Raw genomic sequence first — 260,000 nt, 5'->3', positions numbered from 1 at the left:
AGCCTACTCGGGTTCAATCTGGCATCCTATATGGTTCCCCAAGCCCTCTAGGAGTGATCCCTGAATGCAGAGGCAAAAATAAGTCCTAAGCACAACAGGATTTACACCGTCCTCCAATCCACTAATATTGTTGAAGCCTTCATGGAAAATACAAGAATACAGAACAAGATTTTCATGTGGGTGGTTGAGTGGGTGGTCAGAGAATCCCCTAAAAGCATTTGACCTACTGACATTTCCGGGAGTGGGGGAGGGGATAGTGAGAAGTGAGGGAAGGAAATCACTCCCGGCAGGTTCGGGGGATGCCAGGATTCAAACCACCATCGTTCTGCATCCAAGGCAAACGCCTTACCTCAATGCTATCATTTCGGCCCCAAGCCCAGGAAATTTTTTACCATGCTGTGGAAGGGCAGAAGACAGGATTGGTCTCCAGGGTGAAATCTCTGGTGAGGTGGTTTGAGTGCTGCTGTACCCTATGGGTACAGGCAGTCACAGCAGAGGGAGAAGAAAAGATGAAAGGTTGGTTGTAGGTTAGGGAGAATTGAGCAGAATCTCACAAGTACCAGGTTGTTGAAGTATAAGATAGTTGCTCTGGGACAGAGATAATACAAGAGGCCAATTTGCCACAAAATACCACAGTATTTTTATTATTATTTTTTCCTTTGCCACATCCAGTTGTGCTCAGGAATTACCTCTCACTCTGTGCTCAGGAATTCCTTTAGCCTCCAGTCTAGCAAGCTTCAGGAAGACCATTGTAAGGTGCCAAGAATGGGGCCTGAATGATGATAGCACAGCAGGTAGGGCATTTATGCCTTGCACACAGAGCTGACCCGGGTTCAAATTCCAGCATTTTATTTGGTCTCCTGAGCATGCCAGAAGGGATCTTTTTTTTTTGGGGGGGGGGTCACACCTGGCAGTGCTCAGGGGTTACTCCTGGTTCTGCACTCAGAAATTGCTCCTGGCAGGTTCAAGGGATCATATGGGATGCCAGGATTCAAATCACCATCTGTCCTGGGTCGGCTGCTTGCAAGGCAAACCTCCTATCACTATGCTATCTCTTCGGCCCCAGAAGGAATTTCTGAGCACAGAACCAGGATTAACCCCTGGATGTGCCTCCCACCCCACACACACCAAAAAATGGTGTCAGGAATTGAAGTTGAGTCAGTTGCATGCAAAGCAAGCACCTTGTCTACTGAACTATCTCTCCAGCCCTTCTCCACCTCCCCAGATCTTTTTTTTTTTTTTTTTGGTTTTTGGGCCACACCCATTTGACGCTCAGGGGTTACTCCTGGCTATGCACTCAGAAGTCGCTCCTGGCTTGGGGGACCATATGGGACGCCGGGGGATCGAACCGCGGTCCGTCCTAGGCTAGCGCAGGCAAGGCAGGCACCTTACCTCCAGCGCCACCGCCCGGCCCCCACCTCCCCAGATCTAATCCCCAATACTACATATGGTCCCCAAGCACTGCTAAGGGTTACTGCTCCTTGGGGCTCACATAGGAATTAGGTGTGGGATGTTTGCTGGGGCCAGATGAGATGCTTACAAGACTGCAGACCAGGGGTCACATATGCAGGATGTGATATTAAACTTTATACTATTCCCCTGCCCACTAAGATGTGACTGCAGGCTGTCTCCTCTGCTGGATGGTCCTGCCACTTGCTGAGAGAAGTTGGGCAGGTAAGCGAGTTGCAAACGCTCGTGGTCTTCAAATCAAAGAAATTCCACATTAAAGGACAGCACCACAGTAAAGAGAAGGTTCTGAAGCACTTTATAGAAATGCTCACAAAATGACCGGCTGGGGCCCAGAGAGATAGCACAGCAGCGTTTGCCTTGCAAGCAGCCAATCCAGGATCAAAGGTGGTTGGTTCGAATCCCGATGTCCCATATGGTCCCCCGTGCCTGCCAGGAGCTATTTCTGAGCAGACAGCCAGGAGTAACTCCTGAGCACCGCTGGGTGTGGCCCAAAAAACAAAACAAAACAAAACAAAACAAAATGACCGGCTATGAGAAATGGAGAAGAGGTTGAAGGTTACCACATCTGCTGCTTCCATTGTTTCAAGAGATCCTAAAGGCTTGTTGCTATCACCATGTTGTCTTTCCCAGAGATACAATGACAAGTGAATTGCTTGCTTGGAGGATCTCAATGGCTCTCAGAACTTCTGAATGAACAAGTCCTGGTAGCAATTTCCACAGTCACTTCTCAACCTGTGACTTCAGCAGAACTCAACCTCTCTGAACTTCTGTTCTCCCTCTGGAAAATGGAGATCAGAGTAGCTCCTGGGGGCTTGTCTGAGCACCCATGAGGGCACTTTGGGAAAGCACCCAAAGGCATCCTTGAGCCAGGACATCTGCTCCCCAGAAGCTCTGGAGAGCAGATGCCATGGATCTAGTGGGATGCCCATGGCAGTGTTTCTGGAAGAGCAGGGCTCTAGAAATGGAGGTGTGGCCGCAGGAAGAGGCAGGACCAGGGCCATGGGGGAGCAAGGCAGGCTGGGCCAGTTTGCCCGCCCCAGGTCCAGCAGACACAGCGCAGGGCAGCCGCTGGCCTGCTGCTCTGTGGGGGCACTGTCTCCCCACTGTGCCCGCTGCTGCCCATTTCACCCCACCCCACTCCACAGACAGAGCAGAGGGATAGGACAGAGGCCTGGAGGAAGCAGCCAGGCTGCCCAGGAAGAAGGACAGAGGGGGGCTGGAGGGGCCCAGCATGACAGGGTGGGGCTGGGAGGGGGCCCAGACATAGGGAGGGGACAGGCCCGAGGGAGGGGCCGCCAGGGAGGGAGGGAGCCCAGTGGCTCTGTCACAGGCTGGATGTGTGAGCAGGGCTGGGGTTTGGCCCACAGGTCAGGCATCTGGTAATATTATGGGATGCACAGGCCTTAGGAGACAGGGAGACTATTATGGGCTGCAAGAGCCTTGGGAGACTGGGGAGTATTATGGGCTGCCGAGGCCTGGCTCCAAGTGGAGGCGGGAGGGAGGAAGGGGTGCTGGGCGGGAAGGGGGTGGTGGTGGTGGAAGGGACTATTATGGGCTGGAGGCCTCCTGCGACCAGAGGCAAGACTATTATGGGCTGCCAGGGCCTTTGGTGGCCAGAGGGGGGAGCAGCGGGGGATGGCACCGGCTGCAGGGCTGAGGGGGGGCCCACTTGGGGGGGTGGGGAGCTTATTATGGGATAGCTCTTTGTACCTACTGCGGGGACTGCTGCTCCAGCACCTATTATGGGATGGCGCGTGTGGGAGGGGGAGAGGGGCCGGGGGACTATTATGGGATGCTGGTGCAGAGTGGGGAGGGCCTCAGCGCCTCCATGCTGCCCCCAGCCCTCGCTGCCAGCCCAACCTCTCTGACCACTGCCCAGGGGCCCCCAAGGACCAGGCTGACACCTGAGCCTCACCAGCAGCCATGCTTGGGCCTCTGGCCCCTCCAAGGCAGGTCCCCTACCTGCCAGCCAGTGGGGATTGGGGGGACTCAAGGGGGCTGAAAGCACCGGTGTCTGGAAATGGTGCCAGGTCCCAGAGCAGGGTGGCACAGGCCCTGGGTCCCATCTCCCACCTGCAGGGCCTCCTCCACTCCTGTCCCCAGGGAGGCCAGTGTCCTCCCTTGTGGCTCTACAGGCTGGGGCCCTCCAGCGTCCCCACAGCCTCACCCGGGGAAATGGGTGCCAGCTATTATGGGATGTCTGGCCAGCAGCTCTGCAGGGAGGGGGCGGCCACCGCGGAATGTCTCCTGTGGGTGGCTATTATGGGATGGCCTCTGCTCTGGAGGGGTGGGGGGGCAGGCCAGGAGACTTAGTATTATGGGCTGTGCCCAGCCCAGCCCAGCCCAGCTGGGTGGGGCTGTCCTGGCTAGGTGGAGCTCTAAAGGGAAAGGTAGGAACTGTGGACAGTGGGGGGACCCGGGCGTCAGGCCTGGGGCTGGCCTCAAAGCTGACCAGGAAGCTACTCGATGGGGCCCTGGGGGCAGTTTAGCGTCTGCCAGACCTCATCCCTGGACATTTGGGTCCTTTTGGAGCTTGGGAACAGGGGCCTCTTGGGTCTGGTGCAGCAGGCTGCTTGCCAAGGAGAATGTCTAGGGTCTGGCCAGTCCTTCCAAACTGTCCTTTGTCCCCCAGATGTGAACCAGGGGAACCTGTCACCTGCTCATCACACCCACCCACATGGTCTGGATGGGCTCTGCAGGACAAAGACCTGTCCAGTCTCCCAACCAGCCCTGTAAGCCCTAGCTCTGAGGCCTCAGAGCCCATCCTTGTCATGTCTGTCCTCAGGGAGAACCTTCTCAGCAGAGTCCTGGGGCTCACTCAGTCCAGGTAGGGAGATACAGCAAGTCTAGAGCCTCTGCTGAAAACTCCACAGACACCCCAGGCTGCCTGTTATTCTCCATTTTGTACCTGGGATGGAAACTGAACTCTCAGGTAACCTGCCTGAGAACCTGTCCCCTGGGTGCATTAATCAGGAGATTGTCCCACCGTGGGTCTCTGTGGGCCAATCATGCTAGTGGTTTATTTATGATCTCTGGGAGGGGAGTATGGGCCAGGGTGGGGAGGCAAAGCAAGGAAACACACACACACACACACACACACACACACACACACACACACACACACACAAACATAAGATTAAAGGCCCTAAGGAAAAAAAAAAAAAGATTAAAGGCCTTAAGCCTTCTCCCTGGTGTAGTAGCACAAAGAAGATGGATTTAAGGGTCCTATGGGGCCAGTGGGCTGAGGTTACAGGGATGGAGACAGAGGGCAGAAAAGATAAGGACCCGAGCACAGCATTAGAGTATTTTCCTTGCAAGCAGCCGATCCAGGACGGATGGTGGTCTGAGTCCCCTTAGCCTGCCAGAAGTGATTTCTGAGCACAGAACCAGGAGTAAGCACCTGAGCACTCTGAGCGCCACCAGGTGTGACTCAAACCCCCCCCCCCCAAAAAGAAGAAAAGATGAGGACTTTGTATAATTGCACCAAGAGGCTGGACAACAGGTATAGATTTTCTCTTTTGTCATGGGTCACTGTGCTATCCATGAGCAGGAATAATGTAGTGCTTAGGGCACTTGCTTGCATGTGGCTGATCCAGGTTCTATCCCCACCACCACGTATGATCACTCCGCTGAGTCTCACTAGGAGTGATCTTTGAGCATAGAGCCAGAAGTAAGCCCCCAAGTACACCTGGTGTGGCCCTAACCAAGAAAAATAAAAAGCTCAAATCCCAAGAGAAATGGGGAGAAGGTTTAATAGATATCTGGCAGATCTCTGTAAAGAAAAACTTCCTTTAAAGGGAGAATCCCCAAAAAAAAAAAAAATCAAAACAAAACTGGGCCCTGAGAGATAGCACAGCGGCGTTTGCCTTGCAAGCAGCCGATCCAGGACCAAAGGTGGTTGGTTCGAATCCCGGCGTCCCATATGGTCCCCTGTGCCTGCCAGGAGCTATTTCTGAGCAGACAGCCAGGAGTAACCCCTGAGCAATGCCGGGTGTGGCCCCAAAACAAAAACAAAAACAAAAAAAATCAAAAAAATAAATAAATAAAGGGAGAATCCTCAGTCGATGGCAGCTGCAAATGGCCGAGATGGCATTTGAGGCCTCTGCATCAGCTCCTTTCTTTCAGATAGGAATCAAGGTCAGGAAGAGGCAGCCACTAGTTCAAAGTTGTTACACTAATTAGGGCTTTGACAGAACCAGACCCATGTCAAGGACACACAATCCTGATGGCTGGACCTCAAAGAGGGAGCCAGCTACTAGGATGGGTTAGCATAAATAGGTGTGGCAGGTAACTGCTCAGTCAAAGGCATCTGTCTCAGGAGACCAGAGCTAGGAAAGTTGGCCTGACTCTCAGTGAGGCTGCAGGGATGGGTGGAGGAAGGAAGGAGAGAACTTCCTGAACCTGCTCTGATATTCTAGATAGATGCTCATCATTTTATTCATCCCTCCTAGACAAACTGAGTTCATGGATGTCCATCATCATCAAGGTACAACTAAACTTCTGGCAGTCGCCATGTTTGCACCAGGCCAGCTTCACAGATTCACTTTTTTCTCTAAAGAAATGTAAATCAGGGGCCGGGCGGTGGCGCTGGAGGTAAGGTGCCTGCCTTGCCTGCGCTAGCCTTGGACGGACCGCGGTTCGATCCCCCGGCGTCCCATATGGTCCCCCAAGAAGCCAGGAGCAACTTCTGAGCGCATAGCCAGGAGTAACCCCTGAGCGTCACAGGGTGTGGCCCAAAAACCAAAAAAAAAAAAAAAAGAAATGTAAATCAGGGGCTGGAGTGCTGACACAGCAGGTAGGGTGTTTGCCTTGCATGTGGTCAACCCAGGTTCAATCCCCAGCATCCCATAAGCCTGCGAGGAGCAATTTCTGAGCCCAAAGCCAGGAGTAACCCTTGATAGCCACCAGGTGTGGGAAAGAAAGAAGGAAGGAAGGAAGGAAGGAAGGAAGGAAGGAAGGAAGGAAGGAAGGAAGGAAGGAAGGAAGGAAGGAAGGAAGGAAGGAAGGAAGGAAGGAAGGAAGGAAGGAAGGAAGGAAGGAAGGAAGGAAGGAAAGAAGGAAGGAAAAAAGGAAGGAAGGGAGGGAGGGAGGGAGGGAGGGAGGGACAAGAAGAGGAGGGAGGGAGGCAGGCCAAGGTATAAAAAATCATGGGTACAACGGTCATACAGCAATGTTGGCAGAGGGCAGGTCAAGTCCTAGCCATGCCAAAGCCACGTTTATGGCACTGATCATCCAGAATCACCATTTTGCCTATGGCCCTTCTTCACTACCCCTCTATGATTCTCTCCTGGGGACACCAATCTGATCAAACTTTAGGTATGCTGGTATTTGGGCTGATAACACCAAGGCTTTTTTTGAGGGGAGGGAATTTGGGCCACACTCGGTGATGCTCAGGGGTTACTCCTAGGTATGCACTCAGAAATTGCTCCTGGCTTGGGGGGACCATATGGGATGCCGGGGGATCAAACCACAGTCCGTCCAAGGCTAGCACTTGCAAGGCAGATGCCTTACCTCTAAGCGCCACCACTCAGGCCCCTCATTCTTTTAAATTACTTTGCTTTCTTATCTGGAAGCAAATGTATCATGGTCAACAATGTCAACTATGTGATGCATTTTCTTTTTCCTTTTTTTTTGTTTGTTTTGTTTTGTTTGGGTCACACCTGGCAGTGCCCAGGGGTTACTCCTGACTCTATGCTCAGATATCTCTCCTGGCAGGCTCGGGAAACCATATGGGATACCAGGATTTGAACCACCATCCTTCTTGTATGCAAGGCAAAAGCCCTACCTCCATAGTATCTCTCCAGCCCCGATGCATTTTCTTTAAACAAAGTTAAAAAAAAAAGACTAAACTTCACACACCAGAGAGTGGAGGAGAATGGGGTGGATAAATAAGCCTGCTCAGGAAGGATAAGGATGTGATGAAAGGTGTTATGGGTCTAGAAAAGAAAACTCAATAGTTTTCATACTTGTTTGTCTAGGTCAAGTTGTGATTTCAAACCCCAAACACTGCCCTATGTGTGGCAGTGATAGCAAAAAGTCTCCCAATATGATGGCTTAGTAGCTTAGAATGTTTGTATGCAACATTGAGGTCCTGAGTTTAATCCCCAGCTCTGCACTTGTGCTCAAGGTCACCCTGTCTGCCTGCCTCATAGGGGTCCCAAGAGAGAGAAAGAACAAGACTTAGGGCCCGGAGAGATAGCACAGCAGTGTTTGCCTTGCAAGCAGCCGATCCAGGACCAAAGGTGGTTGGTTCGAATCCCGGTGTCCCATATGGTCCCCCGTGCCTGCCAGGAGCTATTTCTGAGCAGACAGCCAGGAGTAACCCCTGAGCACAGCCGGGTGTGGCCCAAAAACAAAAAAAAAAAAAAAAAAAAAGAACAAGACTTAGCGTTGGCCAGATAAACAAACCAGCTGGTAGGGTGTTTGCCTTGCATGTGGTCAACCTAGGGAATCTTTTTGAGATTTTTGTTTGTTTTTTATTTTGGGGCCACATCTGGAAGTGCTCAGGGGTTTACTCTTGGCTCTGTACTCAGAAATTGCTTCTGGCAGGCTTGGGGGACCATATGGGATGCTGTGGATCAAACCTGGGTCCATCCTGGGTCGGCTGTGTGCATGGCAAAAGCTCTACCGCTGTGCTATTTCTCCAGTCCCCTAGGGTAGATACTTCCCCCCACTCCCACCCCCCTAGGAAGATGCAGAGCTGACCTTAGGATAGATTCTTGACATCCCATTTGGTCCTCTGAGCTCTGCGAGAACTGATCCCTGATTGTAGAGGCAGGAATAAGCTCAGAACACACATCCCTAAAGCAGAAATTCAGCCTAGAATTTGTCTTCCCAAATACAAGGAGATTGGGGTTAGAGTAGTGACGCAAGCGGTGGGGCATTTGCCCTGCACGCACTAACCTAGAATGGACCTCAGTTCAATCCCCAGTGTCCCATATGGTCTCCCAAGCCAGGAACGAGTTCTGAGCGCATAGCCAGGAGTAACCCCTGAGTGTTACTAGGTATGGCCCCAAACCCCCACACACACAATGAACCAAATACAAGGGGATTACTGCTTGGGCTACATCAGCTAGACAAACCAAATGAAAATAAGGTAAAGATTTATTCTTCTAACTGGCAAAGAGGCAGGAAAATATATCTCTTCAGCACTACAGCCCTGAGCGGCCAGACCAAGATGATTTTATACTGTGTAAAAAAAAATGAGGGTACTGGGGCTAGGACTGTGGCCAGTCTGCTGGAGTTTGCTGCACATGTGAGTGATGGATCACACTTCTCCACACAATACATGTTCTTGGCATGCTCAGTGAGGAATTTTTCGAGGTGTAGGGGGGAAATGCTTCATTAAGTCATTGATTAGGATTAGCTCAATGTCTCTGTGTTCAGTTGGAAAGCCTTTGATCTGGCTGGAACTGAGTCAGTTTTGAGTGACCTAAAGGTATCAGCGGGGATCTGACCTGACTCAGATTTTGCTAAGTGAGGAGTTGAAATAAAATGCAGCATCTTGGTTTGGGGGCACACTCTAGACAAGCCACTTCCTTTGGCTAATATTTGTATTCTTTGTCCTCCGACATTTTATTGAGGAACTCCAGTCCCTCTTCTGTCCCTTGTCCTACCTCATGCTTGCTTTCTTCCTCATGCTCCTGTTCCTCCTCTTCTTGCTCAAACTCCTCTGTATTATGTTCTTGAATTTGCTCTTGCTTGCGCTCCTGGCCCTCCTCCTGCTTGTGCTCCTGGCCCTCCTCTTGCTTGCGCTCCTGGCTTTCCTCTTGCTTGCGATCCTGGCTTTCCTCCTGCTTATGCTCCTGATCCTCCTCCTGCTGCTTGTGCTCCTGCCCTTGATCCTGGTCCTTTTCCTGCTTGAAATCCTGTCCTTGGTCCTGTTTGTACGATTGCTTTTGCTCCGATTTGCTCTCCTGCTCTGGCTTCAGGCCTCCCCGGGTCAGAAGAGATCGTACTAGTCCTTCCATGTTGTTGTTAATCCGCTCGGACCAGGTCTGGAGGGACTGTTTATCTGTGACTGCAGCAGGGGTTGAGAAAGGTCGAGAAAGAGAAGGTAAGGAGATAGTCAGGTTTCTGATCCTTGATATCTTTGTTCACAGAGGGCCACACATCCACAGAGTTAGAAAGCAGTGTGGATTCCATCCTTCACGTAGGCAAGTACGAAAAAACACATCACATACACAGAGAATGGTCACCCTGCAGTTAGGGAGTGGGCAGGAAATGTCCCCTATCCACCTCTCTCAAAGGCTCCTCTTCCCAAGGTTCCACGTCAGTGACCTGCCTTTGTCCATTTCAGGAAAGATAAAGTAAGAAAAAAACAAATATTTTGCTCTGAGCTCAGAAATCACTCCTGACAGGCTTGGGGATGATACGGGATGCTGGGGATGGAACCTGGATCCGTTCTGGGTTGGTCACATGCAAGGCAAATGCCCTACTGCTGTGCTACAGCTCCAGCCCCCAAAACACATCCTTTTATTTTCTTTTTGTTTTGGGGGGGCCACACCCAGTGACGGCACTCAAAGTTACTCCTGGCTCTGTGTGCAGAAATCGCTCCTGGCAGGCCGGACGGTGGCGCTAAAGGTAAGGTGCCTGCCTTGCCTGCGCTAGCCTTGGACGGACCGCGGTTCCATCCCCCGGTGTCCCATATGGTCCCCCAAGCCAGGAGCGACTTCTGAGCGCATAGCCAGGAGTAACCCCTGAGCGTTACCGGGTGTGGCCCAAAAACCAAAAAAAAAAAAAAAAAAAAAAAAAAAGAAATCGCTCCTGGCAGGCTCGGAGGACCATATAGGATGCCAGGGATTGAACCCAGCTCCGTCCTGGGTCATTGCATGCAAGGCAAATGCCCTACCACTGTGCTATTGCTCCGGTTCCAAAAAGCACATCTTAAGAACTAGTAAAGGGGGCCGGAGAGATAGCATGGAGGTAAGGCATTTGCCTTTCATGCAGAAGGTCATCGGTTTGAATCCCGGCGTCCCATATGGTCCCCCGTGCCTGCCAGGAGCAATTTCTGAGCATGAAGCCAGGAGTAACCCCTGAGCACTGCCGGGTGTGACCCAAAAACCACAAAAAAAAAAAAAGAACTAGTAAAGGATCCTTTCTTTTTTTCTTTCTTTTTTTTTTTTTTGGTTTTTCGGGCCACACCCGTTAGATGCTCAGGGGTTACTCCTGGCTACGCCCTCAGAAATTGCCCCTGGCTTGGGGGGACCATATGGGACGCCGGGAGAATCCAACCTCGGTCCTTCCATAGCTAGCGCTTGCAAGGCAGACACCTTACCTCTAGCGCCACCTCACCGGCCCCAAAGGATCCTTTCTTGGGTGGAGAAAAACTTTATAAAAGTCCCAGAGGAGGGCCCAGAGAGATAGCACAGCGGCGTTTGCCTTGCAAGCAGCCGATCCAGGACAAAAGGTGGTTGGTTCGAATCCCGGTGTCCCATGTGGTCCCCCGTGCCTGCCAGGAGTTATTTCTGAGCAGACAGCCAGGAGTAATCCCTGAGCACCACCGGGTGTGACCCAAAAACAAAACAAAACAAAACAAAACAAAAAAAGTCCCAGAGGAGGGCTGGAGAGATAGCATGGAGGTAGGGCGTTTACCTTGCATGCAGAAGGACAGTGGTTCGCATCTCAGCATCCCACCCATATGGTCCCCAAGCCTGCCAGGAGCGATTTCTGAGCCTAGAGCCAGGAGTAACCCCTGAGCACCACTGGGTGTGACCCAAAAACCAAAAACCGAAATCAAACAAAAAAGTCCCAGGGGCTGGAGAGATAGCATGGAGGTAGGGCGTTTGCTTAGATGCAGAAGGACAGTGGTTCGAATCCCAGCATCCCCTGTGGTCCCCTGAACCTGCCAGGGGCAATTTCTGAGCCTAGAGCCAGGAGTAACCCTTGAGCACTGCCGGGTGTGACCCAAAAACCAAAAAATAAAAAGTCCCAGAGGAACTTCTGATTGGAGAACTACATCTGGAAGCTAGAGAAAGAGAATTCAGAGCCAAATTGTGGGTCATGTCAGAGGGTACAGATGCAGCAGGCCCTCAAACCTCCATCAGTTCTACATGCTGCTGGACTCCAAACCAGGCCAGTCCCTGCAAGGCTGAAACACACCCTCCATGTTTACCTGATCTATCTCTGGGACTCCTCACCATACTCCCATTCCTGAGATGTCTCAGTGAGGTTCAGGGTCATGTCTGGGTCCCAGTGGGTGTGGGGGTATAGGATTTTGTGTGACTATGGGTATGAAAGTGAGTGTGGGTATGGGTGTGTGTAAGTAAGTGCGTGTGGTTATGTTTGTGTGACTGTGGGACTGTTTAAGTGAGTGTCAGAATATGGGTGTCAAAGTGAAATGCCATCCCCACTGTACTATCACTCCCACCTCCACAAAGGCAACTCTGAAGAGACCGAGTCCATGAGCTGGAGCTATAGTATAGCAGGTAGGGTGTCTGCCTTGCACATGGCTGATTTGAGTTCAATCCCCAGCATTCCACATGGTCCCACGAACCTGCCAAAAGTGATTTCTGAGTGCAGAACCAGGAAGATAACTCGAGCACCACCAGGTGTGGCCCAAAAACAAAACACAAAACAAAAAAAAAAAGGGGGAGGAGAGGGAGAAGATGATGAGTCTACGAGCTATTGACCACTTCATGAGGACTCAGTCATTTCAGCTCTGCTCACTGCACATTTTCCTCCATGGCTGCCTTAAGTCTTGGCTCTGGGGACTGAGGAAGGGGGGTGATGGGGAGGTGGGTGGGGTGTGTTACCTGTGGAATGGGAAGAGGCAGCAGGTGAGGTTAGTTCTGTTGGCGCTTCGAGGAAAGAAACTACATCCCTGAGAGTGTTCGGTGAGAGGACTGAGACAGACTGGGAACAGTGGACTCTCTGCAAAAGGAGAGGAGAGTGAAAAGTCCTTACCCAAAGGGAAAATTCCCCCTTTCCTGACTACCTCCTCTCTCTCAGAGATCCTGGGCAAGAATGAAGTGACATAAGCACTGGTGGAATGCTCTAGAAACAGGCCTTCCCTGTCAGTGAAACTCCATTTTTCTATAAACCCAGTCTTGTGTCTATTTGGATTTGAAAGAAATCCCTGGCCAATTAGAAGTGGTAAAAGTTTCTCTCTACTCCTTAGTTTCTCTTCCCAGCTTTTCTCCCAATCACAGACTTGATATGACTGTTTCAATGGCCATCGAGCCTGTGTCTCTAAAATGGAGGTCCATGATGGAGCACAAGATTGACCAATTTTGGGCCCGGAGAGATAGCACAGCGGTGTTTGCCTTGCAAACAGCCGATCCAGGACTTAAGGTGGTTGGTTCGAATCCCGGTGTCCCATATGGTCCCTCGTGCCTGCCAGGAGCTATTTCTGAGCAGACAACCAGGAGTAACCCCTGAGCACCGCCAGGTGTGGCCCAAAAAGCAAAAAAAAAAAAAAAAAAAAAAAAAGGATTGGCCAATTTTGTTTTTTGGGGTTTATTTTTTTTGTTTATTTTTTGTTTTTGTTTTTGGGTCATACCCGGCAGCGCTCAGGGGTTACTTCTGGCTCCACGCTCAGAAATTGTTCCTGGCATGCTCGGAAGACCATATGGGATGTCGGGATTTGAACCAATGACCTTCTGCATGAAAGGCAAATGCCTTACCTCCATACCCCTCCGGCCCAAGATTGGCCAATTTTGGATGCTCCCCTCATTGTCAGTACCAACTGCTTTCCCTCAGCCACGAAGGCACCACATTCAACCTTTGTCCCGGGCCTCACCTTGGCATAGTAGACATGATTGGAGCAACGATACTGGCAAAACTGACAGAAGGACTCAAACCAGGAGGCATAAGGAAGGTCAGCACAGACTGGTCCTGAGAAAGGAAAGGGAAGGAGAAGATGAAGGCAAATTGAGAGGGTAGGGGGAAGACTCCTGGTGTCTATAGAGGGCAAGGTGGGCTCAGGGCAAGGTGCCACCCAGACCTGCCACCAATCTCAGGGTTGTCCCTCTGCCAGTCTCTCACCGGTGGGCACCAGGCCATGATTTTCATATTGGTCCAACTGAACGATGCTGGGGTCCTGGCAGCCATGGGTGGCTCGGATTCGACACAGTGTCTCTGCCTTCCAGGTAGGAGTCATTAGGGCGAAGAAATGTTCATACTCTGAGTCAGACAGAGGATTGCCTGGAGTGTCAGAATTCTTGGCAGGTACCTGAGGCAGGAGCAATGCTGAGAGGATGGGCAGAGGGGTGAAGATCAGAGTCATGTGTCCACAGAGCTTTCAAATGTGTCTGTTCCCCCTGGGACAACCCAGAGAGCCCCTACTCTGCCTGGGCTATGTATGACCAGAGTGGGGGAAATTCAAGACCAAAAGGGCAACAGGGTAAGGGCTTGAGGGTTAGGGGAGATCTAGGAAGGTAGAGAGCACATTTACAGTAACCTACTGGAGGAAAGTTTCTGGGAACTTCTAAGGAGAAAGCTATTGGGACCAAAGGGTTAAGGCAGAATGAGGGGTCAGAGCTGATGTTTGCCTGTCATGTAACCAGGTGTTTGATCCTAGGTACTCTGGTATGGTCCCCAGAGCCCACCAAGAGTGATCCCTGAATACAGAGCCAGGAGAAAGTCCCAAAACAAATGAAAAAAGAATTGGGCTGGAAAGAGAAAGAGCACAGCGGTAGGGCATTTGCCTTGCATGCAGCCCCCCTGGACAGACCCAGGTTCAATTCCCGGCATCCCATATGATCCCTGAGCCTGCCAGGAGCAATTTCTGAGCATAGCCAGGAGTAACGCCTTAGCGCTACTGGTGTGCCCCCCCCCCAGAAAAAATAGGAAGGAAGGAAGGAAGGAAGGAAGGAAGGAAGGAAGGAAGGAAGGAAGGAAGGAAGGAAGGAAGGAAGGAAGGAAGGAAGGAAGGAAGAAAACAGGATTCTGAAATTCAGAAAGTAGGCAGTGATGAGGAAAGCCACTGAGGCCAGGTTCCTACGACTGCTCCATCTCTGTCTTCCCTCCCACCCCTTGAAATAAACCCAGTCTAAGGATGTTTGTCCTGGTCGCCTGGGGTCCTCATGTGTAAAAACATAATTGGGTTGAGATGAGTGGATCAATAAGTGAACAAAGAATACCTCTCTCTCTCAGTCTAATGGTACCTGCTTCAAAGCGAGAAATATCAACTATCAAATTCATCCTGACTTGGATTTGTACCATCACAGGGCTTTGAAACCCCTGACCCCAGGGATTTTTCTCTTACTTCAATCTTTTAGTTGGGGGGGAAGGGTTATTAGGGTCACATGCGGTGCAATATTCTGGGCTGACTCCTGGCTCTGTGCTCAGGGATCCCTCCTTGCAAGATCCTGGGACCTTATGTGAGATGTTGGGGATTGAATGAATCTACAGAAGTGGCAAACGCCCTACCCACTTGTACTATTGCTCTGGCCCATCGTTTTTGTAATTCTGCCCAACATTTTTGCTTTGACCCTATTCACCAGAGACACAACCTGCTAGGAAGATTTTGGGGTTTCACAGAAATCGGCTCACCCAACAGGAATGAGGGAAGGAAGCTTGTAGTCGGGGTCCTCATGATCTCAGAGATCTGGTTTCAGAGATCTCAGAGTTTCCCCCGCGACCGAAAACGGCCTCCAACGGGCCACGCCGCAAAGAGCTGGGATGCTGGCGCGGGCTAGTGGCCGGGGGGCATATAGCAGGCCTGGTGCCAAACGTCACAAAACCCGGGGCGTGGCCTCGCGGTTTGGGGCGTGGCCTCTGATTGGGGCGGAGCCTAGGGCTAGTAGGCTTGGGTGGGACCCAGGGGCGGGGCCTCGCTTAGGGGCGGGGCCTCGGAATACTAGGCTTTAAAAGGGCTGGTGTTCGGGGGCGGGGCTTTGTGCATGGGCCGTACATGTCAGTCAGCCCAGCTCTTGGGAATTCTCCAGGGCCTGTCTACCAGGGTCGTTGTCTCCTTGTATAAGGTTCCTTGAATGAGGTTGTATGCCTCTCATGGAACACCTCCTTTCCTGCCCAATGAACCCCCCCAAAGGGACCACCTGTCTGTCCTGTTTAGGGGCTCCTAGTGTTTTGGGGGTTTGGGGCAGGCAGATGGAGTTGTGGGGAACAAAGAGGGGCAGCCTCCAGCTGAGAAAGGCCCAAAGAAAGCCAGGAGGAGGTCAGGTGAGGAGTTCTCTAGGTGTCAGGAAGTAGTTAACATGTGGGCTGTGAGTGGGACCCTCCATTGCCACTGGGGTTTGAGAAAGACCAAGAACTCCAACTGCCCTTGAGCAGATAGATTTGCCTGCTGTGTGGGCCTGAAACAGAGCGTGTGTTCATGAGCAAAGGGGTGTATGTGATTCTATAGACCGACCCCACAGGGGTTCAACTGGGAAACCCTTGAACTGTTAATGTGCCCTGCGACCTGCCCTGGATTTGTATACTGGGTACAGTACCCCACTCCTCTTCTCTCATCCTGTGAGCCTTCCAATCTGAGAGTCTCTACAATAAATATAACAGGCCAACACGGACAGCTTTCATTCATCCTTCTAATCCTCCCACGAGAGCCTAGCATCCTGTTTGGCCCCTCTCCCACCCAGAAGACTGGGGAATGCCCCATATTATTGCCCCCCCCCATCCTAAATACAAAGCAGGGAGGATGTGTGTGGGTGAGGGGGCAGACAAGAGGGCCGGATCTCTATTCCTATGCTAAAACCCTTGCCTGTACATAGTGCAGTGCAAGGGATGCTACTGTGGGTCCTGCCCCTGTGGGTTACTTACTGTCCCTCCATGCGGTACTGAGCCCATTTGGGCCCCATGTTCTCCCTGCCAAGGGAAAAGGTGGCATTTGTGCTTTTGTGGGGCAGCTTTCTTTGCTTCTTGCATCCTCCCCCCTTTCCCTAGCCTAAACTCTTCCTCCAGGCAGGATTGGGGGGAGGGAAGCCCTGAGCCTCCTTCCGGTTCCTCTTTGCCTCCTTCTTGGCTGTTGTCCCTATCTTTGCCATCTGGCCTGGCACCGTGCCCAAGCAGCTCCAGTGACAGAGGCCTTCTGGGAGCAGGCAGATGGAATGGGGAGCAGAGCCGGGGCCTGTAGCTCTCTCTGAGTGTTCAGCCTGGGCCTCTCTCAGGGCAGCTGTAAGACAGGGGTCTCTTTGAGTCCCACACCCACCGCCAGCTGCTTCCCTAAGGATTCCCAGCTTTAGGGCCAAAGAGATTGTAGAAAGATCCTGTGTTTGCCTAGTATGAGGCTGTGACTATGACCCTGGTTCAAATCCCAACAACATATATGCGACCACTAAGCGTAGAATAAGATGTGACTCCAAAACTAAAAACAGGGACCAGAGCAACAGTACAGATCTCGACAACAAATTTCACAGTTTGGGGCCAGAGCAATAGCACAGCAGTAGGGCATTTGCCTTGCATGCAGATGACCTGGGTTCGATTCTCGGCATCCTATATAGTCCCCCAAGCCTGCAAGGGGCGGTTTCTGAGCTCAGAGTCATGAGTAACCTCTGAGCACCACCAGGTGTCCCCCCCCAAAAAAAAAAAACAAAAACAAAAATAAAGTATAAATTTTACAGTTATCCTTCCAATCATTCTGAGACAGCAATCTCCAGCTTAATCCTTCAGCATCTTCCAGGAGATCTAACTACAAAGAGTCACCCCAGCACAGCAACAACATAAGAAAACCAATGGGAGGGATCGGAGCAATAGCACAGCAGTAAGGCGTTTGCCTTGCACGAACCTGATTTCAATCCCAGCCTCATATGGTCCCCCAAGCCAGAGCAATTTCTGAGTGCATAGGCAGGAGTAACTGGATGGGGCCCAAAACCAAACACGAAAGAAAGAAAGAAAGAAAGAAAGAAAGAAAGAAAGAAAGAAAGAAAGAAAGAAAGAGAGAGAGAGAGAGAGAGAGAGAGAGAGAAAGAAAGAAAGAAAGAAAGAAAGAAAGAAAGAAAGAAAGAAAGAAAGAAAGAAAGAAAGAAAGAAAGAAAGAAAGAAAGAAAGAAAGAAAGAGGGGCCGGGTGGTGGCGCAAGAGGTAAGGTGCCTGCCTTGCCTGTGCTAGCCTTGGACAGACCGCGGTTCGATCCCCCGGCGTCCCATATGGTCCCCCAAGCCAGGAGCAACTTCTGAGCACATAGCCAGGAGTAACCCCTGAGCGTTACCGGGTGTGGCCCAAAAACCAAAAAAAAAAAAAAGAAAGAAAGAAAGAAAGAAAGAAAGAAAGAAGGAAGGAAGGAAGGAAGGAAGGAAGGAAGGAAGGAAGAGAGAGAGAGAGAGAAGAAAGAAAGAAAGAAAGAAAGAAAGAAAGAAAGAAAGAAAGAAAGAAAGAAAGAAAGAAAGAAAGAAAGAAAGAAAGAAAGAAAGAAAGGAAGGAAGGAAGGAAGGAAGGAAGGAAGGAAGGAAGGGAGGAAGAAAGAAAGAAAGAAAGGAAGGAAGAAAGGAAGGGAGGAAGAAAGGAAGGGAGGAAGGAAGAGGGAGGGAGGGAGGGAGGAAAGAAAGAAAGAAAGAAAAAAGAAAGAAAGAAGAAAGAAAGCAGAAAAAACATGTAGAAGCCCACCAAGCTCAGTGAAAAAAATAATATCACTAAAGACATAAACACTAGTAAATCCTCAGAAAATGTCTTAATTACACTATGAGGATGTTCAATGAGTTTAAAGAAAAGATAAGCATAGAGTGTCAGTAAAGCACAAGAAAGTATGAATTTAAGTGTAAAAACTTTTATAGTCGGGCCTGGAGAGATAGCACAGTGGCGTTTGCCTTGCAAGCAGCCGATCCAGGACCAAAAGTGGTTGGTTCAAATCCCGGTGTCCCATATGGTCCCCCATGCCTGCCAGGAGCTATTTCTGAGCAGACAGCCAGGAGTAACCCCTGAGCACTGCCGGGTGTGACCCAAAAACCAAAACAAACAAACAAAACTTTTACAGTCAAAAATGATAAAAATTAGGAACATGGTAGGAGTTGGAGAGATAGCATGGAGGCAGAGCGTTTGCTTTGCATGCAGAAGGACGGTGGCTCGAATTCTGGCATCCCATATGGTCCCCCGAGCCCACCAGGAGCGATTTCTGAGTGTAGAGCCAGGAGGAACCCCTGAGCGCTGCCGGGTGTGACTCCCCCCCAAAAAAATTAGGAACATGGTAGGTGAACTAAAAAAGTCAAGAGAGCAGCTATAACCATGCCCACAAATGCAACTGCCACGTTTGAATCAGGCCAGCTCCATAGACTCACCACTCTTTTTTTCAATAAGATATAAACGGAGGGCCCGGAGAGATAGCACAGCGGCGTTTGCCTTGCAAGCAGCTGATCCAGGACCTAAGGTGGTTGGTTCGAATCCCGGTGTCCCATAGGGTCCCCCGTGCCTGCCAGGAGCTATTTCTTTTTTTTTTTTTTTTGGTTTTTGGGCCACACCCGTTTGACGCTCAGGGGTTACTCCTGGCAATGTGCTCAGAAATCGCCCCTGGCTTGGGGGGACCATATGGGACGCCAGGGGATCGAACCGCGGTCCGTTCCTTGGCTAGCGCTTGTAAGGCAGACACCTCACCTCTAGCGCCACCTTCCCGGCCCCACCAGGAGCTATTTCTGAGCAGACAGCCAGGAGTAACCCCTGAGCAAAGCCGGGTGTGGCCCAAAAACCAAAAAAAAAAAAAAAAAGATATAAACGGAGCCATGAAAGATTATGGTTACACACTGGCCCACATAGCACAAAGCTGCCCATCTCAGGAGGAGAGGGTAAGCCATGCCCCAACCCTGCTGAAACCACACTTGCTGCTTCCATCACCCAGAATCACCATTTCACCTATGGCCTGCCTCATCACTTACCCTCTATGATTCTCTGTGCGAATACTGATCTGACCACACTTCAGGTACGATGGTTATTGGGCTGGTATCACCAGAGGTGTTTTTTTTTTAGAGTTGTGTGTGTGTGTGGGCGGGGGGGGGGGGGGTTCCCTGTATCTTCTTCCAGGAAAGCCTGGCAGTTGTAACCACACCCATAGCACAGTCACCATCTACAAAGTGGGCCTCCTTCTAGGATGCTCTGCAGCAGAGGATATGCCCCTAAAATTCACAGTATTGTAGCTTTGAATTTCTGAACAACTTCATTTGTTTGGTGCTGTCATCCCGAAAGGAACACCCGAATTTAACAGACTGGACATATAATAAGGGTTACTAAACCTGCTATTATATGAATCACTTTATTGATGATACAATAATTTTTACAAATGATCTTGCTACTCTACTTTTTCTTTATTTTTTTACCTTCTCTTTTATTTTATTTATTTACTTCTTATTATTATTATTATTATTATTATTATTGGTTTTGGGGCCACACCTGGCAGTGCTCAGGGGTTAATTCTGGCTATCTGCTCAGAAATAGTTCCTGGCAGGCTCAGGGGACCATATGGGACACCGGGATTCGAACCAACCACCTTAGGCCCTAGATCAGCTGCTTGCAAGGCAAACACTGCTGTGCTATCTCTCTGGCCCATTTATTTATTTGTTCAATAACTGTGCTTTCACTTATCTTGAAACAGCTGACCCAGGAAGGATGGTGATTCTAATCCCGGCATCCCATATTGTCCCCCGAGCCTGTCAGGAGCAATTTCTGAGCATAGAGCCAGTAGTGGCCCCTGAGCACCTCCGGGTGTGATCCATAAAACAAACAAACAAAAAAGTCAATAGAGGCAGGGTTGGGGTGATAATACAGGAGCAGGGTGTTTGCCTTGCACAAGGGCAATCTAGATGCAGTCCATGTCTTCCCATATGGTCCCCAACTTCACCAAGAGTGATTCTTGAATGTAGAGCTAAGAGTAAACCTTGAGCCACACCAGGAGTAGCCCCAAACAAACATCAATAGAAACTCTGAACGGCAGCATAACAGAAACGGCAAAAGATCAAGAAGCTCCAAGATGAGAAGAATAAAAACAGGAAAGAAAAGTAGGAAACAGCAGAAAGTGGTTAGTTAATAGTCCAAAAAGATGGGAACTGAGCGATAACACAGCGGTAGGGAGTTTGCCTTGTACACGGCTGATCCAGGACGAACCTTGGTTCGATACTTTGTGTCCCATATGGTCCAACGAGCCAGAAGCAATTTCTGAGCTCATAGCCAGGGTTAACTCCCGAAGGTCACAGGGTGTGGTTCCCCCCCCCCAAAAAAAAACAACCAAAAAAGTAGTCTAAAAAGAAATAAAAAGCATATCAGAAAACTATGGGGTGAGTTCAAGAGGAACAATATAAGAATTATCGAAGTCTCTGAAGAACAATAAGGCAATGTGATGATCAAACAATAGTTAAATTATAGATAAGAGTTTCCCAGAGTTAAGGATTACAGGCAAGGAGATATAAGAGGCTGGAAGGGTTCCAGTGACCATAGACCCAAACAGGAAAACTCCAAGATACATTATACTCAAATTGACAAAATTAAAAAATGGAGACAGAACATTGAAAACAGCAAGATTAGAGAAGGAACTTATATGCAAAGGAAAGCCCATAAGATCTGGGACCAGAGAGATAACATAGAGGTAGGGTATTTGCCTTGCACTCGGCCAACCCAGGATATATTGGGTTCAATTCCTGGCATTCCATATAGTCCCAATCTTGCCAGGAGCGATTTCTGAGGGCAGAGCCAGGAGTAACCCCTGAGAGCTGCCAGGTGTAGCCCAAAAACCAAAACCAAAACCAAAAACAAAAACAAACAAACAAAAACAGATGTACAGCAGACCTATCAAAAGAGATTTTCAGCCAGAATAATATGGAAGGTATAAGGTATAATACAAAAAGTCAGCAAAATGAACATCCCCACCAAGAATATTCTATCCAACTAGATTTTTATTCTGATCTGAAGAACTATACTGAGCTTCATCAACGGGCAACAGCTTATGGAATTTAAAGCTTTAAAATCAGTTTTTCAAGAAACTTTCAAAAGAACTTCTTTAGGGGCCAGTGAGGTGACGCTAGAGGTAAGGTGTCTGCCTTGCAAGCACTACTAAGGAAGGACCGCAGTTTGATTCTCCTGGCGTCCCATATGGTCCCCACAAGCCAGGGGCAATTTCTGAGTGCTTAACCAGGAGTAACCCCTCATCATCAAATGGGTATGCCTCCCCAAAAAAAATGAAAAGAAAAGAAAAAGAAAAAGAACTTATTTAAAAAAGCGGAGAAACGGGGCCGGAGAGATAGCATGGAGGTAAGGCGTTTGCCTTTCATGCAGAAAGTCCGTGGTTCAAATCCCGGCGTCCCATATGGTCCCCCATACCTGCCAGGAGCGATTTCTGAGCATAGAGCCAAGAGTAACCCCTGAGCACTGCCGGGTGTGACCCAAAAACCAAAAAAAAAAAAAAAAAAAAGGGGAGAAACTTCCCAGATGTACTTCACTAATAGTGCATATTAACTAGATTAAGAAAAGTTAAAAACATATCACTTAATTATCACAGATTTACTTTTATTTTATTTATTTTTGGTTTTGGGGCTATACCCAGTGACTCAGGGGTTACCCCTGGCTCTGTCTCAGAAATCGCTCCTGGGTTGGGGCACCATATGGGACGATGAGGGATCAAACTGTGGTCCGTCTTAGGTTAGCTTTTGCAAGGCAAACGCCCTACTTCTTGTGCCACTGTTCCTGTCCCTACTTTTATTGACTTTTTTGTTTTTTGTTTTTTGGGCCACACCCGTTTGATGTTCAGGGGTTACTCCCGGCTAAGTCCTCAGAAATTGCCCCTGGCTTGGGGGGACCATATGGGACGCTGGGGGATCGAACCGAGGTCCTTACTTGGCTAGCGCTTGCAAGGCAGACACCGTACCTCTAGCGCCACTTCACCGACCCCCCCCCCTTTTTTTTTGTTTTTGTTTTTGTTTTTGGGCCACATCTGGCAGCTCTTAGGCATTACTCCTGTATCTGCACTCAGAAATCGCTCCTGGCAGGCCCAGGGGACTATATAAGATTCCGAGAATCAAACCCGGATCTGTCCCAGGTTGGCCACATGCAAGGCAAATACCCTACCACTGTGCTATCTCTGAGGCCCCTTTTATTGACTTTTTTGGCTGATAATTCTATTGGCTTTTCTTTAAGTTTTATTAAACCTAGTAATATGAAATAAAAATTTTATATGCCTACCCAAGGGCGGTCTAGGGGATAGGAGTGAGCCTGGGGATATTGGTGGAGGGAAGGAAACATTCATAGTGGGATTGTTGATGGAATATTGTATGCTTGAACCAACACTATTAGGAATAACCCGGGTTCATTCCTCAGCATCCCATATGATCCCCCGAGCCTGCTAGGAGTGACTTCTGAGTGCAGTAACTTCTGAATACCGATGAGTATAGCCCCCCCCCCCCAAAAACAAAAGCCACACAATAGTCAAGTATCCTACCACTGTACAATCTCTCTGGCCCCCTCTATAGAGCTATTTTGCCCAGATTGGGACTGGAAAAAATATTAGAGGTTCAGAAGACAATTGGTCCCTGAGCCCCAGGGTTGGTTAGCAATATAGTTACACTTCTTCCAACAAGTTAGGCTCTAGTTGCCTAGAAATTGCTCCTGGGTTGGGGGACCATATGGGACGCTGAGGGATCAAACTGTGGTCTGTCTTAGGTTGCCTAGACCCTAACTTATGGTTCTCTCCACTTACTCTCCAATGGGGTACCAGCAACAGCCCCCCCCAATGCAATGGTCTTCTGGGTGTTCTTGCATGTACCTGTGATGAGTGTGGACTTGTTGACAATGACCTGTTTTACACTTCACCCTCTGGCTGTCCAGATATCTCCTGTTATGGGGAGCCCACCTAGCTCTTTCCAAACTTCCTCTTGCCAGGTGTATGGGCTGCTATGGAGCAACCTGGTGGTGCTGGGTGCTGAGATGCCACTAAAGTGTGACAGCTGAGCACCCCAAAATGCCAGCTGGGCTAGGGAAGAAGCGGTCCTCCAACCCAGGACACAATTTATAACAACCCACCACCACCAACTCACCATCACCCATTGTGTGCCCAGGATGCACCAGCAGGAGCACTTCTGTGCCATCTCCTCCCTCCTATTTCTTGCATTCACACTTGCAGGCAGGGCACCCTGGGTGGGTCAGGTGTACAGGGTCAGTGAAAATCACCAGATCCTTCACATAGAGGGCATTCAAGAGTTGCCAGCCCCATGAAAGCCGCTGATACCTATTTGGTAAGTGTGCAGTGGATACCACACTAACCATGAGGGGAACCCCAGACCTCAGGCCAAGGGAAGTTATGCCCCTTGCAGGAAAGAGTTCGACCCAGGCCAAAGAGATGGAGAAAGTTCAGTGACTAAGTCATTTGCCTGTACCATTTTGTTTCTTAGCACTACACTTGGTCCCTTAAGTACTATTGGAAGTGATTATTGAGTTCAGAGCCAGGAGTAAGCATATCTGAGCATATCAGAGTGTGGCCATGTATCCCAAAAGAGAGGGAGGGAATAAGAAACAGACAGACAGAGACCCAATTTCCACCTGGATTCAGGCTCTTTGACATCATAGAAAAGAATTTCCTGAGAAGATGGAGAGTGAAATAAGCTAGTTTTGGGGCCGGGCGGTGGCGCTAAAGGTAAGGTGCCTGCCTTGCCTGCGCTAGCCTTGGACGGACCGCGGTTCGATCCCCCGGTGTCCCATATGGTCCCCCAAGCCAGGAGCAACTTCTGAGCACATAGCCAGGAGTAACCCCTGAGCGTTCACCGGGTGTGGCCCAAAAACAAAAAAAAAACAAAAAAAAAAAGAAATAAGCTAGTTTTCACAGAAGAAGAGTAGACATTCTGAGGGGCCTTAGAGTTTCAAAAGAAGGAGAGTAAACAGGGCTGCAGAAAAAGTCAAGAAGTGGGCCAGAGAGAGAGAGTACAGTGGGTAGGGCACTTGCCTTGCATGCAGCCAATCCCAGGTTCAATCCCCAGCATCTCATCTGGTCCCCTGAGTCTGCCAGGAGTGATTCCACAGTGCAAAGCCAGGAGTAACTCCTGAGCACTGTGGGGTGTGACCCGAAAACAGAAACAAAAACAAAAAACTACCCAGGGGTGAAAGCATTTATCTTGCATCAATTAACTCAAATTTGATTTCTTAGCACTGGAGGTGACCCCCAAGCACCGCCCCAAGAGATCCCTGAGCACAGTAGATGTGGCAAAACAAACAACCAAAAAACATCTAGAAAGAAAGAATAAATGTCCAAAGTGAATGAAATTTCAATCTGAAGAAACCACTGGCAATTCTACAGAGAAGTCTGCGAAGTGAAAATAAACTACATACCCCACCTTGCGAAGACCCAGAATAGAATGTGAGGGGAATGCTTTGATGAAGCTAATTAGATTTAATTAGATAGGGTTACACACATAGACACACACATATACACATACACTCACTGCCTTGCCTTGGTCTGAGAGCTGTTACGAGGAAGGTCAGGGAGTAGGACTTTTTTTTTGGGGGGGGGTCATACCTGGCAGCGGCACTCAGGGGTTACTACTGGCTCTGCACTCAAAAATCTCTCCCGACTGGCTCGGGGAACCATATGGGATGCCGGGATTCAAACTACTGTCTGCCCTGGGTTGTTTGCGTGCAAGGCAAACACACTATACTGTGCAATATCTCTCCAGCCCTGAAGTAAGACTTTTAAACCTAGGGGTTTCCTCTTTCTCTCAGTCATTAGAGTACCATTTCTGGCCTCCTCTCCAAACACACCCCAAAAAGTATTTACCTTGTCTCTTCAAACACTTTTTGGTTTTTTTTATAGCTTTTTTTTTTGGAGGGGAGCCACACCCAGTGACACTCAGGGGTTACTCCTGGCTATGTGCTCAGAAAGTGCTTCTGGGGCCCGGAGAGATAGCACAGTGGCATTTGCCTTGCAAGCAGCTGATCCAGGACCTAAGGTGGTTGGTTCGAATCCCGGTGTCCCATATGGTCCCCCGTGCCTGCCAGGAGCTATTTCTGAGCAGACAGCCAGGAGTGACCCCTGAGCACTGCCAGGTGTGGCCCAAAAACAAAAACAAAAACAAAAACAAAAAAGCACTTCTGGCTTGGGGGACCATATGGGACACCAGGGCATCGAACTACGGTCCATCCTAGGCTAGCATGTGCAAGGCAAACAACCTACTGCTTGTGCCACTGCTCCAGCTTCCTGTTCTATAGCTTTTTGTCTCTCTAAATAGCCCTTGGATTTTTTTTTTTCCAGGATACGGGGAAGGCCAGAGGCAGGATGGTCCACAAACCAGGGTTGGTCACAAGCAAGGCAAGCACCTTACCTGCAATATTATTTCTGGTCCCAGTGCTTGAATTTTTTTTTTTTTTTTACAGTTGGGTTACTCCCAACTGTACACAGGCCTAACTCCAGACTCTGCTTAGGAATCACTCCTGGTGGAGCCTGGGGGACCATTATATAGTGTTAAGGATTGAACCTGGGTCAGCCACAATCAAGGAAAGCTCCCTATCTGCCATCGAATTGCTACGCTCCTCGCATCTTTTTTATGTGTCTCTGAAATTCACTGCCAACGGGCCTGTTACCTCACTACCCACCTCAGAAGGAAAATCTAGGGGCCAGAGAGATAGCACAGCAGAAGGGCATTTTGCCTTGCACACAGCCGACCCAGGACAAATGGTGGTTTGAATCCCGGCATCCCATATGTCCCCTGAGCCTGCCAGGAGCGATTTGAGTGCAGAGCCAGGAGTAACCACTAAGCGCCGCTGGGAGTGACCCAAAAACAACAACAAAATGAAAGAAGGAAGAGCCAGAAGATCATGAGCTTGGGAGGATTCCTACCATACCAGTGGGAAGTAAGGCTGTGATGTGAGCCTGTGGAGTCTCAGACCAAGACTGGATGAAATGCCTGAAGCCACCTGACCTTAGGCAGATGGAGTGGAAGTGGGTGTCGTGGATCTAGAATGACTTCTCAATTTCCAGTGGGGCTTCCCATGTCAGCACAGAGCCATAATGCAAGAATGTGGTTGATACTAAAGAGTTTTGTTGACTTGCTACATTTATTTTATGTACTTATTTTATTGAGAGAGAATGTTTTGCAATAGCAAATCTAGAAATATTTCAGGCATACAATGTTACTGCCCCATATCCACCACCGAAGTGTCAGTATTCCTCCATTTGTTCTTTGGTCCCTCATAATCCTATCCCTCCCCACTACCCTGACTCCTACCCCTTAGCACACTCCATTCTATAGGCACAATCTTACAGGTTGTGTTCAATGGCCGTAGTCTATTTCCTTCTTTGTTTTTTGTCCTTTTTTTGGGGGGGAGGGGTCAGACCCGGCAGCTCTCAGGGGTTACTCCTGGCTCTGTGCCCAGAAATTGCTCCTGGCAGGCTCGGGGGACTATGAGATGCCAGTATTTGAACCACCATCTGTCCTGGGTCAGCTGCATGTAAGGCAAACGCTCTACCTCTGTGCTTTCCACCGCCCCCCTGCAATTCAGCTTCTTCTAAGCTCACTTTCTCTGCACAAATGCCCTCCATCCAATTCCAACCAAGTTTCAGCAAACTATAGGATCTTATCTTTTCTTATAGCTAAGTAACAGTCCATGATCATATACACCCCAGTTTATTTTTGCTGTTGTTTTGGGGCCACACCTGAAGGTATTCAGGGCTTATTACTGGCTCTGTGCTCAGGGATCACCCTAGTGGGACTTAGGAAATGATATAGGGTGCCAAGAATCAAACTCAAATCAGCTGTGTGCAAGGCAAATAGCCTGACTACTCTTCTATTGCTCTGGCTCTCAACCATAGTTTCTTTTCTTTTCTTTTATAGATATTTTGTTTGTTTTTCTCTTTTAAGGCCATAACTGGCAGTACTCAGGAGTTACTCCTGGTTGTGCCTCAGGAAGTAATGCTGGTGATATTTGGGAGAGACATGGGATGTTGGGGATTGAACTTGGGTCAACTGTGTGCAAGGCAAGTACTTTATCCACTCTACTGTCACTCTAGACCTTCAACCAGTTTCCACTCACCTGTCAATGGATATTTGGGTTGTTTTCAGATCTTGACTACAGGGGCCAGAGAGATAGCACAGCTGTGTTTGGCTTGCAAGCAGCCGACCCAGGACCTAAGGTGGTTGGTTTGAATCCCAGCGTCCCATATGGTCCCCCGTGCCTGCCAGAAGTGATTTCTGAGCAGATAGCCCTGAGCACCGCCAGGTGTGGCCCAAAAAACAAAAAACAAAACAGATCTTGACTATAGTAAATAGTGCTACAAGGAATGTAGAGGCACAAATAAAAATTCAAATTAATTTTTGATGTTTTTGAAATAGATTCCAATTGTTGTGTATGTAAATATTTTGGGGATTATTATGTTACTGACCTTACCCTGATCCAGTGATTGTGCCCTACCCTAGGGTGTGACCTGGCATTCTGCCCCCACCCTAGGATGGTACCTGATTCTGCTTCCACCATTGGGTGGTACCTGATTCTGGGGGATAAAAACAAGGGTCTGTGGAAGGCGAGGTGTGGTTGGCTGGAACTGAGGCTGAGATCTTGGACTTCAGTCTTGTCCACTAAATGAAGCTAATATTTTCACAAGCCTGACTGTCTGCGAGCTGTTTACCCGCCGTTTCACCTCAGAACCGTTAGCTGGACAGGGTGGCAGACGTGTGCTCCGAGCTGGAGGGGAAAGACCTCATCCTCCATCCCTCCATCAGTCAACCTCTTCAGGGGCTGACTTGCAACATAGTGGCGCCTGAACAGGCTGAACCTGGACCCTCAATAACTGTAAGTGAAATACTTCATTGGAAATTTCCTCTGCTGACCATTAAATGGTTTCTGTGGTTAGTCATGTGGATTCTGCCACCTTTTTTCTTACGCATTGGTTCTCTAGTATACAAGTGGATTATTTCATTTTGTTTAAAACTAATTGGTTTTGATCTAAGGACAATCACTGCAGTTGGATGGTTGTGGTCTATATTTCAAATGAAAATTGCATTGTCTCCAGCCATCATAGTTTGTGGAATTTCTGTGTTGGCTCACGTTGTTACTGTGAGCATAGTTATTGGCTGGTATTTAGGAAATAGAAAGTGTAGAAATGGTGAGGCTAAAACCAGTATGGATAATAAGGAAATCTTTCCGACGAAAATTCAGACAAAGGTGCGGGCTGACGAATCCAACCCCACCATCAACAATATAAAATTTTTTGCTGGAAGAAAAACAACTTGGAAAGTTAAGCCTGATTCTAGCTAATCGCATGACAGTAGTGACTCAGACAATGATCAACCTCCAGTGCTAACTCCAGAAGGGAGGCCTCGTTCTATTCACAAAATTGAAACACACAACAGTGCAGATTCAAACGATGAACCACACGCACGGCCTCAGAGCTCTATTCAGAGTAATTTTGCTAATCCGGCCTCATCCCCTTTACATGGGGTAAATGTTTCTAACTATGTACCCTATCAGATGAAAGAATTAGATCAGTTTAAAAAGCATGTAAAGAGTATGGCTCAAAATCGCCATACAGTGTGGAGTTACTAAGACTTTGGAGTCATAACTCATTTTGGACTTTGTATGATTTTAAAAGAATCGCTGAAATATGCCTGTTGTCTAAACAGTGAACTGAATGGGAAATGTACTATTCAGAAGGCGTAAAAGCCAAATTATATAGCCCGGATGGTACGAAAAAGCAAGTGGCAGGTGTTACTCTATTGTATGAATTATTGATGGCAGAAAATCAATTTGCAAATATTCAGACACAAGCAGCTTTACCTAAAGAAATCTTAAATTTAATTAGGGAGATTGCATTGTCATCATGGGAAAATATTGATTCTAACAGCATTGGTAGAGGAAACTTTTTAAAAATTACCCAAGGTCCTTATGAGTCATATGCAGAGTTTGTAGGTAAGATTAAAGATGCTCTGAAGTTACAAGTCGAAGATGAGGAGATGAGAAACTTCCTAGTAAAATATTTGGCTTATCATAATGCAAATTTGGCCTGTAGATTAGTATTGAATACATTAAATGAAAAGGCAGATGTGAATGATTTCCTTTATGCCTGCCAGAATGTCTATGGGGAACCCCAACCCCCACCCCACTTAGACTCAGTACAAACCTTCCCAGTTACCAAGGGAATGATGCCTTACTCCCCTTGGGGACAGGACACTTTCCGTAAATCAGGTCTTTGCCCAAAATGCAAAAGGGGTCGCCACTGGGCAAAAGATTGCAGATCCAGAAACCTCATTGATAATAACCTAAGTAGAGGTTTCAACACAATCCCCAGGAGGCAAATCGCCTGCTACCATTGTGGAAAACAGGGGCATATCAAAAGAAATTGCATTTCCTTATAAATTCAGCTCCTTAAGAATACACATACAAGATGCAGGGAAATGCCCACAGGGCCTTCCCCCAGGCCCTTCCAAATCAGGGGCAAAGCTCACAGACAATAATCCTTCCAGGCCCAGCCCAAGAAAATTCATCACAATAAGGGATTTAATTCACTCCACATCAGGGAGTGCCGGATTAGACATATTATGCCCAGAAGACATTACAATTTACCCAGGAGCATGTCCTTACATGTTAGAAACTGGCATTGTGGGCCCGTCACCCCCAGATACTGTGGGTTTGATTTTTGGCAGAAGTTCCCTCAACATAAAGGGTATATCAGTAATCACTGGTGTCATTGACTCAGATTCTATGGGAGAAATCATTGTAGTTATTACTGTACCAATTACATGGACCTTTAAAAAAGGAGAAGCAATTGCCCAGATAGTAATAGTGCCTTATGTCAAATTTGGACTTCAGATAAGACTAGAATTGGAGGTTTTGGAAGCACAGATCCAGGTGCTGCTCAAAACCCAATCATGGCTCTGGTTACTAAATTTAAAGATGAACACCCAATGATCAAACTTCACTTGAAAGGGCAACCCTTTGACGGAATGATAGATATGGGTGCTCAGGTTACCGTAATTTCTGATAAAGAATGGCCAGAAAATTGGCTCTTCAGGAAATCCCGTATTCGCTAGAAGGAATAGGAGGCCTGAGCTCCTGTCTGTTGAGTACGAGGACTATGATATTTTACGGCCCAGAAAATCAAAAAGCAATAATCAGACCTCACGTGGGCCCATTTTCACCATTCCTTTGGGGCCGTGACCTACACAAACAGTAGAAAGCAAAATTCCACATCCCATTAGCTCCAGAAGAGCCCTAACCTTCTTTTGATTTAAAAACCCAAAATTTTTAGTAGGAGCCACTACCATAAAAACACCAGCACCGGGGCCGGGCGGTGGCGCTGGAGGTAAGGTGCCTGCCTTGCCTGCGCTAGCCTAGGACGGACCGCGGTTCGATCCCCCGGCGTCCCATATGGTCCCCCAAGAAGCCAGGAGCAACTTCTGAGCACATAGCCAGGAGTAACCCCTGAGCGTCACAGGGTGTGGCCCAAAAACCAAAAAAAAAAAAAAAAAAAAAAAAAAAAAACACCAGCACCGGGCCGGGAAGGTGGCGCTAGAGGTAAGGTGTCTGCCTTACAAGCACTAGCCAAGGAACGGACCGCGGTTCGATCCCCCGGCGTCCCATATGGTCCCCCCAAGCCAGGGGCGATTTCTGAGCACATAGCCAGGAGTAACCCCTGAGCGTCAAACGGGTGTGGCCCAAAAACCAAAAAAAATAAAAAAATAAAAATAAAAAAAAATAAAAAAACACCAGCACCAATAAAAATAAAATGGAAATCTGACGAACCAAATTGGACAGGTCAGTGGCCCCTTAAAACTGATAAATTAAAGGTGCTGACAGAATTAGTGGAGGAACAGCTAAGTTTAGGACATATTGAACCATCTTTTTCTCAATGGAATTCACCTATATTCACTATAAAAAAGAAATCCGGTAAATGGAGACTTTTGATGAATATTAGAGCTGTAAATTTATCCATGATACCTATGGGCAAATTGCAGACTGGTTTACCATCACCTGTAGTTATTCCAAAGAAATGGCCACTAATTATAATTGATCTGAAAGACTGCTTCTACCATATTCCTATCCACCCAGATGATAAAAAACATTTTGCATTCTCAGTTCCTTCTCTCGATAATACCCATCCCTGCAGATGTTTCCAATGGACTGTTCTCCCCCAAGGCATGCTGAATTCCCCAACCATGTGTCAGTATTTTGTAGATAAGGTTTTGAGCCCTGCTCGTGAAAAATTTCCTCAAGCCATGATATTTCATTATACAGATGATATCTTGCTCACAATGAACAATGAAACATATTTACAGGACTTATACTCTTATGTTATTGACTGTTTACAAACATCAGGACTGAAAATAGCTTTAGAAAAAATACAGATAATGCCACTGTATCAATATTTGGGTTTTATTTTGGACCGGACGTCAATACGTCCACAAAAAATTTTTATCAAAAAAGAAAACCTCAGGGCCTGGAGAGATAGCACAGCGGTGCTTGCCTTGCAAGCAGCCGATCCAGAACCTAAGGTGGTTGGTTCGAATCCCGCTGTCCCATATGGTCCCCCGTGCCTGCCAGGAGCTATTTCTGAGCAGACAGCCAGGAGTAACCCCTGAGCACCGCCAGGTGTGGCCCAAATACCAAAAAAAGAAAAAAAGAAAACCTCAGAACGCTAATGATTTTCAGAGACTTTTAGGTGACGTAAATTGGCTCCGCCCTGCACAAGGAATCCCGAATGCAGAGTTATCTAATCTGTTTAAAACGTTGGAGGGTGGGCCGGGCGGTGGTGCTAAAGGTAAGGTGCCTGCGCTAGCCTTGGACGGACCGCGGTTCGATCCCCCAGTGTCCCATATGGTCCCCCAAGCCAGGAGCAACTTCTGAGCACATAGCCAGGAGTAACCCCTGAGCGTTACCGGGTGTGGCCCAAAAACCAAAAAAAAAAAAAAACGTTGGAGGGTGACCCTGCTTTAGATAGTCCGAGAAACTTAACAACGGCTGCCAAAAATGAATTGGACATCTTCTTGAGCAGATTACAAAAATCGTTTCTCTTAAGATTCATCTCAGGAGAAAAGGTATTTCTGTTAATCTTCCCTACTTTAGAAACCCCCACAGGGGCCTTGATGCAACAGTCAGGACCTTTGGAATGGGTGCATTTACATAACAAATAATTGTCCCCTACTTGCAACTGATTTCAGAGATTATTATCAAGGCAAGACTCAGATCTATATCTTTACTAGGTTTTGACCCAGATATAATAGTTTTGCCAATACCAAAAAAGAAAATTGAGTCAATAATTGAGCCTCTTTTTTTTTTTTTTTTGGTTTTTGGGCCACACCCGGTGATGCTCAGGGGTTACTCCTGGCTATGCGCTCAGAAGTCGCTCCTGGCTTGGGGGACCATATGGGACGCCGGGGGATCGAACCGCGGTCCGTCCGAGGCTAGAGCAGGCAAGGCAGGCACCTTACCATTAGCGCCACCGCCCGGCCCCAATAATTGAGCCTCTTAATGAATCTCTACAAAGGGCCCTCTCAGATTTCACAGGAGAAATATCCTCCCATTATCCAGCAGGAAAAACTTGGGACTTTTTAAAGAAAACTCAGTTTGTTATTTCTTCAATTGTTCGGGATTCCCCTATTCCCAATGCCAAGGTTTTTTACATCGATGGATCCCAAAATAGAAAAGGAGGTATAACCAGAGACAACATTAATATGACCATAGATACCAAATATAAATCTGCACAGAAAGTTGAATTAGCAACGTTAATTTACCTATTAGAAAATGTATCTGAAGTCATGAATATAGTTTCTGATTCTTTGTATGTGGTAAATTTATGTCATGTGACAGCCACTGCTTCCCTTAATGCTAATAACCCGATCATACAGAACTTACTTAAACGATTACAGCAGCTTCTTCAAAAAACAAACTGAGCCCATCTTCATCACGCATATTAGAGCCCACTCAAGTCTTCCAGGACCGATGGCTCAAGGAAATAAAACTGCTGACTTGCTAGCAATGCCTATATTTAAATCACCTGTAGAGGAACATTCAGCCCTACACACAAATGCTCGCCGTTTACATGTGAATTACCAAATTCCATGGAGGCAAGCTAGAGAAATTGTAGAAAACTGGGGCCGGGAAGGTGGCGCTAGAGGTAAGGTGTCTGCCTTGCAAGTGCTAGCGTAGGCTGAACCGCGGTTCAATCCCCCGGTGTCCCATATGGTCCCCCCAAGCCAGAGGCGATTTCTGAGCGCATAGCCAGGAGTAACCCCTGAGCATCAAATGGGTGTGGCCCAAAAACAAAAAAAAAAAAGAAAAAAAGAAAACTGCAACATATGTGCACCATTAACAAAAAAGACTCACATAGCAGGAGCAAACCCAAGAGTCTTATAGTCTAACGAACTGTAAGCAAATAAATATAACTCAAACAGATTTATTTCCAAGAAAACCTTATCTTCATGTTGTGGTGGACACTTATTCTCATTTTATGTGGGCAATTCCCATGTCTTCTCAAAAATCTAAGGCTGTTTGTAGTTTTCTTTTACAGTGTTTTTCTGTGATGGGTATTCCATATTCTATAAAAACTGATAATGGGCCAGCCTATGTTAGCAAAACTTTTGAATTTTTTTGTAAAGAATGGCAGAGAAGACATCTGAAAGGAATTCCTTATAATTGTAGGGGACAGGCCATTGTAGAAAGGACTCACAGAACCTTAAAAACTTAATTACAAAAAAATAAAAAAAGAGGTTTACCACCAACGGATTTGCTATCTTTGACTCTTATCACACTAAATTACTTAAACTTACCCCAAGGGGAAAGTTACACTGCAACGGAAAGACATTTTAAAGAAGATATTCAGAGGGCCTGGAGAGATAGCACAGCAGTGTTTGCCTTGTAAGCAGCCGATCCAGGACCAAAGGTGGTTGGTTCCAATCCCAGTGTCCCATATGGTCCCCGTGCCTGCCAGGAGCTATTTCTGAGCAGACAGCCAGGAGTAACCTCTGAGCACTACCGGGTGTGGCCCAAAAACAAAAACAAAAACAAAAAAAGAAGAAGAAGAAGAAGAAGAAGAAGAAGAAGAAGAAGAAGAAGAAGAAGAAGAAGAAGAAGAAGAAGAAGAAGAAGAAGAAGAAGAAGATATTCAGAGACAAGAAACAACCCATAAACCTATTTGGATCAAGGAGGATGAAAAATGGATAGCTGGATATCTTCTTCTAAGAGGAAGGGGTTATGCCTATATTTCTACAAATGACAACCCTCCCAAGAAATTTTGGGTTCCATTACACCTTGTTAGAAATCGGGCTAGCACAAATGATCAGGTTCAGACTATAAACTCCCCTTCAGAGCAAAAACAGAATACTCCAGACGCTAACAGCAGTAATATTGCTGAGGTCTCTGGGGCAGGGAACAAGGATTTAGCTGTCACACACCATACATTGAGTGAGACTGATGGGAGTGATAAACCCTTATACTCCGAGATGCAAAAGGAAAGACAGGGACCTGTCTTAATGGGGCTCCAAAATATAGGAAACTCTTGCTACATGAACTCAGTATTGCAATGCTTGTATAATATTTCAGACTTGACTCAGTATTTTCATCAAGATCATTATAAAAAGGATATTAACAAGAAAAATCCTATGGGGCATGAGGGTAAATTAGCTGAAGAATTTGGTTGGCTCATCAAAACCATGGGAAATGGATTTCATAGATATATTAACCCTGAAAGCTTCAAAGTAACAATTGGTTTACTTAATGACCAGTTTGCTGGACACAATCAGCAGGATCCACACGAACTACTGATGTTTCTAATAGAGGGACTACATAAGAACTTGCTTACTGTAAATCTATTTTTATTTATTTATTTTTTTTTTTTGGTTTTTGGGCCACACCCGGTAATGCTCAGGGGTTACTCCTGGCTATGTGCTCAGAAGTTGCTCCTGGCTTGGGGGACCATATGGGACACCGGGGGATCGAACCATGGTCTGTCCAAGGCTAGCGCAGGCAAGGCAGGCACCTTACCTTTAGCGCCACCGCCCGGCCCTGCTTACTGTAAATCTAATGACAGACAAAACTACACATCTTATGGAAAATGAAAATTATAAACAATTTAGTCCAGAACACCAAAAGGCTCATAAATCTATTATTTATGATCTCTTTCAAGGACAATTCAAATCTATACTACAGTGTCTCACATGCCAACAAAAGTCTGAGGTTTATGAGACATTTGTTCATTTGTCTCTGGCTATTACATCTACAGATAAATGTACATTACAGGAATGCCTCTCTGAATTTTTTAAAGAAGAAGAGTTAAGGGATGACAACAAAGTTCTGTGCAACAGCTGCAAAACTAGAAGGGATTTTTCAAAGAAAACGTACTTATGGAAACTGCCACCAGTACTTATAATACACTTGAAATGTTTGGCTTTGATGGCAAACAAATAAAAAAATGCACACTTATGTAGATTTTCCTTTAGAAGATCTCAACTTAGTAGAATTCACTTCAGAGAATAAAAGCAAGATTAAGAAATACAACTTGGGGGGCCGGGAAGGTGGCGCTAAAGGTAAGGTATCTGCCTTGCAAGCGCTAGCCTAGGACGGACCGCGGTTCGATCCCCCGGTGTCCCATATGGTCCCCCCAAGCCAGGGGCGATTTCTGAGTGCATAGCCAGGAGTAATCCCTGAGCATCAAACGGGTGTGGTCCAAAAACCAAAAAAAAAAAAAAAAAAAAGAAATACAACTTGGGCCCGGAGAGATAGCACAGCGGCGTTTGCCTTGCAAGCAGCCAATCCAGGACCAAAGGTGGTTGGTTCGAATCCCGGTGTCCCATATGGTCCCCCGTGCCTGCCAGGAGCTATTTCTGAGCAGAGAGCCAGGAGTAACCCCTGAGCAACGCCGGGTGTGGCAAAAAAAAAAAAAAAAAAGAAATACAACTTATCATCAGTGTCAAACCATTATGGTAAAGTTCACTATGAACTGTAAAATTGCTGCAAAACAACACTGGATCAATTTTGATGACAAAAAGATCAAAAAAGTCCCTAATACATTGGTGAAATCCACAGCAGCATACATCCTGTTTTATACTTTTTTTTTGTTTTTTGGGCCACACCTGGCGGTGCTCAGGGGTTACTCCTGGCTGTCTGCTCAGAAATAGCTCCTGGCAGCACGGGGGACCATATGGGACACCGGGATTCGAACCAACCACCTTTGGTCCTGGATTGGCTGCTTGCAAGGCAAACGCCACTGTGCTATCTCTCCGGGCCCCTGTTTTATACTTCTTAAAGATCTACAATGAACACCAGATAATCATTTCACTTCCTTATTAATTGCTATTAATGCTCTAGGATTCTTTCCACAGGCATGATCAATGACTATGGATTGAAAATCATGGACCCCCAATGTGTTTCCTTGTATGATGGATTTATATCTTAATTTCATTATTGCTCTAAGTCTCAGTTAATCATAAAATCTTACAATTTAATTGAGTCAAGGTTCACCTGAAAGAGAAATTTCTCATCATATTAATGTTTCTAGGTATAGTCATTTAACGACTTTCACTCTTTTTATTTTAACATCATTGCTTTATTTCCCTCATTTTAGGTTTTTTTTTTTGGGTTTTTTTTTTTTTTTTTTTTTTTTTTTTTTGGTTTTTGGGTCACACCCGGCAGCGCTCAGGGGTTACTCCTGGCTTCATGCTCAGAAATCGCTCCTTGCAGGCTCGGGGGACCATATGGGACGCCGGGATTCGAACCGATGACCTTCTGCATGAAAGGCAAACGCCTTACCCTCCATGCTATATCTCCGGCCCCTCATTTTAGGTTTTAAGACACTGACATAATGATAATTTTTAGGTGGACTTTCTTCAGTGCTTCTTGCCTATGATTGATTAGCATAGAGTTACTGTTATACAATAACTTTGTATATATACTGTTATACACTTATAGTAGAGTTTTCCATGTTTGTATTGTGCATGAAATTCTCTTTCAGATCTGCTCTGCCAAAAAAAATTTTTTTTTGAATTTGAAATGATTTATCCAAACAGTTGCCGGCTATTACATTTTAAGGCGCTTTTAGTTGATTCAGCTGAATTCTCTTTTCTTTTGCTCTATTTTGGATCCTTTCCAACAAATATTTTTTGGTATGAGTGAGTGTTATGGCCATATTTTTTGTGAAGTTTGTATGTGTATGTCTTGTTCAGTGTCTGTTTGTTTTGCATATTTTGTATATAGTTCCCTTTTTCCTAACTTTATCTTCCCCAATTTAGTCTTCCTTATCCTTCCTTCCTAGTCCTTAACATTTAATTCTCAGGATTCCCTTCACATGTGCAATTCATCTCCTTCACCCACAACTACAAGCCTCCTGATCTCGGCCTGAGGAAGAAACCAGTGACTGTTGGAGCTTTGTACCATGTTTGCTGCAAACGTGTTGGAAATAAAGCCACTGGAATTTGTGTCACAATATATCCCCAGAGGAAAGATCCATGGATAAGACCCACAATCTCTGGATCCCAGTTAAACTGTGCTATCTAAATTTCTGGTTTTCCATCCACATACATACAGTGCTATCATTGACCATTTCTACAATGGCTGCCCCAAGATTGCACCAATCCCAAAGAAAATGCAGAAGCCCAACCAACTCATGATGGCTTCAATCCGTTTTTCCAGACCCATCAAGTGTCTTTTGCTGGTCTTTTCGGAGTTCCAGACCCCTCATCTTTGCAGATTGGTATAGGACTCTGTAGAAATTTCACCTTTTGTATTTTTCTTATAATTGTAATTCTTTGAATTTATATTTGGTACCACACTTCTTTTGACTATTGTATTTAATGTTTTTCTATTTTAGTTTTTAATCTTAGGAATTTATATTGTATTACATTAGGGTTTTGCTTGCTTTCTTTCTTTCTTCCTTCCTTCCTTCCTTCCTTCCTTCCTTCCTTCCTTCCTTCCTTCCTTCCTTCCTTCCTTCCTTCCTTCCTTCCTTCCTTCCTTCCTTCCTTCCTTCCTTCCTTCCTTCCTTCCTTCCTTCCTTCCTTCCTTCCTTCCTTCCTTCCTTCCTTTCTTTCTTTCTTTCGGCACGGGGGACCATATGGGACACCGGGATTCGAACCAACCATGTTAGGTCCTGGATCGGCTGCTTGCAAGGCAAACACTGCTGTGCTATCTCTGCGGCCCCAAGGGTTTTGCTTTCTTGACTTTAGGTTAGTGGGTTAGATATTGTTGTCTATAATTTCCTAAATGATATTTTTGTCTGGTCTCAGGGCTTTTTGCGTGGGCGCATCATAGGCAAAATACTAGGTTTATAGGAGGTTCCATCCATTTTGGATGGGCCCTCAAGTCGTTTATTTACACAGGGAGGGTCTCTGCCTTAAACATTTTGTTTTGTTTTGGTTTGTGACTTAAGCTCTCATCTATAAATAATCGACCTTATTGGTACATCAATTTCAGACATCATATGGACTTCAGCCTGGATTAAGAACTTGGATTAAGTTCAGAAGTCTATTGATCATCATTGCAGTGGCCTCCCACTGTGCAGGGTGTATATGTTTCTTTCTCCAAAATAAGGGTCTAATTCAAGGACCTCAAAGATGGGCTTTCTGGTCTACCTGGACTTGAATGAAAATGGGTTCGAAGAGATAGCATGAAGATGAGGCATTTGCCTCACATGCAGAAGGTCATTGGTTCGAATGCCTTCTGAGCATGGTGCCAGGAGTAACTCTTGAGCACTGCCAGGCCTGACCCAAAAACCAACAACAACAACAACAACAAATAAAGAAAAGGTTGCTACACAACCTTTCTGGCATCTCTTCGAAGGATCTATGTACATCTTAGATTTATCTTCTCAGGAGCTTGTAGTTGATTCCTTGATACATGTTTCTGGTTTTAGACACCCTGTGTTTAGGTTAGAAGTTTTTCTTTACATTTTCTTGTGATGCGCTTATGCAAACAGCCACTCTTTTATTATTGACTAGTTTTTCCTTTAATAATTGTAGACGATATTGTTTGTTTATTAAAAACAAACGGGGGAATTGTTGTGTATGTAAATATTTTTGGGATTATTATGTTATGTCACTGATCCAGTGATTGTGCCCTACCCTAGGGTGTGACCTGGCATTCAGCCCCGACTCTAGGGTGGTACCTGATTCTGCTTCCACCATTGGGTGGTATCTGATCCAACCATTGGGTGGTACCTGATTCTGGGGGATAAAAACAAGGGTCTGTGGAAGGCAAGGTGTGGTTGGCTGGAACTGAGGCTAAGACCTTGAACTTCAGTCTTGTCCACCGACTAAAGCTAATATTTCCATAAGCCTGACTGTCTGCGAGCTGTTTACCCGCTGTTTCACCTCAGAACCATCTGCTGGACAGGGTGGCAGGTGGCAGATGCGTGCTCCGAGCTGGAGGGGAAAGACCCCATCCTCCATCCCTCCATCAGTCAACCTCTTCAGGGGCTGACTTGCAACAATTCCAAATAGTGGGACTACTGTGTTATATGGAAGTCTTCTTTTAAAAAAAATATATATATATGTATATATATATGTGTGTGTGTGTGTATATATATATATATATATGGCCGGAGCGATAGCACAGTGGCATTGTATTTGCTTTGCAAGAGACAAATCTGGGGACAGATCTAGGTTTGGTTCCTCCCAGCATTCCATAAGGTCCCTCGATTCTGCCAGGAGCAATTTCTGAGCATAGAGCCAGGAGTTACTTACTCCTGAGTGCTGTTGGGTGTGGCCAAAAAAAGATATCAATAAAATAAAATAAATATGAGGCTGGAACGATAGCACAGTGGGTAGGGCTTTTGTCTTGCATGCGGCCAACCTGGGTTCAATCTCTGGTGTTCCATCCCTGAGCCCACTACCAGGAATGACTCCTGAGCACATAGCCAGGAATAAGCCCTGAGCACCAAGGGCTTATTTGGTCCAAGAACCAAAATAAAATTTTTTTGTTTAATATTTTTAATGTTGTGTGAAGTCTCTATAATACTTTATTTTTGTTTTGCTTTATTTTGTTCTCAGGCCACATTTAGTGATGGTCAGGGGTTACTCCTGGCTCTGCACTAAGAAATCACTCCCTACCACAGCAGTAGGGTGTTCACCTTGCATGCAGCCGATTCAGGATGGATGGTGGTTTGAATCCCGGCATCCCATATGGTTCCCTGAGTCTGCCAGGAGTGATTTCTATAGGTAGAACTATAGGTAACTCCTGAAGGCCACCAGGTGTGACCAAAAAAAAAATCATTCCTGGTGGGCTCAGGGGACCATATGGGAAGCTGGGGATCGAACCTGGGTCTTTTGTGTGCAAAGCTCCATACCCACTGTACTATCTCTTGGGTACTCATACTGTTGTATATAAGAGGCTGAACATTTACAACAATAAACACGGTGGTTCATACCTGCTGTGTTATCTCTCTGACCCTATATTTTTCTTTTTTCTCTGCCAATGACTTAAAATACTAAATGACTTGCTACATTTAGTCATGATATTCAGCATGGGGGGTATGAGAGCAAGACAAAAATGAATGTTTCCACAAGATCCGGCCCTTTCTGCCTTTCTAGGTCATTCCACCCATTTTCCCTTTTTAGACTTCTCCCATTCTATGTCCTCATATATCTTTTCTTTTGTCTTTCTCCTCTTTACTTGCTTTGTCCAAAATAATAAGAAAATTCTTGCTTCTAAGTAGCAGTTCTCAAACACTTTTGTTTTGTTTTGTTTTGTTTTGGTTTTTTTTGGGGGGTCACACCTGGCCCCTCTCAAACACTTTTGACCAGAACATTTATATTGTTAAAAAAAAAAAATAGAGGGGCCGGAGAGATAGCATGGAGGTATGGAGGTAAGGCGTTTACCTTTCATGCAGAAGGTCATTGGTTCTAATCCCGGCGTCCCATATGGTCCCCCGTGCCTGCCAGGAGCAATTTCTGAGCATGGAGCCAGAGCCAGAGCACTGCCAGGTGTGACCCAAAAACCACACACACACAAAAAATAGAGGAGCTGGAGAGACAGCATGGAGGTAGGGCATATGCCTTGCATGCAGAGGATGGTGGTCCCAATTCCGGCATCCCATATGGTTCCCCGAGCCTGCCAGGAGCAATTTCTGAGCATAGAGCCAGGAGTAACCCCTGAGCTCTGCCGGGTGTGACTCAAAAATAAAAAATAAAATAAAATAGAGGGGCTGGAGCGGTGGTGCAAGTGGTAGGGGCATTTGCCTTGCATGCAGCTGATCTAGGACAGACTGCAGTTTGACCCCCCAGCCTCCCATATGGTTCCTCCAAGCCAGGAGTGATTTCTGAGTGCATAGCCAGGAGTATCCCCTGAGCATCACCAGGTGTGCCCCCCCCCCCAAAAGTAGGGTGATATAGCCTTGCACACAGAAGACCTAGATCTGATCTCTGCCATGGTCCCACATGGTCCTGAGCATCACCAGGAATAATTTCTGAGTGCAGAATCAGGAATAATCTCTGAGCATTGCCAGGTGTGACCCAAAAACCAAAAGGAAATAGAACAAAAAGATTGAGCCAGAAGGATAGTACAGAGGGTGAGGTGCTTGATCTCTGGCACTACTTATGATCTCTGCTGAGCATCTCCAAAAATGAGCACAGAGTAAGGACTAGGCCTTAAGCACTGCCTGGTAATGGTCTTCTTCCCTCCCTCCCAAAACGATTGAAGTGGGAATGAGACTCAAGTGGCAAGGCCTTGAGTTTTCTCCCCCTTTTTACTTTGTTCCACTCTGGTTTCAAAAACCAGAAAAAAAAAAAAAGTTGGGACCAGAAAAATAATACAGGAGCTAAGGCACTTTTTTTTGTTTGTTTGTTTTTGTTTTGGGGCCACACCCGGTGGTGCTCAGGGGTTACTCCTGGCTGTCTGCTCAGAAATAGCTCCTGGCAGGCACGGGGGGGGGGGGGGGGGGGACCATATGGGACACCGGGATTCGAACCAACCACCTTTGGTCCTGGATCAGCTGCTTGCAATAGGGCCCCTAAGGCACATTTTTTTGCATCCTCTGACCTTAGTTGAAATCCTGGGTGCTGCATAGGATCTCTCCAGCACCACTTAAGATCACTCCTGAGCACATTGTGGGGTGCCAGATATGCAATCTGGGTACATTGTGCCATTACCTACTATTCTATCTCACCAGCCCCACTCAATTTTCTTTTCTATTTGTTGCTGTTTGTTGTTTATTTGTTTGGGGGCCACACCCCGCTGTGCTCAGGGGTTACTATTAGCTCTGCGCAAAGGAATCACTCCTGGCAGGCTCTGGGGACCATATGGGATGCCTAGGATTGAACCGAGGTGGGCTGTGTGCAAGGCAAACACACTCTCCTCTGTAATATCACTCTGGCCCCAATGTTGTTTTTGATCCACATACAGCGGTGCTCAGGATGTAATTCTGGTTTTGGTTTGGTTTTTTTTTTTTTTTTTTTTTGGTTTTTGGTTTTTGGGCCACACCCAGCAGTGCTCAGGGGTTACTCCTGGCTGTCTGCTCAGAAATAGCTCCTGGCAGGCACAGGGGACCATATGGGACACCGGGATTCGAACCAACCACATTAGGTCCTGGATTGGCTGCTTGCAAAGCAAACGCCGCTGTGCTATCTCTCCGGGCCCAATAATTCTGGTTTTGTGTTCAAGGATCATCTTGGAAGGTTCAGGGGACCCTAAAAGATGTAGGGTATCTTACCTGGATCTGCTGCTTGCAAGGCAAGCACCTCACCCGTTGTAAATTGTTCTGGTCTTAAGTTTTCAGGGGCCGGAGAGATAACATGGAGGTAGGGTGTTTGCCTGCATGCAGAAGGACGTTGGTTTCAATCCCGGCATCCTATATGGTCCCCTGAGTCTGCCAGGAGCAATTTCTGAGCGTAGAGTCAGGAGGAACCCCTTGAGCGCTGCCGAGTGTGACCCCCCAAAAAAAAATATAAGAGAAAGACTTCAAGAACCTGGATTGAAGAGACAGTACTGGGGTTATAGTGCTTGCTTTGCACAGCTGCCTCCTGACTCTACGCTCAGAAATCGCTCCTGGGAGTGGTCTTGGGAAGGTTAGATAAGGCCTTTGGGCCAAGGGATTAGGGACCTTTTGGTCTTTTGCCAGGATGGAGGTGACATGGATGAAAGAAGTAAGATGCAGGGCTAGCTAAGAATGGCTAATGCTTAAATAGGTTTATTATATAGGTCACACAGATGTTGGCCAGGGCAATAAAGATGTTACACCTCTCAGGAAGCCTGCCTGTGAGTGAGTTCAATACCCGTCGCTTTCCTGGACCCAGACCCGCCGGTCCACGTGGCCGGGGTCTAAGAAGAAAGGCCTCCATCCACCATACAAGCCCATCGTAAGGGCTGTAAGACTACACCTAAGGGCTGTAAGACTACACCGGGTGTGACCCAAAAGCAAAAAACAAAAGCAAAAACAACACTTAAATTTATTATTTTTTTTGGTCACACCCGGCGGTGCTCAGGGGTTACTCCTGGCTGTCTGCTCAGAAATAGCTCCTGGCAGGCACAAGGGACCATTTGGGACACCGGGATTCGAAATAACCACCTTTGGTCCTGGATCAGCTGCTTGCAAGGCAAACGCCGCTATGCTATCTCTCCGGGCCCAATGCTTAAATTTTTTTTTTTTTTTTTTTTTTTTTTTGGTTTTTGGGCCACACCCGGTAACGCTCAGGGGTTACTCCTGGCTATGCGCTCAGAAGTCGCTCCTGGCTTGGGGGACCATATGGGACGCCGGGGGATCGAACCGCGGTCCGTCTCCTAGGCTAGCGCAGGTAAGGCAGGCACCTTACCTCGAGCGCCACCGCCCGGCCCCTCGAGCGCCACCGCCCGGCCCCATGATTGGGGATTTTTTTTTTTTTTTTTTTTTGTGGTTTTTGGGTCACACCCGGCAGTGCTCAGGGGTTTTTCCTGGCTCCGTGCTCAGAAATTACTCCTGGCATGCACGGGGGACCATATGGGACGCCGGGATTCGAACCGATGACCTTCTGCATGAAAGGTAAATGCCTTACCTCCATGCTATCTCTCCAGCCCCGCTTAAATTTTTAAATCCAAACAGCTAAGCTGTTTAGCTGGGAGAGCCATGACGTCACCACACTTCTGGAAACCTCTGGAAAAGTCTAGTGGACACTTGCAGGGGTGGAGAGTAAGAAGGTCAAAGAACAGTCTCATGTGAACATCTTTTTTATCTGGGTGCGTTTCCTCAAACGACGGGGCCCCCCACATCACAGTTTGGGTCATCTCTGCAGGAAATATCAGCTGCCTGGGACCTTTTTCGGGTGATTGTCTCGGAGTGCCCAGGGCGATACTCATATTCCCCTCTATGCTGTGGTCTTGGGGGCTTAGGCGGTGGCCTGGGCTACAGAACCAGTGGGGACAGTCTTTGGTTCTGGGGTGGCAGGCAGGAGGTGGGATGGAAATAGCCACACCGGCCCTCCGTGGGGGTAGGGGTGCTCTGGGAGAGAAAAGGGAACCAAAAGAGTTTCCGGCGGGCTGGGTGCTCCAAGAGGCCAGGAACCCGCTGACTTTTCTTAGCTAGCTGGGGACTAGGTGAAAGGGAAGAGGCGTGTCTGGGCCACCTGGGGTTCCTTGTCCTGTTTCCCAGAGTCCAGGATTGGGAGGGGATGAAGAAGCAGTGGTTCCCCAAACTCTGAGGCTCTGATTTTTGTGGGGTGGGGCTGATGTTTTTATGTGTCTTTAATTCATTTCCGCACAAATATTTCTATATACTTTTTTTTCTCAATGCTCAAGAAAATTTACAGGCATAAACCACCCCCTAGTGGCCAAGGCCCTGAAAAGAATTTGCTTAGGTTGGTCCTTCACTCACTTGAAAATTAACCCTAGCCAGGACCCTTAATCTTCCTTCAATCGCTCTGGAACTGAGTTGTTTCTTCTTTTTGTTGTTGTTGTTGTTGTTGTTGTTTTTGGTCCACACCTAGTGACGCTCAGGGGTTACTCCTGGCTATGCGCTCAGAAATCGCTCCTGGCTTGGGGGACCATATGGGACGCCCAGGGATTGAATCGTGGTGCCTCCTAGGTCATCTGCGTGCAAGACAAACTCCCTACCTGCTGCACCACCGCTCTGGCCCCTGCCAGGAGCAATTTCTGAGCTCAGAGCCAGGAGTAACCCCTGAGTGACATCAGGTGTGGCCTAAAACCTAAATAAATAAATGAATAAATAAATAGGGGCTGGAGAGATAGCACAGCGATAGGACCTTAGCCTTAGATGCAGAAGGACAGTGGTTCGAATCCTGGCATCCCATATGGTCCCCTGAGCCTGCCAGGAGCAATTTCTGAGTGTAGAGTCAGGAATAACTCCTGAGTGCTGCCGGGTGTGACCCCCCCAAATAACAAACAAACAAGTAAATAAATAAATGTTGTAAAGGGGCCAAAGCACAGTGGGTAGGGCATTGCACACGGTTGACTTGGGTTTGATCTCCAGCATCCCATATGGTCCCCCGAACCTGCCAGGAGTGATTTCTTTCTTTTTTTTTTTTTTTTTGATTTTTGGGTCACCGGGATTCGAACCACCATCTTTCTGCATGAAAAGCAAAGCAAATGCCTTACCTCCATGCTATCTCTCCGGCCTCTGCAGCTAACTTGGGTCGGATCTTCAACACCTCATATGATACTCAGCACTGCCAAGAGTGATTCCTAAAACCAGAAGTAAACTCTGAGTATTTTTGTCTGTTTGTTTTTTGGGTCACACCCAGTGATACTCAGGGGTTACTACTGGCTATGTATTTAGAGATCGCACCTGGCTCAGGAGACCATACGGGATGCCGGAGATCAAACCCAGGTCTGTCCTGGATCAGCTGCGTGTAAGGCAAAAGCACTACCACTGTGCTATAGCTCCAGCCCCTACTTTTTTTTTTTCTTTTGGTTTTTAGGCCACACCTGACAAGACTCAGATGTTACTCCTGGCTCTGTGCTCAAAAATTGCTCCTGGCAGACTTGGGAACCATATGGGATGCTGGGGATCAAACCCAGTTTAGCCATATGCAAGGCAAATGCCCTACCTGCTGTGCTATCGCTCTGGCCCCTTTTAGGTATTTTTTTTTTGTTTGCAATTTTTTGGTGGGAGTACATCTGATTATATTCAGGGCTTACACCTGGCTATGTGCTCAATGTTCATTCCTGGCAGGCTGGCAGGTCCTGAGAACCATTTATGGTTCTGGAAACAAACCTCTATCAACCACATGCAAAAGGAAGTACCTTACCTGCTGTACTATCTCTCCAGCTCTTGCTCTGTACTCTTGCCAAGCCTGTTTTTTTTTTTTTGGGGGGTCACACCTGGCAGTGCTCAGGGGTTACGCTCAGAAATTGCTCCTGGCAGGCTTGGGGGACCATATGGGATGCCGGGATTCAAACCAATGACCTTCTGCATGAAAGGCAAACGCCTTACCTCCATGCTATCTCTCCGGCCCCACCAAGCCTGTTTTAATCCCTAGCATTGCATTTGGTCTCCCTTCCCCCTCCCCACAAGCACCACCTGAGCACCACTGAGTGTAGTCCCCCAAACAAACACAAAACAACAACAAAATTTATTTATGGAGTGTCCAAGCAATGGCACAAAGGGTGGGGTGTTTGCCTTGCATATGCCTACTAAGGGCTCAATCCATGGCATCTTACATGATCCCCAAGCCTGCCAGGAGTAATCCCTGAGCACCATTGAGTGTGGCCCCAAAACAAAACAACAGCAATAATAACAGAATTCACTTGTATTAGGGCCGGAGATATAGTACAGCAGGTAGGATGTTTGCTTTGCCAAGAGCCAGCCCAGGTTTGATATCCAGCACACACACACACACCCATAGGATCCCTGAGCCCTAAAGCCAGGAGTAAACCCTGAGCACGGCTGATTGGGACACAAAACAAAACCCACAAAATCACATCAACTGTGGTCCCCCAAAACAAAACAAAGCCCTCATATAGCAAGAACCCACATCTAACAGACAATGTAATTTAACCTTAATTTATAATTTGTATTGCTTGCGTCTGAGAGATAATCTAGGAGTAAGGTATTTATTTACCTGTATTCAATCCCCAGTACTAAGTCCTGCCAGGAATGATCCCCGAGTATAGTCAGGACTAAAGCCAGAACAAAACAAGGTGTGTTCCCACCCTACCACTCCCCACCCCCCCCCAAATAAATTTTGTTTGTTTGTTTGTTTTTTGAGTCACACCTGGCAGGGCTCAGGGGTTACAGCTGGCACTGTGCTCAGAGATCGCTTCTGGCAAGCACCAGGGACCATATGGGATGCCGGGATTCGAACCACCATAGGTCTAGGGTCAGCTGCTTGCAAGGTTATCTATCGCCCTTCCGATGCTATCTCTCAGGCCCCAAATAAATTTGTATAGTTTTATTGTCTTTCATTTCCCACTCCCCCAGAAGCTACCAGGGAGCAGAAATTAGTGTTTGTTTGGTCTTCTGATGTCTCTTTAGCCAAAAGGAATGGCTTGTCTAAGAGCTATTGAATGATGAAGAGTTGAAGCTTGCCATGAAGCAGTTAACTGGCTGATGGGAGCCATCAAGACCAATATCCGGGCCAGGCCGGAGAGATAGCACAGAGGTAGAGCATTTGCCTTGCATGCCGCTGACCCAGGATGGACCTAGGTTCAATTCTGAGCATTCCATATAGTCCCCCAAGCCTGCCAGGAGTGATTTTTTCTTTATCTCTTTCTCTTCCCTCCTTCCCTCCTTCTCTCTCTCTCTCTCTCTCTCTCTCTCTCTCTCTCTCTCTCTCTCTCTCTCTCTCTCTCTCTCTCTCTCTCTCTCTCTCTCTCTCTCTCTTTTGGGGTCACACCCGGCAGTGCTCAGAGGTTACTCCTGGCTGTCTGCTCAGAAAATATAGCTCCTGGCAGGCACGGGGAACCATATGGGACACCGGGATTTGAACCAACCACCTTTGGTCCTGGATCTGCTGCTTGCAAGGCAAACGCCGCTGTACTATCTCTCTGGGCCCTCTCTTTCTTTCTTCTCTTTCTTTCTTTCTTTCTTTCTTTCTTTCTTTCTTTCTTTCTTTCTTTCTTTCTTTCTTTCTTTCTTTCTTTCTTTCTTTCTTTCTTTCTTTCTTTCTTTCTTTCTTTCTTTCTTCCTTCCTTCCTTCCTTCCTTCCTTCCTTCCTTCCTTCCTTCCCTTCCTTCCTTCCTTCCTTCCTTCCTTCCTTCCTTCCTTCCTTCCTTCCTTCCTTCCTTCCTTCCTTCCTTCCTTCCTTCCTTCCTCCCTCCCTCCCTCCCTCCCTCCCTCCCTCTCCCTCCCTCTCCCTCCCTCTCCCTCCCTTCCTCCCCCCTCCCTCCCTCCCTCCCTCTCTCTCCCTCCCTCCCTTCCTCCCTCCCTCCCTCCCTCCCTCCCTCCTTCCTTTCCTTTTCTTTCTGTCACATCTGGCAGTGCTCAGGGGTTACTCCTAGCTCTATGCTCAGAAATCGCTCCTGGCATGCTCGGGGGGGGGGGGGGGGACCATATGGGATGCCGGGATTCGAACCACCATCCTTCTGCATCTAAGGCAAATGCCTTACCGCTGTGCTATCTCTTCAGCCCCTTTTTTTTAGTTTTTGGGTCACGCTGGATGTGGCCCAAAAAATATACTTGAAACCATCTCGGAAAAGGCAAGAATGTAGCTCAAGACATTCCTGTGGGCAGGGAATCCCCTAAAAGTGTCCGACCTACTGACACATGGTGTGAGGGTTTAGCCAGGGGAAGTGAGGCAAGGAGCAAGGGGAAATGAGATGAGAAGTTTGGAGGGGAAAGAAAGATGGGTTGGGGGCTCTTAGGCTAGCGCAGGAGATGTTTGACCATGCTGTGGAGGGGCAGAAGGCAAGGTTGGTCTCCAGGCTGAGGTCTAGGGTGAGGCAGTTTCAGTGCTGCTGGGTGGTTTGCCTGCAGTCATACCCCTGCTCCCCATGGGCTCCAGTCACAGGTGAGGGAGAAGAAGAGATGAAGGGCAGGTTATAGGTAAGGGAACATTGAACAGAGTCTCACAAATAGTGGGTTGGGGAATCTTTTGGAATTCAGCTAGTTTCACAAGGATTCCTGGTTCCCAAGTGGGCAGGCTGGGGACAAAGCAAGAAAGCCTCAAACCCTCAAATTTGGGTTCCCCCATCATAGGGTTAGAAAAAGTCTAAAGGTAGGCCAGAGGGGTCGGAAGGATAGCACAATGATAGGGCGTTTGCCTTGCGCATGGAAAACCCAGGATGGACCCAAGTTTGATCGCCCGAGCCAGGAGCGATTTCTGAGCACAGAGCCAGGAGGAACCCCTGAGCACCACCGGGTGTGGCCCAAAACTTAAATGAACAAATAATAAATAAATAAAAGTAGGCCAGAAAGATAGATAATACAGAGGGTAAGGCGCTTGGTTGCATGTGTAACCAATTCCCACCAGCACTGCTGAATTAATTAAAGAAACTATATTCTCTGCCACAATTTTATTTCAGGTCCATCTTCTCTGAATGCTGTGATTTCATTTTAGATTGCTTTCTTTTCAGTGAACTTATAGATTTCATTAAAACATTCTCTTAGGGGCCAGAGAGATAGCACAGCGATAGGACGTTTGCCTTGCAGGCAGCCGATCCAGGACAGATGGTAGTTTGAATCCCGGCATCCCATATGGTCCCCCGTGCTTGCCAGGATCAATTTTTGAGCACAGAACCAGGAGTAACTTCTGAGTGCTGCTGGGTGTGACCCAGAAATCCAAACAAAACAAAACAAAATTTCTATTGGCAAGGACATATGAACTCCTCCCTGAACTGGGCTGCTGTTGGTCCCTATTTTAGAGTTAAGCACCTTGGAAACAGATCTTTGGGCACCCAAAGCAAGAAGCAAGAAGCACCCAAAGCATTGTACATGTGACTAGCAGACACTAATTCTGCAATCACCTTCTCTGACTGGATATCCACCCGGGTCCATAGATCTCTGCACTTCTCAGCTGGGCACATTTCTTAACTCACCCCCTAACCTGCAGCACCCCTTGGCCACCTTTTCTCCTTCCTTCACCATCTTATCCACCTACTACACAGACCCTGGTTCTATTTGCCTATCAATAGCCTATAATTGGTCAGAGCTGGAACTGGGCTCATTCTGGGTTCCAGTGTAGTGAGGCTCTAAAACTGTCTCTCTGACTCTCTCTCCCTCTCTGTCTCTCCCTCTCTGTCTGTCTGTCTCTGTCTGTCTGTCTGTCTGTCTGTCTGTCTATCTGTCTCTCTCTCTCTCTCTCTTTTCGGTTTTTGGGGCAGGGTTACTCCTGGCTCTAGGCTCAGAAATCGCTCCTGGCAGGCAGGGTGACCATATGGGGTGCCGGAATTTGAACCACAGTTTGTCCTGGATTGGCTGCATGCAAGGCAAATGTTCCTCCGCTGTGCTATCTCTCCGGCCCCTCTAAAACTTGTCCCTTGGATCACTAGCAGGCTCACCTCCAGAATTTGACAGGGCTCCCCTGCCCCAGCTAGTATCAAACTCTCCATGACGTATGTGTGTGTGTGTGTGTGTGTGTGTGTGTGTGTGTGTGTGTCCACACCACAGGAGGGCTTACCTGCCATGGCTTCTGCAGGTTTAGTCTCTTCTGCTGGATGGTCCTGCCACATCTTGAGAGATGTTGGGGCAAGAGAGTAATGGACACTCAAGGTCTCCAAGTCAAAGAAATTCAGTACAATCAGGTAAAGAAATTAAGCAGAGCTGTAAAACCCTGGGGATGACCCACTTAGGACCCTGGAAACTCATTCTCTAGAGACCCTTTGGTTTCTCCATTGCTTTAGGAGATCCTGGAGACCCAAAGTTGTCATCATGTTGTCTTTCCCAGAGACAAAGTGACAAGCAAATTACTTGTTTGGGGGATCCCAATGGCTCCCAGAACTTCTGAATGAACAAGTCTGGAGAGCAGATGCCACAGATCTAGTGGGATGCCCATGGCAGTGTTTCTGGAAGAGCAGGGCTCTAGAAATGGAGGTGTGGCCGCAGGAAGAGGCAGGACCAGGGCCATGGGGGAGCAAGGCAGGCCGGGCCAGTTTGCCCGCCCCAGGTCCAGCAGATACAGCGCAGGGCAGCCACTGGCCAGCTGCCCTGTGGGGGCACTGTCTCCCCACTGTGCCCGCTGCTGCCCAGCCCAGCCCACCCCACCCCACAGACAGAGCAGAGGGTGGGCCAGTGCTTGCAAGGGACAGGACAGGGGCCTGGAGGAAGCAGCCAGGCTGCCCAGGAGGAAGGGCAGAGGGGGGCTGGAGGGGCCCAGCATGACAGGGTGGGGCTGGGAGGGGGCCCAGACATAGGGAGGGGACAGGCCCGAGGGAGGGGCTGCCAGGGAGGGAGGGAGCCCAGTGGCTCTGTCACAGGCTGGATGTGTGAGCAGGGCTGGGGTTTGGCCCACAGGTCAGGCATCTGGTAGTATTATGGGATGCACAGGCCTTAGGAGACAGGGAGACTATTATGGGCTGCAAGAGCCTTGGGAGACTGGGGAGTATTATGGGCTGCCGAGGCCTGGCTCCAAGTGGAGGCGGGAGGGAGGAAGGGGTGGGAAGGGGGGGTGGTGGTGGAAGGGACTATTATGGGCTGGAGGCCTCCTGCGACCAGAGGCAAGACTATTATGGGCTGCCAGGGCCTTTGGTGGCCAGAGGGGGGAGCATCGGGGGATGGCACCGGCTGCAGGGCTGAGGGGGGGCCCACTTGGGGGGGGTGGGGAGCTTATTATGGGATAGCTCTTTGTACCTACTGCGGGGACTGCTGCTCCAGCACCTATTATGGGATGGCGCGTGTGGGAGGGGGAGAGGGGCCGGGGGACTATTATGGGATGCTGGTGCAGAGTGGGGAGGGCCTCAGCGCCTCCATGCTGCCCCCAGCCCTCGCTGCCAGCCCAACCTCTCTGACCACTGCCCAGGGGCCCCCAAGGACCAGGCTGACACCTGAGCCTCACCAGCAGCCATGCTTGGGCCTCTGGCCCCTCCAAGGCAGGTTCCCTACCTGCCAGCCAGTGGGGATTGGGGGGACTCAGGGGGGCTGAAAGCACCGGTGTCTGGAAATGGTGCCAGGTCCCAGAGCAGGGTGGCACAGGCCCTGGGTCCCATCTCCCACCTGCAGGGCCTCCTCCACTCCTGTCCCCAGGGAGGCCAGTGTCCTCCCTTGTGGCTCTACAGGCTGGGGCCCTCCAGCGTCCCCACAGCCTCACCCGGGGAAATGGGTGCCAGCTATTATGGGATGTCTGGCCAGCAGCTCTGCAGGGAGGGGGCGGCCACCGCGGAATGTCTCCTGTGGGTGGCTATTATGGGATGGCCTCTGCTCTGGAGGGGTGGGGGGGGCAGGCCAGGAGACTTAGTATTATGGGCTGTGCCCAGCCCAGCCCAGCCCAGCTGGGTGGGGCTGTCCTGGCTAGGTGGAGCTCTAAAGGGAAAGGTAGGAACTGTGGACAGTGGGGGACCCGGGCGTCAGGCCTGGGGCTGGCCTCAAAGCTGACCAGGAAGCTACTCGATGGGGCCCTGGGGGCAGTTTAGCGTCTGCCAGACCTCATCCCTGGACATTTGGGTCCTTTTGGAGCTTGGGAACAGGGGCCTCTTGGGTCTGGTGCAGCAGGCTGCTTGCCAAGGAGAATGTCTAGGGTCTGGCCAGTCCTTCCAAACTGTCCTTTGTCCCCCAGATGTGAACCAGGGGAACCTGTCACCTGCTCATCACACCCACCCACATGGTCTGGATGGGCTCTGCAGGACAAAGACCTGTCCAGTCTCCCAACCCAGCCCTGTAAGCCCTAGCTCTGAGGCCGCAGAGCCCATCCCTGTCATGTCTGTCCTCAGGGAGAACCTTCTCAGCAGAGTCCTGGGGCTCACTCAGTCCAGGCAGGGAGACACAGCAAGTCTAGAGCCTCTGCTGAAAACTCCACAGACACCCCAGGCTGCCTGTTATTCTCCATTTTGTACCATGGGATGGAAACTGAACTCTCAGGTAACCTGCCTGAGAACCTGTCCCCTGGGTGCATTAATCAGGAGATTGTCCCACCGTGGGTCTCTGTGGGCCAATCACGCTAGTGGTTTATTTATGATCTCTGGGAGGGGAGTATGGGCCAGGGTGGGGAGGCGAAGTTGGGAAACCCCGACATCACAAAACCACACAGATAAACACACAGGCTCACACGCATCTAAGTCTCTCAAGAAGAACAAAATGAGAAAGGACCTTGAACCTATCCTTGGTGTGATAGCAGGGAGAGGGGCAGAATTAGGGGCTTTAGGGGATTAATGGGGCAAGGCTATAGGATACATGGTACCCATGTGTGCAATTGTAGTACAAGGCTGGGATCTCACATGTGTGTATGTGTGTGTATATATATATATATATATATATATATATATATATATATATATATATATATATATATATATATATATATATCTTTTTCTAGCATGAGTCACTGGAGTTGAACAGAAAAGTGTTAGCGACTGGTGGAGGACATATCAGTGAAGGGATTGAAGGCTTGGAGACAGGCTGGATCCCTAGAGAAACTGGAAGAAATGGGGCCATAATAGGTATTGGCACAGCTCTATAAACAGAATCTCCCCTGAAAAGAGCGAGACTTAATTATGATAGAATTGACTCCTCCTTACCAAGGGAGAGAAGCCCAAGGTTCTCTGTTGTCTTCAGGAGAAACATGGCGGAGAGCTTGGACCCATGAATGGGGTCAAATTTATACAGAAAACCTCACTGCAGCCTATCTGAATAGGAAAGTTGGCTAGGAATGTTCTATGGACATGGTATAAGACATTCCAGTTAGCATGTAAGCAAGAGTAGCATCGCTGCTTCTCTACTTGGAAGCAATGGGCTAGACATTTTCTGAAGCAAGCTTCTGCTTGTACTTAACCCATTTCACCTTTACTAGTTCTTCTGATCCATATGATCCACAATCAGGGTGAATTGGTTTCCCCTGACTCAGGAGAACTGAATTGAGAGGTGAATGAATTGATGGAGAGGCTCATCCTGCTAGTTTAGATTCTTCCCAGAAGAAAGTTCTGATTTCTCTTCAACAAATTTCACTGTTCAGAGGTGTTTGAGCTGTGTGGAAAAGGATCACGTGAGGGAGAGGAAAGAACAACTTTCTCTTAGACGTGAGATTGTGGGGGCAACATGGTAGAAAGGATGGGACATTAGTTTTCAGTCAGGTCCTGGTTCTTTGAAAATTAAGAAAACAAGGGGGCCGGAGAGATAGCACAGCGGTAAGGCGGTTGCCTTACATGCGGAAGGTCGCTGGTTCAAATCCCGGCATCCCATATGGTCCCCCGAGCCTGCCGGGGGTGATTTCTGAGCGTAGAGCCAGGAATAACCCCTGAGCATTGCTGGGTGTGACCCAAAAACCAAAAAAAAAAAAAAAAAATTAAGAAAACAAGATTAAGTAAAGGGTTCAGGGACCTGACAGTCAATGGATTTGAAGCCAAGTGTGAATCATAGTACAGCGGGTAGGGGGTTTACCTTACATGCAACCTACTGGGTTCTACTCCTGGCATCCCTTCTGGTGTCCTGAGCACCTCCAGGAGCGATTCCTGAGTGTAGAGCCAGGAGTAACCCCTGAATACTATTGGGTGTGGCCCCCCCACAAGTAAAAATGAGGCCCATGTCTCAGACATTCTAGGCCTGGTCTAGGGTGTTAGCAAGCCAGCATCAGAGAAGAATTGTGTATGGGGGGAGCTACCTATTGAGAGCCACTGAATAAATAAAAGATCTTGGAATGTTGGCTTACCTGGGGGGGGGGGGTGGTATATAACAAAGAAGGGTTTTTGGAGGGCAGAGAAGGAGACCTCAAGACTATGTTAAGGGTAATTGGAAGAGTTAGGACTTTTAGGATCTAAAGTGAGAAATGGCTGAAAACCAAGGGTCATTGAGGCTAAGCAGCATATGGTGTTTAAGACTGAAGATAACAATTCCAGCATGTTAATGAGTCTCTTAGGAAGGAAACACGACAATATTATAGGGTTCCAGTATCAGAAAGGCACACTGTCTTCTACTCACAGTGTCTTGGTATGTTGGGAGAAGGGAGAAGAATATTTTGACTATCCAGCAATATGGTACATCTTTTGAAATGCCTTGTAGCCTCAGCGAGGACCAACTAGAACTCTCCTAGGATACTGTATCTTCTGAGACCACTGGGATTTGTTTTAGTCTCTGCAACAGGACAGTGGGATATTACACTCGGCAGTTCTCCCTTGACCCCAGATATTCTGTCTCATCTCTTTGGTTGTATAGATTTGCTGAGGGTCCTTGTCCAGTTTCCATGGTCCCAAGCTCTATGCCCGGCTAGAGCATCTATTGAATTAATGAATGTAAGCAGCTGTGAGTAAAGGCAGACACAAAACTATTGCCTGCCCTAGAGAGGTTGGCTGGGCTAAGGTGAGGTGGGAAAAGGACTGATGCTATGATGAAAAAGTTTTTAGACTGGACTTTTTGTAATTATTTGGGGGATACCTTGGAGTGAAGCAAATTTATGTGAATGGCTTACTTGGCCAATATGGTAGTTGATGGGTTTTATTCTAAACAAGAGACAGACAGGAGACTACCTGGATTTTATAGTTGCACAGGTGGCCTGATTCTCAGTTTCAGAAGGACTGGAAAAGATGGGGCGAGGAAAGCTGGGATCCATCTCCAAGATATCCATCAAATCAGCCTTACCCTTAGGATGATGCCAGGCCCAGCAAAGAAAGGCTGAAGGTGCATCCAAGTTGGGGCAGGGGCAGGACAGTGTGGGTAGCCAGCTTTTTCCCCTGGTTGCTTTGGGTGTCAGAAGAGATTGACAGCTCGGGAGATGGAGGAGGGAGGATGCAACTATTATGGGATGCCTGCTGGAAAGGTAGAGGGGGAGAAAGGGGGGGGCCCGGTGGAGGCATTATGGGATGTGACCCTGGGTTGCGCAGGAGTATTCTGGGATGGCTAGTTGACCCCGGTTGCCTTCACAGCGGTTATTATGGGCTGTCAGGGCGTGGAGGGGTGGGGGAGAGTGAAATTATGGGATAGCTTTCCACTGGTCGAGGAGAGGCGATTAGATGTCCATCTGTGGGGGTGACAGGGAGCTGCTGATCATTATGGGATGGCTCTGTGATGGGGAGGAGTCGTTGCTGTGGGCTGTGGGGGGAGAAGTTGTGTGTGTGTGTGTGTGTGTGTGTGTGTGTGTGTGTTGGAGTCAGGAACCCAGATCCCAACCACAGAGGGGCTCAGGGCAGCTCCTGGGGTTAGCTATTATGGGGCGTCGGTGCAGAAAGTGGGAGCCTGATTATTACGGGATGTGTGTGGGAGGAGGCCCAAGTGTCCGTTGTTGTAGTGTGTGTGTGTGTGTGTAGGGGGGGGTTGGTTGAGTTTCTGACTATTATGGGCTATCAAAGTGGGGGTGGCTATTATGGGATGCCTGTGGGGGATGGGGCCGAGTATTATGGGCTGTGCGAGCAGCCTCGAGTGCGGGAGGGGCGGCTTATTATGGGATGGCCAGGGGAGGGCGAGGTGACGGACTATTATGGGATGTCAGCCTTCAGGCCAAGAGTGAAGAAGTTGGCAAAGGCTAGCTATTATGGGATGGCGGGTGGGGTGGGCTGGGAGCAGGAAGGGTGAGTTGCCCAAGGGGCCCCCCCCCTCCACATCATGAGATGTCACCTCACCAACTAGCTCTGGCATACATGTGTAAGGGAGTGCACGCGTGTGTGTTGGGTGTGTGTGGTGTCCGTGCGTATTATGGGATGGCCAGGAGGTGGGTGGTTGCCCGGGTGACACGCGCGCGCGCGGAGGGGGCGTGGCCAGCGGTTGCCCGGGCGACGAGGGGGCGGGGGTTGCCCGGGAGACCCGGGAGGAGGGTGGCGGTCGTGGGGTGGGGGGGTTGGAGGTGGCGGGGTTATTATGGGCTGTCCGGGGGCGGGGCCTGAGCGGTGGGATTTCCCGGCCGGTGCTTCGGGCCCTTTAAGAGGCGACGCCGGAGCCGGAGCCATTTTCCCCCCTTCGGCCGCGGCGAGAGGAGGAGCCGCCGGAGCGGGAGCGGGAGGGACGCCGGGCCGGACCAGCGCGACCCGCGGCGGCTCTGGGGTGAGCGGAGCGCGGGGGTCGCCCCTTCACAGCCGCCCCCCAGCCCGAAGCCCGGCCGGCCCCGAGGAGAGGAGAGGAGAGGAGAGGAGAGGAGGGCCGGAGGGAGCCTCGCGCGCGCTCCCCGGCGGGCGCCTCTGCCCTCCGACCCTGCCCGCCTGCTCCTCCTGCCCTCGGCCCGGCCGCGCGCCCACGAGGCCCCGCGCGCCCCCGCGGGCCCCCCGGGACACGTGGCCCGGCGCCCACCTGCCCCCCGCGCCCGCGCCTCCACGCCCCCTGCGCCCCGCCCGCCCGCCCGCCCGCCCGCGGCCTTGGGAGAGCTGCCCGCTCCTCCCCGCGCGCGGCCGGGCGCCCCCCCACCCCCGGTGACCTTGGGGCCCCAGACGCCTCCCCCGGGGCCCCCCTCCGCGCCCCTGCCCCGTCCGGCCCGCCCCCTCACCCCGCGCCCCTGCAACCCCACCTCGCCACTCCTCACCCCTGCGCCCTCCTCACCCCTCACCCCTGCGCCCTCCTCACACCTGCACCCCTCCACCCCTCACCCCTGCATCCTCCATTACTCACCCCTGCACCCTCCACCCCTCACCTCTGCACCCCCACTGCAGTCCCCCCCACCCCTCAGCCCTGCGCTCACCACCCCTCACCCCTGCACCCTCTACCCGCCTGCCCTCGCTGCCTCTGCTCGTCTACCCGGGTGGGTGGGGGGCAAGCGGCTTCCGGGCGGTCCCCGGGAGTGTGTGTTGTGTGTGTATGTGTGTCTGTGTCTGTGTGTGTGTGTGTGTGCAACTAAGTTCAGCCTGAGTGGCTCGCGCCGGGCCGGGTGGGGGAAGGGGCGGGCGCGTCCCCGACCGAGACCGACCGTGCCGTCCCCCTCCCCCGCACAGTGAGTGGAGCAGCGGCAGGAGCCGGAGCAGAGCGGCGGCAGCTGGGCCCACTCCCGGGCCGCCAGCGGAAGGGCAGGGGATGGCGTCGGGCCTGGGCTCCCCGTCCCCCTGCTCGGCGGGCAGCGACGAGGAGGACATGGAGGCGCTTCTGAACAACAGCCTGCCCCCACCCCACCCAGGTACCACGGCCGGCCCTTTCCCTGGAGCCCGTCTGCGGGGCGTCTTGGGCCGGGCCGGAGGGCAGCGGGGGCGGGCGACGAGGGGGTGGCAGCCATGTGCCTCCCGAGCCCCAGAGGCAAGCTCGCCGGCTGCACGGTCTGGTCTGTCTTTGGGAATGAGAGAGCAGAGCGGGGGAGCAGTGAGTGCGGGTCCTGGGAGGATGAAGGGGTGAGACTCCCCCGCTGCAGCTGCCTGCAGCGTCCTGGCCGTGCTCGAGGCTGTAGTGTAGTGTGGAGAGGGGTGCTGGGCTATTGGCCCCTGAGCTTCTCTGTTCCTATTCCGGGGAGACCCGCTCAGGGCTCTGGGGTGGCAGGATCCCTGGGGTGGCTGCTGGTGCGGAGGGAGGGAAAGCAGGGGTGTGCGGGTGGCCGGGATTATTTTTAGCCCCGTGAGCAGTTACCGGTTTTCGGTGCAGTTTCAACTGTGTGAAGTTTGAATTGGCGCTCCTCGGCGGCCTGATCGGAGCGCAGCGCTGTGAGCTGTGAGCCAGTGCTCCTGCTCAGCTGTGTGGAGGGTGGAGAGTGGGGTGCTGGGGTGGGCCTGGGGGAGGGGACACCCTGGGCGTCGCTCTGTCCCAGCCGCTGGACTTCATCCTGCCATTTTTTTCCTGGAGGCTTCAGCCTTTGAAGCAGGGAGCCAGCCTGCGGTTGGTGAAAAGCTGTTGGTGGAATCGTAGGGGTTGGGTTGCACTACTTGTGTTTTGGGGTGACATGGGCACCTCCTTGCTTGGATAGAAGGTGGAAGGTGGCTGTTGCTCCTCAGAGGATGAAGGATCTCCTCAATGGGTGTCTTCCTCCAGGGTCCCCCTTCCTAAGTCACCTCCTTGTTTCCTTGACCTTATTCAAACAGTCTCCCTCCTCGCCTTTTTTTCATTCCACTTACATTTGGCATTTTATTCCGGACCCTGAGAATTGCACCTACACCCCCTTCTGCTTGCTTCAGCTGCAAACCAAGGTGGTCTGGGAGAGGGGGTCTCTCTCTGCCTTGGGCTGTTTTCTGAGTTTTGTGTCAATAGCTCCACCTGCCACCCGATAGCAGAGGGGTCTGTCATGCCCCATGTCAGTGGTGTCTTTAGCCACTGCTGTGAGAAACTTGGAATTGAATTGCTATGGCGGCACCACCATGTCTGTGGTTATCCGAGGGGCTAAGGGGATTCCGGCCTTCCAGTCGCCTGAGAAGTGGCATTGCTGCTCACCCAGGGAGGCCCCCTGTGCCCATGTTTTCGGGGACTGTCCCCGAACACCCAGGGTGAACTCTGCTGTAGCATGACCCAGTTTTTCCACTTGCCACACCCCATTCCTGCCCCTTTCCCAAATCTTTCTGTCTCCTCCTACCATGTCGGAGCAGGATCTATCTGAGAATGTGTGCAAGGGGGTTTCTTGGGTGAATGGAGGGGTGTCCCCTTTTGCTTGTGGTGTTGGGTGGGTCTGTGATCCCACCTTTCATGGAAGGTGCCTGAGAAGAAGAGCTGGGAGGTTAGGGTGGCGATGGCAGTGACATGAGACTTGTTGGGGAGAAGCCCTGAAGAGAAACCTTTCTGGTGAGATGTGGACTGGTGTTCCCCTTCTCAGGGAACGGGAGGGCCATGCCAGGCTGGGAAGGGGGGAGGCTGCTGCGGCTCCCCTCTGGCTTTGTCCGGCCCAGTGTCTCATGTTGCCTGGTATCTGCTCGGGAAGGGCGGAGCCAGGGAGAGGGTTTGAGGGCTTCTTCTGGGGTCCAGAGCTGAGCTGGGAGGGATTCTAGGAAGCTTGCTGGCCAGCCTGTCTCTGGTCTACTCCTTTCATGGGTGGATTCTACCTTGGATCTCTAAAAGGTGCCGTAGGGCTCAGGGTATAGAGGTGATAAGGAAAGGGAGTTTCAGGGTCTTCTGCTGGGACCCCACGCTGCCAGGTATATCTTTGAGGAGAAGGTGGCGTGCTTTGGCTATAGCTTCACCTAGCTCACTCTGATGACGGAGGGAGTGGCCCAGTCCCCTTCATAGTGTCATCCTTCAATTTGGGCTTAGATTTCCTTGCTAGGACAGGAGAGGAGCCCGGGGTGTCATCCCCAGGCTAGGTGAAGGAGACCTGGGGCCCTGTGGGGATTATTTGGGGAGTCTTCTGTGAACACTGGCTGGTTCTCCTGGCTTTCCTCTCTCCGGTTACCTCTCTCCTCTCTCCTCTCTCCACCCAGCCGGTCCCCCCACCCCCACCCCGCCACTTCCTGTCTGTCCTATGTTGGCAGCTGGGTGCCCTGGACTGGCTCTGCGGTCAGGAGCCATTTTCCCTCTGCTCCCTCCTCCCCACTCCCTTCTGTACTCCCCCTTCCCGGGCGGGGGTGGCTTAGGAAGCTGGGGAGGGAGCTGGTACGAATGTCTGCTACAAAGGAGCTGCCTCCTGGCCTCCCCCCCTCTGGCCCTTCCCACCTCTCCCCTGCCCAGGGGCTCTCCCTCCGTGCTACCCCAGGCTTTGTGTGTGCTCCTAGCCAGGGGAGGAGGTGGAGCAGATGGAAGGAGGATGGGGGGTGGTGGTGACAGCTGGGCTGCTCAGGGCCCCTGGGGAGAGGAGGAGGCTACTGACCCTGGAGAAGCTGGGCAAGAACCGCAGAGCTGGAGAGCTGGAGCTGAGGCCAGGAAAGCGGTTTGGGTTGGGGAGCGGGTGTGAGATGGGGTGCACAGCCAGACCTGGACCTGGCAGGTTTGGAATAGCTTTGGCCCCCTGGGATGAGGGATATGTGAAGGCAAGTAGGGGGGTGGTTTGTTTCCCAGGACCCCCTCAGCTGCAGGGGTTCAGGTGCTTTGGGTGTGCCGTCAGTTTACCTTACAGCCTCAGTCCTGTGTTTGAGGGTGACTTGGCCCTTCCTGCAGGCTTGGCAGCATTTTGCACTGGTGACCTTCTGGGCTCCTATGAGGGCTGGGGGGGGGCAGGCAGGGATCTGGACAGGCCGAGGTGGGCCTGTTCTGCCCCAGCAGGCCTATTTTGGGGCCATACAGCTCTTTCTTTGTCCAGAGTATCAGCTTCCTTCTGTGCTGGAGAGTCGAGTTCTTCTCTTCTGTGGAATCTGGGACAAGGGGTGGTGGTGGGAAAGTTGGAAGCTTCTCACCTTTTTGCTCTGTCAATCTTTCCCCCTGCTTCTCCCCCCCCTCCTTCCCTTACACATAGAAAATGAAGAGGACCTGGAAGAGGATTTGTCCGAAGCAGAAACCCCAAAGCTCAAGAAGAAGAAAAAACCTAAAAAACCACGGGACCCTAAAATCCCTAAGAGCAAGCGCCAAAAAAAGGAGGTGAGTGGGGCACCTGGATGCTGCGGGAGGGGGAGGGTTGGCGTGGGGGCGGGGTAGAGGAAGAGGAAAGGGAAACCCGGGAGAGCTGTGGGAAGGGCTTTGGGCCGGGAGGCCCCGAGGTCGGCATGTGTGCAGCATGCGTGTCTGTCTCCCTCTCCCCTTCCCTGCTCCAGCGTGTGCTCTTGTGCCGGCAGCTGGGAGACAGTTCTGGGGAGGGGCCCGAGTTTGTGGAGGAGGAGGAAGAGGTGGCCCTGCGCTCAGACAGTGAGGGCAGCGATTATACCCCTGGTAAGAAGAAGAAGAAGAAGCTGGGACCCAAGAAGGAGAAGAAGAGCAAGTCCAAGCGGAAGGAGGAGGAAGAGGAAGATGACGACGACGACGACTCAAAGGTGCCAGGCCCTCTCCCGTCCCGTCCCGAGAAGGCCTTTCCCTCCACCTGCCCCTGCCCACGTGCCGGTGAGTCCCTGGGCGAGCTGGGTCCTGGGTGGCAGGTCTCTGACCTTGTTCTCTGTGCAGGAGCCTAAGTCGTCAGCTCAGCTCCTGGAAGACTGGGGCATGGAAGACATTGACCACATGTTCTCGGAGGAGGATTACCGCACCCTCACCAACTACAAGGCCTTCAGCCAGTTTGTCCGGTAAATGAAGGGGGCCAGGGGAGGGAAGCACAGCTGAAATTTCATTCGGGGTACTGCTTTTCTTTTCCACCATATATCACTTGTTCTTGAACTTATGCCTCTTCTCTGTCCTTGTCCATTGCTTGTCTGCAGACCCCTCATCGCTGCCAAAAACCCCAAGATTGCTGTCTCCAAGATGATGATGGTTTTGGGTGCAAAGTGGCGGGAGTTCAGTACCAACAACCCCTTCAAAGGCAGTTCAGGGGCGTCTGTGGCAGCGGCCGCAGCCGCAGCAGTGGCTGTGGTGGAGAGCATGGTGACGGCCTCTGAAGTTGCCCCTCCCCCACCTCCGGTGGAGGTGCCCATCCGCAAGGCCAAGACCAAGGAGGGCAAAGGTGAGGAGGAGGGCGGCGGAGGGCTGGGATGTAGGAGGGATCAGTGGAATGGGGTGGGCAGTAGGCAGCGTGGACTCCTGTTGCCCCATCTTCTGCCCTGTCTCTTCGCGTGTCCCGGTGTTGTTGACCTCCTCTCCTGCCTATAGGTCCCAATGCCCGGAGGAAACCCAAAGGCAGCCCTCGAGTTCCTGATGCCAAGAAGCCGAAGCCCAAGAAAGTCGCACCCCTGAAGATCAAGCTGGGAGGGTTTGGCTCCAAGCGGAAGCGATCCTCGGTGAGTGCCCTGTCGGTTCATTTGGTGGGGGTGCTGGGAGTGCCCTAGAGAGAGAGAGAGGAGGTGACTGTCCTTGGGCCAGCCTCGAGCCCTTACAGCAGGCTGATTGATGAGAACACAGCAGGTTCCAGGGCTGGGTGTGGTGAGCCCACCGCCCCCCCCCAGAGCTGTCCCTGGCAGCCCTGGACAGAGCGGATGGGCTTCCTCTTGGCCTTCCTGTGGTGGGGTGGGAACCTCTGACCTCCTTCCTCGTCCTGGCCCCAGAGTGAGGACGATGACCTAGACGTGGAGTCGGACTTCGACGATGCCAGCATCAATAGCTATTCTGTCTCTGACGGTTCCACCAGCCGCAGTAGCCGCAGCCGCAAGAAGCTCCGCACCACAAAGAAGAAAAAGAAAGGTGTGTTGTTTTTCTGTGTCTCTGGGCTGGGCAGGGTGGGACTGGAAACATCTCCCTACGGAGAGAGGGTGGGCGTAATTTTTTAGGGGTGGGGGGAGGTGGTCTTTTTCTAATAACTGGGCTTTCCCTCTTCCTTGCCCAGGCGAGGAGGAGGTGACTGCTGTGGATGGTTATGAGACAGACCACCAGGACTATTGCGAGGTGTGCCAGCAAGGAGGGGAGATCATCCTGTGTGACACCTGCCCGAGAGCGTACCACATGGTCTGCCTGGATCCGGACATGGAGAAGGCCCCCGAGGGCAAGTGGAGCTGTCCGCACTGTGTGAGTACCTGGGCGCCCCCTCTAACCCATACCCCCAAGAGGAGCTGGGTGGGCTCGGGTGGGTACTGTGGGGGCCTGGGCGGGTGCTGGTGGGGGCATGGGGCATGGCTGCGGTGGGGTGGGGGGGGTCTAATCTGACTCTGTCTCTGTCTTCAGGAGAAGGAAGGCATCCAGTGGGAGGCGAAGGAGGACAATTCGGAGGGGGAGGAGATCCTGGAGGAGGTGGGCGGCGACCCCGAGGAGGAAGATGACCACCACATGGAGTTCTGCCGAGTCTGCAAGGATGGCGGGGAGCTGCTGTGCTGCGACACCTGCCCGTCGTCTTACCACATCCACTGTCTCAATCCCCCGCTCCCAGAGATCCCCAACGGCGAGTGGCTCTGCCCTCGGTGCACGGTGAGGGCCTAGGTGGTGAGGCGCTGGGGCCGGTCAGAGGGGTCCTGTCCGAAGCCCAGAGACATTGTGCTGGGGTGCTCCTGTCTGGAGAATGCGCCTCCTGTTCTCTTTTGTTGAGGGGAGGGCATGAATGTTTGAGACTCTGGACTTCGAGGGTTCATCCCTGTCTTTCCCCCCCTCCCCCAACCCTTGGCTTTGTGTGATGGCTCTTAAGGTTGTTGACTAAAGACCCCTTCCAGTTTGGTCTGAATCTTGCTTGAGAGGAATCCTGGGCTCTGTGCATCTTTGTTCATTTTCTTTTGTTTGTTTTATTGGTTTTTGGTTTGGGGGCCGCACCTGGCTGCACTCGGGTTACTTCTGGCTCTGTGCTCAGAAATTACTCCTGAAAAAAAAAACAAAACCGAAATTGCTCCTGGCAGGCTTGAGGGACTATATGGGATGCTGGGAGTTGAACCCGAGTCCATCCTGGGTCAGCTGCATGCAAGGCAAATGCCCTACCACTGTGCTATCTCTTTGGCTCCTATTTGGGTTTTTGCTGGTCTAGCTCCTTACTCTGAAGCCGAGAGGATGAGACCATCAGTAGTGCTGACCCTAGGGGAAGCTCAGATGAGATCAAGTCCTTTCTTAGAAGGATCGGGGATCGGGGGAAAGATTTTCCTAGAATCGAAGGGGGCTTTTTTTTTGTTTGTTTTTTTTTGGGGGGGTTACACCCTGCAGCAATGGGGGGCTACACCTGGCTCTGCTCTGAAATCACCCTGGTAGGCTCAAGGGACCATATGGGATGCGGGGATTTGAAACACCTTCTGTCCTGGGTTGGCCATGTGCTAGGCAAATGCCCTACCGCTGTACTATCTCTCCCTCCGGCCCCCCTTTTAAGAAAGGTCAGGACTGGGGACCAGCGACAAAGTGCTGTATTTTATTTTGTCCTGCTTTTCCTCTCAGTGTCCAGCTTTGAAGGGCAAAGTTCAGAAGATCCTCATCTGGAAGTGGGGCCAGCCGCCATCTCCCACGCCCGTTCCTCGGCCTCCGGACGCTGATCCCAATACTCCTTCTCCCAAGCCCTTGGAGGGGCGGCCAGAGCGGCAGTTCTTTGTGAAATGGCAAGGCATGTCTTACTGGCACTGCTCCTGGGTGTCCGAGCTGCAGGTAAACTTGGGAAGGGCAAAAGAGGGGGTGCTTCATCCAGGGCAGGAGAACAGGGAGAACAGAGTCTGGTGGCCCACCGACGGACTTTTCTTCCTGTCGCCAGTTGGAGCTGCACTGTCAAGTGATGTTCCGGAACTATCAGCGGAAGAACGATATGGACGAGCCACCTTCGGGAGACTTCGGTGGGGACGAGGAGAAGAGTCGGAAGCGGAAGAACAAAGACCCAAAGTTCGCAGAGATGGAAGAACGTTTCTATCGCTATGGGATCAAACCCGAGTGGATGATGATCCACCGAATTCTCAACCACAGGTACCTTGGGGCTGGGCTGGAGGGGAGGCAAGACTACCTTGGGCCTTTGGAAGGGAGCGTCATGTTCTTCAGGCAGTTCCTGCCACCGGAGTAAAGGAAGGAACGAGAGGCTCAGTCAGTGTGTGTGGTTAAAATGATAGCACTGGGGGCCAGAGCGGTAGCACAAGTGGTAAGGCGTCTGCCTTGTCCATGCTAGCCTAGGATGGACCGCGGTTCGATCCCCCGGTGTCCCATATGCTTGTCCCCCAAGCCAGGAGCGATTTTTGAGTGCAGAGCCAGGAGTAACCCCTGGGCATCACCAGGCGTGGCCCAAAAACCAAAAAGAAAAATAATGAGCACTGTAGAGTAGAAAGCAATTTTGGTTCTAAAACGGACAAGCAGCAGTTCCAGAGCCGTGTGGGTTTGATTGGAGCAGTTGTGGAATGTGGTGCTGGCCTGGGAGGAGATGAGGGCGGCCTTCTGGTTCTGAAGGTCGTCTCCCTCTGGTGGTCCTTGCAGTGTGGACAAGAAAGGCCACGTTCACTACTTGATCAAGTGGCGGGACCTGCCCTATGACCAGGCATCATGGGAGAGCGAGGATGTGGAGATCCAGGACTATGACCTGTTCAAGCAGAGCTACTGGAATCACAGGTGAGAGAGGGCCTTTGCTTTCGACGGCGGTAGCATTCTTGCTTTCTTTTCTTTCTTTTTAAATTTGAGCCACACCAAGCAGGGCTCCCTCTATGGGGGAACCCTGCAGTACCAGGGATTGAATGGCGCCCTCGCATGCCCAGCATGTGCCCAGCCCTTTTGAGTGCTGTCTAGTGGCTCTTCAGTAGCTCTCGGTGAAGGAGCCTGGGCGGCTGGGTGATGTCTTTTGGTCTTCTTCTTTAGGGAGCTGATGAGGGGAGAGGAAGGGCGTCCAGGCAAGAAGCTTAAGAAAGTGAAACTGAGAAAGTTGGAGAGGCCTCCTGAGACGCCCACAGTTGATGTGAGTTTGGACCCAAAAAGGGAGGCGTGTGAAGTGGGATATTGGGTGGGGAGGACTCACAATTGGGCTGCCAGCCAGCCCAGAGTGAAGGCATCCCTGTGTCCTTAGGAACACCTGGGGAACAATGAGGATTTTACCCTTTTCTCCACCATCAGAAAAAGAGACCCCCGTGGTGTGAGGTTTTCTGTGATCAGTGAAGTGGCATTGGCAGGTCACCCAGGTGCCTTTTACAAGTGTCCTGGAACCTGGGCCTACTGACTCTGAATCAGTGGTGATATTTTCTTTCTTCTTCCTATTTTTGGTTTTTGGGTCACACCTGGCAGCACTCAGGGGTTACTCCTGGCTCTGTGCTCAGAAATCACCCCTGGCAGGCACAGGGACAATATGGGATTTGAATCACAGTCCTTCTGCATGCAAGGGAAATGCCCTTCCGCTGTGCTATCTCTCTGGCCCCAGTGGTGACATTTCTTGGGGTTTTATTTGTGTAATAAAATGGGAGATGAAATGTTAAGGTTAAAAGATTGTTTTTTGGGGGGCGATATTTTTGTGGGTGGGACACATCGATGTGCTCAGGGCTTACTCTTGCTCTATGCTCATTTGAGGTGCCAAACCACATACAGGGCAAACACACCTTTACCTGCTGTATCATCAGTCTAGGCCCCTGAACACAAGATACCATGATGAATGTTTTGCAGTAGATACAATTGTAACCTCCTTGTATGTTTGAAACTAATATGTCTATTATTTATATTGGCGGGGTCTCAGGGTCACTCCCTGTTGGTACTGAGACTAGAGCCGAGCCAGGCTCGGCTGTGTGCAGAATGAAGCTGGGTGGCCGAAAAAATAGTATAAAGTGTAAGCATTTGCTATGCACAGGGCTGAACTGGATTTGAATCTCAGCACCTCCATGTCATCAGTCCCCTAAGCCTGCCTGGAGTGATCCCTGAGAACAGAGCCAAGAGTAAAATCTGATGATCAGGGCCCGGAGAGATAGCACAGCGGTGTTTGCCTTGCAAGCAGCCGATCCAGGACCAAAGGTGGTTGGTTCGAATCCCAGTGTCCCATATGGTCCCCCGTGCCTGCCAGGAGCTATTTCTGAGCAGACAGCCAGGAGTAACCCCTGAGCACGGCCGGGTGTGGCCCAAAAACCAAAAAAAAAAATCTGATGATCACTTGGTGTGGTCCAAAAAAATACCCAAAACAAAACCAAACCCTAAAGAAGGAAAAATATGACTCTAGAGTGAATATGAATATAAGATTTATGTGGTGGAGGACTGGAGCACAGAATCCCTGGTTGGAACCCCAGGTTCCCCAAGCCTGTCAGAGGAGTGATCCTTGAGCACAGAGCCACAAGTAAGCTGTGAGCACCACAGTTTTACCTGGTGGATTTGTCTAACAGATTTTCAGTCTGGTGTCTGTTGTGAGTCTTCCTTGAGATCAATAGAACCAAATCCTCCTTTTTTTCTGGGAGGGTTTTGTTTTGGGGACTACACCTGGTGGTAGTCAGGGGACCATACAGAGCCAGGATTGGAACTGGGGCCTCTGCAGGTAAAGCACATGCTCAGACCCATGGCCCATCTTCCCGGCCCCAAAGAGGATATTTTCCCCTATGATTCCTTCCTCTGTCTCTGCTCTCAGAGGAGCGAGTGAGAAAGTGGGAGGAGAAGGCAGCTGCTATCCTGAGCATCTAAGTCCTGGCTAGCACGTGACTTCTTGTCTCCTCCTTCAGCCGACAGTGAAGTATGAGCGACAGCCTGAATACCTGGACGCCACGGGTGGAACCCTGCACCCCTATCAGATGGAGGGCTTGAACTGGCTGCGCTTCTCCTGGGCGCAGGGCACTGACACCATCTTGGCTGATGAGATGGGCCTGGGGAAGACGGTGCAGACAGCGGTCTTTCTCTATTCGCTCTACAAAGAGGTAGGAAAGTGGGACTGCTGTTTCTCTGCGGGGTGCTCATGTGTGTTGTTTATGTCCCTGCCTGCTCTGAGGAGAGTGGAAAAGGAATGTGCACACAGTCAGTGACCTTGAAGAAGGCAGTGGAATGTCAATGAGAGCCTCACACACAGGGCCACAGTAGGAGAGGTCAGGACCCTAGGTCGATGCCTTTGAGACTGGAAAAAGAGGACCTGGAACTGGTGTGGAAAAGGTCCTGGGAGTTAAGGTGTGAATAGTTGAGTAGGGAGGAAGAGAGGGAGAAAGAGATGAGAGAGCTGGGGGGGGGGGGGGTAAGGGGCCATGCTGGATTTTGAGAGCTCAGGCACCTTCAGTACTTCTAGTTTTGTTCTCTTCTGCCTCCTAGGGTCATTCCAAAGGCCCCTTCCTTGTGAGTGCCCCACTTTCTACCATCATCAACTGGGAGCGAGAGTTTGAGATGTGGGCTCCAGATATGTATGTGGTGACATATGTGGGTGACAAGGACAGCCGAGCCATTATCCGAGAGAACGAGTTCTCCTTTGAAGATAATGCCATCCGTGGGGGCAAGAAGGCCTCCCGCATGAAGGTACCTTGTGGGACAGAGCTGCCCCTCACCCCCCTTGGCTGCTGGGTGGCTTTCTTTGCCTCCTTGTCCCTTAGTTTGGAGTGTGGTAAAAGGGTGTTCAGCTGGAAGGAAAGGACACCACCTGCCTGGCTTCACGAACACTGGAGCAGTGACCAGTTGTGACCCACCGTGGCTTTCTTGTGTAGAAAGAGGCGTCTGTGAAGTTCCACGTACTGCTGACGTCCTATGAGTTGATCACCATCGACATGGCCATCCTGGGTTCCATCGACTGGGCCTGCCTCATTGTGGATGAAGCCCATCGACTCAAAAACAATCAGTCGAAGGTGAGTGAGGGCTTTGGTGGGCGCATTGGCATCGCCCACTCATTAAGGGGAAGAGCTGGTGGAAAGGCAAGGGGGAGGGGGAAGTGGTCTATGCTTGCTGTGGTGACATTGGTGGCCAGGCCTTACTTAAATAAATAATAGGAGGCGACAGACGTGGGCTGTGTACGTCGTGGAGTTTCATGAGGGCGTCTTCACTGGTGCCTCTTCCACTGATTGGCCTGCTCTTTCCTTCTGCCTTACAGTTCTTCAGGGTCTTGAATGGCTACTCACTCCAGCACAAGCTCTTGCTGACGGGCACTCCTTTACAGAACAATCTGGAAGAATTGTTTCATTTGCTCAACTTTCTTACCCCTGAGAGGTTCCAGTAAGTATCTTGTTAGACAACCCTGCTTCGTAATGCTGTAGCCCTGAATTCTCTCTGCAGCTCCTCTCCTCTTTCCCTCCTCTTTATTTTTTGCCCCTCGCTGCCAACTTCTTTCTTCAGCAATTTGGAAGGCTTCCTGGAGGAGTTTGCAGACATCGCCAAGGAGGACCAGATCAAGAAGCTGCATGACATGCTGGGCCCTCACATGTTGCGGCGTCTCAAGGCAGACGTGTTTAAGAACATGCCCTCCAAGACCGAGCTGATTGTGCGTGTGGAGCTGAGCCCCATGCAGAAGTGAGTTGGTGGGCCCGCAGCCTGGCCTGCCTTGCATTTCGCAGAGACAAGACAGTCAGACATCTGCTAGTCTGCACAGAGCTTCTTGCTCCTCAAGGCATCTGTGATGAGCCTTTAAAAAAAAAAGCAACAGCCCGGAGCCTGTGCTCTGTTCTCTCTTCCCTTATTTAACAGGGTGGGGGTATCGGGCAGTAGTGTGTGGGCGGCTTTCTCTGTCCTGGGTATGAAGCTGAAGGAAGGCCTCAGGTCTTTTGGGGCTGGAGGACAGCAGGTGTGTGTGTGTGTGTGTGTGGGGAGTGGCCTGGAGGTTCCCGGGCCTGACCTGTCTCCTCTGGGACTGTATAGGAAATACTACAAGTACATCCTCACGCGGAATTTTGAGGCGCTCAACGCCCGTGGTGGTGGCAACCAGGTGTCCCTGCTGAACGTGGTGATGGACCTGAAGAAGTGCTGCAACCATCCGTATCTCTTCCCCGTGGCCGCCATGGTGCGTTCACCCACCCCTGTCCCTGCCCACTCCCCTTTCCCGGGTGCTGGGGCGCTTGCTTTCAAGGGTCCTTCGCTCACCCTGTGCCACCCCCTTAGGAAGCTCCGAAGATGCCCAATGGCATGTACGATGGCAGTGCTCTGATCCGGGCTTCGGGAAAGCTGCTGCTGTTGCAGAAGATGCTCAAGAACCTCAAGGAGGGGGGCCACCGGGTGCTCATCTTCTCCCAGGTACTGCGTCAGGCCTGGGGGTGCCCGTCGGATCACACCCTCACCCTCAGCAGCATCGGGAGAGGGACTGTCCTGGCCCCTCCCTAACAAGGCTGCTCTTCATCCAGATGACCAAGATGTTGGACCTGCTGGAGGATTTCTTGGAACATGAAGGTTATAAGTATGAGCGCATTGATGGCGGCATCACTGGGAACATGCGCCAGGAGGCCATCGACCGCTTCAATGGTAAGCAGGAGCTCAGTGGGATCAGGGCCTCCGCTTGTGGCTATCTTGGTGCACTAAGTCGCTGCCTGTCTCTCATCTGCTATATGCTCGAGTTTTGTGCTTTAACAATTGCTAAGAAAGTAGGGGTTTGATTTTCGTTCTCTTGGGTACACACATGCATCCAGCAGTGCTCAGGGCTTACTCCTTCCTGTATGCCATGTGGAGTGTGCTGAGATTGCAATGGGTCAGCTGCGTGCAGGGCAAGTGCCATACTAATCCCTGTACTGGGGCCGGAGAGATAGCACAGCGGGAGGCCATTTGCCTTGCATGCGGCCAACACAGGACCAACCCCAGTTTGATTCCTGGCATCCCATATAGTCCCCCGAGCCTGCCAGGAGCAATTTTTTTTTTTTTTTTTTTTTGGCCACACCCGGCATTGCTCAGGGGTTACTCCTGGCTGTCTGCTCAGAAATAGAGGAGCAATTTCTGACAACAGAGCCAGGAGGAACCCATGAGTGTGACCCAAAATCAAAAATAAACCAACACAAAAAAATCCTTGTACTGTCTCTGACCCAAGTGAAGGTTTTGAAAGACTGCCTTCTTTTTTCTTTTTTTAATTATTGCTAGGACTGAGGGCAGGGGGCACACATTGAGGCCACTTTGTGCGAACCAGAAATAGAACCTAGTCTCACACGTGTAAGGCATATGTTGGACCCTTGAGCCCTTGGTTGCCTTGATGGAAAGAATGTGTTCTAGGATATTTGGGTTTGGTTTTATTGGTGTTTGGGGCTTATTCCTGACTCTGCTCACTGATAACTCTTGGTGGACTTTGGAGGACCATATGGGGTGCAGAGAATTGAACCGAGTTGGCTACATGTAAGGCAAGCGCCCTGCCCACTGTACAGTCTTAATAGCCCCAGAGTTTGGGATTTTGAATCACAGTGGTAGTGCTCAAGCTAGTCCTGGTTATGTGCTCAGGAATTACTCTTTTTTTTTGGTTTTTGGTTTTTGGGTCACACCCAGCAGCGCTCTGGGGTTACTCCTGGCCCTACACTCAGAAATCACTCCTGGCCCTGCACTCAGAAATCGCTCCTGGCAGGCTCGGGTGACCATATGGAATGCCAGGATTTGAACTGCCGTCCTTCTGCATGCCACGCCAAATGCCTTACCTCCATGCCATCTCTCCGGCCCCAGGGATTACTCTTGGCAGGGCTTGTAAGACCATATTTAGTGCCAGGAATCAAACTTGCACCCAGCATGGCTGTGTGCAAGACAATACCTTCATACTATCTAACTGAGTCACCTTCCCACCTTTTCTTTTTCGGGGAGAATTTGGGCCACACTTAGGGGAGTACCAGGGATCAAACCAGCATTGGCTGCGGTGAGGCAAATACCTTAGCTTGTATTATCTCTATCCTTGCAATTGGATAACTCTTTTGTTTTGGGGCTACACTGCCTGGTGACTAGGGACTGCTCCCAGCTTTATGTGCCTGGAGGTCATTCAGGCAGTGCTTGAGAGGCCATGTGGTGGCAGGGAGTGAACTGGAGCCAGCTTATGTTTTGTTGTTGTTGTTGTTTTTTTTTTTTTTTTTTTGGTTTTTGGGCCACACCCGGGGTGCTCAGAGGTTACTCCTGGCTGTCTGCTCAGAAATAGCTCCTGGCAGGCATGGGGGACCATATGGGACACTGGGATTTGAACCAACCACCTTTGGTCCTGGATCGGCTGCTTGCAAGGCAAATGCTGCTGTTTTATCTCTCCGGGCCCAATTTTCTTGTTTTTTGTTTGTTTTTGGGCCTGTTGGAACTCGGGTTACTCCTGGCTCTGCGCTCAGAAATCACTCCTAGTAGGCTTGAGAGATCATATGGGGATGCTGGGAATCAAACCTGGGTTCGTCCTGGGTCAGCCGCATGCAAGGCAAATGCCCTACTGCTGTGCTATCTCTCTGGTCCCAGATATATGCAGTACTATCTCTTGACTATAGTTTCTCGGTCAAGTTGACATTTTTTCCCTTCTGCTGTTAATTTTTGCTGGAAAGAAGAGAATCTTATTTTTGTTTGTTTGTTTGTTTTGGTTTGGTTTGGTTTTTGGACCACACCCTGTGGCACTCGGGTTACTCCTGGCTCTTTGCTGAGAAATCACTCCTGGCAGGCTGGGGGATCATATGGGATGCCGGGATTCGAACCATCATCCTTCTGCGTGCAAGGCAAATGCCCTACATCCATGCTATCTCTCCAGCCCTGAGAATCTTGTTATTTTGGGGGGTGGGTTTTGGTTACACCTGGTTACACCTGGCTGCGCCTGGTTACTCCTGTTTCTTTGCTCAGAAATTGCTTCTGGCAGGCTGGGGGGACCATATGGGATGCCAGGATTCGAACCACCGTCCTTCTGCATGCGAGACAAATGCCCTACCTCCATGCTATCTCTGCGGCCCCAAGAATCTTATTTTATTTAAAAAATTTTGGGTTGGGATTTGCTTGCAGAGTTTGAGGCTGCAGAGTTTGACTATTCAGGGATCACTCCTGGCAGTGCTTGAAGAAACTTTATGTGGTACCTGGAATCGAACTAGGGTCATTGTGTGTAAGGCAAGTCCCTTACACCCTGCACTGACTTCCTGCTCCTCCATCCCACATTTGATGGGGCAGTCACTCCCTAAGATGCTTAGGGATTGATTACTCTGGACTCTGCACTTAGGAATTACTGTCAGTGCTCTGGGAACCATGCGAACTGTGTGGGATGCCAGGAATTTTGAACCTGGGTTGACTATGTGCAAAGCAAGACCCTTATCTTACCCGCTAAACTATTTCTCTGGCTCCTTCTCCCTCCCACTTTAACAACAGCAACAAAAAAATTTGTTTTATTTTTCTGGTGTTCAAATAGAACCCAGTATATGCAATGCCAGGCATTTAGATTACCACTGAACCATACCCCTAGTCTTAGTGTTTTACTCAGTCTTTCTCTTACTTTTAAAGGGCCACAGAGAAACAAGAGCATGTTGCAGTTCAAATAGCAAGTTAGTGGGATCTGAAAACATCGCATGGACCAGAATGCCTGCTCTGTCCCCAGCACTGCATTGTCTCCCAGGCACTACCAGGAGTGACAGTTGAGGATAGAACTGGGAATAAGCATCACTGGGATGTGACCCTCCCTCCCCAAAAAATAGATTTGACTCAGTAACCTACTCTTATTATGATACACTTTTAGCTAGTTCTAGACTTATGGTATGTACAAGTCACAAAAAAAATTATGGACTTTTGTATTTAACACTCATTCATTCACCCACTTTCTACTCGTTTATTTCCTCTTGGTTTCTTAGGGCTACACCTAAGTGTAGGTGTTCAGTTTCAGGCAGTGTTCAGGTTTACTTCTGTCTCTGCGTTTAGGGATCTGCTTGGCAGGTCGCAGGGGACCATATGGGGTGCCGGAGTTTGAACCTGAGTTGGCCACTCATAAGGCAAGAACCCTACCTACTCTCTTATCACTATTACTCCACCTAGTTTGTTTTGGGGTCATACCTGTCTGTTCTCAGGTGTTATTCCTGGCATTGCCTTGGGGGGGGGGCACACCATATGGGGTTCTGGGGAATAGAACCCAGGCTGACTGTAAGGCAGCTGCCCTATCTGCTCCTGCTCCCAATCCGTTTCTTTTAACAGAAACTTTAGTAAGCCCAAATAATACTCAGAATTGGAATTGAATACAAATTAAACCATGAAACATCTAACTGCTGAAACAGCCATTTTTAAAAATGTGTGTTAAGGCCAGAGCAATAGTACAGTGAGCAGGTAGGGAATTTGCCTTGCACAAAGCTGACTTGAGTTAGATCCTAGCATCCTTTATGATCCTCCAAATGCCACCAGAAGTGATTTCTGAGCATAGACCCAGGAGTAGCCCCTGGACACAGCAGGGTGTGGCCTAAAAATATCACTCAAGGGGCCGGGCGGTGGCGCTAAAGGTAAGGTGCCTGCCTTACCTGTGCTAGCCTAGGACGGACCGCGGTTCGATCCCCCGGCGTCCCATATGGTCCCCCAAGCCAGGAGCAACTTCTGAGCGCATAGCCAGGAGTAACCCCTTAGCGTCACCGGGAGTGGCCCAAAAACCAAAAAAAAAAAAAAATATCACTCAAAAAATGTGAGTTAAGGGCCTGGAGAGATACCACAGCAGTATTTGCCTTGCAAGCAGCCGATCCAGGACCTAAGGTGGTTGGTTCGAATCCCGGTGTCCCATATGGTCCCCCGTGCCAGCCAGGATCTATTTCTGAGCAGACAGCCAGGAGTAACCTCTGAGGACTTCGGGGTGTGGCCCAAAAACAAACAAACAAACAAAAAAAAAAAAGAAAAGAAAAGAGAAATGTGAGGCCGGGTGGTGGCGCTAAAGGTAAGGTGCCTGCCTTGCCTGAGCTAGCCTTGGACGGACCGCGGTTTGATCCCCCAGTGTCCCATATGGTCCCCCAAGCCAGGAGCAACTTCTGAGCACATAGCCAGGAGTAACCCCTGAGCGTCACCGGGTGTGGCCCAAAAACCAAAAAAAAAAAAAAAAAAAAAGAAAAGAAAAAGGTAAGTTAAAACAGCTAAGATCAGGCCCGGAGAGATAGCACAGCGGTGTTTGCCTTGCAAGCAGCTGATCCAGGACCAAAGGTGGTTGGTTCGAATCCCGGTGTCCCAGATGGTCCCCCGTGCCTGCCAGGAGCTATTTCTGGGCAGACAGCCAGTAGTAACCCCTGAGCACTGCCGGGTGTGACCCAAAAACAAAAACAAAAAAAACAAAACAAAACAAAACAAAAAAAAAAAAACAGCTAATATCAGGGCCATAGTGATATAGTACAGCAGGTAGGGCAGCTGACTTCCACAGGATTGATATGGTTCCCAAGTGCAGAGCCAGAATAAGCCCTGAGTACTGCCAGGGGTGACTCCAGAGCAGAGGCCGAGTGATAGTAGAGTAAGTAGGACTCTTGTCTTGGGCACGCTGATGTGCTTGGCATCCCATATGCGCGCCCTTCCCCCCCCCCCCCCCATTCCCGTCCCTGAGCTAAGAGTTGAGAGTAACACCTAAGCACCTCTGGGTGTGGCCTAAAACCCAAAACCAAACAATAGCAACAACAGACAAAAACCAAAAAAAAACCAGTTAGAACAGTTACCTACTGAGAATTAGACTACAGAGCTGAGTGGAATATCACCCTGTTCTCCCTAATGCCTTTTCCTGTTTCAAGGTCTAATTTCAGACTCTGCAGCGGATTACTCTTCCATCTCTCTTGTGCTGCTCCAGGTACCTGTGGATTGCACGCCAGGCCTTCAGCTCACATTGGAGGCTGCACCCTAACACAGAGCGGCCTCATAGGGCCAGAAATTGTTTCCTTGGCCTGGATCCTTTTGGCCCTTTCTGATTGATTATTGCATAGAATGATAAGTTAGCTGGCACTTAAGATTTGGGGCGAGAATCTTGCAGTAAGCCCTGCTGTTGGAGTGTCCTGGTGCTGGTGGGGTGTCCTGTGACCTCGGGTCTTGGCTCAGGTGCTGCCTGCCACATTCTTTCACTCTAAAATGACTCTTCTTATTGATGACTTTCTCCAGGTAGATCATTGCAACTGGTAACGTCCTATTTCTCCTCAAACTTTGACTCTCAATTCAGTTGCTGTTGTCCTCGATGGGCCGTGTCAATGGACCTTGTTGGACTGGCTGTGGACTGCCGTTGTGCCCATGACATCAACCTGAGGAGCTTTCTCCCTCCACCATTGCTCTTGCATTTTCTAATGGAAATACCAGGGGCTGCTTCTAACGAATCTTTGGTTTGGTTCCTTTCTTAGCGCCGGGCGCTCAGCAGTTTTGCTTCTTGCTTTCCACACGAGCTGGGGGCCTTGGAATCAATCTGGCCACTGCCGACACAGTTATTATCTATGACTCTGATTGGAATCCCCATAATGACATCCAGGTGAGTGGAAATAACAACTGACAATGTCGTGTCTCCAGACTGAGTGATTTCGGCGGTGGGGATCAGTACATTCTCTGATGACTTGTACCTTATTGTAAACAAGAGTATTGAGTTAGACATAGTTTCTCCCCCCCCCCCCTTTTTTTTGTTTTTTGGTTTTTCGGGCCATATCCGTTTGATGCTCAGGGGTTACCCCTGGCTAAGCGCTCAGAAATCGCCCCTGGCTTCGGGGGACCATATGAGAGGCTGGGGGATCGAACCTCAGTCCGTCCTTGGCTAGCGCTTGCAAGGCAGACACCTTACCTCTAGCACCACCTCGTCAGCCCCAGACATAGTTTTCTCTTGGGGTGACTTTAGAGGTTGATGTTTGGGACCTGGGAACCCAATTCAGTATGTTCGAAGTCCTGAGGTAGTTGCTGTCCTGTGCTAGACTTAGCTTATGTGGATGTGGATGTCAGGGTGAGAGTTGAGTTGCCTGAGTTTCTGGTTCTTTGTGCAGGCCTTTAGCCGAGCTCACCGTATCGGGCAGAACAAGAAAGTGATGATCTATCGGTTTGTGACCCGAGCGTCAGTGGAGGAGCGCATCACGCAGGTGGCGAAGAAGAAGATGATGCTGACGCATCTAGTGGTTCGGCCCGGTCTGGGCTCCAAGACTGGCTCCATGTCCAAACAGGAGCTTGACGATATCCTCAAGTTTGGCACTGAGGAACTGTTTAAGGATGAGGCCACGGATGGAGGTGAGCTGATCAGGAAGGGGCTTCAGAACAGGCTTCTCAGGGGTCTCTTTGATAGCTCAGGTCCTGGGACATGGCTTGAGAGGTCCTGTGAAAATGCTGACGCTGATTTTGAGGGTATGGAACCTCCCGATTCTTCGTAGGTGGAGACAGTAAAGAGGGCGAGGACAGCAGTGTTATTCACTATGATGACAAAGCCATTGAACGGCTGCTGGATCGGAACCAGGATGAGACCGAAGACACGGAGTTGCAGGGCATGAATGAATATTTGAGCTCATTTAAAGTGGCCCAATATGTGGTACGGGAAGAAGAGATGGGGGTGAGTATGAATCCAATGCGTTTTATGCTTGGCGCTTGATCTGAAAATTGGATTTGAGATCAAGATGGTATTTGAGACAGGAGGAAAACATCACTAGACAATTAGTAAGTATGCTGATAACTTTCTTTTCTTTCAGAAGTACTGGAACATACGACAATTACATTTTGATCTTTGTTGTGGCTTTTGGAAGGAAATACACTTTTATATGATTTGGATTACTTAAGCCGATTTTCACATTTGGGTGTGTTTTTTGTTTGTTTGGTTTTTGGGTTGCAGCGGCAGTCAGGGTTACTCCTGGCTCTGTGCTCAGAAATTGCTCCTGGCAGGCACGGAGGACCACATGGGATGCTGGGATTTGAACCAACATAGGTCCTGGTCAGTTTGCAAACGCCCTACAGCTGTGCTATCTCTCCAGCCCCAGGTTTTTTTTTTAAGCTCTTTCAAAAAGGTATTTGGGACCAGAGAGAGAATATAGTGGGTAGGGCACTTGCCTTGTAAATGGCTGATTGCCGACTTGACCCCAGCGTCCTATTTGGCCCGCTGAACACCATAGGGAGTGGGCTCAAAGTACAGAACCAGGAGTAAGCTCTGAGCACTGTTTGAGTGGCACAAAAACAAAACATAACATACAAATTAAAAGTAAACAGGTTCAGGAGCTAAGGCTATACCACAGTGGGTAGGGCTTTTGTCTTGCACATGGCTGACCTGGGTTCAATCCCCCAAAATTCTTTTTGGCCCCTCAGACCCTCCAGAAGTGCTTTCTGAACACAGCCAGGAGTAACCTCTGAGCACCACTGGGTGTGGCCCCCAAACCCTCCTTCATCCCCCTCAAAAAAAGCAAAAAGGTTCTGGGCCTTGAGCAATAGGACTGCAGATAGGATGCTTGCCTTGTATGAGGCCCATCCCATCCGAGTTTCATATCGGGCATCCAATATTCTGAGCATTATCAGGAATAACCCTCTGAGTGTTGCCAAATATGACCAAAAAAAAAAAAGTTTGGGGCTATACCTGTTGTCATAGTACTCATGGTACTTGGAGGATCAGTCATTGGGCCTCCATTCCAGCCCTGAGTCATTTCCCTACACTATATTAACTCTTTTTGTTTGACATCATTTGGACTGACTAATAATGGATTATACATGGAGCTGAAGAGATAGTACAGTGGATAAAGCACTTGCTTTGCATGTGGCAAACCCTGGGCTAGTCCCTAACACCACAGATACCAACATATCCCTAAGCACAGAGCCAGGAGGAAGTCTTGAGCACCATTGGGTGTTGTGACTCAAGAAACAAACAAAACCACCCAAATTAGATTCTACTATATAAGTTCCAGATATGCATCATCAAAAAAATGAAATCAATTTGTATATAGCCTGGGTAATAGTTACAATGAGTAAAGCATTTGCCCTGCACATAATTGACCTGGGTTCTGTCCTTAACATCCTACATAGTTCTGTGAGTTTGCTGGGAATAATTCCTGAGCACAGAGTCTGTAATAACACCTGCACATCGTTAGATGTGACTCCAAAACCTTAAAAAGAAAAAAACCCCACAAACCAAACCTTTATGGGACCAGAGTGATGGCACTGAGATATGGCACTTGGCTTGCACATGGCCAACTTAGTTTCCCTTCCTGGCACACCATATGGTCCCCTGAACACCAGTGGTCCTGAGCATAGAGCCAGGAGTAAGTACCAAACTTGTATGGGACCAGCGTGATGATATTGCAGATAAGGTGCTTGTTTTGCACATGGCCAACCTGGCTCTCTCCCTGGCAACCCATATGGTCTCTTGAACACCAGTGATCCTGAGCATAGAGCCAGGAGTAAGCACTGAGCACAGCTGGGTGTTGCTCAGAAAACAAACAAACAAAATTTAGGTACCTGGAGAAGCAGTCCAAATCTTGCATGCAGCCAACCCTGGTTGATCCTCCAGCACATATGCTCCTTCCCAGCACAGGGGAAGATAACTCAGCAGCCTGAACACATACGTTCTTTGCATGCCAGGGAACTGGGTTCCATGTCCTGTACCACAGGATCCCTTAAACAGTCCCTGAGCACCACCAGGTGTAGCCTCAAAATAAAACAAAATCCACTGAGCCTTTGAATGAAAGAAAGCAGTTTAAGTTGTACTTAGTACATTAAGGTATGAATGACCTTGGTCAGAATCACACTGTTTTTAAATACATTTTTAATGTGTGTGATGTATGTATTAATGTGCTTTATGGAGGAGCCACTTAGGTGGTGTTTTGGCACCTACTTTCTGGTCTGCTCTGGGGACCACCTGTCAGGGCTCAATGTGGGCCTTTCTTAAGCAAAGCATATGCTCCAGTCCATTGATTTCTCTTTCTAGCCTTGTGTTTTATATTTAGTTAGATTTTAGTGCTCAGATTGAACTCAGAGCCTCATGCAAGGCAAGTGTTTACCACTGAGCTCTCTCCCAGACCACCAGACCCCCCCCCTCTTTTTAGTGCAACACTCAAAGATGCTTGGGACCAACTCTTGGCTCTGTACTCTGGGATCACTGTTGGTGGTGCTCTGGTGCTCAAAGGGCCATATGTGGTGCCAGGGATTCAAACCTGGGCTGCATTGCAAGTTAGCCACTATAATCACTGTATTGTCTCCAGCCTAATTGTGCCTCCCCCTTAAATTTTTCTTCTTTATTATAACAGTGATTTACCATGTTGTTCATAATTCAGTTGTTTCTTCCAACAACAATCCCAACACTAGTGTGACCTTCGCTGCCCCAATGTGTACCCAGTTTCCACCCAATCTGCAAAATCTGCTCCCTTAGCAGACACAAGCAAATTGACTTCATGTTGACTTCATGTTGCTTGTTTCAACACACAGGCAAATGGAATTATTTATTTATTTATTTATTTATTTATTTATTTATTTATTTATTTATTTATTTATTTATTTATTTTCGGCCACACCCGGTGATACTTAGAGGTTACTCCTGGCTATGTGCTCAGAAATTGCTCCAGGCTTGGGGGACCATATGGGATACTGGTCTGTCCTAGGTTAGTGCCGCAAGGCAGACGCCCTACCCCTTTGCACCACCACTCCAGCCCCACAAATGGAATTATTTTTAAAAGAATCAATAAAAGTCGGTTTGTAATAATTGTTATTATACTCATGATGTTGTTATTAAAGTCATTGTCTAAGTAAGGATTTACTGGGCTGGTTGATGATGGGTGAGCCTTCTGTGTCACAGTTTTCACTCGTGGCCTTCTACACAACTTTCCCATCAGATTTGATGGGAAATCAAATTCAGCTGTGATGCTGGAGCTTGGCAGATTGATGAGGTTCAGTCTTGGAGCTGGACCACTTTTTTTTTTTTTTTTGTAATATTTATCAAAACCATTGTAATTTATAGTTATTTGTAGTTAGGGTTCAGGCATACAGCATTTCATGTTTCCTTGTTAATCTGGTTTGGGTGCACACCTGGTGATGCTCATGAGGGTTTGTTTGCTCCTTGCTCTGCCCTCAGGAATCACTCCTGGTGAGCTCGGGCACCATCTGGGGTGCTGGGGATTGAATCTCTGTTGACTGTGTGCAATGCAAACACTCTACCCGCTATATTAATAATCTGACCAATCCCTCTCCCCCCGGGCCATATTTTATCAAGTGTGGCTGGCTGTGTAGGGTTGCTGTGTCTTCAGGCAGAATGGGGGATTATATACCGCCATTTTGAGAAGATCCCAGAGTACCCAGGAAGATTCAATGGCATTATGTTCTTCTCAACGGTTTCTCTCCCATCAAGATGTTAGTTGTGGGTAGGGGCTGCTGGGCTTTCTAGTGGTGTGTGGTGGTCCTCCACTTGTGAAAAAACTAAGTTTTTTTCTCTTTTTTTTTGGGGGGGGGCCACACCCTGTAGTGCCCAGGGGTTACCCTAACAGGCTCTGGAGACCCTATGGGATGCCAAAGATTAAATTGGCTGAGTGCTAGGCAAATGCCCTACTTAATGTTCTATCACTCTGTGCCCCCCAGTTTTTTTCAGTCTTTTTGTTTTTGTTTTATTTTGTTTTGTGAAGGAGGCCATACACTGAGGTGCTCAGGAATTACTCCTACCTCTGCTCTTGGGGATCCCTTGGGAGCCAGGAGATTGAACCCAGATGGGTAGTGTAGAAGGCAAACACTCTACCTTCTGTACTCTGTCCAGCCTCTAACATAGTTTCAATGAACGGGAGTAGTAATAATTTAAAAGAAAACAACTTTCTTTTTTTTTGGTTTTTGGGTCACACCTGGCAGTGCTCAGGGGTTACTCATGGCTCTGTGCTCAGAAATCACTCCTGGCAGGCTCGGGGGACCATATGGGATGTTGAACCACAGTCCTTCTGCATGCAAGGCAAATGCCTTACCTCCATGCTATCTCTCCGGCCCTCAAAAAATCCTTTTTTTTTTTTTTTTTTTTTAATTTTTTTTAATTCATTGAAGTACTGTGATTTACAGTGCTGTTAATGATGGTTCCCTGAGTACATGATCCAACGCCATCTGTCACCACTCCTCTCTCTCAGGAGGGTGATAATTCTGAGTATGTGGGCTTGTGAGTGAGATCCTAAAAGTAAAGGAACTTTGCTCCCTAAGGGAGGAGGAGGCAGAGGTTATAACACTTGCCTTGTGTTGGACTGCTCCTGGTTAAATTCCTGTCACCACATGCAATCCCCTAAATCCTGCCGTAGTATGTAATCCTTGAGTGCAGAGCCAAGAATGAGCTCTGAGCACCTCTGGTGTTCTTCCAAAAACAACAACAAGAATAAGTGGAGTATACCTCTTTTTTTTTTTTTTTTTTGCTTTCTGCTTGCAAGGGAGGGGCATACCTTGCGTATACTCAGGGCTTATTCCTGACTAAGTGCTCCAGGATCATTCCTGGTGGTGCTGGGGTTATCCTTACCTGCTATATTCTTTCTCCAGCCCTTACTGTTTTTTTTTTTTTTTTTATGGGAGTCTTCTCCAAAGCATTGCTTTGGGGGCTGAGAGTTTGCAAAACCAGGTTGGGTAGATCAATGCTGGGGTACTCTAGGAACACAGCTGGTGACGCTCAGGCCATGTGGCACTAAGGGTCAAAGTTGGGGTCCCTGAACATGCAAAGTCTCTTGACTATGGGATTGACTCCCTGCAACCTTCCGTGGGGGACCCCCGACCCTCGGGGGTGTGGGAATGAAGGTCGCTAGTTATTCGTGGGTTTGCCCGAGCAGAACCGACCTGTGAAGAAAACTTGAGAAGTTAGTAAGAAAAGTCCTCAAGACAACACATGCTGTTCAAAAGGGGTTTATTGTCGGGGGAGATCAGCTTTTAAGGGCTGAAATACGTCAGAGGGTGTTACAGGTTTTCCACCAATTACAATTGCAAGCATTCATTAGCATAAGCTGGGGGCAGGTAATAGGGAGGGGCAAAGAGGTAGAGAGCACATGTTTTACCTGAAAGCATAAGATTCAAACAAATTTTACTCAGCAAAAACCAGCTGTAAACATAATAATCTTTTGCTAACACAAAGGCAAGTTGCTCTATGATTTTCTTTCTGGCTGGATGTATTGGGCTGCTTTGAATTACTTTAGTATTTGTCTATTTCCTTTGTTCTCAGGGCATGGGCGCATCTGGTCACGTGGGTGACAAGGTCAGGGATTACTGAGGTGTCCTTTGTTCTAGGTTCCATCAGCTAGACTCCCCACAACTCCCCAGATGGGCTGGTGGGGGCACCTTTTTCGTATTTCATTAACCTGCAGATAAGCTTGTGACACTCTTCAAGATCTGTCTGTCTCTCTAGTGAAAAGCAGGATTTTGATTACATGTATATCCAGGCGGCCTATCTCTTTGTGAGTTTTATTTATTCCTGTTCTTTGTTTTTTGGCTGCACCTGTCAGTGCTTAGGGCTCACTCTTTACTCTGTACTCAGATTCCTCTTGCTGGCAGTACCCAGGGTATATGTGGTACAGGGGATTAAGTGGTTGGTTGTGTGCAAGCGAGCAACTTCCCCCCTTACTCTGCTGCTTCTTGTGCTTTTAAAATATGTCAGAATTAGGCCTGGAGAGATAGCACAGCGGCATTTGCCTTGCAAGCAGCCGATCCAGGACCAAAGGTGGTTGGTTTGAATCCCGGTGTCCCATATGGTCCCCGAGCCTGCCAGGAGCTATTTCTGAGCAGACAGCCAGGAATAACCCCTGAGCACTGCCGGGTGTGGCCCAAAAACAAACAAAAACAAACTATATATATATATATATCAGAATTATCGGGGCCGGAGAGATAGCATGGAGGTAAGGCGTTTGCCTTTTATGCAGGAGGTCATCGGTTTGAATCCGGCGTCTCATATAGTCCCCCATGCCTGCCAGGAGCAATTTCTGAGCCTGGAGCCAGGAATAACCCCTGAGCACTGCCGGGTGTGACCCAAAAACCACACACACACACACACACACACACACACACACACACACACACACACACACACACACAAACACACAAATCAGAATTAACCATTTTTCAGTTTAATCTTTTTTTTTTTATAATAAAACACTCAAACTGTGATAAATGGGTGGCAGTTGTATAGTATGATATAATATGACAAAAGTTGCTTTCTTTCTCAGTATTTCTGCTTGGTAGGGGGGGTGCGTAGGAAGGGAGTCATGAACTACAACTGTAAGTGCTATGGGGCTGTTGCTCCTGGCACGGTGATTGGTCACTCCTAGCTATGCTTGGGGACCATGCAATACCAGGATTTGAACCTGGGACTCCTGAATGCAGTGTTCCAACTGACTGAGATTGATGCTGGTGCATTCCACTGGTAACTCATAAGTGGACGTGGCTGAATGAACAAGAGTTGCAGTGCTGGCATCACTGTGAACCACTGAGCTCAGGGTTCTTTCAGTTGGCTTAGATTTCTGGGAGTTGCGCCTTTCTGATCCTTTCACCCATCTCGCTGTTTTTCTGAGACATACATTGTCTTTGCCTCTAAGGGTCATGAGGTTAATCTGAATTATGTGTAACTGGCTATGTGTGTAATAGCCCTCGGTGTGTAGGCCACCAAGACTCAGACAGTGCTCTTGGAATGGGTGTGCAATCTTTCTGAGTAGCATCTTCGTGCAGGACTGACCCTTCTCAACGGCAGGAAAGTGTGTTGCTCTTTGGCCTGTTATGAGCACTAACTGGAACTGCTCAGATAGATATGCAGCCCTCACATAAGTGGCTGCAGTTGCTGTCATTATTCTCATTTAGGTGGTTCCTGGGGCTACTCCTGGGGAGACCTGGCCAACTGGGCCAGTGGTTCAGTGCTAAATAAGTCCCAAGGATGTGGTGCTGCTTGGGCCCCACCATACCAGGGACCAGCGGGGTGACCCCAGCAGTACTGGCGAGAAGTGGGCCTTCAGGGCCACCTCTGGGTAATGCTCAGGAGGTCCTGTGGCTCGGGATCAGGCACAGGCACCCTAAGAAACTCCTTCATATGCATACGCATGACACCTATACAGCCACACCTTGAAGATTTGCAGATTGATGTCACTACAGTGACATGAATGTTAACCAAAAGTGAGTCATATAAACGTTTTGGTTTCCTAGTACCTATAAAAGGGATGTGTGAAGACCTCGGATGTAGTTCAGCAGGGATCCTGCATTGCATGTGTGAGGTCCTGGGTTTGAGGCCCCAGCACTGGCCCCTCCCCTCCAAAAAAATGTTCTGTGTATACTCTGCTGGAGTCTTGTCTTGTGTGCAAAAGCATTGTCTAAGAAAACAGTGCATGTAGTTTAAGAGTGACTCAGAGACAACCGTGACACAGACTATTGGGAAATGGCACCAACAGGCTTGCTCAGTGCAGGCTTGTCGCAGATTTTGAATTTGTAAACCCAGTTAGCTGTGAAGCTCCGTACAGAGAGACGGAAAAGGGTTGTGCCGTTATAACACGTTATAAACATGTATGTTTATAACAGACCTTTCATTCCTTGTTCTTTCAAACATGAAAGCCATTCGAAGCTGGAATTTTCTCTACCTTGCTTTTTTTTTCATCCACTTAATAACTCCTTAAAATACAGCTCAAGTCGTTTTAAACTAAGTGTCCCCCACTTTTTGGGCTGCATAATATGTCCTTGTTTGGAAGCCCCCGAATTTTTAAATTGAGGCGGATTTGGGGCTGGAGAGATAATACATAATAATAATGGGAGATATTGAGAGATTATATATAATAATTATAATGAGAGATAAAATAATGATGGATAAAGTTCTTGCCTGGAACATGCCTGACAGATTCCATTCCTGGCGCCCTCTTGTGAGGCCTTTGAGCACTGCCGGGTGTGATCACAAAACAAAATAGATTGGAATGTATTGGACATAATGTCAGTTTCCAGTGTGCCATATAATGTATCTGTGGAGATAGTAAGGCCAACACTGCCAGTTAATGTCTTTTGCCACAGTTACAAAATTTTCTTATGTAATGAAAACATTTACTCTTACCAACTTTCCAATACACAGATACAGTATCATTAACTATATTCACTGTATTTATTTTCCTCTCTGTCACTATTATTATTATAATTATTGTTATTGAACCAGGCTTCATATGCCAGGTTAGTGCTGTACCTCTGAGCTACATCCATGGTCCAATTTATACATGTTTAGTATTTTAGATGTATTTTTAATCTTTTTAAAAATTGTTGGGGCCAGAGGGATAGCATGGAGGTAAGGCGTTTGCCTTTCATGCAGGAGGTCATCGGTTCGAATCCTGGAGTCCCATATGGTCCCCCGTGCCTGCCAGGAGCAATTTCTGAGCCTGGAGCCAGGAATAACCCCTGAGCACTGCCGGGTGTGACCCAAAAACGACACAAAAAAAAATGTCATTAGTTTGGGGGCCACACCTGACAATGCTCAGAGCTACTCCTGGCTCTGCATTTGGATCCCTTCTGGTGATCACTCTTTGATGATCCTGAGGTGAGGTGTCTTTCTGGATGTCAGGTACCAACTCAGGTTGGCCTTGTGCAAGGCAAGTGCCTTATACGCTGTATTATCTCTTCGGCCCCCTATTACATACCCAGTGATGTTCACGGGTTTTATTCACACTTGACTCTGCAGTCAGGAATTACTCCTGGTGGTGGTGCAGGGGCGAACCATATAGAAAGCCCGGGATAAACCTGGGTCGGCTGTGTGCAAGGCAGGCGTCAAACCCACTGAACTATCTGGCTCCTGTTTTTTTGTTTTTTTTTTTTAAGGGGCCATACTCTGCAGTTCTGGGGACCTGGGTCTACATGCAGGGTGCTCAGGTGCTCTGTTGGTGCCCAGGATCAAACTCGAGCTTGCACATACTAGCCAGCTCTGTGCGCTGCTACTTAAACCATATCCCTGCTGTTCCTCTCAGCACTTCCTGTATAGCTGGGAGTTTAGTGGCTTTTGTTGATTATCACCTAGTCTGCCCACCCCCGTGATGTCTGTTATTAGTTCCATTGTGAAAGATGGTTAGCTTGTTAATCATATCGTGCTCTTGGCAGGATCTGCATTGTAGTATAAATTTAGTAGAAGTAATCTGTGTTCCCGAAGTTTGGGAGATGTCAACTCTCAGAAACGTAAATATCGGGGCAGTAAAATGATGCCTGTGTGTATGCATATAAAGCCTCCTGAACCGCCTTCTGCTTTACGTCCGAGGATTCTCATCCTGCCTTGCTTGAAGGCTTCTCCAGGCCCCATTTTCCTGTCCTCCACGTTGATTGGCGTCAGTCAATGGGCTGGAGAAAGCATCCGCTCTTCATCCTTCTCTTGTGCCGGCTCCTCGAGGTTTCCTGGAGTGGCTTGCTAAATATCTCTCTCGAATGTAGAGGCACCTGCGTCTGTCAATTCAACATCTTTTAAGTCCTCAGGTTCACGCAGGCACCCCCAAGTATTTCAGAGTCCGATCACAAGAAGGAACGAGATAGCAGACGGGGAAGGAACCACGAGGACCAGGGGGAGCTGGTGGTGCCGACTTCAGCACCCCTGAGTCCTGGCCCTCCCTCTGTCCCAGGAGGAAGAGGAGGTAGAGCGGGAAATCATTAAACAGGAAGAAAGTGTGGACCCTGACTACTGGGAGAAACTGCTGCGGCACCATTATGAGCAGCAGCAGGAAGATCTGGCCCGAAATCTGGGCAAAGGAAAAAGAATCCGTAAACAGGTCAACTACAATGATGGCTCCCAGGAGGACCGAGGTGTGTGTGGCCGGCCCCGCCCCCCACCCATGGGCCGATCTACCAGAGCAGTGGGCCCCGCTCATCTGCCCTCTCTCCCTCCAGATTGGCAGGACGACCAGTCCGACAACCAGTCCGATTATTCTGTGGCTTCAGAGGAAGGTGATGAAGACTTTGATGAACGATCAGAAGGTAAGCGCTCCTGCCCCGCTGCCCCTAAGCACTGGCTCTTTCAAGCATTTCTGTCTTGGCCCCTGTCCCAGCCAGAGTCGCTCATGCTCTCCTTTTCGTCCCACAGCGCCCCGCAGGCCCAGTCGCAAGGGCCTGCGGAACGATAAAGATAAGCCATTGCCTCCTCTGTTGGCCCGCGTTGGGGGGAATATTGAAGTAAGTACCTTGCCGTGAACGTGGATCTGAGTGGGGCTGGTGGCGATGGAGGTGTGAGGTGGGTCTGGCCACAGTGGAACAACTCCCGCTCACCCAGGTTCCTGTTTTCCTTTAGGTTCTTGGCTTTAATGCCCGTCAACGAAAAGCCTTTCTTAATGCAATTATGCGATATGGCATGCCACCTCAGGATGCTTTTACCACTCAGTGGCTGGTGAGGGACCTTCGAGGCAAGTCAGAGAAGGAGTTCAAGTAAGTTGAGAGCTGGTGCAGCTGGTGGCGTGTCGGGGCTGCTAATCTCTGGGCAGGCTGTAGTGTTTGTCCCAACTGTGCAGGAAAGTTGGCCATTTGTGCTATCTGCCGGCAGCAAAGCTGTTGGCAGGAGGCACTTGGTGTTCTTGGCCTCTCTGGACTGGAACATGGCGGGGAACAGCGTGAGGTCTGGAGACTAGTTTTTCCCCCATCCAGGGGGATGGGGATTTTTTTTTTTTTTTTTTTTTGGTTTTTGGGCCACACCCTGTGACGCTCAGGGGTTACTCCTGGCTATGCGCTCAGAAGTTGCTCCTGGCTTCTTGGGGGACCATATGGGACGCCGGGGGATCGAACCGAGGTCCGTCCTAGGCTAGCGCAGGCAAGGCAGGCACCTTACCTCCAGCGCCACCGCCCGGCCCCAGGGATGGGGAATTTGACCTTGCCATAGAGCCACAGACATCATCATCATCATCATCATCATCATCATTTTGGAATAAAGGCAAAAAGTGTGAGGAAGAGTTTGATCTTGGGGCCAAAGATCTAGCATCAAAGACTGCAGTGATCTGCTGTATGAGGGATCTGGGTTTGAGGGCCAGCACTGCCAGGATTTATCCCTGAGCACTGACTATGACTACAGTAGCCCCCAGCACTGTTGGGTGTGATTAGAAATAAAAAATGAACATGCCTGGGGGCGGTCAGAAAGATTGTAAAGCAGGTAGGGAACTTGCTTTGCATGCAGCTGACCTGGGTTTGGGTTAGATCACTGGCATCTCATATGGTCCCTGGAACCTTCCAGGAGTGATTCCTGAGTGCAGGTAAACTCTGTAGCACAGCTCGGTGTGGCCCAAAAAATCACAAAAAGAAATCAAAACAGCAGAGGCCTGTGGCCATGGTTGAAGTGCTAACTTTACAGCCAAAATGAAATTAAATTTTTTTTGTGACTCCTAACCAGATCAAGAACTGAAAGACATTTCAAGCACCTTCCCACATTTGCAGAAAGATTGTGTCTCTTCTTTCTAAAGAGCTGAGGAATTAGTACAGTGTATGATCCAGGCCTGGGGAAGGATGATGAGGTTTAGGTTGTAAGAGGCCATTACAAAGGTCAACAAATGGTCAAAGTAGTCAAGGTTTATAGGAAGAGAAATGCGTCATCTACACTGAATGATTTCCAGTGGAAGGAAGCAAATGGGACAGCTGTCCGTGGGGGCATTTACCCCAGTAAGGTGGTGATCACTAGGTTAAAACTAAATAAAGATAGCAAAAAGATCCTTGAATGCAAAGCAAAGCTCACCAAGTAGGAAAGAGAAAGAGTGGGTAATAGGAAGAAGTAGGTGAGAAGATGCAGGGAAAAAATTATTTTATATACAACTTGATTAAATTGTAAAGTGAAAAAAGGAAAACAAACAGATAAGGCTTACATAGAGCTGATTCAGGTTTGGTCCCTGGCACCATACACGGTCAATTGAGCCCTACCAGAAATGGTCCCTGAACTCAGAACCAGGGGGTAAGCCCTGAGTATTGTCAGATGTGGTCAAAAAACTTTAAAAAGTAGGGGTGGGGGGCAGAGAGATGGTACAGAGAGAGGTCTTGTCTTACTTATGTCCAATATTGGTTCCATCACTTGTGCCACATGGTCTCCTAACAGAGACGGGATGGAATAGCAATGCCTGGTATGGCCACAAAGAAAGAAAAGGGGCTAAAGAAAGAACAGGGCTTAGGGTCCTTGCCCTTCCATGTGGTCAGCCCTGGTTTAGTCCCTGCACCGCATGATTCCCTGAGCACTGTACCAGGAGTAGCTCCCAAGTATGGCCAGGTGTGATTCAGAAACCCGAACCAAAAATAGGGAAAGAAGAGAACCGGTGACTAGAAACAGCATAGTAGGGTGTTGTTTGTTGGGTTCAGTCTCTGGCACCATATATTGACCCCTGGACACTGCCAAGAGGAGGATTTGCCAAGAGTGCAAAGTGTTGAGGAGTATCAGAACGAGATCACTGAGTAGGAATGGGAATGATTGTCATACAATTTACTTCTTTTCTGCAGAGCGTATGTCTCACTTTTTATGAGACATTTATGTGAACCGGGAGCCGATGGGGCTGAAACGTTTGCAGATGGTGTCCCCCGAGAAGGCTTGTCACGTCAGCATGTCCTTACAAGAATCGGTGTCATGTCCTTAATTCGCAAAAAGGTGAGCCCTGGGCCTGCTGGAATGAGATGTAGATAAAAGGCACCTGCACCCTATATGGTCCCCTGAGTGCAGAGCCAGGAAAGAGTAAACCCTGAGCACCACCAGGTGTGACTCCAAAACAGAACAACAATAACAGCAACAAAAAAACCAAAGTGAACCTTAGCCACTTTCCTACCCATTCATGGTTTCTTGGGGAGGGGGAGACTAATGTAGAACCAGTCTCATGTGACAGATGGGTCTCTTGGGATAGTCTCATGTGACAGTCTGGTGCTCTTGCTGTAGGTCCAAGAGTTTGAACATGTTAATGGGCGCTGGAGCATGCCTGAACTTGCCGAAGTAGAGGAAAACAAGAAAATGTCCCAACCAGGCTCGCCCTCCCCAAAGACTCCAACCCCGTCTACTCCAGGGGACACGCAGCCCAATACACCTGCCCCTGCGCCACCTGTGGGTAAGTCGACTCCTTCTGGGTTCTGGTCCTTCAGTAGTCCCGGCCTGTGCTCTACCTGGCGCTGTTCGAAGCTCTGACAGCGCTGTGTGGCCGGGACACACAGCAATCTCCCTCTCTTTTCAGGAGGGCCGTCCTGAGCATAGGACTGGCTCTTAAAGGCACGAGAGGACAGTTCAGTGTGGCAAACGGGAAACATGGCCTACTCTTTAGTCCAGTACCTTCTTCTAAAACTTACTGTCTTCTCTTGGTCCACAGAGGATGGGGTTAAAATTGAGGAAAATAATCTCAAAGAAGAGGAAAATCCTGAAGGAGAGAAAGAGGTGAAGCCTGTAGCCCCTGAAACTGTGGTTGAGGTAAGATAGGTAGGGGCCTGGGACCATCCATCTTTGAGGGTGAGCAGAGCAGCTGTGTCTCCTACTGGGATCTGGCTGCTGGGCCTTAGCTTCTGCCTCTTTCCCTTCCAAGTGTGCACAGCCCCCTGCCCCTGCCGCCGCTACCACCACCACCACCACCACTGAGGAGGACAAGGCCGTGGTTGAGCCTCCCGAGGGAGAGGAGAAGGTGGAAAAGGCAGAGGGGAAGGAGCGGACCGAGGAGCCCATGGAGACCGAGTCCAAAGGTAGACACACCCCTGGCCACCTCCCTGGGGAGGCACATAACCTTGACTTGAAGCACTGGAGCTTGTCCCCCTTATACGTCTTTTCTGGCTTTAATCATAGAGACTTTGATTTGGGCCTGGCTCAGTTGGGGCCAGGGAGACTGCTCGAAGGGCTAGAGCACACAATCTGTGTGCAGGAGGCCTGGCCTCGAGCCTTAGCATTGTGTGCTTCCTCCCCGGTCATTGTCTTGAATGACTCTTGAGCAACTGAGTATCACTCAGTACCACTCGGGTACCCCCCAAAAACGGGGAGGAAAGAAAGGTGCTGTCGACATAGAGGCGGGGCTGGAGAGATAGCATGGAGGTAAGGCGTTTGCCTTTCATGCAAGAGGTCATCGGTTCGAATCCCAGCGTCCCATATGGTCCCCCCGTGCCTGCCAGGAGCAATTTCTGAGCATGGAGCCAGGAGTAACCCCTGAGCACTGCCGGGTGTGACCCAAAAACCACAAAAAAAAAAAAAAAAAAAAAAAGAGGTGTGAGGCGGAACAGCAGGGAACACTCTGTGCTGCCCAGACATTATGATGGCGTCTTTCTGTCCCCCAGGTGCTGCCGATGTGGAGAAGGCAGAGGAGAAGACACCCATAGACTTGACCCCTATTGTGGTGGAGGACAAAGGTGGGTGTGGCCGTGTGGGAAGAATTGCTTTTGAAGGACTGGCTAGAACTCCAGCCTGCCTGTCATTTCCTTTCAAGCCATGGGACTCCATTGTGCAGGGGCTTTCTCTGGGACCTCTGTCTGGAGGAAGGAGGGTGCTGTGGGAAGGAGCCGTGGGGCCAGAGCTTCCTGCTAGAGATGACAGTTTGCCCTGCACATCCTCTAGAAGTGAAGAAAGAAGAAGAGGAGAAAAAAGAGGTGATGCTTCAGAATGGGGAGACCCCCAAGGAGCTAAATGACGAGAAGCAGAAGAAAAATATTAAGCAGCGCTTCATGTTCAACATCGCTGATGGTGGTTTCACTGGTAAGAAAGACGTGAGGCCCCTGGGATGAAGTTCCGGCTTGTGTCAGAAACGAAGAACAGAGCTCCTGCACGCACTACTATGGGTTGAGGGGATGCTCCTTGGGCTGAGATAGTGGGAGACAGGGGCAGAAATAAGGAGCTAGGGGGCCAGAGGGATAGTACAGTGGAGGAGAGGTAGGAGGTTTGCCTTGCATGCAGAAGAACAGTGGTTTGAATCCCGGCATCCCATATGGTCCCCCCGAGCCTGCCAGGGGCAATTTCTGAGCGTAGAGCCAGGAGTAGCCCCTGAGTGCTGCCGAGTGTGGCCCAAAAACCCCCAAAATGGAAGAAAACAAAAAGAAATAAGGAGCTTGACTCTGACGCTTCCCCCACTTTGCTCCCCAGAATTGCACTCCCTCTGGCAGAACGAGGAGCGGGCTGCCACTGTCACCAAGAAGACATATGAGATCTGGCACCGGCGGCATGACTACTGGCTACTGGCCGGCATCATAAAGTATCCTTCACCAGAGTTGGGGACGAGGTTCTGGGAGGTTCTGTAGCTGCCTTGGTGGGAGGGGCTTCCTTACTTTCCTTGTTGGTGTTTTCCTGAGCATGTTTCCAATAGCCATGGCTATGCCCGGTGGCAGGACATCCAGAATGACCCACGCTATGCCATCCTCAATGAGCCTTTTAAGGGTGAAATGAACCGGGGCAATTTCTTAGAGATCAAGAATAAGTTTCTGGCCCGGCGGTTCAAGGTGAGTAGGGTGGGTAGGCAGCTGGGTAAAGGACAAGACAGGAGAAGTGCAGGGCAGTGAGACAGGGACCTTGTCCTGCAGCTGTGCTGAGCTTCCTTGGTCAGATGTTCATGTAGTTGCTGTGATTAGGCAGAGGCCAGACTCGGTTTGGGAATCTTAGATATCCTCTTATGTACTTTTCTTTAGTGCTGGGGATCCTGGATGATAATAGGCCTTCAAGGCATGTATCTCTAGACTTTAAGACTCTGTCATCTGTGACAGACTTTGTTCTCCGGTATCTTTGTGTTTTTGTTTTGTTTCATTTTGTTTTAAACCAGCACCTCACACATTAAGGCAAGCCCTCTCCCATTGAACTTCCATCTCTGGCTCACTCAGGACTTTTAAAGTTTAGTGAGAAAGGGACTGGAGAGATAGAACCAGAGGCTAAGCACTAGCATGAGACTTGATCCCTGGGCCCACATACAGTCTGTGAACATGGCCAAGGGTCACATTAGAACCCAGAGTCAAAATTAGCCCCCGAGCACTGCCAGATGTGTCTCCATTCCCTTTTCCTCTACCCTATCAAAACAAACAAAACATAGTGATTAGGACAGAGAGGCTGAGCCTCCTGAGTGACAGGCTGAGGAAGTGGGCGTATTGAGGAACGCTGTAAGTTGGAAGTGTTCAGGAGACCCTGAGGTGTGGTAGAATTGGATTGCTGAGGAAGCGTAGGGTTCTTTTTTCAGGTGGTTCTTTTTTGTGGTTTGAGAAGGCCTATGTGGGTAAAGGTAGGGCAGATGCAATGGTAGAACTCTGCTTTCAGTATTGTTAGGGCAAAGAGTTTTCCAGGGGTCCGAGTGATAGTCCAGTGGGTATGGCACTTGCCTTGCATGTGGCTGACTTTGGTTTGATCCTTGTCATTGCATATACCACGAAGAGTGATCTGAGTGCAGAGCCAGGAGTAACTCCTGAGCACAACTGAGCACAGTTGTGGCTCTATAAGGAAAAATTGTTTTTTCAGAACTCAGCAAATGTATATTGAGTGCGTTTGTGTGCAAAATTTCACAAGACTTGTGGATCTTAAGCTGATGATATTTTGGAAGCCAAGAAATACACCCTTAGCAAAGTGTCTGAAAGCTTCCAGCATCCTGTACTGAGTGAGCAATGAGGTTCTGGTACCCAAAGGTACACAGTACCTATTCTCAGGGGGCTTGTAGCCTCAGCAGAGGTGAATGTGTCCTCAGATTATCACCAGCTTGTTTATTTGCAAGGAAGGTGCTAAGTCTCTAGAAACAAGGGAGCAGGGAGGGTGCTCACTAGGGCGGCAGGCTGAAGGTGGCATTGGGATTTAAGTTCTGGTGAATAAAAGTCATGGGGCTCTGAGCTCCAGTGGGTCTATCCCCGAAAAAACTTTGAGGTATGGGGCCAGAGCAATAGTGTAGTGGGCAGGGACTTGCTTGCCTTACACAAGACCAATGGGAGCCATTCCCCAAACCCACCAGGAGTGATACCTGTGCACAGCCAGATGTGTCCCAAAGCCCCACTTCCCCCTATTGTAAATACATATGGACCAAAAAGTAGTAAGAACTTGAGCTGTGAAATTGGTTGTGGAAAAGTAAAAAGGAATTTATAAGGATTGTTAACTTGCTGGAGGGCTCTGCAAACCTTTCTTTTTTTTTTTTTTTTTTTTTTGGGCCACACCTGTTTGATGATCAGGGGTTACTCCTGGCTAAGCACTCAGAAATTGCCCCTGGCTTGGGGGGACCATATGGGATGCCGGGGTATCGAACCATGGTCCTTCCTTGGCTAGCCCTTGCAAGACAGACACCTTACCTCTGACACCACCTCACCGGCCCCTCAAACTTTTCTATGTATTAAGGCTCAGATGGCACTATTTCAGGTTCTTTAGGACCTAGGATCTGTTGCAAATGTGAAACCAACCATTGGTGACAAATGAACATGAAATGAGTACTGAGTTTGATTTATGATTTCTACTTCCTCTTATTAAAGGGGACTCAGATAGTATAGGCAACCAATCCAGGTTCAGTTCCCTGCATTCTGCATGGTCCAGTCGCACTGCCATTAATAATTCCTGAGTGCAGAGGCAATAGTAACCTCTGAGTGTTGCCATATCTGACTCAAAACCTAAAATTTGGTTTATGTGCTCTAAAATTTGAACCTGATTTAATTATTGTGAAGTGTCACCAGATGGTTGTTTGGCACCACACTCCCCAACTATTTAAAAACTTAAAAACCCTTCTTCAGGGGCCAGAGAGATAGCACAGCAGTAGGTGAGTGTTTGCCTTGTAACCCAGGACCAATGGTTTGAATCCCAGCATCCCATATGGTCGTGTATCCCCCCACCCCCACCCCTGTGCCTGCCAGGATCAATTTCTGAGTACAGAGCCAGAAGTAACCTTTGATTGCCGCCGGGTATGGCCCCAAAAACGAAAAAAAAAAAAAATCCTTCTTTATTCCTAGCTTGTACAGAAACAAGCAATAGACCCAACTTTGGGCCAGAGGCCATCATCGCCTAGTCTCAAACTTCAAACTTTCTAGATTTGAGATCCAGAAGAGCGAGGCTCTAAAAATAGTTCATTGGGAGGCCGAATCTATTGCAGGTGATATTATTATGGCAGATCAGGGAAGTGAGAAGGAGCAGTTTGTAGAAAATAACAAGCTTAATTTTTGAAAGGCTAGTGTTTTGTTTTGTCACAAGAAAATCCCCTCCCACTTCCGACACCACCACAAATAAGTGGGATCAGAGAGGGATCAGCTGCACATGAGTAGGATCTTGACATTTGGTGCAGGAGAGTTGGTTTCAGGAGATTCCCAGCATCAGGTTGCTAGCTGGGGCCAGGGCCGGGGAGGGCTCTGGGGAGAAAGCTTGAGAACAACAGCAAGACTGATCTGGGCACTACTCAGTGGGACCAAATGATGAAGTAAGTAAATGCTTGTCCTGTGTAGGACACAGTTAGTCCACCCTGATCGAGCCACATCTTGTGGAAGAAGCAACAGTATTTTTGCACTGTCCTTTTTTCCTTATCCTTTGCTGATTAAATTCTCTTAAGAACCAATGGAGGGGTGTGGGGGTATGGAGAGATAGAACAGTGAATAGGGTACTTGCCTTGCACATCTTGGCTGACCATAATTCGATCTCTAGTATCCTGGTTGGTACCCTGAACACCACCAGGAGTGATCCATAAGTGCAGAGCCTGGAGTAAACCCTCGCCACTGCAAGTGTGGCTCCAAAACAAAAGAACCAATGAAGGGGCCCGTAGCTATAGCACAGCAGTATGGCATTTGCCTTGCACACGGCCAACCTGGGAGGGTCCCAAGTTTGATCCCAGGCATCCCATAAGGTCCCCTGAGCCCGCCTGGAGGATTTCTGATCACTGAGCCAGGAGTAACCCCTGAGTGCCTCCAGGTGTGACTCAAAACCAAACCAAAACACACAAACACACACACCCAAACCCAGCGGAGGGCTGGAATGGAACTCAAACCCTTGTTGGGGTTGATCTAACACATGACCCAACATTTTAAAAAAATTCAAGATGGTACTTAAGCACATCAAGTCCAATAACTATGACTTAGTTTACTTTTCCTTGGAATAAATTTCAGTGAGCTTTTATATACTGCATCAGGTGACCTGTGCAAGGACCAGAGCCATAGTTCAGACGAGGGCAGGGAGCTTGCCTTGGGTGGGTCTGGCTCTGATTCAGTCTTTAGAACCCTGTATGGTCCTCCAAGCCCTGCTAGGAGTGATCCCTGATTGCAGAGCCAGGAGTAAGCCCTGAGCACCACTAGGTGTGGCCCCAAAACAAAACAAAAAAACAAAGAAATGTTGTGGGAAGTAGAAGTGAAAGCATCTCTCCAGAACAGTATCCTGCTAGAAACCAGAAATGAGCCTAAGATCAACACCCACCATGTAAATATTAAATGTGTTGCTTATTCACAAGGGAGAAAGGAAAGAAACAATGAAAATAACTTAAAATTTTTTACCTTATTTAAACACTGGTTACCAGGTTGTTTATAATACAGTTGAGTTGAAAGTAACTTTTATTTATTTATTTATTTGTTTTTTTTGTTTTTTTTTTTTTTTTGTTTTTGGGCCACACCCGGCTGTGCTCAGGGGTTACTCCTGGCTGTCTGCTCAGAAATAGCTCCTGGCAGGCACGGGGGACCATATGGGACACCGGGATTCGAACCAACCACCTTTGGTCCTGGATCGGCTGCTTGCAAGGCAAACGCCGCTGTGCTAACTCTCCGGGCCCTATTTATTTATTTTGAAAGTAACTTTTTTTTTTTTTTTTTTTTTTTTTTTTTTTTGGTTTTTGGGCCACACCCGGTAACGCTCAGGGGTTACTCCTGGCTATGTGCTCAGAAGTTGCTCCTGGCTTGGGGGACCATATGGGACACCGGGGGATCGAACCGCGGTCCGTCCAAGGCTAGCGCAGGCAAGGCAGGCACCTTACCTTTAGCGCCACCGCCCGGCCCCTATTTTGAAAGTAACTTTTAAAGAGCAAAACTTTATGTGTAACGTGATAGATCCATAGCAGGGATCACATTTGAGCTGTCAGAATCACCTTTAGGGGCTGGAGCGATAGCACAGCAGGTAGGGTGTTTGCTTTGCACTTGGTTGGCCTGGATTCAGTCCCTGGCATCCCATGCAGTCCCCTGAGCCCACCAGGAGTATTGCCTGAGTACAGAGCCAGGAGCATCACCGAGCCAAAAAGGAAAAGAACCACCTTTTTGGGGGCCTAGAGAAATGATACGAAGTTTATGGCACTTGTCTAGCATGTGGCTGCGCCATGCCCCTGATTTTGATCTTGCACATGGTCCTCAAGGCACTGCATACTACAGCCAGAGGGTCCTACAGCATCAGCTCTTAAAATTGTAAGCAAAATTTATGGGAGCTCCGAGTCAGAGAGGGGACAGAAGCGATGCACTTGGCTTTGTTCATGTCTGTTTCTGTGTGATCCCTAGCATTGCTGGGTGGCACCTCCAAAACAGCAAAACAGACATGTCTCTGCCTACTGAGTAACTCCATCTAATGTAACCTACCCTTTCATCACTTTTATTTTTGTAAACTGAACACAGTGGCCTTCAACTGAGAGCTTTGGCTGCTTTGTGGCCACTGGTGACAAATTTTGTGGCTGTGGTGTTGGGCTGTAGTTAGAAATGGTTGAAGAAGACTCTTAGACACAAAGGAAAATCTTCAGGTGATAATGTTATTTCTAGGAAGTAGAACTTAACTTCCGTTCTCCTTACTCTGATGTGTAAATTCTGTAAATGAAGTTCCTAGAACTTGTGCATAAGAGAGTAAGAGGAGACGGCTTACAGGCCCGGAGCACACACTTTGCATGCCAGGGTCATCAGATGGTCTTTTTTTTTTTTTTTGGTTTTTGGGTTACACCTGGCAGCGCTCAGGGGTTACTCCTGACTCTACGCTCAGAAATCGCTCCTGGCAGGCTCGGGGGACCATATGGGATGCCGGGATTTGAACCACCATCCTTCTGTATGCAAGGCAAGCCTTACTTCCATGCTATCTCTCCAGCCCCACCAGATGGCCTTTCAAGTGCTGTCAGGAGCGACACTTCAATGTGTGGCCCCAAAAGACAAAACACGGTAAAGGTCAAAGAGCTTTAAAAACAAGGTCCTCCAAGGAGGGACTTAAAAAAGGGATGGTGGTGATAGTGAAAGCTGTGGAGTGATGGTACAGCAGTAAGGGCATTTGACTTGCATTGCACACTGCTGACCCGGGGTTCAATCTCCAGTATCCCATATGGGCCCCAGGAGTAATTCCTGAGTACAGATTCAGGAGTGAGCTCCAAACACTGCCTGGTGTGGTCCCAAATACAAAATAAATAAATAGAAAGCACAATGCAGGGGCCAGGGATGTAAATCGGTGGAGCACTTACTTTGCAAGTTGGAGACCCCCAAGTTCAATGCTAAACATGCAACAATAATACAGGGTCCAGTGATGGGACTCAGTCTCTTGTGCGTCACTAAGTATTGCTCTAGAGGCCCCAAGTGTTTACCACTATGGTGACCCAGGAAATCACTGGCACACGGCCAAATCCATGGGTGTCACATTCGGCTACCAGCCCAGTAGTGCCTCCATACCTTGAGCACTGTTTGGGAACATCCCCCTTCAATAAATAACAATGCAGGCACTAGGGACATGGCTCAGAGGTATGTGCTTTGCATGCATAACACCTTGAGTTTGGGCTCCCAACATAGGCACCCCTTCCTACACAGCCATGTCTGAACACTGGTGTGACTAGTGTCCCTAAGCAACCCTGGGCCAGAGCATCTCCTTGCACCATCTAGTGCAGTTGGCTGACTATCACCTGGGAGTGGCTCTCTGACTGTGGGGACCCCCCCCCCCCAATATGCCTTGTCATCAGGGAATCATATACAGGGTTCCTTAGAGACTGAGAGGCTATCAAATATAAAAAGCAAGAGTAGACAGGGTTTGTGAGTAGAGTACATGCCTTCCCGAGGACCACATGGCCTGAGCACCACCACATACGGCCCTAGTGTCCCCCAAGCACTGCCAGGCCGGAGCCCCAAACCATCCGTCCTTCACAGTTGGGCCAGGCTGGGCAGATGTCAAGTGAATGAATATCTGTCTAATGCCTGTCTCTCCCTCGTCAGCTTTTGGAGCAAGCCCTGGTGATAGAGGAGCAGCTGCGCCGAGCAGCTTACTTGAACATGTCGGAGGACCCCTCTCACCCCTCCATGGCCCTCAACACCCGCTTTGCTGAGGTGGAGTGTTTGGCCGAGAGTCATCAGCATCTGTCCAAGGAGTCGATGGCTGGAAACAAACCAGCCAATGCGGTCCTGCACAAAGGTAGTCAGTGGCTCCCCTGCCTCCTGTCGACTTCTGCTCCCTCCCCAACACCCTTCCTTCAGGCTCCCCAGCCTTTGCCAGTGCCCCCCTGTCTGTCTGGGGATCTTTGCTTTTTGGGAACTTTGCTTCTCCCCAGGAAGCTCATCTGGGAGGCAATTAAGGACAGTCATTCTTTGCCTCTTTAGTGCTTAATATATTCAAGTTGTTGGAGGAAATCAAAGCAGGGAGTGTCAGCTGGGATACTTGAGAGGTGACTTCAGGTGACTAAAGATCCCAGAGATTCTCGACCACTTTTAGTGTGGAGATGTGGGAGGTTGAGATGAGTAAGGGAAAACGGTTAGAAAGGGAAAAGGGGAGTCTTCAATCCAGAAGATGGGGGGGGGGGAGGGCGGGGAGAAAAAAAAAAGATGGGAAAGGCAGCAATAAGAATAAGATTCTGGGCCCGGAGAGATAGAACAGCGGCGTTTGCCTTGCAAGCAGCCGATCCAGGACCAAAGGTGGTTGGTTCGAATCCCAGTGTCCCATATGGTCCCCCGTGCCTGCCAGGAGCTATTTCTGAGCAGACAGCCAGGAGTAACCCCTGAGCATTGTCGGGTGTGACCCAAAAACCAAAAAAAAAAAAAAAAGATTCTTGGGGCTGGGAAGGTGGCGCTAGAGGTAAGGTGTCTGCCTTGCAAGCGCTAGCGTAGGACGGACTGCAGTGCGATCCCCCGGCGTCCCATATGGTCCCCCCAAGCCAGGAGCAATTTCTGAGTGCATAGCCAGGAGTAACCCCTGAGTGTCAACGGGTGTGGCCCAAAAACCAAAAAAAAAAAAAAAAAAGTCTTGGGACCGGAGAGAAAGCATGGAGGTAAAGGCGTTTGCCTTGCATGCAGAAGGATGGTGGTTCGAATCCTGGCATCCTACCCTAAGATGAGCTCCTGAGCACAACCAGGTGTGGCCCTAAAAGCATGCATGCACGCACGCACGCATGGAGACATTTGGGGCCAGAGAACAGTGCATTGAGTAAGGTGCTTGCCTGTATATGGCTTAACAGGCTCAATCCCTGGCAGCATAGGTGGTTCCAAGCCACCAGGCATAATCTGTGAGTGCAGGTAGAGCCTGGAGGAAGCCCTGAGCACCAAAAACAAAACAAACCAATAGGCAAGGACATTTGGAATTCGAAGCAGCCTTGGTCAGGTTACATGTGCCTAAGGATGGCTTATATTCCCCCAGCATCAGTGCTTAGTTGGCTTGAAGGGAGTGAAGGCCCCCACTAGCTTTAGGAGTCACAGCTCACTCCCTTTTTCCTTTTGTGTCTGCAGTTCTGAAACAGCTGGAAGAACTGCTAAGTGACATGAAAGCCGATGTGACACGGCTGCCCGCTACTATTGCCCGAATCCCTCCTGTTGCTGTGAGGCTACAGATGTCAGAACGAAATATCCTCAGTCGCCTGGCCAACCGAGCACCCGAACCGACTCCACAGCAGGTAGGACTGCCACCTGGGGTGTCCTGTGTGTGGGATGTGGGGGTCCCCCCACCACGTGCTGGAGACCTGACCCTCGGCTCTCTTTCCCTGCAGGTAGCGCAGCAGCAGTGAAGATCCAGACCAGAGATAATGGCTGAGCAGTGACCTTCCTCACTTTCCCTTGTCCCGCTTCTCCCTGGGGGCCCGAGAGACCCTCTTCTTTCTGCCCCATCGTCCAAGTTGTAAAGGAACAGCCCCTGCGCACTGGGGGCGGAGAGGGAGCGCGGGCCGCAGTGCCCTTCCTGCTGGAGAGACTGACTGCAGCAGTAGCGCCGGCGCCACCCGCAGGGAGCTGGCAGGCTGGCCTTCTTGCAGGCCCTGGCTTCTCCCCACCGGAACTTGTTACACACAGACTGTTGGGGTTCCCGCCAGGCTTGGAGAGAAAAATGATCTGAATTTCTTCCTCCTTTTGGATTTATTTTATTTTGTGCTTTCTTTCTCTTGTCTTTTACTTTTCATTTGGGAGGGGGGTATTCAGAGTGGGCCGGGCCCCTGGGCGAGACACAGCTACCTCTGTTGGCATCTTTTTAATACCAGGAACCCAGCGGCTCCAGCCACTGAGCGGCTAGAATGGAATAAAGTGGAAACAAACAATAACACGGAAAAGAACCAAAAGCGTAAAAAACCACAGCAAATTTCTTGATGAAAACTGAAAATAAAGGTTTCCTTGTATTTTAGTGCTCTGGTTGAGTGTTGGGTGTAGACGCAGGTGAATAATGGAGGCAGGAGGGAGGTGTGGATTTTGATCTCTGCATCCTGTTACTACAGAGCCCTCGTCTGTGGGTTAGGCCCACACTCCTATGGGCCAGGGAAGACTCCCTGAAAATCTGGGCTCCAAACTACTGATTTGCTGTGACTCCTAGGGAAATCTCCAGCCGACCGGGATATAGATGTCTTCCGTGTCACATCCTCGAGTTGTGAAGCTAAAAAATCAAATGCTCGCACCGGATTTTAGCTGTGCTTAAACATCCACCACCTCGAGTTTGTTCATGAAGTTGGGGTGCAGAGCTCCAATTTAAGCTGGCAACCAGGGACAGGAGGCTGAGCAGTGCTAGGTTGCTGCTGGGAGTGGGGTGGTGGCCTGAGATCCCGTGTCAAGGCTTGGGAGATGGGGCGTTTGCCTTGCATGCAGAAGGACAATGGTTTGAATCCCAGAAGGTCCCCCGAGCCTGCCAGGAACGATTTTTGAGCGTAGAGCCAGGAGGAACCCCGAGCGTTGACGGGTGTGACCCAAAAACCAAAAAAGGACGGTGGGGGGGGGGGGCTGGAGCTGTGGCACAAAGTGCTAAGGTGTCGTCTACCTTGCACAAGCTAACCTAGGCCGGACCTCGGTTTAATCCCCCGGCATCCTATATGATCCCCCCCAAAACCAGGAGCGATTTCTGAGCACATAGCCACGAGTAACCCGTGCATCACCAGGTGTGGCCCAAAAGCCAAAAAAAAAAACCTGGAGGGCCTGTGGATGGGTGCCGGGGGAGTTGCAACCTCGCCGCGCCAAGTTGCTTCCAGACGCGCGCTCCTTCCGGGTTTGGCCGCCGTCGACCGGAAGGGGCGGGGACACGAACACACCTTTTCCGGATTCGACAGCCACCGACCGGAAGGGGCGGGGCCGAGAGCCGAGGCGCGCGGTGGCGTGTGCGCCTGCGCGGGACTGCCCGGCAGAGGACGGAAGCTCGAACCCTCCTGCGCAGGCACGTGGAGCGCGGCGTGGCGCAGGGTGCGGGTCTGGGCGGGTCGGGGTGCTTGCTCGCTTGCTTGCTTGCGGCCTCACGGTTTCCTTCCCTCCCACTCCGGCAGCAGCAGCATGGGGCGCAAGTTGGACCCGACCAAGAAGGAGAAGCGCGGGCCGGGCCGCAAGGCCAGGAAGCAGAAGGGCGCCGAGACCGAGCTGGCCCGGTTCCTGCCCGCAGGTGAGGGGAGACCCGCACCCCGACCTGCCCGGCCACGCCGCGCCACGCCACGGAGTTCTTGCACCGTTTCCTCAGTTTCCCCACTTCCCAGAGTGTTCTGTGCCCAGGGATCTTGGCACCACTTCCCAAGGGATTAAAGCTCCATGCGAGACAGCAGGAAGATGCCACAGGCCCAGGACCCGGCCCTGGGCCTTTCTTCCCCATGGGAAGGAGAGTTAGGGTTTTGGTACTTTTTATTCCCTAAGAGTTTCTTACAACTTAACTTTAGGGGGGCCGGACAGATAGCATGGAGGTGGGCCTTTTGTTGGCCTGGCATGCAGAAGGACGGTGGTTCGAATCCCAGCATCCCTTAGGGGACCCCCCCTTAACCTGCCAGGAGGAACCCCTGCCGGGTGTGACCCCCAAAACAAACAAAAATTCTTTAGTTTGCTCGTTTTAGGATTTTTTTTTTTTTTTTTTTGGTTTTGGTCCATACCCGTTTGACGCTCAGGGGTTACTCCTGGCTATGTGCTCAGAAATCGCCCCTGGCTTGGGGGGACCATATGGGTCGCAGGGGGATCGAACCACGGTCCGTTCCTTGGCTAGCGCTTGTAAGGCAGACACCTTACCTCTAGCGCCACCTTCCCGGCCCCGTTTTAGGATTTTTTTAGGCACACCTAGTGGTGGGGGGAATCAGAGCTTACTTTACCCTTGATTCTGGGCTCAGGGATCACTCCTGGGAGGATTGGGGGGAAAAAGGATGCATTCTCAATCTGTGTGATCAGAAGGGTGAGGATGCCATTCATGAAATCTGAAGTCTGGAGAGAAGGGCTGGAGCAATGGCACAAGCAGTAGGGCCTTTGCCTTGCATGCGCTGACCCTGGACGGATTGTGGTTCGATTCCCCAGGCATCCCATAGGGTCCCCCAAGCCAGGAGCGATTTCTGAGCGCCTAGCCAGGAGTAATCCCTGAACGTCATCGGGAAGGCCCAAAAATACACATACACACACAAAAAAAATAATCTGGAGAGAGGCTCAGTTTGTTTGGGCATAATTTGTTGGAGCCAAGGGTCTCCTTGGCATATCATGTCCCATTCTGGGAAAAAGAACTAGGGATTAAGTTTGCCTGTTCCCTTAGTATCGTCCCCCCACTTATTTTTCTCTCCCATTTCTCTGCCATTTCCCCTTAATCTGTCTTGCTCCCTCTTTATTACAGGTGACGATGAAAATGCCAAGCGGCTGTCCAGCCGTGCCCGGAAGAGGTGAGTGTAATGTCCAGGCCTTGCTTGCTGCACCTCATCTTGAGACATACTTAGTGGCTTTATTTTATTTTTATCCGCAATTACTTTTAAATTTTTTTTTTTATTTGGGGCCAGAGAGAGAGCATGGAGGTAAGGCGTTTTTCCTTGTTTTTTGTTTTTTTTTTTGTTTTTTTTTTTGGGCCACACCCGGTAACGCTCAGGGGTTACTCCTGGCTATGTGCTCAGAAGTTGCTCCTGGCTTGGGGGACCATATGGGACACCGGGAGATCGAACCGCGGTCCGTCCAAGGCTAGCACAGGCAAGGCAGGCACCTTACCTTTAGCGCCACCGCCCGGCCCCAGGTAAGGCGTTTTTGCCTTTCATGCGGAAGGTCATTGGTTCGAATCCCGACATCCCATATGGTCCTCCAAGCCTGCCAGGAGTAACTAACTACCTGAGCGCTGCCGGGTGTAACCGACCCCCCCAAAAAAAAAAAGGAATTACTTATTTAAACACCCTGGTTCCAAAATGTTCATCATTGAGTTTCAGTCATACAGTGTACATCAGTGCACATTTCCAGCTACCATGTCTCTAGTTTTCATCTCACAACCTCTCCTGCCTGCCTCACTGCAGATATTTTACTCTTCTTTCTTCCTTTTCCCCCTTTTTGACACTGTGGTTTGCATTATTGTTAATTGAAGTGTTATGTATTGTGCATATCACTTGATCTCTTTTCAGCACCCCATTTTTGTCCAGAATGATCAGTTCCAACTGTCATTGTCACAGTGGTTCCTTCTTTCTCTACCCTAACTGCACTGCTTCATTTAGTTTAGGGCCACATGTGGCAGTGCTTATGGGCCCATGCAGTGCTGGAATGGAACCTAGGTCTTCCACATGCTCCAGCACTTCTGTGCCATTTCCCCATGCTTCATCTTTTTCCCACGTGATCCCAGTGATGGTCAGGCTGATGAAAGGAGGTGTGTGTTTTCCTGCAGTGGGAAATGGTGGGGCCTGAAGGTGGGTAACGTTCTGTTTCTTCACTCCTAATATTTTTGCAGGGCTGCTAAGAGGAGGCTGAATTCTGCTGAAGCCCCTGAGACAAACAAGTTGACTGGGGTCAAACCGTTGCTCGGAAAGCCATCAAAAGGTCAGTGAACAGAGTTGCCAGATAATATGGAAGGAGAAATCTGATGATGAACAATGTGATTTATTTATTCATTCGTTCATTCATTTATTTATTTTGGTTTTTGGGCCACAACCAGTGATGCTCAGGGGTTACTCCTGGCTGTGCACTCAGAAATCACTCTTGGCTCAAGGGACCATATAGGACACCAGGGATCAAACCCAGATCCATCCTGGGCAGCCGCGTGCACGGCAAACATCCTACCGCTATGCTATCACTCCGGTCCCTTTTTGTTTTGTTTTGTTTTGGTTTGGTTTTTGGGCCACACCTGGTGATGCTCAGAGGTTACTCTTGGCTATGGGCTTGGGAGACCATATGGGATGCCAGGGGATCGAACCTATCACTGTGCTACCATTCCAGCACCCTGGGTATATATGAAGTGAGGTGATTCTCCGTGGGAGAATCCGTTTAGAAGTCTTTCAACTTTTGGGAACTCTCCACAGAAGCTGTCCAGTGTCCTGGTAAAAAAGGGGCCCAGGCTTTATTCCCCACTGCTCGGGCCAAGAAGCGTCCAGCGCCACCTCACAGCAGCGAGGATGAGGAGGAGGAAGATGAGGATGACTCTGCAGAGGAGGGTGTGGCAAAACAGGGGAACCTTTGGGACTCTGATGACAGCGATGCCGCTATGATTGATGACTATGGCGTCGACTCTGCATCTGAGGATGAAGATGATGAAGAGGTGAGGTTTCCCTCAGGGTGTTTGGAAGGGGTCCTTGCCTTTTCATTTCCTTCAGAACCTGCAGCTGACCTTCTATCTGCCAAAGAAAGGCCTGACTAGAGGAACAGGAAAAGGCCGTGTTCCAGCAGAGCCTCTCTCTACCCTCTTACTGTCTCTCTTGACTTGGGTTCAGAGAACTGCGGGCAGAGATTTTTTTTTTCCGTTATCTTTTTTTAACTTTATTTATTGATTGATTAAATGAGTGGTTGTTAGGCCACATCCAGCAGTGCTCAGGAGTTACTCCTGACTCTGCACTCAGAAATAGCCCCTGGTAGGCTAGGGGACCATATGAATGCCCGTAATCGAACCGGGTCCATAGGCTGAATGCAAGTCAAACGCCCTACCTCTGTGCTATCTCTCTGACTCCACTCCCTGGTTTTAATAGACTTTTTGGTCTTGAAGCCACTCCTGACAGTGCACGAGGAATTGTGGGGTGCTCTGAAACCCGCTGGGCCTCCTGCATGTGAAGCCTGCATTCAGCCTGTTGAACTCCTTCTCTAGTCCAACCCATTATGGAACTAAATTTTTATTTTTTTGGTGGCTTTTGGGTCACACCCGGCAGTGGTCAGGGGTTATTTCTGGCTCCAGGCTCAGAAATTGCTCCTGGCAGGCGCGGGGGACCATATGGGACACTGGGATTCAAACTGATGACCTCCTGCATGAAAGGCAAATGCCTTACCTCTATGCTATCTCTCCGGCCCCTGTTTTTTTGCTTTGTGTGTGGTTTTTGGGTCACACCCGGCGGTGCTCGGGTTATTCCTGGCTCCAGGCTCAGAAATTGCTCCTGGCAGGCATGGGGGACCATATGGGACACCGGGATTCGAACTGATGACCTCCTGCATGAAAGGCAAATGCCTTACCTCTGTGCTATCTCTCCGGCTCCGGAACTAAATTGTTAACTTCATTTACAGTCCCAACTCTGCTCAGGAGTAAATCAGGGTGGTGCTTTGGGAAGGGGACAGGGCTCTGCAGTACCTGGGATCTGACCCCAGCCAGCCTTATCCGTTCTATTCTGCAACTATTTTAAGGTGTTTTTCTGTTTCTTTGCTTTGGCCACATCTGGCAATGCTTAAGGATTACTTCTGGCTCTGCACTCAGGAATCATTCCTGGCAGCCTTGGGGTTAAGTGATAGGTTGAAATTATCTATAGGTTAAAATTAAGTGATTGGGAGACTGGGGAGATAGCATGGAGGTAGGGTGTTTGCCTTGCACGTAGAAGGATGGTGGTTTGAATCCTGGCATCCCATATGGTTCCCCAAGCCTGCCAGGAGCTATTTCTGAGCAGACAGCCAGGAGTAACCCCTGAGCACTGCCGGGTGTGGCCCAAAAACCAAAAAAAAAAGACAAGACTGGGGCAATAACATAGCGGGTAGGGCGTTTGCCTTGCATGTGGTGTGACCCAGGTTTGATTCTCTGCATCCCATTTGTTCCCTGAGCATCGCCAGTAATGGACTCCTGAGGGCAGAGTCAGGAGTAATCCCTGAGCACTACTGGGTGTGGCCCCAAAGCCAAAAACAAAAGCCTTTAAATAGGGACTGGAGGGCCAGCAAGCTGCAGATCCAGGATGGATGGACAGATGTGGTTTGATCCCTGGAGTCCCATATGGTCCCCCTAGCAAGGAGCAATTTCTGAGTGCATAGCCAGGAGTAACCCCTGAGCAGCGCAGGGTGTGCCCCCAAAACAAACAAAAACAAAACAAAAAAAGGACTGGAGCAATAGATACAGTGGATTAGAGCACTTGCCTTGCACTTGGCCTGACCACACTTAGTGATGCTCCTAATCCTGCATTCGGGAATCTCTCCTATAGGTACTTGGGACCATAGGGATGCCAGGGGTCAAACACAGTTTGGCCATGTGCAAGACAAACACCTTACTCAATGTACTATCACTTAGACCCTGAATCAATTGAAAGTGACCCCTGAGGTGGGAGGAGGACAGGCTGGAGTTCCTAGCCCCTTGTCTCTTTCAGCTGCTGCCCATTGAAAAGGCTGCTCGGAAGCAGAAGGCCCAGGAAGCTGTTGCGGGGTAAGCGTTTCTTTTACTTTATTGTGGGTTTGGGGTTCACACCTGATGATGCTCAGAGCTCAGGAAGCCTCATGGTGCTGGGAAGTGCACACTGGCCATGCACATGCTGCGTGCATGTACTTGGCCCATTGCTGGGTGAGTTCTGGACACTCAGGCTAGAGATTAGACAGGCTGAGTTGAAAGAGACTAAGAAGCTGATGTATGTATATTTGGAGGTGGGGCACACCTGGTGGTACTCGGGGCTTCTGGCTCTGTGCTCAGGGATCATTCCTGACAGTCCTTGGGGGACTACTTGGATCCCAAGGCTAGCACCCTTCTTGCTGTCCATCCTATCGCTCCAGTCCAGGGCCGGTGTCCGTTTTGATGTCTCCTTGATGGTTTCTAGTGACTGGACTGAGGAGTCGTCTGATGAAGAGGAGGGGCTGTCCCCTGACTCAGGGCCTGGGAAGGATGAAGAGGATGAAGATGGAGACTCTGGGGATCTCCAGATCAATGTGGACGCTGATGCTTTTGTACTGCCCCCTGCTGGCGAGAACGAGCAGGATATCCTTCCCCGCACTGAGGGAGGACAGGGATGGGTGTGTGTGCTCAAAGATGGACCGCAGGGCTTGGAGTGTGGCTAAGCAACCCCTTCCTTTTTTTTTTTTTTTTGGTTTTTGGGCCACACCCGGTGACGCTCAGGGGTTACTCCTGGCTATGCGCTCAGAAGTCGCTCCTGGCTTGGGGGACCATATGGGACGCCGGGGGATCGAACCGCGGTCCGTCTCCTAGGCTAGCGCAGGTAAGGCTTACCTTACCTCCAGCGCCACCGCCCGGCCCCATCAACCCCTTCCTTAACTGGCCCACATGCCCAGGCACCTGACTTGCAGCGGGTTCACCAGCGCATCCAAGACATTGTGGGGGTGCTGCGTGATTTTGCCACCCGGCGCGAGGAGGGTCGGTCTCGGGCCGAGTACCTGAACCGGCTCCAGAAGGATCTGGCCACTTACTATTCCTATGGCGACTTCCTGCTTGGCAAACTCATGGACCTCTTCCCACTGTCTGAGGTAAGGTGGTACCTGCTCCGACGGCACTTGTGCTGTCCTCTCACATCTTCTTTACTTGGTTTTTGTGGGGAGTCACAACTGGCTATGCTCAGGGATCATTTCTGTTGGATCGGGGAAGACCACATGGGATGCTGAGGATTGAACTGGTCACTTGTGGGTAAGGCAAGAAAAGCCTTATTTTCTGTACAATCTCCAGTTGTGTCTCTTTTCTTTTTTTTTAAAGTTCTTCCAACATTTAACGTGGAACTTTTTGTTTTGTTTTGGGTTTTTGTTTGGTCTACACCTGGCAGCTCTGCACAGAAATCACTTCCTGATAGGCTCAGGCAACCATATAGGATGCCAGAGATCAAACCCGGGTTCGTCTAGGTCATTTGTGTGTAAGCCCAGGTTCAAGCCCCATCATCCCATATGGTCCCTCAAGCCTGCCAGGAGCGATTTCTGAGCACAGAGCCAGGAGAAACCCCTGAGTGCTGCTGGGTGTGACCCAAAAACAAAACAAAGCAAAAAAAATAAAAGAAGTGGAAGTAATAAATGCACATGCTCGTAAATTTACAAATAGCATTCATATATAAAAATACTGGTGCTTCCCAAATTTGAGTGCCATCCTTGCTTGGGGGCCCTGCAAATCTTTGTATCATTCTACTTTTAGTACTTGTGCTGCCCAAGCACAAGTTTATTGTTTATTGGTTTGGCTTTGGGTCACACATAGCAGTGCTCAGGGGTGTCTCCTGAGGGCTCAAAGGACCACATGGGATTCTGGGGATTGACCCTGGTTGACCGAGTGCAAGGCCCTTTCCCGCTATACCAGCATTGCTTCATCTCTCTTTTTGTTTGTTTGTTTTTGGTTTTGGGCTGCACCCGGTGACGCTCAGGGGTTCTCCTGGCTATGCGCTCAGAAATCACTCCTGGCTTGGGGGACCATATCGGACGTGGGGGGATTGAACTGTGGTCTGTCCTAGGCTAGCGTGGACAAGGCAGACAGATGCCTTACCGCTTGTACCACTGCTCCATTCCCTTCATCTCTTCTTAACTCATTTGGGGGGGCAGGAAGGGATTGGCTCACACCTCTGGACTAGCTTGACCTCCTTGCTACCATTTGCTTTGGCAGCTGGTGGAGTTTTTAGAAGCTAACGAGGTGCCGAGGCCCATCACGCTCAGGACCAATACCTTGAAGACCCGACGCCGAGACCTGGCTCAGGTGAGGGCTGAGTTTGGAGGTTGGCTGATGGTTGGAAGGGGCAAGCTTCTGCTTCCCACTTGGGCAGGGGTCGAGGTATCCCCGTTCTGGTTCCTATTGTGATCCCTGAGCGCCAAATCTTAGTCTTAGTTCAATATTATGCTAGGCTGCAGCCCTTCAACTGGGCAGAAATGGGATGAGGTTACCCAGTGGGTCCCAGAGGAAGAACTAGTAATCCATTGTGATTTAAAAGAAAATTATTACTACTATTTTTTATTTTGGGACATGCCTGGTGTACACAGAAATTACTCCAGAATGCACTCTGGAGTCCCTCCTGGTAGTGCTCAGGTGCATCATATGGGATGCAGGGGCTTGAATCTTTATCTATTGCATGCAGTGCAAGTGTCCTACCTATTATACTATCTCTCCAGCTCTACAGGTGATTGTTTTTAAGATAGGGGGTCACAGCCAGCAGTGATGAGGGGCTGTTCTGGCTCTATTGAGATGTGATCCTCAGGGATTCTTTTTTTTTTTTTTTTTTTTTTTTTTTTTTTTTTTTTTGTGGTTTTTGGGTCACACCCGGCAGTGCTCAGGGGTTACTCCTGGCTCCATGCTCAGAAATTGCTCCTAGCAGGCACGGGGGACCATATGGGACGCTGGGATTCGAACCGATTACCTCTTGCATGAAAGGCAAACGCCTTACCTCCATGCTATCTCTCCAGCCCCGTGATCCTCAGGGATTCTAAATGGGTCTGCTGCCTGCAAGGAAAAGCACCTTAACTCCTGCACTATTGGTTTTTTTTTTGAGGGGGGGGAGGTTGGGTGTGGGGTCACGCTGCTGATGCTCAGGGCTTACTTCAGGCTCTATGCTCAGGCATTACTCCTGTCAGTGCTCAAGGAACCATATGGGATGCTGGGGACTGAACCTGGGTCGTCTGCATGCAAGGCATATGCCCTACCCTCTGTACCACCCTTCCAGATAGCCCAAAAGTGATTATTTTATAGTTTGTAAGGGTCATTAGGGCAAGTGCCTTCTCAGGGTTTTTTTTTGGGGGGGGCACATGAAGATGTTCAAGGACTACTCCTGGCTCTGGATGTCCCCCCATGGTGATGTCTGGGGGTGGGGGATGCTGGTTCCTGGAATCGAACCCAGGCCTTGTGCCCACAGAGAGAGACATGCTAGTGTGTTGAGCATCTCTCCAGCCCTTGCACCCTCGTCCTCAGGATAGTCAGGGCGGACATCCTATATATGGCGTGTCACCAAGACCCTGTGAGGCCACTGTGGGGTGTGGACCAGGAATATTAAGTTGTGGAACATAAGAGTCTTGGAAAGTTAAAGTTGCTGAAACAGGAGCTGGAGGCTCTGTCCCATGGAGATGGGATGCAGACCCTGGGCTGCTGCTGCGCCCCTTTGCTGAATAAACGAAGCTCCTCATACCCTTCTACCTGCTTTAAGGACATATTTGCTTTCAAGGCACTGCCACTCCCGTTGCCTCGCAGGACAATAGGGGGTGAAGGAGTGGGGCCCTGGCTTGAGGTGGGAAGGAGCACCTTTGTGTGGCTGCTCCATGGCTCTCTCATGGTTATGAGACCCAGGGTGGTGCTGCAAGCCTACTCCTGGGCCCTGTGATTCTGACTCTTCTCCGTGTAGTCAAGACGGGGAGCGGGTATCTCTCAGTGCTTTTTGGCCAACAGTGCGGGAGGGTGGGAGAGTGGCCTGTACCCCATGGTGCTGGCGTCCGTACAGTGCTGGGATTGAACCTAGGGCTATGTTTAGGCATGTATATCGGAAGGTTTTTTGTGGAGGTCCATATTTGGCCGTGCTCAGGCATTACTTCTGGCCCTACACTCAGAAATCACTCCTGCTTGGCTCAGGGGGCCTTATGCTGGGGTTCAAACCCAGGTCAGCTGTATGCAAGGCCTACATACATATGCAATGCCCTCCCTACTCGCTGTGCTTTCGCTCCAGCCCTTTCCTTTAAGTTTTTAATCTCTGTCTTCTGGGTCTGGCAGCTTTTGAGGTTTTTAAGGTTTTAGTACAGTCACACTGTGTTGGGGACTTTATTATTGGCTCTGTACTCAGGGATCACTTGGGCAGCTTTCGGGTACATCTGCAATGCTGGGGATTGAACTGGCCCTGGCCACATGTAAGGCAAATGTAAGAGGCCAACTCTTCCTGCTGCACTTGGGTGTCAACCAAGGTTTTGGGGTTTGACCTTTAAGTTTCTTTTTCAGCCACATCTGACAGTTCAGGACACAGTCAGGGCTCTAAGCTCAGGGATCACTACCGGGGGCGGGGGTCATCAATGAGGCTGGTTGGCCTTGAGCAGCAAGCACCTTGCCTGCTGTACTGCCTCATTTTCATTGTTCCTACTATCTTCAGGCACTCATCAACCGAGGCGTTAACCTGGACCCCTTGGGCAAGTGGTCCAAGACTGGACTTGTGGTCTATGATTCGTCGGTGCCCATTGGTGAGTGAATCCTGCCCAGTAGCCCTTCTGCCCTTGTTTGTAGTCCTTATGTGTTACAGCCTGCTCTTCCCCCACAGGCGCAACTCCCGAGTATTTGGCCGGGCACTACATGCTGCAGGGGGCCTCTAGCATGTTGCCAGTCATGGCCTTGGCGCCCCAGGAACACGAGCGCGTCCTCGACATGTGCTGTGCCCCTGGCGGGAAGACCAGCTACATAGGTATGAGCAGGGCTGTGGGCTCGGTCTGAGGTCAGCAGGGGGTACGGCCCCAAATGCCCCAATAGGTGCCCATGGGGCCCTACATGGACCCCCTGACCTTCAGTCCCCTGTGAAACAGCACCTGGATCGAGCCTGGCATTTTTTGTTTTGTTTTGGGGCCATACCTAGTGGGCCCAGGGCTTATTCCTGGCTTTGTGCTTAGGGATAACTCCTAGTAGGCTTGAGAGACAGACATTATGGGATGCTAAAGATCCAATCCAGGTCAGCCATGTGCAAGGCCAGTACATTGCCCATGGTGCTATCTCCTACCCATTGTGCCTGCTTTTATTGTTCAGTTGTGCTAGTTTGGGGGGAGCTAAACTTAAGATCTGGAACGGTGTTTCACACATGGATCTTGTGACCACTTATAACGTTCTTGTCACTTGAGATGTGAGGAGTTGGAGAGAGCACAGTGAGGAGAGAGGGGTGTGTTTGCTGTACATTGAGCTGCCTTAGGTTCAGTCCTAAGCATCCCATATGGTCCCTTAAGCCTACCAGAAGGGATCCCTTAAGTGCAGAGCCAAGGTAAATCCTTAGCACTATTGGGTGTGGCCAAAAAAAGCAAACAAAAACAAAAAAACAGTTGTGGGACTGGGGAAATGCCTCAGAACCAGAGTCTTAGATATGACCCCCAGACTCTGGTGAAGATAATAGCCCCAACGCTACTAGATTATGGCCCTAAACCCAGTAACAAATCAAAGGGAGTAAGATGTTCAGTAACAACTAGAAGGGGCTGGAGGGCTGGAGAGATGATGGTACAGCAGGTGGGATGCTTGCCTTGCACACAGCTGACCTGGGTTTGATCCTGGGATCCCATAGTGTGCCCTGAACCCACTAGAAGTGATTTCTGAGTGCAGAGCCAAGAGAGTAACCTCTGGGCATCACCAGCTGTTGCCCAAAACAAACGAAACAAAATAAAAAGAACTGGGAGAAGCTCCAGAGAGGGCACTTGAATGTAGCCAAGTCCCCAGAACCATGTATGGTTCCTCACCACAGCCAGACTTGGGGCTCCAAAATAAATGAGTATGATCGTCATTTTCAGGAGCCCAATTTAGAGGGGGAGATCCCAAGGAGGGATGAAGCCTCATCCTCCACCCTTTCTCCCTAGGTAACTTGATCTTACCTGCAAGACCCCGCCCATTCCTGGGAGGGGTCTTGGAAAAGGTAGATGAGGTATGGACTAGAGGGGATTAGGGCTTTTGGCTGGCGCTCTCACGCTTCTGGTCTTTGGCCAGCATGGAGCTAAAAGGGAAGATGGCTGAAAGGAGTTAAGATGCAGGGCTAGCGAAGAATGGCTGTGCTTGAAAGGTTATGATGTAGGCCACACACATGTGGTGGATAGGGCATGAATAAAGATGATGCTTCCTGATGCCTGCCTGTGAGTGAGTTCAATACCCGTCGCTTTCCTGAACCCCAGACCCGCCGGTTGATGGGGGATGAAGCCACGTGGCCGGGGCCTAAGGACAAAGGCCTCCATCCTTCACCATCCATCGCCATCCACCACAATCGTTAATTAGAGGGAGTTGCCAGATGGCCCAGTTTCCCCTGTAGGTTCTTGGGCTATAGCCCCCCGGTAAGGCCACTGTCTACCTTTCCCCGCAGCCCAGCTGATGAAGAACACGGGGGTGATCCTCGCCAATGATGCCAATGCCGAGCGCCTCAAGAGCGTGGTGGGCAACCTACACCGTTTGGGGGTCACCAACACCATCATCAGCCACTATGACGGGCGTCAGTTCCCCAAGGTCAGCACCCACCTCTTGACAGCAGGACACCCTAGGATGTGACATCACAGGAAAAGTGGTGGGGAATCAGGTACAGCTCACTCAAGCCCTCATCCTGCCCCCCCTTCCAGGTGGCTGGAGGCTTTGACCGTGTCCTGTTGGATGCCCCCTGCAGCGGCACCGGGGTCATCTCCAAGGACCCTGCGGTGAAGACCAATAAGGTGAGGCATTGGGGTGCAGCCTGAGGGGAGAGGGAGGCTCAGTGGCTGTCCTCTCACCCTTTCTGAATTTGTGCCACCCTGGGTTTTTCTCTCTCGGCACAGGATGAGAAGGACATCCTTCGTTGTGCCCACCTGCAGAAGGAGCTACTCTTGAGCGCCATCGACTCAGTCAGTGCCACCTCCAAGACAGGCGGCTACATAGTCTACTGCACCTGCTCCATCATGGTGAGGCCTGGCCTGGGCCATGAGGAGTGGGGGGACAGTGAGGCGCAGGCACAGTGTCCTGGGGTGCCCCAGCCTCCAGCATAGCTGCTTTCCTTTCCCCTCCACTCCATGGGCAGGTGGAGGAGAATGAGTGGGTGGTGGACTATGCCCTGAACAAGAGAAACGTGCGGCTGGTGCCCACCGGGCTAGACTTCGGCCAGGAGGGCTTCACACGCTTCCGTGAGCGGCGCTTCCACCCGACGCTGCGTTCCACTCGACGCTTCTACCCGCATACCCACAACATGGACGGCTTCTTCATCGCCAAGTTCAAGAAGTTTGCTAACTTTATCCCCCAGTCGCAGCCCCAGCCCCAGCCCGGTGAGTGATCAAGTGCTTCCTCCCCTGCTCCAGGAGGCTTTGCAGGAAACTATTGAGAGAGGAGGAGGCTTTTTTTTTTCTTTATTTGACTTTTTGGGGGAAACAGGAATGGGGTTTGCTCCCAAGCAGTGTTTAAAGGGTCCAGGGACGCCTCTGCTGGTCAGTTCAGGAGTCCATGTGGGGGCCTTGGGATGCTGGCATGGCACATGTTCTCACTTCAAATTAATGTCCATGGCCCCAAGAGGACAATTTTTGTTTGTTTTTTGTTTTGATGTTTGGTGTTAGGGCCAACCCCAGTGGTGCTCCAGGCTCTATGCTTAGAACTTGCTCCTGGCAGGCTTGGGGGGACCATATGGGATGCCAGGAATCAAACCACCTTCTGTCCTAGGTCGGCTGTGTGCAAGGCAAATGCCCTACCTCTTGTGCTTTTGATTTTTGTTTTTAGGTCACACATGGCAGCGCTCAGGGGTTACTCCTGGCTGTACGCTCAGAAATCGCTCCTGGCAGGCTCAGGGTACCATATGGGATGCTATTCTGTATGCAAGGCAAATGCTCTACCTCCATGTTATCTCTCTGGCCCATGAGGTTTCTTCTTTCTTAAACCATATTCCTAAAAAACAAAGTCACAGTTGGCTGTTAAGATTGAAGAAATAGGGCCCAGAGAGATAGCACAGCGGCGTTTGCCTTGCAAGCAGCCGATCCAGGACCAAAGGTGGTTGGTTCGAATCCCGGTGTCCCATATGGTCCCCCGTGCCTGCCAGGAGCGATTTCTGAGCAGACAGCCAGGAGTAACCCCTGAGCACCGCCAGGTGTAAGCCAAAAATCAAAAAAAAAAAAAAAAAAAAAAAAAAAAGATTGAAGAAATAGGGGGCTGGAGAGATAGCATGGAGGTAAGGCGTTGGCTTTGGATGCCGAAGGACGGTGGTTCGAATCCCGGCATCCTGTATGGTCCCCTGAGCCTGCCAGGAGTAACCTCTGAGCACTGCTGGTGTGACACAAAAACACAAAACGAAACAAACAAAAATTGAAGAAATAGGATGGTGTTATAATACAGCAGGGAGGGAGTTTGTCTTGCACCAGGCAACCCAGATTCGATCCCTAGCATCCCATATGGTTGCCTGAGCACCACCAGGAGTGATTCCCAAGTGCAGAGCTTGAGTAACTCCTGAGCATCTCTGCATGGCCCTAAAACAAGCAAATACACAACAACAACAAACAAGATAACTAAGAAACAATGAAATTCAAGCAATTTAAAATCACGCTCTAAGGGCTAGAATAGTAATGTAGGGCTTAAGGCGCTTGCTTGCCTTGCGTGTAGTTAACCCAGATTCCATCCCTGGCACCCCACATGGTCCCCCAAGTCTTCCCAGGAGTGATCTGTGAGCACTGCTAGCTGTGGCCCAAAACTTCCCCACCCTAAAAAACATACAAAAATGTCTTAATCATCGTGTCAGTCACTTGGGTCTAAGGAGCTTGCTTCGACTTGCCTGCCTTCCAGTTTCCCGGCATTTCCTCAGTTCACCTGGGAGACTGTGACTCTAGTTTGGAGACAGCCCAGCAGCACTTTCTGACCCCACCCTCCCCTTGGTGTCTCCTCGCCTGTCCTCCCTGGAGTACCAGTTCCTTTAAAGTGTTTTTAGTCTAGGCCTGGGAACCGATCCAGCTTCAAGGACCGCCTGAGCAGAGTGCCCAGACCTTAATGCTTTCACCCGCCTCCTCCAGTCATGCTAGCGACGATGAAGCCTGTTTTCTTTCTTAAACCTTCTCTTTAATCTTAACCCCAGGAGATTCGGCCACAGCCACTGTCGATTTGCCTGATGAGAAAGGTCAGGTGACCCCGAAACCCGAGAGCCAGCCTGCCAAGAAGAGCCAAGTGGCTCGGAAGCGGCAGGTGCAGGGACAGTCGCCCCAGAAGACGAACTTCCAGAAGCAGAATGGTATCTCCAGGATACACGCCAGCCCACCTGGCTCCTCCACCCCCGCGCCATCTAAGCCCCAGGCCAATGGTCACTCAGCCCAGAAAGCTCCAAGGCCCAGCCAGCCACAGGTGCCTGGGAAGGGCAAGCAGAGGAGCCCCAACCAGCAGGCCTCCCTGAAGTCGAGCATCCCTCTCCAGGGTGCACACACAGGCAAGCCTGCCCCGCACCCCATCGTGGAGACCCAGGCCCTTCAGGAGGAGGACCAGGATCAGACTCCAGGAAAGACCCAGAGGACGAAGAAGGCAAAACAACGGTGGCCAAAGGCCTCCAAGAAAGCTGCCTTCCAGAAACAAAATGGCACCCCCAGAGCACCTCAGACTCCCGGCACATCCCCCCAGGCTTCCAAACGACCGCCTGCAAAGAGGAGAAAAACCTCTGCCACCAAGCAGTAGCCACCCCTCCCACCTCCTGTCCCCATGAAATGAATATATGTTTACCCAACCCACTCTGGCTGTTGGCTTGTTTCTGTGCGGTGACTGGGTTTTCTTGCGGGGTTGGGGGACCAATGGGATTGACTTTGTAGTATTAGCATTTTTTGTTTTGGGACCACTCCCAGCAAATCTCGGAAGTTTACTCCTGGCTTGCGGGCTTTGGGACCTTAGGAGGTATCAGATTCAACCTGGGACTGCCCAGTGCAAGGCAAACGCCCTGTCCACTGAGGAAAGGCTGGGGGCTCTGTTGAGAAACTTGCCCCCAAGGTGTTTGCCTCTTGGCATTCCTGAGCCAACCTGAGTCTAGTTAGTTTGCTGGAGAGGGTGCTGGAATGGTGGGGCGTCCCATCCACCGCCAGGACAAAGTGGTTTAGGGGGAGATCTGGGTTTCCTGTTTCAGGACCCTGGGCCCCTTCAGCTGCTGGGGGATCCCCTCCGGGCTCAGGCCAGCCCCTAGAAGGTCCAGATGCCAGCCTCCAAGGCAGCCCTCGATTGGCTCCCTCGCAGCCCTTCTCCGCCCCCTGCCCTCCGCTCTTCCCCCCGCCGGGCCGCGCGATTGGCCGCCCCGCACCCGAGGGCCCCCGATTGGCTCGCCTCCCTCCCTCCCCGGCTCTCCATCCCTGCTCCTGCACCGGTCTTCATCTCCCAGCAGAAGGCGCAGCCATGAACCCGTTATTTGGGCCCAACCTCTTCCTCCTCCAGCAGGAGCAGCAGGGCCTCCCCGGGCCGCTGGGGGACCCGCTGGGCAGTGACCACTTGGCCGGGGGAGGGGACGGGCTCCCGGCCGGGCTGGGCGCGTCGGGCCCCGCTGCCTACTCGCCCCCCGCCGCCATGGCTCTCCGCAACGACCTGGGCTCCAACATCAACGTGCTCAAGACCCTGAACCTGCGGTTCCGCTGCTTCCTGGCCAAGGTGCACGAACTGGAGCGCCGCAACCGGCTGCTGGAGAAGCAGCTGCAGCAGGCCCTGGAGGAAGGCAAGCAGGGCCGGAGGAGCCTGGGCCGGCGCGACCAGGCGGTGCAGACGGGCTTCATCAGCCCCATCCGGCCCCTGGGGCTGCCCCTGGGCCCAGCGCGCCCGGCCGGCGTGTGCACCCCGTCGGCTCGAGTGCTGGGCTCGCCCGCGCGCTCGCCCGCCGGGGCCCTGACACCCTCCGCCGCCTGCCCCTCGCCCTCCACCACCTCCGCCTCCACCTCCACCGCCTACTCGGCCTCGGCCCGGTTCATGCCTGGCACCATCTGGTCCTTCTCGCACGCCCGCCGCGTCGGGCCCGGCCTGGAGCCCACGCTGGTGCAAGGGCCCGGCCTGTCCTGGGTGCACCCCGACGGGGTGGGCGTCCAGATAGACACCATCACCCCGGAGATCCGAGCCCTCTACAACGTGCTGGCCAAAGTCAAGCGCGAAAGGGACGAGTACAAGAGGAGGTTGGTTGGTTGGTTGGTTGGTTGGTTGGTTGGTTGGTTGGTTGGTTGGTTGCTTGCTTGCTTGCTTGCTTGCTTGCTTGCTTGGTGGGGAGCAGCCAGAAGATGGTGGTGGTGGTTGGGGGACCAGAAACAGAATGGGGGTGGTGGGACAACCCCACCCCGCTGCACGGTCTGGTTTGGGAAACTTAACCGGGCTGGTAGGGTTCAAGAAGATGAGGGAAGGGGGTGAAATAAGAATGGGGTTTCCAGTTCTTACTGGAGGAGGAGGAGGAGGAGCTTGGAAAGGGATGGGATAGGAAAGCGGAAGACCAGAGTCCCCCCCAGAGAATGGAGAAGTGGCAACTCAAGTCAGGGTAGGGCAAGACAGTGACCCTGTTTATGCTGTCTAGGCCCAGCTGGGCTCTGGGGGGGAACCCTGTGTACACTGAGGGGCTCTGTCCTCACCCTATGTTGTATTGTAACCAATATGAGGGAGCCACAGTCAGGACCAAGGAGGGAGCGAGCTTCTGGGGCTGAGGGATGTTATGGGGGGGGGGTAAGCACCCCCATCTGCCCCTGCCCAGCTTCCCCTTGGCTGTGTTGTTGGGACTGGGGCAGGCAGTCTGATCTGGTCCTTTGGTATAAAGACTCCAAGTGGGAGGGAGGGGGTCTCTGGGTATTGCTTGGAATAGGTTCCCCCCCAAACTGAAGACCCTCTTGTTTGTGGATCTGGGAGGGCCTGGTACAATGGACGCTGGGAGAATGTCTGGGTGTGGGGTTGAAGGCTGAAGGCGGGGCGCAGGGAACTGAGTAAGAAGCAGCTGGGAAGGAGGACACACCCTGGGCATATGAGGGCAGCAGACAGCCAGACACCCCCGGGACGAATGTGACCAACCAGCTGACTGCTTGCCAACGGCCCCTTGGGAGTTCATGGACATTTTTAACAGGCAGGATTTTGTGGACCCCCGCGAAGGTGGCCTGAGAAGGGGCAGGTGACAGGCTTTGAACTGGGAACCCCCGGTTCAGCAGCAGAGACAGCTATCCTGCCCCCTTGTGGACAGACCCGGGATAGACGCTTGCAGACATTGCCCCACCCCCTACCCCTCTTGAGGTGACTGACAGCAACTTGGGGTTCAGCGGTGGGTTTTATGGATATTGACTCTTTTGGAAATTGCCTCGACTTGAGGTGGAGGAAAGGGGTCTGGGCCCTCAGGGTAGCGGTCACCCCAAGTCTGCAGGGTCAGAGGTCCGCTCCAGTCCACTTGCTGCACCCACCGTTGGCTCTGCACAGCCCCTGTGGGTGATCCTTGATGGGTCTGGAAGACTTCCACGACCAAAGGAACAACTGCCGTTTTCAGAGATTTTTTTTTTAACCCTCTTCCTTTTTTAACTGAAAGCGCTTGTCTGCCCTTGGTCCAGCTGTCTGGGGCAACAGAAGGATGAGCTCATGGCTCTGCGGCAGATGCCCTGCAAAGGCCGCTCCTGTGCCTGGATGAGCCTCGCTCTGTGCCCCCTCAACCCCACCCCTCCTTAGCTTCTCTTTTTAACAACTCTTCAACTCCTCTCTATAGTCGGGAGAAAGCCTGGGTCTCGCTGTAGTCCTGGAGGGGAGGCAGCTGAGACCAAAGCCTCCTGTTTTCCAGTGCCCCTGCCTGGAGCAATTTTGGATGGGGGGGGCCCCTCTTTAACCTGGCCTCCTCTGTGATAGGAGGAGACCCCCCTCTCTATCACACACACACACACACACACACACACACACACACACACACACACACTTCCTTATTTCTCTCATGGATGCAATTTATTTGGAAGTGAGGTGTTTGCTGTAGAACGCTGTTGCCCCTCAACTCTCCCGTTTTATTTTCTTTCCTTTTTAAAAAATTTTTATTATTCCTATTCCCAGCTTTCTGCACAGGGGTTGTACTTGGTGCTTAAGGGACCACTCTGAGGTCCACCTGACAAATGCGTCAGTTCCTGTTTTCTCCAAATCAACTCCTTCATCTTAAGGGAAATTTTTTTTTTCCTGGTTTTGATTTTTAGGCCAACCCCATGGTGCTCAGGGCTCTGCACGCAGGGATCCTGGCAGGGCTGTGGGGGTGGGGGAAACATCTAGGGTGCTGCAGGGTCGAATCCAAGTCAGCCTTTTGCAAGGCAAGCACCTACCTGCTGTACTATGTCTTTTTGGGTTTTAAAGGGAGCTTGGAATGCTGGATTGCAGTAAAAAGCAAAATGAATCTCTTTGGGAAACTGGGGTGTGAGTCTGAGCAAAACACCTGCCTCACATGTATGAGACGTGGGTTCCATCTGGGACTCCCCCCCCCCCCAATAAAAAAAGACTAATAGATGTCAAGAGAGAGCAAATAGGAGACTAGGCAAACGTGGGTAGTCATCTCCCCAGTCACTCTGTGGGTCCCTGTCGTGGACTTTAATCCTTCTCTGACCTCCTTGGGGTTCTGATGAACAGGCTGCCTCCCCTCCAGAGCCCTCTCCTTCCAGAGATGGTGTCCTTGTCCTCTGGGGACACGTGAGCCCCCGCTTGCACTCCCGAGAGGACACAGTGCCAGCAGGGACAGGAGGGCCCCGCAGCCCACAGCCCGCAGCCCACAGCCGAGTTATTATTAGGAATTGGTGCAGTGCGGATGCGGGAGCTGGGAGGGATCACAGGGAACATGAGCTCAGGCCAGCCGGCACGGGGGAGGGATGGGCCAAGAGAGGCCCCAAGCCCTGCCTTTCTGTGTTTGGGGGTTTTGCCTGTTCCCTTGGGCTTCAGAATGGAGCAGGCACCTGCTAGTTCCATGCATAAGGCCAGGGGTGCTGTAGGTCAGGCCATCCATGGAGGGACCCCCAAGTCCCAGCTCTGTTCTCCCTCCCTCCCTGCTATGGTGAGGTCTAAGAACTGTGCCTCTAGCCTCAAGACAAACGCGGTGTCTTCCACTTCCCTGTCCTGTCTACTCTGGGTTGCGGGGACTCTGATCCCAGACCACCTGCTGTATTTATTTATTTTTGGTTTTTGGGTCACACCCGGTGGTGTTCCGAGTTACTCCTGGCTCTGTGCTCATAAGCGACTACTAGCTGGCATGGGTGACCATATGGGATGCCGGGATTCAAACTACCGTCCGTCCTGAATCTGCTTCGTGCACGGCAAACGCCCTACCGCTATGCTATCTCTCTGTCCTTCACCTGCTATCTTCTTTCCTTTATTTTTGTATTTTTTTGTTTTGTTTGTTTTTGAGCCACACCCAGCAGTGCTCAGGGGTTACTTCTGGCTCTGTGCTTAGAAATCACCCCTGGGGGGCCGGGCAGTGGCGCTGGAGGTAAGGTGCCTGCCTTGCCTGCGCTAGCCTAGGACGGACCGCGGTTCGATCCCCCGGTGTCCCATATGGTCCCCCAAGAAGCCAGGAGCAACTTCTGAGCGCATAGCCAGGAGTAACCCCTGAGCGTCACCGGGTGTGGCCCAAAAACCAAAAAAAAAAAAAAAAAAAAAAAAAAGAAATCACCCCTGGCAGGTTCAGGGACCATATGGGATACCAGGGTCTGTCCCGGTTGGCCATGTGCAAGGTAAACGCCTTACCACTGGAACACTTGCTTTCTATAACTGTAAGGCCTCAAACCAGTTCTTTGGGCTCCAGATGGACTGTTTCTGGGGTTCATCTCAGAAAACAAGGGGGTCTCCTGAGCACCCCACAAAGCCCTGACCAACTCTATCTCCACTGACATGGCCTGTGCCCTTCAGCAGCTTTCCCAGGCTTAAGTGGAAGTGGTTCCCAGGAGACAGGTCTCCCGGAAAAGCCCCCCCTAAGCCCCGGAGAGAGGGCATCAGGCTAGAGGAGTTCAATGGTGCTGGCAGAGTAGGAGCTAGGATCTGTGTTCTCAAGGTGGGCGCCCGGCAGGCGGTCTGTGATGTTGGGGGCTGGTCAGGAGCAGGCTGGGTAGGGGCTGGCATGGGTTGGGCTCTACAGGGCCTGGGATCCCTTGATAGCTCTTAAATATAGTCCCAGTGCGTGGCTGGAGGTGCCAGGGAGGCAGCTGGTGGGTTTGAGCCGTGCCAGGAAGTGGGGCGCCACCCAGCAGCTGCAACTGGCCGCCTGTTGGGAACCAGACATTCCTGGCTACAGTTTACCCAGGCAGCCCAGGAACCAGAGCCAGTGGGGCCCAGGGCACTGCGGGGGCCGTGTGGCCTGGACACCCACATCCCCTTGCATGTCCGCAGGTGGGAAGAAGAGTACACGGTGCGAACGCAGCTTCAGGAGCGCGTGGCAGAGCTCCAGGAGGTAAGTTGCCCCACCCGCCTCTCCGCCCTGTGTCGCTCGCTCCTGGCCCTGGATGTGCCTCTGACACCGGGCTTCTGTCCCCTGCGCAGGAGGCCCAGGAGGCTGACGCCTGCCAAGAGGAGCTGGCCATGAAGGTGGAGCAGTTGAAAGCTGAGCTCGTGGTCTTCAAGGGGCTCATGAGCAATGTGAGTACAGTACAGTATGCACAGACACAGAAATACATATGCATACACACACCCTTCACTGGGGACTTGGCTTCCTCCACCTCCTGCCATCCACCTGTCCAGCCATCTAACTGTCTATCCATCCTTCCATCTATCTACCCACCCACCCACCTACCCACCTGACCATCTAACCCATCCAGGGCTGAAGAAATAGCACAGTGGGTAGGGCATTTGTTTTGTGCTCAGTCAACCCAGGTTTGATCTCTGGCATCCCATATGGTCCCCCAAACATTGCCAGGAGTGATCCCTGACTACCACCAGATGTGGCCCCAAAACCAAATTATTCATCTGTCCACTCATCCATTCATTCGTTCATTCATTCATCAATCCATCCATCAACTGACCTGTCCATCCATCTGCCCATTTACTCACCCACCTACCTACCCACCCATTCATCCATCTATTCATCTGTCCATCTATATATCCATCTTTCAACCCACCTCTCCCATCTGTCTATTCATCCAACCATCTATACATTCTTCTAGCCTTCCATTTGTCCGTCCATCCATCCATCTATCCATCCATCCATCCATCCACCCATCCACCCATCCATCCATCAATCCGTCTGTCCATCTGTCCATCCAAGTACCATGAGTTCAACTATCTAAAACCAGGTCTGGCAAACCTTAGCGGCTTGAACTTCTTGATTTCAGATTCTCCGCCCACCCTTATTTCTAGTGGCTCTCCCACCCCCAAACCCTGCTCGAATTTCAGAGAAAAAAAAAAAAAAACAAGTGCGGGCCTCATGTCCCTCAGCCAAGGGAGCTGCCTTGTCTTCACATAGGTCCCGGCCCAGTGGCTGCTGTGGTTGAGGTCACTGGGCTGGAGGGAGAGGGCCAAGCAGAGGGTGTAGACCTGGTTCCCCTGGGCTCATCTGGTGTCCCAGGAGGAGTGGAAGTGACCCTCCCCAGGAGAGAAGATGGGAATGAGGGACCCTTGAGGCCACCTGAGGGGATGGAGGATGCCAGCTGGGTGCTGCCTCACAGCCCTGTGTTTGCTTAGAACCTGTCGGAGCTGGACACGAAGATCCAGGAGAAGGCCATGAAGGTGGACATGGACATCTGTCGCCGCATCGACATCACGGCCAAGCTGTGCGACGTGGCCCAGCAGCGCAACTGTGAGGACATGATCAAGATGTTCCAGGTGAGGCCCATGTGGCCCCTTCTCCGCCTGAGCCCCGGGGAGGCCTGGTTCCGTTCCTTCTCCCTGGCCTGCCTCGGGGACCTTCCCTTGGCCCCGGGGTGCTCCATGGGTCGCTGGGGGACAAGGCTGGGCTCTGCAGAGCGCTGGCCGCTCTGACACCATCTCCCCTCCTCTCTCTCCTCTCTTCCTCCACCTCCTGCTTTCTCCATCCAAGAAGCTGGTCAGTTTTGCTTACATGCAGCTTATTCATGTCCCGGCTCGTGTTTCTCGGTCCCCTTCTTTTTGCCTCTGGTCACCAGCCTAACTGACCTGCTGGACCTCTTCCCCTCTCCCCTAACCTTGCCCTATTTCTTTCTCCCCTTCTTCCTTTGGTTTCCCCCTCAGGGCCACTGACTCAGGTTCTCTTCCTCAGCCTCTTCAGCTCACAGGCGTGCTTTGGGGCCCTACTCCCCACTTCACCCCCACCTAACTGCCTCTCCTCCCACTTCCTTTTCCTCTCCATCTCATCTCTTCTCTTCTTCTCCCTTTGCAGCCCAGGCTCCCGTCCCCCTCCGTGTCTGTCTGTCTGTCTGCCCTCCCAGCCAACCCCGCTCCACTCCCCCTCTAATCCCCCTCACTCCGTGACTCAGGTTTCTTTCCCCGTATGGTAACTGTTTTCTCTTGGCTGGTCCCCCATGCTTATACCCCGCGCCCTCTCCTCACGCACCCGGCCTCGTCTCTGTAGTCTCTGCCCTTGTCTCCCCTGAAGGTCCCGTCCATGGGGGGGCGGAAGCGGGAACGCAAGGCAGCCGTGGAAGAGAACCCCTCGGGGGCGGAGAGTGCCGGGCCCGGGCCCCCCGAGGGGGAGGACGAGAGTGCGGCCCTGAGCATCAACGAGGAGATGCAGCGCATGCTGAACCAGCTGTGAGTGTTGGGGTCCCCCCCCACAGCCCCAATCCCTGAGGCCGGAGCCCCCCTCACTGCCCTGACCCCGGGGCTCCCTGTCTCTAGGCGAGAGTATGATTTTGAGGACGACTGTGACAGCCTGACATGGGAGGAGACGGAGGAGACGCTGCTACTCTGGGAGGATTTTTCGGGCTATGCCCTGGCGGCGGCCGAGGCCCAGGGCGAGGTAACGGCCCGGCCTGAAGGCTCCTCCACTCGCCCCGCTCATCCTGGCCTGACCTCGCTGCCACCTCCCTGTCCCCCCTCACCTGCTGTGTCCGCTTGCTCACCCCCCTCTCCTGTTTCCCCACACATCCCTCATTGCCCCCCCCATCTCTCCCTCCTCAGTCCTGTTGGGGTGACACCTGCATGTGAGCAAAACCCCCAACCTCCGCTTCCAGTCTTTCTCTCTCCCCTCCAGCAGCAGGAAGACAGCCTGGAACAGGTGATCCAGGACACTGAGTCCCTGTTCAAGTCCCGAGAGAAGGAGTATCAGGAAACCATCGACCAAATTGAGGTGCGACCTGGCCTGGCTGTATCAGCCCCTGCACCCCTGATGGAGGCTGTCCTGGGAGGCCTGGGGATGGTGGTCGGCTGGAAAGAGATAGCACAGTGGGTAGGGCATTTACCTTGCACTCAGCAAACCCAGGTTTGATTCCTAGCATCTTCCCATATGGTCCCCTGACCTGCTGGGAGTGATTCCAGAGTGCAGAGCCAGGAAGGCCTGAGGGAGGCCCGAGAGATAGGACAGTATGAAGAGCACAGCCTGGTTCCATCCCCAGTACCTCATGGGATCCTTGAAGCACTGCCAGGAAAGAACCCTGAGCACCGCTGGAAATGGCCCCCAAGCAACAGTGACCAGAAATGAAGTCTGAGTGGGCAGCCCTTCTCACAGGGCTGTGTTTTCTATCTTGTTGGGGGTACTGTTATTAATGGTGGTGGTGGTCTTGAATCCTATCTGAGGTGCTCAGGAGTAGGTTCCAGCAGTGCTGGGGTAGGCAGGGGCATGGTTGAACCCAGTGTGACCCCAATACTTGGCCTGCCCAGCTCTCTCCGGCTTGTTTTGAAACTGCAGCAAAATGACTGTAGGGCAGGCAGTGTGGTCCAGTGAGCATCAGATGTCTTTCTTTCTTTCTTTTTTTTTTTTGGCTGTCTGCTCAGAAATAGCTCCTGGCAGGCACGGGGGACTATATGGGACACCAGGATTCGAACCAACCACCTTTGGTCCTGGATCGGCTGCTTGCAGGCAAACACAGCTGTGCTATCTCTACGGGCCCAGATGTCTTTCTTTTTAATGAGTTGAGTGGGGATGAAACACCCAGCAGTGCTCAGGGCTTTCTCCTGGCTCTGTGCTCAGAGATCACTCCTGATGGTAGTGCTCAGGGATGCCCAGGATATGGTACTGGGACCGAACTCAGTCAGGTTGGTGGTGTCAAGGCAAATGCTCATCCTACTGTGGCTCTAGGTCTGGCCTTACTATAGATGCAAACATACAAGCGTGCGTGCCCCGGGGGTGTGGCTAACCCGCTTGCAGGCCCCAAGTTTCCCTCAAAAACCAGAAAGTGGAACATGCAGAGATATCAAGAGGACGACAGCTGGTGGTCTTTTCTTCAGTGGGGGTGGGTCATACCTATCAGATATTCAGGAATCATCTGGCAGTGCTCTGGAGACCTTTCAAGATGCCAGTGACCAACCCCGTGTTAGCTGTTGTGCAAGCTAAATTCCCTCCCAGCTGCACTATCTCTCTAGCCAATCCTCCAGCCTACTCTTTCTTTCTTTTTTTTTTTTTTTTTTGGTTTTTGGGCCACACCCAGCGGTGCTCAGGGGTTACTCCTGGCTGTCTGCTCAGAAATAGCTCCTGGCAGGCACGGGGGACCATATGGGACACCGGGATTCGAACCAACCACCTTTGGTCCTGGATCGGCTGCTTGCAAGGCAAACGCCGCTGTGCTATCTCTCCGGGCCCCAGCCTACTCTTTCTTTGTGACCCTCAGGGGTTATTCCTGGCTTTACACTCAGAAATCACTCTTGGCAGTCTTGGGATGTTGGGACCGGAACCACCCTTTGTATGCAAGGCAAATGCTCTCTCCTGCCCCCAGCCTACTCTTATTGTTTGGAGCCACATCTGGTGGCTCTCTTGTTCTCTCTCTCTCTCTCTCTCTCTCTCTCTCTCTCTCTCTCTCTCTCTCCTCTCTCTCTCTCTCTCTCTCTCTCTCTTTCTTTTTCTCTTTCTTTCTCTCTCTCTCTCCTCTCTCCTCTCTCTCCTCTCTCTCTCTCTCTCTCTCTCTCTCTCTCTCTCTCTCTCTCTCTCTCTCTCTGTCTCTGTCTCTTATTTTTGGGAGGTTTGGGTCACCCCCGGTGGCACTCAGGGACCCAGGTCCTGTCTCTGTCTCTCTGTCTCTGTCTGTCTCTGTCTCTGTCTCTCTCTCCCTCCCTCACGGTGGCGCTCAGGAGTTACTCCTGGCTCAGAACTCAGAATTTGCTCCTAGCAGGCTCCAGGGGACATATGGATGATAGAACCCAGGTCAGTTCCAGATTGGCTGTGTGCAAGGCAAATGCCCTACCACTGTGCTATCACTCTGGCCCCACCCCGCCTGTCTCTTGTTTTTTTTTTTGGTTTTTGGGCCACACCCGGTGACGCTCAGGGGTTACTCCTGGCTATGCGCACAGAAGTCGCTCCTGGCCTGGGGGACCATATGGGATGCCGGGGGATCGAACCGCTGTCCATCCAAGTCTAACGCAGGCAAGGCAGGCACCTTATCTCTAGCGCCACCGCCCAGCCCCCCCCCCCCCTCCTGAGGTTGGGACTCCTAAGCAGTCCTCAGAAGGGTCACTGCCAGTGTTTTGTTGTTGTTGTTGTTTGGGCCACACCTGGCAGTGCTCAGGAATTACTCCTGGCAGGCTCCTAGCACCATATGGGATTCTGAGGTTCAGACCTGGGTCAGCCATGTGCAAGGCAAAAGCCCTATCTACTGTGCTATCTCTCCAACCCCATTTCTTGGGGGGGAGTCATACCTGGTGGCACTAGGGTTTTTTGACCAGCTCTAGTGAGCTGTGGGGTCCTGGGTTGGGTATGTGCAAGGGAAGTGCCCTCCCAGTGTAAGGTCGCTTTGGCCCCCTCCGTCTGCTTTGGCTTCCTGCTGGATGCAAACATAAGAGGGTGCGTGCCCCGGTGGTGTGGCTAACCCGCTTGCAGGCCCCAAGTTTTCCTCAAAAACCAGAAAGTGGAACATGCAGAGATATCAAGAGGACGACAGCTGGTGGTCTTTTCTTCAGTGGGGGTGCTGGATCCTTGATGCTTGTGTGTCAGGGGTGGGCCCTGGGGCCTGAATGAGCCAGGCCTGTGCTGCAGACCTTTGAGCCTGCCCTGGCCTGAAGCTTGGCTTTTGGAATGATCTGTATGCTTCATTTCCTCCTACTTGTCCTGCTGAGTGAGGGTGTGTGTCCAGAACCCAGCCCCCCACTTGGCTCTCATGAAGCAGAGACTGCAAGGTGTAGGGTGCTATCTGTCTGCATGAGAGCGGGGTGCAACCCACTTTTCCCAAACAGCACCTGCAAGCACCCCCTTCTTCTTCTCCTATACCCCTCCCTGCTCCCATGCAGCCCCAGTTCAAACCCAAGGCTGTGTCTAGCCTGGCTCAGGGCCTCCCACTGCCCAGGCAGCTGTCCTGTCCCCTGAGTCTTGGTGCTTTGCCTTCTCTTTTGTCAGGTCTGGTGACCCCTTTCCTTCTCTTCTTGTCCCCCTCTCTCTGTCCTCTGGATTATTCACGCCTCCTTCTCTCCCTTTCTCTTTGCTCTCAGGCAAACAAATCACCTCCAGAAGGGCTGTATTCTGCCTCCCCTTGTTGCCAGGTTTCTTGTCCCCAGACAAAGGGTGGCAATGGCCTCAGCCCAGGTCTTTGACACTTTCCTGCTCCTCTGCTAGATCTCCAGGCCTGGGGCCAGTGTGGGGCTCTGGGGGAAAGGGATTTTCCTTTCCTTCCAGCCCCAGCATTTCTCACCCAGGCCCTTTCTGAATAGGGGCTCTTCTGGCTGGAAAGAGCAAAGTGGGTGGGGGTGGGTGAGGCCTGGCTTTTCATGCAGCTGAGCTGGCCATCCACATAGTATCTCCCAACCTCTGCCAGGAATGATCCCTGCATGCAGTCAGGATTAAATCCTGAGCACTGCCAGGTGTGGTCCAATCGATTCCTCAGGGCCAGCACCTCCTTTAGCAGACCTGCAGCAGGGTAACATGAGGATTAAGAAAACAAGAAGGAAAAAAAAAAAAAAAGAAAACAAGAAGGGGGCCCGGAGAGATAGCACAGCGGCATTTGCCTTGCAGGCAGCCGATCCAGGACCAAAGGTGGTTGGTTCGAATCCCGGTGTCCCATATGGTCCCCCGTGCCTGCCAGGAGCTATTTCTGAGCAGACAGACAGGAGTAACCCCTGAGCACCGCTAGGTGTGACAGGAGTAACCCCTGAGCACCCCCGGTGTGACCCAAAAACTAAAAAAAAAAAAAAAAAAAGAAAACAAGATGGGGGCCGAAGTGGTGGTGCAAAAGGTAAGGCATCTGCCTTGCCTGCACTAGCCTAGGATGGACCGCGGTTCGATCCCCCGGCATCCCATATGGTCCCCCAAGCCAGGAGCGATTTCTGAGTGCATAGCCAGGAGTAACCCCTGAGCGTCACCGGGTATGGCCCAAAAGCCAAAATCCAAAAAAAAAGGAAAACAAGACGGGGCTGGAGCGGTGGCACAGGCCATAAAGCGTCTGCCTTGTACACTCTAGCCTAGGATGGACCGGGGTTTGATCCCCTGGTGTCCCAAGCCAGGAGCGATTTCTGAGTGCATAGCCAGGAATAACCCCTGAGTATCACCGGGTATAGCCAAACAAAACAAAAAAATGGGACTAGAGAGATAGCATGGAGGTAGGGCATTTGCCTTGCATGCAGAACGACCGTGGTTCAAATCCCGGCATCCGAGCCTGCCAGGAGCGATTTCTGAGCGCAGAGCCAGGAGTAAACCCTGAGTGCTGCCGGTTGTGACCCAAAAACCAAAACCAAAAACAAACGAAAGAAAAGAAAACAAGACAGGTGGGCTGGAGCGGTGGCACAAGTGGTAGGGCTTTGCATGCGCTAACCTAGGACCAACTGCGGTTCCATCCTTGGTGTCTTTATATAACCAACTGTGATTCTATCCCTGGCATCCCATATGGTCCCCCAAGCCAGGGACGATTTCTGAGGCAGAGCCAGGAGTAACCCTTGATCATCACTGGGTATGCCCCCCAAAAAATAATAAAAGAAAAAACAAGACAGGGACAGGAGCGATAGCACAGCAGGTAGGCTATTTGCTTTGCATGTGTCCAACCCAGATTCTGTCCATGGCATCTCTCATGGTACCCGAGCCTGCCAAGAGTAGTCTGAGTGCAGAGCCAGGAGTAACCTTTGAGCACCGCTGTGTGTGACCCCAAAACAAAACAAAACAAATAAAGTCTGAGAAAAGCATGACCATCAGAGGGTTCTCAGCCTTGTGGAATTAGAACCCTTGATTGTCCTTCTTGTACAGTATTCATTGTTTAGAGCCAGTAAACACAGGAAGAGGACTTGCAAACAGCTGACAGACATTTCTGCTACTGGGCTGGGCTTTTACATATCAAAGGGGCTTGTGAAGTCTCATGCAAAAGGCTCTGGATTGTCGTCTGCACGGGGAGGCAGATAAAAGTGAATATAGGGCATTCCCTAAGGGTGCCAGCTGTTCTGGTAATTAGGGATTAAGGGCCCCTAAATCATCATTTGGGTTCCTCTCCTCCTACTAGGATCTTTCTAGCTAAACATTTTTTTTTCCCTAAATATTTGTATGTTTATCCAGCATCCTCCAAACCCAGTACATTAAGTTGAGATAAAACAGTAGGTGGGGGCCCGGAGAGATAGCACAGCGGCATTTGCCTTGCAAGCAGCCGATCCAGGACCAAAGGTGGTTGGTTCGACTCCCGGTGTCCCATATGGTCCCCCGTGCCTGCCAGGAGCTATTTCTGAGCAGACAGCCAGGAGTAACCCCTGAGCACCTCTGGGTGTGGCCCAAAAAACAAAAAAAAACAAAACAAACAAACAAAAAAAAAACAGTAGGTGGGGGGCCGGAGAGATAGCATGGAGGTAGTACCTTTGCCTTGCATGCAGAAGGACAGTGGTTCTAATCCCGGCATCCCGTATGGTCCTCCGAGCCTGCCAGGAGCAATTTCTGAGTGTAGAGCCAGGAGTAAACCCTGAGCGCTGCTGGGTGTGACCTAAAACCAAACAAACAAAAAACAGTAGGTGGGGCCTAAGTGGTAGTATGGTAAGGGGTAGGGTACTTGTTATAAATGACCGAGGTTTGATCCCAGCATCCCATATTGTTCCCCGAGCCCACCAGGTGTGACCCCTCAGTGCAGAGACAGGAATAAGCTCTGAGCACCACAGGTGTGGCGCAAATACTGACCTCCCAAAATAAAACAAAAGTGGGTCCAGTGGGATACTCTGGTAGCAGTGAGTGTGACCTGGGGGTCTCTTGGGCCAGCTCCAAGGGGGAGATCACTGACGGACATGGGGGGAGAGTCAGGGAGCAGTGGTGGGGTCATCCCACTGATGGGTGAGCAGAGCACTTCCTGTGGAGGCATTGAGCTCCGGCAGAGTAGGGCACCGCAGGCTCCCCAGAATCTCTGGGATCAACCCTGCTGCCGAGCCATGACTGACTCTGAGCACTGAATTCCCACCTGAGTGTGGGGACAGGCCTGGTGCAGTGTGGTCAGGAACAATGAACACTGAGCTTGAGGCACGGCCAGAGCTCAGAGTGGGGGGACAGCCTGAGGTAGGGGCCCCACGAGGAGGCCCAGTCCTCACCCTGCCCCTGCGCCACGTGAGGAAGCCAGGGGAACTGAGAGTCCATTGGGTTTGGCTTTAGGTCTGAGTTCTTCTCCGCCATGTTGTTCTGGGACGCCCTGGCAGGTAGTGTCCTCCCCCTCAAGTCCTTCCCTCTTTCACTCACCCAACCACTCTGTCCTGTGTCCATTTAGCTGGAACTTGCCACCGCCAAGAATGACATGAACCGGCATCTGCACGAGTACATGGAGATGTGTAGCATGAAGCGGGGCCTGGATGTGCAGATGGAGACATGTCGTCGGCTCATCACACAGTCTGGGGACCGGTGAGCACAGGGAGGGGAGGCCAAACTGGGGAGGGGAGGAGCGGGGGCTGTGGGAGAGGTGAGCTGGGAGGGAGTGCAGGGGTGTGTGATGGAGAGGCAGGAGCCCACTGGCAGTGACTCTCATCTGATGCCATCAGCCCTGGTTAGTCCCCATTCCCCAGGGGCCAAGGGAGATCCCTAAAGCTCTTTGGGGAGCTGAGGCAGCACCCTGCCTCCAGAAGCAATCCCTGCCTCCAGCTCGGGATTTGGGGTGCGGCCCCCAAGTGACCACCCATTTCTTTCTAGAAAGTCTCCTGCTTTCCCTGCGGTCCCACCAGCTGACCCGCCGCCTCCGGGGGAGGCTGAGGACTCCGATCGAGACGTCTCATCTGACAGCTCCATGAGATAGGGGGTGTCTGGGGTCCCCGCAGCACCAGGATTAGGGTGCTCCCCCCACCCCGGGCTTCTTCCCTCCCACCAGGGATCTGGGGTATTGCCGAGGTGTGGTCTTCCCTTCCTGGGCCCTACTGCCTTCAGGCACTGGGTGGGGGTTTTGCCCCATCTTGCACCCCAGTGCTGCCAGAGCCAGTGTAAGGCAGGCAGTGGGATCATCTGATTCCCAACTGGTGCTACCTGGGCCCGGGCGCTGGTGGGAAGTGATCGGGCCACGTGGCAGGGCCCTTCCCTTGTTAAGGGTGGGAGTGCCACTTACCAAAGGGGCCCCAGGGTAGGTCCTGGTGAGCCAGGGCTGAGACTGGGGCCATTCGAGGTGGATTGACAAAGCAAAGCTACCTGATGTGTGTGCGTGTCTGCACACGCGTATGCACATGGCATGCGCGTGCATGAGCTCAGGGTCTTGATTTCACATGTCAGCTCACCCAGTGGGGCACAGGACCGGGGAAGGGCCTGGGAGGCTGTGCTGGGCTGATGGTGGAATCTGGAATAATAATGTAACTGTCAAGTACTCAGAATTGACCCTGTGTGTTCCTGTGTCACACTTCCCAGGGGCTGGAGGTGGCACAAGTGGGCAGATCACAGGATTACAGACGGGTGCCCCAAGTCAAGCCCCAGCACTACCCTCCAGTGTGGTGTCCTGGCAGGAGCGAGCCTAAGCAGAGTACACCCCCTGCAGCAACAAGTGTGGCTCCTAAAACCAGACCGATCCCCAGTACAGTACATGGTCCCTTGAGTACCGCCGAGAAGCCAGAGCACTAGTGTTCCCCCATCCCCAACTCAAAATGAGTCTCAAGAGATGTTCCTTGTCCAAATGAAAAGTGGGTGGGTCTTGGGGGCCAAACCCACGCACCTGGTGCAGCCCAAGGACCCACCCCAACTACCAGACCATGTGTTACATCACATCCTACTTCCCAGGTACCCAACATGACAGGAAGTAATACTTAACATGGCCCTTTGAGAAGATTCCCTGGGTTAGAGCACATGGGGAAATAGCACCATAAGTGGAACCCTCAGCATCCTTTGCGGCCTCTGAGCAATGATGGTGAGCCTTCAAGAGCCAAGCAGGGCCAGAAGGAAAATGTAAAAGGCTCCAGGCCACATAGGGGCAGGCATGCTCAAGGCCCAGCCAAGCACCCTGGGGCCCATTCCTTAGTGGGAGGGAGAGGTAGGGGGTGGCCAAGCATACAACATTCTTTGATGCAATCAAACTCGGGATGGCTCAATCCTGCAGAGGGCAGCCCAGGCCTTTCTGCATGAGCAGGACTCCTCCCCCCACAGAAAGCTCAAAATCTGGCGGGGTTCAGTGAACTTTATTGATGGTGCAGGACAAAGTGGGGCTCCCTCGGCCCCTCCCCCTTTTCCAGGGGATCTGGGATGGAAACCGGAGGTCAGGAGATTCTCAGTGTGTTGGATGAGTAGGGGGGAAGGATTCCCCAGCAGCTGAGGCCTCTCTCTTCCTCTTAGTGTGCTCACTGGGGGTGGTGGTCTTCGGGGGGGGGGGTGCTTACTCCTTGGAGGCCATGTGGACCATTAGGTCCACCACCCTGTTGCTGTAGCCAAACTCGTTGTCGTACCTAGGAGGGGAGCAACAGTTAGAGGGCGCCACCACCAGAGGGCCCCACCCTCCCCGCCTCCTTCCCCTGCATACCAGGAGACCAGCTTGACAAAGTGGTCATTGAGGGCAATGCCCGCCCCAGCGTCGAAGGTGGAGGAGTGGGTGTCGCTGTTGAAGTCGCAGGAGACGACCTGGTCCTCAGTGTAGCCCAGGATGCCCTTGAGGGGGCCCTCTGAGGCCTGTTTCACCACTTTCTTAATGTCGTCGTATTTGGCCTGGCAAAGCAGACAACACGTCACTCCCGCCCCAGACAGCCACCATCTTCCCCACTCCCAGACCTTTCTAGGACCCATCCAAGTCACGTACAGGCTTCTCCAGGCGGCAGGTCAGGTCCACGACAGACACGTTGGGTGTGGGGACGCGGAAGGCCATGCCGGTCAGTTTCCTGGGGACACAAGGGCAGGGTCAGTACATGGCTCCGTGGCTCCCCGGCTTCCCAAAGCAGAAAAAGCCAAAATGAACCAAAAAAGCCTCTCACCCATTCAGCTCTGGGATGACCTTGCCCACAGCTTTGGCAGCGCCGGTGGCGGCAGGGATGATGTTCTGGGCTGCCCCTCGGCCATCACGCCACAGCTTCCCTGATGGGCCATCCACTGTCTTCTGGGTGGCAGTGATGGCGTGGACGGTGGTCTGGAGACAGGGAAGAAGGAGTGAATGAAGGAAGGTCGTTCCTTGGTGAGCATCGCTATTGCTGCCACCTTCCATCTAGGACAATGACTAAGCATGCCAATTTACCCCAGCCCCCCACAAAAAAATCCTGGCCACAGCTCAGGGATGAAGAGAGAATGCAATCCTCTCCCTTCATCTTTTTTTTTTGTCACACCCGGCACTGCTCAGGGGTTATTCCTGGCTCCAGGCTCAGAAATTGCTCCTGGCAGCCATGGGGGACCATAGGGGACACCGGGATTCAAACCGATGACCTCCTGCGTGAAAGGCAAACGCCTTACACCTCCATGCTATCTCTCTGGCCCCTCTCCCTTCATCTCTTACCATGAGACCCTCCACGATGCCAAAGTTGTCATTGATGACCTTGGCCAGGGGCGCCAAGCAGTTGGTGGTGCAGGAGGCATTGCTGACGATCTTGAGGGAGTTGTCGTATTTATCGTGGTTCACGCCCATCACAAACATGGGTGCGTCCGCAGAAGGGGCAGAGATGATGACCCTCTTGGCACCCCCTTTCAGGTGAGCCTGCAGGGGAGGAACAAATAGGTCCAGGAGTGTCCCTCTACACAGACTCTACTTTCCCTCACCCCAAACCACTGTGACCTCCCCCAACCTTCCAGCTGCACCAAACCCCCAGGTTTTGCCAGCTGCCCTTCTAGATGACCGCCCAACTCACCCCAGCCTTCTCCATGGTGGTGAAGACCCCAGTGGACTCCACGACATACTCGGCACCAGCATCACCCCACTTGATGTTGGCAGGGTCTCGCCTACAAGAGACGGGTCCAAGCTTAGTGGGAGTGTACTGGAGGGGAGGTGATCACAAGCCACCTTCTAGAACTTTCTCCAATGCCCCTTCCTTCCTTCCTGCCACATCCTCCCTACTCACTCCTGGAAGACAGTGATGGGCTTCCCGTTGACGATCAGCTTCCCGTTCTCGGCCTTGACGGTGCCTTTGAACTTGCCATGGGTGGAATCATACTGGAACATGTAGACCTGGAAGGGCAAGTGAGAGGTCATGGGTTGCTCCCCCATCCGGCCCGTTCCCCGCCTCTTGCAAATTTGGAGAAGTAAGGGCACCCACTCACCATGTATTCGAGGTTAATGAAGGGGTCATTGATGGCCACAACCTCCACCTTGCCTGAGCTAATAGCAGCCCTGGTAACCAGGCGGCCAATACGGCCAAATCTGCAGGGAACAGGTGAAAGGAGTTGAGCTATTCTTCATGGCCTCTCAACAACCTGTGCCCCTACTCCACCATTGTAAAGCAAAGCTGATTTCTATCTCCTGGCTGCAGCAAGAGAACCCCGAATTGCTTGGGAGGTGACTGCACCCTAAGCATGGCCCACGAGAAATGCCATTTCTCCAAGATAAATGGCAGCGTGGGCACGGGGCACCTTCCTGGCACTCAGCATTCTTGAGCCCCGGCAGCTGTGCCCAGCAAGCATGCTGGCTCCTGTCTGGCCCCGCTTCAGACCACACCCTCTGGGAGCAGAGTCTTGTACACTCAGCATCACCAGGCTCAAAGGGCGAGAGTAAAGGTCGGGAATTGGGCAGCTGAGCAAGGGCAGCCCCCTGCCAGGAGGGAGGCGGGAACTGGCTCCCCAACCCCCCAGGGCCTTTCCAGTGCTTCTTCCCAAAATCAGGGGCTACAGGTGTGTTAGGGAGGTAAGGGGCGCGCAGCCAGGCCACCCCGTATAGAAAGGTCAGGTGCTATATTTAACCCCAGACTAGTAAGAGGGGGATCTGGTTTCTGGGAAACCTAGTGGCCAGAAGGGCAGGATTCCCAGCTTCCAGTCACCCAATCTGGCCAGTGACCTTTAGAGCTGGGGGGAACCCACTTAGGTAAAGGGGTGCTGCCCTAAGAGCCATTTTTGGGGGTGCAGATGGGTTCTGGAAATATCCACGAGGAGAAAGTGGGCCTCTATAACCCCCAGTAGGCCAGTTTCTAATTCTTCTTATCTACAAAGGATATGTGGGTGCAGATGGCGGGATGGGATGGACCCGGGGGTCGAATTTGGGGGGTAAGGGCGTGGGCAGAACGCTCCCAGCGGGGGAGAAATCCAGATTTCACCTGGTTGTCAGGCCAAGACCGCCCAGGGGCCGCACCCCAGGCCCTAGGCGGAAGCCGGTGGTGAGTCACCGGCACAAGCAGGAGGAAGATGAGGCGCTAGGGAGGTTTCCTAACGGAGCTTCATTCATTTCCTGCCCGCTTGCGACAGGGTAGGTAGGCCGCAAAGCGAACACCACCCGCCTGCCCAGGCCAGGCCCCCTGCCCCTGCCCCTGCCTGCCCTTGCCCTGGGAATCGCGCACCCCGAGGTTGTTGCTGGGGCGGAGAAAGGAGCCGGCGGGGGTGTGTGGGGCGCCTCCCCGACACGTGACCCCGGCAGGGCGCGAAAGAAGAGCAGGAGCAGGCCCGATCGGACGGGGGAAGGGAGAGGGAGGAGGGGTGGGGAGGACGGGGATGGCTCTCCAAAGCAAGCTGCGGGGGGTCTGTCTTTCCTTTCTTGCATCTGTGCGATGGAAGCTTCTCGGCCACCGGTGCCCACGGGGGGTGGAGCTATAGGAAGCTCCAAAAACTGGGGGTGTCATGGGGGGGGGTAATACCAAGGCAGGGCCTTGGGCTGCTGACCTTGAGATCTCCTTGATGGGGAGAAGGACACCCACCCCTCTGGCCTCCCCCCCATCTCTCCTAGATCCCCCCCAACAAGCCTTTGCAAAGAGCCACAACAGGTAGGGCCCGGCCTGCAGGAGCAAAAAAAGAGTTGGGGGTCACCCCCGGCTTGCTAAGACTCACCCGTTCACTCCGACCTTCACCATCGTGTTGTCTCCGGGGTGCGGCTGCAAAGAGGGAAAACATCACATCAGGCATGTGGGGTGTGCAGTGCTCCTTATTCCCTCCTCCCTTTCTCCCCCCCCCCCATCGCCAGGCCTCCATTCCCACCCAGCGGGCCTGCACGTCCAAGCCAGCCTGGGGACCCCGCAATGCGGCGATCGCCCGCTCCGAAGCCCCCCTCCCCAATCTAGGCCGGGCTTTTGCAATCCATCGCTCGCACCCGAGGCCTTTGTGCCAAGAAGGGCCTGTTGCATTTTCTTTTTTTCTTTCCTTTTTACCTGGCGCTGCAATCGAGGAGGCGGCTTCTGTCGAGCGGGGAGGAGCAGAAAGCGCCGGCGGAGGCTGCAGCCCCGATTTATAGACGCGGGGCGCGGCGGGGCGGGGCGGGATGACGCGGGTTCGATCCCCCGCCCAGGCCCCGGCCAAGGGCGCCCGGGGAGGCCTGAGCTACGTGCGGCCGTAAAGACGCGAGGAGCGCCGCACTCACTTTTTTCCCTCCTCCTCCTCCTCCCAGTTTTAGGGATCGCACGCCCCCAGAGTATGGGCCGGGAGGGAGAGGTGAGAGGGGGCTGAGAGGAACCCCCCCAGGGGTAAGATTTAGGGGCTGGAGGCTGGAGATCCGGCTCAGACCCGAGCACAGCCTTGGAGTTCCAAAGGGAAAGGGGTTGCCCAGGATGGGTGTGTAGGAGCCTGTTGGATTGGGGGTGTCTTGGCGCTGGGGTCCCACCCTGCACGTGGCCACCCTGGCCCACTCCCCATCCTCCACTTTTTTATTTTCTTTTCTCAAAAGGATGGAGAGGCGGGAAAGCTGAGAAACATCTCCAGGCTCCTTGGTAAGGACTTGGGGACCCAGAGTTAAAAACAATAAAAGAAGCCCAAGAGGGTGCAGGAGCCGCCATCCTCCCCATCCATCCATCCCCAGGCCTCCCGTTCTTTGTGGGCCTGGAAGGGAAGGGAAGGGAAGGAAACCGGACGGGGAGGTTTCCGTGCTGAAGGTCATTGTGTCCTGCAGCGCCTGAGAGAGATAACTGGGGCAGAGGAGCCAGCCCTGGACACAGCAGCTGTTCCCCCCCAAACCAGCAGGGCTGGGCACCCCAGGGGCAGACAAGGATCCCTCCTTGGGGACCGGGACCCCAGAGGCTGCCGGGCCTCCCCGAAGAGGGCTCCTGGGAAACCTGAGGCCTGGCGCCCGGGCTGCAAACAATGCCCCTTTCACCTCCTCCTGCCTAAGGCCTCACAGAGCTGGGCGCAGGCGGAAGGCCCTCCTCCTCCTTCTGGACTCCCAACCCGAGGCGCCTGGGCATGGGGGCGATGCTGGGCCAAGCTGGCAGCGGGTCTTAGCAAAGTGGGCAGTGCTGAGTTCCCAGGAGACCACGTCGGAAAGATGTGGATGGAGATGGATTCCTGAGTGTGTGAGCTCAGAGTAAGGGCTGGGCTCTGAGCCCTGGAGAATGCGGTAGCGTGGGGTGCACTGGACATTATCCATTAACAGGTGCAGAGGGCCCCCCGGACCGACCCTAGGGCCTCTGCTGGCCCAGCAGTAACCCGACACCAGCCCTCTTTTCCAGCCCCTGAGCCTGTGGCTAAGTTTAGCAGCCGGCAGCTATACCCTTTGCTTAAGAGGCTGGGAGCACGCGGGAGCTGCCCTGACTCCAGCCCAGGAAACAAGGCTCCTGTGTGGGTTGCCTAGGCCTTCAAAACCGGCAGGAGCAGGAGCATGGCAAGGGGAAGAGCCCACAGGATGACCCTCCTGGAAGTGGGAGGGTCTGCAGTGCATCCTCCAAGACGTTTAGTCCTTTCCTTCCTCCAGACTTCTTGCTCCCTGAGACCCCCGACCCTGGGTGAAGTGCCGCACAGCACTTCTCGACTCTTCTCTGCTAATCTGGGGGAGCATGCGTGATGCAATCTGTGTAGTCATGGCAGCAGCTCCTGCCTCTTGCTCAGGTGACTCAGCAGATACACTTGGGAAGCAGGAGGGGGTAGGCCGGACTGTGCTGGCAAGGCTGGCTCTGGTGGGGCTTCAGTGCAGGAGCCCCCAGCAGCTCCAGTCTAAGGCTGACCTTGTGACCTTGCTTCCTTCCTCCCAGCCAGGTCAGTCACTTGGCTTCAAGCCGGGATTAGGGTGCCCAGGAGGGACTGGACAGGGCTCAGAGGGCTCAATCCTGGGTCTCCTGAGGTTTCTCAACCGCTGCACTAGGCTGAGTGAACTGTTCCCAGCACGGTCGGGATTTTGCAACATCTCTGCCCAGATAGATGCTGGTGGCAGAGCACTCCCTCAGGGTTGTGACAACAATCTAGAGGACTTGCCAAATGTTACTGGAAGGCCAAACTACTCCTCTCCCTAGAGGAGAGGGAAGTGGTGGCCTGGCCTCAAGTCTCTGGGCACATATTTCTGGTGAGTGTGCAGGAGACGACTAAGGAGTAAACTACAGAAAAACACCTTCCAGTAGAGAAAAACATCAAGGGGAGGGACCCCAGAAGGCCCAGGGGTGAAGGTGTAGGCCTGGCATGCTCCAGACCACACCAGCTGGTTCCCCACACTTCCAGGTGCACGCAGGTAATTCCAGACATCCCCTGAGCTGCAGGCTTGAGCAGCACCACAACAGGATATTTCCTTCAATAAATGAAAAAAAAAAAAAAAAAAAAAAAAAAAAAAAGCTGGAGTGTTTGGTTTTTGGGACACAGCCGGTGATGCTCAGGGGTTATTTATTCCTGGTTCTGCACTCAGAGGAATCAATCCCTCAGTGCTTGCTGACCCACATGGGTTGGCTGCATACAAGGCTAATCCCGCACCCACTGTACCATCCCTCCAACCATTGGGGGCAGGCATCTTGGAGCCGGATTGGTTTAGTGGTTCAACTCCTGCCTTGCAAGCCCTAGGCCAATTTGCTGCCCGAGATACTTCCAGCAGGGGCCCTGAGTGTGATCCTGGAGGCTCCATTGTAGGAGACTGATTCCTGGCACCAGAAGTGCTCTCTGGCCATACTGTGGGTAAATGTAGCCACTGAAGGGTGTGCACCCCCTTGGTACGGCCAGGCCTCCTGCACGGGGGAGGCGTCGGTGGAAGCAGTGTACTCAGTCCAATAGGGTTAGTTTAAGATAAATGCCCTACAGATATCGTTTATGTTTTAAAAAACAAAGACAGACAAACAAATATTTTACAAGGGGGACACGTTGAGGCTGCCCCTTGGACACTGTGCAGCAGGGACAGGACGGGGTGAGTGGGGCTCTAGGACTGTAGCCTGCGGCTGGATGTTCGGCGGATGGGTGTGGTGTTCTTGGGCGTCTCATCCTCCTTCATCTCTGCTGAAAGTTCTAGTCCAAGAATTGAAGGAATAAAGAAAAAATGAGTCACAAAAATGATAACAAATCCGACCCTAGGGAAGAAGTGGGCCTGTGGACAGATCTGCCAGTGGCTGGCGGAGACAGATGGCAGCCGGGGGATGAGCCAACAGCAGCGAGCCTACCTTCCTCACTGGACTCATCACTCGAGAAGACGATCTGGGGTTTCTTCTTCTTCCTCGGTACTCGCTGCCGGGTGGTGTGGCAAGGCTCAGGGCTGACAAAGTCGCTGTCTATGGCTGCCAAGGCCTGACGTGTCTGCCTGGAGGCTAGGAAGAAAAGACAAGGGAACCGTGAGTTCAGCGGAGATGCAAAAATAACAAAACAAAAAACCCACAAAGATGTAAAAAAGAGAGATTTTCATGAAAAGTTCTCATTTTTAAAATAAAGTCCAACTGCAATTCAGAAAAAATCCCTTACACAATTCCGCAGAAAAATGGCTCAAAAAAACAAAAGTAATTTAAATGTACAGAACACCTCACCAATTAGAAATTCTGAATAGGAAGGTAAGAGGTACTCGTAATGTTAAGTGATATACATTCATTGGACAGAGTTTTGATTTCTATGGAGGAGAAAATGACCTCAGTTAAAAATAGAGTATGGAGGGACCAGAGTGACAGCACAGCGGTAGGGCGTTCGCCTTGTACCCGGACGGACCTGGGTTCAATCCCTGGCATCCTATATGGTCCCAAGCCTGCCAGGAGCGATTTCTGAGCACAGAGCAAGGAGTAACCCTAGTGCTGATGGGTGTGGCCCAAACACCCCCCCCCTCAAAAAAAAAAAGAATATGGGATGTTGGAGATTGAACCCGGGTCAGCTATGTGCAAGGCAAATGCCCTATCCGCTGTGCTATTGCTCCGATCCATAGCTTTTAAGATTTTGGAAATTTCTGGGGCCAGAGAGATAGCACAGTGTTGTTTGCCTTGCAAGCAGCCGACCCAGGACCTAAGGTGGTTAGTTCGAATCCCAGCGTCCCATATGGTCCCCTGTGCCTGCCAGGGGCTATTTCTGAGCAGATAGCCAGGAGTAACCCATGAGCACCGCCAGGTATAGCTCCAAAACCAAAAAAAAAAAAAAAAAAAAAAAAGATTTTCGAAATTTCTTGGGGGCCGGAGCAGTGGTGCAGTGGTAGGGCGTTTGCCTTGCAAGTGGCTGATCTAGGACAGGTCGCGATTTGATCCCCTGGCATCCCACATGGTCCCCCAAGCTAGGAGAGATTTTTGAATGCATTGCCAGGAATAACCCTTGAGTGTCACCGGGTGTGACCCCCCCATAAAAAAAAAACCAAAAAAAGAATTTGGGGCCGGGCGGTGACGCTAAAGGTAAGGTGCCTGCCTTGCCTGCGCTATCCTTGGACAGACCGCGGTTCGATCCCCCGGTGTCCCATATGGTCCCCCATGCCTGCCAGGAGCTATTTCTGAGCAGACAGCCAGGAGTAACCCCTGAGCGTTACCGGGTGTGGCCCAAAAACCAAAAAAAAAAAAAAAAAAAAAGAATTTGGAAATTTCTGGGAGAATTGATCCATCTGTTTGAGTTGGGAAGAGAGTGTGTGTTTGAAAGGAAGGGGTATTTGGGTTCTTGGGGACAGAGGTGGTACATTAGTTATGGTATGGTGCTAGAATTATGTACATGAGAAGCCATTATTAACAGTACTACAAACCACAGGGAAAAAAAAATACAGACACCCACCCCAATGGGCCACCCTTATTCCCCCAGGCTGCTGCCACCTACCAACTGGTTGTTTCTTGACTGCTGGTGTCTTCTGGCTGTCCCCTTGGCCAATATTGAGTTCTTCCATTCCCTCCAGCCCTCTGGTGTGGCAGGCGTGAAGCTTCTGTTCAAATTCCTCTATCAGTGCCTGGAAGGGGTGTGGGAAGATTGCGAGCAGGTCTATAAATCCTGTTATCTCATGAAACAGAAATGAGCAGGGCCAGAGAGATAGCACATGCTTTGCACACAACCACACCTGGGTTCAATCCCTGGCATTCCATATGATATGGAGCCCTGTCTGGCTTGAATGTTGTGGTTGTGGGGAACATGGTGCTCGTGACTTTCTCCAAACCTCCAGGGGTGAACCCTAAAGTCAAGTGTGGGTGAGAAGGTTCATCCACTGCAGTCTTTGGAAGGGGATGGTGACACTGGGAGCAACAATGTGCACGGAGGGGGAAGGGAGGATATGATGAACTCAACCTTCAACTCAGTTTGCTCTAAGCAATAAAACCAAATCTCAAATCGAAAAGGACCCAGAGAGCTAGTACTGGGATTAGGTGCTTCCCCTGCATAGGCCTAATTTGAATTTGGGTCTCCAGCACTATAGAGGGCCCCAAGCTCCAGCTTGACTGAGCAAGGAGGTGCAACTTCCTCCTTTTCTCCATAAAAAAAGGAAAAGAAAAAAAGAGACAGAGAAATCAATCTGAATCAGACAGAGGTTGGGCCCAGGCCAGGTTCCTTGGGCACAGGGCTGGCTGGTGCTAGCTAGAGGGCCGTGCCGGTGCCACCCACCTTGCCCTCGACCTTGGCATTGCGCCGCAGCTTGCCCACAATGGATGAGAAAGCATTGAAGATAATTTCGTCTGTCAGCTTATCGCCAAAGCAGTCGAAGTGGTCCAGCATCTTGCGAAGGCCTCGCTCAGTCATCGGAAGCTGTGACACGCAGCAGGCCAGGTCTCGGTACTGCCGCTCAGTCCTGCGGAAATGTCGCACAGGAAAAATGAAAAAGCCCAGCCCATCTCAGTAAGGGTCCTGATGGCTGTTGGGGTCTCGGGCCCCTCTCGGTGCCAAGCACCCCCAGGAAAGGCTGCATACCGGGCTGTGCGGAAGCGCTGGCACAGTTTCTCCACCAGGCTCTCAGTCTGCTTGTCCTTGGTGATGTAGGAGAGCAGCTGCCTGTGGGAGGGACCAGGGGCTGCAGCATCTACACAGGCGGCTAGATTCCTTGAGCTACCTGGAATTTCCTGCCAGGGCCTATGCCCGCCTCCTGTTCCCCTATCCTCATAAGGTCCTGTGCTAGCCCCATGAGGAAGTCACTCTGGGTGGCTATTTTATCTAAAAACATGTTTTTTGTCTGTTTTGGGGCCATACCCAGTGATGCTTAGGGGTTACTCCTGGCTCTGCATTCTGGTGGGTCATGTGCAAGGCAATTGCCTTATTTGCTGCCCTAGCGCTCCAGCCCCAAGGGCCAATGATTTTATTATAGTGGCCACAACTCAGTGGGGACTGCCATAGGCCTCATCAGGAGATGAGCCACTTCCTTTTCCCTCACCCTCACCCTCCAGATAAACAGGAGAGGGAAAGTCATTGTGGAAAAAGCCACAGAACCAGAATGCAGAGACAGGTTTGGTGAACACCACGCCCCAGGGCCACTGTACTTCATGATGGTGTGGAAAGGGTCCTCCTCCACACCGCCCTCCGGGTCTGAGAGGCGGCTGATGATGTCTGGAAGCAGATTATAGATGGCATTGCCCTAAGAGAGAGAGAGAGAGAGGCATAAGCAGGAGCCAGGCACGACCCAGGTGACCTCAGTCTAGCCTGCAACTGCTCCGTGGTGCTCACCTTGTGCGACAGCTCGTTGAAGAAGTTCTTGGCCAAGGCGGCAATCTGCGGCACGGGGTCGATAAGAAGCACAGCCATCTCGCTCACCTGCCCCTTGACCTTCACCATGTCCTTCAGGATCAGGTGGGTCATCACCAGCCCCGCCGTCTTCCGCACCTGCGGGGCTGGGTCCCGAAGGCTGGAAAAAACACCCCAAGTCACCATCACATAGATGCTGGTAGGCAAGGATCCCAGAGGGACCCGACTACTTGGTCTGTAAGATGGCATTCTAGAAACAGCCAGAAAGCTGCCCAGCACCAGGTACCAGGCTTGAGGGCTTTGCCTTGCCTGCGGCCAACTCCAGTTCGATCCTTTGCACCACCAGGAGCAACCCCTCAAAATGCCAACCAAGTCCTGGCCCCAAAACAAAACAATTCCAAACAGAAACAAAGAAAGCTTTGTAGAGTGGCAAGCTGCAATGGATGGCAGTGGCCAAGCTGGTAGCCAAGGCCACAGAAGTGCCAATCCCTTCTTAGCCACAGGGTGGACAGGTCAAATATCACTCCAGGTTACACTAAAGACAGATGCCAGAGCTTCTTGTACTGACCTGACCCAGCTGCCTAGAGCTGGAAGAGACTGCTCTCATCCTGCCTACCCTCTTACCGAGCATACAGATGAGGGGTCCAGGGGTCCACCAGGTTAGGGAAGCGAATGGCCAGATCCCCAACAGCGATCATGAGGTTGGACCGGACACTGGGGAGGGAGGACTTTTCCAGCATGGTGAACAGAAGGCGAAGTTGGGAGTCACAGAAAGTGGCACTAGGGGCAAGACAGAGACTCATCAGGGTGCTGCAGGATCAGGCCCGTCCTCCGGGGGGAGACATCAGCCCCAGCGCGGGTGCCCACCTGATCATGCAGAACTTGCCCAGGGCAAGCGACGTGGCAGCAGAGAGCTCTGGGTTGCTATACAGGCCTGGGTTGTTGCAGACTTTAAGCATGAGCGGAATGAAGGCGGCCAGGAGCTGCTTACCTGGTAGGAGAAGCACACTAGTTTGGGAAAGGTCAGATCCAGAAGGGGAGGGGTGTCACTCCACAAATCTTCACTATGGCAATGCTCGGGGGGACCATATGGGGTGCCAGGGATCAAACCCTGGCCAGCACAGGCAAGGCAGCTGTCCTCCCTGCTGTGCTACTACACTCGACCTCCACAAATCTTACCGTCTAACAGCTCCATCTCGCAGATGTTCCGGACCAGCTCGGCCTCTGTGTCGTCAGCAGTGGCCCCTACCAGCCCCATCTCCTCCTCCAGGATGGTGTCAGAACTGGTGTTCTAGTATCCAGAAGAACCAGGGCTATCAAAAACCACCCTCCTTTCACCCCCCGACCCCACATTTTGCACAAACGGATCTGGGAAAGGAGATAGTGCAGAAACATCCGTAGAATTAGCTGATGGGTCTGCAGAGAAAGGACTCATGAATGAAACAGCAACACCGGGTCTATTTGTTAGGCTGCCAAAACATACTTCCATGTCTCCTAAGGGACCCTCAGAGAAGCAGATCACTTCTGAGGCACAGGAAAACAGGACAAATGTGCTAGAAATGGCTCAAGGTCACACAGACAGTTGGTTTTTCTCTGCAGCTGCAAGACTCTGGGCACTATTTGTTTGCAAGATATCACTGCCAGTTCCCCGCTCAGGCGCTAGGCCCAGGAACTGAGGCTGATGGAAAAGAAGGGAGAGGGGGGTGGGGGATATGTTTGCAGCCCAAGAGGATGGCCTGGCAGGGTGCCCTGTGCTTAAACTGCTTCCCAGGGGGCTCACAGACAAGCCTAGCTTTGCTCTTGCTACAGGGCAGTGGCTTTGAGGAGAGTGCGGTGCTTTGGGAATTTCATCTAGCAATGGCAAAGCAGGTCCCGCAGAAGGAAAGGGAGATGTCTCAGGTTCTGAGGGCTGTCAGGAAGATGGCCGTGTGCTCACCTTCCCCTTTGGTTCCTTGCTCTTATTCTCCTGCTCTTCCTGAAGAACTCGGCGCCGGCAGAGCTCGCCACTCACTGCTTGTTCCAAATGCACCAGCTGCTGCAGGGCCACGTCCCCGGCCAGGGACAGCAGGTTCATCAATAGGAATGTAGGGAGCATTGGGGTCCCCTCTGCAGGAGCGGCTGAGGGAAGGCCGGGAGGAAAACAAGCATGTCTCCCTGTCCCTCTGCACCTGGTAAGTGTCCTGTTCCTTGGTCCCTGGCTTGTCACAAAGACTCAAGAGGAAGCAGCAACAGGGCAAGGGGACTGTGGAAAGTGAATGACCACACTTGTGGGACAAAATGAGATTGAGGTGCTGGAGAGATCATACAGTGGGGAGGGCTCTTGCCCTGCATATGGCTGACCCGGGTCAGTCCCTGGCACTCCATGTAGTCCCCAGAGCCCCACGAGAAGTGATCCCTGAGCATAGAGCCAGGAGTAAACTCTGAGCACTGCCAGGCATGGCACAAAAATAAAGGAAAAAAGACTACCATAGGAAGGAAGGAGTGGTGGCAGTGGCTTCTGTCCTGGCAGGGGGAGCAGAAAGGTGGCTGCTGCTAATGGACCTCTCCACCCTCTTCCCTCTGGACACTTACTGGGGTCCTCCTGGGCTGGGGTCCTCTCCTCCAGCTTCTCCAGCGCCTGTTTTGCACAGTCCCGAAGCATCTGGGCACAGATTACCTCAGGCCCCTCTGCCAGCTGGTACACGAGGCTCACTGCCACCTCTTTGAACGGGATCCAGAAAGGGTCTGGGAGGACGAAGCCTGGCCAGGAGGAAGGAAAGGTTGTTTGAGGCCGTCTACATGCCCAGGACTGCTCGGGGCCTGGCGAGTACTCACCTTTGACGACCATCTCCTGCAGCTGCTTGAATAATCTGTGCTCCTGAGGCAGCCGGAAGGGCGGTTGGCGCTTGCCCAGAGAAGGCTAGAAGGGGGCGGCGAGGGCAGAAAAACAAAATGAGGACATGTGATACGGGAAAAGGGGGGCTCTCCCCTATTCTCCTTAGCTGGAGTGGAACCAGGCCACTGACCTTTCTCCTGTCTGAGATGCTGGTGATGGCTTGGCACACCTGCTGTGCCAGTCTGTAGTCAGGCGGGAACTTCTCCAGCCCGATGTTCACCAGCGTGTCTAAGTTGCTTCCCACAATTTCTGGTTTTCCTCTGGGGAAAGGAAGCCATAGGGTTTGAGAGTAGCCCAGATAGAGCTCTGGGGGTTGTGGTGGTGATGGTGAGGAAGATGTTGGGATAGACAGAAGGTGCAGGGGAGGAGGCACCAGCACCCAGGACAGGAGGCAAGTTCCTTGGAATCTTGGTTCTACTGAAGCCCACAGGGTCCAACCTCCAGCACCAAGAGAAGGGGGTCCTCCTTACCCTCCCACCCTGCTCCCCAAGACAGGGCACCTCACCGTGCCAACATCCCGAGGAGCGTGACAGAGCAGCAGCGCTCTAGGGCAGAGCAGGGGACCTTCTCTGTGGCCCGCTCCCATAGTTGGTGGATCACGGCAGGCTTTAACTCGTCCTTCTGCATGAACTCACAGAGCTGCAGAGAAAAGACAGGCCAAGGGCTTGGTGGGAAATGGCTTTGGACAATGGCAGCTCCCCATGAGCCTTGGCAACGTCTCAGAGTTGTAACTGGCCCAGGGTCAAAGCAACTCTTGGGAAGAAAAGCATGGATGAGGGGTAGAGTATAGGATGGGGGGGGGGCATAAACGTTTATTTCTACCTCCGCCATCACAGCAACTTCCCACCTCTCCTGCCTTCAGGATGATCCTGATTAAGAAGTACATTAAAATTGACCTAGTTGACTTCCATTAGGGCCTATAAAAAGCCTTGACTTTTGGGCCCGGAGAGATAGCACAGTGGTGTTTGCCTTGAAACCTAAGGTGGTTGGTTCGAATCCTGATGTCCCATTCCTGCCAGGAGCTATTTCTGAGCAGACAGCCAGGAGTAACCCCTGAGCAACGGGTGTGGCCCAAAAACCAAAAACCAAAAAAAAAAAAAAAAAAAAAGCCTTGACTTTTCTGGTTTTTGTTGTTATTGTTGTTATTTTTGGGCCACATCCGGCAGTGTCAGGGGTCACACCTGGCTGTGCTCAGAAATCGCTCCTGGCTCAGGGGACTATATGGAATGTCAGGGATCAAACATGCTTCTGTCTTGGGTCAGTCACATGCAATGGAAACGCCCTAACACAGTGCTACCATTCCAGCACTGGAGGGTTTTTTTTTTTTCTTCCTGGGCCACACCTGTTTGAGGCTAAGCTCAGAAATTGCCCCTGGCTTGGGGGGGACCGTGGTCCTTCCTTGGCTAGCACTTGCAAAGCAGACACCTTACCTCTAGCGCCACCTTGCTGGCCCTGGAGGTTTTTTTTTTTTAATTAAAATATTTTTTACTTCGTAAGGCTCAGGGACTTACATATGGCGCCTGGCATTTAACCTGGGTCAGCAGCATGCAAGGAAAGTGCTCTGCCCTGCTCACTGTACTATCTCTCTGGTCCCTGTGGAAACTGCCCTGAGTAGGTTTTCTTTTTTTTTTTTTTTTTTGCTTTTTGGGTCACACCCGGCAGTGCTCAGGGGTTACTCCTGGCTGTTTGCTCAGAAATAGCTCCTGGCAGGCACGGGGGACCATATGGGACACCGGGATTCGAACCAACCACCTTTGGTCCTGGATCGGCTGCTTGCAAGGCAAACTCCTGTGCTATCTCTCCGGGCCCCTGAGTAGGTTTTCTTACTGGTTTCTGATCTCGGCTTGTCTTAAATGGAAGCCCTCTGTGTTCATTTTGCTCTCAACCACAACACTCCTTTAAATCATAGGACTAAAAACTCCCCAGTCCTATTTTATGGCTCAGTCATAGTCCTATTTTTTTCCTTTAAAACTTGTCTTCCAGAACCATAGCCAATAGTACATGAAGCTGATCAAAGTTCAATTCCTGGTACCATATCCCTTGGGCCCCACCAGGAATGATTCCTGAGCACAGAATCAGGAGTAAGTCCTGAGCACTACCAGTGTGGCCTCAAAACAAAAAAGTATAATTTCCAAGGGGAAAGCACTATTTTTACCGAAAAGGAGAAGAGGCCAACTAGATTCAGGAACATTGGGACTGGGCTCTTTTAAGGTGCTTAAATATAGGGCCCATGTGGAATCCTATATTCATAAGCTGTATAGCTTGTTTTCCCCAGCTCTTTGAAGTCTGGTTCTGGCTCTGGCTGAGACTCTCATCTACTTGCATAGGCCTGAGAGCTGTTGGTCTGGCTAGAAGACAGACGGACCCTCCGGAAGGTTAGTGTGGACTAACAATGCTTTTCCCACTCTGTGCTCATCAGGATAACAGCCAAGTTCAGAGCTGGGTTTTGGGAGCTCCTAGTTTGGGCTGTGGTCGGGACTAGCTGTCACTAGCCTAGGTCCTTACTATCTCTGGGTATCTGATTTCTCAGGTAATGGAATCTCACTAGATTTTTTTTTTGGTTTTTGGGCCACACCCGGCGGTGCTCAGGGGTTACTCCTGGCTGTCTGCTCAGAAATAGCTCCTGGCAGGCACGGGGGACCATATGGGACACCGGGATTCGAACCAACCACCTTTGGTCCTGGATTGGCTGCTTGCAAGGCAAATGCCGCTGTGCTATCTCTCCGGGCCCAGATTTTTTTTTTTTTTGGGCCACACCCGGTAACGCTCAGGGGTTACTCCTGGACATGTGCTCAGAAGTTGCTCCTGGCTTGGGGGACCATATGGGACACCGGGGGATCGAAGGCTAGCACAGGCAAGGCAGGCACCTTACCTTTAGCGCCACCGCCCGGCCCCAGATTTTTTTTTTTAGTCTAGTCAAGTGAAGCAGTGGGAGTGGAGAAAGAACAAAGAAATGTGTAACTGGCTGTGATCAATTAATTGTAAACACCACTGCACTCGGACCAGCCATCTCACTAGATTTTTAAGAGGATTATGGAAATAGAAGCACTGAGGACAGCGCCTGGTAAAACAACAGAAAGTATTCCATTATTGCCCATGCCACAGCCATTCCCTGTGCCACCCATGTACTCGGAACTCCACAGTCTCTATCTGCTGTATTGCTGCTACAGTGAAGCACCTGGATGTGGTGCTCGGTGCTCGACACAAGTTTGTCAGGTGCTTTATGGGGGCTGTGCCACACACCACTGTGGCACTACTCATGCGCGCGCGCGCGCGCGCGCGCGCGCACACACACACACACACACACACACACGTGACTTGTAAGGGACAGTATACTTTTTTTTTTTTTTTTGGTTTTTGGGCCACACCTGGCGGTGCTCAGGGGTTACTCCTGGCTGTCTGCTCAGAAATAGCTCCTGGCAGGCACGGGGGACCATATGGGACACCGGGATTCAAACCAACCACCTTTGGTCCTGGATCGGCTGCTTGCAAGGCAAATGCCGCTGTGCTATCTCTCCGGGCCTGACAGTATACTTTTGTTGTGGCAGGATGTAGGGATCCAGAAGAGCATGTGGCCAGTGTTTGCCATCAACCACATACCCTTCAGGCTCTCCAGTGCAGCTGTACTGTCTTAGAAATGATTTTTTGGGGGGGGGGGGGCTGGAGTGATAGCACAGCAGTAAAGCATTTGCCTTGCATGTGGCCAACACAGGATGAACCCAAGATTCCCAGCATCCCATATGGTCCCCTGATCCTGCCAGGAGCAACTTCTGAGCATAGAGCCAGGAGTAACCCCTGAGCGCCACTGTGTATGACCCAAACTGCCTCCCCCCACCAAAAAAAAAGAAGATAAATGATTTTTGGTCTTTTTTTTCTTTCCCCCTTTTTTGGTTTTTGAGCCACACCCTGCTGTGCGCAAGGGTACTCCTGGCTCTTCGCTCAGCAATCACTTCTGGCAGGCTCAGGGGACCATATGGGATGCCGCAATGGAGCCCGGTTGCCCCAGTGGAAGGCAAACACCACCCCCACACTGTACTATTACTCCATCCCTGGTTATGTTCTTGACTACAAACTGGACTACAAACTACAAACTGTTCCTTTAAACTTAGGAATGTAAAAGTAAGTAATCTCCCTACTTTTTGTGGGGGAACCACACCCTGCAATGCTCACAGGTAACTACTGGCTCTGTTCTTAAGGTTCTCTCCTGGTGGTGCTAAGGGGGGGGCGTGATATGGATTATTACCATAATCCTCATAAACCTGGGTCAGCTGCCATGCAAGGCAAGTGCCCTACTCTCTCTGGCCTGAAAAGCAAATGATCTAGGCCTTGTGGGACACACAGGCCACTCACTAATATTTGCCGAGGGAGTAAGGGGAAAGGAAGGAGGCTTACAATTTCCTCAAGACACTGAAAGGTCCCAACGGAGGCGTTCACTAGCAGCAGTGAGAGATTCTGAATCAAAGTCTGGGCCTTGGCTCTGTGAGGATAGCAGAGGTCAGGGGTCATTAAGGGCTGCTGAGTGAGTGAAGCTGGCAAATAGGCTGAGGGCCAACCGCATAGAAGGACGCCACGGCCAACTCAGCCCCTACTGCTTGTGGATTCAAAACTCTTCTAGAGGAATCCCTTTTCTCCCATCTGATTCCTTCAAGAGACCAGAAACATCCTGACCCCCAAAAAGTCAGCAGGCCAAATGCTCCATTACCTGGCGGAATCCCCTTTGGGATTGAGGTAAAGTTGGCGGTAAGCGTTGAGCACTGCTTCCCGGACTCCGGGCTCCTTAGACCAGATGAGGGGCAACATACGACGGACCCCAACCAGGGCCTGGGGGAGCCCAAACTGGGACACTGTCACGAAGAATTCAATCACCTCCTGGACCACTGTACGGACAGACACAAATATCAGGTATCTGGCCCATGCTCACTGCAAGAGTGACCCTTTCTGTGTTTTAATTTTTTTTCTTTTTTTTTTGGGTCATAGCCGGTGGTGCTCAGGGATTACTCCTGGCTCTGTGCTCAGAAATTGCCCCTGGCAGGCACAGCAGACCATAAGGGATGCCGGGATTCGAACCACTGTTTGTCCTGTATTGGTCCAGTGCAAGGCAAACACCTTACTGCTGTGCTACTGCTCCGACCCTGTGTTTGATTGACTGGTTTCTGGGCCACACCCAGCAGTGCTCAGGGATTACTCCTGGCTCTGCACTCAAATTGCCCCTGGCAGGCTGGAGACCATGCAAGGCAAACACCCTACTGCTGTGCTATCTCTCTGGCCCTATCTTCTGTTGTTTTAAATTAAAAAATGTCTAATGTCCTGGTGTTGGGGTGAGACCTTTTTCAGCACAGTACATTTACCCCTTCCACCAAGAGGGTCTGGAGGGCAGTAGCCACAAAATAATTTCACAGGCAGTCAGTTAAAATGTCATTGGAGATAGCACGGTTTATTTTATGGCCCTAACTACCCTGTGCATTTCCTCACATGGCTTCTATGCTAAGCCTTTTCCAAGCAGCTTCATGTCTGCTCCTCCTCTGGCTCTCTGCCTATCTCCCTTTCTCCAGCTCCCCATGTTTCCTTGCAGCTTTTCTCTCCCCCTGCCGGCCAGGCAACACCTTATATGCTTTATTCCAAACCGAAGATCCTTTCCAGGTGTGGGTAGGTCTGACCATCCAGGTGATATTAACATAGGGTATTGGGGAGGGGTTCCTTACACCTTTCCTTATAGACACAGCATGCATGTGCGGGCTTTCTGGTCCCCACCTACAGTCTGACTCCTTCAAGAGCTTATGCATGAAGGATACAAGCAGAACAAACACTAAGACCTCCTGCCTTTTATTTTTATTTATCTTATTTTTGGGGGTTTGGGGCCACACCCAGCAGTGCCCAGGGAGGTTAATCCTGGCTCTGGACTCAGGGATCATTCCTGGCAGGTTCAGGGGACCATATGAAATGCCAGGATTGACCCAGGTTGGCTGCATGCTAGGCAAGATCCTTCCCTGCTGTACTATGGCTTGGGCTGAAAGCCAATTTTGCTGACCCCAGGCCTGGTGCATGGAGAAAGGCACCCACCTGTGGTCGTGTTCTCATACATCATCTTACTGATGATGCCCATGGCCTGTGTGATCTTCAGGGAGAAGTTGTAGGCGTCCTGTAGATACTGCACCAGCATCTCCTGCTTCACCAGTTCATTGTCATCCACAGGTTTCTCAGGTTCTGACACAGGGGCCTTTTCACGGTCTCTCTGTCCTGGGCTCCTGCTCCCAGCAGACTCCTGGGGATTCTTCTTTGGTGAGGGTGTTGCCGGGCCTAATGGGTGAGAGAATCACAGGATGTTCGTATTGAAAGGTGCCTGGAGAAAGCCAGTGGCTACCCGTGAAGGTTTCTTTCGCGCGCGCGCGCGCGCGCGCGCGCGTGTGTGTGTGTGTGTGTGTGTGTGTGTGTGTGTGTACATGCTGAGTTCGGGTTACAAATCACTCCTAGCAGACTCAGGGGACCACTCCAGCCTTTTCTCCCAGAGATTTCTTTCCTAGCAGTGGTCCTCAAACTATGGCCCGCGGGCCACATATTGTATTTGTATCTGTTTTGTTTCTTCATTGCAAAATAAGATATATGCAGTGTGCATAAGAATTCATTCATGAGGCCGGGCGGTGGCGCTAGAGGTAAGGTGCCTGCCTTGCCTGCACTAGCCTTGGATGGACCACGGTTCGATCCCCCGGTGTCCCATATGGTCCCCCAAGCCAGGAGTGACTTCTGAGTGCATAGCCAGGAGTCACCCCTGAGCATCACCGGGTGTGGCCCAAAAACCAAAAAAAAAAAAAAAAAATTCGTTCATAAGTTTTGTTTTTACTATATCAGACCCTCCAATGGTCTGAGGGACAGTGAACTGGCCCCCTGTTTAAAAAGTTTGAGGACCCCTGCTCTAAGGGAAGGGTGAAAATATTTTGGTTCACGGCCAGAGCAACAACACTGTGGAAAGGGTGCTTGCCTTGCATGTGGCCAACCTGGGTTTTGATCCCCAACATCCCATATGGTCCCCTGAGTAGCACCAGGAGTGATCCATGAGTGCAGAGTAACCTCTGAGCATCGCTGGGTGTGCCCCTAAAAGAAAACACACAAAAAAAAATCTTGATTTCTCAAAAGGTTCCAAAAATCATTGGCAGTTTGAAAATATACCCCTATTTTGGTTTGGGGCCACACTTGGCGATGTTCAGGGCTTACTCCTGGCTCGGCCATGTGTAAGATAAATGCCCTTCCCATGTACTATCTATCACTTCAGCCCAGGAAAAGGAATCACCTTTGAAGATGGTCTCCAAGAGACTTAGGACCTGGGTCTCCTCCGACTGCTCTGGGTCCACGAGACTGAAGGGCTCAGACTTCCGGAAGTGGCGCGAGGCCTCCTGGCTAAGAGCGATGGCCTGCCTGAAAGAGTGTCAGCCTGTCACCACCGAGTCTTAAGCACTGAAACATATATATACATGCAGAGACCCCTGCGTGTCATGCCCCGTGTCAATGCTTCCTTGAGCACTGGAGGAGACAGCTCTGGGGGCCTAGCACTACTGGGCCTGAGCAATGGACTATCTGGCCCACAAAGCCAGCTAAGTATTACTGGGAGTGGCCCCCCAGAATGTATGACCACTGCTGGGGGGCAGGGGAGGGCAAAAAAAATGAGTGAGGGTGGCCAGAGAGATAATATAGGTGAAGGCATTTGCCTTGTAAGCAGCTGACCCAGGTTGTATCTCTAGTACCCCAGATGGCCCTCTAAGCCCCATCAGGAGTGATCCCCAAAAGCAGAGCCAGGAGTAAATTCTGTATTAGGCAGCATCTAGTGAGGTCTAACCCATCCAAAACTAACAACTGAGAGCAGATCTCAGAAGTTCACCAAGAGAAAAAGATACACTTGGTGAGACAGTTACTAATGGGGAGCTCAAATCACTTTTTCCACTTGTGAAATAAGGTTTTACTATAGTCCTTTAAACCTCAAATGAGGTTTGTGGTTAAGGTGCTTGTCTTGCATGTGTTTGACCTGACTTGGTCCTTGGCATTGCCTATGGTCCCTTGATTGCCGCCAGCACAAGTGGTCCTTGAGCACAGAGCCAGAAGCAGCATGGCCAAGTAGAGTTCAAACCTCCTATAAGCACCCTAATTTACAAAGTTAGATTTATATAAGCATTTTTTTTTGTTTTTTTTTTTGGGGGGGGGGTGACACATAGCAGCGTTCAGGGGTTACTCCTGGCTCTACGCTCAGAAATTGCTCCTGGTGGGCTCAGGGGACCACATGGGATGCCGGGATTCAAAGCACCGTCCTTCTGCATGCAAGGCAAATGCCCTACCTCCATGCTATCTCTCTGGCCCCTATATAGGCATTCTTCAAAGAAAGGCGAGACTTGGGCAAGTTAATTATAATAATGTTCATATACAGTCTCTTTTGTTAAAAAATCTTTTTTGTCTCTGCCATCTGGGAAAACAGAAAAGTATGCTTACTGTTGACCATGATTTCTGCATCGATGTGGCAGAGACCAGTGGGAGGTACAATGAAAGCACCTGCCATCATCTGAGACCAGGAAGGAGCCCTACGTGCCATTTACTTTCTTTTCTTTTATAGGCCACACCTGTTCTGTGTTCAGGACTCCTGGCAGTACTGAAGGAACCATATGAAATGATGGAGATTGAATCCTACTGTTAGACTATTTCTCCGGCCCCATGCAGTTCATTTTAATGGAATCTTATTTCTCAGAGGTGAACTCTGACCCTGAAGAAGCCTATGTAGCAGAGTTCGTTTTGTCACCTACTTGTAACGAGCTTTGGTCAGCAGCTGCTGGATGTGTCTTTCCACCTCTTCAGGGGTCTGTGTCTCAGCAATTTCCTTTGGCGCCTCATCTTCGAGGGTTTCTGTCCTGGCAATTTCCTCTGTCACCTGATCTTCCTGGCATGGCAGGAGACACTGCTGCAGGGTGGCCTTCAGCTCAGGCAGCATGGCCTCCCACTCTTCTGCAGGCTCTAGTGAGGGAGAAACTGAGGAAGAAATCCTTGCTTAGAATCTCTCACTGCCCAGGTGGGGTGCTGGCTGTAAGTATTGGGAAAGCAGCCCAAGAAGTACTCACTAGCAGCCATGGCTCGCTGCCGCTGGGCCCTTAGCTCTTGTAACTTTTGGGTTTCCTTCTGCAGAGGACCCTTGAGGTCGGCATCACTGAGCTGGCAAGAACAAAGGAGTGTCAGGGTTACTAAGGAAGTAAAAAATCATCTAATCTCCCTTACAACTGCCTCTTTTTCTTTTAGATTTATGGGCCAGAAAAAAAAGGTTACTCCTGGCTATGAACTCAGGAATTAATTCTGGCAGACTCAAGGAGACAATATGAGGTGCCGGGAATGGATCCCAGGTCCACCATGTGCAAGGCCAATGCCTTGCACACTCGTTGTGCTATGGCTCTGGCCTCCTCAATCTCCTCTTCTGGTCGGAGGAAGTCTTCTTACCTTGCAAGAGAAGGGGTTATTGGCCAGAAATGCAGCCAGCAGTTGGATGGCATTCTTGCAGACCAACACTGATTTGTCTGACAGACGTCCCACGGCTAAGGCGACCACAGCCTGGAAGCGTGTCAGGGGGAGAGCCTAGAGGCACAGGAAGAAAGGGCCAGTTTACATCGGGCAACTTCCTGTCTGTTCAGGATGACCACCAGGTCAACACCAAATGAACTATCTACTCAATGTGTGTATGTGGGGGGGGGGGGAGCTCTAGGGATTAAGATACTCAGAACATTCTACATGTGAGGCATCCCCTCACCCCTGAGTTGCACACTGAGCCCTCACCTCTTCTAAAGAAACCTGTTCTATTGTGACTTAGCTATGTGAAACTTGTCTACAGACATGCAGCAATTAAGGATTATTTTTTATAATAGTATAATACATTTTTTTGTTGTTGTTGGGGCTCTAGAGATAGCACAGCAATAGGGCGTTTATTTTGCAAGTGGCCAACCCAAGACCAATGTTGGTTCGAATCGGCATCCTATATGGTCCCCTGTGACTGCCAGGAGTGATTTCTGAGCACAGAGCCAGGAATAACCCAAGTGGCACCAGGTGTGACAAAAACAAACCAAAACAAAATAAAAAGCAAAACAAAAAAAATTCTTTTTTGTTGGTTTTTGGGCCACACCCGGTGACGCTCAGGGGTTACTCCTGGCTATACACTTAGAAATCATTCCTGGCTCAGGGACCATATGGGATGCCAGGGATTGAAACAAGGTCCGTCCTGCACCACCTACATGCAAAGCAAACGCCCTACCACTACGCTATCACTCCGGCCCTGTGTAATACATTCTTTTTTGTTTTGTGGCCACATCTGGCTGTGCTCAGGGCTTAATCCTGGTTCTGTATTCAGGGATCACTCCTGCTGGCTTGAGGGACTACTTGGTGCTAAGGAACAAACTCATGTTGGTCACAGGTGAGGCAAGCCCCTTCCTTCTGTACTATGGCTCCAATCCCAAAATCTTAAATCCCTACATCTTAAATGGAGCCAGGAACCTTGGTACTCAGTTGAGGATAAATTGGGGGTGGGGGGGAAAATCACACCCGGCAGCGCTCAGGGGCTACTCCTGGCTCTACGCTCAGAAATCGCCCTCGGCAGGTTCGGGGAACCATATGGGATACCGGGATTTGAACCACCATCCCTCTGCATGCAAGGCAAATGCCTTAATGCTGTGCTATCTCTACGCCCCCCCCCCCACCTTTTTTGTTTTTGTTTTTTTTGGGCCACACCCAGCAGTGCTCAGGGGTCACTAGGATGCTGGGAATTAAACCCAGTTCCACCCTGGGTTGGCCATGAGCAAGGCAAATGCCCTTCCACTGTGCTATGGCTCTGGCACCAGAGGAGAATCTTATTACTGGTAGCATAAACCTGAAATTTATTGAGTTATTTGGTTTGGGGCCACAGCTGCCCAGATGCTTCTTGTGGTTCTTAGCTCAGGGATCAGTCCTGACAAATTTGGGAGACAATATGGGTTGGCAAGGATTGAAGCTGGGTTGGATGCATGCAAGGTAGGAACCTTACCTGCTGTACTATCTCTTGGGCCTCCAAATAAGAATTTTAGATTCTCCCTTAGAACCCTTTCTTTTCGTACCTGATTCCTGTTTCTTCCCTTGATAGACGTAACAGTAGTTGGCGGTTGTTAGTGTAGAAGGTTGCTTACCTTCTGTTGGACGATTCGGGTGAAAAGTTGCAGAACTTTGCTTCGTACAAAGGAGTTGACGTCATGGCCATGGGCCTGCAAGGTGTCCAAGAACTGGTCTCTGGTATTTCGAGCTGACTCCTCCAGCTGATCACCGTTCAGAACCTGCAGCACCATCTCCGCCATGCCTGCCAGTACTGCATTGCGCATGGTGTAATTCTTGAGAGAAAAAAAAGAGGTGTGAACCTTTACAAGCTGATACTAATTTCCTTTTCCTAAAATCGTACCCATCTGGGTCGAAGTGATAGCACTCAGGGAGAGCATTTGCCTTACATGGGGCAGACCTGGGTTCATTCACCAGCATCCCATATGTCCCTGAGCCTGCCAGAAGTCATACCTGAGCGCAGAGTCAGGAGTGCCAGGTGTGGCCCCAAAACAAAAACACAAAACTTTACCCATCTGAGGATACAGATGTGGCAAGACATTTTGTTAGGATCAGCTAGTTTTATTTATTCATTCATTCATTCATTCATTCATTTATTTATTTATTTATTTATTTTTGCTTTTTGGGTCACACCCGGCAGTGCTCAGGGGTTACTCCTGGCTGTCTGCTCAGAAATAGCTCCTGGCAGGCACGGGGGACCATATGGGACACCAGGATTCGAACCAACCACCTTTGGTCCTGGATTGGCTGCTTGCAAGGCAAACGCCGCTGTGCTATCTCTCCGGGCCAGGATCAGCTAGTTTTAGATGTAATTTTTTTTTTTCTTGGTCTGCTGCTTAGATCCTGGGACCTCAGATGTCACTGGCAAAATCTGACTCCCCTATGGATTTAGTTCACTTAGAGGAGCCTGAAGGGCTAAAACCAAAAACCCAGGAGAATTTCTTCCCTTTCTATCCAGGTAACCATGGTGGTCGTTGGGTCTGAAGCTGTGCTTGTTTCCCATATGCACACATTCAGTGGTCTTTCATCTCATCTCCCAAAGTCTTTGATCCTTGCCTCTGTTTCTTCCCATTACCATTAGGGTTAGGGTTAGGAAAACAACCAAAATGCCCAATGACAGCTGTCTGGATAAAGAGTTATGGTATATACATACAACGAAATACTCCTCAGTTTTAAGAAGATGAAATTAAAAAAAAAAAGGGACTGGTACAGTGAGTAGGGCGTTTGCTTTGCATGTGCATCAGGAACCCCATATGATCTCAGAAGTGACCCCTGAAAGCAGGGTTAGAAATGAGCCAAGCTCCCTCCCCCCAAAAAAAATTCCAAGGAAAAAAGAAGACAAAATCTGACCTTTTGCTACAACTTGGGTAGAACAAAGGAGTCAGGAAAAGAGAAAAAAGTGGGAGAGAGGATAGGAATGATAGATAAATTCACTGATAGAGAAATGGACAGAAGTGAATCAAAATGAACTTGTGAATTCTGACAACAGAACTGAGGTTACTGGAATGAGAGAAGAGGAAGGGATGAGCTTAACCAGGAGGAAGGGGGTACTAGAAGTGGCAAAACAACAGTGGTAGATGGTTCTTGGTGCACTGCTGGTGGTGAAATTACCTAACTTTATATATAAACACTAAAACCCATTAACACTATTATAAATAAGTATTAAAAAGAAAGTCTAAAAAGAAAGGGCAATAATAATATAGCAGGTAGGGTATTTGCCTTGCATGCAGCCAACCTGGGCTTAATCCCCAGCATTCCATATTGTTGTATTAAATAATTAAGAATGGTGCTGGATGGCGGTGGATGGCAATGGATTTCTTTCTGCCACCCCAGGCCACGTGGCTCTGCAACCCCATTTAGCCGGCGGGTCCCAGGCCCAGGTAAACTGCGGAAATCAGACTCATCCAGAGACAGGCATCAGGAAGCATCAGCTTTATTCATGCCCTATTCACCACATGTGTGTGGCCTATCTCATAACCTTTTAAGCATTCAGCCCTTCTTTTTTTTTTTTTTTTTTTTTTTTTGTTTTTGGGCCACACCCTGTGACGCTCAGGGGTTACTCCTGGCTATGCGCTCAGAAGTTGCTCCTGGCTTCTTGGGGGACCATATGGGACGCCGGGGGATCGAACCGCGGTCCGTCCTAGGCTAGCGCAGGCAAGGCAGGCACCTTACCTCCAGCGCCACCGCCCGGCCCCGCATTCAGCCCTTCTAGGCTACCCTGCGTCTTAACCCTTTCAGCCATCTTCCCTTTGGCCTCCATCCTGGTCCAAGACCAAAAGAGGCAACGACCCAAAAGCCAGAGCGCCCAGCAGCGCAGAAAGGGGCTGCCGAATCCCCTTGGTTCAAGGCTTATCTAACTTTTCCAAGACCCCTCCCAGGAATGGGCCGGGTCTTGCAGGTAAGGTCACACCTAATATCCGGTTCCCAAGACCCCTCCCAAAAATGGGTGGGTCTTAGGTATCTACACCCAAATCCAGGGTCTTAGCTAGGTACACCAACACATATGGTTCCCTGAGCGTCACCAGAAGTGTTTTTTGAACACTTTTAGAGGCAGTGTACATCATCAGCACAGCCAGGTATTGCCAAAAAACAGAGAGAGAGAAAAGAAAGCCTATTGCTCAGGGATTTAGTTTAGCAACTGATTACTGAGGCACTGAGTTTGAAATTCAGCCTGGGGAGAGGAGGGGGGCAATGGGTAAAATATTGATATAAAAAAATCTGAGTTCTGGGAGGGGGCAGGAAAAAATAATCTGAATTCTTACAGTCAAAGTTATAGTGCAGCAGGCAGGGCACTTGCCTTGTATGTGGCTGATCCAACTTCAATCCCCAGCACCATAGATGGTTCCCCGAGTCAATTGTCATCCTTCATATGGTAGTTGGACTTGGACATGGCCCTAGGATAGCCCACTTGTACTTGGACGTGCCCCTTGAATACCTCACTAATAATAACTAACAGTTGAACCTGGACATGTCCCCATCATGTTGGGATAAAAGGGAAAATTTGGACTGTTGGTGGGGGGAGAATAGTGACCAGAGCAGCACCTGCTCGCCCGCAGGGTCCAAAGATAAAGCATCAGTGAGATGCTCTCTTGCTTTATATCTGTTTCCTTTTCTTTCTTTTTTGTACCAGGCCACCTCTGACTGGTGAATTTCTATCTAAGTATACCTGATTTCTCTCTCTCCCCATCCCTTCTTCTTTCCCTCCTTCCTTCCGGCCCCCCAGACCCCCAGAGCAGGCAGTTGCTACATGCTAGCATCTATGGATAGGCACAAGGCCCCACCAGGCTGCCGAGGCCATTCTGGCAACCTTGGGCCAACACAATCCCTGAGCATAGAGTCAGGAACAAGCTCTATGCAATTCTGCATGTGGCTCCAAAATACCTGTCACACACAAACACATACAGTATAAATAAAATAAGAATCTGAGCTCTAGACCAGGGAAACAGCTCAGTTACCTTACATATGTGAGGTCCTGGGGAGGGAATGGAAGAAGAGGAGGAAGGAGTGGAATAGGAGGGAGAAAAGAAAAAAGAAAAAGGAAGGAGGGAACAAAGAAAGGAAAGATGAAAGGAGGGAAGGAAAGAAGGTAGAAAGGAGGGAAGAAAGAAGGGAAAGGAAGGAAGGAAGGGAAGAAAGGAGGGAGGGATGGACGTGAGGAAGAGGGAAAAGAATCTGACCTCGGGGCCGGGTAGGTGGCGCTGGAGGTAAGGTGTCTGCCTTGCAAGCGCTAGCCAAGGAAGGACCGCGGTTCGATCCCCCGGCGTCCCATATGGTCCCCCCAAGCCAGTGGCGATTTCTGAGCACATAGCCAGGAGTAACCCCTGAGCGTCAAGCAGGTGTGGCCCAAAAACCAAAAAAAAAAAAAAAAAAAAAAGAATCTGACCTCGAAGGAGCAACTTACCTCTCCATCCAGATGATCTAGCAAAACACACATGCTGGACATCAGGATAGCAGGGACACGCTCTGCTAACTCTGTCAGGAAAGCTGCAAAGCCCTTTGCCCCTGCAGGGTCCCGACTCAGTTCCTGGGGACACTTCTGTCCAATCTCTCTACATAGGAAAGGAGACAAAGCCACAGCATGGTGACGTCAGAATTCAGCGCCAGCAGAGACAGGGTTTGAAGATCTCCAGGTGGCTGAGACTCAATTCCCAAACTTGCTCTTCTCCATGAGGCAAATGAGAATCAGAAATTTAAGAGAACCAGGGGCCGGTGAGGTGGTGCTAGAGGTAAGGTGTCTGCCTTGCAAGTGCTAGCCAAGGAAGGACCGAGGTTTGATCCCCTGATGTCCCATATGGTCCCCCCAAGCCAGGGGCGATTTCTGAGTGCTTAGCCAGGAGTAACACCTGAGCATCAAACGGGTGTGGCTGAAAACAAAACAAAACAAAACAAAAAAAAAAAAAATGAGAACCAGAGGTGGGAGTGCATGGTGGTAGGGCGTTTGCCTTACACATGGTTGACCCAGACGAACGGTGGTTGGAACCCCAGCATCCCATAGGGTCCCCCGAGCCTGCCAGGAGCGACTTCTGAGCTCAGAGCCAGGAGCACCACCAGGTGTAGCCCCAAAACCAAAAAATAAAAATAAAAAAGGAAATTTAAGAGAAGGAAGTCACCTTATAATCTCTCCCACGATGCTCTTCATTCCAAAATCATTTGCCCAGAGACTCACAGCTGCTACCAGGACAGGTGCCAGATGTTCATAATGTTGCAGCATCTGGATGATCTTCACAGTGGCACCTAGGGAAGGTTTCCTTGTGAGTGCTTCTGGACTGCACAGACAGGGTGAAGCAGAGTGGAGAGAACTTACTGAGCATGTGATTATAGCGTGTCAGGGCGACGCCCAGCAGACGCATGATGGCCTCGCGCGTGGGCCGGTTCTTTTGGTGGCCGATGGTGGGGTTCTCCAGGAGGCGGTAGCAACAGCCAGTCACCAAACTGAAACAGAAGACCAAGATGTTAAAAAAAAAAGAAAAAAGAAGACCAAGATGTGAAAACAGTCATGGACACACAGTTATAGTGGGGTCTAGTCTCATTTAGTCATTTTTTTTTTGCCAGGGGGCACACATCCAGAAAAAAGTATTCAGGAGACTCCATGTGGTGTCAGGGTTCAAATAAGGGTTAGTCACATGCAAGACAGGTTAAGTACCTTAACCCCTTTACTATTCTCTCCAGCCCCTTATTCTCTTTACTGGCTCCAAAGTTAGAGTGGCCTTTTGGGGTTAGTTTTTGTTTGGGGGCTAAACCCAGCAGTGCACCAGTTACTCCTAGTGGTTCTGCATATAGGGATCACTCTTTTTTGGGGGGGGGATCACACCCGGCAACACTCAGGGATTACTCCTGGCTCTATGCTCAGAAATTGCCCCTGGCAGGCTCAGGAGACCATATGGGATGCTGGGATTCAAACCACCGTTCTTGTGCATGCAAGGCAAACACGCTACCTCCATGCTATCTCTCAGACCCAGGGATCACTCTTGATGAACTCAGGGAACCATATGGGCTGCTACTGATCAAACCTGGGTAGACCACATGCAAGGCAAATAAGTGCCTGACCCACTCCAGCCCTTCTCTTCAGTTTTAGTCTGAGAGCATCTGAAGAGTCAAGCTGCTATTAACTGAAATGGGGTGATAGTTGTGAGATATGCAGGGGGGTTAGGGGGTAGTTACAAATTTTGTTTGGAACATGACAAAATGTGTTTATTCAGCATCCAAGTAATACCAGATTCAGATGCTGAATACATATTTTGGAGTATAATGTTTTGCCAGCCCCCCAAAAAAAAAATCACAAGAAAAAGTACTAAGCTGGGCCCAGAGATATAGCACAGCGGCGTTTGCCTTGCAAGCAGCCAATCCAGGATCTAAGGTGGTTGGTTCGAATCCCAGTGTCCCATATGGTCCCCGTGCCTGCCAGGAGCTATTTCTGAGCAGACAGCCAGGAGTAATCCCTGAGCATCGCTGGGTGTGGCCCCAAAACCAAACCCCCCCCCCAAAAAAAAGAAAAAAAAGAAAAAAAAAAGTACTAAGCTAGGGAAGTGAAATGGCAGAGCACCTAATGCCCTGGGCCTTATCTCTGGCCCCCATAGCAACAAAAAATGGGGGGGGGGGGCGGGGAGAGCTCAAGTAATAAAACATAATTGGATTAATTATGTACCTCCCCTAGTACCCCCCCAAAGAAAAAACAAAAAGTACCACTTTCCCTCAACTATTGCTACTCCCAGCTCAGTGCTCCAGAATCATGTGGTGCTGGGAATCAAACTGGGGTCAGCCGCAAGCCATGTTAAGTAAGTACCCTTTGGCCTTAAAGCCACTGGCTTCTCTTGCTCAGGTTCCTACAACAGCTTTGTGACTGCTGATTCCTCCCTGACCCCACAGTCTGTTTCCAGGGATCAGTAAGGATGACCATTAAGAGGAAAACTCAAAAAAAAAAAAAAAAAGGGGCCGGGCGGTGGCGCTGGAGGTAAGGTGCCTGCCTTGCCTGCGCTAGCCTAGGACAGACCGCGGTTCGATCCCCCGGCATCCCATATGGTCCCCCAAGAAGCCAGGAGCAACTTCTGAGCGCATAGCCAGGAGTAACCCCTGAGCGTCACAGGGTGTGGCCCAAAAACCAAAAAAAAAAAAAAAAAAAAAAAAAAAAAAAAAAAAAAGAGGAAAAGTCAGTCCCTTTATGTGTCCTGCCCAGAACCTTTGGTGCCACCTCATGCTGAAAAAGGTCACCACTGAGGCAAGCAGTGCCGAACACAATTTGGTACTCCTAAGTCCCCCCTATTTGTTCTTTCTCTCAGCTATTGGCCTTGTCCATTACTGACATAGCCTCTTACTTGGGATTTCCACTTGTCACTCCTTCACCTTCCTCTTCCTCCAGATCTCCTCATACCCCTTATTACTTCTGCTGGGAAGGTCTCTTTCAAGGTCTTCCTAGAAGGGCTAATTTCCAATCGTTATCCCTGGGCCCAGAAAAACACAGTGGCTTGGAGTGCTAGCAGTTACAAGGGCATGGTCATGGCTTCGGATCCAGGTGGCCCACATGTGCTGCATACAGTTAGGGCAGATCAACTCTCTGCATTTCCTTGAATGGGAACTGGAAATGATTTCTGGCCAAACCATAGCCAGGTGTACATGAGCATGAGCACCACAAAAAGGGGTAGCACCTCCAGTGAACCCTGCAACTAAAAAGATGTACAGGTACCCTGGCCAGAAAGTGCAACCTCTGAGGAGCACACTTGGGAGCATCTCAGTGACCTCTCTCGAGCATCACATCCATCACCTGGGCACTGTGACTAAGGGAACATCCCTTGGTGAACCTACGTGAAAGCACTACCAACAAAGGAGTACAAAATCCCTGGTCACTGCAACTCCACCATAAAAACAAGGGATGGGGGCCGGGCGGTGGCGCTAAAGGTAAGGTGCCTGCCTTGCCTGCGCTAGCCTTGGACGGACCGAGGTTCGATCCCCCGGTGTCCCATATGGTCCCCCAAGCCAGGAGCAACTTCTGAGCGCATAGCCAGGAGTAACCCCTGAGCGTTACCGGGTGTGGCCCAAAAAAACAAAACAAAACAAAACAAAACAAAAACAAAAAAAAAACCAAACCAAAAAAAAAAAAAAAGGGGCCGGGTGGTGGCGCTGAAGGTAAGGTGCCTGCCTTGCCTGCGCTAGCCTTGGACAGACCGCGGTTCGATCCCCCGGTGTCCCATATGGTCCCCCAAGCCAGGAGCAACTTCTGAGCACATAGCCAGGAGTAACCCCTGAGCGTTACCGGGTGTGGCCCAAAAATCCAAAAAAAAAAAAAAATAAATAAATAAATAAAAACAAGGGATGGGGAGGAAATAAATAAAAATGAAATCGCAATCCCATTCCATCAAGCCTCCTATTTCCTACACTTTTTCCTGGATTGTATCAAATAAAATTAAAAAATAAATGTATATTTTACTTATTTACAAAAACTTATCTTCTGCTCTTAATATAATCTAGGGACCAAAAGTTGCTCAGAATGCTGATAACATGCTTTACAAGCAGGAGGTCCAGGTTCAGTGCCTGGCAAAGCATGGTATCGTGAGCATTGCCAGAAATGACTTATTGAGCTCAGAGCTAGGAATAGCATGAATACCTCTGAATATAGCCCTAAAATCCACAATCCTCTTCCCCCACAAAACCAAACCAAACCCCAAAACACTCCAAGAGGCTGAGGATAAAAAGTTTAACATTAAAACACATGACTTACATGCAGATAACCCGAGTTTGATCACTTACATGCAGATAACCCGAGTTTGATCCTCAGTTTAAAAACAAAATATGGGAGGGCATAAGCGGTTTCCTGTGCCTATAATGATATCAACCATGCACCCAGGAGAAACTAAATACTGGTTCATGCATGAATGGGCATTAAGAGGGGAGCAACTCACATTCACTTCTAATATGACATATTTCTAACAACTCATCTTTATGAGTATATGTCCATATGTCCACCTAGCACCTATGTCTCTATCCTCATAGCTCTGCATGGTATTAGCCAGTTGGTATGCTGGTTTTTGGGCAACACCAAGCAATGCTCAGGGGTTACCCTTGGTTCGATGCTCAGAAATCACTACTCAGGGGCCGGGAAGGTGGCGCTAGAGGTAAGGTGTCTGCCTTGCAAGTGCTAGCGTAGGAGAGACCTTGGTTCAATCCCCCGGTGTCCCATATGGTCCCCCCAAGCCAGGGGCGATTTCTGAGCGCATAGCCAGGAGTAACCCCTGAGCGTCAAACTGGTGTGGCCCAAAAACCAAAAACAAAAAAACAAACAAAAAAAAAGAAATCACTCCTCAGTGCTCTGGGGACCACATGGGATGCCAATGATTGAGCCTGGGTCAGGAGCATGCACGGCAAGTGCAATGCCCACCGTACTATTACTCCTGATCCAGAATCATCTTTTTTTGGGGGGGAGGGAGTTTGGGTTTTTGGGTCACACTTGGCATCACTCAGGGGTTACTCCTGGCTCTACACTCAGAAATCGCTCCTGGCAGACTCGGGGGACCATATGAGATGGCAGGATTCAAACCACCATCCTTCTGAATGCAAGGCAAATGCCCTACCTCCATGCTATTTCTCTGGCCCTTTTTTTGTTTTGTTTTGTTGTTGTTGTTTTTTCAGAATTTTTCAGAACTAACTTACCTGACAAATTCCTCCTCAATTATTGAGTGGTTCCACAGGTGACGAATGTCCAGTTGGAGCAACTGTGTTAAAAGCTGAAGAATCGGTTGCTTCTCTTCTTCCCAGTCAAAGCCATGAGCTGCCTTGGACCTGCCTTTCTTACCCTAAAAATGGATCACATATGTTGGGGGAGAAGGGAAATGAAGAGGGTCAAGATCCTCTAGACTGTAAATTATGTAGCACTGAGATAAGATATAAGTTGTAAGTCACCCCAAGTGCTGTATTTCTAACCCTGGGTAAATGGATCTGAAGCAGAGTAGCTGCAAAGAATTAATAAACCAAGCCAGTCAGGAGAGATCATGGAGTTGGTGGCTTCTCACCTCCTGATCTTTTTCCACATGCCAAGGAGGAGGGTCGAGATCCAAGTGGACTTGTACAAGTCAAAGGACTTGGTGAAAGGAAAGAGGAAATTGAGGGAACAAGGTAATATAAAAGTGTTCTAAGTTACAAACTATGAAAAAGCTATGTCTGTGCTCACTTCGGCAGCACATATACTAAAAATTGAAAAAGCTACATGTTGGGGCCGGAGAGATAGCACAGCGGTGTTTGCCTTGCAAGCAGCCGATCCAGGACCTAAGGTGGTTGGTTCAAATCCCGGCATCCCATATGGTCCCCTGTGCCTGCCAGGAGCTATTTCTGAGAAGATAGCCAGGAGCACTGCTGGGTGTGGCCCAAAAACCAAAAATTAAAAAAAAAAAAAAAAGGGCCCGGAGAGATAGCACAGCGGTGTTTGCCTTGCAAGCAGCCAACCCAGGACCAAAGGTGGTTGGTTCGAATCCCGGTGTCCCATATGGTCCCCCGTGCCTGCCAGGAGCTATTTCTGAGCAGACAGCCAGGAGTCACCCCTGAGCAACGCCGGGTGTGACCCAAAAACCAAAAACCAAAAAAAAAAAAAAAAAAGAAAAAGAAAAAGCTACATGTCAAGGAAGGAGACTGATGACTGATGGGATCTTTTTCTTTTTCTTTTTTTTTTTTTTTGGTTTTGGTTTTTGGGCCACACCCATTTGACGCTCAGGGGTTACTCCTGGCTATGTGCTCAGAAATCGCCCCTGGCTTGGGGGGACCATATGGGACGCCGGGGGATCGAACCACGGTCCGTTCCTTGGCTAGCGCTTGTAAGGCAGACACCTTACCTCTAGAGCCACCTTCCCGGCCCCTCTTTTTTTTTTGGTTTTTGGACCACACCCAGTGGCACTCAGGGGTTACTCCTGGCTTTGCACTCAGAAATCACTCCTGGCAGGCAGGCTCGGGGATGTTCTGGGTTGACCATGTGCAAGGCAAATGCCCTACCGCTGAGTGATATGCCTATCACTCTAGCCCAATGGAATACTTTTGAGTACTTCCTCATCACCACTAAATTAGAGCAGAAGGACTGTGAAAAATAGAATCACTGGATTCCCTGATGTCCGACTGCTTTCCTTAAATACATGTCATATTCATTTTTTCGGATCCTCTAGTAAATGAGTCCAGGAAACAATTACCTTTGCAAGATCCAGGTCCATGAGATTTGTCCGGCTGGCCATGGTCTCAAAGGATTCCAAGAGGCGTATCAAGGCATAGCAATTCATTTTGAGGGCATTAACATGGGCACTTCTATCCGATACACTCAAAGTGGCATCTTCCAGGATAGCTGGAAGCTCCTGGGAATGGCGGGACACCACTACAAGAGGCAAGATCGAGAGTCGGTTTTGTTCCCTTTCCTCATAGACCACATTTCATAGCCATCCACGCTCACAGCCATCAGATTACCAAAGATCTGTGTTCATCTCTCAGTGGTCACAACACAAGCCAAGTCCTTTAGGAGCCTCAACCCGATTCCCGAATATAACGTGTCCCTACTGTCTCACTCCAGTTACCAGTTTCTCCTTGACAACTGGAAGAACAGTCTCTAGTAAAGACAGTTCATTCAAAAGTAGGAAGATTATCTTGTTGGTCTGCCCTTACAGCAAACACACAGAGCTCTGTATTGTCCACCAAGATTACAGACCCGAGTTAAAGGTCCCCGGACTTGGCCAAACCAACTGAATCACCACAGCCTTGATATCATCACATGGCTAAGAGAATGGAAACAAACAGCAATAAATGCCTCCTGGTCCCTACCCACAACCCATAACACCTTTGATCAGGAATTCCAGAGTATCTTCCTTGAGGCCAGGATCTAGACTTCGGAAGTGACTGTGAGGAAAGAAAGTACATGTGGGGTGAGACCAGGAGCTGTGGTACTTATTCAAATGGTTTAAAACATAAGACTCAACTGCTCAACACATGAAATTGCCCATCAGAAACAGAATGGTGGTCTGAAAGAACAGGATTTAAGCTTCCCAGCTGAGACAGCAGCACCCAGTATCCACTAATTAGTGTAACTATTTGAAATTTCAGAATACCCTTATAAATTAGCAATAAAAAGCAATTAGAGGACTAGAGAGGGTAGAGCAAATAGGGTATTGCCATACAGATGGCCAACTTGGATTCGATCTCCGGCCTTCCTGTGCACCGCCAAGAGTAAACCCTGAGCATTATGGGTGTGGGTTCCCCCACTCCCCCCAAAAAAAAGCATTCCATGCCCCTACCCTTTTTATTTTTGTTCACAGGGATTGTTCCCGGCAGATTCAGGAAACTATACGGTATGCCAGGATTGAACCTGAGTTGGATGCATGCAAGGCAAGAGACCTACGAGTTGCGCTATCACTCTAGCCCCAAAAGCATTTGGTTCTTAAAGTACCAGCCCAATGCTTTACTTACTGTAAGATGCTGTAGATGGTATCAAAATGCTCCAGCATAGCCAGGGGTCCCTGATCTCGGAAGGCAGCCTGAAATGCTGTACAGAAGAAAGAAACTCCTTAGTATAGAGGGGATAGGATGATGGGGGTAAACTGTATTCAAGGCAGGCAATCAACTTAATTGCTTTTGTTAATTAAAAACCACAAAAGGAAAACAGTTCATACCATGTAACCTATTACAATAGTAATCTGTGCTATGTGTTTTGGAGCCCAGAGCTGGTGGTGCAGGTGGGGACTTGGGGAAACCAGGGAACAAACTCAGGTTCCTGAGACATGCTGCAGCTCTCTGGCCTGTTTTATAATTAAAGCCTCTCTGAACTTCATCACACCACTGGCCATAGCCAACAGCATCTATGACTATTTTATGGGAAAAGCAATTGTCAGGGTTATTTTACTTTTTTGGTTTTGGGGCCACACCCAGAGATGTTCAAAGGTTACTCCTCGTTCCGCACTCAGAATTTACTCCTGGAGGTGCTCGGGGGATTATGTGAGATGCTGGGGATGAAACACAGGTTGGCCACATGCAAGGCAAGACTTACCCGCTGTACTATTACTACAAAAGTCAGCAGTTTGTAAACAAATACAGGCTATTCCTGTTGATTTTGAAACAATCAAAGTGACAAAACCAGAATGGAGTTTTTGGACTGCTCACCCAATATTAATACCAATACAGGAATCATGTACTACTAATTACACACATGAATCTTTTTAAACTACATCTTTTTTTTTGGTTTTTGGTTCACATCCGGCAGTGCCCAGGGGGTACTCCTGACTCTATGCTCAGAAATGGCTCCTAGCAGGCTCAGGGGACCATATGGGATACCGGGACTCAAACCACCGTCCTTCTGCATGCAAGGCAAACAAACGCCTTACCTCCATGCTATCTCTCCGGCCCTAAACTAAATCTTTCAGTTCAGTACTATCAGCCAGTGTTTCTCAGTTTTCTGATGCTAGCCCCCCCCTCCAACTTCATTTCCTTCCTGAGGCCCTGTCTTATCTGTTGTTTGGCCCTCTCCTAATCTTGTATCATGCCTCCTCCTGAACTATGCAATTTTTCTCCTCTGGTCTTCCTGAGGCCCCACACATTCCTCTGGCTGAGAAAGACTACAATGAACTCGTAGAACCTTATTTGAATTTTTCCAGCTTCTATTTCTTTACATTCCTTTTCTTAGATTCTATTCAGAAACCATGCATTTCTCATTGCTGTATCTCCTTTCTGTTTCCTCCAACTGTTGTCTTCAGTGATCTTACTATTGTGAAGTCTACTAACTGGTTATTCTGTGGACTGCCCTGCAAGTTGAGACTGCCTTATATTTTTTTCATGAATAGATTGAGTAGATATAATTTGGGGGTCATTCAAATGCTCATACCAAGCCCAAATCTGTAGATTAGCATGCTGCACCTTGCAGCATGGGGCAGTGTATGCCTGGTATCGCCACTGAAAAGTTAGCATTTGCCCATTGCCAACTCATCTTATAGAGGGATATTTTGAACCAACACAAATATTCCTATTTTTCATCACATTTGCCCATTAAGAGAAGCACCAAATGAAGATTTTTTCTTTTGGTTTTTGGACCACACCTGGCGGTGCTCAGGGGTTACTCCTGGCTGTCTGCTCAGAAATAGCTCCTGGCAGGCACGGGGGACCATATGGGACACCGGGATTCGAACCAACCACCTTTGGTCCTGGATCGGCTGCTTGAAAGGCAAACGCCGCTGTGCTATCTCTCCAGACCCCGAATGAAGATTCTTGTCTGCTACAAGTATGGCTATTTCCCATTAAACCATTCTTCCCATGTTCACTTGAGGGCCTGTCACTGGAAAGATGAGTCATTCATGACATGGTTCTGGGGAGTGAACATAGGCTTCCTACACAAAGCCTTCTCTCAGGCTCATCTCTCAGGCCCAATGCCATTATTTCTGCTTTTTAATATTTTTGTTTGGAGGACCCACCCAGCAGTACTCAGGTCTTATTTGGAGCACTACACTCTTGGTGGGGTTCAGAAGGCCAAAGTGGGGTTGCTGGGGATCAAATCCTTACCCTCCAATATATATATTGTTTTTGGGCCACACCCGGCGTTGCTCAGGGGTTACTCCTGGCTGTCTGCTCAGAAATAGCTCCTGGCAGGCATGGGGGACCATATGGGACACCGGGATTTGAACCAACCACCTTTGGTCCTGGATCAGCTGCTTGCAAGGCAAACGCCACTGTACTATCTCTCCGGCCCCGATATCTTATTACTGTTACCTGTTTTTTAGTTGTTTTTTGGTTTTGGAGTCACATCCGGTGATGCTCAGGGGTTACTCCTAGCTATGTGCTCAGAAACCGCTCCTGGCTTGGGGGACCACATGGGATGCCAGGATTCAAACCACCTTCACCTTCCATCCTGGATCAGCTGTGTGAAGGCAAACGACCTACTGCTGTGCTATCCTACTGCTGTGCTATTGCTCTGCCTGATCTGTTACCTATTTTAATCCATTTCTATTTATCTTGTTAAAATAGCTTAATACCATTTATTTTATTTGTTTGGGGGCCACACCCTGCTGTCCAGGACTTATTCCTGGTTCTGTGCTCAGGAATCATTCCTGGTGGGTAACTATATGGGTGGCTGGAGATCAAAACAAGGTCAACCATGTATAAAGCAAGTGCCTTCCCCTCTACTATTGCTGCAGCCTTATATGGCTTTATTTTTGGTCATCAGGCAGTCCTTCCACTTCAGTCTGTTCTTTTGACTTTCTCCCTTTACTTTTACTCTCTTCTTTATTGAATGGAGTCTGAGAAGGGAAAGAGACTAAAGGTACAGAGAAAGGCACAAAACAGTCTGTCCCACCAAGTGACATATGCCACTGGCACAATGCCAGGGCAAGAATATGCCACCCAGGGGTTTTTCTTTCAGCACCAGCTACCAAATCCTGGCCCCACAGCCTGGGGCAGGACCTGTGAAAGTGCTAGAACCTCTTAATTTCCTGTACAACACAATTCAACTTATCCTGAGCATTCCCTGCTTCTCAGTACTGGAGTCAAAGTTCCAGGTTCTGGGGTCAGAGCGGTAGTTAACCAAGTTGTGAATACAAAGGAAAAGTGTTTGAAGTGAAAAATGCTGTTACAGGAGCCAGCGAGGTGGCGCTAGAGGTAAGGTGTTTGCCTTGCAAGCGCTAGCCAAGGAAGGCCCATGGTTTGATCCCCCAGCGTCCCATATGGTCCCCCCAAGCCAGGGGCAATTTCTGAGTGCTTAGCCAGGAGTAACCCCTGAGCATCAAACGGGTGTGGCCCAAAAACCAAAAAAAAAAGAAAAATGCTGGTACAGTGAATACTTAAATTAGAAAATGAAACCTGGGGCTAGAGCGATAATACAGTGGGTAGAGAGTTGACTTGCATGAGGCAGACCTGGGTTCAATCCCTGAGCACCACCAGGCATGGCCCAACTGCCCCCCCCAAAAACGAAAGAGGACTGAGCGATAGTACAGAAATTAAGGTGCTTGCCTTGCACCCACCTGGTGCCTGTTTGATCCTCAGAACCATATATGGTCCCCTGAGAATTGCCAAGGAGTGACTCTGAATACAATTGGGAATAGTCTCTCAGAACAGGTATCTTGGGGGCTGATTGCATAGCTAAATGAGAGTACTTGGTTCCTCTGCTGGAGGACTAGGTTCAATTCTCACAAAGAGCAATGTATCAAAAAACTCACTACATGGGCCGGAGAGATAGCATGGAGGTAAGTTGTTTGCCTTGCATGCAAGGTGGTTCAAATCCTGGCATCCCATATGGTCCCCAGAGCCTGCCAGGAGCGATTTCTGAGCATAGTCAGGAGTAACCTCTGAGGCTGCTGGGTGTGACCCAAAAACCAAACCCCCCCCCCAAAAAAAACCCAAAAATCCTCGCTACATGGTATATACCGTATTTTCCGGCGTATAAGACGACCCCCTAATATAGGTTTAGGCCTATATTTGTTGTATAAGACAGAATGTTCCTGTGCTGCAACTGTATCTTCCACAGTGAGCCAATCACAACAAGCAAAGGTCCAAAGGTTATACTGTAATAGACGTCCTCTCTGACTCTGGCCAATCTGAGCAGGCTTTTTACAGTGTAGATTGGGGTCTAGAACAGTGTCTAATTTGCATGCATAAAAAGCCTGCTTGGATTGACTGAGTCAGAGAGGCGGTCCGAGCAGCCTTGCAGTGATTGGTGCAGGATCGAGTTGGAAAATTTGTTTTGTGGCAGTATTCAGACAATTTTTGTTTAGCAGCATATTGAAACATTTTTCGGGATATACTCGGCGTATAAGACAACCTCCAATTTTCGGTTGACTTTTTTGTTTCAAAAGTCGTCTTATGGGCCCGGAGAGATAGCACAGCGGTGTTTGCCCTGCAAGCAGTCGATCCAGGACCAAAGGTGGTTGGTTCGAATCCCGGTGTCCCATATGGTCCCCCGTGCCTGCCAGGAGCTATTTCTTTTCTTTTCTTTTTTTTTTTTTGGTTTTTGGGCCACACCCATTTGACGCTCAGGGGTTACTCCTGGCTATGCACTCAGAAATCGCCCCTGGCTTGGGGGGACCATATGGGACACCGGGGGATCGAACCACGGTCCGTCCTACGCTAGCGCTTGCAAGGCAGACACCTTACCTCTAGCGCCACCTTCCCGGCCCAGCCAGGAGCTATTTCTGAGCAGACAGCCAGGAGTAACCCCTGAGCACCGCCGGGTGTGGCCCCCCCCCCCCAAAAAAAAAGGTCATCTTATATGCCGGAAAATACGGTACATACATACATACATACATATATACACACACACCATATATATATATATATATATATATATATATATACTATGATATATAGTATGTCCACAATAAAAATAGTGGGCCACCCACTATTATTGGCCATATCTATGTGCTGCTCAAGGCTAACTCCTGCCTCTGCATTCTGTCCCCCAAATCCATATGAGATGCTGGAGATTGATCCCAGTTCAACTATCTGCTGTACTCTCTCTCTAGCCCTCAGAGTATAATTTCTAGGAATTAATCCAAAGCGATACAAAGGATACAAGGCACTTTTAACAAGTACAAAATTTTTTGTTTTTGCTTTTGATTTGGGCCCATACTCAGCTGAGCTTAGAATCACTCCTGGTGGGGCTTGGGGGGGGGGCGGGCGGGTATGAGGTGCTAGGGATTAAACTCAAGTCAGCTACGTGTAAGGTAAGTGGCTTGCTCACTCTTCAGGCCCACACTGACTGTTCAACTTGGGTTTTTTTGGGGGGCGGGGGCATGTGGTGGTGGCCAAGGCTTAATCCTGGCAAGGCTGGAGGAGTACATGAAATGCCAGTGTTCAAACCTGGGGTAGCCATGAGCAAGGCAAGTGTACAATCGCTCTGGCCCCAAAAGTCTTATTGATTATATATAAATTGCTCTAGGACATCTAAAGATTTTGGGGGGTTGGGGAAGTGTGCAGAAGGATCCCAAGTACTTGGGATTGCATGGACCACTTGAGTGCTTGGGGCCTTCATGACTATAATCTGATGGTGTTCCAGAGTCCATGTGTGCTACAACAAATTAAACAAACCCAAGACTGGCACAGGCTATGTATATATAACCACTAACCACTGTACTGTACTATCTCTTGGCCCCATTAATCAATTTTAATGAGTAACAGCATTGTTCACAGTTTGTTCAGGGTTAAACGTACATTATTTTTTTATTACCACACAGAAAAAAAGAGACCATGTGTAAAGTCTCAGACATCCTGAGACAGTGATCTATATTTTTAGTGTAGTAAAAGCTTTTGAAAGACTTTGAGCATGAAATATGAGGGAAGAGAAAGAGAAAAATATGTCTTTAAGAAACAATATCAGCGCCTGGAGAGATAGCACAGCGGCATTTGCCTTGCAAGCAGCCGATCCAGGACCAAAGGTGGTTGGTTCGAATCCCGGTGTCCCATATGGTCCCCTGTGCCTGCCAGGAGCTATTTCTGAGCAGACAGCCAGGAGTAACCCCTGAGCACCGCCGGGTGTGGCCCAAAAACCAAAAAAAAAAAAAAAAAAAAAAAGAAACAATATCAGCAGACATTTCTCAAAGAAGAAATACAAATGGCCAAAAAGCACATGAAAAAATTGTCCCATATCATTAATCATCAGGGTGATGCAAATCAAAACAACAATGAGGTACCATCTCATGCCACAGAGACTGGAACACATCACAAAGAACAAGAACAAACAGTGCTGGCGGAGATGTGGGGAGAAAGGAATTCTCATTCACTGCTGGTGGAATGCTGTCTAGTCCAGCCTTTATGGAAAACAATATGAAATTCCTCAAAAAATTGGAAATTGAGCTCATATATGATCCAGCTATACCACTCTTAGGGATATACCCTAGGAACACAAAAACGCAATACAAAATGTACTCTGCATGCCTATGTTCATTGCAGTGCTATTTACAATAGCCAGACTCTGGAAACAACCCAGATGCCCAACAACAGATGAATGGCTAAAGAAACTGTGGTGTGGGCCCGGAGAGATAGCACAGTGGTGTTTGCCTTGCAAGCAGCCGATCCAGGACCAAAGGTGGTTGGTTCAAATCCCGGTGTCCCATATGGTCCCCCGTGCCTGCCAGGAGCTATTTCTGAGCAGACAGCCAGGAGTAACCCCGGAGCACCGCTGGGTGTGGCCCAAAAACAAAAACAAAAAAACAAAAACAAAAAAAAAAGAAACTGTGGTGTATCTACACAATGGAATGCTATGCAGCCGTCATAAAAATTTCCTATACATGGATGGACATGGGAACTATTATGCTGAGAAATAAGCCAGAGAGAGATAGACACAGAATAGTCTCATTCATCTGTGGGATTTAAGAAAAATAAAAGACACTATGGTAATGATATGCAAAGACAATAGAGATGAGGGCTAGAAAAACCAGATTTGAAGCCAGTCGATATTAAAGCATACCACAAGGAGTGGTAAGGGAAGTGAGCGAAATAACTACACTAATAATTATCATGACTGGCCCGGAGAGATAGCACAGCGGTGTTTGCCTTGCAAGCAGCCGATCCAGGACCAAAGGTGGTTGGTTCAAATCCCGGTGTCCCATATGGTCCCCCATGCCTGCCAGGAGCTATTTCTGAGCAGACAGCCAGGAGTAACCCCTGAGCACCGCCGGGTATGGCCCAAAAACCAAAAAAAAAAATAAATAAATAAAATAATAATAATAATTATCATGACAATGGTAGAATAGAATTCCTGTCTCAAAGACAGGCAGGGGGTAGGGGAAGAGAAAGGGAGGGGCATTGGTGACAGGAAGGTGGCACTGGTGAGGGGGTGTACTTTTTATGACTAAAACTCAAATACAAACATGTTCGTAATCATGGTACATAAATAAAGCTATTATAAAAATAAATAAATAGTACTGGCTGCTGGGGCTAGAGGGGCTGGAGCGAGTGATAGCACAGTGGTAGGGTGTTTGCCTTGGATGCTGCCAACCCAGGATAGAGCCGGGCTTGATCCCCAACATCCCATATGGTCCCTGAGCCTGCCAGGAGTGATTTCTGAGTGCATAGCCAGGAGTAACCCCTGAGCATTGCCGGGTATGGCCCAAAAATCAAAACTAGTACCCCCCACAAAAAAAGAAAAGAAAGCATATCAGATGCCTGGAGCAATAGCACAGCAGGTAGGGGGCTTGCCTTGCAAGCAGCTGACCCAGGTTCGATCTCAGCATTGCATAGATCCCCTGAACCTACAGGGGCTACATTTCTGAGCACAGAGCCAGGAATAACCCATGAGAGTTGCTGGGTGTGCACTCTCCCCCCAAAAGTGAGAGCATCAGCAGGTGTGGAGCACTAGTACAGCTTTAGTATAGTACTTGCTCTGCGTGCAGCCAACCCAAGCACAATCCTGAGCATCCCATATGGTCCCTCAAATATCACTAGGAGTGATTCCCAAGTGCAGAGCTAGAAGTAATCCGTTAGCATTGCTGGGTGTGGGCCATAAACCAAGGGAAATAAAAAAGAGAAAATGGAGGCCAGAGTGATAACACAGCAGGGGTGTAAGAAAGAGAGAGAGAAGAGAGAGTGGAGAGAGGAGAGAGAGGGGGGAGGGAGAGAGGAAGAGAGAGGGAGAGAGAGGGGAGAGGGAGAGAGGGGGAGAGGGAGAGGGAGAGAGAGAGAGAGAGAGAGAGAGAGAGAGAGAGAGAGAGAGAGAGAGAGAGAGAGAGAGAGAGAATTGGCTTCTCCAGAATGAAAAAAGGCTGCTCTTATAATTTTTAAATTCAACCCAGGACTTTGATGTGTGGTGGTAAGAGGTAAAGATCTGAAATAATCCTCCCCACAAAAGAATAACCACATATACCAATATACCACTAAGTTTACTGATGAGCCAACAGGTGGTCAAGACAGGTCTCTGTGTCACCTAAGGGTGCCAAAAGCAGGAATAAGGACGTTTTCTTTGCTCTCCTGAAGCTCGAGGTGTGGCAGAACAGACAGACAACACACATATAGCTGTTTTGAAGTGGTAGGTACTGTCTTACCTCTAAGTTGTGCGGGAAGCTGTTTGATGGAGATTACCTCTTGAACAACATATTGATTCACCCCGCCATTTTTCAACAATTCCTCTGGGGACAAGGGCAGGTGGAATTCAAACAGCTGGGGAGACATCTTTCTCCCTCTGTCTCACAGACTGGAACCCAAAAAGGAAACAGTCAGAATCTGTATATACCTCCTCTCTTTTCTTATCTGGTCTATTCTCTCCCCCATCTCTTCACCAGGTTTTGCCATGGCTACTTAACGCTCTCAATATCACATATGTAAACTGGGGATACCAAGGATCACAGTGATCTGAGGCACCATGGAGTCAAAGGCTTAAAGAACTGCAAAGTGGAACGTCCATGCACGAAGTTAGCATTATTGTTAGGTTTTATGGGCAAAGCTTCTTATGCAAAAAGAGTTATCACACCAAAGCCAAAAGCAACGTAGCAAGGCAGGCTTCCTGATTTCAGAATGGGAATGCCTTTAGTATCTCAAGTTTGCATAACAGTCCTCATAGGAGCCACGTTGCTGGGCTTAAAAACAACAACAACAACAACTTAATTCATCCTGACCGATCTAATTCTTTTTTCTTTTTTTCTTTTTCTTTTTTTTTTTTTTTTTGATTTTTGGGCCACACCCGGCGGTGCTCAGGGGTTACTCCTGGCTGTCTGCTCAGAAATAGCTCCTGGCAGGCACGGGGGACCATATGGGACACCGGGATTCGAACCAACCACCTTTGGTCCTGGATCGGCTGCTTGCAAGGCAAACGCCGCTGTGCTATCTCTCCGGGCCCCCGATCTAATTCTTAAAATTGCAAACTCATGGAAACCCATTTACAATAGAAGATGACAATGACTTGCGCCAATATCGCCTCTAGCATCTGGCATAAAACAGAGATAGCACAGCGGCGTTTGCCTTGCAAGCAGCCGATCCAGGACCAAAGGTGGTTGGTTTGAATCCCGGTGTCCCATATGGTCCCCCGTGCCTGCCAGGAGCTATTTCTGAGCAGACAGCCAAGAGTAAGTCCTGAGCACCGCCGGGTGTGACCCAAAAACCAAAAAAAAAAAAACAAAACAAAAAAAAAAACATTCCTGTGCCTACCTCTCCGTCCTCCCACAATATACCCGGCTAAACCTCCCTGCCTCTGGGTCTCAGGCCATTTCACCCCGTTCCCGAAATTCCCATAGCCTCCTCACCCAGGGAATCTCCCACGCGGCTCCCAAGGCCAAGGTTGCAGAGACGAGAGAGGAAGAGTTAAAAAAAAAAAACAACAATGTGCAAAACGCTCCAATCATCGAAACAGCACTCCGGCGGGCAGAAACTCCAGCCAATCCAGTGCAGAGCGAGGCCCCAAAACTGCCACCTCGGAAACAGGCCCGCGCGGGTAACGCTTCAAAGACGGGGTTCAAAAATCCCAACGGCTGCAAACGAGCCAATGGCGACGCTCTCTGCAGAATCTGACCGATCACGGCGCAGGAGCCAGTGATCAGGCAGGCGGGGCCTAAGGCGTGGACTTAGGCTCAGAGTCCCCCACCCTAGTGGCCGCCCTTTCCCCTCTGGGGGCAGAGGCGGGGCTTCTGGTGCGGTCTGCAAAAGAGCTTCAGCTGGGGCCGGAGAGATAGCATGGAGGTAAAGCATTTGCCTCGCAGCCTCGCATGCAGAAGGACGGTGGTTCGAATCCCGGCATCCCATATGGTCCCCCGAGCCTGTAGGGAGCGATTTCTGAGCCTAGACCCAGGAGGAACCCCCTGAGTGCAGCCGGGTGTGACCCAAAAAACAAAAACAAATAATTTGTACGTTTATGTATATGCACAGTGGTAGGGCCTTTGCTTGCACACAGCTGACCCAAGAGGGGCAGTGGTTCGAATCCTGGCATCCCATATGGTCCCCTGAGCCCGCCAGGGGCGATTTCTGAGCATAGAGCCAGGAGGAACCCCTGAGCGCTGCTGGGTGTGACCCAAAAACAAACAAACAAACAAAAAAAATCCCTATGATCCTCTGAGCCTGCTAGGAGCGATTTCTTTTTTTCTTTATTTTTTTGGGGGGGGGGGGGTCACACCCGGCTGCGCTCAGGGCTACTCCTGTCTCTATGCTCAGAAATGGCCCCTGGCAGGCTCGGAGGACCATATGGGATGCAGGGATTCGAACCACCGTCCTTCTGCATGGAAGGCAAACGCCTTACCTCCATGCTATCTCTTCGGCCCCTAGGAGCGATTTCTTAGAGCAGAGTCAAGAGTAATTTCTAAGCGCTGCCGGGTATGACCCCCCCCCACCCCCCAAAAAAGAAAAAGAAAAATTCAGGGTTTTTTTTTAGCTGGACTCTCAGTTACTCTCTCAGTTAGTCCTAGGATAAGAGTCAAGTCTCAAACCTTAGGTCCAGGTCCCCTAATCTCTGCAATGTGATGCCAGTATTCTTTTTTTTTTTGGGGGGGGGGGCACCACCACAGCAGTGCTGAGGGATGATTCCTGGTGATGCTCAGAATATGGGATGCTGAGGATCGAGCCCAGGTTGGCTGCAAGCAACAAAGCAAGTGCCCTCGGGCCTTCACCTCCCTCTGTACCTCAGCTTTCCCCCCCCCCCCAAAAAAAAACAGGGAATCAGAAACGACTCCGGGGCCGGAGTGAATCTGCACAGTGGTAGGGCATTAATTTGCCTTGCAAGCAGCCGATCCAGGACCGACGGTGGTTCGAATCCCGGCATCCCATATGGTCCCCTAGGAGTAGGCCTGCCAGGAGTGATTTCTGAGCACAGAGCCAGGAGTAAACCCCTGAGCAATGCTGGGTGTGGCCCCAAAACCAAAAAACAAACAAACAAAAGATTCTGCCAAATGCAAGGAGGAAGAAAGGAAGGAAGGAATCCTTGGGATCCAGGCTCTAGGATTTCTTTCATCTCTCTCACAAAGCAGGGAAACCCAAAGAAGCAAAGAAAGACTGAGTTCTGATGTTGTCCCCGTCGGCACTTCCGGTGTGCCGCTACTTCCGCGTCAGACCGGAAGCTGTCCGCGCGCATCCAATAGCGAAAGAGATCGCACGCCGCCCATTACCGGAAGTTGGTGGAGTGGGCGGGGCTTATGCCTCAAATGGCGTGGCGAGGGCGGGCCCTGAGCGCAAAGCTTGCCGGGAATTGTCCAATATGGCTGCGCCCATAGACGTACTCTTCTGAGTCCTTAGCTGAAGGTGTCCATAAACTTCTTGTTGAAGACAGCTTCTGGCCTTCACTTTTGCACCCCCGCCTTGGTGTGCTGTTGTAGAGGGGAGTCAAGAGCTATGGCAGGGACCCTCTTTTGGGGGGCAGGCAGGGTAGCCCTAGCTTGGGTTCCCCTAGCCTGCAGAAGCTTCTCTCTAGGTAAGTGACTACGCTATAAAACCACTGGAGAACTACTTCTCAGTAGGTCGTTTAGATTCATTCCCTCTCTCCGATCTGCCTAGGTATTCCTAGATTATCAGCCCGTATCAGACTCACTCTCCCGCCCCCCAAAGTGGTTGATCGTTGGAATGAGAAAAGGGCTCTGTTTGGGGTGTATGACAACATCGGGATTCTAGGTAAGTCTTGATTGACTCTCTCCCCCCCTTGAAGAGATTTCTGGGACGGCAAGTTTCCCTGTGTAGGAATGGTACCATTTTTGAAGGGAAGAGCTGATACATGGCTGTTAACATTAATTGGGCACAGTTCTGAATGCTCTGAGTATATTAAATCTCTTAAGAGCCTATATCCTTTTATAGATAAGAACACTGAGCACAGAACACCTAAGCAATTTTTTCCAAAGGTAGCAAATGACCGTGCCAGAACTTGAAGCTCAGGAGTGTTTTGCTACCTGTGGTGCATTGATAATTTCCTGTGATGGGTAGAGTAACATGTCTTGCCTATAGGGAATACTTAGGATGATGGAACTGTGTGTTGAAGACTTTGGTTTCTCTCTTCTTGTAAGTAATACGGTTTCTTACGTCACACAGGAAACTTTGAAAAGCACCCCAAAGAGCTGATTAAGGGCCCTAGATGGCTCAGAGGTTGGAAGGGAAATGAATTGCAGCGTTGTATCAGAAAGAAGAAAATGGTTGGAAATCGGATGTTCCTTGATGACCTGCATAAACTGAACAAACGCATCAGCTATCTCTACAAACACTTTAACCGCCATGGGAAGTACCGTTAGAGAAGAAAGCCCAGAACTGTGGAAGTGGCATCTCTGTCGCCCTGAAGGGGAAAAGGACTTTTCCTTCTAAGGAAATGAATTTGTATGCTTTAGGCAATAAAATGGGGGCATCTTTGGAATCAGTGACATCCCTTCCGTTTTTGTGTACCTGCTGTTTCCATTCATTCGTGTTGTCTCTGAAGCCTAGTTCACCCCACCTCTTCAATTTGCACTTCACCATTTTCCCCTTTGCAGTGAAACTAGACAGTTGTATTTCTGGCCTTAGACTTCTTGTTGAAGACCACTTCTGGGCCTCACTTTTGTATTTCTGTGGTGTGATGATGTAGAGGAGAGTCAAGAGCTATGACAGGGACCTGTTTTGAGGGGCAGGCTGGGTAACCTTAGTCTGCAGGTTCTCCTAGTCTGCAGAAGCTTCTCTCTAGGTAAGTGACTATTCTATAAAAATTGCTGGAGAACTGCTTCTCAATTGGCTGTTTAGATTCATTCCCTTTCTTTCTTTTTTCTTTTTTTCTTTTTTCATTCCCTTTCTAAACTCTGCCTAGGTATTCCTGGATTATCCCGTTTAAGACTCACTCTCCTGCCCCCCCCCCCAAAGTGGTTGATCATTGGAATGAGAAAAGGGATGTATTTATCATTGACATTGATATTTCTTGAATTTTGGCCCTTCATGTTTTTTTGTTGTTTTGGGGCCACACCTGGCTATGCTTAGACCTTAGTTCTAGCTCTGTGCTCAGGTATCACTCCAGGTATGCTCAAGGAAACATGTGGCAGGAATTGAACTCAGGTTGGGTCTGTGCAAGGCAAACATCCTACTCTTTGTACTATCTCTCTGGCCCAGGAAATAGTCTTTTCTTTTTATTGAAAATTCTGTAGTAATGTCAAATTAGTGCTTCAAAACAGTTTTAATTTAAAGAAGAAAAATTTTTTTTTGTTTTTGGGCCACACCTGGCAGCACTTGGGTTATTCCTGGCTCTGTGCTCACAAATCGCTCCTGGCAGGCTCGGGGGACTACATGGAATGCCAGGGATCAAACCTGGTCTGTCTCGGATCAACCACATACAAGGCAAACACCCTGCCACTGTGCTATCGCTCCAGCCCCTCATTTAAAAAATGTTATTGGGGGGGCCAGAGAGATCATGGAGATAAGGCGTTTGCCTTGCATGCAGAAGGTCGATGGTTCTAATCCCAGCATCCCACATGGTTCCCTGAGTCTGCCAAGAGCGATTTCTGAGCATCGAGCCAGGAGTAACCCAAAAACCAAAAAACAAAAACAAAAACAAAAAAAAACTTTTTTTTATTTGGGCCGGAGTGATAGCATAGTGGTAGGGCATTTGCCTTGCATGCAGCCAACCTTGGATGGGTCCTGGTTCGATTCACTGCATCCCATATGGTCTCCTAAGCCTGCCAGGAGCGATTTCTGAGCACAGAGCCAGGAGTAACTCCTGAGTGCCACCGGGTGTGACAAAAAAAATTAAATAAAAAAATTTTATTGAAGCATCACGATTTACAAAGTTATTCAAAGTTCAGTTTTAGACATAGTGTTCCAGCACCAGTCCCACCACCAATGTTCATTTCCCTCCACTGATGATCCCAGGTTTTATTTTATTTTTTTTTGTTTTTTGGGCCACACCCGGTGGTGCTCAGGTTACTCCTGGCTGTCTACTCAGAAATAGCTCCTGGCAGGCACGGGGGACCATATGGGACACCGGGATTCGAACCAACCACCTTTGGTCCTGGATCGGCTGCTTGCAAGGCAAATGCCGCTGTGCTATCTCTCCGGGCCCGATCCCAGGTTTTCTGCCTCATCACCAAAGATGATCATTCTTTTTTTTTTCTTTTTCTTTTCTTTTTTTTTTTTTTTGGTTTTTGGGTCACACCTAGGAGCACTCAGAAGCCACTCCTGGTTCTATGCTCAGAAATCGCCTCTGGCAGGCTCAAGGGACTATATGGGATGCCGGGATTTGAACCACTGTCCTTGTGCATGCAAAGCAAACGCTCCAGCTCCCATAATTATTTTTAAATTTTAAAGGGGCCGGAGAGATAGCATGGAGGTAAGGCCTTTCATGCAGAAGGTTGGTTGTTCGAACCCCAGTATCCCATATGGTCCCCTGAGCCTGCCAGGAGCGATTTCTGAGTGTAGAGCCAGGAGTAACCCCTGAGCACTGCCGGATGTGAACCAAAAACCAAAACAAAAAAAAATTGTTTTAAAGGAGCCGGAGAGAGCGTGGAGGTAAGGCATGCAAGGTAAATGCCTTGCATTTACCTGGGTGTTGATATATATATTATTATCTTCTTGTAATGATAACTGGACCAGAACACATACCCTGGACATGTTCTTGGAATTGTACCCAGACATGCCCCTTGTTATCTGGTAGGTATTTTTTTTGTTTGTTTGTTTGGTTTTTGGGCCACACCCGGCGACACTCAGGGGTTACTCCTGGCTATGCGCTCAGAAGTCGCTCCTGGCTTGGGGGACCATATGGGACACCGGGGGATCGAACCTCAGTCCGTCCTAGGCTAGCGCAGGCAAGGCAGGCACCTTACCTCTAGCGCCACCGCCCGGCCCCTATCTGGTAGGTATTTAAAGAAAAAAATTTGATAGTTGGGGGGACAGGGTAGGGTAGAGTCTGGAGCAGAGCCTGCCTGCTGTGGCCAGAGGCCATGCCCATCAAGAGATGCTACTTGCTCTGCCTTTATCTTTCTCTATTCTCTTTCTCAAAACCTGGACCAGGCCTCCCAGTGGCCCTCTCTGGCTGGTAAATTATCTCTTTGTCAGAAACAAACCTCCCCCCCCACTGGACTGAGAATAAAATAACTCTCTGTCTTTCTGTCTGTCTGTCTGTCTGTCTGTCTGTCTCTCTCTCTCTCTCTCTCTCTCTCTCTCTCTCTCTCTCTCTCTCTCTCTCTCTCTCTCTCTCTCTCCCTCCCTCTCCCTCCCCTCTCCTCCCCACCTGGCGACTGAGTCCTCCAGCCAGAAGCTCATAAACAAAATACTTTCCTACTTTCCATGCTGCAATGAAATATAAGAGAAGTGCGATAATTTTCAAGCTAGAGGCTGCAAAAATAGTACAGGGGTTAAGGCACTTACTATGCATGTGGCAGACCAAAATTTGATCTCTGGCACCTCATTTGGTCCCGAGTCCTGACAGGAGTGATCCCTAAGTGTAGAACGAAGAATAAATGCCTGAGCAGTACAGGAGTGGTGTCCAAACCTTCTCTTCAGATAGAATATCTGAAATCTGAAGAGTGCTAGAAAGATAGCTCAGTGGTGAGGCATATCTGATTTGTAAGCTGGGGTTTAAACTTCAGCACTGTATGGTACCCTAAGCACCACTGGATGTATTCCTCAAGATACCCAGATTCCTCCAGATGGCCCTGGTAGTTTTTGGCACCAAAATACATGAGCTGTAGTGCATTCTCAGGTTCTAGCATTGAAGCATCCAGCTGGAAAAGTAAACACCCCCACCTGCTTTATTTTTCCAGTCACAGTTTGTATACACACAGTTACACCACTGTGTGCTTAATCATTTACCTACTTAAAGACATCTGGGTTGAGTCCAGAGTGATAGATAGCACAGCAGATAGGATGTTGGCCTTGTATGCAGCCAAACCAGATCTAATTCCTAACACTCCATATGATCCACTGAGCTTGCAAGGCGTGATTTATGAGTGCACAGCCAGGAATATTCTGAGCACTTGCCCAGTGTGGCCCCCCCAAAAATTAAAAATGACATCTGGGATTTCACTTTGGGGTTGTTAGACATGACCCTGTTATAAACAAGTTTGTGTGAGCATAATTTTTTTGTTTCTCTAGAAGGAATTTCCCTCAAGTGTATCTGCTGGATAGTAAGGCAGTTTGAGAGAGACAGACACACAGAGTAAGACTGTGTTTACCTATCTATCTATCTATCTATCTATCTATCTATCTATCTATCTATCTATCTATCTATCTATCTGTCTGTCTGTCTGTCTGTCTGTCTGTCTGTCTGTCTGTCTGTCTGTCTGTCTGCCTGCCTGCCTGCCTGCCTGCCTGCCTGTCTGCCTGTTCTATCTATGGCAGTTTGAGAGAGACAGACACACAGAGTAAGACAGTTTCTGTTTATCTATCTAGTTTTTTGTTGGGCCAGGGGAGGGGGGTTCACACCTGGTAGTGCCAGGTGATAGCACATATCACTTTGGCCCCAAGGACAACATATTGCTAGTGTATGGGCTAATGAGCCTAAAGCCAGGCATTAAGAGGATTAAGAAAAGTAGATAGGGGCCAAAGAGATAGCATGGATGTAAGGCATTTGCCTTGCATGCAGAAGGATGATGGTTGGAATCCCAGCATCCCATATGGTCCCTCGAGCCTGCCAGGAGCAACTTCTGAGCGTAAAGCCAGGAGTAAACTCTGAGTGCTGCCAGGTGTGACCCCCCAAATAAAAGAAGATAGGCAAAATAGATATAAGCATGGATCAGGGGAGCTCCCTGCCTTGTGGACTGAGCCCCCAGTCTGTCCTATGATATTTATTATTCAGTGTCAATCAACAAGAGAAGAAGGACAGCTGTTAACAGACAAAAGTAGTTATCTAAATTCTAACTAAGGGGCCTGAACAATAGCACAGTGGGTAGTGCATTTGCCATGCATGTAGCCTACCTGGGTTAGATCTATAGCATCCTATGTGGTCCCCAGAGCCTTCCAGAATTTCTGAGTGAAGAACCAGGAGTAATCCCTGAGTACTACCAGATGTGGCTCCCCCCCAAAAAAAAAAATACTAACCAAGCCTAAGTGGGTCTTTACGTTCCAAAAGGGGTAAGTGAAGGGAAGAGGAAGCTAGTAAGTAAGTGAAGGGAAGAGGAAGTCTCTGTGGATAGTCTTCCTCATGGAGAGATGGCAGATAGAAAAGTGTAAACAGGACCCACATTAGCAAAGAATTCTTTGCTGCTGTCTGTGTTCAGGTAATTCAAATTAAGAGTCCTTAGATCATCTCTTTCTGCCACCTTCCTCAGACTAAAAGTTCTCTAGCTAAACTTATTTCTTGGATGTCTTCATATACAACTACATACAGGTAGTGTTGCAAGTCAGCTCTAGATGGGGTTGACTAATGGAGGGATGGAGGATGAAGTCTTTCCCTTCCAGCTTGGAGCACGCATCTGCCACCCTGTTCAGCCGGCGGTTCTGAGGTGAAGCAGCGGGTAAACAGCTCACAGATAGTCAGGCTTGTGAAAATATTAGCTTTATTTGGAGGACAAGACAGAAGCCAAAAGCCTCAGTATCAGTTCCAGCCAGAAAGCCCCTTGCCTTCCACAGACCCTTGTTTTTTCCCCCAGAATCAGGTACCACCAAATGGTGGGATCAGGTACCACCCAATGTTGGGAGCAGAATCAGGTACCACCCTAGGGTGGGAGCAGAATGCCAGGTCACACCCTAGGATAGGGCACAATCACGGATCAGGGTAGAGTCAGTAACATAATACTCCCATTAAAATGTTTACACAACAGGTAGGACACTTGTGTCACATTAAAACAGGACAGACTCATATATATGACGCTCAGGGGTTACTCCTAGCTATGTGCTCAGAAATCGATCCTGGTTTGGGAAACCATATGGGATGCCAGGGATAAAACCAAGGATGGTCCTAGATGGGCCAGGTCTCGTACAAGACAAATGTCCTACCACTGTGCTATTGCTCTGGCCCCCAGACTCCTGTTTTTTTTGTTTTGTTTTGTTTTGTTTTGTTTTGTTTTTGGGTCACACCCGGCAGTGCTCAGGGGTTATTCCTGGCTCTGGTTCTTACGCTCAGAAATTGCCCCTGGCAGGCTTGGGGGACCATATGGGATGCCGGGATTCGAACCACCGACCTTCTGCATGAAAGGCAAACGCCTTACCTCCATGCTATCTTTCCGGCCCCCAGACTCCTGTTTTAATCCCTGGCACAACATATGATCCCAGAGCACAATCAGGAGTGATCCCGAGTACAGAGACAGGAGTAAACCCTGAGCATAGCCAGATATGTCCCCCCCCCCAAAAAAAAAACAAAAAAGAAAAAGGTAAATACTGTATACCTTTATAGAACATTTAATATATGTGCTGCCGAAGCGAGCACATCCTTTATAGAACATTTAAAAAACTTTATTGAAATAGTTATTTTCTATGCATAATGTATGTATAATTTTAGGCATAATATATTCTTTCAATTGCCACCATAATCAGATTACAGAACAATGACAAGAAGATTCCCCTGTGCTATTGCTACACCAAACCTCATTTTTTTTTTCAAACCTCATTCTTTTTTTTTTTTTTTTTGGTTTTTTTGGGCCACACCCGTTTGACGCTCAGGGGTTACTCCTGGCTATGTGCTCAGAAATCGCCCCTGGCTTGGGGGGACCATATGGGACGCCGGGGGATCGAACCGCGGTCCTTCCTTGGCTAGTGCTTGCAAGGCAGACACCTTACCTCCAGCGCCACCTACCCGGCCCAACAAACCTCATTCTTAATAACTGGCAATCACTTATTGGTTCTCTATCTCTATCTCTATAACTTGTTTTCAAAAATGTTTAAAGGAATCATAAGCATATAGACTTTTTTGTTTTTTGTTTTTGCTTTTTGGGACACACCCAACTATGCCCAGGGCTTATTCCAACACTCCCCTTTATCAACTTAACATCTAAGTTGGTATATCTATTAGCCAGACAGCACTTATTACACTGTAGTCATATTATATTGTAGGTAGGGTTATGGTGGTGAGGTGTTTACACGGGGGGGGGGGGATTCCTCAGTGCTTACTCTTAGCTTTGTGCTCAAGGATCACTGCAATGCTCAGGGCATCATATATGATGTCAGGGATTGGATCTGATGCATGTAAAGCTTTTTTTCAGTACAAGCATATTGTATTTGTCATATCCATGGCAATAAAATCTTGCCAAATGGGTGTCTAACTCTTGGAAGAAAAATTTAAACAGAAGAGGAGCAGTGTTTGTGTGTGTGTGTGTGTGTGTGTGTGTGTGTGTGTGTATGCTTTGTGGATAGTTGGGCCACACTCAGTTGTGCTCAGGGCTTACTCCTTATGTCCATGAAGTGTCATGTCCATGTTCATGTCCATGAAGTGGACCAGAATAGAACCTGGGCTTGACCTGTGCAAGGCAAGTGCCTTAACGCCCTACCCCTATACCATCTTCCCAGTTTCTAAAGTGGAACACTTTTTAAAGAAATGCAGCATCACCAAAGGCCTGATGGCAGGTACACAGGGCTATATTGTGTGAAAAATCATGGATATGTAAAGCTGTATAGAATGAAAAGAATTGGGGCTGGAGTGATAGTACAGCAGGTAATGCATTTGCCTTCTAGTCAGCGGACACAGGTTCCATCCCCAGCACCACAGAAGTAATCTCTGAATGCAGAGTCAGTAGTTAGCCCTGAGCACAGCCAGATGGAGCACAATCCAAAATAAATAAATAAATAAATAAATAAATAAATAAATAGATAAAATAAATAAAATGAAATAAAATGAGTAATAATTAAGAATTACCATGTTATTCTTTTTTTTTTTTTTTTTGGTTTTTGGGCCACACCCGTTTGACGCTCAGGGGTTACTCCTGGCTATGCGCTCAGAAATGGCCCCTGGCTTGGAGGGACCATATGGGACGCTGGGGGATCGAACCTTGGTCCTGATCCTTGGCTAGCTCCTTGGCTAGCGCTTGCAAGGCAGACACCTTACCTCTAGCGCCACCTCACCGGCCCCACCATGTTATTCTTGTGTCATAGTTTATTACCTTTTTTCCTTAGCAGATATAAAATAACGGTGAGTTTTGCTACTGAGCCGCAGGCAAGGGATTATATAGATTGCAGTAGGAAAGTGAGAGGAGGAAGAGAAAATTCTTTAACTACTAAGATGAAAAAGGTCTATTCAACTCAATGACTTATTGGAGGCTTAAAAAGTTATTTAAGGGCCGGGAAGGTGGCGCTACAGGTTAGGTGTCCGCCTTGCAAGTGGATGGACCGCGGTTCGATCCCCCGGTGTCCCATATGGTCCCCGCAAGTCAGGGGTGATTTCTGAGCGCAGAACCAGGAGTAGCCCCTGAGCGTCAAACGGGTGTGGCCCAAAAACCAAAAAAAAAAAAAAAAAGTTATTTAAAACATGTTGGACTTGATCCGTCGGCCCCCAGATGCACCAACAATATCTTGTGGCATTGTTTCTCTTTTGCATAGGCACATTTAAATAGGAAAATAATACATATGCAAACAAATGTCTATAACATTACCAGGATCCAAACCTCTACCAGGGAAGACCTACCACTGCTCTGGCGTTGACTTACTCCAAAGAGTGCTCTCAACACCCAGGCGACTCAGCAACAGCCTGCTTGCAGGGCAGATCGCTTTGCATCTAATGGTGTGCTGAAATTAGAGGATGTTCCACATCAGTCTGACTTCGATGAAAAAAAAAAAAAAGCATAGAATCCAGAAACTTTAAATATAGGAACCTGATACCAATAACAGCTAAAAGTTTCACCGGGACCACGAAGAATGACTCAGGTTGGACAGATTGGAATGCTTGGAGCCCAGAGTCGGTCTTATGCCAATAAACTTTGGGGGTGAGGCTTTCTTGTAATCAGGCCAAGGATTTTTTTCGTTTTCCCCATATTTTTCTGGGCCTATGCAAACAACGGCGATTGCCACTGTCACACCTTTACTATTATTTTTTTTTAACCCTTATCCTTTAAGAAAAAAGAAACCATTTACTGAACTTAAAAACAAATAACTGTAGTAGAATGCCTGTTTCGAATACAGGCAGGGGATGGGAAGGGGGAAGGGGGCATTGGGAGGGAGGAATGTTACACTGGTGAAGGGGGGGTGTTCTGTTTGTGACTGTAACCCAACTATAATCATGTTACTTAAATAAAAAAATATATATTAAAATTATTTAAAACAAAAAAAGGAAAAAATCCTGGATGTTTTTCAAGTTTCTGAGTCGATGTGCTAAGTAAACCTACCTAAGAGGGCCTTTCTGTCGAATCCTCCAGTTGTCGATCTGAGGGAGGAAGATGGGGAGGAAGGACCGAGATCGCAGCTAAAGCTGAACCACACTGCGGGTCCTGGTCCAGCGATCTAAAAGCTGAGACTCACCCGCGGCTGTCGGCGGCAGCGCTGTGATTGGCTGCGCAGGGACCGTGGGTGGGCCTAATCTCTAGAAACTGCTTAATCATTGGCTGGAAATCCCCAGCAAGGCGGGGATTTCTCCAACCGCGGGAGTCGCTTTTTGTAAATTTCCACCCCGCCCTGCCGCTAGATTTTGACAGTGGGGCTACGCCCCTGGAGCCCTTTCTGGGAGCTGATTGGATGAAGGTCCAGTGACGTCATCAGGCGAGGCGGGGCCAGTTCCCATAAAAGAGCGGCGCCGGCTCAGCAGCCGCTGTAAGTTGCACCGCAGCTCGACTTGGCGGTGGTCCTCTGCAGCAGGCCGAGCTCGGCGCATCCATCCCCATCCGCCGCAGCGTTCCCCCACCAACCCCTGCCAGGTGCAGCCTCGCTGCAGCTTCGGAAGAGGAGTCGAACCCCGGTTCCTTCTTGTCCGCGACAATGTGAGTTGACTGGTGTGGGGGACCCGGCGCCTTCTTGGCCAACTCTCACTCACCCCCTGCGCCGGACTCTGCGGGACGGAAAATGGCGCATTGCAGCAGCAGCTGCGGCGGCGACGCGGGGAACCACCACCGCGCGCCGCCCCCCAGACCTGGCCATCCCCGGGGAGGGGGAGGATAGCACCCCATTTCTTGCACCAGCTGCAGCCAGCACCTCCAAGGGCCTGGCAGGGGCGTGGGGGGTCCCAGATTCATTGCATCCTCTCCTCTTGGCCCTCGGGGCCCCCTTATTCGGGTTTCCCCAACAGTGGAGTTTCCAGAGAGGGCAAAGGTGGAGCCGGAGACATCTGGAGAAAGGGGGTCCCCACAGCCCCTTCGTTATCCGATTGAATCTGGGCTTAGGACTTTCGGGTACACCCATGAAGATTCACTCCCTGCTAGCTAGTAACTTGGGTTGCCCTGCAATCTGGTTTTGTATATGCACCCCATTTCTCTCCCAGCCGGGATATAACTCTCCCTCCCTACCTTGGTAAATGAGCAAAAAGTCCAGAAACTTTACATGTCAGTTCCCTGGTGCCTGGTGTGGGACTCAGAAAGACCCAAGGGGCATGCATGTGAATTCCAGGTAGGGGACCCAGATAGGAGGTATTTATTTTCTTGGCAAACATTTGGAAAAGAAATAGAGCGGAGAGCTCCCGGCTTCCCCACATTCAGTTAGTCTCAGACCATCTACAGCATCACCCGCTGGAGCCTGGATCCCCTGGGGAAAGAAAAAAACTAGGGAGATGGGGAGAGAGACTTAGCACTGCCTGGCAGGATCTCTGTATGATGAAGACAGCTTTTTTCCCTCCTTTCTTTCCTATTATTGCCTAAATGAATTTGTGCTGCTTTGAGTGACAAAATAGGGAAGGGATTTTTTACTTACAGTTACATAAGGCGAGTAACTCTCCCTGTGTTTTTCCTGCTAAGTAAGTAGCTTCAGCTTGCAGCAAGCAGTGGGCAAAATGGTCTGAATGCTTTATAAATACATGCTCCTTGCTCTTTGATTTTTGTCTTTCTCCCCATCCACGCCATGCAGTTGGACCAAGCACTCAGATTCCGTTTTGGGGATGGGGGGGGTGTGTCTTTCTCAGGGGAACTGGTTCTCCTTAGCACTTATGTGGGTGGAAGAGAAGGAGATCAAGAAAGCTTGGTGACTGGTAAGGCATCACGAGGTCTCTGACCTTAGCCTTGTCATTGGTGCCACCGTCCTGGCCCGCTTCCAAAGCCAAACACTTCTTCAATGAATGTGCTACCTTTGCTGGAGAATGAGATTGCTTAGGTCAGTACCAGAGCACCAGTCTCCGGTGTACAAGATTATACTGTGGCTTCCACAACTTCTTATCTTCCCTTTCACTTGCCTCCTTCAGTGCCTTTGTTAGAGAAAGTGGTTCCTTAGCTCGGAAGGAGCAGAGTGTAATCTGCTAGTATTGCCTCCGGAAGAGGTGTTTCTCTTTTTTGGAGGAGGAGGTGTTTGGGCCATACCTGGCGGTGCTTAGGGGTTACTCCTGGCTCTGCACTCAGAAGTCGCTCCTGGCAGGCTCAGGAGACCATATGGGATGCCAGGGATTGAACCCCCAGGTCCGTCCCAAGGCAAACGCTCTAGCGCTGTGCTATTGTTCTGGCTCCATCTCTCTTTCTAGATGGGGAGAAATTCACTTAGGAAGCAGAAACTCCCTGGTATTCATTCTGTTGTGAATAGTGGGGTGACCGTGGCAAAGGTTTTGTCTCAAAGTATATTTACTCCAGGGCTGCCGCAATGGGGTACGTTTTGTGAGATTGTGCTTCTGTGATTTCTGTTTACTTCCAAATTTTGAGTCCCCTGCCTCTGTTTTACCTGTATGTTCTTTCTTGGCAATGAAAATCTCATGGTTTAGGTTAGATTCCTGGGAATTCTTTAGGAAGAGAATTTAGCTTTTGAGTGTTAGGGCATAGGGTTTTCTCTTAAAGACATCTCCCTTTCTGGGGATGGAGCGATAGCACAGCGGTAGAGCATTTGCCTTGCATGTAGCTGATCCAGGATGGACCTGGGTTCGATCTCCGGTGTCCCATATGGTCCCCCAAGCCAGGAGCAATTTTTGAGCGCATAGCCAGGAGTAACCCTTGAACGTCACCGGGTATGGACTCCCCCCCAAAAAAGACATTTCCCTTTGTGTTCCCCCACCCCAACCCTGGAATTATTCCCTTCTAAGGCTCTGTGTGGTGTAGTGCAGGTAACGCAAAATTTCTCTTTGAGTCATAAGGAGCTGGGGGAAATTCCGAAGACCGAATGTCAACTCTCCAAAAGGGAAGGACAAAATGATCATGACATGTGTATGTGGCGGACCTTTGCCAGTGTTTTTTATTTATTTATATATTTTTATTTATTTTTGTTTTTTTGGGGGGGATCACACCCGACAGCACTCAGGGGTTGGTTACTCTTGGCTCTACGCTCTGAAATCGCTCCTGGCAGGCTCAGGGGACCATATGGGATGCCGGGATTCAAACCACCCATCCTTCTGCATTCAAGGCAAACACCTTACCTCCATGCTATCTCTCCGGCCCCTTATTTATTTTTGTTTTGGTCTATATTCTTGAAACAATTGCTTTGGGCCCCAGTTCTGTGTCCATAAACCCCAGATTGAAGCAAACAGTCCTGACTCACACCACCTCCCCAAGTCCTGCCCCTGGTGATTCTCCAAGCTTTCCTTTCAGCTGTCCTAGTAACCTCATCTTTGATACTCCATGACCAATTAGAAGAGCCCTGTCAGCACTTCCGTCAGCTTGTCTTTTTTATATCTGGGATTTGCAAGACAAAACCAACCCAGCCAACAAACAAACAAAAAAAACACCTCTTCAACCCATATACTTGTTCTGAGGAGTTTGCTCACCCAAAGTTTCTTTGTACCAATTTCTCCTTACTTGAGTTGGGATTTTTTTTTTTTTTTTTTTTTTTTTTTTGGTTTTTGGGTCACACCCGGCAGTGCTCAGGGGTTATTTCTGGCTCCAGGCTCAGAAATTGCTCCTGGCAGGCACAGGGGACCATATGGGGTGCCGGGATTTGAACCGATGACCTTCTGCATGAAAGGCAAACGCCTTACCTCCATGCTATCTCTCCGGCCCCGAGTTGGGATTTTTCAATTTGACTTCAGTGAGGCCCAGACTGTCACATTGGTGAGGGTGTGTTTTGAGTATGGATGTCTGTGGATAGACCGTCTCAGAGCTTCTTCTCATCATTGCACAGATTTGCACCTCTGTGGCTTCTTGCTTCTGTGCCACAGCCCATCTGTGTGGCCTTGCCCAGGAGTCCAACCCATTTCTACCTGCATATTGCTTCGGCCATCTGGGGTAGGGTGGGGGTACCTGTGATTTCTTTTGGGCTTCTTTTAGTTTGTTTGGGGGCCACACCTGGTGATGATGCTCAAGGATTAGTTACTCCTGGCTCTGTGTTCGGAAATCACTCCTGGTGGTGTTCAGGGGACCATTTGGGATGTCAGGGATTGAACTCTGGTCAGCCTCATGCCAGGCAAGCACCCTCTCAGCTGCCCTATTGCTTCAGCCAAGTGTGCTCAACCCACGACTCTCCACAGGTCTGCTCCAGCCCAGCCACCCGCAGAGGGGGCAGAAGGGGCTGCCCCCGGTGGGGGTCCCCCCGGCCCTCCTCCTAATCTCACCAGTAACCGGAGGCTACAGCAAACCCAGGCTCAGGTGGAAGAGGTGAGTGGCTCACGTTTCTTCTGACACTGCAGATCACAGGCATGTAAAAGCACCTCCTTCATTCAGTGGGGGAGGTTGGCCAAGGACTCTGGGATGCATCCCGTATGGTTCCCCTGGGGCATACCGGGTGCTGTTCTTGCCCCTGCGTCCAGCAGCAGCTTTGCTCCGATGCCCCTTGCAGGTGGTGGACATCATGCGCGTGAATGTGGACAAGGTCCTGGAGAGAGACCAGAAGCTGTCAGAGCTGGATGACCGGGCCGACGCCTTGCAGGCAGGAGCATCACAATTTGAGAGCAGCGCTGCCAAGCTAAAGAGGAAGTATTGGTGGAAAAACTGCAAGGTGAGGTTTTTTTTTTTTTTTTTTTTTCTGGGCTAGAAAACCCTCTTTTCTGCATTCTTGCCCTCTAATGGCGCTGCATCTTTGCCCCCGAAGAACTCAGGAGGAAATCTGGGCAGCTGCCTCCTTGAGGTGCAGTACCAGAGTTGGCCACCAGGGAGAGCTAGCGTATTCAGAGTCACTGACTGAGAGACTGTGCTACCCAGAGGGCTTTGGTTGGGCGGCTTTTCAAACCCTGGAACTCCCCATAGAAAAAGTCTCACCTGGCCCTTAAACTCCTCCTTGCCAAAATGACTTGGCTGGAGGTCTTTGTTAAATCCTCCTGAAGAAAGAACACAACCCTTTATGGTGTGGAATGAAATGCTAGAGGGGCCTGAGGGCGGAGCCAGTGAATGGCATGGGGCCCCTGGAGTCCCGTTACTAGAGGTGATTCCTGGGCACAGAGCCAGGAGTAATCCCTACGCACCTAAGGATGAGGGACAAAAAAGCAAAGGGGGCAGGTTGCCTTGCACAAGGTCGACCTGTATTTGATCCCCAGCATCCTCTATGATCCTATGAACCCATTGGGATTGGTCCCTGAGTGCAGAGCCAGGAGTAAACCCTGAGCACTGATATGTATGACCACCACCCTCAAAAAATAACCCCCACCAAAAATTCAAAGTGGATTTTCTTTTTCTTTTTTTTTTGGATTTTGGGCCACACTCTGTGATGCTCAGGGGTTACTCCTAGCTATGCACTCAAAACTAGTTCCTGGCTTGGGGGACCATATGGGATGCCGGAAGATCGAACCATGGTCCATCCTTTGTCAGCTGCATGCAAGGCCCAACCACTGTGCCACAGCTCCAACCCCTCCATTGAGTTTCCTTTTGAGGCCTTGGGGATCAGGAAAAAGCCCACAGAAGTAAGCTTGCAGCCTCTGATGTTTCTTCAACTATGCTGCTGGTGTTTTTGTCTGGGGCAGGAGGCAGGCCCATCCCAGAGGCCTGCACTGGCGAGGTATTGATTTTTTGGTTTGTTTTAGTTTTTGGTTTTTGGCCACACCTGGTGGCACTCAGGGATTACTCCTGGCTCTGCACTCAGAAATCGCTCCTGATCCTCAGCATCCCATAAGGTCCCCTGAGCCTGCCAGGGGCAATTTCTGAGCATAGAGCCAGGAGTAACCCCTGAGCACCACTAGGTGTGACCCAAAAAATGAAGAAAAGGAAGGAAGGAAAAAGAAAAAGAAGCTCCTGAGCTCCAGTAGGTGTGACCCAAAAATGAAAGAAAAGAGGAAGGAAGGGAGGGAGAGAGGGAGGGAGGGAGGGAGGGAGGAAGGAAGGAAGGAAGGAAGGAAGGAAGGAAGGAAGGAAGGAAGGAAGGAAGGAAGGAAGGAAGGAAGGAAGGAGAGAAAATAAAAAAATAAAAGCTCGGGGCCGGGCGGTGGCGCTGGAGGTAAGGTGCCTGCCTTACCTGCGCTAGCCTAGGAGACGGACCGCGGTTCGATCCCCCGGCGTCCCATATGGTCCCCCAAGCCAGGAGCGACTTCTGAGCGCATAGCCAGGAGTAACCCCTGAGCGTTACCGGGTGTGGCCCAAAAACCAAAAAAAAAAAAAAAAAAAAAAAATAAAAGCTCCTGGCAGGCTCAGGGGACCATATGGAATGCTGGGGATTGAACCTGGGTCTGTCCCGGGTTACCTGGTGCAAGGCAAACACTGTGCTATCACTCTGGCCCCAGAGGGGCTTTTTTTCCCCCCCTGAGGCTGGAGGCCTTTTAGTTCCCTCCTCTCTAGCACTTGGCTCCTTTCCTCCTTCCCCATAGCCAAGGGCTCACCTTCTCTGTGTTTCCTTAGATGATGATTATGCTGGGAGCTATCTGTGCCATCATCGTGGTAGTTATTGTAAGTAAGTATCGCTGAGGTGGCTGGTGGGGTGAAGAGGTGGGAAGGTCCCCGAGTCTTCTCCCAGCCCTGCCTGCTGCCTGCCTGCCTGGGGAATGGGGCTGCTCTGACCGAGGTATGAATTGCGGTATGGAAATCGTGGCTGCCGGTTTGGGAGGGATGGAGGGAGAAAGGGCCAAGACCGGGCACTGCCTAGGGGGCGGACAGGCTTTCCCCTCTGCAAGATCTGAGTGGGGGGAGATGATTGTCCTGAGAAAGTGGGGCTTTGCTCTTGGCCACTGGCTTGGGTCTGAGGGTCTGTGGGGATGGCGCATCTAAAACGGAGAGCCCAGTTGTCTGGTAACTTGATGTAACCTGCCCTCTTGTTTTCTCCTGTCTCTCTCTCTTTCTCTTTTGCTCTTCCTTCGGGGACTTGCTGATTCCTGTGTCCAGTCTACTTTTTTACTTGAGAATGTGCCCCTTTCTCCACCCCTTCCCTGTTCTCCATGGCCATCCCAGCTCCCATCCCTCTCCCTCTCTTTGCTCTCACCACCTCCTCCATCCCAGCCCAGCCTTCTCCACAGCCCATTCCTCCTTTTCTGTTGCTTCCATTTGCCATGTGTTCATGTCCTCCACACTGGAAATGCTGCTCGTGGCATCGTTCGGGGCCACTACCTGGAGGACAACCACTGGGGCCTCCTTCCCTTCTACCATGTTCTGAGTTTTCCCCAGAAGCCAGAGCGAGTCAGAGACCAAGGGCCAGGGTGTAGCTGAAGTGATGTGCCTGAAAAGGTGACAGAGATGGTCATAGACCATCATGCTCATGGACCTGAGGATGGTCAATTGGAAACCTGCAACTCCATGCAGGTGCTTAGCACTTCTGTTTGGACCCAGGCCTAAGTGGATCTTGGGATTGGGGCCAAGCCTGCTTTTGGGGGGGACCTCATTTCTAAACTGTGAGCCTAAGATCTTCCTCATGTCAGGACATTTAGAGGGTCTTTCCCTTTGCTCTCCTCTTTTCTAACCTAGAGTTAGAAAAGGCAGGAATTCTCTCATTCCCATCCTCAAGGTAGTCCCACCAGCCAGAAAGGAGCTGACCATTTTCTGCACATTTCCGGATTGTCTAGGATGATACCAAATAGTTTAGTTAGCGGGGCTGGAGTGATAGCATAGCAGAGAGGGCACTTACTTTACCCACAGCCAAAACAGCTTTGATCCCTGGCATTCCATATGCAACACCCGAGCATCGCCAGGTGTAATTACTAAGTATAAAGCCAGAACTAACTCCTGAACATCACCAGGTATGACTTTCAAACAAAAACAACAAAAATCAAATAGTTCATCTGGCCCAAGGTGGAAGTTCTCTGCTTATTTCAATTCAAGCGTGAGTGGCCTTGTAAACCAGTGCAGGAAAACCTGCTGGTGGCAGGGAAATCATGTCAGGGCTTAGTTTGAAACTGCACTGTTGCCTATCAGGAGAGGTCTCATTCCTTCCTAAAAATGGAGCATGAGGGGGGTTCCATGTGAGGGTCCTGGGGTTCTAAGGGAAACCCTTTTCCTCTCCCCCAGCCCTTTGTGCTTGTCATAAACCAGAAGGAAGCAGGAGGGGCCTTTCTGTGTGTTGAGGGAGTTGGCATTGGGGATCTCTGTTGTATGTTGCTGTCCTGTCCCCCGACCCCTTTCTCCACACAACACTTCCCTTCAGACCGGATTCCCTTCCCCCATCTGAATCCCTCTTTATCTCCTCTCTTTCCTTCTCTTTGTGGTTACACCTGGAACCTAAAGATGCAAGGAACCTAGGTGTCCTGCTGGGCTATGGCTGGGGTTCAGGAAAGGGTGTAGAGTGGACAGATTCAGAAGATGGTGCGGCAGGAGGAGAGGGCAGATGGGGGGGGGGGCCTGCTTGATCTTGTCTCCCTTCCAGTCCTTCGAGGTCCCCATTGCAGGATGCAGCTGCAGCCGGGCGAGGTCTGGAGCTCCCCTTTTCCACGCAGCAGCATTTCATTGCACAAAACCCATCTCCCCTGGACGTTCCCCATCCCAGCCTCCCGCTTCCCTTCCTCCTGTCCCAGAGCGGGCCTGAAGAGCTGGAAGAAATCAGTGGGTCACTCTGCTGGGCACCTCCGAGCCCTAATGCTGGGGGTGGGTGTCACCGTTGGAGAAGTTCCTCTGTCCTAAATATGTCCCAGGCCTGGAGCATGTCTGCCCCTAGGTGGCAGGGGGCCCAGCCTAGCTCCCCAGAATCCCTTCTGGGTGCCTGTCCCCCAGGTGGCTCATGGACTGTAGTTGGCTTTGGTCTGGGTGGGTTGGGGAATGGGGCCCCTTTTAGATTTTTCTTTTTCACCCCACGTCCTCTTCCACGTGTGACCTCGCTGTCCCAGGACCCACCCCCATGCGCATGAGCAAAAATGCAACCAACTCCCCGGGACTGTGCGGGCAAATGAAGCCGAGCTTCCCCCCACCCCACCCCTTTCTTCAGTTCCCACAAGATGATGATGTGGGCTTTTCACCGTGGGTCTCTCATCGCCTCATTGTCTTTTTCCCTCCCCACCCCCTTCCTGGAGAGAACAGGAACATGTGTATCTCCACCAAAGGCATGTGGCATATTTACCAATTTCATGTATTCTGAATAAAGGCAAAAAAAAAAGGAAAAAAGCCCCACAGATTCCTGCCACTCAACCAAACGGACTTGGTAGTGGTTTGTGGGGGGTGGGGGTTGAGGGCCCAGAACCAGGGGGACCAGGTAGCTGTGGGCGGTAAAGGTGCAGAGCTAAGACAGGAAGTGGGTCTCACTCAGCTGTTTGGCACTTGGGCAACCTGTCAGGTGCTTGTGAGGGGAAGTTAAGCGGGAAGCTTACAATGCCTCGCATCTTTTCTCTTTTTTTTTTTTCTTTTTTTTTAGTTTTTGGGTCACACCCGGTGGTGCTCAGGGGTTACTCCTGGATGTCTGCTCAGAAATAGCTCCTGGCAGGCACGGGGGACCATGTGGGACACTGGGATTCGAACCAACCACCTTTGGTCCTGGATTGGCTGCTTGCAAGGCAAACGCCGCTGTGCTATCTCTCCGGGCCCATCTCGAAGCTTTTCTCATGGTCCCCCTATACCTGCTTCCTTCCTGGGTCCTGGTGCCTAGGTGGGGTCCATATAGGGCCTACAGTGCTGTTCCCCATTATCTATTTGGATTGGCCACTACTGTCCCAAGGGGCAGAACCTGCCTGATGGCTCGGGGCCAAGGGACTGGGACCTCTGAGGGCCTGAGTTGAATATTTGACAGGGGCAGCAGCTAGCTGCGAAGACGAGGCCTATGAGTGGGGGCCAGACAGGACAGTGGAATGGTTTGGCTCCCAGGACATAGAGCTTTTATTGGACAGAGTTCTGGCCCTCTCAGATCTGTCTCGTGTGTCAGCCTCCCAACAGACATGTTGCCTTCCTGTGACGCTCTGCCACCTTTTCATTCACCATCTAGGATGCAGAGTGACTAGAGGTGGAGCCAACGCCAGAACTTCTTGGTACTTTGGGGGTGGCTGTGAGAGCTCTTTCATGACTCCTCCATTCCACCCTGAGGCAGGAAAAGGTCTACCCAGAGGCCCTCAGCATCTTGGCAGACCTTGCTGAGGTAGCTAGGAGAGAACCAAAGAATGAGACAGGGATAACCCCAAAGCTGGAGTTGTGGGGGATGGAGGTTAGGATATGGGGGTTTCATCTCATGTAAAGGGGGTCCAGGGCAGAGTGGAGGGTACTTGGGCTCCTACCTTGCCGTCTCTGAAGCATCAGGAGCCACAGTGTGAGGATGAAAAGGCTGCTGGCAAATAGGGCACCCAAGGTTGTTCTCTGCTCTGTGGGTGAGAGAGCAGCGTGGGTAAATCAGGGGGCAGAGAATGGCAGGGAGCCAGCACTTCCACAGGGTTGACACAGGAGCATAGGAGAGAGAAGAGAGAGGGAGAGGGAGAGAGAGAGAGAGGAGAGAGGGAGGGAGGGAGGGAGAAAGGAGGGAGGGAAAGAGAGAGGAGAGAGAGAAAGTTTCTGGCAGAACCTAGTCCCCTGAACACTGCAATAGGAACAACTCTGAGCACAGCAGGGTGATACCCAAAAACCAAAATAAGAAAGCAACAACAATAAACTCCCAACGAGGTTGCCAGATACTTTGTGTTACTTCATACCAATTTCTCTTTCTCAGTCTTGGTTCAACTCGGCACATTTCGTTGCTTGCAAGAGATTGAGGTCAGATTAGTCACTGACATTCAGTAGGACCTCTGCCAACAGCCAGGGAAGAGTGTGAACTGAGGTAAAAAATGCTGGGGGCTGATGGTAGTCCAGTGAGCTCCCTTCCATCTCCAGAGGCCCCAGATATTTGCATCTCTAAAAGGCCACTCAGTTCCTGTTCAAGGTCACCCTGGAAAGTGGCCCCAGGAGGAAGCTGAGCTTGCTGCCCACTTGGGAGCGATTTGCTAACAGCAGTCAAGAGTTCAGACCACCTGTTGTGCATTTGTTGTTCTCTCTTACCATCTACTCTAATCTCAGGCAAATGAACACCTGAGAATACATTTCCACATAAGGGAGGCAAGATACTACGCCATCACTGCCCAAAGAGCCTCCCATGCAGAGATCTCCACCTGCTTTGGGGCTGCTATATAAGAATTACTATATAAGAATTGCTGTTCTGGGGCCGGGCGGTGGCGCTAAAGGTAAGGTGCCTGCCTTGCCTGCGCTAGCCTTGGATGGACCGCGGTTCGATCCCCCAGTGTCCCATATGGTCCCCCAAGCCAGGAGCAACTTCTGAGCACATAGCCAGGAGTAACCCCTGAGCATTACCGGGTGTGGCCCAAAAATCAAAAAAAAAAAAAAAAAAAAAAAAAAGAATTGCTGTTCTGGGGCTGGGAAGGTGGCGCTAGAGGTAAGGTGTCTGCCTTGCAAGCGCTAGCGTAGGAAGGACCAGACCGTGGTTCGATCCCCTGGCGTCCCATATGGTCTCCCCAAGCCAGGAGCAATTTCTGAGCACATAGCCCGGAGTAACTCCTAAGTGTCAAACAGGTGTGACCCAAAAAACACACACACACACACACACACAAAAAAAAAAGAAGCTGTTCTTTGGGGCCAGGCCAGGGCGATAGCACAGTGGGGAAGGCATTTGCCTTGCAGGCAGCCACCCTGGCTTTGATCTCGCATCCCATATGGTCCCTGGAGCCCACTAGGAGTGATTCCTGAGTGCAGAGCCAAGCAAGGGTAACCGCTGTGTGCCACTAGGTATGGTCCAAAAAACCAAATAAACAAAACAAAAATGAATTCCTGTTCCAGGAGTCAAGCAATAACACAGTGGAGCTGGTAGGGCATTTGCCTGGCACATGGTTGACCCAGGTTTGATCTGAAGCATCCTCTATGATTCCCTGATCACCACCAGGAAGGCCAAGACACCCCTGAGCACTCTGGACATGGCCACAAAACAAAACAAAATAAAAAAAAAATCCTGTTCCACGGGTTGGAGCACTAGTACAGCAGGTAGTTAGGGCACTTGCCTTGACATGGCTGACTTGAGTTCCATCCCAAGCATCCCATATGGTCTCCAGAGCATCACCAAAAGTAATTTTTGAGTGCAGAGCCAGGAGTCACCCCTAAGCATCTTTGGGTATGGCTCAAAACCAGAAAAGTTTTACAAGTTGTTTTTTTCTTTGTTTTGTTTTGGGGAAAACTACTCCCAGCTCAGTGCTCAGAGGTTGCTCTGGTCATGCTGGGGGAACTAGATGGTGCTGGGGATCGAACCTAGGCCTGCCAGGTGCAAAGCCTGTACTCCAGCTCTCAGAATTATCACTGCCGCCCTGGGAACTCAGCCTTGCCCAGTCTCTCAGCACACCGCCTGTGCTGAGAGAAAATTTCAGGGGGGTTGTGGCAGCCACCCCCTTGGGGAAGACAAGGCAAGGCTAGAAAGAAGAGGCAAGAGACCCTGGTCCAGAGCTGAAATGCACAAAGCATATGGACATCCCATACCTGGTGGGGCAACCCACATGCTGGCTCCCAGGGGCTCCTGTAGGGACACATGGGTGACCTTGCAGGTATATGTGGCACCGGCAGGGCCAGGGTCAGCTGTGACAGAGGAGGAGATGCTGTAGGTGCCAGCTGTGCTTTGCCGGAGGCTGGAGAAGGAGGCCTCGGAGAGAGAGGTCAGGTTGCCCCCCAGCTCCTCTCGTGTCCACGTGACGGCCACATCCAGAGGGTAATAGCCAGTGACATGGCAGGTGAGGGTGGAGGGCAGAGCTTTGTTCACCTGGCTCAGTCGTATTTTGGGGGAAGCTGGAAAAAAGAAAGGAGTGGGGGGGGGAGCAGTGAGATAGCACAGTGGGTAGGGGTCTACCCTGGCACACGGCTCACCTGGGTTCCATCCCCCAGCACTTCATAGCTCCCCTGAGCACTACCATGAGTAATCCCTAATTGCAGAACCAAGAGCAACCCCCTGGGCACTCCCTCATAAGAAATAAGAGAATGGAGATTTTAAAAGGCTCTTAAGGTCCAGCAGAGGGCCCCCACATGACTTTTTCCTGTTGAGAGAGGAGGCTCTGTGGAGCTGGGGTTTCTTTCTTCCTCAAGGGTGAAGGAGCCCCCAGATACAAGGCAGAAAGGGGTTCACATTTCCTGACTATGCAGAAGACCATCACAGGTGGCTCAGAGTTCAGATGAGCAGGTGAGGCTAGGCTCTCAGTGGTGACATCAGGGTTTCAGGGGCCCTCCCACACCCTCTCTCCAGGTCCCTTAGGCTTTCTAGGAAGTGATCCAAAAGCATGGGGGTGAATGGAGGCAGTGACCAAGTTGGGGCACTCTCGCCCAGTTGATCCTCAACTGAGACACGGGAAAGTTCAGTCTGGTGCTGTGGAAGCTTCTAGATGGGAGAGAGCATGGAGGCGGCATGCCTACCAGGTGCCTCTCAGGATACAGCCAGAGCTTCTGGACCCCTTTCTGGGGCACCCACCTAAGGAGCAGGATCTTCCTATTTTACACCCCCCCAGTGAACCCCACCCTGTACTTACCTTGGAGGTGCAACTGGGTGATTTGCTGGGCTTGGTACTGGGAGGTGGTAACCTGGCAAATATAGGTGCCCTCATCCTCCACAACGAGGCTGGGGAGAGTGAGGGAGGCATCCCCCGCCTCCAGCAGGGGGTTTGGCTCCAGGGTGGCACCTGGCCTATCTGTCCGCTGCTGATCTGGGGACCAGCGATACACCATCCGGCCATGGCCTTGGTGCTGCAGCCGCCATTCCACGCTGGTGAGGGTCAGGCCTGGTGCCTTGGAGAAGCTGCAGTGCAAGGAGGCTGAGGACCCCAGTGGAGACGTCAGAGTGGGGGTTTGGGTGGTTACTTGGAATTCCACTGTGGCAGGACAAAAGAGAAAGGGGGTGATGGAAAGACACTTCCTCCTGGACACTGTTTGCTTTGGGGGCTGTAGGCACTTAACCGCTCTGACCTCCCTAAACAGTGAAGTCAAGTACCCATGGAACACAAAAATGGGTACCGGGAAGGCTCTGGGTGGCCTTCACTGCTCTGTTGTGAACTCAGAGCCCTCCTCACCCCACAATGATCTGATGAAACCTGTGGGACTCTCACCAGGAAAATACAATGGCCAGGCTTTGGGGAGTGTGGGTGGGTGGAGGGGGCTGCTGATCTGAGATCCAGGAAGCAATACAGAAGTCTCTGAAGAAGAAGCATCAGAACAGGGGTAGGAAAGCTATAGGACTGGGTTGGAGATGGGGGAGATTTGCCTTGCATGCAGCCAACCCTAGTTCAAACCCCGGCATCCTATAGCGTCCCCTGGGTATCGCCAGTAGTGGGTCCAATACCATCTGCCTCCTTGAGCAAAAGTAAGAAAATTTAAAAAATAAAAATACACAGTGATCATTTTTGGGTCAAATACATGGAACCTAATTCTGATGAACCAAATGTGTAGGGAACATCCAAATGTTAGGATATTCCAAAAGATGGGAGAGGACTCAATGGACTGAGCACATGACTTTAGGAGACCAGGATCCCCTGAGCACAGAACCAGGACTGGTTCCTTACATTTCTGCCCTCGCAAATAAATAAAACCAAGAAAGATGATATTCTGGGGGCTGGAACTATAGAACAACAGGGAGGGCATTTGGCTTGCCACAGCCAACCGAGGTTGGATCCCCGGCACCCCATATGGTCCCCCAAGTACCATCAGGAGTAATTCCTGAGCACAGAGCCTGGAGTAGCCTTGAGGACAATCAACTGAGTTCCCCCTACCCCACTCCAAAAGAGATATTTGGTGAGTTTACAGTGCCAGGAACTGAATTTAGAGCCTTGGACATTGCTATGCCAGGAGCCTTACCACTTAAACAATCTCTCTGGCCCTAAAAATTCTGTTTTTGTTTTGGGGTCACACCCGGCTCTGCACTCTGGGATCACTTCTGACAGTGTTCAGGGCATCATACGGGATGCTGGAGATAGAATCTGGGTCAGCAATGTTCTACCAACTGTATTATCTTTCTGGCCCCGGATTTTATTTTTAGTTTAGGTAACATGGGTATAGTAGTTATAGTTTTGAGGTACAACATTATTGTACCTCATCATCTCTAAAGTGTCCCAGACCCTACACTACTGTTCTTTTTTTTTTTGAGGGGGGGTTGGGCCACACCTGGTGACGCTCAGGGGTTACTCCTGGCTATGCCTCAGAAGTCGCTCCTGGCTTGGGGGACCATATGGGATGCCGGGGGATCGAATCATGGTCCATCCTAGGCTAGTGCTGGCAAGGCAGACACCTTACCTCTAGCACCACCGCGCCGGCCCCACACTACTGTTCTTATCTCACTTTCAGACCACTTCTTGCAGTCCCCACTGGGGACCTTCCCTCTACTGCTAGGTTATCTCAATTTTGCCATTGGAGATCAGGGGTTTCTCCATTGATATTGTTTGGTCCATTGTTTTCTTTCTGCATACTCCACCAATGGAGAATGATCATTCAGTAACCTAAGTTATTTTTTTGGTTTTGTGATCACATCCTCCCCCCTCAGGGTTTACTGCGCTCTGTGCTCAAGGGTCATTCCTGATGATGCTCAGGGAACCATATGTGATGTCAAGGACTAATCTGGGAATGGCTGCATGCAAGGCAAGCGCCTGACAGGCTGTTCTATCTCTATCTCTATGGCCCACCTAAGGTGTTTTTGAAATGGATGCAATAACATTGTCAAACAGAAAGTCAAAATTCAACTTCCTTTAATGTTCTAAATCAACATCAGTACTTTTTTGTTTGCTTTTATTGGGGCTAAACCCAACTTACTCCTGATTCTGGGCTCAGTGATTATTCCTGGTGAACTCTGGGATCATATGGGATGCTGGGGATTGAATCCGAGTTGGCTATGTGCAAGACAAGTGCCCTTCTCACTTTGCTATCATCTGGTCCTGCAATCAAATATTTCTTAAATAGCTCTACGAAAAGCCCAATAAAATTAGCTTTTTTTTTTTTTTGTCTTTGGGCCACACCCAGTGGTGCTCAGGGGTTACTCCTGGCTCTGTACTCAGAAATCATTACTGGCAGGCTTGGGGGAACCATATGGGATGCCTGGAATTGAACCCACTTCCCTCCTGGGTCATCTCTGTGCAAGGCAAATGCCCTACCGCTTTGCTATCTCTCTGGCCCCTACCTCTTAAGCCTCAGGACTCCCCTTCCCCACTGTTTATTTGTTGTTGTTTTTTTTTGGGGGGGTGGCCACACCCAGTGACGCTCAGGGGTTAACCCTGGCTCTGCACTCAGAAATCACTCCTGGATTGGGGGACTGAACCTAGGTCTGTCCTAGGCTAGCACATGCAAGGCAGACGTCCTACCACTTGCACCACCATTTCAGCCCCCCACTATGTCTCTTTAATGTCCGCCATGGACTAGGCTTCTCCCCACTTTGATTTGTTGCTAAAGGGATGGTGGCCTTGTGGTTATGAAGTAGAATATCCTTGTCTTGAGTCATAAGTCAATGCATTTGAGGTGAAGTATAGCTCTGAGGAATTAAAATGAATAAAGGAGACTGGCAGGGTGTTGAGGACATACAGGCATTCCTTCTCCTATTCTTTCCCCTTTGTTGAGTGTGCAAAAAATATTCCAAAATACAGAGGGACAACAACAGCCATGCCAGAAATATGGTTGGCACAGGACAATGCAGAAAGCCTCTTCAAATGTTCTGGGACTTTATTTTTGTCTGTTTGTTTGTTTGTTTGTTTGTTTGGGGGCATCTCCTGGTGGTGTTCAGGGTTTGTTTACTCCTAGATCTGTGCTCAGTAATCACTTCTGGCTGGATTGGGAAGGGGATACCATATGGGATGCCGGGGTCAAACTTGGGTTGGCCACATGGAAGTCAAATGCCCTACCTGCTGTACTATTGTTCTGGTCCCTCCTCGGACTTTCTTAACATAGGAGGACAACCTGAAAAGCATCTTCAATTTGGCTGGTCCTTCTCAGGGGCCAAATACTTGGAGAAACCTTCCACCGTGTCCTCAATTTCCTGAGCCTTCTAGAATATGCTGACTTGGAGAAAGTAAGGGTGCTTGCTGCTGCTTTACTGATGAGTGTGAAAGAACAGGTTCTGGGTCCCTGTGCTTTGTTCTAATTATCTGAACAGCAGACCAGGCCAACTTTTATCGGTAGAAAATGGTGCAGACTGCAGACAGTCAGCATAAGAGCAGCAAGCTGCTGAGGTGAAAATGACCCCCACTTTGAGTCTTTTGGGGGCCACACCAAGCAATATTCAGGGGCCATTCCTAGTAATGCTGGGGGGACATGAGATACTAAGGATCGAACTCAGGGATTTCCTGCATACAAAGCACATGCTCCAACCCTTTGAGCCGGGGCCCGGTGGTGGCACTAAAGGTAAGGTTGCCTGACTTGCCTGCGCTAGCCTTGGACGGACCGCGGTTCGATCCCCCGGCGTCCCATATGGTCCCCCAAGCCAGGAGCAACTTCTGAGCACATAGCCAGGAGTAACCCCTGAGCGTTAACGGGTGTGGCCCAAAAACCAAAAAAAAAAAAAAAAAACCAACCCTTTGAGCCATATCTCCACACCTCACCCCAATTGGGGTCTTTTGTTTTTGCTGCTGTTTCTGTTAGGGGCCATACTGGGTTGTGCTCAGGACCTGCTCCTTGTTCTGTGCTCAGGGATCACTCTTGGGGACCCTATGTAGTACTGGGGACCAAAATTGGGTCAGCTGCATGCAAAGCAAGCATCTTACCCATTATACTATCTCTCAGACCCCACCTGAGTATTTCTGGGGGTACCCCAAATGACCTGAGTGATGGAGGCTCAGTATTAGTTCTTTTCCTTCCTTCCTTCCTTCCTTCCTTCCTTCCTTCCTTCCTTCCTTCCTTCCTTCCTTCCTTCCTTCCTTCCTTCCTTCCTTCCTTCCTTCCTTCCTTTTTTTTTGCTTGTTTTTGGGTCACATCCATCAATGCTCAGGGGTTACTCCTGGCTCTATACTCCGAAATCACTCCTGGCAGGCTCGAGGGACCATATCGGATGCCAGGATTTGAACCACCGACCTTCTGCATGCAAGGCAAACATACCTCCATGCTATCTCTCCAGCCCCAATTCTTTTCCTTCTAATACCCTCATCCTCATCTCTGGATATTTTTTTTTTTGTGGTTTTTGGGTCACACCCGGCAGTGCTCAGGGGTTACTCCTGGCTCCATGCTCAGAAATTGCTCCTGGCAGGCACGGGGGACCATATGGGACGCTGGGATTCGAACCGATGACCTCTTGCATGAAAGGCAAACGCCTTACCTCCATGCTATCTCTCCAGCCCCATCTCTGGATATTTAAGGAAAGACAAACAAACAAAACAACAAAACTTTCTACCCTTTTTCATAATCTCACCTGCAGCCTTCACAGTACCCTGAGGACTCAGGGACAGATTTAGCTTGGGGTGCTTGATAGTCTCTTTGTCAGTATCCCCAAGGGTCTTCATCACCATGGAGATGCTTGGCCCACCATCGGACACCTGCACAGTGGCCATGAAGCAAGTTGCTGGTTCCACAGCGGCCTCTGGCCTGGTCTGGAGGAAGTAATGCAATAACTCACAGGCCACCTGTTTCTCATTGCAGTCTGCGTGGAGTAGGGCTCCGGCCTGGGGGATCTGGACCAGGTCCACTGGGAGAGAAGAACAAAGGATTGTGAGTTGGATGGAGGACACGGAGCCTAGTGGATTGGGGTGCAGAGGGTGTCCTTGATACTGGGCTGTCCCCATGGGGACCCCAGGATTAGACTCCAGGGTAGAGAGCTCATACCTGAAGCCTCAAAGGTGGCAGGTGAGTCATCCGTGGACAGTCCATCCCCTTGGAAGTTGGTGATGCCTTCCAGGGAGCCATCATCCAGCACTGGCACCTGTCTCAGCACCAGCAAGGTCTTTACCCTGTCCCCACTGCTGCCAAAAGCTCCACGCCGGCTGCCTTCCTTGGCCAGGAGACAATCTAAGACTACATCCACTGGCTGCCAAAGCTGGTCTGCTGGTGGGGAGGTGGAGTGGGTGAGATGAGTATTGTGGCCCAGAAAGTTCCTTTCTTTTTTTTTTTTTTTTTCTTCGGTTTTTGGTTTTTGGGCCACACCTGGCAGAGCTCAGGGGTTCCTCCTGGCTCTATGCTCAGAAATTACTCCTGGCAGGCTCGGAGGACCATATGGGATGTCGGGATTCGAACCAATGACCTTCTACATGAAAAGCAAACACCTTAACTCTTACTCCATGCTATCTCTCCGGCCCCCCGAAAGTTCCTTTTTGACACACTCCCCCAAAAGGCAGAGTTATTAAGGGAAACAAGTTATCTTACGGGGTCCTAGCCCCTGTACACACACACACACACACACACACACACACACACACACACACACACACACTCACTCCTGTACACACTCTTCTTCTTTGGCCTCTGCCCTCGGAGCTCTAGACCATCTGCCCACACTTGGCAGCTTCCTAGCTTTGCCAGCCTCTGTGCCAATCACCAGTGGGGCTCAGAAGGCCCCTGGGGTCCCCTTTCCCACCTGAAGTCTGGGAGAAGCCTGTAGCCTGTACTTCCCCAACCTAACATCTCCCTCCTGGAGTCCCCACTCACCGGCAACTGCTTGTCCTGAGAGAGCCAAACAGAGCAACAGGCACCACTCCACCTCCATGCCCATGCCCATGGGGGCGGCTGGCACGCAGGGGTCCCCACCACTGCGCTTTATGCAGCCTCTGCGAGAAGGAGATGGGGGTAGAGGATCGCCCCAAATCCCCCCAGGCCTGCCAAGCAGATCAGATCATGGGGGAAGGCCTCGGCTGGCTTGGCTTCAGTCCTGGGCCGGCTTTGGCTTCTCTTTCACTTTCTCTTCCAGGAAGCAGCTCGGCGACTACCTCGGCCTCTAGGTGAAGCCATTGGATGAAGGTGCCAGGGGGGCCGGTGCAGGGCTCCCTTGAGGTCCCCCTTTCCCTGACCACCCCCCTCCCCAATTTCCCTGGTGATTTCAATCAACACTTCAGCACTGCCCAATGTGCGATCTGGAGTTGCTGGGACGGAACAAGGGCCTATAAGTAAAGTAGGCGTCAGGGGGGTGGAGCATGGAGGAGGAAGAGAAGGATGCCCAAGGCCAAGTTCGGGTTGAACTGGGGAGCTCGCTGGAGCCAAGTCCACAACCACGCCCCTTGGAGGATGTGATCTCTCCTTATAAGCTCCACCCCAGACCTTGGGGGGGGGGGGGTTTGGAGCCTGCGTAAAGAATTGCTGGCGAAGTTCATTCCGAACACTGCTCTTGCAATTTTATTTGGCTGAGATTCTAGGTCGGGGTGACACAGAGATCCGGGGAGACCCTCGATGCAAGGGGATGATGTTTATCTCATCCACCCCCTGGGCCCAGGCTTCCCATCCTCCACCTCCTTCTCTGTGCACCTAGGGGTGTGTGGTGTGTGTGTGTGTGTGTGTGTGTGTGTGTTGTGTGTGTGTGTGTGTGTGTGTGTGTGTGTGTCTGCCTGTCTGTCTGTCTGTCTTTCTGTCTGTCCTTCTCGTTTTGGGGGCCATATCCAGCGGTGCTCAGGGGTTGCGCTCAGAAGTGTCTCCTGGCAGGCTCAGGGGGGAACATATGGAACGTCTGCGTGCAAGGCAAATGCCCTATCGCTGTGCTATCTATGGTTCTGACCCCCCTCCCCCCCCAGCAATGCTTTCTTGTCCCGTCCACGGCAATGAGTTCCTGGGAGAGATGGGGAAACTCCTACAATGGGAGGACTTCTTCCACGGGGATGATCCCCTCGGCAGAGCAGAGCAGAGCAGGGGGGGTTCAGGGGTCAGACTCCAGGTCGGGGCTTGCGGTAATCTTCCTGGATTGGGAAGGCGCTGCCCTCCTCCTGCCTGGGGCAGCAGTAAGATCCCAGCTCTGCGGGCGCCTCTGCATGGCCTCTTTTACCTGTGGGAAGGACAAGCCTTGAGTGGCCTGGGTGCAGGGAAAGAATCTGAGCAAAGATGGGGAGGGGCCAGCTCAAGAGGAGATGAAGAGGAGGGGATCCCAATGGGTAATAACAGTGCAAAAGAAAAGAGGGCTGTCTAGGTCCCAGGATGGGGCGCAGGACTGAAGGGGTAAGGTGGATAGAGCAAAAGCCCTGTATTATTATATATATATTTTTTATAATTTTTGGCTTATCTTTTGGGGTCACACCCAGCAGCACTCATGGGTTACTCCTGGCTTTAAGCTCAAAAATCGCTCCTGGCAGGCACGGGGGACCATATGGGATGTAGGGATTCGAACTACCATCTATCCTAGAGGGTGGCTGCGTGCAAGGGCAAATGCCCCACCACTGTGCTTTCGCTCAGGGCCCCAGCCCTGTATTATTTGTTCCTTACTTTAGTTTAGATGAGTTTCGTTGATGGAAAAGCAGACCCCCGACCAGGGTGCAAGCAAAGAACATTCCAGCGAAGACCACAAAGATGCGGATGCAATCGAGCTGCACAGCGACCTGCGGGCTGAGACAGCAGGACCCATGAGGGGTCCCTTCCTTTTTCCCCTTCAGTGGCACTTTCCTCGCTCCTTTTCCTTCCCTTCCACCCCCCCCCCCCCACCGTCCCCATTTCATTTCCTCATCTCTGGACTCTGCTTATCCCTCTCCTCACCACCCACCTTAGGAGTTGGTCTGCTGACATCCCCGCCAAGATTTCCCCAATTCCTGCTGCCCTGGAGTTCTCTGAGAACTCTGTACCAACAACCCCATCGTAGTGCTCCTGTGCTCTGGCGTCTCTGAAATGACAAAGCAGGATCTGGGAAGGGCTCAAGGCAGGGTAGAAAACCTGGGAGGCCCAGAAGGTGGGTGGGAGAGAAGGACAGAATGAGTCAAACCAGACAACTTTTAGTAGGGGGTCAGCCCAGAAGTGTGAGCATGTGGAGAGAACCCTCACCCCCAAGAGGTTGCTAGGACTTACTTTATATATTTTTTTATTTTATTATTATTATTTTTGGTTTTGGTTTTTGGGTCACACCTGGCAGCACTCAGGGGCTACTCCTGGGCTCTACGTCTCAGAAATTCGCCCCCAGCAGGCTCGGAGGACCATATGGGATGCCAGGATCGAACCACCATCCTTCTGTATGCAAGGCAAATGCTTTACCTCCACGCTATCTCTCCAGCCCTAGGACTTACTTTTGACCTCAAGCTGGTGGTGGGTTTGTGTGCTCTGGCCTGGGTCCCTGAGATGGACGCATGGGCGGTGGGGGGTGTGGTGTGAGGGGGTCACACTCTAATGCATTCTTCGTCCCGGCACCGAAACCCGCTGGGGCAGATGCACTGGGGTGTTGGCTGTAAGGGGTGCAGTTGCGAAGGAGGAAGTCCTGGGTACAGAAGAGTGACCAAAACATGACACTGAGGTCTCAGAAAACAGCCCCGGTCCATCTTCACCCACCACCTTGGTCCACTTCCAGGACTATGGGTTTTGCTTGTTTGTTTGATTATATTTTGTTGTTGTTATTTTTTTTGGGGGGGGGAAATCACACCTGGCAGTGCTCAGGGGTTACTCCTGGCTCTAACGCTCAGAAATTGCTTCCTGGCAGGCTTGGGGACCATATGGGGTGCCGGGATTCGAACCACCGTCCTTCTGCATGTAAGGAGAATGCCCTACCTCCATGCTATCTCTCTGGTCCTGTTTGATTTCATTTTTAGGTTTTGGTCACACCAGCAATGCAAAGGCTTACCTCCTGTTCTGCACTCAGGAATTACACCTGAAAGTGCCCTGGATCGTATAGGATGCTGGAGATCAAACTTGGGTCAGCTACATGCAAGGCAAGCGCTCTCCCCGCTATGCTACCTCTCTAGCCGCCATATTTTTATGCTATCTACCAAAGGCCTGCCATGCCACACCTTTGCCATGAGAATGATTGTTCTGGAAGAAAGGAGGGAGCTCAGAGTGCTGGAACATATGTTTGCCATGCCACAAGGATCCCTGAGTTGGATCCCCAGTACTAATGGCTTCTACTCCCCTGACACTCAGCAGTGCTGGGTTGACCTGGGTGACTCCCAGTTTCACCAAACTCAAGCAGCACCACATTGTTGAGCCTGAGCATTGAGCCATCTTACCCACAGCTGTCCTAAACCACTCTACCACCAGGACCCCCTCCCCAGCTCGCCAAAACAAGAAGGATGAAAATGAAGTTGGCTGGGTGTGGCTTCAAAACAAAACAAAAATACAAGCTTCACTCAAGGTGTGGCTGGGTTGGCTGTCGGGCTGTTATACTCATGAGGGGGATGAGAGCGAGGGGCCAGGGAGATGGGTTAGGTGCTCTGAGAAGAGGAAGGGGAGGCTCTCAGTACCGGCAAATACACAGGATGTGGGTCAGACCAGAGCTAACTGTGGTGCCCTCTTGGAGATCCTGGAGAGGGTGCCTGCTGGTGGGAGGAGGGGTGGCGGGCTTGGAGAGCACAAAAATGAGCTGGATTTTATTGCTTTCCCCCAATCATGCCTCCTGTGGGGCTGAGGACAGAGACAAATTCCTTCCTTCCTTATGGCCCCAGGCCCCCCGAATATTTTTGAAAATTAGAATAATATTATATGTCTAAAACCTCAGCTACCAATACTTTGTAAATCACAGTCCTTAAACTAAAAAAAAAAATTAAAATGGGGGCAGGAGCAATAGCACAGCGAATAGGGCATTTGCCCTGCATGCAGCCGACCTGAGTTTGATCTCTAGTATCCCATACAGTCTTCCCTAAACTGCTAGCAGCAATTTCTGAGTGCAGAGCCAGGAGTAACCCCTGCGAACCACTGTGAGCGCCCCCCACGAGCAAAACAAAAAAAAGTTGAAAAGGAAAAGAAAAAGAAATAGTATTATGATTAAAGTAAAAACACTTGAAAATGTACCCAAATCTGCAAAATGAAAACATGTTTAACTTTTTATGTTTGTTTGTTTTGGGGCCACACCAGTGACACTCAGAGGTTACTTCTGGCTATGCACTCAGAAATCGTTCCTGGCTTGGGGTACTATATGGAATGCCAGGGCCCATTTTAGGCTAGCACGTACAAGACAGATGCCTTACCGCTAGGCGCTACTGCCTCCCGCCCCTGAAAAACATGGTAACTTTCTTTTCTTTCTTTCTTTCTTTCTTTCTTTCTCTTCTTTTCTTTTCTTTCTTTTTCTTTCTTTCTTTCTTTTCTTTCTTTCTTTTCTTTCTTCTTCTTATCTTTCTTTCTTTCTTTCTTTCTTTCTTTTCTTTCTTTCTTTCTTTTCTTTCTTTTCTTTTCTTCTTTCTTTCTTTCTTTCTTTCTTCTTTCTTTCTTTCTTTCTTTCTTTCTTTCTTTCTTTCTTTCTTTCTTTCTTTCTTTCTTTCTTTCTTTCTTTCTTTCTTTTTCTTTCTTTCTTTCTTTCTTTCTCTTTTCTCTCTCTCTTTCTTTTTTTTATATAATTTTTTATTTTGAATTATGAGAACAAAAGATGCAAAGAAAGAGGATAAGGTAAAGTTACAGTGGAAAGACAATCACCATAACATAATTATCAGAAGAAGTCCCCTTGCTGATATCTTAACTTTGAACTTTCACCAAAGAAAGTTAAGATAAAATAAAACAGAATCCATGTGCAATTACTTTGTCCCTCAAGTCCCCAGATTGTAGCACATTATAATATTTCTTAACAGCACACAAGGCAATCTAAAGCCATCAAACTTACGTAGCTCCTTAAACATTAGGGGCATAGTATTTTTTACATTTCCATGTACATGCATATTAGCTTAAGTTAACCTCAAATTTTAAGTGGGTGCGTTTTAAGGATTAGAGTCAAAGGAGCACAGTAAAAACGGTGTTAGAGTGGCAATTGTTGTTTGCATAGGCCCACCAAAATATGAGAGGCATGGAAAGGAAAAACCTTGGCCTAAATACAAAGAGATCCTACCCCTGAAGTTTCCTGGCATAAGACCAGCTCTAGGCCTCAGGAAAGTTATCGTTCGCGTCCAAGACATTGTCCGTAGCGCAACACACTTATCACACAGTCTCTGTTTGTTGGTCTCATGTTTTCTGATTAAAGATTCTGGAATCTGCATGTCCTACATTGAAGTCATGATGTGGAGTGCCTTCTCGTTTCACCTCACCATAAAGGGGCAATGCAGGAAGCCCTGTCCTGTAAGCAGGTTGTTGTTGTTAAGTCTTCTCATTGTTAAGGGAAGTCTCTTTTGAGCAGTAGACGATGTCTGAGCAGTGGTAGGGTCTTCCGTGAGGTAGAGGATTGCTTCCAGGTGAAGTTATAGACAAACCTCACCATAAAGGACAATACCAGCAAGCCCTGTCCAGTAAGCAGGTCATTGTTCTTGTTGTCTTCTCAGTGTTAAGGGGTGTCTCTTTTGAGTAGATCGATGTCAGAGCAGCTGTAAGGGTCGTCCCTGGTACAGGAATGGCCTCCGGGTGATGTTTATTACTACAACCTTGGATGTTTTTGTAAATGTCTTCTGTAGATCAAGGGGTAAATGGAAATGCCCATTCTTCTGAGGCCTGTGCCAGGTCTTTATGTGTCAATGTTCAGGGTGTAAGGGTCTCATTGCACTACAAGATTTGTGTGTTCCCATTTCTATTAGATAAGAACTTATTGGTATTTATAGTATTTTGCCATGTTTGTGTGCCTACGCAAACAAGATATAAAGCCACGTGGTGCTATCAGATATATGGGGGCATAAGAAACATTCCAACAAGACCCATGACTTGGTTCAAACAAAGTATTAAACTGAGGGATTCCTTTCACACCAAATTCCATATTGAGCATTCACAAAAGAGAAGAAAAAAAACATGGGGGGAGGGGATCATCACTGTATAAGAAAGTATTTAGCAAAAGTTATAGACGTCAAAGAAAACACCCATAAAATGTTGAAAAGATATGTGTCCTTTTTATGCCTTTTAAAATAGTTGGGTGGGTGTTAACTCTAGGGCACCACTTTGGTCTGTGACTTAGGACTCAACAGTACTTAAGTTAGAAAGGGTAAAAAAGGAGTAATGATGATAGGAGTTAAAGAAGTTAAAGAGAAATATGAACTTATGAAGGGGTATGCAAAAGGGCAGAGTACAAAATGGACATTCTGCATACATAAAAACATAATTCAATGATAGTGAGTACTATTAATGTTTCTTGTGAGAGTACTATTAATGTTTCTTGTGAGAGTACAATTAATGTTTCTTGTGAGAGTACTATTAATGTTTCTTGTGAGAGTACAATTAATGTTTCTTGTGAGAGTACTATTAATGTTTCTTGTGAGAGTACAATTAATGTTTCTTGTGAGAGTACAATTAATGTTTCTTGTGAGAGTACTATTAATGTTTCTTGTGAGAGTACAATTAATGTTTCTTGTGAGAGTACTATTAATGTTTCTTGTGAGATTACAATTAATGTTTCTTGTGAGAGTACTATTAATGTTTCTTGTGCGCGCGGGGGCTATTGCCCCCGCGCGATTTTGAAAATGTAGACTGGACAAAGATTACCAGTGCCAGCCAAACCTCCTCCTGCTAGACTCCCGGCTCCCAGGAAGGAGAGATCCTTCAAGAAGCTGGGAGACCAGAAGTTCAGAGCCCCACCCAGATCCTCCCTAAGGAGCCGCATGGATAATGGGGGAAGGCCTAGGGTACCTTCAAGCTCCACCAAGGGACCCAACTCACCGGCTTGCCCAGGTGTGTGGCCCGGGGAAGCCCTGTAGATCTGGAGCAAGGTGGCAGAGGAGTGCTGGGGTTACCCAAGTCCCGCACCCCCCCTAGGCCTGGCCAAGCAGGCCTCCGGCATGGCGGGGGCCTGCCAAACCTCCTCCTGCTAGACTCCCGGCTCCCAGCAAGGAGAGATCCTTCAAGAAGCTGGGAGACCAGAAGTTCAGAGCCCCACCCAGACCCTCCCTAAGGAGCCGCATGGATAGTGGGGGAAGGCCTAGGGTACCTTCAAGCTCCACCAAGGGACCCAAACTCACCGGCTTGCCCAGGTGTGTGGCCGGGGAAGCCCTGTAGATCTGGAGCAAGGTGGCAGAGGGGTGCTGGGGTTACCCAAGTCCCGCACCCCCCCTAGGCCTGGCCAAGCAGGCCTCGGCATGGCGGGGGCCTGCCAAACCTCCTCCTGCTAGACTCCCGGCTCCCAGCAAGGAGAGATCCTTCAAGAAGCTGGGAGACCAGAAGTTCAGAGCCCCACCCAGGACCCTCCTAAGGAGCCGCATGGATAGTGGGGGAAGGCTAGGGTACCTTCAAGCTCCACCAAGAGACCCAACTCACCGGCTTGCCCAGGCGTGTGGCCCGGGGAAGCCCTGGAGATCTGGAGCAAGGTGGCAGAGGGGTGCTGGGGTTACCCAAGTCCCGCACCCCCCCTAGGCCTGGCCAAGCAGGCCTCCGGCATGGCGGGGGCCTGACAAACCTCCTCCTGCTAGACTCCCGGCTCCCAGGAAGGAGAGACTCTCTCTTTCTTTTTTTTTCTTTCTTTCTTTCTTTCTTTCTTTCTTTCTTTCTTTCTTTCTTTCTTTCTTTCTTTCTTTCTTTCTTTCTTTTTTCTTTCTTTCTTTCTTTCTTTCTTTCTTTCTTTCTTTCTTTCTTTCTTTCTTTCTTTCCTTCCTTCCTTCCTTCCTTCCTTCCTTCTCCTTCCTTCTTCCTTCCTTCCTTCCTTCCTTCCTTCCTTCCTTCCTTCCTTCCTTCCTTCCTTCCTTCCTTCCTTCCTTCCTTCCTTCCTTCCTTCCTTTCTTTCTTCTTTCTTTCTTTCTTTCTTTCTTTCTTTCGTCACACTTGGCAGCGCTCAGAGGTTACTCCTGGCTCTGAGCTCAGAAATCACCCCTGGCAGGCACGGGGGACCATATGGGATGCCGGGATTCGAACCACCGTCCTTCTGGATGTAAGGCAAATGTCCTACCTCCATGCTATCTCTCCGGCCCCCAACATGTTAACTTTTAATGGGAAATCCTAAAAAGTCAGTGCTAACAATATACTTTTTTGGGGGGTGGGTCACACCTGATGATGCTCAGGGATTACTCCTGGCTATGCGCTCAGAAATCACTCCTGGCTTGGGGAACACAGGGGGATCGAACCATGGTCTGTCCTAAGCTAACGCCAGCAATGCAGACGTCTTACTGCTCCGCGCCACCACTTCAGCCCCATACTTTTTGGAAAAATAGCTAAAAGAAAAAAATATATACATACATACACTACCAACAAGCTTTATACACATAATGAACTTAGGAAAAAGAAAAAGGAAAAAATGAAAGAAAATTAACACTAAATTTACTTAAGATCTACACCACAATTCCCCAAATCTCAACTTCTTTTTTTTTTTCTTTCAAAATCTCAACTTTCCCCAGAAATGGAGGCTATACCACAATTCATTGGCTCTATCACGTCAGGACATGCAGTAGGAGCAAACACAAAGACCACGAAAGAAACCAGTAGTCTTCAGGGACTTGAAGTAAAGATAGAATGCCCGAAGAACAAGAAAGATGAATTTTCAGCAAATGGACTGTTTATGTTATTGTTTTAGGGCCACACCTGGCAGTGCTCATGGTTTACTTCTGGCTCTGCATTCAGAAATGGCTCCTTGTAGGCTCGGAGAACCATAGGGAATGCAGGATTGAACCCAGGTTGGCCTTGTGCAACGCAAATGCCCTACCCGCCCTACTATGGATCTGGCCCAGAATTGGTTGTTTTACTTCAAGCACCATTAATAAAAAGAAAAAAGATTGGGGGCCAGAGTGATGGTGCAAGGGGTAAGGTGTCTGCCTTGCCCGCACCAGCCTAGAACGGACAGCAGTTCCACCCCCAGCTTCCCATATGGTCCCCCAAGCCAGGAGTAACCCCCGAGTGTCATCGATTGTGGCCAAAAAAAAAAAAAAAAAAAAAAAAAAAAAAAAGGAAGGAAGGAAGGAAAAAAGAAAGAGAAAGAAAGGAAGGAAGGAAGGAAGGAAGGAAGGAAAGAGAGAGAGAGAAAGAAAGAAAGAAAGAAAGAAAGAAAGAAAGAAAGAGAAAGAAGAAAGAAAGAAAAGAAAGAAAGAAAGAAAGAAAGAAAGAAAAGAAAGAAGAAAGAAAGAAAGAAAGAAAGAAAGAAAGAAAGAAAGAAAGAAAGAAAGAAAAGAAAGAAAGAAAAAAAGAAAGAAAAGAAAGAAAGAAAGAAAGAAAGAAAGAAAGAAAAAGAAGATTGCCACTGGAGTGATAGCACTGAGGAGACAGCATTTGCTTGTATGCAGAAGGAAGGAGGAAGGAAGGAAGAAGGAACGAAGGAAGGAAGGAAGGAAGGAAGGAAGGAAGGAAGGAAGGAAGGAAGGAAGGAAGGAAGGAAGGAAGAAAGATTGCCACTGGAGTGATAGCACGGAGGAGACAGCACTTGCTTGTATGCGGCTGACCCGTATTCAATTCCTGGCATCCCAAATGGTCCCCTGAGCATGCAGGGAGTGATTCCTAAGTGCAGTCAGGAGTAAGCCCTGAACAATGCCGGGTGTGGCCCCCAAAACAAAAAACAAAAACCTAATGATAAAATGTGGGACTAGAGCCATAGTACAGCAGGTAAAGTGCTTACCTTGCAAGCAGAATGCCTGGGTTCAGTCCCCGGGACCTTATATGGTTTCCTTAAACCCCAGCAGAAATGATCTGAGCAGAGTCAGGAGTAGGCCCTGAGAATTACTGGATGTGGTCCAAAATAAAAAAAAATAATAATAAAGAGCACAAAAGCATTTTTGTGTATAATAATAATAAAGAGCACAAATGCATGTTTTTTAATATATACATTAACTTGAACCCTTGGCACTAAAAATAAGTATATTTAGGGGCCAGAGCGATAGCACAACGGTAAGGCGTTTGCTTTGTATGAAACCAACACAGGATGGACAGTGGTTTGAATCCCGCATCCCTTATGGTCCCCCGAGCCTGCCAGGGGCAATTTCTGAGCACAGAGCCAGGAGTAACCTCTAAGTGCAAGCCGGGTGTGACTCCCCCACCCCAAGAAAGAATAAGTATATTTTGTTACATCATAGCATTAATATGTATTAAAATATGTATTGTCCTGCAGAGACCAACTCACTAGCCTCCCAGCAATGTCACTGACTAGGCAATTACATGTTCTACAAAATGGGACCACTTTGCCCCAAATCTGCTTTGGAATTTCCCTGAGAATTTGGTTTTCTTGGGACTTACCAGGAATTGTGAGGCAGCCCCTAACCCTCTGCAAAGGGAAGGCCCAAAGAGATAGGAAAAGAGAATGCAGGTAGGATGGAGACAGGAGAAAAAGCAGGAGGACATGGTGACCTGGGGCAGGTGGGTGTCTTTTGATGGGAACAGAATGAAAGAAGGAGGTGGGACTTTGGGGGGGGGTTGGGCCATACCCCGTGATGCTCAGGGGTTACTCCTGATTATGCGCTCAGAAATCACTCCTGGTCTGGGGGACCATATGGGACGCCAGGGGATCAAACCCAGGTCCGTCCTGTGTCAGCCACGTGCAAGGCAAATGTCCTACCGCTGAGCTATTGCTCTGGTCCCAGGAGGTGGTGGGACTTTTAACCACTTTTACGATTGAGGATTTTGGTGTGTGTTTTTTTAGACATACAGTTACAAAGTTCTTCTTGATTGAGTTTCATGCTTCACTAGTATATGTTTCCCACCACCAATGTCCCCAGTTTTCCTCCCACCATCCTCTCCCCAACGATCAACACATTTTTAATTCTCTCTCTCTTCCTTATATTATCCTTTTAGACCCTGTTGTTTGCAGTATTGTAATTGAAGGGGTCACTTATCATTTTATCTCCTTTCAGCACCCAGTTCTTATCCAGTGGTCATTCCCAACTATCATTGTCTCTGACCTAACTGTACTCTCTCGCTCCTTGTGGCAAGCTTTCTTTTTTTTGATTTTGTTTTTTGTTTTTGGGTCATACCCGGCGGTGTTCAGGGGTTACTCCTGGCTGTCTGCTCAGAAATAACTCCTGGCAGGCACCGGGGACCATATGGGACACCGGGATTTGAACCAACCACCATTGGTCCTGGATCGGCTGCTTGCAAGGCAAACGCCACTGTGCTATCTCTCCGGGCCCAATGGCAAGCTTTCTACCATGAGCTGGTTCTCCTAGCCCTTGTCTCTATGGTCTTTGGACATTATACATAGATGGAGGCTTTAACCACTGTTGTTTTTCTTTTCTTTTTTTGCTTTGGGGTCACACCTGGTGATGCTCCAGGCTGACTCCTGGTTCTGCACTCCTGGTGGTGCTCAGGGGACCATATGGGATGCTGGGGTTCAAACCTGGGTCTAAAACAAGCACCCTATCCATTGTATTAATGTTCCAGGTTGTTTCTCTTTTTGGGGGGATAGATATGGGGCTGGGAGGGATTAAATGGTGTTTGAATACTACTCAGTATTGGGGAATGCTGGGGGAGGCTGGCAGAGGGAACAGGGGAAGATCTGATACAATCCTTCCAGTCTGTGGGCTTGCTGCCAGGAAGGGGGAAACAGACACTAATAGTCATTTTTGTAGAGGGGCCTCCCCAGATACTTTGGCGCCCACCAGGGCCACATCCTGTTGTGCTCTTGGGGGTTCTGCAGTGCAGGGATTAAACCCAGGACACATGCAAGGCATTGGTTCCCTCATGTTGAGTGACCCCAGAAATCCTTTTGAAGTCGACAGTTAAATGTATGTTTGATGCTATTATTACTTCTTCTTCTTCTTTTTTTTTTTTTTTGGTTTTTGGGCCACACCCGTTTGACGCTTAGGGATTACTCCTGGCTATGCGCTCAGAAATCGCCCCTGGCTTGGGGGGACCATATGAGACACCGGGGGATCAAACCGCGGTCCGTCCTACGCTAGCGCTTGCAAGGCAGACACCTTACCTTTAGCGCCACCTTCCCGGCCCCTTTCTTCTTCTTCTTCCCCTTTCTTCTTCTTCTTCTTCTTCTTCTTCTTCTTCTTCTTCTTCTTCTTCTTCTTTTCTTCTTCTTTTCTTCTTCTTCTTCTTCTTCTTCTTCTTCTTCTTCTTTCTCCTCCTCCTCCTCCTCCTCCTCCTCCTTCTTCTTCTCCTCTCTCCTCCTCCTTCTTCTCCTCCTTTCCTTCGTCTTCTTCTTCTACTTCTTCTTCTTCTTCTTCTTCTTCTTCTTCTTCTTCTTCTTCTTCTTCTTCTCCTCCTCCTCCTCCTCCTTATCCTCTTCTTCCTCTTCCTCCTCCTTCTACTTCCTCCTCCTTTGTCATCTCCCTCATCCCTCCTTTTTTTCATTCCTCCCTTTTTAAGGAATATAGCATTAGAGGAATGGAGCAATAATACAGTGGGTGGGTAAGGTATTTACCTTGCATGCAGTCAAATCTGGATTCCATTCTCAGCATCCCATATAGTCCCCAAATCCCTGCCAGGAGTAATCCCTGAACATCACTAGATATGTCCCCAAAACACACACACAGAGGAATGTAGCATTAAAATGCCCAGTAAGATCAGACACATTTATATATTATTGGTACTGGTGCCATGCCTGGTATGCTCAGGACACTCCTGGCTCTGCACTCAGGAATTACTCCTGGTGGTGCTCGGGGACCATATGGGGTGTGAGGGATAGAACCCAGGTCAGACACGTGCAGAGTAGGCACTTTACCTACTGTGCTATTGTCTTTATAGGCAAGTAGTGTGGGGTTCAGTTAATTAGTTCTGAGCCATGTCAGACTGGAGAATGTTTGTTGCAGACTATACATTCCTGCTACTCTCTAGTTTCTGAAACTGTGACTTATTACCCTATAAGAGTATCGAAATGTGGGGAGTTGATTTATGATTAATTTCTTTAGCATTTATTATCTGTCCATGTTTGATTTGCATGCCTTTTGCATGAGACGTTAGAGACTTGGGATTATGTAGGCATTTTTCAAGCATAAAGGGGTCAATAAAGTTGAAGAATCCTTGCTTTTACTGTCTCCTCATACATTGTTTCTGGAATTTCAGCAATTAATAAAGTCATAATAAGAATAATTAATTCATAAGATAGCTTGTGCCGGTACACTTCTCAATTTTCAAAAATGATGAGCGGCGAAGCCTTGGGAAAGTGGTTAGAACTCTTTTTTTTTTTTTTTTTTTTTTTGGTTTTTGAGCCACACCTGGCGGTGCTCAGGGGTTACTCCTGGCTGTCTGCTCAGAAATAGCTCCTGGCAGGCATGGGGTACCATATGGGACACCGGGATTCGAACCAACCACCTTAGGTCCTGGATCAGCTGCTTGCAAAGCAAACGTCCCTGTGCTATCTCTCCGGGCCCATGGATAGAACTCTTGCCTTGCACAACCCTGGGGTGGTGGAAGCTCCCTGAGCACACCAGGTGTAATTCTTGAGTTCAGATCTAGGAGTTAAGTCCTGAGCAACACTGGGTGTGGCCCACAAGAAACAAATAAATTTTTTTATTTTACTTAAAAAAAGATGAATTGGGGCCCGGAGAGATAGCACAGTGGCATTTGCCTTGCAAGCAGCTGATCCAGGACCAAAGGTGGTTGGTTCAAATCCTGGAGTCCCATATGGTTCTCTGTGCCTGCCAGGAGCTATTTCTGAGCAGATATCCAGGAGTAACCCCTGAGCACTGCCGGGTGTGGGCTCCCTCCCCCCAAAAAAGATGAAATTGGACTAGAGTGAGAATAGGGAGGGCAGGGTGCTTGCGACCTGGGTTCAATTCCCAGCATTCCATATGGTCCCCCAAGCCCACCAGGAGTGATTTCTGAGTGCAGAGCCAGGGGTAAGCCTTGTATACTTCCATGTGTTGCCCCCCCCCACCAAAAAAAGCAAAAAACAATAAAAAAGGATTGAATTATGAAAGAAGTGAAAGCATAGACCTCATATATTCATTTACTTCCATTGGCTATAGCTCAAGAAATGAAGCTCTCACTAGCCGGCATTCCCCCTTCTTTAGATCCATCCAGTCTCCAAACACGGGCTTCACATGGAGTCAGTTATCAGTGACAGCAGCTTTTTTCAAAAAAGGGGTCTTAAAATTACTTTCCCCTTTATATTGCATTTAGGGGACCTGCTACACAGTGGCAAAAACTGTAGTGCTGGGGGCTTACCAGGGTTATACTTGGTGAGGATCTGGGGTAATTCTATGCTTAGGATCAAACCTGGGCCTTGTACATTGAAGCTGATGCATGCACTCCACTCCTTTGAATGATCTCCCTGGCTCTCCGACCCTCTCTCTCCTTTTTTTTTTCTTTTTAAACTATATGGGGACAGGGCCCGGAGAGATAGCACAGCGGCGTTTGCCTTGCAAGCAGCCGATCCAGGACCAACGGTGGTTGGTTCGAATCCCGGTGTCCCATATGGTCCCCCGTGCCTGCCAGGAGCTATTTCTGAGCAGACAGCCAGGAGTAACCCCTGAGCACAGCCAGGTGTGGCCCAAAAACCAAAAAAAAAACAAAACAAAACAAAAAAAACCTATATGGGGACCTAGGTCAGCGCATGCAAAGCAAGTACTACCTATTGCTCGTTCTTTAGCCTCTCATTATCTTTTCGTTTCTCCATCACACCCAGTAGTGCTCAGGAGCATTCCTCGTTCTGTGTTCAGAGATCACTCCTCAGGAGTGCTCAGGGACCATATTTGGTGCTGAGGATAGAACCAGAGTCAGTAGCATGTACAGCAATCTTCCCCTCTACCCCAGTCTGTCTCTTGGGGCTATTTAATGGCCTTGTCCATTGCCATCAACCCCTCTAATCTTGCTCACCCTTTTTCTTGAGCCTGTAATATTGACATTTTCCCCACTTCAGTGGTGCTTTGCCAGTGGTCCCCATATTTCCCCCCTTAACTGTGGCCTGGAGCTATCCAAGCTCTGCCCTCTGCTCCCCACCAGATGCTTGCCCCCTCACCTGAGTCACAGAACCGGCAGCTCTCACAGTGGGACCGATGGTGGTGTTCCGGGGAGAAAGAGAGTCCAAGCACACAGTTTCTACATTGGGGAGCCTTCATAGACTCATTGCAGTCCTTCACTAGGAATGTTCCTGCAAGCAGAGGGACTGGGTCAGGGTCAGAAGATTGTGACTCCCCACTTCCTTGGGGTGCTAGACAGTCCCCCACCCTCTTACCTGGCTCACACATCTGGCAGCACAAGTCTCCTGAAGCCCTGTAGTGTTTATCAGGACAGCCCTTGGAGGTTGGGGTGGCCCAGAGGCCCGTCAGCAACCCCACAAGCCAAAGCCAGCAGAGAGGGTGCTGGACCATGGCTGTTTGCAAGGACCCAGAGACTCTGGTTTCTTCTGGTGGGGGTTGGGAGGCCCTCCAGTGTGGCACCTCTGTTGGTAGCAGCAAAACTTGTCTGGGGGGGGGACACAGCAGGTGCAAAATGAGCTTTGATGGCAGCAGCAATGTGTGTGGTTGGTTTCTCAAAGCACCCTCCCACTTTCCGCAAGCTGGGTGCCACCACAGGGCACTTTACGAAAAGGGGGAGCATTGCTCCAGACCTCAGAGCTCAGAAGGGGGTTAAGGCAAGTCTACAGAGTAGCTTTGGGAGGAATCACCCCTTTAGGGCCACATCTCCTTGCTCCCACCTTGCTTTTCAAGTTCTTCCCCCACATAATACCCCCTTCACAGTGAGAAAACCAGCCCCCCTCTTGCACACCCTCTTTCTCCTTCCGGGGAGAGAGAGAAGCAGCCCAAAGAAGGGGGGGGGCAGCTGAGCTCATAGTGGAGTTTTCTGGCCCGTAGTATTTGGGCTCAGAGACTTTCTGGTCAAGTCAGATTTGGGAAAGAATCTCCCTCCTCCCTCTGTGTCCCGACACAAGCAAACACAGTATCCTGCAGTGAGCTGTGGAGATGGGGTCCCAGGGATGATTCACTTTGTATCTACTGAGGCCTGCTTTGATGATGCCAAGAGCCCCAGAATGATGGGGATATGTCAAGCCTGCTGTTTCGCCTGGGTCAGACCAGACCAGTAAGACCCTGAGCAGGGAAGCACAGAGTCAACCTATCTCAGCCTGGTCCATCTATCTTCTATCTAACTACTCCCACCCCCTTCTCTCTGCCTTCTCCTACTCCTCTTCTTCCTTCTCTTTTCCTTTCTCCTTTCCCTCCTCTTCCTCATTCTCCTGGACCATCGTACTTGCCATGTTCAGGGATTGCATTAGGAGTGCTCCCTGGTGGGATTCACTGAGTTTTTAGAGTCGAGTGGAACTCATTTTCTCACACCTACAGGGCACGTGCTCAGTCACTGAGTCCCATGCCCAATCCGCACCCCTTTTGTCATCATCATCCTCTCCTTCCTCTCCACCTCTGGGTTTCGGACTCAAAGGTTTTTCCTCTCCCAGTTTCGCTGGCTGCAACTCAGGAGCAAAGGTGGATTCCTAAAGTGTGCTCCCAGCCTTATCCCAGACCCGGATACTTAGGATATGGCAATGTTGGAAGGAGGTAGGTGGGAACCCAAGGATCAGATCCCCTTCTCTATCTCTTTTCATCAGGTCTGGGTTGGAGAATATGGGGGGGGGCAAGGTTCAGAAAATGTCACCCCCATGCGATCTCACTCTGGCTTCCTCTCTCTTCATTTTTTCCATCCTCCCACCTCTCCCTCTAGCACCCTCTACAGCTCTTTAGGGGTGTCTCTTAAGGCGGGGAAGCCCCTCAGGGGTGTAATTGCAAAGGCTCTAAAGGCAGAACCCTGCTTTGCACAGTTCACACAATTAACTGTGGGGACTCAGCATTTTGTTGTTCCCCAGTCCTGCCCCCTTCTCAGAGACTGCATGGTCAGTTGCTTTGTGGTCACCTTTAAGCTCCAGGAGCACTTTGGGGTGCTGATGGGGTCTTGTAGAAGTAGAGGAGGATTGCTGAGGGATTGGAGGTTCCTAGGGGATAATTCACTGAAGGGGTGCTGATAGGAGCGGAGAAAACCCCCAGTCTTTTGCTGCTCACATTCAGAGACTTTCCATTCTCTGTGCCAAGACCCTTCTGGCCTTTCCCTTTTCCATTTATTTTGTTTGTTTGTTTTTGGGCCACATCCTGCGCACTCAGGAGTTACTCCTGGCTCTATGCTCAGAAATTGCTCCTAGCAGGTTTGAAAACCATATGGGATGCTGGGAATTGAACCTGGGTCTGTCCCAGGTTAGCTTCATGAAAGGCAGACATCCTATAGCTGTGCTATGGATATGGATCTGGCCCCGTGTCTGGCCTTTCCTACTTAGGCCTTCTCTGTAGGGTCCAGGCGGGAGCAGACACTGAACCCCTTTCTGGAGTACCCCTTCCTCTCTGTGCCAACTATGGGGGTCCCTCTCTCACCTCCTGTGCAGATGGCAGTCACCCTGGTTATCAGCCTTCACATCTTTCACCACCCACTTTCTCTTTGGGGGGCTTGGCTTCTCCCCACACTTGGCAGATGCTGAGATGTTCAGACTCTTCTCAATAGCTTCCCCTTGTCTTGCACTTTTACTAGAAGCCCAGAGCATTGTCAGCTCCTTGGCCTGGGTAGATCTGAGGATATCTGGGTATTTCCACTTCTTCTGGATACGTCTGGGACCACCCTCTCAATCTCTAGCTAAGAAACCTCTCCACTCCACATTATTATTATTTTTTCACTCCTGGCGTCGATTAGGGGTTACTCCTGGCTCTGAGCTCAGAAATCACTCCTGCAGGTTCAGGAATATGGGACGCCGGGACTTGAACTACCGTCCATCCTGGGTTGGCTGTGTGCAAGGTAAATGCCCTACCACTGTGCTATCTCTCTGGCCCCTCCACCCTACTTTCTAAACAGGATCCCAGAAAAACACTGAGGGCAGTGTGGTGGGTTTGGGTGACACAAGACATTTTTGCCAGCCTCTGACCTCAGAGCCCAGGCCTATCTGCCATGTCAAACACTCAGCTGCAATTCTAAGATTAGAATTTCAGGGTGTCCAATGCTACCTTAACTGCCTGATCTCTTGGGGCCAAAGCATAGTGAGTCAGATTTGATGGGGTGACCTCAGGATGCTTAGTAATGGTCACTGTTGCAGTCTCAGGAAAGGGGAGTCAAGCTGCAGTAGCAAAGGCTGGGAAGGGGGGGAATTCTGTCTCCCTGACTGGGGGCAGATTTCCCTTTCTGCATGTGTTAAGTCCAGGAGAACGGTGCGCCGTTCAAAGACACCAAGACCACAGTCTTATGCAAAAGCAGGGGGTTTATTTTCTTACAAGCATATGCAGGGGCTGTGCTAGAATCCAGCATAAGCCAGAAACTGCCAGCCCCGAGCCATGAGCTTACTAGCTGTATATAGTATTTCAAACAATAGAAAGGTACAGTAGATTGATTTGCTTCAGCAAGTACAAGACATCTGGCATTTGCTTAATCACATTTTTGCAAGGTGCAGGTGCAAGCTTACAGGGTTAACATGACCAGGTTAAAACCATGTCAGAACAGAAAGAAAGTTGAACTGTAACTGGGTCTACAAGTTCCTACAATTGTGAAGGGGGGGGGTAGGTGATCAGGGCAGTCAGGGAACTCAGGGGAAATTTTTCCTTTACACATGAACCACAGCAGCCCAGTGCCTTACCCTACAGCGTCTGACAAAAAACCTCCCAGCTCTGCAACTTAACCTTATCAAACTGCCAAGCCACCAAATTTGTTTCAGATCTATAGATCCCTTGGACTGTTCAGCTACTTGTCACCTCAAGATTTTATAGTGGTGTCATAGCAATAGTATCACAGGAAATCTATGAGAAAATTACAACAGTAATCTACCACACTCCATGAGCCTAAACAGTAATGCAAAAGGCTCCAACTAGTACCAACCACAGAGCAGTAAAACCTCAGTCACTGACTTTAGTAACGCCAAGGAGAAACAGAACTTATATTTCAAATTGACCTTTGTTGATCTAAGTTTTGATGATCCCATTAATCTTTATGTTGTAACAAACAATATGAAGTAAGTTTGTTTGTACTTGCAAGGAGGCATGCAATGGTAGTGGGTGGGAAATTGGGGACACTGGTGAACGGAAGGTCATACTGGGGTGTTGGAACATTTATTGTCTGAAATGACTATATGTAGAAATACATATTAATTATTGAGTCCTGGATGGAGATGAATGATGGTGAGATGGAGGGATGGGCTGGCCTGGCCCACGCACCTGCGACCCTCTTCCAGCTGGTAGGTCTCAGGATGGCAATGAGAAAAATGATCCACAGGCAGTCAGGTTTTAGGAAACATCAACTTTATTAAAGCCCTAGCCACCATGTTTGGCTCCTAAGCTTTTAAACCTTTTAAGCCTGCTCCATAAGCAGCCCTGCATTCAAATCTTTCTCTTCTCCCTCCATCCTGCTTCTTGCTGAATCTCCTTGAATTCTCTGAATCCTTCTACACTCCTGAGGCAACCCTTTATAACAATAGCAGACCCCTCCCATATGTGAGCAAGTCTGCCTCTCCAGATGAGCTAGGCAGGAATTTGGGTTAGGGGAGTAACAACTCCCCTCATATATAATATTATGAACAATTTTGTAAATCATAGTGCTATAGTAAAACATTTTTAAAAATGTAATATATGGGATTGAGGGAATAGTATAGTAGGTAGGGTGCTTACCTTGCATGCAGCTGACCTGGGTTTAATCCCCAGCATTCCATATGGTCCCCCAAGCTCTCCAGGAGGAATTTGGAGAGCCAGGAGTAATCCCCAAGCATTCCTAAATGTGGCCTAAAAACAAGGGGAGGGGACATGTTCCAGAGATGGAAAACACCTCTTTCGAGGCTTACTCCTGGCTCTGTACTTAGAGGTCACTCCTGGTGGTGCTCAGGAGACCATATGTGGTGCCAGGAATCGAAACTGGTTCAGCTGGGGCTGGAGAGATAGCACAACAGTAAGGCTTTTGCCTTGCATGCAGAAGGATGGTGGTTTGAATCCTGGCATCCCATATGGTTCCCTGAGCCTGCCAGGGAGACATTTCTGAGCATAGAGCCAGGGGTAGCCACTGAGCGCTGCCGGGTGTGACCCAAAAAAAAAAAAAACAACAAACAAACAAACCAAAAAGAAACTGGTTCAGCTGAGTGCAAAACAAATGCCCAACCTCTCCAGCCCTGGGCTTTTTACTCTTGAGAGGTTTCTCCACTCACGTGACTTTCTGCGCTGGATGGTTCTGAGAATTCATTTCAGTTAAGCAAAAGCAAAGCTCCTTTCTGAAATCAGATAGCACGTAAATTGACATGTGCCAGGTGTGTGCTGACTTTTGAGGTTTGTGCTTTTGAGGTCAATCTTGCTGTCTGCAAAAGACAGATGTTTAGGCAAAGAGAAATTCTCAAAGACACCAAGTAAGGTGAGAAGTTAGTGTCCTGGACTCCCAAGCCCTCTGAGACTGGGGGTCCCGGGGAGAAAGTATGGCTTTTGGGATCATGTGGCTTATGGAATGGTGGTCTGAGAGCATCTCTGCCAGGGCCACCTGGATTATTTAGGACAAGTCCCAGAACTCCTCTGAAGGAGCCTGAACTTCTTGAAGATAGTGTCACATACCAACAGCATGCTGGGAGAATTAAGCGTAAAGCTATATATAGAAGGGGTGGGGGCAAAGTATACATGGAGGGCCAGGAGAAAGAGCATGGGGGTTGGTGCATGTGCCTTGTTAGCATCTGTCATGGTCTCCAGCCCACCAGATACAGTTCTGGTAGCTCTTCTATCTGCGATTCCCAGTGCCACAAGTGATTTCTTTGTTTTGTTTTGTTTTGGGGTCACACCTGGCAGTGCTCAGGGGTTACTCCTGGCTCTACGCTCAGAAATCGCTCCTGGCAGGCTCAGGAGGCAATATGGGATACCGGGATTCGAACCACCGACCTTTTGCATGCAAGGCAAACACCTTACCTCCATACTATCTCTCCGGCCCGCCACAAGTGATTTCTGACTGGCTCCAAAAAAAGCTGTGAACCCTGCAACTGGGAGGAAGTGTGAGCACTATTCAGGGAAGTGTGATCCTGGATGAACGCTATAGCAAACCCTGGTGAGCTCCACAGCTCTATTTCTTGTGCCTCAGCTGATAGTGGGAGCCTCAGAGAGCACTGAAGCGAAAGGAGTGCAAAATCAATGAGCACTGCAGCTGGGTGTGTGAGTGCCACAACCTGAAGTGTGTCTCTGGCCAGCACCACTGTAAACCTGTGTGACCACATTTATTTATTTATTTATTTATTTATTTATTTATTTATTTATTTATTTATTTATTTTTTGGTTTTTGGGCCACACCCTGTGACGCTCAGGGGTTACTCCTGGCTATGCGCTCAGAAGTTGCTCCTGGCTTCTTGGGGGACCATATGGGACGCCGGGGGATCGAACCGCGGTCCGTCCTAGGTTAGCGCAGGCAAGGCAGGCACCTTACCTCCAGCGCCACCGCCCGGCCCCTTATTTTATTATTTAAAAAAAATTTTTTTTTTGGTTTTTGGGTCACACCTATCGGCACTCAGGGGTTATTCCTGGCTCCTGGCAGGCTCAGGGGACCATGCAGCGATTCAAACCACCATCCTTCTGCATGCAAGGAAAATGCCCTACCTCCATGCTATCTCTCTGGCCCCTATTCCTATTATTTTTATTTATTTATTTATTTATTTATTAACTTATTAATTTATGTTGGGCCTAGCCCAGTGCTGTTCAGGATTTACTTCGGGCTCTGTGCTCGGGGATTACTCTTGGCAGGACTCAAGGGAACCATGAGTGGGACAGGGGATGGAGCCCAGGTTGGTCACACTCTAGGGCAGGGCTCTTAAACTCAATATACCTGGGGGCCGCAGGAGGCAAAGTCGGGGTGAGGCAGGGCCGCATAAGGGATTTTGCTTACCAAATAGTCGCAATAAAAAAACGCATTAGTAAGAAAAAAAAATCGCAAAATATCGCATTCAACATTTGCATACCCCGAACGGAACTGCTCAGGGTATGCGAATGTTTAATGCGATTTTTTTCTTACTAATGCGATTTTTATTGCGATTATTCGATAAGCGAATAATCGTGAATACTGCGATATTTGAAGGCTGGCTGCGGGTCACAAAATGTTCTACGGAGGGGAATTTGAGACCCCTGCTCTAGGGAAATCCCCTACCCACTCTGACACAATGATTTCCTATTTTATTTTTACCGTTGTTGCCCTCTACATTTAAAAGACCTTAAACTGTTGGGGTTTGTTGTTTGTTTGGGGGGCACACCCTGTGATGCTCAGTGTTATTACTGGCTCAGCACTCAGGAATCACTCCTGATGATCCTTTGGAGAACCAGATGGGATGCGGGGGATCAAAGCAATTGTCTTACTCACTCTAAGATTTCTCTGGCCCCCACTCTTTTATTCTTATTCGTTTCATTTTATTTTGGGGCCACACCTGGTGGCGCTCGGGGGTTACTCCTGGCTATGCGCTCAGAAATCGCTCCTGGCTTGGGAGACCATATGGGACGCTGAGGGATTAAACCACGGTCCATCCTAGGTTAGCTCATGCAAGGTAAACAGCCTACCGCCTGTGCCACTGCTCTAGCCCCCCCCCCCATTTTATTCTATCCATTCCTGGGTCTACCTTTGTTTGTCATTATTAATTCTATTATTCTCTAAAACCTAGGAGACTAACCTTGGTTTTTTGTTATTGTTGCTGTTGTTGTTAGGGGGATGAGTTCCCATACATTTATTTATTAATTTATTTATTTTTGGTTTTGGGGCCACACCCAGCGGCGCTCAGGGGTTGCTCCTAGGTCTATGCTCAGAAATCATTCCTGGCAGGCTCGGGGGACCATATGGGATGCCAGGAATCAAACCTGGGTCTGTCCGTGGTTGGCCTCATGCAAGGCGAATGCCCTACTAGTGCTCTCTCTCCCACACTTTGAAATGTGGTTACATTGCTAAGTCCAGGAGAATGATGCGCTGTTCAAAGACACCAAGACCACAGTCTCATGCAAAAGCAGGGGGTTTATTTTCTTACAAGCATATGCAGGGGCTGTGCTAGAATCCAGCATAAGCCAGAAACTGCCAGCCCCGAGCCATGAGCTTACAAGCTGTATATAGCATTTCAAACAATAGAAAGTTACAGTAGATTGATTTGCTTTAGGAAGTTCATGATTTCTGGCATTTGCTCAATCACATTTTTGCAAGGTGCAGGTGTAAGTTTACAGGGTTAACATGACCAGGTTAGAACCATGTCAGAACAGAAAGAAAGTTGAACTGTAACTGGGTCTACAAGTTCCCACAATTGTGAAGGGGGGTAGGTGATCAGGGCAGTCAGGGAACTTTAGGGGAAATTTTTTCTTTACAACATGTGCCCTGTAGATGGCCCTGTTTTTGGAATCTTTGAGTCATAGGCTATGGCCACTTCACCTAATAGACCCTGGCAAGTTGTGGCTGTACCAATTTCCACAATGCAGCAGAAGAGCAAGAGCCCAGCTTTCCTCACAGCCTTGCCACCTTGCAGATCAGCTAAGTCTGTTCCGTGACCTGATTGGGGGGAAATGCTGTGTCACTGTTGTCTTGGTGTTCCTGCCCCTGGCTATTGTATAAGGTGACGGGGGGAGACTTGGCTGGTCCCGAGAACCCTGTGGCTTTTATACTGACTTCCAGCCTGCTGGGAAGGGTTCCTGGGTGTATGATGATTCTTTGATTATTTTGATGGTATAGGGATGAATGGGTCATGCTTGGCAGTGCTCAGGGCTTTCTTCTGGTGTTGTGCTCAGGGATCATTCCTGTTAGTGATGGGAAGACCACGTGCAGTGCCAGAAATTGTGCAGGGATCAGCCAGGGGCATACCCCCTATGATATCATCTTTCCAGTTGTCTTCATTTCTCAGGGCTGAATTATAGTCACGATATGGAAACATCAAGTTGTGTTGATAATTTTGATCAGTTGATGATGGCTGGTTGGGTTACTTCTATTTTGGGGTTATGAAGAATAAATGCGCCCCATACCAGAGCCCTTCTCCCTGGCCTGGGGAGTGCTGGGATGCTTGGCAGGCCCCTAGCTGTCCTTGTCTTTTTTCCCCTGACTCCAGGCCTTCCCTGGGTGCCAGCTCAGATGGCCAGAAGTGAGTTCAGGTGGACTCTTAGTGGTCCTCAGGCTTCCCCCCTCCCTCCGTACTCCAGGGGGGAGGTGCATAGGGAGGAGGGCGGGCAAACATCTGGCTTCTGGTTTCCTCCTTGATTCTGGAGACCAGCTCTTGCCAGGCATGGGGTTTGGGGAAGCCCCATACCAGAGCCCTTCTCCCTGGCCTGGGGAGTGCTGGGAGGCTTGGCAGGTCCCCAGCCGCCCTGTCTTTTTCCCCTGACTTTAGGCCTTCCCTGGGTGCCAGCTCAGATGGTCAGAAGTGGGTTTAGGTGGACTCTTAGTGGTCCTCAGGTTTGCCCCTTACCTCTCCCTACACTAATGGAAATGCACTTTGGGAGGGGGGCAGGCCATTTTAGTACTGGTTTATATTGGGACAGTCACTGGAATTTTTTTCTCCTTGTTTTCCTATTGATAGTATTGTATGCATATATTTTATATATCCATAACATCCATCTTGTATTGTGACCTTGATACTGCCCTACAAATCTCATTTCTAATATTTTACTGCCTCAGTCCCAATCCTTATTTCCCCCTATCTTCTCAGTAGATGCAGCTCATGACATGAAGCTCACCACATAGAGTGATGAGTGCAGTTAGAGAAATAACTACATGGAAAACTATCATAACAATGTGAATGAATGAGGGAAAAAGAAAGCCTGTCTTGAGTACAGGTGTGGGTGGGGTGGGGAGTATATAGATCTGGGAAATTGGTGGTGGGAATCCTGCACTGGTGAAGGGGGGTGTTCTTTACATGACTGTAATCATACAACTACAATTATTTGTAATCACGGTGTTTAAATAAAGATAATTTATAAAAAAAATAAATGCTATGAAAGTTTGTGCACAGTTTTTGCATGAAGCAATATTTTGCTTTCTTTGGGGAATAGATTTATGAGTGGAATTGCTGGTTCCTGAGCACAGAGCTAGGAATAAGCTTTGAGTACTGCTGGATGTGACTAAAACAAAACAGAACAAAATAAAATAATTCTTTTTTGGGGGCTGGAGAGATAGCATGGAGGTAAGGCGTTTACCTTCCATGCAGAAGGTTGGTGGTTCAAATACCGGCATCCCATATGATCCCCCGAGTCTGCCAGGAGTGATTTCTGAGCATAAGCCAGGAGTAACTCCTGAGCGCTGCTGGGTGTGACCCAAAAATCAAAACCAAAACCAAAACCAACCAAACAAACAAACAAAAAAGAATTCTATTTTCTTTACATGTCTCCAAACGTATTTTTGTTTTGTTTTGTTTTGTTTTGTTTTGTTTTGTTTTGGGGCCACACCTGGCCATGCTCAGGGGTTACTCCTGGCTATCTGCTCAGAAATAGTTCCTGGCAGGCATGGGGGACTATATGGGACACCGGGGGTCTAACCAACCACTTTAGGTCCTGGATTGGCTGCTTGCAAGGCAAACATTGCTGTGCTATCTCTCCAGCCCCATATATATATTTTTTGGGGGGGTGCAACCTCCCGTGGGGGACCCCCGACCCGCGGGGGTGTGGGAAGGAAGGTTGCTAGTTATTCGTGGGTTTGCCTGAGCAGAACCGACCTGTGAAGAAAAACTTGAGAAGTTAGTAAGAGAAGCCCTCAAGATGACACATGCAGTTCAAAAGGGAAGTTTATTGTTGGGAGATCAACTTTTAAGGGCTGAAATACGTCAGAGGGTGTTTTGGTTTTTTCCACCAATTACATTTACAAGCATTCATTAGCATAAGCTGGGGCAGGTAATAGGGAGGGGCAAAGAGGTAGAGAGCACGTTTTTACCTGAAAGCATAAGATTCAAACAGAGTTCTATAAATTTTACTCAACAAGCATAAATAGAACATCAGCTGTAATCCTAATAACCTTTTGCTAACACAAAGGCAAGTTGCTCTATATTTTTCTTTCTGGCTGGATGTATTGGACTGCTTTGAATTACTTTAGTATTTGTCTATTTCCTTTGTTCTCAAGGCATGGGCGCCTTTGGTCACATGGGTGACAAGATTAGGAATTACTGAGGTGTCCTATGTTCTAGGTTTCATCAGCTAGGCTCCCCACAGGGGGGTGTTATTGGGCCACACGTTTGATGCTCAGGGGTTACTCCTAGCTATCTGCTCAGAAATAGTTCCTGGCAGACATGGGGGACCATATGGGACGCCGGGGGTCAAACCAACCACCTTAGGTCCTTTTTCTTTTTTCTTTTTTCTTTTTTTTTCGTTTATTGGGCCACACGTTTGATGCTCAGGGGTTACTCCTGCCTAAGCACTCAGAAATTGCCCCTGGCTTGGGGGAACCATATGGGACGCCGGGGGATCGAACCGAGGTCCTTCCTTGGCTAGAGCTTGCAAGGCAGACACCTTACCTGTAGCGCCACCTCTCCGGCCCCCGGCCCCATATTTCTAATTAATATAATTATATATATACCCTAATTGGTGGGACATGGTGTCTCATTATAGGTTATTTGGAGGGGGATTGGGTCACACCTGGTGACACTCAGGGGTTACTCCTGGCTATGTGCTCAGAAATCGCTCCTGGCTTGGGGAACATATGGGCTGCCAGGGGATCAAACCATGGTCCGTCCTAGGTCAGCCATGTGCAAGGCAAACACCCTATGCTGCACCACCACTTCGGTCCCTGCTTTTCTTTTTCAGGGTTATTTTGGCTATTGTGTTTTGCATTTTCTTATGATTTCTATAATTCACATGCCCCTTCCTTCCTTCCTTCCTTCCTTCCTTCCTTCCTTCCTTCCTTCCTTCCTTCCTTCCTTCCTTCTTCCTTCCTTCCTTCCTTCTTCCTTCCTTCCTTCCTCCTTCCTTCCTTCCTTCCTTCCTTCCTTCCTTCCTTCCTTCCTTCCTTCCTTCCTTCCTTCCTTCCTCTTTCCTTCGTTTTTGGGTCACACCTGGTGGCACTCAGGGGTTACTCCTGGCTATGTGCTCAGAAATCGCTCCTGGCTTAGGGGACCATATGGGACCCCGGAAGATCAAACTTCGGTCCATTGTAGGCATTGTGTACAAGGCAGATGCCTTACCTTTTGCGCCACTGCTCTGGCCCCATCACATAAAATAAGTCCAATCAAACTTTTGTATTAGATCTGTCAATAAATTTGGGGAGAGTTGTTTTCTTTTTGTTGTTGTTGTTTTTTGTTTGTTTTTGGGCCACAACTGGCAGTGCTCAGGGGTTACTCCTGGCTCTGTGCTCAGAAAATGCTCCTGGTAGGCTCGGAAGACCATATGGGATGCTGGATATTGAAACCATGTTCATCTTGGGTCGACAGCATGCAAGGCAAACGCCTTACTACTGTGCTATCACTCCAGCCCCGAGAGTTTATTTTCTTAATAGTAAATCTCTGGGGGTGGGAGCAGTTGCATAGCAGGTAGAATGTTTGCCTTGCACGTGACTGATCTGAGTTTGATCCTATATGGTCTTTTGAGCCTGCCTATAATGATTTCTGAGCACAGAGCCAGGAGTATCCTTTGTGCGCCGCTGGATGTGACCCAAAACAAAAACAAACATATAGAGTCCCCTGAGAATTCCAGGTATCAGAAATGGAAACCTGGGTCAGCCACGTGCAAGGCAGGTGTCCTACTTGTTCTATCTTTCCAGCCTGAAATTTACTTGTTCTTGTTTTTTGTTTTTTTGTTTTTTGTTTTTGGGCCACACCCGGCACTGCTCAGGGGTTACTCCTGGCTGTCTGCTCAGAAATAGCTCCTGGCAGGCACGGGGGACCATATGGGACACCAGGATTCGAACCAACCACCTTTGGTCCTGGATCGACTGCTTGCAAGGCAAACGCCACTGTGCTATCTCTCCAGGCCCAAGATTTACTTGTTTGTTTGTTTGTTTGTTTGTTTTTGAACCCTAGACCAAAGAAGACAGCTACGATGATGAGATTCCTGTTCTTGTGTTTAATTTTGGCTCTTTTCAGCTGGAGTGAGCCCAAAAGAGTGGGCCGTGTGGTGCCTTTTCTAAACATGGCAGAAGGGACAGTGAAGGAGGAGAGCTGAAAGCTTGGAGCACCCTCATCCAAGGCCCAGGATTCCAATTTTTCTGCAAAAAGTTCCTTTTCCAAAGACCCTGGCCTCTTCAAAGACTTTCGGAGACCACTAATTGGAAAAGGACCAGGAAAAAATGGCTTCACTGAAAGGACTGGATGATGACTTCAGCCTGGACATGGATTGTGGATTTAAAATTTTCGGACTCTTGGCTTAGACTAAGTTGGTTGCTTTGGGCTCCAGACAGGCGGCTGCAGTGACAGAAAGCTGCCTGAGCAGCTGCAGTGGGCAATGGATCACTTTCTCAGTGAGATACCTTGGGAAGTTCCCTTCCTCTGGACATGGGGCCGCTTTGGTCCTGGTCCTGTGGACGGGGGGTTCAGCAGAGCCAACCCTAGCAGGCAAGTGGAATGGCAAGCGTGGCTCCTGCCTGGGAATGCCTGCAGGACCCGGGGAACCATGGAGCTAGGGCCATATGGCCAGCCCATGTGGCCTGGGGAGAACCCCAAAGCTTCTCCATGTCTGGACAACTTGGTGTTAGGTGATGGGGAAAAAGTAATAGGTGAACAGAAGCCAGCAAGGCCCAAGAAAAATTGATTTTTTTAAAAAGCCTCCTGCATTTTAACTGTTTCAGTTGTATCTCTTGATCTAAGTCATTGTCTTGTTGATTTAAATGTGTTTTATAGTTTTCCATAATTAATGTTTCCAATTGCATAATGTTTTATGGTATATTATAATGTCGTAGCCTGTTTTCAAAATGTATTTTCTGTATAAATGTTCTTGTCATTTTGTTTAGGGAAGGTTAATGAATCGGAACAAGGAAGTTCCAAGATAAATGCTTGGTTAAATAAGCATTACGAAAATGTAAGCTACAGGTGTATTTTGCAGAAAAGTTATGTCTATGGAAAAGGCTGATATTTTAATTTTACACTTTAGACTTTGTGGCTTTTTGGATTATTAAAATTATTAAAATACTAATATTACGGGGCCGGGAAGGTGGCGCTAGAGGTAAGGTGTCTGCCTTACAAGCGCTAGCCAAGGAACGGACCGCGGTTCGATCCCCCAGCGTCCCATATGGTCCCCCCAAGCCAGGGGCAATTTCTGAGCACATAGCCAGGAGTAACCCCTGAGCGTCAAACGGGTGTGGCCCAAAAACCAAAAAAAAAAAAAAATACTAATATTACCTGTTGGTAATATTGGTCAGACCAGCCCACTTCTGGGAGGGGTCTATGGAAGATAATGAAAGGGTTGCCTCAGGGTAAGAGAGGGCTGGAGAGGAAGCAAGAAGCAGCTGGAGGGGCTGGCAACAAGGAGGGATAAGAAACAGGTTTAAGTTCAGGGTGGCTGATGGAGCCTGCTTAAAGGTTTAAGTTTAAAAGCCACATATGGGGGCTGGAGTGGTGGTGCAAGGGGTAAGGAATCTGCCTTGCCCGTACTAGCCTAGGACCGCGGTTCCATCCCCTGGCATCCCATATGGTCCCTTAAGCCAGGAACGATTTCTGAGCTCGAAGCCAGGAGTAACCCCTGAGCGTCACTGGGTGTGGCCCCAAACCCCCCCCCAAAAAAAAGAAGAAGCCACATATGGTGGTGGGGGCCTTAATAAAGCTGATATCTCCTGAAATCTGACTGCCTGTAGATCATTTCCTCGCCACTACCCTGAACCCGCAGACCTGCCAGATGAAAGGGGTTGCAGGCGCCTGTCCTGGGCTGGCAGGGAAAGGCCTCACCATCCATCCATCACCATCCACAACCACCCAGGACTCTATAATTAATATGTAATTCTACACCGGGGTCCTTCCTATGTTGGCTGCATGCAAGGCAATCACCTTACCACTGTGCTATTGCTCCGGCCCCTCAATATAGAAGGACTATATGCTCTTCATTAAATTCTTATTACTGGAGCTGGAGTGATAGCACAGTGATAGGGCATTTGCCTTGCATACTGCTGACCTTGGATAGACCTGGGTTCAATTCCTGGCATCCCCTATAGTTCCCTGAACCTGCCAGGAGCAATTTATGAGCACAGAGCCAGGAGTAACCCCTGAGTTTGGGTGTGACCCAAAACCAAAAAAATTGTTTTTATTATTATTAAAACTTTTTATTCTTTTTTGTTTGCTTACTTTTGAGCCACACCCAGGGATGCTCAGGAGTTACTCCTGGCTCTGCACTCAGGAACTGCTCCTGGCAGCACTTAGTGAAGGACATATATGAGGCTGGAATCAAACCCAGGCCAGCCATGTGAAAAACAAATGTCCTACCTGCTGTATTATCTCTCTAGCCCCAAAATTTTTGGGGTGGGGTCACATCTGACTGTGCTCAACTTTTACTGCTATCTCAGTGCTCATGGAACACTCTTGGCAGGTTTGGAAGATATTATAGAATGCTGGGAATCAATTACCCCTGTCAGCCTTTTGCAAGGCAAGTGCCCTACCCACTGTACTATCTCTCTGGCCCCCGAATTTTATTCTTTCAAATGCTAATGTAGCACATTGACATTTGAACCAATTCTTTGCTCCACTGAGTCTGAAGATGACTTGGAGTGTAATGTGTTTATTGGGCAATTGCTTGGCTTGCTGTGACTTACTTATCTGAAGTCTGGAGAATCTAGTTCTGTGACGCAAAGGAAATGTACCTGACTCATCTTTCCCACACACTCTTGTTTTTGATAGGTCCCCTTGACTGAGAGAGGAAGACAGCACTTGGTCATAGATCTCACCCATTCTCGCACAATCTCTTCCCTCACAACAAAAAAAACAAGAACAATTACTGCTGGCGGGGATGCGGGAGAAAGGAACTCTCACTGCTGGTGGGATTGCTGTCTAGTCCAGCCTTTCTGGAAAACAATATGGAGATTTCTCAAAAATCTAGAAATTGGGATCAGAGCGATAGCACAGCGGAAGGGTGTTTGCCTTGCACGTGGCTGACCTGGGACAGACCCGGGTTCGATTTCTGGCATCTCATATGGTCCCCCAAGCCTGTCAGGAGCGATTTCTGAGCACAGAGCTAGGAGTAAGCCCTGAGCACCACCTGGTGTGGTCCCAAAACAAATAAAACAAATCTGAAAATTGAACTCCCATATGATTCAGCAATACCACTCCTAGGGATATACCATACGAACACAAAAACACAATACAAAAATGCCCTCTGTACACCTATGTTCATTGTAGCACTATTTACAATAGCCAGAATCTGGAAGCAATCCAGATGTCTGACAACAAATGAGTGGCTAAAGAAACTATGGTACATCTACACAATGGAATATTATGCAGGAAAAATGAAGTCATGAAATTTTCCTATAGATGGATGGACATGGAAACTATCATGTGGAGTGGAATAAGTCAAAGGGAGAGAGATAGACACAGAATAGTCTTACTCATCTGTGGGATTTATGAAAAATAAAGGACACTATGGTAATAATACCCAGCTCATGATATGAAGTTTACCACAGAGAGTGGTGAGTTCAGTTAAAGAAATAACTACACTAGGCCCGGAGAGATAGTGCAGAGGCGTTTGCCTTGCAAGCAGCTGATCCAGGACCAAAGGTGGTTGGTTCGAATCCCGTTGTCCCATATGGTCCCCCGTGCCTGCCAGGAGCTATTTCTGAGCAGACAGCCAGGAGTAACCCCTGAGCACCACTGGGTGTGGCCCAAAATCCAAAATAAATAAATAAATAAATAAATAAATAACTACACTAACATCTATCATGACAATGATAGTGAGTGAAAGAAATAGAATGTCTGTCTTGAAAACAGACAGCAGGTGGGGGAAGAGGGAGATGGGGGGGCATTGGTGGTGGGAAGGTTGTAATGGTGAAGGGGGATTGTACCTTGTTGTTGTTTCTGTTTTTGTTTTTGGGACACACCTCGCAACACTCAGGAATTACTCCTGGCAGGCTCAGGGGACCATATGGGATGCCAGGATTCAAATCACCTTCTGCATGCAAGACAAATGCCCTACCTCCATGCTATCTCTCCAGCCTACTTCTCCAATTTTTACCATCTGGTTGATGCTTCTACTTCCTCACAGACTCTTTTTTTTTTTTTTTTTTTTGGTTTTTGGGCCACACCCAGTGGTGCTCAGGGATTACTCCTGGCTGTCTGCTCAGAAATAGCTCCTGGCTGGCACGGGGGACCATATGGGACACTGGGATTCGAACCAACCATCTTTGGTCCTGGATTGGCTGCTTGCAAGGCAAACACCGCTGTGCTATCTCTCTGGGCCCCCTCACAGACTCTTCTGCTCCCCCCTGTCTATGCCTATCACCCGCAATAGTTCTCTATAAAAAAAAACAAGAGACTCCATAAAAGGAGGTAGGATGCTAAAGAACTGGAGAAATGATACAGAGGGTTGAAATGCATGCCTTGTGTGCAGCTGACCTTGATTTAATACCTGGAACTGTGAATATTCCTTCCCCTGAACACCACCAAGGGTAACTCCTGAGCACAGACCCATGTTGAATGTGACCAAGCCGAACCACCCTCCTCCCTAAAAGGAGGAAGGATTCAAATCTAGTTTGCCAATGATGGAGAATGCAGGTCGACACCACCTCTTCTGTCATTCAGTAATGTCTTCCCTCCAGAACATACTCCTCAAACTAAAGGAGAGCAGGATGAGGGAAGCAGTTGTTGTTCTTCTTTAATATCTTTATTTAAGCACCATAATTACAAACATGTTTGTAGTTGGATTTCAGTCATAAAAGTACAATTCCTGGGGCCAGAGAAATAGCACAGTGGTAAGGCGTTTGCCTTGGACACAGCCAACACAGGACGGAGTATAAGAAGTCAGCCAGCTTCCCTGACACCAGTTAATTACCTTGCACTGAGCTCATGCCAGAAGGGGCAGAAAATTTCCCCTGGAGAATGAGCTGATCATGGAACTCTTTTCCTTTTGGGGGTTAGCATATTGGGAGAGCTCAATGACCTTGCAGAGGTCATGCCAGCTTCCTAAGGACAAATATCTCAGTCAGTCAGAAGCTTTAGGATACGCACCGGAGGGGTTGTGGATGTGCTAATATTTTTGGACCTTTTATGTTTGTTTGTTTGGTTGGTTGGCTAGTTTTTGGTTTTGGGGCCACACCCGGTGACGCTCAGTGGTTACTCTGGCTATGTGTTCGGAAATCACTCCTGAAAAAAAAAAAGAAAGAAAGATATCACTCCTGGCTTGGGGAACCATATGGAACGCCAGAGGATAGGTTAGCGCATGCAAGGTAGATGCCCTACTGCTTGCGCCACCCCTTCCACCCCATTTTTGGACCATTTTGAAAATTTAAATACTATGGTTACAAGGTTGTTCATAATATGGCTGGTTATTTTTTTTTTCACAAGTAAAATTGTTCATGATTGCGTTACAGTCATACAAAGTGCAACAACCCTCACCTATGCACATTTCCTGCCCATCAATATTCCTTTTCCTTCTCACTCTCCCTGATTTCTTCTCCCATTCCTGTTTCTGGGGCATACATTTTTCTTCTCTCTTCCTCTCTCCTTCTCTCTCTCTTCCACTTTATTTACTTTTAGACACTTAGATTTGCAGAACAGTGCACATTTCCTGCTACCAATATCTCTAGTTTCCTTCCCACTCACCCTTCTCTGCTTGCTTCTGCTTGTTTGGCACTATGGTTTTCACTATTGTTAATGAAGGGGTGCCATGTATATCATTTTATCTCCTTTCAGCAGCCAGTTCTTGTCCAGAGTGATCGGTTAGAACTATTATTATTTTTTCTCACACCCAATGGTGCTCAAGGGTTACCTCCTGGGCTCAGAAATTACTCCTGGCAGGCTCAAGGGACCATATGGAATGCTGGGGATTTGAACTGGGTGCAAGACAAAGACCCTACCTGCTATTGCTCTGGGCCCTATTTTAGATTTTTAACAAATTTCTGTTTGTTTTTTTTTTTAATTTGTTTTCTTTTTCTTTTTCTTTTGGACCAGTCAGTGGCTATCAGGGATTACTTTGGCTCTGTGCTCAAAAATCATTCCTGGCAGGCTCAGGGGACCATGTGAGATGTTAGAGATTGAACCCAGGTTGGCCACATGCAAAACAAATGCCCTCCTTGCTGTGCTCTTGCTCTTGCTTCTGAATTTCTGTAATTTTTTTAAAATTGCTTTATTTAAACACTGTGGCTACAAGGTTGATCAGAATACAATTGCTTCCCCCCCCCCCCCCAGTTACTAAATTGTGCATAATTGAGTTTCAGTTATACGATGTACAACACACTTCAACAGTGCTCATTTCCTGCCACCAATGTCCTGTTTCCCTCTGCCCTCCTCCCCTCCCCTGCCTGCCTCTGGGGCATACGTTTCCCCTCCTTCCTGCTCTCTCTCTGCACATTTTCATTTTTGGACCTTTTGAATTGCAACCAATAATAAAATTTGCCTTATTAGTCCCTGAGTGGCATTAATTGATGAGTTCAGTGGTGTTAAATGCATCCCTCTGTGGAATCACGGCTATCTGTCTCATCACTCTTTTTAGCTCAGGAAGTGTAAACTAGCCACTAAATAAAAATCCCCTTCCATCACCTCCTAACAGCCACTACTCAGCTTCCTCTATGCCAGTGCTTCATAGTGGGCTATTCCTTCTCCGTAAAGGGGGGCGCGTTTGACTTCAGCAAACACTGTCATCACAAGCTAAGCCCCGTGTTTATGTCTCTGTACGTCTCTGGAGCTGAGAGTTGCTGTGCCCTGCTTCAAACCCCACTTCGAAAAGCTATGCATTGCAAAACGTGCTCATTGTAGCCATGAATCCAGACCTCACCTCTGATAAAAAAAAAAAAATCAGCTCAAATTATTTTATATATTTTTATTTTGCACGTTAAAGTTTTTTTTTAAAAATAAAGATACTATTTACAGTCATGCAGGGGGGCACGAAACATGTTTTCTTCTTCTTAGGTGGGCATGACAGAAAATAATTGAGAAGCACTGCTCTATGCTCAGAGGTTACTCCTGGCTCAGCACTCAGGAATCACTCTCTGGTGGTGATCAGGGGACTATATGAGATGCTAAGGATTGAATCTGAGTGAGCTGCGTGCAAGGCAAATGCCCTATCCGCTGTGCTATCGCTCCAGCCTACTGTACCCTTAATTTTAAGGTTTCTATTCCTCTGTACACATACCATTTTCTTCATTCATCTACCAATGGGTGTGAATTATTTTCCTTTTTGGGGAGGATCACACTCAGCGGCACTCAAGGGTTACTCCTGGTTCTGCGCTCTGAAGTCGGCTGGCAGGCTCCTGGCAGGACAATATGGAATGCCAGGGATTGAACATTGGTCAGCCATGACAAAGCAAGAGCTCTACCCGCTGCACTATCTCTCTGGTCCTTGTGGGGGAAATTTTATTTTTTAATTTATAAAAAAAAAATTAAGGGGGGCACACCCAGTGACTCTCAGGGGTTACTCCTGGTTATGCACTCAGAAATCGCTCCTGGCTTGGACGACCGTATGGAACACTGGGGGATCGAAACGCAGTCCATCCTAGGCTAGCGTGCTCAAGGCAGACGCCTTATCACTTGCACCACTGCTCCAGCTCCAGTGGGCGAGTTTTTTTTTTTTTTTTTTTGTTTTGTTTTGTTTTTGTTTTTAGCTCCTGGCAGGCTCGGGGGACCATATGGGACACTGGGATTCGAACCAACCACCTTTGGTCCTGGATCGGCTGCTTGCAAGGCAAACGCCGCTATGCTATCTCTCCGGGCCCAGTGGGCGAGTTTTAAATTGCTCGTTCAGTATCCCTTCTAGTAAGAAACCTGTTCAGATTTTTCTATTCCTTTGTGATACAATCTTGGTAGGTGTTGTGTTTCTAGGAATTAATTCTTCTCATCTAGGTTATCCAATTTGTTGGCATACAGTTATTCATAGTGATCTTTCTTTTTTTTAAGTACTGTAAAATAGGTAGTCATGTTCCCACTTTCATTACTGATTTTAGTAGTCTGAATCTTCCTTTTCCTCTTACTTCATTAACTTAAGGTTTGTCAATTTCTTCGTCTTCACAAAGAAACTTTGATGTTATTGGTTTTCTCTATTCTTTTTTGTCTTGTCTCTGATCTGATCTTCATAATTTCCTTCCTTCTGCTATGTTTGTTTAGATTGTTCTTTTCCTAGTTTTTTTTCTTTTGTTTTGTTTTGTTTTTTGTTTTTGGGTCACGCCTGGCAGCGCTCAGGGGTTACTCCTGGCTCTAAGCTCAGAAATCACACCTGGCAGGCTCGGGGGACCATATGGGATGCTGGGATTTGAACCATCCTTCTGCATGCAAGGCAAACACCTTATCTCCATGCTATCTCTCCAGCCCAACAACCTTATCTTTTTTATAAAGTTGCTGCCCTCTTCTCATCCTTTATCAAAACATCTTTTTTTTTTTTTTCCAATCTTTGGGCCATACCCGGTGGTGCTCTGGGGGCAATTCCTGGCTTCATACTCAGGAATTACTCTCGTGGTGCTGGAAGACCATATGAATGCCAGGGATCGAACCAGGGTTGGCACATGCAAGGCAGACACCCTACCCTCTGAAATATCACTCCACAACAACCACCTTTGGTTCAGGGAGGACACATCCAGCATTCAGGGCTTACTCCTGGCTCTGAACTCAGAAATTACTCCTGGCAGTCTTGAGGGACTATATGGGATGTCAGGGATCAAACCTGGGTTAGCCACCTATAAGGCAAATGACCTATCTGCTGTGCTCTGGTACCCATAAGGTCCTTTTTTAATTTTTTTGTGTTTGTTTTTGGGCACAACCATCTCTGCTCATGGGTTACTCATATCTCTGTGCTCAGGAGTCACTTCTGACAGTGTCTGAGGACCATATGGGACACCAGGGATCAAATCTGAGTGGGCTGTGTGTAAGACAAACATCTTATCTGCTGTGCTATCACTTTTCACCTCCGATTTTTTTTTTATAGAAACCTCTTTTTTTTCTTTTGGTTTTTGGGTCACACCCGGCTGCACTCAGCGGTTAGTCCTGGCTCTGCGCTCAAACATCGCTCCTGGTAAGCTCAGGGGACCATATGAGATGCCGAGATTTGAACCACCGTCCCTCTGCATGCAAGGCAGATGCCCTACCTCCATGCTATCTCTCCGGCCCAGAAACCTCTTCTAATGACCGCCAGCAAGATGATTACTTGATATGAGCCAACCATCTGCCAACCTGCCAGCTTGTTGCCAACAAAGCTCTTTCTCTACCTGTCCTAAATCACTGGCTAGATTGGTCTATGGGAAGCAATAGGACTGGATCTTTTTAAATTTTTTATGTTTGGTAGGTAGAGAGTTTACTAGAAAATTGAGGAGAAAGGGGGAGGAAATCCCCCTGTGGGGAGGAGCTTAGCATAGGACTAGGTTTAGAACTGAATCTTTGCAGTTAAAATTGTAATATCCAGGGTCAGTTCTTTCCATTTTTATAGAAGTTGGGCTTTAATCTGGCTACTTCCTGCTGCAGAAGCATTCGAATTAAAGAACCTTACACATTGGGTCTTACTTTTAGATTGGTGAAGGACAAGCAAAAATACTTTTTTGCTTTCTAATACTGATCTTCAGGCTGTTTTCAAAGGAAAATAAATTTTGGGGGTGTGTGGGGGATATACCCATTGCTACTCAAGGGTTACTCCGCACTCTACACTCAGGGATCCCTTCTAGTGGTGTTCATGGGACAATATGGAATGTCCCATAATCCTGGGCTGGTTTCCTGCAAGGCAAGTGTCATACCCACTGTGCTATGGCCCTTGGAAATATTTGAGTGTGTGTGTGTTTGTGTGTTGCTGATGATTGAACTTAAGTTCTCATCCATGGAAAACAAACTTTTTATTTTAAATAAAACCAAATTTTTATTTCATAGAACTTTAGAACACAACTCGTTTTGTTTTACCTTATATCTCTATGTCTTTCTAAAAAATTGAGAAAAAGAAAAGAAAGAAAAAAGTGGATGGAGCCTAGGGGCCAAGTGGTCTCAGGTGCATTAGGTGGGGGAAAAAATGATCAGAACTAAAGACCCAAGCCAAAGTCAACGACAACAAAATCAAGAGATCCAAACTGTAATAAGCTAAAACACAAAATGGACCTGTTACACTGGTAGATCAGGGGGCTAAGGGTGGAAGGTTGGGATGCACGCTGGAAACTATGGTAGAGGGAGGTCAACACTGGTGGTGGGAAAGGCCCTTATTCATCATGTGCCTGAAATACAACTGTTGAAAGACTTGTCATTCATGATAGTCTCAATAAAACTTTTAAATAAAAAAGAATTTTAGGAGCCGGAGAGATTGCATGGAGGTAAAGCATTTGCCTTACATGCAGAAGGAGCGATTTCTGAGTGTAGAGCCAGGAGTAACCCCTGAGCACTGCCGGGTGTGACCCAAAAACCAAAAAAAAAAATTTTTTTTTATTGGAAGGTACTGAGGAAGAGGAGGAAGAGGACAAGAAAGGGAGAAAGTAACACGCTTAAGAGAGAACTTGGACTTTGGAAAGATCCCCGGTTCACAACCTAACATGAAGGTAGAAAGGTCACATGTCAAGAGTAGAGACACAGGTCACATGAACATGCGGGCACCCATGTGCCAAGACCAAACACTCTTCTGCTGAGCTACATCCTAGGCCCTTGGATTCTCTTGACCATTAGTCAGACTCCTCTCAGGCTGTGCTCATGGTCCTTAGACCTTGTTTCTGTTCCTCAGACTCGATCATTTCCACTGTTTGCAGTGGGAGTTTGCAGGCCGCCTTCTGCCTACCCAAAACTACTCTTAGTGAGGTTTCTATTTGGTTACTGACATTTCTTTTTTTTTTTTCTTTTTCTTTTTTTTATTTTAGGTCACACCCAGCAGCGCTCACGAGTTCCTCCTGGCTTTACACTCAGAAATTGCTCCTGGCAGGCTCGGGGGACCATATGGGATGCTGGGATTCAACCACCATCCTTCCACATGCAAGGCAAATGCCCTACCTCCATGCTATCTCTCCAGTCCCAGTTATTGACATTCCTAGTCTCAGAATTTACTTTTGGCTTCTTTCCAGGTTTTTCTATCTTTTTTTTTTTTTTCTGCTTTAGTCATACAATGCTTATTTAACTTTATCCACATCTTCCTTTACTTCTTTAATTTTTGGGGTGGGGGAAGCACATCATAGGTGCATTGTGGGAGCTGGAGCAATAGCATAGCAGGGATGGCATTTTTCTTGTATGTGGTCGGCTTGGGTTTGATTCCTGGCATCCCATATAGTCCTCTGAGCATTGCTAGGAGTGATTCCTGAGTACAGAGCCAGGAATAACCCTTGAGCACTTCTGGGTGTTTCCCAGAAAATCAAAATAACTGAGGTACATAGGGCCTGTTCCCAATTTGGTGCTTATGAATCATCATTCTTGTTGGTGTTCCAGTGACCATGTGGTGCTGGGGTTCAAATGCTGGCTCTGTACTCAGGAATCACTCCTAGCAATGTTCAGGGGACTATATGGGATGCCAGGGATCAAACTCAAGCCAACCACAATACACCTATGATGTGCTTCCCCCACTCCAAAAATTAAAGAAGTAAAGGAAGATGTGGATAAAGTTAAATAAGCATGCAAAATGCTTGCTCTAGCCCTTTAAACTATCTCCCAAGATCTTACTTAGTTCTTTGAGCATAACTTTGAGAATTATTTTATTTTATTTATTTTGGTTTTTGGGTCACACATGATGGCGCTCAGAGGTTACTTCTGGTTCTATGCTTAGAAATCGCTCCTGGCATGCTCCAGGGACTATATGGGATGCTGGGACTCGAACCAGGGTTCATCCTGGGTTGGCTTCATGCAATGCAAAAGCCCTAACACTGTGCTATTGCTCTGGCCCCTGACAATTACTTTAAAGTCCGTATTCTTTTTTTTTTTATTTTGGGTTTTGGGCCACACCCGTTTGACGCTCAGGAGTTACTCCTGGCTATGCGCTCAGAAATCGCCCCTGGCTTGGAGGGATCATATGGGACTCCGGGGGGATCAAACTGCGGTCCATCCTATGCTAGTGCTTGCAAGGCAGACACCTTACCTCTAGCGCCACCTTCTTGGCCCCTAAAGTCCGTATTCTAGACTCTTTTTTTCAATACTAGTTCCTGCAAATCCATTTTTGCTATTTATGTTGCTTTTGAATGGGCCACACTTTCCCTTTTTCATGCATATACTTATGAAGCTTTTGCTAAATAGCAGACATTTGAACATAATCCAATGGTAACTCTGGAAGTTAGATTTGGCCCCTTCCTTTGATGTTACTGGTTTTGTTAGCTGTCTCTGTGCTCAGGATCAGCCTGCGATATAAACTTACAGTCTTCTAAGATCTTTTCTGAACTTTTCTCTGGGGTTACATGATCACTCTCTACTTTCCTTTATGTTGCACATGTAGCGACACAAGAAATTGATCTCACAGCTTTAGGTGTAGAAGGTGGATAATCTCAGCCTCTTCAAAATAGAGCCATTTGGGGGACCAGAGTGATAGCACAGGGAGTAGGGCATTTGCCGTCCACCTGGTTTCAAACCCCAGCATCCCTTATGGTCATCTAAGCCTGCCAGGAGTGATTTCTGATCTCAGAGCCAGGAGTAACCACGGAGCACCACTGGATGTAAACACACACACACACACAGACACACACACAGACACACACAGACACACACAGACATACACAGACACACACACAGACACACACAGACACACACAGACACACACACAGACACACACACAGACACACACACACACACACACACACACAGACACAGACACACAGACACACACACACACACACACACACACACACACACACACACACACACACACACACACACACACCCCAGACAGACAGATGCAAAAATAAATCTGGGACCTGGAGAATAGAAGGCTCTGCCTGTCCTTCCTGCAGCCACGGATCATGATTTAAACCACACGTTCAGAGCAGACCTGGAGAGAATGCGGGGTTCACAGTCACCTCTAAAGGACAGAATTCAGCAATAGCTACACATTGCACTTAAAGGAGAGACCCAGCTCCCAAGGAGACCCCAATGCATCAGGCTTGATTTGAGTAAGACAGGAGGCTCGCTGTCCCATCTGCCTTGGCTTCTAGTGCCCCCTAGTGGCAGCACTGCGGTTCTATCCTCCAGGGGCCCGTACCCTCTGCAGGGCCTAATCTTGAAAGTGCAAAGGCCACGTATCTGACATACTCCCTGATCCCCAAACTCCTCCGTGTCTGTAGAGCAGGCTAGTGTAACTCCACCCTGGATTTAGGTGTACATACCTGAGACCCGCCCTTTTCTGGGAGGGGTCTTGGGAACTGGATATTAGGTGTAACCTTACCTGCAAGACCCCTCCCATTCCGGGGAGTGGTCTTGGAAGGTTATATAAAGCCTTTGACCCAGGGGATTAGGGTCTTTGCCCTTTTGGCTTTGGGCTTGGCTGGTTCTCTCTCTTCTGGTCTTTGGGCAGCATGGAGCCGAAAGGGAAGATGGCTGGAAGGAGTTAAGATGCAGGACTAGATAAGAATGGCTGAATGCTTGAAAGGTTATGATAGAGACCACACATGTGGTGGATAGGGTATGAATAAAGTTGATGCTTCCTGATGCCTGCCTGTGAGTGAGTTTAATACCCGTCTCTTTCCTGGACCCCAGACTCGCCGGTTGATGGGGGATGAAGCCACGTGACCGGGGCCTAAGGACAAAGGCCTCCATCCTTCACCATCCATCGCCATCCAGGTCCATCGTTAATTATTTGATTCTACAGGCTAGGTTTTAGCGTGGCCAAGGTATTTGGGGGTATGACCCTGAGAGAGGGCAGAAGGAGTTTGTCCTGAGGATTCCTGAGAGCCTGGCAGTTGGAGAAGCTGCATTTTTGTTTTGTTTTGTTTTGTTTGGGGGGCACATGGGCTGTGTTCAGGGGTCACTCCTGGCTCTGCGCTCAGGAATCGCTCCTGGCATACTTGGGGGAACCATATGAGATGCCGGGAATTGGATCCAGGTTAACCAGGTGTAAGGCAAATACTTTACCCATTACACCTCCTGTTTTTGTTTGTTTATTTAATTTTTTAAAAAGTAACCCAAAGGGCTCCGGAGTGATAGCACAGCAGTAGGGCATTTGCCTTACAAGTGGCTGATGGGGGCAGGCCCAGGTTCAATCCTCAGCATCCCATATGGCATCCCCCAAGCAATTTCTAAGCACAGAGCCAGGAGTAATCCCTAAGCACTTGCCGGGTGTGACTCCCACCAAAAGAAAGTAACCCAAAGTACTATGCCAAAGCATCAGCTGACTTTTTTTGGGTGGAGGTGATGTTGAAGTCACACTCGGGGGGGGGGGGGGGTTCTCAAGGCTCATTCCTCTCTCTATCCTTAGTGCTTGCTCCTCAAGGGACCCTCTGCAGTGCTGATGGTCCGACTGGGGTTGGCTGCTACCCAAGGCTAGGCCTTACCCCCAGCTAGCATCAGGTAACTTTTTGTTTTGTTTTGTTTTTGGGTCACACCTGGCAGCGCTCAGGGGTTCCTCCTGGCTCTATGCTCAGAAATCGCTCCTGGCTGACTCGGGGAACCATATGGGATGCCAGGATTCAAACCACCGACCTTCTGCACGCAAAGCAAAGTCTTTACCTCCATGCTATCTCTCCGGCTCCCATCAGCTATTCTTAAAAACCCTCACACTTGGTGCTGGAGAGTATGGAGGTAGTGCATTTGCCTTGCATGCAGAAGGTCGGTGGTTTGAATCCTGGCATCCCATATGGTTCCCCCAGCCAGCCAGGAGCGATTTCTGAGCATAGAGCCAAGAGTAAACCCTGAGCACTGCCAGGTGTGACCCAAAAACAACAACAACAACAACAAAATCCTCATACTTGCCAACCTCTTTGATCTCAGTCTCTAGATCTGTGGTTCACTCTTAGCTTTAATTTTTTTTTTTTTTTTTGGTTTTTGGGCCACACCCGGTAACGCTCAGGGGTTACTCCTGGCTATGTGCTCAGAAGTCGCTCCTGGCTCGGGGGACCATATGGGACACCGGGGGATCTAACCGCGGTCCGTCCAAGGCTAGTGCAGGCAAGGCAGGCACCTTACCTTTAGCGCCACCGCCCGGCCCCAGCTTTAATTTTTTTAAATTTAATTAATTGGGAGCTTCCAAGCAGTACTCTCAGGGCCCCAGAACCATTCCCAGTTGGGTAGAGCTGGTGGTTCCAGGTTGCCCCCCCCCCCAAGTGAAGTTAAGACGACCAAGGCCATGCTTGTAGTGCTTAGAGGACCAGGCCATGTGGGGCTCAAACTCTGGAATAGTCACATACCAGGTACTCATACCCCAATTCTTTAATCTAGCTCTCTTTGTCTTTGTTTGATGGATCAGGCAGTCTTCTGAAACTCAGAAGAAATAGAAATTTTTCTGTAGAAAATTCATACGCTGGGGCAAGATCCATAGTACAGAAACTGGGAACAATGGACAGTGAGTTGGACCTTGCAGGCAGCCAACCTGGGTTCAATTCTTGTGTTTTTGTTTTTTTTTTTTTTTGGTTTTTGGGCCACACCCAGCGATGCTCAGGGGTGACTCCTGGCTGTCTGCTCAGAAATAGCTCCTGGCAGGCACGGGGGACCATATGGGACACCGGGATTCGAACCAACCACCTTTGGTCCTGGATCGGCTGCTTGCAAGGCAAACGCCGCTGTGCTATCTCTCCGGGCCCTGTTTTTGTTTTTGAGTCACACCCAGCAGCGCTCAGGGGTTCCTCCTGGCTCTACACTCAGAAATTGCTCCTGGCAGGCTTGGGGGACCGTATGGGATGCCGGGATTCGAACCACTGTCCTTCTGCATGCAAGGCAAATGCCTTACCTCCAGGCTATCTCTTTAGCCCCTGGGTTCAATTCTTGGCACCCCATATGTAAGGTCTTGTGAGGCCTACCAGGAGTATGAACCAGGAATAAGCTCTGAGCACTGCTGGGTGTGGTCCCAAATAACAACAAAAATTGCAAATGTCTACAATATTGTTCATAGAATTTCAGGGAGATGATAGGGGCTGGAGCAATAGCACAATGGAAGGGAGTTTGCCTTACACGAAGCCAACCTGGGACCTACCCAGGGTTTGATCCCAGGCATCTTATATGGGCCCCTGAATTGTCCAGGAGTGATTTCTGAGCGCAAAGCCAGGAGTAACCTCTGAGTGTTGCCAGATATAGTCCAAAACCAAAAATAAACAAACAAGCAAATAAAAAAAAGGTTTCCTATATAACACTTTAGGGCTGGGGACATAGCACAATGGTAGGGCATTTGTTTTGCACACAGCCAACCAGGACAGACCAGGTTCAATTCCTGAGAATCCCATATAGTCCCCTGAGCCTGCTAGGAGAGGTTTCTGAGCACAGAGCTAGGAGTAATCCCTGAGGCTGCCAGGTATGACCCAAAACAAAACAAAAATAAAAGAAAGAAAGAAAGAAAGAAAGAAAGAAAGAAAGAAAGAAAGAAAGAAAGAAAGAAAGAAAGAAAGAAAGAAAGAAAGAAAGAAAAGAAAAAGAAAGAATAAAAGAAAAGAATTTCGAGGAGATGGTGAACTTTGGGTGAGGATCTAGGAAATTTTCTATTTTATAAGGGAGATCCCCTGCTACAAGCTTCAGACCTGTGTCTAAGATGCTTGCAACCTTCTGGGAGAGATTTGCAATGTTTACATAAGGAAAGATTCCCCAGAGAAGGGGCCAGAAGGATGCTCAGTGGGTGGGAGTACAAACCGAAGGCCGGGCTTCAATCCCAGTTTCCACTAGCTGTAGCCCCAGAGCACTGAATTGAGAATAATCCCTAAGCTTTGCTGGCAATGGTTCAAAAACAACCTGGAGAAAGAGGAAGGACTTGGGGTGAAATTTCTTCTCGTGGAGGAAGTAACACTCACCTCAGAGATGTGCTAAGAGCAGCCTTTTGTCAAGAAACAAAGTTACATTCTGTGAAAACCTGTGAGAAAGAAAATCCCAGCAGCCTTAGGGCAGAATGACGGAACATTTGCCTACGTGTGTGAGGCCCTGGGGTCTCTCCCTGGCCCTGCAAAATAAAAAAGAAAGAACATAGAGATATGGTAAGAGAGTAACTTTGTAGTACTGAAGTCTAGAACAAAATATAAGAATGTTATTATGGGGCCAGAGAGATAGCACAGCGGTAGGGCGTTTGCCTTGCAAGCAGCCGACCCAGGACCAACGACCAACGGTGGTTCGAATCCCGGCATCCCATAAGGTCCTCCATGCCTGCCAAGAACAATTTCTGAGCACAGAGCCAGGAGTAACACCTGAATGTCACCGAGTGGGCCCCCCCCCCAAAAAAAATGTTATTGCAATTAGTGATAGTTTTTTTTTTTTTTTTTTTTGCTTTTGTTTTTGGTCACACCTGACAGTACTTAGGGGTTACTCCTGGCTCTGAGCTCAGAAATAATAGCCCCTAGCAGGCTCGGGGAACCATATGGAATGCCAGGGATTAAACCCAGGTCTGTCTCAGCCAGGTTAGCAGCACACAAGGCAAATGCTCTACTGCTGTGCTATTGCTCCAGCCCCTGGTGGGAGCAGGAGTTATTCCTGGCTCTGCACTCAGGAATTACTTCTGGTGATGTTCAGGGGACCCAGGCCCTGCAAGGCAAATACTCTCCCTGCTGTACTTTCACTCTGTCCCACCTAGTTAAAGATGTGAAATAAAAGTCTCATCAAAAAATATTTTTTGGGGGGCCGGGCGGTGGCGCTAAAGGTAAGGTGCCTGCCTTGCCTGTGCTAACCTTGGACGGACCGCGGTTCGATCCCCCGGTGTCCCATATGGTCCCCCAAGCCAGGAGCAACTTCTGAGCACATAGCCAGGAGTAACCCCTGAGCGTTACTGGGTGTGGCCCAAAAACCAAAAAAAAAAAAAAATATTTTTTGGGGCCCGGAGAGATAGCACAGCGGAGTTTGCCTTGCAAGCAGCCGATCCAGGACCAAAGGTGGTTGGTTCAAATCCCGGTGTCCCACATGGTCCCCTGTGCCTGCCAGGAGCTATTTCTGAGCAGACAGCCAGGAGTAACCCCTGAGTACCGCCGGGTGTGGCCCAAAAACCAAAAAAAAAAAAAAAAAAAAATTTTTTTTGGCCGGGTAGGTGGCGCTGGAGGTAAGGTGTCTGCCTTGCAAGCGCTAGCCAAGGAAGGACCGCGGTTCGATCC

General features: G+C 49.7%; 11 protein-coding genes, 3 non-coding genes and 2 pseudogenes across 23 annotated transcripts; 8 read left to right on the top strand and 8 right to left on the bottom strand.

Annotated features, from left to right (window-relative positions):
* Positions 1-9,014: 9,014 nt before the first annotated feature.
* Positions 9,015-13,696, bottom strand: LOC126006956 (acrosin-binding protein-like). Its single transcript, XM_049772493.1, has 4 exons — positions 13,456-13,696; positions 13,211-13,305; positions 12,225-12,342; positions 9,015-9,490 (listed from the first exon to the last, which is right to left on the bottom strand). The coding sequence occupies exons 1-4, from the start codon at positions 13,694-13,696 to the stop codon at positions 9,015-9,017; spliced, it is 930 nt and encodes a 309-aa protein (XP_049628450.1).
* A 44,534-nt stretch (positions 13,697-58,230) lies between these two features.
* CHD4 (chromodomain helicase DNA binding protein 4) lies at positions 58,231-102,622 on the top strand. Of its 8 annotated transcripts, none has more exons than XM_049771935.1 (39): positions 58,231-58,336; positions 61,517-61,638; positions 61,833-62,027; positions 62,155-62,273; positions 62,406-62,647; positions 62,794-62,921; positions 63,186-63,321; positions 63,464-63,642; positions 63,799-64,038; positions 64,981-65,184; positions 65,288-65,493; positions 65,992-66,123; positions 66,367-66,463; positions 68,193-68,384; positions 68,767-68,967; positions 69,153-69,290; positions 69,533-69,654; positions 69,775-69,948; positions 70,294-70,435; positions 70,534-70,665; positions 70,773-70,890; positions 76,668-76,792; positions 77,292-77,529; positions 77,670-77,845; positions 87,822-88,002; positions 88,087-88,173; positions 88,280-88,368; positions 88,484-88,617; positions 90,658-90,802; positions 91,085-91,250; positions 91,506-91,603; positions 91,716-91,869; positions 92,452-92,523; positions 92,729-92,866; positions 93,251-93,359; positions 93,471-93,603; positions 100,243-100,438; positions 101,743-101,906; positions 102,000-102,622. In XM_049771935.1, the coding sequence occupies exons 1-39, from the start codon at positions 58,237-58,239 to the stop codon at positions 102,015-102,017; spliced, it is 5,742 nt and encodes a 1,913-aa protein (XP_049627892.1). In that variant the 5' UTR covers positions 58,231-58,236; the 3' UTR covers positions 102,018-102,622. The 8 variants fall into 8 exon arrangements, with proteins under 8 accessions (XP_049627892.1, XP_049627891.1, XP_049627893.1 ...); XM_049771934.1 differs by having other exon boundaries at positions 100,243-100,441; XM_049771936.1 differs by having other exon boundaries at positions 61,812-62,027; positions 63,503-63,642; positions 100,243-100,441.
* Positions 89,552-90,001, top strand: LOC126006138 (60S ribosomal protein L26-like; annotated as a pseudogene).
* Positions 91,285-91,423, top strand: LOC126008046 (small Cajal body-specific RNA 11). Its single transcript, XR_007495467.1, has one exon. It is a non-coding gene; the product is annotated as a small Cajal body-specific RNA 11 (non-coding RNA).
* Positions 102,623-103,696: 1,074 nt separating the features above from the next.
* On the top strand, positions 103,697-118,899 carry NOP2 (NOP2 nucleolar protein). The gene is made up of 15 exons (XM_049772011.1): positions 103,697-103,855; positions 105,050-105,095; positions 106,133-106,221; positions 106,701-106,936; positions 108,945-109,000; positions 109,386-109,545; positions 109,849-110,046; positions 111,155-111,244; positions 113,607-113,694; positions 113,772-113,912; positions 115,554-115,693; positions 115,804-115,893; positions 115,996-116,118; positions 116,235-116,487; positions 118,260-118,899. The coding sequence occupies exons 1-14, from the start codon at positions 103,750-103,752 to the stop codon at positions 116,481-116,483; spliced, it is 1,812 nt and encodes a 603-aa protein (XP_049627968.1). The 5' UTR covers positions 103,697-103,749; the 3' UTR covers positions 116,484-116,487; positions 118,260-118,899.
* Positions 110,616-110,715, bottom strand: LOC126007635 (uncharacterized; annotated as a pseudogene).
* On the top strand, positions 116,584-118,899 carry LOC126006955 (probable 28S rRNA (cytosine(4447)-C(5))-methyltransferase). The gene is made up of 2 exons (XM_049772491.1): positions 116,584-116,638; positions 118,260-118,899. Exons 1-2 carry the CDS (start codon positions 116,584-116,586, stop codon positions 118,844-118,846), a joined length of 642 nt encoding a protein of 213 aa, XP_049628448.1. The 3' UTR covers positions 118,847-118,899.
* Positions 118,900-119,542: 643 nt separating this feature from the next.
* On the top strand, positions 119,543-134,949 carry IFFO1 (intermediate filament family orphan 1). Of its 3 annotated transcripts, none has more exons than XM_049772028.1 (9): positions 119,543-120,309; positions 124,499-124,559; positions 124,649-124,744; positions 125,786-125,926; positions 126,675-126,829; positions 126,917-127,037; positions 127,272-127,367; positions 133,876-134,006; positions 134,292-134,949. In XM_049772028.1, the coding sequence occupies exons 1-9, from the start codon at positions 119,549-119,551 to the stop codon at positions 134,392-134,394; spliced, it is 1,665 nt and encodes a 554-aa protein (XP_049627985.1). In that variant the 5' UTR covers positions 119,543-119,548; the 3' UTR covers positions 134,395-134,949. The 3 variants fall into 3 exon arrangements, with proteins under 3 accessions (XP_049627985.1, XP_049627987.1, XP_049627986.1); XM_049772030.1 differs by having other exon boundaries at positions 126,651-126,829; XM_049772029.1 differs by lacking the exons at positions 126,675-126,829; positions 126,917-127,037.
* Positions 134,950-135,736: 787 nt separating this feature from the next.
* GAPDH (glyceraldehyde-3-phosphate dehydrogenase) lies at positions 135,737-139,555 on the bottom strand. The gene is made up of 9 exons (XM_049772075.1): positions 139,515-139,555; positions 137,805-137,904; positions 137,606-137,712; positions 137,396-137,486; positions 137,047-137,244; positions 136,535-136,686; positions 136,363-136,441; positions 136,090-136,271; positions 135,737-136,015 (listed from the first exon to the last, which is right to left on the bottom strand). Exons 1-9 carry the CDS (start codon positions 139,535-139,537, stop codon positions 135,946-135,948), a joined length of 1,002 nt encoding a protein of 333 aa, XP_049628032.1. The 5' UTR covers positions 139,538-139,555; the 3' UTR covers positions 135,737-135,945.
* A 3,087-nt stretch (positions 139,556-142,642) lies between these two features.
* On the bottom strand, positions 142,643-182,394 carry NCAPD2 (non-SMC condensin I complex subunit D2). The gene is made up of 32 exons (XM_049771956.1): positions 182,097-182,394; positions 180,903-181,051; positions 172,357-172,432; positions 171,731-171,789; positions 171,096-171,274; positions 169,576-169,718; positions 165,239-165,366; positions 165,045-165,168; positions 164,336-164,483; positions 160,512-160,709; positions 158,803-158,937; positions 158,433-158,523; positions 158,121-158,343; positions 156,626-156,750; positions 155,401-155,637; positions 154,043-154,217; positions 153,733-153,817; positions 149,846-149,979; positions 149,471-149,600; positions 149,280-149,364; positions 149,037-149,204; positions 148,402-148,583; positions 147,645-147,756; positions 147,333-147,456; positions 147,090-147,245; positions 146,448-146,625; positions 146,264-146,358; positions 145,701-145,781; positions 145,398-145,581; positions 144,627-144,753; positions 143,021-143,164; positions 142,643-142,868 (listed from the first exon to the last, which is right to left on the bottom strand). Exons 2-32 carry the CDS (start codon positions 181,027-181,029, stop codon positions 142,783-142,785), a joined length of 4,239 nt encoding a protein of 1,412 aa, XP_049627913.1. The 5' UTR covers positions 181,030-181,051; positions 182,097-182,394; the 3' UTR covers positions 142,643-142,782.
* LOC126008081 (small nucleolar RNA U85) lies at positions 171,350-171,669 on the bottom strand. Its single transcript, XR_007495495.1, has one exon. It is a non-coding gene; the product is annotated as a small nucleolar RNA U85 (small nucleolar RNA).
* LOC126007758 (small nucleolar RNA SNORA30/SNORA37 family) lies at positions 175,215-175,347 on the bottom strand. Its single transcript, XR_007495243.1, has one exon. It is a non-coding gene; the product is annotated as a small nucleolar RNA SNORA30/SNORA37 family (small nucleolar RNA).
* Positions 182,395-184,024: 1,630 nt separating the features above from the next.
* MRPL51 (mitochondrial ribosomal protein L51) lies at positions 184,025-185,173 on the top strand. The gene is made up of 3 exons (XM_049772136.1): positions 184,025-184,246; positions 184,330-184,443; positions 184,855-185,173. The coding sequence occupies exons 1-3, from the start codon at positions 184,168-184,170 to the stop codon at positions 185,049-185,051; spliced, it is 390 nt and encodes a 129-aa protein (XP_049628093.1). The 5' UTR covers positions 184,025-184,167; the 3' UTR covers positions 185,052-185,173.
* A 9,266-nt stretch (positions 185,174-194,439) lies between these two features.
* On the top strand, positions 194,440-203,189 carry VAMP1 (vesicle associated membrane protein 1). The gene is made up of 5 exons (XM_049772140.1): positions 194,440-194,609; positions 198,215-198,341; positions 198,523-198,681; positions 200,508-200,559; positions 200,988-203,189. Coding segments are annotated over exons 1-5 (357 nt in total). The 5' UTR covers positions 194,440-194,607; the 3' UTR covers positions 201,005-203,189.
* An 850-nt stretch (positions 203,190-204,039) lies between these two features.
* On the bottom strand, positions 204,040-213,735 carry TAPBPL (TAP binding protein like). Its single transcript, XM_049772044.1, has 7 exons — positions 213,624-213,735; positions 212,805-213,023; positions 212,395-212,667; positions 207,551-207,889; positions 206,517-206,819; positions 204,287-204,370; positions 204,040-204,154 (listed from the first exon to the last, which is right to left on the bottom strand). The coding sequence occupies exons 1-7, from the start codon at positions 213,691-213,693 to the stop codon at positions 204,111-204,113; spliced, it is 1,332 nt and encodes a 443-aa protein (XP_049628001.1). The 5' UTR covers positions 213,694-213,735; the 3' UTR covers positions 204,040-204,110.
* Positions 213,736-214,825: 1,090 nt separating this feature from the next.
* CD27 (CD27 molecule) lies at positions 214,826-229,153 on the bottom strand. The gene is given in 7 exon segments (XM_049772490.1): positions 214,826-214,944; positions 215,416-215,498; positions 215,653-215,769; positions 216,206-216,267; positions 216,269-216,354; positions 228,802-228,933; positions 229,018-229,153. Coding segments are annotated over 7 exon segments (735 nt in total).
* Between the last annotated feature and the right edge of the window lie 30,847 nt (positions 229,154-260,000).

This window comes from Suncus etruscus, chromosome 4, assembly GCF_024139225.1.
Source record: "Suncus etruscus isolate mSunEtr1 chromosome 4, mSunEtr1.pri.cur, whole genome shotgun sequence".
Classification (NCBI taxonomy): domain Eukaryota; kingdom Metazoa; phylum Chordata; class Mammalia; order Eulipotyphla; family Soricidae; genus Suncus; species Suncus etruscus.
This window is presented reverse-complemented; position numbering and strand designations above follow the sequence as displayed.

Coding starts and splice junctions, on each gene's coding strand:
- LOC126006956 (XM_049772493.1), bottom strand. CDS start 13,696: ATGACTCTGATCTTCACCCCTCTGCCCATCCTCTCAGCATTGCTCCTG. Junction 13,306..13,455: donor TCATGGCCTGGTGCCCACCG/GTGAGAGACTGG, acceptor TTCCTTTCTCAG/GACCAGTCTGTGCTGACCTT. Junction 9,491..12,224: donor TGCCTCTTCCCATTCCACAG/GTAACACACCCC, acceptor CCCCTGCTGCAG/TCACAGATAAACAGTCCCTC.
- CHD4 (XM_049771929.1), top strand. CDS start 58,237: ATGGCGTCGGGCCTGGGCTCCCCGTCCCCCTGCTCGGCGGGCAGCGAC. Junction 70,891..76,667: donor GGCCATCGACCGCTTCAATG/GTAAGCAGGAGC, acceptor TTCCTTTCTTAG/CGCCGGGCGCTCAGCAGTTT. Junction 88,369..88,483: donor GCGTTGGGGGGAATATTGAA/GTAAGTACCTTG, acceptor GTTTTCCTTTAG/GTTCTTGGCTTTAATGCCCG.
- NOP2 (XM_049772011.1), top strand. CDS start 103,750: ATGGGGCGCAAGTTGGACCCGACCAAGAAGGAGAAGCGCGGGCCGGGC. Junction 103,856..105,049: donor GGCCCGGTTCCTGCCCGCAG/GTGAGGGGAGAC, acceptor TCTTTATTACAG/GTGACGATGAAAATGCCAAG. Junction 106,937..108,944: donor AGGATGAAGATGATGAAGAG/GTGAGGTTTCCC, acceptor TGTCTCTTTCAG/CTGCTGCCCATTGAAAAGGC.
- LOC126006955 (XM_049772491.1), top strand. CDS start 116,584: ATGGGGTTTGCTCCCAAGCAGTGTTTAAAGGGTCCAGGGACGCCTCTG. Junction 116,639..118,259: donor AGGGACGCCTCTGCTGGTCA/GTTCAGGAGTCC, acceptor TCTTAACCCCAG/GAGATTCGGCCACAGCCACT.
- IFFO1 (XM_049772030.1), top strand. CDS start 119,549: ATGAACCCGTTATTTGGGCCCAACCTCTTCCTCCTCCAGCAGGAGCAG. Junction 120,310..124,498: donor AGGGACGAGTACAAGAGGAG/GTTGGTTGGTTG, acceptor GCATGTCCGCAG/GTGGGAAGAAGAGTACACGG. Junction 127,038..127,271: donor CGGCCGAGGCCCAGGGCGAG/GTAACGGCCCGG, acceptor TCTCCCCTCCAG/CAGCAGGAAGACAGCCTGGA.
- GAPDH (XM_049772075.1), bottom strand. CDS start 139,537: ATGGTGAAGGTCGGAGTGAACGG. Junction 137,905..139,514: donor GTGAAGGTCGGAGTGAACGG/GTGAGTCTTAGC, acceptor TGTTCCCTGCAG/ATTTGGCCGTATTGGCCGCC. Junction 137,487..137,605: donor CCCATCACTGTCTTCCAGGA/GTGAGTAGGGAG, acceptor CGTCTCTTGTAG/GCGAGACCCTGCCAACATCA.
- NCAPD2 (XM_049771956.1), bottom strand. CDS start 181,029: ATGTCTCCCCAGCTGTTTGAATTCCACCTGCCCTTGTCCCCAGAGGAA. Junction 169,719..171,095: donor TGGACCTGGATCTTGCAAAG/GTAATTGTTTCC, acceptor ATCCATTTTTAG/GGTAAGAAAGGCAGGTCCAA. Junction 142,869..143,020: donor TGATGAGTCCAGTGAGGAAG/GTAGGCTCGCTG, acceptor TTCTTGGACTAG/AACTTTCAGCAGAGATGAAG.
- MRPL51 (XM_049772136.1), top strand. CDS start 184,168: ATGGCAGGGACCCTCTTTTGGGGGGCAGGCAGGGTAGCCCTAGCTTGG. Junction 184,247..184,329: donor CTGCAGAAGCTTCTCTCTAG/GTAAGTGACTAC, acceptor CGATCTGCCTAG/GTATTCCTAGATTATCAGCC. Junction 184,444..184,854: donor TGACAACATCGGGATTCTAG/GTAAGTCTTGAT, acceptor TACGTCACACAG/GAAACTTTGAAAAGCACCCC.
- VAMP1 (XM_049772140.1), top strand. Junction 198,342..198,522: donor CCCAGGCTCAGGTGGAAGAG/GTGAGTGGCTCA, acceptor TGCCCCTTGCAG/GTGGTGGACATCATGCGCGT. Junction 198,682..200,507: donor ATTGGTGGAAAAACTGCAAG/GTGAGGTTTTTT, acceptor GTGTTTCCTTAG/ATGATGATTATGCTGGGAGC.
- TAPBPL (XM_049772044.1), bottom strand. CDS start 213,693: ATGGGCATGGGCATGGAGGTGGAGTGGTGCCTGTTGCTCTGTTTGGCT. Junction 206,820..207,550: donor CACCCAGTTGCACCTCCAAG/GTAAGTACAGGG, acceptor TCTTTTTTCCAG/CTTCCCCCAAAATACGACTG. Junction 204,155..204,286: donor GATGCTTCAGAGACGGCAAG/GTAGGAGCCCAA, acceptor GTTCTCTCCTAG/CTACCTCAGCAAGGTCTGCC.